This window comes from Pleurodeles waltl, chromosome 7 (genome assembly GCF_031143425.1).
Source record: "Pleurodeles waltl isolate 20211129_DDA chromosome 7, aPleWal1.hap1.20221129, whole genome shotgun sequence".
NCBI lineage: Eukaryota > Metazoa > Chordata > Amphibia > Caudata > Salamandridae > Pleurodeles > Pleurodeles waltl.
The window spans coordinates 558,316,612-558,604,969 of record NC_090446.1 but is presented as its reverse complement, the minus strand read 5'-3'; the positions used below and the strand labels follow the sequence as shown (position 1 = coordinate 558,604,969).

Sequence of the window (288,358 nt, the reverse complement as noted above, 5' to 3'; positions counted from 1 at the left end):
TGAGAAAGCAGCAGCCCGAGGGAAAAGAACGAATAAGGGCTTGTCTGCGCGGGGATTCCCCAGATTAAGGAGCTGTCACGCTTGAAAGAGAGCCGCAGAGCGAAGCGGAGTAATAGCTGACTCCAGAACAGCTGATTGCCTGAAGCGCTGATTGCCTGAAGCGCTGACGAGCCAGTAAGAGTGTAACGGCCGAAACAAGGCCGTTATGCAGCGCGCGCTGAGGGCGCTCGGTTTAGAATGTTATGAGCGTGGAAACGAAATGAGCAAAAACAAAGAAAGTTTATGCAAACGTTAAAAAGCAAAATAAATAAATACTTTAAAATACCATAAATTACAGTAAAACGAACTATAACATGAAAGATTTGTATAAGAGTAGGAGTAATAAAGATAGTACTTATCTTGACTGCGAGCAGCAAGAAAAGAGGACTTGTTGCTCTCAGTCAAGATGTTTATACCTCCCTGTTATCCTGATTGGTTACTTCTTTATGACATGTATTTTGTAGTTTTCCCAGCTAGGGTTGCTGGGAGTTATAGTTTTTTTTGGCTGCTATTTGGATTAAAGCAAGAGAAGATAGCATAACAGAAGCCTCCGTGTTTTGTAATAAAATTACGGACGGATGGTCACCCTAATTCAGGAAATGGAGAATACTACTCGGAAGCCAGTGTTATATACCTGCCTGTCTTGTCTGAAGGTTTGATGGGGCTCTAGTAGTGCCCCTTCTGCCTCTGTTAACAGCTGAGCACGTGCCCTTCTTTTGTTTCAATGGGCTGCTCTAATTCTCAGTCGAGCAGATCCGTGCATCTTATTTTCTGACACGTAGAAAGCTAGAGACACAAACGTCAGGCAATGCATAAGAAAAGCCTTCGAACTGAGAGCGCCCACTAAAGAACTACAATCACTATGACCTGTTCAGCCACACGTTTTAGAAAATAGTAAGCTTTAAACTCAAGCTGCAGGCACTGTTCAATGCGAGAAACCCAAACTACTACTTTAGCATCCTCTGACATTTTGATCTGCCAATACCCTACAGTCAAATCAAAGGTGCTTAGATACTTGGCAGATGTCAGTGTATCTATAAGCTCATCTGCCCTGGGTATAGGGTGAGCATCTGTTTTGGTTACTGCATTAAGACCCCTATAGTCCACACAAAACCGCATTTCTCTCTTTCCTTCTTTGCTATGCGGTGTGGGGACAAGCACCACTGGGCTGGCCCAGGGGCTATCAGAAGCCTCAATAACTCCACCAAGTTCTGTTACCCAGAATCCTTTGCAAACCTCAAAATTTGGCTAAAAAACACTTTTTCTTCACATTTCGGTGACAGAAGGATCTGGAATCTGAGAGGAGCCACAAATGTCCATCCACCCAGCGTTCCCTCTAGTCTCCCGATAAAAATTATACCTCACTTGTGTGGGTAGGCCTGGTGCCCGCGACAGGAAAAGCCCCAAAACACAACGTGGGCACATCACATTTTTCCGCAGAAAACAGAGGTGTTTTTTGCAAAGTGCCTACCTGTGGATTTTGGCCTCTAGCTCAGCCGGCACCTAGAGAAACCTACCAAACCTGTGCATTTTTGAAAACTAGAGACCTAGGGTAATCCAAGATGGGGTGACTTGTGGGGCTCTCACCAGGTTCTATTACCCAGAATCCTTTGCAAACCTCAAAATATGGCTAAAAAACACTTTTTCTTCACATTTCGGTGACAGAAGGATCTGGAATCTGAGAGGAGCCACAAATGTCCATCCACCCAGCGTTCCCTCTAGTCTCCCGATAAAAATGATACCTCACTTGTGTAGGTAGGCCTGGTGCCCGCAACAGGAAAAGCCCCAAAACACAACATGGGCACATCACATTTTTCCACAGAAAACAGAGGTGTTTTTTGCAAAGTGCCTACCTGTGGATTTTGGCCTCTAGCTCAGCCGGCACCTAGAGAAACCTACCAAACCTGTGCATTTTTGAAAACTAGAGACCTAGGGTAATCCAAGATGGGGTGACTTGTGGGGCTCTCACCAGGTTCTATTACCCAGAATCCTTTGCAAACCTCAAAATTTGGCTAAAAAAAACACTTTTTCCTCACATTTCGGTGACAGAAAGTCATGGAATCTGAGAGGAGCCACAAATGTCCTTCCACACAGCATTCCCCCAAGTCTCCCGATAAAAACAATACCTCACTTGTGTGGGTAGGCCTAGTGCCCGTGACAGGAAATGCCCCAAAACACAACGTGGACACATCACATTTTTCCACAGAAAACAAAGGTGTTTTTTGTAAATACCTTTTTAGGCATTTTCTTACTGGTGAAGTCATTAAGAAGGGCTGCAACTGAGCCATAGTTCTTAATGAACCTCCTGTAATACCCAGTGAGACCTAAGAAGGCTCTGACCTGGGTCTGTGTAGTAGGGGGAGCCCAGTCCATAATGGTCTGAATCTTCCCCTGTAGTGGTTCAATCTGTTCTCCACCTACCAGGTGGCCCAGATAAACCACTTTCCCCTGCCCTAGCTTGCATTTTGAAGCCTTGATAGTTAGGCCTGCCTTTTGCAGGGTCTCCAAAACTTTCCAGAGGTGGACCACGTGGTCATCCCAGGTGGAGCTAAACATAGCAATATCATCTAAGTATGCTGCACTGAAAGCGTCCAAGCCTTGAAGGGCTGTATTCACCAGCCTCTGAAAAGTGACCGGTGCATTTTTCAAACCAAAGGGCGTAACTGTGAATTGATAATGTCCTCCTATGGTAGAAAATGCAAGTTTTGCTTTAGCATCCTCTGACATTTTGATCTGCCAATACCCTGCAGTCAAATCAAAGGTGCTTAGATACTTGGCAGATGTCAGTGTATCTATAAGCTCATCTGCCCTGGGTATAGGGTGAGCAACTGTTTTGGTTACTGTATTAAGACCCCTATAGTCCACACAAAAACCACATTTCTCTCGTTCCTTCTTTGCTATGCGGTTTGGGGACAAGCACCACTGGGCTGGCCCAGGGGCTATCAGAAGCCTCAATAACTCCACCAGGTTCTGTTACCCACAATCCTTTGCAAACCTCAAAATTTGGCTAAAAAACACTTTTTCCTCATATTTCGGTGACAGAAAGTTCTGGAATCTGAGAGGAGCCACAAATTTCCATCCACCCAGCGTTCTCTCAAGTCTCCCAATAAAAATGATACCTCACTTGTGTGGGTAGGCCTAGTGCCCGCGACAGGAAAAGCCCCAAAACACAACGTGGGCACATCACATTTTTCCACAGAAAACAGAGGTGTTTTTTGCAAAGTGCCTACCTGTGGATTTTGGCCTCTAGCTCAGCCGGCACCTAGGGAAACCTACCAAACCTGTGCATTTTTGAAAACTAGAGACCTAGGGTAATCCAAGATGGGGTGAGTTGTGGGGCTCTCACCAGGTTCTATTACTCAGAATCCTTTGCAAACCTCAAAATTTGGCTAAAAAAACACTTTTTCCTCACATTTCGGTAACAGAAAGTTCTGGAATCTGAGAGGAGCCACAAATGTCCTTCCACCCAGCATTCCCCCATGTCTCCCGATAAAAACAATGCATCACTTATGTGGGTAGGCCTAGTGCCCGCGACAGGAAATGCCCCAAAACACAACGTGGACACATCACATTTTTCCACAGAAAACAAAGGTGTTTTTTGTAAATACCTTTTTAGGCATTTTCTTACTGGTGAAGTCATTAAGAAGGGCTGCAACTGAGCCATAGTTCTTAATGAACCTCCTGTAATACCCAGTGAGACCTAAGAAGGCTCTGACCTGGGTCTGTGTAGTAGGGGGAGCCCAGTCCATAATGGTCTGAATCTTCCCCTGTAGTGGTTCAATCTGTTCTCCACCTACCAGGTGGCCCAGATAAACCACTTTCCCCTGCCCTAGCTTGCATTTTGAAGCCTTGATAGTTAGGCCTGCCTTTTGCAGGGTCTCCAAAACTTTCCAGAGGTGGACCACGTGGTCATCCCAGGTGGAGCTAAACACAGCAATTTCATCTAAGTATGCTGCACTGAAAGAGTCCAAACCTTGAAGGGCTGTATTCACCAGCCTCTGAAAAGTGACCGGTGCATTTTTCAAACCAAAGGGCGTAACTGTGAATTGATAATGTCCTCCTATGGTAGAAAATGCAAGTTTTGCTTTAGCATCCTCTGACATTTTGATCTGCCAATTACCTGCAGTCAAATCAAAGGTGCTTAGATACTTGGCAGATGTCAGTGTATCTATAAGCTCATCTGCCCTGGGTATAGGGTGAGCATCTGTTTTGGTTACTGTATTAAGACCCCTACAGTCCACACAAAACCGTATTTCTCTCTTTCCTTCTTTGCTATGCGGGTTGGGGACAAGCACCACTGGGCTGGCCAGGGGCTATCAGAAGCCTCAATAACTCCACCAGGTTCTGTTACCCACAATCCTTTGCAAACCTCAAAATTTGGCTAAAAAACACTTTTTCCTCATATTTTGGTGACGGAAAGTTCTGGAATCTGAGTGGAGCCACAAATTTCCATTCACCCAGCGTTCCCTCAAGTCTCCCGATACAAATGATACCTCACTTGTGTGGGTAGGCCTAGTGCCCGCGACAGGAAAAGCTCCAAAACACAACGTGGACACATCACATTTTTCCACAGAAAACAGAGGTGTTTTTTTAATCCTTTGCAAACCTCAAAAGTTGGCTAAAAAAACACTTTTTCCTCACATTTCGGTGACAGAAAGTTCTGGAATCTGAGAGGAGCACAAATATCCTTCCACCCAGCTTTCCCCAAGGCTCCCGATAAAAATGATACCTCACTTGTGTGGGTAGGCCTAGTGCCCGCGACAGGAATGGATCACACATGGGTCAATGGTAGTCCTTGCATGACGGCTACTGTTAACCCTGGAGTGATCCATTCCTGAAGCAGGCACTAGGCGCAGGCACACAAGCGGGGTTGTGTTTTTACTTTGCAGGGTATTCTGGGTAAGACAACTTTGTTAAATCCAAACACGCCACACTTACGTGGGCTGCCTTGGGTGTCTAGTTTTCAGAAATGTCTGTGTTTGGTAGGTTTCCCTATATGGCTGCCGAGCCCAGGACCAAATACTTAGGTGACTGTCTTAAAAAACAAGGCTGTTTTGTGGTAGGTAATTTTAATGTCTCCACAATCCGTTTTAGATACTTCCCTGTTGTGGTCACTTGCCCACTCACTAAAGTGAGGCAGTTTTTCACTGGAGACTTAGTGGAACTTTTGGCTCCCTACAGATCCCTGGACTCCTGCTCATTGGAATGCAAGGCAAATGTGTTTTTTAAGCACATTTTGTGATTTAAAGGGGATACTGGGTGAAGGAAAACTGGTGAGAGCCACGCAAGTCCTGCACCCTTGGACTCACCTGGTACTAGTTTGTTAGAGTTAACCCACCAGTCACACTGGTTGGTTTTAGCACCTCCAGAAATTATGGTTTCAAAGCATGAATACTTAGCAAAGTATCTAAATATTGAAACCAAGCATTCAGAAGGTGGGCCATAAAGCCGCGTCCAGGCACCAACCTCTTAAAGGTCCATTCACACGCCATTCACGCACAACAAACAACCCTTTCATACCGCCGGCCACAGGCCCAATCTAACCAATCACTGCACTCACATTAACTTACCGCTGCCAGACAAGGGCCCATCACATTAACACGCCACAGAATGGAATAAGTTTGACTACATTTTACCACCTGCCAAGTAATTGCCTCCTTCTTCCGTGACATTACCAAATGCATGCGTAACGAACCTTTACTAATGACTCCTGTGACAGCCACCCGAGGCTCAGGAAGACATTTTTTTCATGCGCCTTTAACGCACTCTCTGCTAAATCCAACTCCTTCCAGTTTGTGGATGCAAGTTGGGGGTGTCCGAGTTTGCTGTACAAAGCGATTCCTCGAACTGAGTGAGCATATCTACCTTTGAAACTAAGGGAGACATGCTGGGGATTTCTCATGATGTTCCCTAAAGAGAAGGTCATAGGCTATGAAAAAGGGTAGTGTTTGGCACACAGGGGAGTCCATGAGAACGTAGCATATGTCCCAGCCAACATTATGTGCAGTGATGTGACTGTAATGCACTTATAAAGCAAACTGAACATCTACTAAGTTCTGATGGAGGATGAACATGAAAAGCAGGTCAAACACTGACCTATTCAAGTCATTCTCCTTCAGTGCTGGGATGGCACCAATGGGTTTGAATCCATAGGTGTAGTTGATGTACATCTGTACGACCTTTACTATCTGCCTTCTACCTGTGCAATATCCCTGTGGAGGCACACCTACCATAAGCTTTCCTTACCCATTCATGTCTCTGTTCTCATCAGAGTCCTGACTAATCCTGTATAATTGCCAAGTGAACCTATACTAGTTTGTGGATACAAGTTATGGGTTTCCAAGTATGCTGTACAAAGTGATTCCTCGAACTGAGAGAGCATATCTACTGTTGAAAGTAAGGTAGACATGCTGGTGAAGAAAGGGTACTCCATGACAATGTGGCATATGTTCTGTCCACTAGTATATGCAGTAGGGGGAATATAATGCATGTTAATTGAACAGAACACCTACCATGTTCTGACCGTGGATTTAGCTCTTAAGCAGTCGAAAAGGAAGTCCATGATGAAGTAGATGAAATCAAATTCTGTGGCTCCTTGCCTAACGAAGCAGTGGACCATGGTCGTTCGGTATCCATGCACTGCCACTGAAAGGATTACCCAAGGGCAGCTCAACCTCAGTCGATTTCCCAGAACTTTGCTTTGGTATGATACAACGTAAAGCAAGTAGGGATACAGAGGCCTGGTTGTGATGGACGCTGTGGACAGTAATACTGACTCTCCTGCCGCTTTCCATGCTTCGAGCACACTTTACAGCGACAACATGGACGATCTTTTTTGGGTGTTTTAGGAATGCGATCAGCAAAGTGTCGCTCCTGCAGCCTTGCCACATCCTCCAGAACATATGAGGTAGAGGCTGCTGCTGCTTTTGTAACAGCAGTGAGGCTTTCAATTACAGACAACTGGAAGTCAAGGAAAGTCATGAGTCTTCCTGTGGTTGTCTGATGGTAAACAACATATGCATTATATGTTGCCATCTGAATCAGGTGGGTAAACAGTTTCTTGTGTATGGTTGAAGAACCTGGCCGTTCTTGTCTACTCCACCCATGTACTTATTGTAATCAAGTATACAGATGGGCTTGTGGACTTTGGCCATCTGACCCCAAACTGTGATGGGAGAAGTGCTCTCATCATGAATTGTAGTGAGCACGTATTCATTACGCCTATCCAAGAACTTGACTGCGAGCAGTTCGTTAAAATGCAATGCAGTACTCTCTGATTTCTGGAGGTTCTTGGAAACAAGCTCCTGCGGGAATCCTTTGCGGTTACAACAAACTGTACCGCAGGCCACAGTGCCAGCTTTGTAGAGCTCACTGAACAGCTCTACTCCTGTCTAGAAATTGTCCACATAAAGGTTATAACATTTGTAAAGAAGTGGCTGGACAAGTTCCCATACAATCTTACCTGTGACCCCTAACGCGGGAGGGCAACCTACAGGGTTTAGGGTAGAATCCTTCCCTGTCTACACTCTCAACTGTACACATAGCCAGAAGAGCTCTCACACAGCATGTACAGCTTTATGCCATAGCAAGCTCTTTTGCTCACAATGTACTGTCTGAAAAGCAGCCGTCCTTTCTACAGGATCAAGGACTCATCGACTGCTATATTCTTTCCAGGAGTATAGATCTCTGGAAACCTGGCAGACAAATGTTCCACAACAGGCCGAATTTTGAACAACCTGTCATGGTCTGGATGGTCCTAGGGCAATGCAGCAGAATTGTCATTGAGATGCAGCATGCGCTGCAGTAGCAAAAAACGATCTCTGCTCATGTATGGTGCGAAGATGGGAGTTACCCAAACCGTGCGAGTCGTCCAGTAGGACTGCAAGGTGGGTTTCTGCACTAATCCCATTTTGAGCGTAAGACCCAAAAATATCTTCAACTCCGCCAGTGAAATGGGAGTCCACTGGCGTGCCCTAGAATGGGGCCCTAGAGTGCCTCGACGCTCCCTCAGAAATTGGTCTGCACGCAAATTTGTTTGCTGCACAATTTACTGAAGGAAGTCAACATCCAAAAATAGATGGATGTAGTCGACTGGCAAAATGTTAGCTGTATCGACTTTACATCCAGCGTCACCAGTAAACAGTGGAATTTGGGGATGAACTAAACAGGGAGCTGCCAAGAGAGCACTCTCTCTGTGCTTGCGGCCGCAAGCACCTGCTCTCTGGGTTCGGCTAACCCAATGTTGTCCCGCTGCACAGAATGTGCTTGCGAAGGGACAGCACAGCTGTCGTCATTGTCTCCTTCAGACTCACTGGAAGAGGTGTCGTCGGATGGGACTCTGCCGACAGAAAAATCACTCCCAGATTCTGCCCCATTGTCCTCTCCCTCAGATGCCATCTCAGTATCTGCTGGCTCCGTCTCTTGGCCTACATCAGAACTGTCCTCCATACTCCGAGTCAGGGCTTGATCAGCAGTCATCCAACGAGACGCCATCTCTGCTACTGGCTAAACTGTCCCTCTAAATTACTAGCCTACGTAGAAGGCAGATAGTCACAAAATGGCTTGTAGGTCTGTTTGATGTGTACAATAGGAAATGTCGTCACCTTACCTTCGCTTCTTCTCCAATTCGGCAGATTCTCTGAAAACACTGAAAAAAACAAAAAAGAATGTATTACTTCACCTTACCACATACCCATCATCACAGCCTTCAGCGCTCGTGGCACCTAGTGCTACAGTCATTTTTGGTGCGCTACCTTCCATTACCTCCTCTTCTAATTCCCTCAGTACCACCTAGCAAAAGTGCCGCTCATATCTCCATAGTCCACCTCGCATAACATTTGTTTTAAAGCGCAGGTAACGCTTGCCTTTACTAATCCACTCAGCTAAATACATATAAATGTATATCCTTTTCAGCAGGACAATAAACCATCTGCGCTACTTTATGGCAACTGCCACTAGAGAAAAGACATACATGCATGCGCATATATATATATATATATTTTGTGAACAGGAATCTCACCACACTCCACGAGGTTCAAATTGACATGTTTTATTGCAAGCAACAGCCACCTACGCGTTTCGACTATCAAGGAGTCTTGATCACGGTAAATGAGTCCCTCTTTTCTTTCATTTTTTATACGTGCAATAAAACATGTAAATTTGAACCTCGTGAAGTGCGGTGAGATTCTTGTTCACAAAATATTTTCGAGGTTGGTCTCCTCCGTCACCGAGCACCGGCAGTGGAGTGTGCCGTGCAACAATCTTTTGACTAATTTGTGTTGTGTATATAAAGAAATATATATATATATATATACAGAGAGAGAGAGAGAGAGAAAGCAAGACACTAAAGGGGTGATTCTAACCCCGGCGGTCGGCGGAGAGGCGGCGGTCGGACCGCGAACAGACCGGCGGTCCAAAAAATGGCATTCTGACCGCGGCGGTCACCGCCGCGATCGACCGCCACTTTCCCACTCCGACCGCCACGGCGGTCATGACCGACGGGCTGGAGTTTGCGCACTCCGGCCCGGCGGTCGACCCAAGACCGCCAACCGCATCATGACCCTGCTTACCGCCGCGGTTTTTGGCGGTCGGGAACCGCCATGCGAACCATGGCGGTAGGCACTATCGGGGCCAGGGAATTCCATCCCTGGCACTGATAGGGGTCTCCCCCACCCCCCACTACCCCCCACTAGTCCCCCCCCCCACACCCTCCACCCCCTGCCACCCCCCAGAGATGTTACAAACCCCCTGCCCCCCCCACCCCGACATGCACATACACGCACCCCGACATGCACGCACCCCCAACATGCACATATGCACACCCCCTACACACACACATACACAACGGGGGCACATACCCGCACACATACATGCCAACATGCGCACCCGCCGAACTACACACATTGCCCATAGGCACAGCAGCACCCCCCGCCCGCATGCACGCACTCACACACCCCCTCTACACACCCCCATGCACGCACACATCACACAACACCCCCCCCACCCCCTCCCCTCACGGACGATCAACTTACCTTGCGTTGGTCCTCCGGGAGACGACGGGAGCCATAGGGACGTGACCGCCAACAGAAGACCGCCAACAGAAGACCGCCACACAGAAATGTGGGTCGTAATTCTGTGGGCGGTGTTCTGCTGGCGTGGCGGTGGAGGTTGACCAGTCTCCACTTTCCCGCCGACCGCCAGTGTGGCTGCTGGCGGTTTTCCGGCGGAACGCTCCCAGCGGTCGGAATACGCGCCGCGGCATACCGCCGCGGTCGGCGGTCTTTACCGTGGCGGTAACTCGGCGGTCTTGCGAAAAGGCCGCCAAGGTCAGAATCACCCCCTAACTCTCTACTTAACTTTTTTTTCATACATGTGTGCTTTCCCTTGGCAGAGCACTCATGTATAAAATAAATGGCCCCATAGAGGGTCAGCCTAAGGGCTGACCCCAAACATTTTCTATTTTTTTTTAAATAGAATCTAGTTTTCCCTGTGGGGGTGATCGGGCACCCCCCAGGGAAAACTAGATTCTTTTTTTATCCCCCAGGGCTCAGCCCGTGTTTGGAGGGCCGACCCCGCCATTTAAAACAAATATTTTTGTATTTTTTTTTCATCTGGGGGGCGCGATCGCCCCCCCAAAGCAACCAAAACCAGTTATTTTTTAAAAATAGTGCCCCCCACGGGGCGGCCCATTTACAAGGGGGCCGACCCCCCCCAAAGAAGATCCCTGGTGTCTAGAGGCTGCGATCCATGGCCAGGAAACGGTGCCAGAGAGGCATCGCTGGAAAGGGGAGAGTCTCCCCTTTCCATCGATGCCTCCCTGGCATCTGGGGAGGCAGTTTTGGCCTTTTTTTCCCCACCGGAGTAGGAAGAGGACGCTTACCTGCTCCTCTGCTGCTCCGGTGGGGAAAAATGTGAAGTCAGCGCGCCTCGCGGCGCACTGACGCCACAAAGGGGCGGGAGGGGGGTGGGGGGGAGATGCGGAAGTTGTTCGCGTCTCCTACTGTAAACATTTTTTTAAACATTTTTTAAACCCCTCCCTGGTGTCGGCCACTGGTCGTGACCTGCACCAGGGAGGTAGTTCGCCCGCACTAAAGGGGTTAAGCAGGCATTGTGCTCTGCACCTGTCTTAAAGCGCCCAAACTACTCCAAAAAATTAATTGTTCAAAAAGATGTTTCTGAATTAGGGGTAGGGGCTGTACTATCACAACTTAACTCAGAGGGCCAGGATCAGCCTGTTACTTTCATTAGCAGGAGGTTGACCCCTATAGAAAAGCGTAGGTCTGCCATAGGGAGGGAGGCCTTGGCTGTGGTCTGGGCACTGAAGAAGCTGAGGCCCTAATTGTTTGGGACTCTCTTCATTGTTCAGACAGACCACAAATCTCAATTATGGCTTAGACAAAAGAAAGGTGAAAACCCTAAATTGTTGAGGTGGTCCATTTCCCCACAGGGTATGGACTTTACAGTGGAACATAGACCAGGGAGTAGCCTTATTATCCCTCATTTGGGGGAGGGTTGTGTAGGAAAGTACCATCTTTCATGACATGTTACGCCCAATTTTACCTGTATGTCAGTATGTTTTTGCCTGTCTCCCTGGGATCCTGCTGGTCAGGACCCCAGTGCTCATAGTTTATGGCCTAATGTGTGTGTCTGTATTGTGCTTGACTGTGTCACTATGGCTCTGCTAATCAGAACCTCATTGCTTATGCTCTCTCTGTTTTTACATTTTTCACTATAAGCTAGTGACTTAATTTACCAATTTCAATTGGCACACTGGACCCCCCTTATAAGTCCCTAGTATATGGTACCTGGGTACCCAGGGCATTGGGGTTCCAGGAGATCCTTATGGGCTGCAGCATTTCTTTTCCCACCGATAAGGAGCTCAGACAAACCCTTTCACAGGACTGCCACTGCAGCCTGCGTGAAATAACGCACACATTTTTTCACAGCCATTTTCACTGCACTTAAGTAACTTATAAGTCACCTATATGTGTAACCTTCACTTGCTGAAGGTTAGGTGCAAAGTTACTAAGTATGAGGGCACCCTTGCACTAGCAAAGGTGCCCCCACATAGTTCAGGGCCATTTCCCTGGACTTTGTGAGTGCAGGGACGCAATTACACGTGTGCACTACATATAGGTCAATACCTATATGTACCTTCACAATGGTAACTCCGAATATGGCCATGTAAGGTGTCTAAGATCATAGAATTGTGCCCTCATTCCAAATCTGGTATTGGGGAGCCAATTCCATGCATCCTGGGGGCTCCACTGTGGAATCCTAGTACTGCCAAACCAGCTCTATGAGGCTTGCACTGCAGCTACGGCTGCTGCCACCTCACAGACAGGGTGCTGCCCTCTTGGGGTCTGAGCAGCTCAGTCCCAGGAAGGCAGAACAAAGCATTTCCTTTGGGAGCAGGGTGTTACACCCTCTCCCTTTGGAAATAGGTTTTACAGGCTGGGAAGGGGTAGCCTCCCCCAGCCTCTGGAAATGCTTTGAAGGGCACAGATGGTGCCCTCCTTGCATAAACCGGTCTACACCGGTTCAGGGACCCCTCGTCCCCTGCTCTGTCGCAAAACTGGACAAAGGAGAGGGGAGTGACCACTCCCCTGTCCAACACCACCCTAGGGGTGGTGCCCAGAGCTCCTCCAGTGTGTCTCAGACTTCAGCCATCTTGCTTTGCAAGGTGTGGGGGCACTCTAGAGGGCTCTGAGGGGCCAGTACCAGCAGGTGACATCAGAGACACCTCCTGACAGGTCCTTACCGGATAAGGTAGCCAATCCCCCAATTAAGGGCTATTTAGGGTCTCCCCTTTGGGTTCTCTTCAGATTCCACTTGCAAGTTTCCAGCAGGAATCCTCTGTAACTACTACTTCATCCTTTGACCTCGGTTCAACCGCGGCCTGCTCCAGGAACCGCTGGAACAGCAACAAAGTATCCACAAGGGATACTTTTCTTCTGCAACTTCAGCTCCAGCCAGCAACTGTTTTCATGGTGTGCACGCTCTGAGGACTCCCTGTCTTCACCCTGCACCAGAAGGACCGAAGAAATCTCCAGTGGGGTGACGGAGTCACTCCCCTGCTCGTGCAGGCACCTTCGAAGTCGTCGACCAGTACTCTTGGACTCCTCTCACAGCGACGAAATACAGAGGGTGGACCCCATCGACACAGACTGTCCTAAGGTACTGCTGTCGCAATGTGGAAGAGGTAAGACCTTGCCTTCCCCCAGAACGACAGTACCACTATGCACTGCGTCTTCTTCACCTCCTGAGGCCTCTGTGCACTATTTCGTGCACAGCCTGACCCAGGTCCCCAGCACTCTATCCTTGGACGCTCAACACGTTGAGTTGATCTCTGGCGGCGTGGGACCTTCCTGTGTAGTGCTGCACCAACCGCATTTTGCCCCTCCTTTGTACCCGTGTCCTGGGACTCCCGTGGGTACTATCTGGTGCTCTGAGGGCTCTCTGAAGTGCTGTGAGCCCCCTCTTCCACCTCACACAGAGTTGAGGCCCCCAGGTCTCCCATAAGTCCAGATAGCGCCTAGTTGACGCAAAACGCAACTTTGCCGGAACCAAGGTTTGTTGGAGGAATCCAGCGCCAAAACTTGCCTGCATCCAACTTCATGACGTGGGACATCCTTTGCATCATGCAGGAACCTGCTGGCATCTTCCTAGGGTGCATTTCTTCAGTCTTTGTCCAACCGGGAACTCTTCTTTTGCACCCTCTTCTGTATTGGCAGGGCTCCTGTTCTTCCTGGAACTTCTTTCGACTTCTGGACTTGGTCTCCTTCTTTTGCAGGTCTTCAGGTCCAGGAATCTACTGGTTGTTGTTTGCAGACTTGGTTGGTTCTTACAATAATTCCAATCACGAGGTATAATGTGTCCTAAGGAAACTTGCAGTACTTTAGTCCTGCTTTTCTGGGCTCTGGGGTGAGGTAATTTACTTACCTTTACTGTATTCTTAGTCTCCCAGTGATTCTGCACACACTACAATTGTCTAGGGGGGAATTCGTGATTTGCATTCCACTTTCTTAGTATATGGTTTGTGTTGCCCCAGACCTATTTTCTCCTATTGCATTCTATAGCATTTCCTATTGTTTGCACTATTCTATGTCTAATTACTTACCTTATTTTGGTGTCTAGTGTATATATTGTGTATAATACTTACCTCCAGAAGGAGTATTGTCTCTAAGATATTTTTGGTACTGTGTCACCCAAATAAACGACCTTTATTTTTGGTAACACTGAGTATTGTCTTTAATTGTGTATAAGTACTGTGTAACTATAAGTGGTATTGCATGAGCTTTGCATGTCTCCTATTTCAGCCTAAGCTGCTCTGCTGTAGCTACCTCTATCAACCTAAGCTGCTAGAACACTACTACTTCACTAATAAGGGATAACTGGACCTGGTATAAGGTGTAAGTACCCAAGGTACCCACTGCAAACCAGGCCAGCCTCTTACAATTGTAGGTTTTCGAGCGGATAAACAACTGGTGGGGATGGCCCTGATGGTGACAAAGCAAGATATTTCCCGCCATTGGTTGTCAAGCATATAACCCAAGCTGTCCCAATGGAATAGGGGGTAGACTGGTGTGCAGAGATGGAGAGGCATGTTTTTAAAGCTAGAGGCTGGCCGCAGAAATACACAAAAATGTGGTCAAAGTGGCTGGAAGACTGGTGGGGACTACCAAAGTAAAACTTTGCCTCTAAACCACACACCTTGCGGGAAGGTATTGACAAATGTGTAAAGGATGAGGGTCACAGGATACGTTTTGGGCTGGTCATGAGTGGGCACTTGTGTAGCCGTATTTGCTTTGTTGTGACAAATTGTTTGTTTACTCTGAAAACGAATAAAATTGGTTAGAAAAAAAAATATAGTGACATGTTGCATGGTGGAAGGCCCTTCGCAAAGCTAGACTGGTCACCTTTCTGTTGCTTATTGTTATATTTGGGCATTCAGTTGTTACTAATGAGGTGCAACCAAGGCCCAGACAGTGTGACCAAGTTATAGAATGATCAAATAATGAAGTAATACTATACCATGATGTGCTGCATAATGACGCATGATTTACTTTTTCTTGCTGCATATTTTACTCAACCCTGCCCCATAATTTCTTCCTCTTCTGCTGCATAAATCCAATGGCCATGGTTATAATTATGTTTGGATGCAGAGCAGAACTTAGTCACTTCTGGCCTAATGGTCAAGGTCTTGTGCTGGCGCTCAGTAGGCTGAAGGTTCAAATCCTAGTATCGCATGGCGGTGTTTGTTTATTTACTAGTGTTTTGACTGTTAAACCTTCCTTGTGATGGAACATTCACATTTCTTGCAAATCACATTTGGGTTGACAGTCATAGTTATGTCTGCAGGAATCACATGAAGGAGTCACTTATGGCTTAAAGGTTAAGGTCCCAGAGCCTCACACTGAAAGTTGAGGGTTCTACTCCAGGTTTGCCCATGGTTAATTTCTTTCTTTATGTATTTTTTAAACTTCAAGTTTAAGGTTCATAGGGAAAGGTGATCTCACGCTTTGTAATTGACAAAAACATTTGTTCAGAAAATCTAATTCTATGTATATCAACCATCAAAGTCTAAAAAACTCTTTATCTGTCACTCTTTATCTCTCTCTCTTTGTTTCTTTCTCCCACTCAGACCCTTACACACCAACACAGACCCACTCAGACACTCAAGTACCCACTCACAGGCCCACTCAAACCCTTTTTAACTCACTCACAGCTATACTCACATCCTCAATCAACTACTCACAGACTCTCTCAGACTCTCACACACCCACTCACAACCCTCTAAAACTCTCACGCACCCTCTCAAAGAACCAAACTGACAAACACACTCACAGACCCACTAACACACTGACGCACCCACTCTCACACCCAGACTGACACTCTCCCAGCCACTCGCACACCCAGATACACCCTGTCACACCTATTCTCACACCCAGAGACACAGGCCATGAGCAACTCCCGCTGCAGGTTTGGGTGGTCATAGGGTTCAGGCCCTGCGGCCAAACCCTGCTGCGCACGGCTGAAGGCAGTTGGCAGTGTGGGATTGGGATGATGTAGGGGTAGGCCGTAGGCCCTGTGGCCAACCGCCACAGCGCACAGTGGAAGGCCGTGCGCGGCAGTGGTTAAATTAATGTATAGTAATGAAAATGACTTTATGTTAAAAAAAACAAAGAAATTCACTTAAAAAAACAAAAGTTACAGGGACGTTATTGTTAGACTCCCATTTTAAACGTACAAAACCAAGTGAATATATATGCCACTAAGTTGTTACTGTTGGAACCTAGTTTCTATAGAAAAAGTATTTTTTGTTTTGCTAATAACATTGGCGTTGTTTGATGAATCTTCCCAAAATGTTCCCAAAAGAATACAACGCTCACTTAGCTGCTCTCTGTAAAGTTTTGGGGTGATCGGTCACGCAGGGGTGAGAAAAAGTGGGTGAGGTCCTAAAACGCTTTTTCTCCACGTGTTTTGTTTATAGGGATTTTGAACAGGAATAGTGCCCGAACCTCTGGATGTAATTACACCAGATTTGGCAGAAAGGTAGCTCTTGGTTCAGAAAGTGCCCTTTTTTTATTTTGTGTAAATCCCTTCAGTAGTTTTTGGGAAATTAAAGAAAAACCTACTTTGTATACATAGTGACGAGAATGCTCCGCAAACTCTCCCAATCTCGTGCTAAGATCTGATTGGCTGCCAACACCTCGACAAGGAGGTGTTGGCAGCCATTCTTGGGACTGAGCTTCAGCTGGGTCTCATAAAAATAAAAAATGTACACAAAAAAAGGGCCCAGGGTATGTACACAGTGACCCCTTAGCTCTGGTGCTGGTGTCCCAGAGGGATCCCTCCAGAGCAAAAAAGCATTTTTTTTAACATTTTCGGTGGGAGTTGCTGCGAATCCGGCAAAACAAAAAAAAATGGAAAAAAAAATAATGAAGTTCCTGTGCTTGTTCTGTAAACAGCCTCTGGGTGGGCCAAGGCATGGGGCATTGAAACTTTGAATGAAGTGGGGGGGGGAGTTCGGTTCACCCCTCCCCCCGAACAGCCCCAGGGACCATACACAGTATTAAATACGGTTGGGGGAGCACCTGGCCCCTGAAGCCCCGGGGCCTGCCACCTCCCTTGGTCTAAATTTAAATAAGATAGGGGGTCTGTTGCAGGGACCACCACCTCCCTGGGGCTAATTGAAACATTGGAGGAGGGCTGCACAGCCCCCCTCATGGAGCTAATAATGTCCCTTTGTCCACCACCTCCCAAGGCCGGCTCCTGCTATGTTCTGGGGTTCTCACACAGGACATAGCTGTTTGCTCTGACTTGGTGGGAACTTTGACAGCTCCTGCGAAGTGAGAGCAAAGAATCCGGGTAGGGCAAGTGAGAGCTGTCAAACAGCTCTTGCTTGCTGGAAGCAGAGATTTCCTCTGTCTGCTTTCCTGCCTGCAGCGATGCAGGCAGGGAAACAGAGGAAACAATTGATCTCACTGATAGGGAGCTGTATGTTTAGGAGCTCCCTGTCTGTGACAGCAATGCCTGATCCCACAGGAGGCGGGTAGTTGGCTGGGACTGCAGGGGGCCTTCAGGTTCCCCCCGAAGACCCCAGCGGTGCGACTGGGTGTCCTGGGGGGGCACCCAGGTGACATGCTATGCCCTTGGGGATGAAGTCCCAGGGACCAATATCGGTCTGGGGAGGGCAGGGGGGGCACAGGGTCCCCCCCAAAAAATAAAATGTTTGGGCCAGGCCCTGGGGTCCCCAGGGCCGAGATCACCTCGGGGTGAGGGCCGCGTGGCCTCCCTCCATAAAAGAAAATAAAGGCCCTCATTACAACCCTGGCGGTCGGTGTTGAAGCGGTGGTAAGACCACCAACAGGCCGGCGGTAAACAATATGGAATCACGACCATGGCGGAAACCGCCAACATAGACAGCCACTTTAACACTCTTACCGCCACGGCAGTAGAAACAAACAGCATGGCGGTCACCGCCAACAGACAGGCGGAAGACAATGTACCCCCCACACTATTATGAGAGGCCAATCCGCCACCTTTTTCGGGGCGGAACCAACGCAAATAAAAACACAACAGAAACATGACTTGGAAGGGAAAATACTCATCTCTACACATTCCACAAGGAACCAGAACACCATGGAGCCAGAACTCCAAATACTCCCTGCGACAGTATTCCTGCTCCTCTACCAGGGGCACGAACGACGGCGGCGGCGACCACGTGAGTACTGCACCTACAACACAGGGGAGGGGGAGGGAAAAGAGAGTGACACACACACGCAACACGCAAAACCCCCACCCCCACCCTCACCCACAACAACATACACACAAATACATGCTGCAACATTACATTTACCCTCCCAACCCCCCCTGGAAGAACGCAATACAAAAGTTGAACGATTGTAATCATGAAAAATCCATTACTCAAAACTTTAAATACAGTATACACAATTATGTACACCAGCTATACAAGTCCGGATAGTGCACTATTCATAGTCCGTGGACCACTGGGCCCAAAAAGCATGGGCGAGGCCCACACTCGATACCAGACTCCAAACGGAGAGAACACTGCTGGGGCATCAGATGATCGAAATGAAACAGGCACCTCAGGGGGAAGGGAAGGAAGGCATCTCAGCCGGATGAGTGCACGACGCCAGCTTCACGAGGGGGCTCAGTGCCCACTGCTGTTTCCTGGGGAGTGCAAAGCCACAGTCTCACAAGTCTTTACAGTGGGTGGGTTGCCCACTGCTTTATCCCGGGGAGTGCAAAGCCATAGTCTCGCAAGTCTTTACAGTGGGTGGGTTGCCCACTGCTTTATCCTGGGGAGTGCAAAGCCACAGTCTTTCAAGTCTTTCCAGTGGGTGGTTTGCCCACTGCTACATCCTGGGGAGTGCAAAGCCACAGTCTTTCAAGTCTTTCCAGTGGGTGGTTTGCCCACTGCTTTATCCTGGGGAGTGCAAAGCCACAGTCTCTCAAGTCTTTCCAGTGGGTGGTTTGCCCACTGCTGCATCCTGGGGAGTGCAAAGCCACAGTCTCTCAAGTGGATGCCTTTCTCCACTGGTTCTGGAGGGGGCTTGGTGACCAGAGTGCTTCATCCTGCCAAGGACTGAGGTAGTGGATGTGATACTCCACTGGTTCTGGAGGGGGCTTGGTGCCCAGAGTGCTTCATCCTGCCAAGGACTGAGAAAGTGGATGTCTTTCTCCACTGGTTCTGGAGGGGGCTTGGTGCCGAGAGTGCTTCATCCTGCCAAGGACTGAGGTAGTGGATGTAATACTCCACTGGTTCTGGAGGGGGCTTGGTGCCCAGAGTGCTTCATCCTGCCAAGGACTGAGGTAGTGGATGTCTTTCTTCACTGGTTCTGGAGGGGGCTTGGTGCCCAGAGTGCTTCATCCTGCCAAGGACTGAGGTAGTGGATGTCTTTCTCCACTGGTTCTGGAGGGGGCTTGGTGCCCAGAGTCCTTTATCCTGCCAAAGACTGAGGTAGTGGATGTGATACTCCACTGGTTCTGGAGGGGGCTTGGTGCCCAGAGTGCTTCATCCTGCCAAGGACTGAGGTAGTGGATGTCTTTCTCCACTGGTTCTGGAGGGGGCTTGGTGTCCAGAGTGCTTCATCCTGCCAAGGACGGAGGTAGTGGATGTTATACTCCACTGGTTCTGGAGGGGGCTTGGTGCCCAGAGTGCTTCATCCTGCCAAGGACTGAGGTAGTGGATGTGACACTCCACTGACGGTGGTGCAACATGCAAGCTGCCCAGGCTAACCACTGGGGATGGCAGCCATGCCTGCGGTGGCGCCACTGGCTCAGGATGTCGCGGGGCCACTGGGGGTGCTGGTAGCGGTGTCAGTAGCGGCGGTGCTTGCGGCTGCCTCAGTGGCATCGGTGCTGGCGGCAGTGTCATTAGCGGCGGTGATTGCTGCGGACTCTGTGGCATCGGTGCTGGTGGCGGACTCTGTGGAATCGGTGCTGGCGACGGTCTTTGTGGTGGCGGTGCTGGTGGCGGGCTCACTGACTGCGGTGCTTGTGGTGGGCTCAGTGACTGCGGTGCTGGTGGCGGGCTCAGTGACTGCGGTGCTGGTGGCAGGCTCAGTGACTGCGGTGCTGGTGGAAGTGCTGGTGGCGGTACTGGTGGCGGTCTTGTCCGCCGTGTAGGTTGGCGTCGACGTGGACCTGCCCTTGATCTTCTGGCCCTTCCCCACCTTGGATGGTGCCGCAGCTGTCTTGCCACTATCCACTTTTGTTTTGCCTGAGCCCTTGTTGGCAGGTGTTTTCGCCTTCTCCCTCCGGGATGTGGGCAACTTTTTGACTTTTGGAGGTGGCGGAATGTCCTTGCCCTCGCTCCGTGGAACACTGGCAGCCCTGTTGCTTGGCGCACTCCAAAAGCCCGAAATTTTGGCACCACTGTGCCCGGTGATGTGGTGGCTGAGGTGCTGGGTTGGGACCTGGAAAGGCGGGCCCTAGGGACGGACGGGGGCGGAGGTGTAGGGAAGATTTCAACATTAGATAGGAAAAGCTTTTTAGACACACCGGGACGGGTAGATGGAGGGGGTTTGGGAGTGGAGGAAGAGGTAGTGGATTTAGGAGGTGTACTTTGCTGACTTTGGGTGAAGGTGCATGGGCTGGAGGCTGTTGTGAGGTGGATGGCTGTTGGGTGGGTGGGTGGCTGCGTTTGTGTACTTTGGGAGGAGGGCTCACAGACACACTGGGAGAGGACACTGGGGATGTGTGAATGGTAGTGGGGGTGGTGAGTGCATGTGAGCAGTGTGTGGTGATGGACGTGCTGGTGATGGAGGTAGTGGCTGATAATGTAGTGCATGCAGGTGTGAGTGGAGACGAGACAGGGAGGGAGGAGGGAGACGTGGAGGAGGTAGACACAGTGGAGGCAGTGGATCTTGATATGTGTGCATGGGTATGATGCTTGTGTGAGTGCCTGTGGGATGTGTGGTGCTTATGTTTGCCAGAGCCACCCTTGTGTGTTGAGGTGTGTGCATGCTGGTCTGATGGTGTGCTTGGGATAGGCTGAGGTACAGGGGATTGGGTCTGGGTGGAGGAAGTTGGAGGGGGGAGGCTGGACACAGGGACAATGGCTGCCATCAGTGCTGAGGCCAGAGCCTGAAATGCTCTCTGTTGGGCTGCCTGGCCAGAATGAATACCCTCCAGGTATGCATTTGTTTGCTGCAACTGCCTTTCTACACCCTGGATGGCATTCAGAATGGTAGACTGCCCAACAGTGAGGGATCTCAGGAGGTCAATAGCCTCCTCACTGAGGGTAGCAGGGCTGACTAGGGCAGGGCCTGAGGTGCCTGGGGCGAAGGAGATGCCCACCCTCCTGGGTGAGCGGCCACAGGACGCATGCTAAGGGGCTGCTGGGAGGGCAGTGCTGGTAGGGGCGGTGGCGGCTGTACCTGTTAATGCGGGGGGCACAGAGGGGCCCGCCACTGCAAGGGAGCTCCCATCAGAGGAGGAGTCGCTGTCGCTGATGTCACCTCCTGTCCCCGCTGTGGAGCTCCCCTCGCCCTCCGTTCCACTGGTGGCTTCAGACTCCATTGTCTCGCCCTCCAGGGCCATGTGGGATGCAGCTCCCTCCTGCTCCGGTGGCACTGCTCCTCCGCCTGATGATGCTAATGCACACAAGAACAGGGAGACCACAAAAAGTGTGGGGGGGAGACAGAAGAAAGACATGTTCAGTGCATGCAATACCGCTACAGTTGGCGGACCCTACAGACACAGCAGCCCTCTGCACTACGCCATGCACTTAGAGTTCCCTAATTAATCACAGGGACATGGGGTACAAGGCCTATGCCTGATTGCTGCACACATGGAAGTCACAGGAGTCTGACTAGGTGTAGTTGGCTCTTACCACTGGAAGGGTTGGGGTGCCACATAGCCTGCCTCACGAAGGGACCTTGCCTACAAAACTCGCCCTGGCTTAGGGGAACGCACAGCCCACCTCCCCCACCCAGACACCTCATAATGCGCTCAGAGTCAGCTGAATGAGGCTGTACTCACCCCCTTGTGGCTGCTGTGATGCCCTCAAGCGCCCATCCAACTCCGGATACGCCACCACCAGGATCTGGAACATCAGGGGGGTCATGGTGCGACGGACACCCCTCCCATGTTGGGAGGCCATCCCCAGCTGGGCCTCCGCCGTCTTCTTGCTCCAGCGGCGAATGTCCACCCCATCATTTCCGGCAGTGGGTGCTCCGTCTGTGGTGGACCCCCAGGGTCCGGACGTCCTTGGTGATGGCACGCCATATATCCTTCTTCTGATGGGCGCTGACCTAGAGGAATAGTACAGGGGAAAAGGACAATCTTTAACCGTCCGGACCGTCACAGTCATTGACCCACGTTCCCACCCTTGCCCTGACGCACATACACTCACCGTCCACTCATGCAGGCCTCAGTCCCCCTCTCTATCTTCCATCCACACCACTCCAAACAGGCATTGCCCATACAGCATGCTCACAGTGTACTCACCTGTTTGTCTGTAGGACTGTAGAGTAGCGTGTACTGGGGGAGGACCCCATCCACTAACTTCTCCAACTCCTCCGAAGTGAAGGCAGGGGCCTTTTCCCCAGACACATGAGCTATTGTCGCTTCCAGACTGAGGTCACAGCAGCACTTGCAGTGTAGGTCCTCTCCTGTCGAAGGTCAGGTATCAAGTGAGTGAACAGACAGAAAATGGCGGTCACGTCCGCGGCGGTGCGTACCGTCACCGTCGGCGTACATCGTCATTGGCTCCTCGGACCCATAGGGTCCAATGTTAACCAATGCAGGATTGCGCTGCGGTCTTCGACCACCAACTGCGACGGTGTAGAACGCCAGCGCAGTTACCTCATATCCCCTTGTCCCACATTACAGGTCAGGCAGCCGCCATTTCAGGGGGTCACATGGCATTAAATTTAAATGCGTCACACCTATCTAGGCCTTGCATACACACAGTGACAGGCACATTGCAGATTGACAAATGTGTGCAATAAATATTTTTTATTATACCTCAGTGTTGGCTGACTCTCTGCTCGCTGTTCTCGTCCATAGGGCACGTCTGCTGGGGCAGGTGAGGAGATGGCGGCATCCTCCGGTGTACAGACCGCTGGTGGACCTGTCGACAATGGAAGACAGACACATCATTATTACTTACAGATCCAGGAACTGTGTGCCCAGTTGGAGCCAGACCTGATTTCAGCTATCCACCATCCCACAGGAATACCCCCTCTAGTGCAGGTCCTGTCAGTACTCCATTTCCTGGCAAGTGGGTCTTTTCAAACAACAGTGGCCATTGCATCAGGAATGTCCCAGCCAATGTTCTCAAACGTGTTGTCCAGAGTGTTGTCTGCCCTGCTGAAACACATGCGCAGCTACATCGTTTTCCCTCAGGTGGAGGATTTGCCTACAGTGAAAGGTGACTTCTATGCCCTGGGACATATCCCCAACATCATTGGTGCCATTGATGGGACACATGTGGCCTTGGTACCCCCCGCAGGAGTGAACAGGTGTACAGAAACCGGAAGAGCTACCATTCAGTGAATGTGCAGATGGTGTGTTTGGCCAACCAGTAACATCTCCCATGTGAACGCCAAATTTCCAGGCTCAGTGAATGACGCTTACATTTTGAGGAATAGCAGTATCCCTTATGTGATGGGGTAACTTCAGAGGCACCGTGTGTGTCTAATAGGTGAGGACAAGGCCCCTATACCATGTGAATGATTGTCTGGGTCTGGGGTTGTCCCTAAAGATTAGTGTGTGTCTAACAGTTGTCCCTCGACATTTGCAGGTGACTCTGGGTACCCCAACTTGTCATGGCTACTGACCCCAGTGAGAAATCTCAGGACAAGGGCTGCGGAACGCTACAATGAGGCACATGGGCAAACTAGGAGAGTGATCGAAAGGACCTTCGGCCTCCTGAAGGCCAGGTTCCGGTGCCTCCATATGACAGGTGGTTCTCTCTACTATTCACCAAAGAAGGTGTGCCAGATCATCGTGGCCTGCTGTATGCTGCACAACCTGGCTTTGCGACGACAGGTGCCTTTTCTGCAGGAGGATGGTCCCCAAGGAGGTCTTGTGGCAGCTGTGGAGCCTGTGGACAGTGAAGAAGAGGAGGCAGAAGAAGAGGATATCGACAACAGAAACACTGTTATCCAGCAATACTTCCAGTGAGACACAGGTAAGAAGACATCACTGCCTTTCACATCTCATACAATTATTAGACCTATCATATGTCTGTCACTTTCACCCAGTTTATGGACCCTGACTTGTCACTTTGCCTTTCCATTTCACAGATGTGGGTCCCACAGTGTGACCTCTGCTATATTACCTCATGGACTAGATCTGTGTGACATAGATATGTTGACAATACAATCAACATTGCTATTTTCCTTAGTTATAGCAAATACACATTTGTGAAAGCACAGACTGACTCCAGATTGTTTTGTGATTCAAGGGTGTTTATTTAAGTGCAAATTAGTGGAGGGGGTTGTAAAATGGTCAGGGGTGATGGTGGAGGAATGTCCATGGCAGAGTCCAGTCTATTTGTTTCACATGTGCATTGTCCAAAGGGGCATAGGAAGTGGAGCTAGGGCAGTTTAAGGATGGACAGGGTGACGAAGTGGGGCAGAAAGATGACATTCAGGGTGGTCTCATTTCTTGGCGGGGTCTTGGCATTGCTCTCTGTCTTTGTCCTGAATCTCAGGGACTGTTTGCGGGGTGGTTCTCCATCTGCAGGGGGTGGGGTGCTGGTGTTGTGTTCCAGGGCGGTGCCTCCTGTCCACTAGCGCCGGAAGAGGTGGTGGGCTGTTCATCATCCAGGCTAGTGTCAGAGGCCCCTGGTTGTGCCACAGTGTCCCTCCTGGTGTTCGCAAGGTCCTTCAGCACCCCTACAATGGTGACCAGGGTAGTGTTGATGGACTTGAGTTCCTCCCTGATCCCAAAATACTGTTCCTTCTGCAGCCGCTGGGTCTGCTGAAACTTGGCCAGTACCGTTGCCATCGTCTCCTGGGAATGATGGTACGCTCCCATGATGTTGGGGAGGGCCTCATGGAGATTGGGTTCCCTGGGCCTGTCCTCCCCCTGTTGCATAGCTGTCCTCCCAGTTCCCCGGTTTTCCTGTTCCTCTGTCCCCTGAACCGTGTGCCCACTGCCCCCAGGTCCCTGATGTTCTTGGGTTTGTGGGTTTGTCTGGGTTCCCTGTAGTGGTGGACACACTGCTGCTTGACGTGTCCTGGGGAGAGAGGTATGGGCCCACTGGGTGGGTGCTGTGCTGGTGTTTCCTACGGGGGTAGGCTCTGTGGTGGCATGTGCCAGTGTGTGGGGAACCGACTGTCCCGAGGTCCCAGATGGGCTGGGCTGGTCATCTATATCCAGTTGGACCGAGCTGCTGTCATCACTGTGGGCCTCTTCTGTGGGGGGAGTGGACATGTCTGGAACCTCCTGTTCAGTGACGTTGGGTAGGGGTCCTGTAGGGGTGTAAAGGCATGATCATTGCATCTGTGTGTGCCATTGTGTGCAATGGGTGGGTGACTCTGTATCCCAGTGCTTACATTCTTGTCTAGGTCCTTGTGTGATATTTGGTTTGGGGTCTGTGTGGGTATCTGTAGTGGACATGCTTTGGTGATGGGTGTCCATGCTTTGGTGTTGGATGCAGGGCTTGGTATTGGGATGTGTGGGTTGTGATAGTGGGGCATATGTGAGGTGTTGGAATGATGGGGGTGAGGGTGGGGTATGTGATAGCATGCAGGTAGGGTGGGGGATGTAATAGTTAAGATTTGACTTTTTGAATTACCAGAGTCCATTCCTCCTGCTACTCCTTCGAGGCCCTCAAGATGCAGTATAGCTAAGACCTGCTCCTCCCATGTTGTCAGTTGTCGGGGAGGAGGTGGGGGTCTGCCGCCCGTCCTCTGAACTGCAATCTGGTGTCTTGAGACCACGGAACGCACCTTCCCCCGTAGGTCGTTCCACCTCTTCCTGGTGTCATCCTGTGTTCTTGGGTGCTGTCCCACTGCGTTGACCCTGTCTACGATTCTGCGCCATAGCTCCATCTTCCTAGCAATGGAGGTGTGTTGCACCTGTGATCCGAATAGCTGTGGTGCTACCCGGACGATTTCCTCCAACATGACCCTGAGCTCCTCCTCAGAGAACCTGGGGTGTCTTTGCGGTGCCATGGTGTGGTGTGGGTGATGTGTGAGGTGGTGTGTGTTGTGATGTGTGAGGGGATGTGTTTGTGTGTGTTGTCTGAGGTGCGTGGATGTTGTGTGAGTGATGGTGTTGTGTGCCTGTGGATGCTAGTGTTGTTTCTGGTGATGTCTCTCTCTGGCCTTCATTCTCAACTTTTTTCGTAGGAGTTTGTGGGTGATGTTGGTGTGTGTTTTATATTGGATTGGGTGTGTGGTTGTGGTGTGTGTCTGTGTATCAGGTGTGTGTATTTCAAATTGTCCAATGTGGTTGTGTTTTATAAGAGTGTGTGTATTTTGAGCGCGGCAGTGTGTACCGCCGATGGTTTACCACGGTTGAAAGACCGCCACGTGGATTTGTGGGTCGTGATAGTGTGGGCGTATTCCTGTTGGCGTGACGGTGTCGGTTTTGTTATCGCCAGTTTATCACTGACCTTTGGTGTGGCGGACTTGTGTGGGTGTCTGGATTTTGGCGGATTCCGGCCTGTGGGTCGTAATAGCTGTAGTGGAATTCCGCCGCTGCAGCAGTGGGTTGGCGGTCTTCTGCACGGCGGTAAGCGGGATTTACTGCCAATGTTGTAATGAGGGCCTATGTGTGCTTTTTGAGACCAAAAAGTTGTTTTTCCCTTTTGCCAGTGTTTTTTACAATGGTGAGGGCCTGGCAGCTCACACAACAAAGGGCCTGATTACGTCCTTGGCAGATGGGATACTCCATCACAAACATGACAGATATCTCATCCGCCATATTAAAAGTTCCATTATATCCTGTGGAACTTGTAAAACAGCGGGTGGGATATCCATCACATTTGTGACAGAGTATCCCATCCACCAAGGTCATAATCAGGCCCACAGTATTGCAAAAGCCATGTCAAAACAAGACACGCATTGACGAAACCAAAAGACTCACAAAAAATGTCAGATCGATTGGCTTTGCCAGTGCCTGTTTATTTTCATGCTTCCCATAATTTTGTTGAAAATGGCTACACAGATTTTTCGTTAGGAATATTTTTGGGAAATACAGCATGTATCAAAACATTTTACTAAATGATGCTTCAAATAAATAGCACCTAAAATTTCATAGTAGCAAAATGGTTTTTATTCTACTTGCATTTTTTTCTGAACATTTTATTTTGAAAGCAAAGAATCATCACTCTTGCTTGCAAGCTTTTGCAAACATTTGCATCTAATCAGAGAGAATTCTGGAAGCATTATACTTAGCTTCATATTGTTAAACTTTTCAAATGTGTGTATACTTTTGTTTTTTACTGGAACCACTGTCAGTAGTGCAGTGTGACCTTAAAATGTTTATTTACAGCACTCACCCTAATAATGAAGGCTTTTCAATAATGAACCATAAATACAAGTTTGAACACACATATTACCTCAACTGCAGACAGTTCCCTTTTCTATAAACGGCAGCCAAAGGGTACAGCCTACTTGTCACAAGGAAAAAATAAACATGAAAACGTTTTGCCCTTGACCCCAAACAGTATGTCCCGGGCATCGAGCGATAGGAATTCCACATCCCTGAATCCAGCAGCAATTTAACCAAGCCGAGTTTGTTTCTCTGTGATGCTTTTTTCTTTCAAAAGTGTGCATCCCACCTATTTGAATCTTACATAGAGCGTGATTTTGTCCCCTGTGAAAGCTAGTCCACTTGTCTTGAGGAATTGTAAAAATTCAAATCTACCCTCACTGCGGAAATCGTGAGTCAGGAACGTCCAAAGCACTGTTGGCATTTATTACTGTGTAGCTTTGGGAGTATTGACAACACGGACTAAAATAGGTGAGAACAAATATTTCTATGAGCATTAGTAATTTGTTAACTATATTTGAAAACATTAATTTGAAATATAACTGACTTTAAACGCAGATGTATAAATGTATTATGACGAGTTGGATTATTTACCTCGTTTATTGTCTGGTTTGATATGTCTTCTCACAAATTACATTTTCTGTTGTAGATATTATTTTTGCAATTTTCAACTGACACTACAAAACATGCATATACAAAGGTTTCTTATAATTGTTTATGGAAGTCACTTAATTAATTTTGTGTAGATGGCTAGTGCACATGTACTTGCACATCTCTCTTTGGAGACCCTGGTGTCTGCCATGTGTTGTTTGTCAGTTTCATTCGGCCTGATACCTGTCTACTGTCGGACTGAATGAAATGCACATTTGTCTATGATAGAACAGTCAGACGTTTGACAATCACTGAGCATGCTGACTGTTTCTGGATTGCTTGACATATTTAGCGCAGGTAACGTTTAGTCACTTGTTCTTCATTTACTTTGCTGTCAGGCTGGTATTCATTTGTTTGAATGATGTATTGATGAATTGTTTGTCAATTGTTTATCATCAAAATGCCTCACATGCTGGTGTTTAAACGACTATACAAATGCATGAATGTGCTACAGTTGCCTGTCACAAGATTGCTTGCCACGTATTTAATACGAGACCACATTAGACTTGCTTTTTGCTGGATTATATAACATCATAGTATCCGAAGAATGCATGACAGTAGTCAATCACAGCACTGATTAGACTTCCTGAGATGTTCCTATTGGAAAACTGAGACCGACCGTCTTCTTTGTTAAGATTAATAATTAATTTTCTATCAAAGGACAGTTGAACACTGCAATATACAGTTGGCTCCCTTGCCATGAGCTGGCCCCTTTAAGATAAAAAAATGTGTGCTTCATTAAAAAGTGTGCAATATTCTGACCGTTCTCTCTTTTAATTCCACAGTGCAAAAATTAAAGACAAGAAGCATGAATCAAAAACAGCCCCATATATGTTCAAAACACACAAATAACTTTACTAACAAGTTTGACATTGAGAAACACCAAATAACGTTAACGCATGAAAAACTCTGGAACTGTACTGAATGTACGAAGACATTTACCATCAGGGCAAATCTTCTAAGGCATAAAAAAATACACAAAGGAATAAAGCCCTTTGTGTGCAATGAATGTAGAAGGAGTTTTGCAGCGAAGAGAGAATTTGACAGTCATCGAAATATGCACAAAGGAGTGAGGCCTTTTCCCTGCACTGTGTGTGAGACGAGATTTACTCGAAAGTCGCATCTTATGCACCACCTGCCCTTACATACAGGAGCAAGGCCCTTCGCCTGCAATGAGTGTGAAAAGACCTATAAAGTGAAATCTGACCTCAGGCGCCTCCATCGCGTTCACACAGGATTCAGGCCCTATGTCTGCACAGAGTGTAAAAAGAGCTTTACTCGGATGTCACATCTTCGTCAGCATCAGACGATCCACAGTGGAAAGAAACCCTTTCCCTGCAACTAATGTATGAAGAGTTTCGGTCAAAGGATGCATCTCTATCTGCATCAAAGGATACACAGGTGAAAGGCCCTTTACTTGCAATGAGTGTAAAAGAAGCTTTATTTCGAAAAGAACACTTGAGCGTCACCAGAGAACCCACAAAAAAGTGAAGTCTTTTGCCGTGTGCGGTGCAATTTACCCTAAAGTCGTATCTTCAACAGCACCTTACCTTACACACAGGAGTGAGCACTAACCGGCTCGAAGAGTACACAGTGGAGTGACCTCCTTGACATTCGCTGAGTGTACAAAGTGCTTTGCTTCAGAAAGACCACTTGAAGATGGCCGGAACATCCACACAGAAGAGTTTTTTTAAGGAGAAATATGTTGAAACTCATCAGAGAACTCCTTTCTAATCATCTGAGTGTGCAAATTGCTTAATTCTTCATATAAATTATTTGCAGCGCTGAAGAGTGAGAATATCTTCTGTGAAAATAAACCTTTTGAAGCACCTTGACATGCACACAGGAGTAATGTCCTTTTTTGCAGGGCGTGTTCAGGAACCTTTGTTGTAAAGGCACATTTTCAGTAAAGCAACATAAGCCACTCACGAAGTGCCAGTCACCTGCATGAACACTGCCACAAAAGCACAGCATTCTCTCTGACATGAATAGAAACATAAAGGCCCCATTTCAAGGAGCCAGTAATGCTCATTTTGGCGCAACAAGGAGTTTGCATCAGTGTTGTAATTTTGCACTTTTCGCCTGCACGAATTTTGCCAGGTAAACTACTGTGATTTGTGCAGAGGAAAAACTATTCTGGGTTTTACAGCTCATAACAGAGAAAACATGTTGCTTTACAATGTTATTCCTTAGAATGAGAGTAGTGCAGCACCTGATAAATACTGTAACTTGTGTTATTGTTATTTACTGGGTATGGCAATACCACCCTAAACAACTTCGAATGAGGTTCAGTCAGTTCTAGTAAACTCTTCAACTTCTCCTGACTTGTGAAATGACATAACAGTACTTTCAAATGTAGGCGTACATCATCTGGTAGATGTTAGTGCATGACAACACAACAGCACTGTGCTCCCTCAAAACTACACAAAGTTAGAATAGTAAACATTTAAAGGATGCCCACTTGCTAATCATCACTCTGGATAGAACTGGCGCTCACCACAGTCTTTACTACAGGACTGGTGCGGCTAGTAGCCGAAATTTATTTTAAAAAACAAGATAGTTGCATAAATGTTAAAAATTGTGATAATGTCGAAATTACCAGCAAAGCAGCACTAAAAATGTTCTAACTTATAGCACGTAAATGATCATATTCATGGCTTTGGCACAGTGAAATGGATTGTTGGAGACCAGTCTTAGGTAAGCTTGGCAAATATAATACAACTACAGACAAAAGGAAGTAAGAACATAACTTCAAATCAAGTTTGGCGTTTGCAATTTCCAAAACAACTCAGAAATCGCCTGTCATTGGTAAGAGAAAAACTCTTACAAAGGAGAGTTATGTTTCACTTGAGAAATAATACAAAAAAACAAACCTAAACACTTTCACTCAAAAATTAAATACATTTCCGTCATGGCTCGTATACAAGTATGTCACCTAACTAGGCAATAAATATGCACAACAACTGAAAAAAATGCAGAGTACGTCTCCAGAGAACAACACAATCAGTGTCAAAGAAGCATGATTGCTCAGAAAGAAACATAACGTTTAGATGCTGTATCGAGGAGTGTGCCTAAGCCTCCGCTTTGTGTGTTTATGCTTTGTGTGCCACCTAAAGTGTGCATATTCAATCTGAACCAGGCGATATCCAGATAGTACCGTTTTTCTTTCAGTACTGAGCTACTTATGACAGGACTTCTCTAGAGGGTTTTTACAGCATAGTTCAACACAGTGGTTAGGTGGAAAGCTCCATCAAGAGACAATTTAGACTTGCTAGCTATGTCATTTGATATGTTAGCTTTCCCATGTGCCTTCCTTCTGTGTTCCCCTCATCTTCTTTCGGTCACGCATCCTTTTTCATCTGTTCCCCTTTGCGTTTTTTTCGAATGCAAGTTAATATTCATTTCTCCGCACGGAGAGAGAGCAGATCATGAAATATTAAAACATAAACTCAGAAACTGTCAATAGGTTGAATCAAAACAAAGTGTCAGCTGTATTAATTGCAAAATGAGTTATCAAACTTTACTTTCAGATTCCCCTAAACTTCTCTCTAAGCTGCGTGCTCTCCCCTTTGGAGAATAAAATCATTCTTGCATGCCTGGACTCTAGAGTGTAGCTGATTCTTGCCCTGCAAATGTGTGTATGTGATTTTATTGTTTGTCAGCATATTTACAGGAAATGATGTACATACATTAGTTAAACCAGAGGTAAACGAGTTACAGTGCGCAAACCACGGTGGCGAGGGGGGTGTTTATGTCAAGTTTAAAAGTAATCACATTTCCAGACATCTGTGATTCGCATGAAGAATTGCGATCAGGATTATCACTGCATTGGTGGGATTCTAGAGCGGCCCTGGTTTGGATCGTTAGCCGAAAGAACTCCATGTGCGGACACTGACCCAGAATGTGAAGCCTCACTTCAGTGGCCATCCAGACCTCACTGTGGACTGCGCAGTTCATATCTGTTCTTCTGCGCAAGTCTGGAATTGTTCCTAACTAGAATTTTTCTATCACTACCTTGTGTTCTGACATGGCATCAAGGCAACATGGAAGCACAATGTATAACACCATAAATAAATAAATAAATAAATAGGAAGTCAATGACTGATGAACTATGTGCAATATAAAATTATTTTGGGGTATCTGTGTCAGTCCATCTACAATAACCATCAGTGTTCTCATGTTATTCCGGGGTAAATTGACACTGTTGGTATTCTCACAGTAGCAGCCAGAGAAAAAAGGGCAATGGTTCATATAGATGCCAAGTGTCCTTATGTGTTTTTAAAGACTTTATTTTTCAACATTTTCGAAACTTACAATGAACGGCACAGATCTTTGTCACTGTTGGTTCACCTTTTCAGATCAAACTATTGGTATCTGTTTTGCTAGAAAGACGCATCTCATAGTACCATTGTCCAGAAGTAACACCCAAATATAGTGCCCTTGTGATTGTGTGATAAGGACAGCCCTGAATTTTAAACAGTTTCACTTTCCCAATTGTAAGGATGGACTTCCAACATGCAAGGTGCTCTTGGATTCAAACTCAAAACTGGTTACAGGTATGATAAATGATACAGCAAGTTTTTAAGTTTATTGACTCGGTTAATTAAAACCATCGCAAATCCAAAATACATAATAATAATAAAGATACTTTGCCTACTCATTATGTTAATAGAAACCCATAATAAAAACATAAAAGCTTATTTGAAACTAAAACATATCATGGTAAAGAGTTGTGCATAGCTAAAATGTTCTCCACTTAATTCCAACCTTGGTCTATAACTTAACTTTAGGGCTTTCTTACTCCCTTCCGAACACTATAATAGTGAATGAGTGAAGCTGAGTGAGAATCCTAAGTAGTACCTAGGGCTGTTTCCTGGCTGGAATTAAACTTTTGGAGCTTTACTAATCATAAAATAATGGCCCTTGCACACTCGGCTTCAACTTTATTCACTAATTCTTTCTGAGCCTGTACCATGAATTTGGTCCCTCGACAGGAAAACGGGATTGAAAGTCCGCTGAGCCAGCTTATAATGGCCGGTCTGCATGAGCGTATGTTCAGTGTCTTAAAAATGTTTTTTAGATATAATATCCTGAGGCCTAGCAAAGCCGGGCACGCACAAAAAATGTGTTCTAGTGACTCTTGTCTGTACCCACACAGTTGACAGGAATGTGTCAGATCCTGCTGTCTCCATGAAGGGACCATATCCTTCGTTTCCATCAACCCAAAGCGGAAAAGCATGAACCGATGTTTCAGCGACTGGTTGAAGGTTGCTGCTAGATATTCCTGTGTCCGTAAAGATTTGTACGATGTCATTATAGTCCAGGCGTGCTGTCTGCTTGCCAGTTTTTGTTTATCAGAATTTAAAGATTTCTTCTTAGTGACAGCGTTTGCCTTCTGAAAAAACTCCTTTTTGTCTGGGTTCTGGTCCCAGGTTTCTAGCAAACCTAGTGCTTTAATGCAGTTATTTAAGTGATGATCCCAGGTGCTTTTATCATTGTGTCGCTGTTGCTCCTCAATTTCCATCCAACATAGGTTGTTTAGAGTACCAGTCTCAGCTGCACGCAACCCCCAGCTTAGTTTAATGAAGGCACATCTACTCTGAAATTCATAGTTTTTCAGACCCAATTCTAAACGAACCTGAGCTGGAGATGCTGGTCGTGGTATCCGAAACACTGTTTTGTAGGCCTTCGTCTGAACTTGATTGAAAAAAACTGCCTCCTTCCACCGCATAATTTCGGCGCTATAAGTGATGGTGGGCATTCGCCGCGCTGCCATGACAGAAAGCAGGTGGAAGTATGAAGGGCAGCTCAGTTTTTGTTTTAGAACTTTAAAACCATAGGTCAATGAGAGGGCTTTTGCTTGAGCGACAGCAAGCTGCGGCTTGAAAGTCAGGAATCCCAAGTACTTATATGTGGGTGCAACCTCCACCCGGGATCCGTTTATGAACCATGAAGCAGATTTTAACTTCCTGTCAACTAGGCGGACAACCTTAGTTTTACTCAGATTAAATTCTAGGACTTGCATTGTTATGTATGTGTAAAATGCATCGATGCTATGTTGTAGCCCAACAGGTGTTTGGATGTGTAGAACTATGTTATCTGCGTACTGTAGCCATGCAATTCCTTTCTTGGCCAAAACTGGCGGGTGGCTATTTACGGGAGCTGGAGCCTCGGCTAGGTCTGCAAAATATAAGTTAAACAGCGTGGGAGCCAAAACACATCCTTGTTTGAGTCCTTTTGCTGTTAATATTCTGTTGGTGAGGTGGCTGCCCTCTCCAATTTTTACTTGCGCCCAAGTACCTGTGTACAAGTCCATCATTGAGCCAAGGAGGCTGCATGGTAAGCCCCACCCTTTCAATTTCTCCCATAAGCGGGTTCTCGGTACGCAATCAAAAGCTGCCTTTAGATCAATAAAGCACGGTAGTAGCCTTTTTTTCTTAAGCCTGGCTTTGTTTCCCAGCAGGGCCAGGGTTGCCAGGTTGGTGGAAGCACCCATACCAGCTCTGAAACCTGTCTGGCATTGTGGAATTAACTGTCTGTCATGAATCCATTCTGCTAGTTGTTGTAGTAGGCAGGATGCGTAGAGTTTTGCTTCCACGTCTATCAATGCTATTAGCCTGTAGTTTGAAGGATTTGCGGGGTTACTTGCTTTGTATATAGGGTGACTAATGCTGCCTTTCCATGCATCTGGGAGACCCGTAGTGCCTTGGAGCTCGTTAAAAAGCAGCGCCAAATAATACGCCCAGAATGAAGGGTCTCCTCTAAACAAGGCGTTTGGAATGCCGTTCTGACCAGCTGCCCCTTCCATTTTTAGTTTCTTAATAAGGCTTGTCAGCATTTCTATGTCAATGGTCATTAGTGCATGCTTTCCTTGGTTTCCGTTTAGAGTTAAGTCTGTTTGCATTGTCACTCTGAAGCCAAAATTAATCTTACTTAAGTAATTGACTATCTGTGAGGCCTCCTCCTTCGCATGGTGCTCTGGGAGTGAGAACATTGTCTGTACGTGGGCTTCCCATGTGGCTGCATCGATCCCTGCATTCGTGTGTCGATTTTGTCCCTTAGTTAGTCCGTTTATTAGTTCCCAGAACTTTTTGTTATTTTTCTGTTTGTTGGACATGAGCAGCTTGGTCCACAGATCCTCGTGATAACTCTGTTTTGCCATCCAGCAGTTTTTCTTATATTTGGCTCTTAATTCAGAAAGCCTTGTGTCATCAGATTTCCTCCCCCAGTGTACGTCCTTCAGGACTTTTTTTGATTCTCTAGAGACTTGATTTTTCAAATTACACAATGTCCTGTTGAACCATGGCTTTTCTTCTTTGCAACTCTTGACTTTGTTTTTTGACTCTATGACCGCAATTGGGAGACGTTTTTTGATGGAAAATGTATTTATTAAAGAATCACACAAATGCTTCCAAGCGATCACTCGCTCTCCTTGGGGGTGGTCTTCTAGTGCCTGTACTCTTAGTGATTCTTTGAGCTCTTTAGTTGCGCCTGCACTGTGGTACACTACTTCCATTACTTTGTTGAGGCCCGGACCCTTCCATATCAGTTTTTTTGTATCATAAGTCACTGGGGCTGAAATCATGATATTAGCAGTGGGGAGCCGATTCCATTAATTCCGGATCTTAATAAGTTGTGGAAAGTGATCGCTCTCTGTGCGTTGTTGAATCCTATATGCTGAAACCAGTGGCAATGCGGTTTCGTTTATTAATGTAAAGTCGATGTTGGATTTTTTTGTGCCGCTTGAAAAGGTTACTTGCGCGGATGAGGCGTCCTCAGGGAGAGGCGTCATGCAGCGCAATCCCAGGGTTTCAAATTTTATATATGTGCATGTTCCGTTAGGGTGTTTTGTGCTGCCTTTTCTCAAATCAAGGTTGAAATCGCCAGATAAAATGAGGATTGCATCCTTATTTTGTTTCTGCAGCATTTTTAGAATATTGGTCAATGTTTCAATGTTCCCACTGTTTTGGATTTTGTTAGGGTGTACGTATACTTTGATCAATAGTAAAGTTCTGTTGTTGCCTGATGGCGCCTGATGTTCCAATTTTATTGGTAGCAGCCAGTCAATTCCCAGGTCGATCTGTTTGATCACCCAGTTGATTTTTGTGGAGCAATATGTTGTGAGGCCCCCCTTGGGGTGTCCATGTTTTTGAGGTTGTTTTGCAAAGACGTCTATCCCAGAATAACCTGAAATTTGTACCGGCTCCAGGCACCATGTTTCCTGCAACATGATGATTTCAAACTGCTGAAGGAAACTCAGAGCCGCCCTGTCGGTAACCAGATTTTTTAAACTGTGAGTGTTTCAGGAGCAAATATGGATATATTCTGGGTTTTCGTCAGGACCATTTGTAATTGTTGTCATTTAAATTTTGCCTTCCAGTCTGTTTGACTGTTGAGGGAGTACCAATGAAGATCTGTTGGTGCACGCCAGGATGGGAAGTGCTTTGGTGCTTTACAATTGTAATGTGGTCCCAACTGCTTAGGGAGGTTTCTACTCCCACGGCCCCTTTTAAGATTGAGCCGCCCTTCTTTTGTTGCGGTACCAAAAGGTTAGGGTATCTGGGCGGTTCTAGTTTTTGCAGGGCGATGCCCCATGCGCTAAACGTGTCTTGATGTGCTAGAATTTGATCAATAATGGCCCAGGATGTCAGCGTTGCCTCTTTATCTTTATTGTTTGGATGTGGAGTAAACTCCACGGTCATCAATTCTGTTGTTGAAATGTGAGCTGGGGCAAAATCGCATTTATTAACTTTAGTATGGTGCCTCTATTTAGAATGTCTAATGCCCCCTTCGAGTTATAGCAAGGGATGAAAAGTAATTTATTTTCCTCTGGGGCCGTATTGCCCTGCGTTGTCTGGTGTCCTGGGATTCTTTTTTGTGCCACGCTGTTTGTGCAATCATCTGACCAAGGATGGTATCTAATATCTGTTTGTTGTTGCCTGCAGGTTGATTTATTACGGTCATGTTGTGTGAGGAGCTTGTGCATTGAGGGTTATGTTCCCAGGTTTTGCCAGTTTCCTGCCTGTCAGCAGACCGCTGAGTTCCCTGTTCTGGACACTGCCTGATAATAGTTCCATTTCCCTGGAATTCTCTTAAGGCCGTCTCTCCTTGGAAAAGGCTGCTACCCTGCTTGTTGCTGGAACAGGGGATTTTTGGAGACTGTTGCTGTGATGTTGATTGATTAACAAAAGTGCTTGGTTTGCCCGTGGAATTGTCCTCACTAGCTGGCCGTTCTGCCCTGATCTGTCTAGATTGGCAGATCTTGTTTCTATTTTCAGTGCTTTCTGATTCTTTGGACTGCGTGCCATTTGATTTAGCAAACAATTTCCATATACAGCTTTACTGGACCCCCTTTGTTTTTTTCCGTGCCTTCCTTTTCCGTTTCTTTTCCCTTTTCGTAAGGGATGATTCCCCCACTATTGAATTGTTGGGAATTGAATCCTTCGATCCACCCTTGAGGGGTGCCATTTCTTGTGTGCTAAGGCATGATCTGCCCTCTATGTTGCTCTGAGACATTCCCTGTTCGGATAAATGAATATCTTTGATATTATTGCTTTCCTCATGGGATATCTTTGCGTTTTGTGGGTTATCCTTCTTTGTTTGGTTTTTGGGGATCTTCTCGCAACAACTACTAAGATGCTCTTCAGTTCTAAGGGTCTGGATTTTTACCTCTTTCAAGATGTCATTTAGGATATCCAGGGATCTTTGTGAGTTATCGCCTGTGATGGAGCACTGACATGTCACCTGCTGAGTGTATGAGTGGGTTTGAGCCCTCTTTATCAGATCATTCAAAGATTGTAGCTTGTTGTCGATGCTCACAATGTGGATGGCCAGGATGTTGAGGAAATCTACCTGAGTGTCTTGCTTATCTGCTTGAAATTGGATGGCTGCTGATATCGCGTCCATTGTTGCTAGCAAGGCCTTCCACGAGTCTTCAGATGTTGATGGTTCTACATTTGCTTTAGTGTGGTCTAGTGAGTCTTCATGTTCCTCTAGTTGCTCTGGTTGCTCCATTGCCATGACAGCTGAGGATGCGTGGGTGTCGAATGTTGTTGTTGTAGTTGATGTATTACAAGATGGGAGATCTTTTCGTGGGGAGCTTGTACTACAGGTAGGTCTCATTTTTGTTTTGTTTTGTTGTTTGTTGTTTGCAAACTGAGTGCCCTGAGGTGTATCTGAGCAGGTATCTGAAAGGTCTATCAGCGGGAATTCCTCAATTATGATACAGTCTGTGTCGTTCTCTACCTGCGAGGGTTGTTTGGAAAAAGGAGTGCAGCACAGACTGTCACCCCAGTTGTTCCAGTTACTGAGGTTTAAAGTGGAAACAGTATCATCTAGATAACATCTGTGAATTTCTGCGCTGATCCTTAAGCCGGTTTTATTTGGCTGGGGAATTGGTGTGTTCATTTTTCCCAGGACCACGCAGGTCCTTTCGTGCAGCAGGTAGCTTGTGCGATTCTGCTCCTCGCTGGCAGCAGTTTGTGGATTTCTTGGGCTGCGCTTCGTGTCCCCCACAGAGGGATGCGGCAGAACTGGCAGATCCCCGCGGCCCTGCCCCTCTGTGATCCTGTCCCACGATCGGTCCCCGGGTGCTGGAGGAAGAGGCAGGCTCGGCGGTCCACGCTCGGAGCACAATTCACGCAGAGGCACCGAGCAACACTGCTGACTCTCGCAGTGAGAAGGAGCCGCGTGCCTCAGGAAAGAAGCCCCAAACAGCCCAGCCTTTAGAATAGTCCCAGGCACCCCTGGCTGGGGTGGGAGCGAGTTCTAGCTCGCAGCGCAGGGTGGGGGCGGGGGCCAGTGGCAATCAGTTCCTTACCGGGAAGACAGTACTTTGATTGCAGCCCCGGGGTCTGCGCGGTGCCGGTGTGAGAAAGGCGGCTGCGGGGAGCAGAGCCTAGTCCAGCGGTGGCTCCTCCTGCCCCGTGCCCCCGGCTCACGGCGAGTCTTGAAGTCCGTGGTCCGTGGAGCCCAGCGATCATGGGCTGCAAGTGCGGGTGCGTTGACCCCTGGCTGGGGTGCCGCGGGTGTCGCCGCTCCGGAACGCGCGGACCTGGCTTCTGCGCTCCGACCAGAAGTCAGCAGTTCCAGACAGCTTTGTATTCTAGTACTTTACTTTCTACAGTTAACTGGTAGTGATTTTACAGATATCAGATAAAGACTTCTGGCCACAGATTCCTTACCTTAGAATTATCCCCAAGCGTTAGGCCAAATCCTGAAACTTTTTCATGAGCAATACCCCTGCACTGGTAAGTGGAAGTCGTTCTGCTCCACATTGCGTTGTTGGCATTGTCCGTGCTAGAAGTGACATCTGGGTGCCTACATAGGCTTAACCCAGGCTTGCTAACATCAGTTATTTTCTTCCCACGCTAGTCAGCGCAGATCCGGGAAGAACTACCTCTTAGTCACTTTTTAACTACGCTTTTTTCAATGTTTTGCTGAAGTCTTTTAGAGGTTTTACCTTTTGGTGTTGCAGGAATGTCCTCGAAAAAGGCTGGCATCAAGCCCTGTGCACCTGTCACCGACAGATGTCAGTGACGGATCTGCATCTTGTTTGACTATGGTTCCACGAGCGAGATCATGATGAAGGCCAACCCCGATTGCCACGCAATGCAACCTAAGACCTTAAGAGAGTGATCCTTCAAGATCCTGGCGGATCGATGTGCGACGCCACAATGATCAAGGTCCAGGTCGAGACAAAGGTCCTGGGGGCGGTCGCGGAGCCCGAGGTTTTTGTCGCATTCCAAGTTGTTGAGCCATTCGGATAAGTCAAAGTCCTGCAAGAAGGAAGAAGTTGAAGCGTAGTTCGAGTTTACATCAGCTGACAAGGCGATGAAGAGTTGCCACTGGATGCCTGGCTCTGCGGTTGTGCCGGCGCCTGGGCTGATTCACGCCTCCCTGAGTTTCTGGGAGCCGGACTGACCCCCACCCAACTCCAAGAAATCTATGAGGACATGCACCTCATATTTGGATGGCCCGTTCCTACTAGCGCACCTTTGGGCCCCACAGGTTCAGAAGGGGTCCCTACTTGATTACCATTGGTGGTCCTGGCACCAGTAAGGCCACAAGGATCCCCAGATGGATCCAGACTGGCAATGATTGTACCATCCCAACCTTCCCCGGCACTGGTCCTGAAGCTCCCGGCACCTACAAGTGGCACCATCCCAATCATCTACTCTGACATTGAGCCCGAGGGGCGACGTCCAATGCCAACTTGAGCCATGCCATCCAGGTCAGAGCCTGAGCCATACTCTTATGGTCTAGGACTCGGGGAGGAATAGGAAAGGTCGCTGGACCCTGAAGAATACCAGCCTTGTGAGGAAACAAACTTAAACTGGTCTGAGGATCTGGGTTAAACCAGTGGACTGGACACTTCTCAAAACACTAGCATGCTTTCTCCCCCTACCGTGGGTACAGAGTAGGGCATGTCCTTCCCTGTGGTAGTACGGAGGGCGGCTGAGGATCTTGACCTTCGTCTACCCTCTGTGTCAGTCAAGACAAACCTCTTGACAGGGGTGCTGCAACCGGGTACGTATTTCAAACTTTCTGCATCTGGCCATGTTTTTCTGTAGCTCTATAATTGCCGTGTATGTAATTACCTAGCATTGTGCATTGTGCTGCGTTCTTCTTTCCACTCCTGTATTCTTATTACTGCCGTGTACGTAGTTATTTAGTATTGTGCCGTGTTTTTCCTTCCATTTCTGTATTTTCTACTGCCGTGTACGTAGTTATTTAGTACTGTGCCGTGTTTTTCCATCCATTTCAGTATTTTTATTGCCGTGTACATAGCTTCTAGTATCCTGTACTTTGTTTTTGCCCCTTTTTCACTCTTCTTCCGCCGTCCGCCGTACTTCAGAGTCCCCCTATCCCCCGTGATCCTCTGCCTGCGCCTCTCTGCTCCCCTACCCCCCCGCTCCCAGCACTCGCTCCGCTACCTCCCTCTCTCCCCGCCGGTTTTTTCCCTCGCTGGCTCCGGCCAGTCTCCAATCCCCCTGCCGCTGCCTCCCATACGGCCCGCCCCCGCACACACCCATTGGCCCTCCTCCTCCCAGCTGCTCCACCCTCCCACCCCACCCTCGCTAGCCCGTCTGTGCCCGTCCGCACCCGACCGCACCCAGCGCCAGTCCCCCTGGCCCCGCCAGCACAGACCCCCCCAAACAACTCTACACCACTAACACACTCCCTCAACCCAGGAACACGCCCCGCATGCACCCAAACCAACCCCACACACACACACAAGGACCTTTCTCCTGACGCGCCTGCCATTTTTCATGCTCCACCTCTCTCACTTCCAACACCCACACGCCACACATCACCCCAGGCACCCCCCACACCAAACAACACAATCCCAACACAACAGACTCACACACAACCCCCTCACATCCCAACAAACCCCACCTCAAAAGACCTCACAACCCCAACACACTCCACCACAACACCTCCAAAACCCACAACAACACCTCTGGCACCCACACCTACACCTACACCATCACACAACACAACAACAACACCCCCCACAACCATCTCAACTGCCTACTCCTCAACACCCGATCCCTACACAAGCACACCATAGAACTCTGGGACCTCATCACATCACAATCACCTGACATCGTCTTCCTCACAGAAACCTGGACTAACCACTCATCTGAGCCCGACATAGCCACAGCCACCCCTGACGGATACAAAATCCAAAGCAAAGACCGCCTAAAAAAACCAGGAGGAGGCATCGCCATCCTGCACAAAGACGCTATTAAGGTCACCTCCAACACACACGACACCCTCGACAGCGCAGAACACATGCACTTCCTAATCCACATAAACAACAACACCACCCTCAGAGGCACACTCATATACAGACCCCCAGGGCCACGACCCCTCTTCTGCGACACCATCGCTGACACCATCAGACCTCACGCACTCATCTCCACAGACTTCATCCTCCTTGGTGACTTCAACTTTCAACTGGAGAATCGCCAAGACCACAACACCTCTGCCCTCCTAGACAACCTCACCAACCTCGGACTCAAACAACTGGCCACAGCACCCACCCACTCAGCAGGACACACTCTAGACGCTATCTTCACCTCAAGCCAGCACATAACCTACACCCATACCACCGAACTCCACTGGACCGACCACCACTGCGTGCACTTCTCCTTCGCCAAATCCCCCTCACACCACCAGCAACACTCCACGCCCTTCCGCTTGTGGGACAAGATCCCCACTCAACACCTAAACTCTCATCTAACACAAAACCCTCCCGCCCACACAAATGACCCCCACACCGCTGCCAACAATCTCACAAATTGGATAACTACCTGCGCAGACACACTCGCCCCCCTCAGAAAAAATATCACCACCCGCAACACCAAGAACACCCCATGGTTCACCACTGAGCTCCACGTCTCCAAACGCAAATGCCGCAAAGCCGAGAAAGCCTGGCAACAGGAACACTCAATCACTAACTTCTCCACCCTCAAAACCACAATTCGCTCTCACCACCAGCTCATACGCACCACCAAAAGAGCATACTACAAGGAATGCATAGATAGCAACTCCCACAACAGCAAAGAACTCTTTACCATCATCAAAGAGCTCTCCAAACCCAAAGCCAGCAACATAGACCCCACACACACACAACTCCTCTGCGACTCCCTCTCAAACCACTTCCACCGCAAAATCCTAGACATACACAATAGTTTCACAACAGACACACCCAACGCACACACACTCCACACATCAAACACAGATCCCCTCTCCCCCCCAGCGTACTCACCACCTGGGCCCCAACCACTGATGAAGAAACCGAAACAGCTATGAACTCCATTCACTCCGGATCCCCCTCCGACCCCTGCCCCCAACGCATCTACAACAAAGCCAGCCCCACCATCGCCCCCAAGCTTCGCGACATAATCAACACCTCATTCGACACTGCCACCTTCCCAGACTCCTGGAAGCATGCAGAAATCACTGCACTCCTAAAAAAGCCCAAAGCTGACCCAGAAGACCTTGCCAACTACCGCCCCATCTCTCTCCTCCCTTTCCCCGCCAAAGTCGCTGAAAAACTACTAAACACAGACCTATCCCAGTTCCTAGAGGAAAACAACACACTCGACCCCTCCCAGTCCGGTTTCTGCAAAAACCACAGCACGAAAACTGCCCTCATAGCATGCATTGACGACATCAGAACGAGAGTCGACAAGGGTGAGACCATCGCACTCATCCTCCTAGACCCCTTTGCGGCCTTTGACACAGTCTGTCATCACACACTCCGCACACGTCTCCACAACGCTGGGATTCAACACAAAGCCCTAGACTGGCTCCCCTCCTTCCTCACCAATAGAACCCAAAAAGTCTGCCTCCCTCCTTTCCAGTCCACCGCCACCAAAATCATCTGCGGTGGCCCCCAGGGTTTCTCCCTCAGCCCCACCCTCTTCAGCATTTACATGACCCCACTCGCCAACATCCTCCGACCGCAAGGAATCACCACACTCTCCTACGCAGACGACACCCAAATCATCACCTCCCTCACCCGCAACCCCACCACTGCCAAAACCAACCTCCACACTGCACTCCTCGACACCGCCACCTGGATGACAGCCAACCACCTCAAGCTCAACTCCAACAAAACCGAAATAATCATTTTCGGACCCAACAAAACCACATGGGATGACTCCTGGTGGCCTACCGCCCTAGGCCCCGCACCCACCCCTGCCAACCACGCACGCAACCTCAGCATCATCCTTGACTCCTCCCTCTCCATGACCCAGCAGATTAAAGCAGTCACCTCTTCCTGTTTCAACACCCTCCGCACGCTGAAAAAAACCTTCAAATGGATTCCCCTAGAGACCAGAAAGACCGTCACCCACGCACTCATCAGCAGCAGGCTAGACTATGGTAACGCCCTCTACGCCGGCATCACACTCAAACACAAACTCCAGAGAATCCAGAAAAACAGCTGCATGCCTCATCCTAGATCTCACTCGCCAAGAACACATCTCACCACACCTCAGATCCCCTCACTGACTCCCCATCGACAAGAGGATCACCTTCAAAATCCTCATCCACGCACACAAATCCATTCACAACACCGGCCCAACCTACCTCAACGGAATAGTGAACTTCCACTCTCCCATCCGCCACCTCCGATCTGCCGACCTCGCACTAGCCACAGTCCCCTGCATCAAACACACCATCACAGGAGGCAGATCCTTCTCCTACCTCACCCCCAAAGCCTGGAACACCCTCCCCACTGATCTCCTTCGCTTCAGAAAAAAACTGAAGAGATGGCTGTTCTAACAGTAACTCCCCCCCCACAGCGCCTTGAGACCCTAACGGGTGAGTAGCGCGCTATATAAATTTTCTGATTGATTGATTGATTGATTGTGGGTCGGGCAGCCAGCTTTCAGATCAGTTTTATCCCCCCTCTCCTCTCACCCCTAACCAGCAGACACAGCTTCCAAGCCCTCCTAATCCGCCCTCATACAATTGTGGGTACCCTGTCGGCCCCAGGATTTGCCATCACCTGCCTCACTGGCAGTCCATAACAGCCAACAGTTAGGTTTTGCAGATCCTAGTCCTTCCCCTTTGTCACTACCCCATGCCACTATCTTAAGACCGGCTGATGGAGGATCACCTGTTTCTTCTATGTCAGGATGTTGCTGCTCTTTTGGCCAAGGGAACCGGCCACCGGCATTATCTGAGGTTCACGGATGGTCGTGAGCATGTTCAGTTCACTGTGTTGCCATTTGGCCCTACCAGCGCCCCTTGGGTGTTCACCAAGGAGATAGTGGTGGTTGCAGCTCATCTGCAGAGATCAGGAGTGCCAGTATTCCCTTATCTCGATGACTGGCTGTTGAAGGCGGGCTCACTCCAGGCTGTCGTCTTCCACCTCCAGGCTAAGGCAGACCTCCTCTGCTCACTGGGGTTCACTATCAACATACTGAAGTCACATCTGACTCCCTCTCAGACACCCTGCCTCATTGGAGCTGTTATGGAAATGCTGCAACTTTGGGCCTATCTCCCCCGAAAGGCGAGTCCAGGATATTCAGGCTATGATACCGATGTTTCAGCCTCTATCCTGGTTTTCAGTGAGACTGACTCTGAGGCAGCTGGGCCTCATGGCCTCCTGCACCCTGCTGGTGACACATGCCCACTGCCATATGCAGGCTCTTCAGTGTGACTTGAAGTTCCAGTGGGCGCAGCATCAGGGGAATCTCTCCGACATGGTGCAGATATCAAAGGGAGCTACAAGAGATCTGCACTGGTGGTTAACGAACTGCGAGTGGATCAGCAGCAGACCCCTCTCCCTTCCCCAACCAAACCTGATGGTGGTGATAGATGCATCACTTTTGGGATGGGGTGGCCAACTGGGAGAGGTGGAGATCAGATGTCTGGTGGAGTCAGGAAACCAATTTAACCTTCTAGAGCTCTAGGCGATCCGGCTAGCGTTGAACACCTTTCCACTCTCCATCAAGGGAAGGCAAGTCCAGGTGTTCACAGACAACACCACCGCCATGTGGTACTACAACAAACAGCGTGGGGTGGGGTTGTAACCCCTTTGTCAAATGACCCTGCTTCATTTAATCCAAAATGGTCACTCAGTTTCACGTAGACCAATCCATCACCTTGCCTACTTTTTATGCTCCTCCATATCCCTCCAAAGAAGCAGAACCACTCCACTGACCCAAAAGAGCTGTGTTGTTCTACGTTGAGCATACATGAGAGTTCTGGGTGGACGACCAACACTTTGTGGGGTATGTTGAAGTGAAGAAGGGATGGGCTGTGCAGAAATGGGCCATCTCAGGATGGGTCATGCTCTGTATAAAAAGATGCTATACATTGGCCAAAAAGCAACCCCATTAGGGTTTGCATGCCCATTCCACCTGAGAAAAAGCTGTGACCACTGTCTTAGCACACAGTGTTCTGGTCCTGGATATCTGCCACACAGCAACGTGGGCCTCATTGCACACATTTACCACATACTGCTGTCTAGACAGTCCGATCTGTAGAGATGGGCATTTTGCCTGTTCGGTCCTGCAGGACTTCCTCATGTGAAATTGGTCTGCAGACCCACCTCCGGGGAGGTATTGCTTGGGTATCTATTATAAGGTAAGGAATCTGCAGCTAGAAGTCTCTTTCAGATAAACAAGTTACGTCTGTTCAGTAACACCTTATCTGGTAGAGACTCTATCAAGCTGCAAATTCCTTACCAACCCACCCATCTTTCCTGCTCTGCAAACAGATTTATAGGGACAGTGCTGTTCCCCTTTTAGGGCCCTAGTTTTCCACTCCAGTGGTCAGTTTACCTCTGTGGTTCTGGAGTGGAAAGTTGCGAAAGTGACTGACGTCAGCAAGCCTGGGTGGCGCCCCCATAGGCATAGCCAACATCACTTTTGGCTTGGATGTCGCAGACAATGCCATGTGGAGCCGGACAATGCCACCTACCGGCACGCAGTGGTATTGCTCACAAAAAAGTTTCCAGATTCAGGCCCTCATTATGAACACGGCGGACCAAACCGTGCCGCCGGCGGTAAAAAACGCCAACAGAGGAGCGGTCCGGACCGCCAAATAATGAACCAACTGAAACACAGGCATCCTGAAAACCACCCACAGCCAGTAGAGGAGTGCCGACGACGACTGCAGAGTCCGCCCACAGGCCGACGGAAAGGCCCAACCCGCCCATCAAATAATGAACCACTAGTCCACCGTCAGTTCTGGGGCAGGAACCACCGACACGCAAAGCCAGGCGGAAATGAACGAATATAAGGAAACACTCACCGGAGGCCCACACAACGCGCCGAAGCAGACATGGATAGAGAGCTGCAGATCATGCCAGCCCTGCTCCTTGCCATATACCTCCATGACCGAGACCGCAGACGAAGATGATGACGGTAAGTACCGCAACCTACGAAACAAGGGAAGAAAGGGCACAGTTACATACACACCCACTTCACCCACCCTGCAACGCTCCCACAACACTTCACAGCAGCACAAGCCATACACCCCAGAGCAAGAGGTACTTACCCGACCCAAGGCAAATACAACCTGACCATAGTACATACAAATGCCCCACACCCACAAACAATGAAACGAAAGACCAGGGTTCAAGAGTGTGTCGCCAAAACACAGGCCACCCATAAAAAATGTATTTGAGATCACAGAGCTAACTATTCACAAGGCCAATGGCCAGTCCATAGTGCCAGACATGTGTGGGATACAATGGCCCCCACCCTGACTCCCAAAAGTGCACAGTACTCCACCTAATGGGGCAACAATGGGGCATCCAGGCACCTCAGGGAACAGGGGCAGGGGATGGTTGAGGTGGGGATTTGTGACGGGGTGCTTTTTGTGTGTTGAGGTGCTTGACTGCGTGTCAGATTGTGTGCTTTGGACGGGTGAAGGGAGTGGGGTGCTGGAAGGGGTAGAGGAGGTTGGAGGGGGGAAGGAATGACCAGGGAAACTGGCTGCCGTCCAAGAGGAGGCCAGAGCCTGAAAAGATCTCTGTAGGCCAGACACGGCACTGTGAATGTCATCAATACAGGCATTGGTCTGCTGCTTCACTGATGCTAGCCTCTGGATGGCATTGACGATGGTTGTCTGCCCTACAGAGATGGTTCTCAGGAGGTCAATAGCCTCCTCTGTGAGGGCAGCAGGGCTGACTGGGGCAGGGGAGAAGGTGCCTGGGGTGAAGGAGACGCCCACCCTTCTGGGTGAGTGGGCACGGGCAAATCGGTGGGGAGAGAAAGGGAGGGCGGTGATGGCCTGGGGGTTGCAGAAGATGATACTGTAGGGGTGTGCCCACTAGGGTCCGCCACCACCATGGAGCCCCCATCGGAGGAGGTATCGGAGTCACTACCTCCTGTGGTAGTTGCCTCCCCTGTGGTACTCCCCTCGCCCTCCAACCCACTGGTCCCCTTGGCGTCAGATGACTCTGCCTCTGAGGATCTGTGGGCCGCTGCATCTCCACTTGCCGGTGCCTCCGCTTCCTCGCTAGATGATGCTGATGTACACAAACAACACAAGAGAACATGGATGGGGAACAAAACAGGAGAGACACTTGTAAATAGATGAAAGGAGTGAACATAGTGGCCAGACATACACCCACCCAGAAGACCCCCCCAACAGGCAGCCCCTTCCACTATGCCCATGGCCAAGCCCCTGAGTAGTGATCAGAACCCCGCTCTACACCCATCCCCTGAACTACCTAAGGACCCGAAGTGTAGGAGATCTGACCAAAACACCCCAACATCCTACGGGGCCATCATGTAGATGGACTTCAGTGAGAGTCCCTGCAACTAAGCAGCATAAACCCTAATGCACACACAGACATTCATCAAGGGTTAAGACTGTGACATGAGTACTCACCACTTTGTGACTGCTGTGCAGCCCTCAAGCGCCCATCCAGGTCTAGGTACGCCACTGCCAGGATGCGTAGCATGAGGGGGGTCGGTGCCCGAATGGTACCCCTTCCACGTTGGGAGGACTTCCCCAGCTGGGCCTCAGAGATTTTTCGTGCCCAGTGCCGTGTAGGTCCTCCCATCTCTTCCTGCAGTGGGTGCTCCGCCGGTTGTAGACCCCCAGGTTCTGCACCTCCTTGGCAATGGCATGCCAAAGTGCCCTCTTCTGGTGTGCGCTGACCTAAAAGGGAGACACAGAAATGTAACACAGAGGTCAGGCACTTGGAAATTATGTACAGCTGCCTATACGTCCACTATGGGATGGATAGTACTGACAAACTTACAGGACATACGCAAGCAGCATGGTATGAACCATGGCTCATGCAGGCTCAGAGGTGCACACATATGTACTTACAACACCATCCATTACACCCAAACAGTGCCCACCAACCCCTGACTCACCTGTACCTCTGGCTGCCCATAGAGCTTGCCGTACAGGGGCAGGACCCCGTCCACTAGCCTCTCCAATTCCTCCTGGGAGAAGGCGGGGGCCCTTTCTCCTGCAACATGAGCCACTTCCTTGACCAGAGGCAGAACACAGCAGTACACTCAGTGGAGTACCTGCTCGCACAAGATCAGGGAGTCAAGTGAAGTTGGGGTGATTAATTTGCGTACGTACCACAGCGGTGTGCACCGTCACCACCAGCGGCGATCATGATATGCCAGGATTCCCCATTGGCATCCATGTTAACCAGTGATGGAGCGAACGGCGGTAAACACCGCCTTACGCTGTTACGTCAACCGCTAGCGGTATGAGGTCACTTCCACAACAACAGTTCTGGATTACAGGGGGCAGACATTTTGGCCTTAACTACGCATTAATAAAAATGAAAAGTGCACTAAGCAGGCATCTTAAACACCTATGCATGTGACCATTAACAAGACCACACATAACAGTGTTCACTCATTAAGGTCTAGATGAATTTCTGTCAAGAACATGTTTCTTTTGAGTCCCTATAAATCAAATAAGCAGTGCACAATGAATGACAATGTGTGCCAATGTATGTGTGTTCCTCACACGTGTTTCAAGTCCCTCCTAGGTACCGACCCTTGTGGCGAGGAAGGGCCCCATCGGTGTACAGGCCACTTGTTGATTTGCGGACCATGGTGGAGTGTCACATCATAATCAATTACAGACTCACACATGCAACTATTCTCAAACTTTGTGCATTACTGGATCCTGCACTAACTCTGGCAAATTGTAATCAGCATGCCATCCCTACTGAGCAGAGGTGCTCTCTGCACTCCATTTCCTGGCCATGGGCTCATTTCAAGTGACAGTGGGCATGGGTGCTGGATTTTCACAGCCAATGTTCAGCATGGTACTGACAAGATTTCTAAATGCATTTGTACGACACCTGCAGTCCTATGTGAGGTTTCCCCAAAGTACTGACCTCCCTGCCATCAAATCTGACTTCTATGCATTTGCAAACATACCCCTTGTGATCGGTGCCATTGATGGCACCCACATACCTATCATACCCCCAAGAGTCATTGAACAGGTGTACAGAAACAGAAAGAACTTTCACTCCATGAACATCCAATTGGTATGTACTGCAGACTAGTACATCCCACATGTGAATGTCATGTTCCCTGGTTCAGTCCATGATTACTTTGTGCTTAGGAACAGTAGTGTGCCACAGAAGATGGAACAACTACAAGAGGACAGAGAGTGGATCATAGGTAGGTGTTTCTGTCACTAACTGCCACCTAGCAGACAGCCAGGATGTCTGACTCAGAGGCTTGACAATGACTACCCTGTTTTGCACCTTTTTCTAGGTGATTCTGGCTATCCCAACTTGCGTTGGCTCCTGACACCAGTGAGGAGTCCTGGGACAGATGCAGAGAGGAATTACAATGAGGCCCATGGACGTACTAGGAGGGTGATAGAGCGCACAATAGGTATCCTGAAGGCTAGATTTCGTTGTCTACATATCTCTGGGGGTTCCCTGGCCTATGGGCCTGAAAAGGTGTGTAGAATAGTGGTGGCCTGCTGCATGCTGCACAACTTGGCAGTGAGAAATTCTGTCCCCCTCTTAGAGGTGGATGGTGCTTTATATCCTGATCAGCTTCCTCAGAGAGGGGAGGAGAGTGATGGTGATGATGAGGAAGATGTCAATTCCAGGACCCAACTGATACAACTCTACTTCCAGTATCTATGTGGGACTAAGGGCTGACATTGGTGTTTGTGACACATACTGTCAGTGTGCTTTGTCATCTGGGGGGGGGGTTGATTCTACTATTTGCAACTGGGTCCTGGTCTATATGGTACCAAATACAATTTAGTGCTTTTTTTTAGGACAACATTTAGGCACACAGGTGTACTTTCATGCAACGCATTACCAATAAAGTAGTTATCAGCCAGTTGCATCTGTACTTCACTTTGTTCACACATTATGACAGTGTTACAGGTGTGATATGTGTTTTATTGGTGGCAGGGATTGAATAGTGCAATTTACAGTGATGGCAGTTGGTCATGGGTGGTTGTCCTCAATGCCAACATGGTGGCAGCCTTGTTGGTAGTATTGATGGGTCCATCAATGCTTACATGAGTTCTCATTGATTGTTAGCACTGTTTGTTGGTTGATTGTGTGGGATGGTTGGTGTGCATATTATTGCAGAGTTACTTCTTGAAGGGGACCTTGTTTTTGGCAGGGGTTCCAACAATCCATATCTTGGCCTGAGGGTCCGTTTGTGCACCTGCTGTTGACCTAGAGGGGATGACATGGTTGACCCTTGTGTTTCCTCTGAGGGTAGTTCCTGGGATGTTGCTGCTGATGGTGTCATTGTCCCGTCTGTCTCCTGTGCTGTAATGGGGGCCTCCTGTCCTGTGTGGGTCTCAGACTGGGTTTGTACCAGCTGCAGCAGTGCTCCTGCTATGCTGGACCTTGTGGCGTTGTGCTGTTTCCACTGCTCCGTGGCCTCTTGGTGGTGTTCCTGCTGCATCCTCTGACTGTGCTCCAGGGTGGATACTATCTGTGCCAACCTGTCATGGGTATGCTGGTAGGCCCCCAGGACCTCAGAGATCATGTCCTGGGCTGCAGCATCCATCCTGTGGCCTCCCCCCTGGGCCACTGAGGCTCTCCCACTGGGCCTAGCCCCCTGTGCCTGTGTCCCCTGCACAGGTCTGGCAGTGCCACTTGTACTGGGGCCATCGTATTCCTGCCTGTTGGTAGGTGGTGACCTGTGTTCCACCAGTCTGTGGTCTGGATACACTGGTGTGGGGACGCTTGCCCTGGGCTGATGTTCTTGTCTGGGTGGTAGGGGTGTCAGTGGTATCCTGGGTGAGGCTGCTGCATGGTGACAGTCCAGGACTGTGTGAGGGGCCAGCCTGCTCATCGGTGTCCAGGGATCCTTCCCCAGTGTCCTGTGAGGTGCCTCTGTCTCCCTGTGGGGCACTGGCACTCCTTGTCCTGTCCGTCAGGGTGCCATGGGTGGTGGTGCCTGTTGGGGGAAGTGGACATGTCTGTTACAAATGCATGATCGGATGGGGTGCACAGGGCTGGGCTGTTTTGTGCCGGTGTAACTTTTTGGGGCCACGCAGGGTGCCTTTGTGAGGTTTGCACTGCATCTTGTTTAGGATGTGGAGTTGCATTGTGGGAGGTGTAGTGCAGAGGGAGGTGGCTGTGCACAGGGGGAGGGATGTGGCCCTGTTAGTGGGTTTGTGGTCATGCAGGGGGGTGGATTTAGTGGCTGTGGGCTGGGTGGGGCAGTGGTCCTGGTGGGTGTTGGTGGGGTGGTGCATACATTCCAGGTTTGATGTATATGGGGTAAATGTAGACGATTTACCCGAGTCCATTCCTCCAGTGAGTCCCTCAGGGTGCAGGATGGCCAGTACCTTTTCCTCCAAGTCTGTGTAGTCGGGTGGTGTTGGTGGAGGTCCTCCCCCAGTCTTCTGGACTGCAATGTGGTACCTCGATGCCATGGCCCTGACCTTCCCCCGCAGGTCGTTCCATCTCTTGCGGATGTCGTCCCTGGTGCGTGGATGGTGTCCCACTGCATTGACCCTGTTGACAATGGTCTGCCATACCTCCATCTTCCTGGCGATGGGTGTATGCTGCACCTGAGCCCCGAATATTTATGGCTCCACCTTCAGGATCTCGTCCACCATGGTCCTTAGCTCCCTTTCTGTGAAGCGTGGATGTTTGGGGGGTGACATGGTGGGTGTGGTGAATGATGTCGGGGCTGGAATGTCGGTGAGGGTGCTCTTCTGTGGGTTGGTGTGAGTCTCGTGTATAGTGGCGTTCGGTGTCTGCTTCTGGTGCTCTCGGTCTTCGTTGGCCTAGTTTCGTTGCAAAGAATTGTGGGGGGTGTCTGTGAGTGTTTTATGGTGTTGTGGATGTGTGTCAGGTGTGTGGGTTTCTAGCTTATCCAATGTGTGCACTTCTTGCTGTTGGGTCCACTTGCCGCCCATGGCGGTTGGCACCGCCAATGGTTGTTCGACTTCCACTGACTGCCAAGGGGATTTGTGCATCATTATTTGGAGGGCGGGATGTGGGTGTGCTCGGTGGTTACGGGGTGGAAGGTCCAGCATTTCCACCGACAGGGCCCTGGCGGTGACTGGTGGACTGGTGATTTTTGGCAGGGTCGGGATTTTGGTTCATTATATGGCGGGTTTCTATTCACCGCCAAGGCGGTCTTCTGTTCACCGCCGCCACGGCAGTCGGTGGTGTTTACCGCTGTGTTCAATATAACCGCCTCAGTATGATACTTGGGGATTATTCTAAGGTATGGAATTGGCGGCTAGATAGAGTCTCTACCAGAAAAGGTGTTACCGAATGTAAGTAACTTGTTCATTACAGTCAGTAGGTTTTTCTTTAGTATTGCCTCACTTTGGGCAAAAAGTCAAATGGAGAACACCATTCTGATGACCTCAGACTGGTGAATCTCCATCTTGGAGAGTAATCATAATAAAATATTTTTCCAAGAAATTCCAAATTAATTTCCTGGTGAGAAAAAATTGATAAATTGTCTTATATAATTACAATTCCTAAGAGACAAAATGGGGGAATACCTTAGTTTAAAAAAATAAAAATTAGAAATCTAAAGAAAAATCCAACCAAACGAAAATAATATTAAAATAATAATAGCTTCAATACTGTCTTCTACTGTAACCAGAAAACAGCAGAAGCCATCTACCCAGTGAAAAGAAAGGCCGAACGTGCCGTGAACAGAAGCCAAAAGAAATGGCAGTGGAGTCCGTGGGTTCTCAGAACTCCTGCAGGGTAGAAGAGGCATTACAAGGGCACTAGAGGAACGGAGGAAGTCAAGGGCAAGGTGGTTAAGGCCTTGAGGAATGCTTTTAAATTGAAGTTTCGTGGAAACCATTTGATGGGAAGAGGGTCTTCAAAACTGGTGTTATCAGGTGTGCTTCCCCAAGTTCATGTACTCCTTTTTTTCCTCATATTTTCATTTGTAGCAGTTTGCATGTTTTAAAGAAACCAGCTGTCATGCATATCATTTCCAGTGAGGAATCTAATAATAAGTAGTAATAAACCAATCTGTTTCCACAAGTGATCTTTCACGTTCTTATTCTATAATATTTGCTGTTGACTGCAAGTGGTTGTAAACTCTTAACTGTTTTGAAAAACAAGCATCTCTCGGACATCAGGCACACGTTTTCTCGATCATTAGATAGTACATTTAATTTATCATTTATTTCAATACATTAGTGTTACATTAAATAAGTTTAATGTTAAAGCAGTCCGGCCTAAATACAGCATGTAGAGATAAATCACTGTGGCATATCCAAGCTATGTTTCACTCCCAAAGTCCAGCATTGTCTGTCATTTTCTTAGCTATTGGTCCATGGCCTATTAAGTCAAAGTCTTCTAGTAGCTCTCTTGATACCAGTCTTCTCCTTATCAACAGTGCAAGGCATGTACATGCAGTAATAATCCCCCATAGATCACCAGCAGTCCTTCCTCCAAGACGTTTCTCCTCACTAATCACTTGCTAAAAGTTCCCCATTTCCTTGTTTCTGACTCCGTGTGCTCCCAGAAAACACCTCACAGTGAGATGCCATTCTGTGGTTCCAAGATATCTCTTTTTGCCAGCCCAGCAGGATATCACCCTCTAACTTCTTGTCTGGTCTAGATTTTCTAATGTTTGCGTCATTTTCCCATGCCTGCCTTTTGGGGTTCCGAGGATGCATTAATATATGGCTATGGGGTTTTTCACCTAGAGTGCGCCAAAGACCGCAAACTCACTCCTCATCTTACTACCCCTAGATTTATGAACTACTCCCAAAAAGCATTGTGTAACAGCTAACGGTGGATTTTTCGCCTGTCATAGAATGTGGTTGGGCCATGACTACAGTCCATAAATCTGCTATCATTCAACATATCCACATCACGCAGCACTAGCCTAGTTGCACCTTGGTCTGTAACGTGAACCCCCGTGGAATACCCTACCTCATTTGAGAGGGGCCAGGTATGTCATGTCCAAAAAACAAAATTGCAGTAATTTAAACCTGGGGCTACTTGATTTAGTCTTAACATGCAATTTACAACCTCCAACTTTTTATCTGTCAGTTCTGTTCCAAACTATTGTCTTCCCATTGCTGACTGACTTGCAACACCACACTCGTTTTTTTCTACCTTCTATAACTTACATGCGCTTGACAGTAACTTTGTTTCCTGTCCTAGATTCAGGCCTTTAATAATTGTGCTTGTGGGCCTAGGCAATAAGTCTGTCCGAAGCTCAGTCACTACTTGAGCTAGTTTAGGATATTGTAAGAACCTCATCAACCTAAAAGCTTTCCTGTGCTTCCTCAAATGTAATGAAGTAATCTCCTGGATATAGATATAGATCTCCCATTACATTACGGCCTCCCTGTTTTTATTGCACCACAGTTATGTCTCTGCTAATGTGCCTAAACGGGTGCTGACTCCAGGTATCCATACCATGGCCATAGGGTGGCCACTTCTTATCATTTGCAATACTCTTGCCCCAAACGTCCTACTCATTTTACCAAATAAGCCTGATTCACTGGGATTGTGCCCAACACATCATAAAAACTTCTCTCAGTGGGATCATCCATGCCTCTTTCAGCTGTCTCTTCTCTCAGTTATCTTCATCTTCTAACCAGTTCACTGTATGCCGCGACTGTGCTGCCATGTGTTATGAACCCAGCTGTGGGACCCCCAGGCCACCTGCCTCACACATTAATTTATAAGTGTCTAGGCAAACTCTGCTCCTTTGAACAGCTCAAACTAAGGAGCTTGGTATTTTCTCGAGTTCCTCAAATAAGTGCTACAGTATGGAACACATTTATTTTTTTCATAACGTTCAGACATCTCAGGAGGAAAACGGTCTTGTTCAGTGCTGTTCTACCCTTTAGAAAAAGTAGCGGTGTGTTCCGAAATTGAATTGATGTTATGAATGCTTTTGTCCATTTTCTCGTATTAGAACCATGTTTTTTCTCTGATGTGTGCGCCACTTGTAATCCCTGGTATCTAAAGCTTCTCAGCAGAGATCCATATCCAGGTAAAGTTCGCTAGTTAGTTTGGTCAGGTCCCCCACTTCTGGAACATCCAAACTTTCCCCATTTGTATGTTGCCCTGACACTAATCTGAAGCTTTAAGGTTCCTCCAACAATCTTGGTAAGAATTGTACTCTGTCTTGTGCTTTGTGCCTCTCTTTATCGCCCAACTCTTAGATACAAATTCACTGTTTCCTCCCAGGGAGATTTTCATACAATAGCCTGATGAAGACGGATTGATTTCCTTGTATTCCAACACTCGAAACGTATATTTATATTTTAATGCAAGGGTTTCAAATACATTGTTACACTTGTAAGCCTCCTCAGGTTCTCTGCAGTAATATTCCTGGGAATGAATCCACAGTGGTCTTCGGAGACGAGCTTTCCTACCGCCTGTTGTAGTCTCTTTACCAACACTTAATATTTTGGCTTATGTGTTTATATGACTCACTCTCTTCTAGGTCACTGACTGGTTACAAGCTCATTGTAATAATGGCCTACCTTATGGTGCTCTGTAATTCACCAGCTCCTAGGCCTCCTCTTACACCTCCACAAACCTCTCGGAGAGATGTCGGGTGAAGCGCCGATAATACTTCACCGGGAATCTTTTGCTCAGTAGCATATTACCCGTAGCATCTTTTTAATTGCTCCCATTAAATCCTCTTTCTTAATCTCACCCTTCAAGGTTTATCTTTTTTTCTCTGTTATCAGTTTCCCTTGGGAATGTCTTAAGGGGCCCCTCCCCATCTACTTATGGCTGTGTGTATGCATGGGCAATCTACCAAGCACTGCACTTATGCCTGCCTCCCTAGCAGCCCATCCTCCCACTGTCTGTGGCTCCTGGGGTATCATTGCCCTAGGTACTTCTCTCCAAGTAGTCAGCTTTGGAGTCTCCCTGATTTTGTCCCTCCCAGCGAAGCAGTTGTCTTTAGGTTTTATGTGTGAATTTATCTAGTGCACCCGAAGACATCACCAACTGGCCTCTGTGCTTCCATTACTCCCAATCTTTTCCCCAGTCCGTCTCTTATTTAGTGCCATTCCCCTCCTGAGTCTTGAGCGTCCTTGCCAGAAATAATTTCGTACTTTATATTCTAGTCATGTTCTCACCCTTCAAGACTAGCTTCATGACTTCCCATACAATAGTCTGGCTGCTTGCAGAGACCCAGTTGTTTTTCATTTAGTTAGTGATTGTAGTTTTCTAGGAAGATTGCGTCCTGCTGCGCCTCTGTCCCAAGCCTCTAGGTTTGTATACGTGTTCTTGTGCCCCCCCTTACATCTGAGCACTCATTGGAAATGCTCAGAGAAGTCTGTATCTAGGTACTGGCCAGATCGAAATCTCTGCTGCGCCCCCCCCCCCCCTCTCCCCCCCGGGACATCAGGATGCGATCCAGCCGATTATTGTTATTGCACATGCCTCAGTAATCGGATGTCGTGTCTGCAGCCAAATAACGACACAAGGCCCGGTTGTGGTGTTCCAGTGCTTTATTGCCAGACACAGTTAACCACTCAAAACTTTCTCCCTATCTAACATTCCCGCCACCCTCCTTTGCTATTTAACCCTTCGCCCTGCGTCACTGCAGGCACACCCCAAATGCGGTCGGCAAGGAGGGGTCACCAGGTTGACCCCTTCCAAATCCCGCACGGGTGGGTGCGCCCATAGTTCAGGCAGACACTACACTCCACCCCAACTAGATAAAAACCCACAAACACAAAAACAAGGGCAGGCCCAGACTGAGCCAAATCAGTCTTGGTGAGGTTAGCGAACATCATTATGACTCTGATCAAATGCCTTATGGCAAACAAGTACTCAGTCAGATATAAAATCAGTATATCGCCGGGACGGGTCTGGTTTGGACCGCAGGTGATACCTCTCAGTTCCTGACCGCCCTGACCTGGCCAGGGTCATGTCACTTGGAGTGCGTGAACCCCGGGCGTGCGATGGTGCTCCGTTTGTCGCTGAGGAAAGGTGATGCACGTGGGCAAAAGGTTCAGAGGTGACCCAGCATTCTGCAGGGGGCACCGGGAGCTGGGAAGTGGTAAGTATTGGATCTGCGCCGTCTTCATCACTTACGGACTGGCTGTCCATGGGGCCAGGCTTTTTGTGACCGGCCACTGGCGGAGCAGGAAGAAGCTTGAAGTGAGATACATTTCTTGTGACGCTTTCATTGCCTCTTGTCGCAGTGACCATGGTTCCCTTGAAGGCAGTCACCGTCCACCTCCTAGCTGAGAATGGCAGCCGGAACTTGCCACCTGGGTGGCGGTCTTCTACTAGCACCATGTCCCCCACTTGAATCATACTCTGACGAGCTCTCCGCTTCCAGGAAGCATAATCGTTGCAACTGGACTTTCTACTCGCGGACTGATTCTTAGCGCTGGGCTGATCGACCCAGAGAGGGTGATGAGGGATGGCGTCCATTACGACTCGTCCGAAACACAACTGGCTGGGCGCAATGCCCGTGGTGGCATGAGGAGTGACTCCATATTCTCTCAGAAAAATGTAAATGGCACTTTCAATGTTCTGTGATTCAGCCACGGCAATGCGGATAGTCTTGGACAATGTCTTTACAAATCTTTCCACTTCGCCATTGGCTTGGGGCCACCAGGGTGTGATTCGGCGATGAACAGTGTTCCTGAACTTCAAAAACTCAGCCCACTCATAGCTGTTAAACGGAGGCCTGTTACCGGTGCGCAGTTCCCCGACGAGGCCATGGGTGGCCATTAGCTTCTCCATTTTTGGGATGACCACATGAGCAGCGGTAAAGGGAACTAACTCGACCTCTGGATACCGGGAATAGTCGTCCATTACCACCAGCATGTACGATCCGTCAGGGAGACTCCCAAAGTCGGCACTCACCCTTTGCCACAGGACAGTTGTACCTTCTCCCGTGATGACAGGAGCTGGGGGATCAGGAGCGCCACTGGCTTGGCGACCAAACAGCTTTTGACAGTGTCCTCTACCTGCTGATCGAGTCCCGGGAACCAGACCTTGCTTCTCAACCTGCTCTTGGATTTGACGATGCCCTGATGGGCTTCATGCGCCAACAGTACCACCCTCGGCCCAAGACATGCAGGGAGCACGAGCTGGGGTCCACACAACAGGCAGCTGTCTTCGCTCACTGACAGCTCACGCCTTACGCGGAACAACACCTGGAGCGTTGTCCTGGCTTCTGTGGTATGAAAACTGGCAGGATGTTGCAGTTGCCGCCAGTCACCAGAATGCACAGCCTCGATAGCCATCAGCAGGCAGTCATCTTGCTTGGTGGCTTCCACTGCTTTATGGAGAGGGGTGGGCAACGGTCAGGCCCTGCCAACAAACTAGCCGCACATATTCTTCGGTCTCGAAGGCTTCCTCAGCCTCTTGAGGAGTGGCTGGGCGCGCGTGGTGCAATAAAAAGTCTGTTGGGATTTGGTGCCGGGTTGGTACTCCACTTGAAAGTCAAACTCCTGCAGCTGCAGGATCCACTTTTCAATCCGGGGGGACGGTTTCAAAGATGAGCCTTTGAAAAGTGGCAATAGTGGCTTGTGATCTGTCACCACTGTGAATGCTTTGCCGTACAGGTACAAATGAAAATGTCAGCACACCCAGTGGATGGCTATAGCCTCGCGCTCAATTTGGGAGTACCGCTGCTCTGTCGGCGTCAAAGTTCTACTCGCAAAAGCGATGGGAGCCCATGTTCCGCAGTCTTGCATCTGCGCTAATACAGCCCCTCATCCTGTAGGACTGGCGTCGACAGACAGTTGGGATTCTCGTTGAGGGTCGAAAAAGGCCAGGGTTGTGTCAGCTGACAGGGCCTTCTTGGTATTCCTAAAGGCTGTCTCTTGAGCTTCGCCCCACACCCAGGGATGGTCGACTTTGGTGAGGTCTCTTAAAGGTCCTGTGAGGTCTGATAGATTCGATATGAAACTGCCACAATTTGTGACCATGCCCAGGAAACTCCAGACCCTGGACACTGAGGTGGGAGCCGGAGCCTCTTGGATGTTCCTCACTTTGGCTGGGTCCGGGCCGATCCCGTGTTGAGAGAAACGGTAGCCAAAGAAGCTGATGCTGTCTTTGCCACTTCTCGCGATGCAGCGTAAGGCCATGGTCTTGCAGCCGAAGGAACACTGCGAGTGTGCGGTCTAGGTGGCTTTCAAGCATGGGGGCGTGCATGAGAATGCCATTGCTTGCATTCAATACACCTGTTAGTCCTGCGAGTACCCCTTTGATGGTATGTTGAAAGATTTCGTCAGCTCTCGATATACCAAAGATCAAACTTGTGTACCTCCACAGGCCTACATGGGTGGAGAAGGTCATGATTGGTCTGGAGTCGGGATGCAGTACCACCTGATGGTAACCTGACCGGAGGTCCATTTTTGAGAACCACTTTAAGCCTTACAGTTCACCTATTATGTCATCGATTGTTGGGCTGAGGTGCCTCTCTCTCTTGATAGCCTAGTTAGGTAGACGCATGTCCACGCAGATGCGGATGGCGTCATGCTGCTTGGGTTTCTTTGTGACCACAATCGGTGAGACCCACGGTGTGGGGCCAGATATCCTCTCAATGATTCCAACCCTCTGTAGGAGTACCAGTTCTTGTTTCACCTTGGAGCGCAGGTGGAAAGCTACTCGCCTGTGTCGGAGGGCGACAGGAGCCACTGAGTCATCAATGTGTAATCGGAGGGGTGGCCCTTTGAGGCTGCCAATGCTGCTGAAGAGGGTGTTGAATTCTTTGACAAGATCTTCTAGGCCGCTGGCATGGACACAGAAAGCTAATTGTACTAGGCCAAAGTACTGGGCGGTCTGGCAATTTAACAAGAAACCAGACCCTTCTTGAGACACATATATTTTTGCGGCGAGTTCCGTGCCCTCGTGTCCAACCTCTGCCGTGAAGGTCCCCACGATTTGTAGTGGATGAGCATTCCCAAAGGCGTAAACGAGTACGCTGGTCACCTGAGCTGAGGCCGTGTTGCGAGACAGTGGTATACCTCAGTAGCCATGAGGTTGATGGAGGTGCCCGTGTCAATCAGTGCTGGCACAGGCTGGATCTGCAGGGTGACCTGGCAGGTAGGCAAACATCGACTATGGGCTGTCTTTGGGTCGAGTGTTCTTATTATGTGGACCACCTGCGGGTCGTCATCCATGTTGTTGCTAGATGATGTGGTGGGGAGTGCTGTCACTGCTTTGACAATCTTTTTGGAGACAGGTGGTGCCTTGGGTGTTGACCGACACACCTTCCCGAAATGGTTGATCTTGCCGCAGGCACTAAACGTTTTTCCACGGGCCTCCTCCCCAACAACTAACAACATGGGAGGAGCAGGTCTTGGCTATACTGCATCCTGAGGGCCTCGCAGGAGTAGCTGGAGGAATGGACTATGGTAAGTAAAATCTTAACTATTACATCCCCCACCCTACCTACATGCTATCACACACCCCCATCACACCAACTCCTCACATATGTCCCACTATCACAAACCACCCATCCCAACAGCAAGCCCTGCATGCAACAACAAAACATGAACACCCATCACCAATGCATGGCCACTGCACATACCCACACACACCCCTAAACAATTATCACACAAGGTCCCACACAAGAATGCAAGCACTGGGGTACAGGGTCACCCACCCATTGCACACCATGACACACACAGATGCAATAATCCTGCCTTTACACCCCTGCAGGGCCCCTACCCAACGTCACCTGACAGGAGATTCCAGACATGTCCACTCCACCCACAGAAGAGGCCCACAGTGATGACAGCAGCTCTGTCCAACTGGATCTATATGACCAGCCCGGCCCATCTGGGACCTCGGGACAGTTGGTTCCCCTCACACTGGCACAAGCCACAACAGAGCCTCACCCCTCTGGAAACACCAGCACAGCACCCACCCAGAGGGCCCATACCTCTGTCCCCAGGACATGTCAAGCCGCAGTGTGTCCACCACTACAGGGAACCCAGGCTAACCCACCACCCCAACAACACCAGGGACCTGGGGGCAGTGGTAGTGGGAACACGGTTCAGGGGACAGAGGCCCAGGAACACAGGGGAACTGGGAGGGCTGCTGTGCGACAGGGGGAGGACAGGCCCAGGGAACCCACTCTCCAAAAGGCCCTCTCCAACATCATGGGAGCCTACCACCATTCCCAGGACACAATGGCAACAGTACTGGCCAAGTTTCAGGAGACCCAGTGGCTGTAGGAGGAACAGTATTTGGGGTTCAGGGAGGAACTTGAATCCATCAACACCACCCTGGGCACCATTGTAGGGATACTGAAGGAACACGTCAACACCAGGAGGGACACTGTGGCACAACAAGGGGCCCCTGACACTAGCCTTGATGATGAACTGCCCACCACCTCCGCCGTGCTAGTGGACAGGAGGCACCGCCACAGGACCACAACACCAGCACCCCACCCCATGCAGATGGAGAACCACCCCGCAAGCAGTCCCTGAGATCCAGGACAAAGACAGAGAACAATGCCAAGACCCCCACCAAGAAATGAGACCACCCTGATTGTCATCCTTCTGTCCCACTTTGTCACCCTGTCAATCCTTAAACTGCCCTAGCTCCACTTCCTATGCCCCTTTGGACAATGCACATGTGAGACTAATAAACTGGACTCACGGTCATTCCTCCACCATCACCCCTGACCATTTTACCACCCCCTCCAATATTTAGCATTTAAATAAACACCCTTAAAGCACAAAACAATCTGGCGTCAGTCTGTGCTTTCAAAAATGTATATTTGCAATAACTGTGTAAAAATGATATATCCATTGTATTGTCAACATACCTATGTCACACAGCTCTAGTCCACGAGGAAACAAAGCAGATGTCACACAGTGGGACCCACATCTGTGAAATTGAAAGGGAAAGTGACAACTCAGGGTCCATACGCTGGGTGAAGGTGACAGACAGATGAGAGGTAGAACAATTATATCAGATGTAGCAGGCAGTGATGTCTTTTTACCTGTGTCTCACTGGAAGTATTGTTGGATCACCGTGTTTCTGTTGTCGATGTCCTCTTCTTCTGTGTCCTCTTCTTCACTGTCCACAGGCTCCACAGCTGCCACAACACCTCCATCTGGACCATCCTCCTGCAGAAAAGGCACCTGTCGTCGCAAAGCCAAGTTGTGAAGCATACAGCAGGCCACGATGATCTGGCACACCTTATTTGGTGAGTAGAATAGGGAACCACCTGTCATATGGAGGCACCTGAACCTGGCCTTCAGGATGCCAAAGGTCCTCTCTATAACCCTCCCAGTTCACCCATGGGCCTCATTGTAGCGTTCCTCTGCCCTTGTTCTGGGGTTCCTCACTGGGGTCAGTAGCCATGACAGGTTGGGGTAGCCAAAGTCACCTGCAAATGTCGAGGGAAATCTGTTAGACACACACTAACTCTTAGGGACATCCCCAGACCCAGACACCTAGTCACACTGTATAGGCTCCATGTCCTCACCTAATAGCCACACACAGTGCCTCTGGAGTTGCCCCATCACATAAGGGATGCTGCTATTCCTCAAAATGTAAGCGTCATGCACTGAGCCAGGAAACTTGGCATTCACATGGGAGATGTACTGGTTGGCCAAACACACCATCTGCACATTCATCGAATGGTAACTCTTACGGTTTCTGTACACCTGTTCACTCCTGCGGGGGTGACCAAGGCCACATGTGTCCCATCAATGGCACCTATGATGTTGGGGCTATGTCCCAGGGCATAGAAGTCACCTTTCATTTTAGGCTGTGTTTCAGCAGGGCAGACAACACTCTGGACAACACGTTGGAGAACATAGGCTGGGACATTCCTGATGCTATGGCCACTGTCGTTTGAAAAGATCCACTTGCCAGGAAATGGAGTACTGACAGGACCTGCACTAGAGGGGGGATGGCGGATAGCTGACATCAGGTCTGGCTTCAACTGGGCACACAGTTCCAGGATTGTGGCACGATCAAGTCTGTAGGTGACAATTACATGCCGCTCCTCCATTGTCGACAGGTCCACCAGCGGTCTGTACACCGGAGGATGCCGCCACCTCCTCATCTGCCCCAGTGGACTGTGCTCTATGGAGGAGAACAGCGAGCAGAGAGTCAACCAACACTGAGTTACGTTAACACAACTTTATTCCTCAATTTTTTAAAACCGCTATGTGCCTGTATTAGTGTGTATGGAAGACCTAAATATGTGTGACGCATTAAAGAATAATGCCATGTGCCCCCCTGAAATGGCAGCTGCCTGAGCTGTAGGGTGGGACAAGGGGATATGAGGTAACTGCGCTGGTGTTGCACACCGTCACGGTAGGCGGTCCTAGACCGCGGCGCAATCCTGCATTGGTTAACATTGGACCCTATGGGTACGCACCGCCGCGGATGTGACCGCCATTTTCTCTCTGTTCAATCACTTGATACCTGATCTTCGACAGGAGAGGACCTACACTGCAAGTGCTGCTGTGACCTCATTCTGGAAGAGACAATGGCTCATGTGTCTGGGAAAAGAGCCCCTGCCTTCAGCACGGAGGAGATGGAGAAACTAGTGGAGGGGTCCTCCCCCAGTACACGCTACTCTACGGTCCTCCAGGCAAACAGGTAAGTACACTGTGAGCATGCCGAATGGGCAATGCCTGTGTGGAGTGGTGTGGATGGAAGATAGTGGGGGGGAGAATGAGGCGTGCATGAAACGACGGTGAGTGCATGTGCGTCATGCAAGGGTAGGGATGCGGGCCAATGACTGTGATGGTGCGAACGGTTATATCTTCTCCTTTTCCCCTCTACTAATCCTTTAGGTCAGCGCCCCCCAGAAGAAGGATATTTGGCGAGCCATCGCCAAGGAAGTCTGGGCCCTGGGTATCCACCACAGACGGAGCACCCACTGCCGGAAAAGATGGGAGGACATTCGCCGCTGGAGCAAGAAGACGGCGGAGGCCCATCTGGGGATGGCCTCCCAACGTGGAGGGGTGCCCATCGCACCATGACCTCCCTGATGTTCCGGATCCTGGCGGTGGCGAATTCGGAGTTGTATGGGCACTTTAGGGCATCACAGCAGCCACAAGGGGGTGAGTACAGTCACATTCAGCTGATTCTGCACGTAGTGGAGGTGTCTGGGTGGGGAGGTGGGCTGTGAGTTCCCCTAGGTCAGGTCGAGTTTAGTAGGCAAGGTCCCGTCGTAAGGCAGGCCATGTGGCACCCCACCCCACCCCACCTGTGTTCAGAGCCAACTACACCTAATCAGGCTCCTGTGACTTCCATGTGTGCAGCAATCGGGCATAGGCTTTGTGCCACCCCCCCCTACCAGCACCGTCCTCCCAGCAGCCCCTTAACATGTGCCCCGTGGCCGCTCACCCAGGACGGTGGGCATCGCCTTTGCCCCAGGCACCTCAGCCCCTGCTCCAATCAGCCCTGCTGCCCTCAGTGAGGAGGCCATTGATCTCCTCAGGTCCCTCACTGTTGGGCAGTCTACCATTTTGAATGCCATCCAGGGTGTAGAGAGGCAGTTGCAACAGAACAATGCATACCTGGAGGGCATTCATTCTGGTCAGGCAGCCCAACAGCGAGCTTTTCAGACTCTGGCCTCAGCACTGATGGCAGCCATTGTCCCTGTGTCCAGCTTCCCCCCTCCAACTTACTCTACCCAGACCCAAACCCCTGTACCTCAGCCTATCCCAAGCACACCATCAGACCAGCATGCACACACCTCAACACAAAAGTGAAGCTCTGGCAAACATAAGCCCCACACATCCCACAGGCACTCACACAAGCATCATGCCCATGCACACATACCAAAATCCACTGACTCCACTGTGTCCCCCTCCTCCACGCCGACCTCCTCCCTCCCATTCTCGTCTCCACTCACACCTGCATGCACTACATCTTCAGCCACTACATCCATCACCAGCACACCCATCACCACACCCCGCTCACGTGCACTCACCACCCCCAATACCATTCACACATCCACTGTGTCCTCTCCTAGTGTGTCTGTGAGCCCTCCTCCCAAGGTACACAAACACAGCCACACACCCACCCAACAGCCATCCACCTCACGACAGCCTCCAGCCCATGCACCTTCACCCAAAGTCAGCAAACAGACACCTCCTACAACCACTACCTCTTCATCCACTCCCAAACCCCCTCCATCTACCCGTCCCAGGGTATCCAAAAAACTTTTCCTGTCCAACCTTGACCTCTTCCTCTCACCTCCCCCATCCCTTCAGTCCCCTAGAGCCCGCCTTTCCAGGTCCCAACCCAGCACCTCAGCCACCACATCACCAGGCACAGTGGTGCCAGCAGTAACCGGCTTCTGGAGTGCGCCAAGCAGCAGGGCAGCCAGTGTGCCAAGGAGCCAGACCACGGACAGTCCCCCACCTCAAAAGCATAAAAAGTTGGCCAGTGCCCGGTGGGAGAAAGGCAAAACATCTACAGCCAAAGCCTCTCCCAGGAGTACAGTTGGGAGTGGGAAGACAGCTGTGTCACCATCCAAGGTGGGGAAGGGGCACAGAAAGACAGGCAAGTCGCAGAAAACCTGCACGGTGGACAAGACCGCCACCAGCACCGCGGCCAAGGACACCGCCATCACAAGCACCACTTCAGAGGACACTGCCGCCACAAGCACCGCTGCCAAGGACACCGCCGCCACAAGCACCGCTGCCAAGGACACCACCGCCACAAGCACCACTTCAGAGGACACCGCCGTCACAAGCACCGCTGCCAAGGACACCGCCGGCACAAGCACAATTTCAGAGGACACCGCAGCCACAAGCACCGCTGCCAAGGACACCGCGGCCACAAGCACCGCAGGCCAATGAGCGCCAAAAGCTCCAACGCTACTGGGGCTGCCACGAGCAGGATGAAGCACTCTGGGCACAAAGCCCCCTCCAGAACCAGTGGAGTATCCCATCCACTCCCTCTGTCCTTGGCAGGATGAAGCACTCTGGGCACTAAGACCCCTCCAGAACCAGTGGAGAAAGACATCCACTCTCTTTGTCCTTGGCAGGATGAAGCACTCTGGGCACAAAGCCCCCTCCAGAACCAGTGGAGTATCCCATCAACTACCTCTGTCCTTGGCCGGATGAAGCACTCTGGGCACAAAGCCCCCTCCAGAACCAGTGGAGACCGTTATCCACTTGAGAGACTGTGGCTTTGCACTCCCCAGCATACAGCAGTGGGCAAACCACCCACTTGAGAGACTTGTGAGACTGTGGCTTTGCAATCCCCAGGATAAAGCAGTGGGAAAACCAACCACTGTAGAGACTTGTGAGACTGTGGCTTTGCACTCCCCAGGATAAGGCAGTGGGCAAACCACCCTCTTGAGAGACTTGTGAGACTGTGGCTTTGCACTCCCCAGGATAAGGCAGTGGGCAAACCACCCACTGTAGAGACTTGTGAGACTGTGGATTTGCTCTCCCCAGGATAAGGCAGTGGGCAAACCAACCACTGTAGAGACTTGTGAGACTGCTGCTTTGCACTCCCCAGGATAAGGCAGTGGGCAAACCACCCACTGTAGAGACTTGTGAGACTGTGGATTTGCTCTCCCCAGGATAAGGCAGTGGGCAAACCAACCACTGTAGAGACTTGTGAGACTGCGGCTTTGCACTCCCCAGGATAAGGCAGTGGGCAAACCACCCACTGTAGAGACTTGTGAGACTGTGGCTGTGCATTCCCCAGGATAAGGCAGTGGGCAAACCACCCACTGTAGAGACTTGTGAGACTGTGGCTTTGCACTCCCCAGGATACATCCATGGGCATGGAGCCCCCTCGTGGATTTGGCGTCGTGCACTCATCTGGCTGAGGTGCCCCCCCTTCCCTTCCCCCTGAGGTGCCTGTTGTATTTCAAACTGATGCCCCAGCAGTGTTCTTTCCGTTTTGATTGCGTATCTTGTGTGGGCCTCGTCCATGCATTTTGGGCCCAGTGGTCCACGGACTTTAATGGTGGAATACCTTGGACTTGTATTATTGGTGTATATATTTGTTAATAGTGTATATGTATTTTTTGAATACTGAATTTTAATCGATTACAAACGTTCAACTCATTTCCTTTTGTCTTTGCATTCTTCCAGGGGGATTGGGGGTGTAGCTGTAATGTATCATGATGTATTTGTGTGTGTGTTGTGGTGGGTGAGGGTGGAGGTGTTTCGTGTTGTGTGTGTGTGTCACTCTCTTTTCCCTCCCCCCTCCCCTGTGTCGTAGGTGCAGTACTCACGGTGGTCTTCGCCGCCGGCGTTCGTGCTCCTGGTAGAGGAGCAGGAAGACAAAGGCAGGGAGTATGTGGAGTTCGGGTTCCATGGCGTCCTGGTTCCTCGTGGGGTGTGTAGAGGTGAGCGTTTTCCCTTCCAAGTCCTGTTTCTGCTGTGTTTTTGTTCGCGGTGAATCCGCCCGGAAAAAGGTGGCAGATTGGACTGTTGTAGTACTGTGGGCGGTACTTTGTCCCCCGCCTGTCTGTTGGCGGTTACCGCCGTGGTGTTTTTTGTACCGCCGTGGTGGTCGGAGTGTTAAAGTGGCTGTCTATGTTGGCGGTTTCCGCCACTGTTGTGATTCCATTTTTTGTTCCGCCGGCCTGTTGCCGGTTTTACCGCCGCTTTAACACCGACTGCCAGGGTTGTAATGACCACCTATATCTCCCTCTAAATCACCTTTTGTGTTCTGCATTCTAAGAGTTTTCCAGGTGCAATCCGCACTGGAACCCCGTCCCGCACAAGCAGAATAAAGCAGACACCTCGTTTTTTGCAACTTCCCCTTCATCTGCCCTGCCAGATGCATCTCTTACATACAGGCGATAGCAATCCTGTATCTTAAGGTATGAGTGTACAGAATATCTCTTGGTAAAGTCCTCGAGAACTCAGACATTTCAGGTAAGTAACTTGAACAGGCTCCCCGTTTCCAGAGTTCATAATGGCAATTGAACTCAGCATTCCTACTCCCTTGTGCTGCGATGTCCATGCATACTCACTGAGCAATGAGATGCTCTGCCCCGCTCTATCCTACATGGACCATGTCTCTGCTTGCTCCTGTATGTGACATTCATTCGATTTGATAACCCATCCGCACCATTCCCTAATTGGTGTGCAGTTATTCTCTCCCTTAAGCCTTTATTAAGGTCAAACACAGATACGCAAATGTGTAAACTTATCACTGAAAACCACCTTATAGTAGTCTAACCTATCTTTCAATGCACAGGGACTTTTCTCTGGGGGTGGGGGTTGGGGGAGTTGCCCTCCTATCCACCATTCAGTTTTCTGGATTGGTTATTTTCCCAAGTTGCCATTCACACAGCCAGCCCTCTCTCTAGGGTAGGTGATTATATAAAAGCCACGCAGTTACCCACTACCTTCTAGTATATTCTCAATCTGTTTGCAGACGTCCCAAACACTGCACCCCTGAATACCTCTAAACGTATGCATGTGCTTTTGACAGGTCCAGAGTCCATGCTCGAGGAACCCAGTATGTCACCTGGCTGATCCCTTCTCCCATTGCTTATTCGCAAGATTGGGCTTCATCTTTAAAGCCTCAGTTCCTGACACTCAAGTACATTTTCCCATTCAGGCTTCCATTTAAGTCTCTGTTTATGGATTTTCTCATGTGCACGTCAGTTGTTAGTGTACCTGCTTCTCTGACCACAATTCTGAAAGTAGGTTTTGATTGTCCCTCCGGACTCTACTTGCCACCGACCAAGCCCAAGACTTCCTCTGCGTTCCTCACTGTATACTTGAACTGCTGGCAACCCTCATCCTGTCTCCCTTCTCCAGCCTTTCCCACACTTCATCCAGGGTGTGGAAGAAGTATAATTGTCTGTCATATATGACTCGAAGTTTGGGTGGACAGTGTAGCATATATTTGAAGTCCATTGACTTCAATTTTTGTTTCACCACTTGAAAGGTTGTACTTAGGGGTATATTTATACTCCATTTGAGTGGAATTTGCGACATTTGTTTTACTCAAATTTGGCGCAAAACTAACTCTATATTTATATTTTGACGTTAGACATGTCTAATGTCAAAATATTGGAGTTTGCACCATTTTTTAGATGCGTGAACCTACCTGGCATCAATGAGATGCAAGGTAGGCGTTCCCACCTAAAAAATGGTGCTAACCACAAAGCCCCATATTTATCCCCCAATGCTAAATGCAAAATAATGGTGAAAAGCTTGCTTTGCACCATTATTTAACACTTGGGTCAGGCCAGGCGTTAGGGGATCTGTGGACCCATTTCCATGGTGAAACACCATAGAATGGTTTCACAGGTGCCCTCCTCAAGCCCCAGGAACACCCCCACCCACACCAGCGGGATCCCGGAGGATGGGGTACCCCATCCCAGGTAAGTAGAGTAAGTATTGGTAAGTATTATTTTGTTTTTATTAAGGGGCCTTCGGGGCCCAACGTGGGCCCCACTGCATGGCACAGGATGCAATGGCCATGCCCAGGGGACACTGGTCGCCTGTGCTGGCCATTGGGGTGGTGGGCATGACTGCTGTCTTTTCTAAGACCGGAGTCATGTGGTATGGATTGTTTTGCGCCCACAAATGACGCTAGGCTGGTTAGAGGCATTTTTTTTCCTCTAACCAGCCTAACGTATTTTTTTGCTGCAAAACCCCCTTCTCTCAGACCTCCATCCCCACCCAGCTAACATAATGTTTTTTTATGCTAGCCCACCCTTTGTGCCGGCCTGTGCCATTCCATAAATATTGCGCCCGGTTGGCGCGCAGGAATGACGCAGGCCGGTGCTAAACGTTTTGATGCAATGCTCCGTTAGTGCAGTTTTACATCTTAGTTTGCACTTTACAACCATATTCTGGAAAAAAGTCTGCCACCTGGTCCTCAAAGTGTGGGTCTACCTTCTTCCTAGTGTTTTGTAAAACAGCATCCCTATCTCTGCAATTAAACAGCTGTGCAATAATTGCCCTTAGAGGTTTCCTAGACTGAAGAAGTGCAACCAGTGCGAGGCCTCTTCATGAAAAGGTAGTTTGAAAGTCCATTGTGTTACATGACCTCTGTGATCCATTGCTTCAGGAACAGTGCCATTGAGAGACTCCTCACATGTTCAGCAAACCCCAAGGTGAGGATATTATTCTGTCTAGTTCGCCCCTTTGCTCTCCAGTTCGTGTGCTTTTGTGGTCACCTCCATGACTACTCTTTTTATTTCTCTTTTTGTGGTCTACAGTTTATTTAGTTTCTCAGGCCCTCTCGTATGCTTTTCTGAAGGTCTGCTGCTATGAAGTTAGCCTCTATTGTAGAGTGTCTATTTTATTCTCTAATGCCAAGTGTGAACTCCACTAATCTGCAGTAGCTCCACCAAGGTGTGCTCAGCCACATTCTCTTGCAATTTTGCGTCTAGGTGACTCCTTCTTATCTCTCTCCTGTTGCCATTATGAACTATTGTATTTTGATTTGTTGAACAGCCTTCAATGGTTTGACTCTGCCTATGTTTCCTACCAGCTTGCCCTGTTGTCCACGGAATGGAGATTTTCAGAACCGCACTGCCATTTGTCAAGTACTTCTTCATCAGAAAACACTCAAAAAGGCGGTGCACCGCAATATGACCAAACAAATACGTTGTATGAAGTAAAAGAGGAGTCCAATGCTCTGGCAGTGCAGATGAACAGTACTTCTTTAATAGTTCTTTGCAAGTCCGAAGTGTTAATTTCACACAGTTCCGTAGATGAGACGTGTTAGGATAAAGAATAAAACAGCCTTGTGTTCTCGCATTTCGGTAGGCAAATTGGATAATACTAAGAGTGAACAGCCAACGCGTTTCGCCCAGTTAGAGGGCTTCTTCAGAGCTGTAATACAACCATAAACAGATATGTATACTATGCCATCAATTGCAAAGAGATATAATTACAAAAGTAAGGGTGAAAATTCAAATTACGAAAGTAGATGAGGAAATGCTGTGTGCCAACACATTAATAGAAGTGATGAGCCCGTGCAGATATCAAGATGGACGTGTTCCATATCATGCAGAAAGAATTATTTAAAGGGATGTGTCAAGATGACCAACCAATGAGTTAATTGAATATAGAAAAGATATTTACAAGAGTATATATACAAGGTGTTAGTGTGTATCCAGTGGCAAGTGAAATCCCAAAAAGAGGGGCGTACGGGTGAGAAGTTAAACAGGTAAAACAAACTGCGAAAAGACATACCAAAGATGGTATCCAGTCAGTCAAAATAGTAGCAAATGCAGTAATAAAATAGTGACCTAACAAGAAAACCAAAAAAAGGGGGTAAATGTAAAGCGGACAGGGTGTTAATCATGAAAGAATATTATTCAATAGGTCATTTCGAATATATGCTTCAAAGTGGTGGTAACTGAGCCTTTTTGAGTGCTTTCCAGTGGGGCTGTCCCAGCCCTGTTTAGCTCCTTTTTGCAGCAGGAGCTTTGGTGAAGTTGCACGCTTATGGAGACCCAATAGCAGTATTGTTGTTTACTTATTTGTATCTACTACTGGGTACTTACAGGGATGGTGCGTTGTCTATGAGCTTGCTGCAATCTTCTCTGCCTGCTTTTACTTCTTCATCAGCTTATGGTATTCACCACTATTCTGACCTGCAGCTGCCTGCCAGGTTTTAGTGAGTAACTTGCAACTTACTTCTCCTTGCCCGGGATGCAAGCTTCAAAGAAGGATCTCCTGGAGTGTTGTTCATGTGTTGCCTGCCACCTCACTTTGGGCTGGTATACCTTGACCTCGGGTCACTATCAGTGCATGAACCTGTCTCTGTGTACCTCACATGTGCTCCACCTCTCATTTCACCAGATGCTGGGTCAGTTAGCTGGTAACCAAGACCAGGTATCACTTTGTGTCATGTTCGGGCCTCCACCGTCTCTGAACTACTTCAACCTAGCCCTTCCAGACCTTGAGGCCAAGCAATCTTACACAAAGTCAATCCCCTGCCAATTGTCACTGACATTCCCATCTCTGCCTGTTTCCCTGTTCAGTGGTGGTCACCCAGCTCTCCTTATGTCTTAGCCAGTGTGGGAACCTTCATGTACTGCCAGGCAAGGATCGCTCCACCTACCAGCACATGGGTGCAGGTCTTCCTTCCTCTCTGTGGTGGCAAGGTGGAACATACCTCAGCTTGTGCTGCTTCTTTCTACACCTCTGGTAGCCCTCTCCATAATACTCTTCGCTGATGGGGAGTGTCCACCTATCTTATGCAGTCTGCCTTGGACTGCCTTGGACTCCAGTCATGGCCCTCGGTTCCACTGGTCTCTTCCTGATGCACTTTATAGCAAATGCAACTAATATGCCACCCCACACCGCAGACCTCAATCAATTGTGGGGGTCCACAGTTTTACATCTGACTGCCCTGCTGTATCGAGATGGGGTTGGATTGGCACCCCAACCGTCATCCACCAGCCACAATCTTGGATTTTCCCTTCAATACCTTTTCAAAGCCCTATAACCTCAAGTAATGGGGCAAAGAACTGCCAGGAATATTTAAGATTTCACGAGTGTGAGCAGGAGCAGCACTCTAGTGTCTCCTGACCAACCAACCTTGAGGCCCAAAGCTATTGAAACCAAGGTCCCCTCAATCACTTTCTGCCAACAAAATGTTACTACAGAAAATTGAGAAGAAATGGCACCACAGTAAATATCCATAGACCTTGCGTTACTTAAATTCACAGAAACACATACACAAAATCTATCTAATTTGAATGCTGACTGTTTGAAAGTGCAAATTGGTAATCCAAGCAACGACTCACAAGCACTATTCTCCACTAGTAAGTACTTTCATTCCTTGCTTCCTTCATAAATACCTAAAGCTGAAGTAATTGTCAGCAAAAATGGTATCTTCAGAGACAAGATTGTGAAAATCACAGCTTAATTCCAAAGATTTTGAGAATGGCTAACCACTGGCAGCGAGGGGATTGGCCACGAAGCAGTGGATAGAAAGAGGAATATCAAAAGGATGTTAATAACAGAAAGTATAAGACAATTTCTACGAATAAAGTCAGTGTCAAGACCCTATATGAACAAAGTTTATCTCTATGTAGTTGCAGAGGCAGCAGTGACACAACAATTCCCAATGGCCACCTGAACATAATTAACAGATTTGATATGAAAAGTGCTAAGTCTTGTAGCAGCAGTGGGGTGGGGAGTTGGTTGAGTGCTAATAATAATCTATAATATAATAAACAGAAGACTTGCTGAGTGTTCCTCAGTGGAGAAAAAAGAAACCAGGGTCACCAGGACCGTGTTATGCATAGTGCCCCAGGGGTATTACAGAAGGGGCCACAGATGCTTGTGCGTTCCCTTCTGTAATACTGATAGAGCTGGCGCATATGTAGCACCTGTGCTATCATTAGAGAGCTTTCCCTCATTTACATGGGAGCATGGCCCCATGCAAATGAGGGAAACAATTTGCTTCTGCGCCCACGCCGTATTACCGACATGGGTGCAGAGCCATACGTGTCTGTAGGAGAAGCACTGAAAGTGTGCCACAAAAAGGTGGTGCATTTTCAGTGCGCTTCCTAAAGGCAGCCATCTTTGGCGGAGAAAGGGAGTCCCATGGACCCTCCAGAATTCTCCTAAAGGCAGGTGCAGTCACTCACTGCACCTGCCTGCAAAGGGATCCCTCCCCCTTCTTGAAAGTGCTGGCAGTATGCCGCCTGCACTGTAAAACATGGAGAGGCTTTGAAGCAGTAGTTCCGTATTTCACTTGAATGTTCTGCCCCCAGGGCAGCACTTGTTCGTGGCTGTCTTGGGGGCAGTGCTTCTGCATAATATGGTACTGTTTCCCTGTTTATGCCAGGTGCACCTTTTGAAAGGTGCTCCACAGTATAAACAAAGTGTGCCGTCTATATATATTACAACCCTTGATCTGCAACTCTGGCTCATTTAACAATCACCCTCTCCTCAGAAATATGCTTATAACTGAAGGAATCCCAACAGCTGCTTGGCTGGTGGTTTCCTGGAAAGTGGGGAAGGTTTTGATGGTTTGCTTTTGATGCTGCCATGTTACTGCCCCTGCTATTCCTGACAGTCCGGAGTCAGATTGTACTGGACTGTTTTTTGATGCTAGAAATGGATTGCTAAAATATACAGGATATTGATGTGCAATTGTAGGTGGAGGGTAGGGTGTAGTCAAAACTACAATGTATGATATTGGTATAGGTTGTTCAGTTTACACATGGTATAGAGACATTATTTAGGTCTCTCTTTCTCTATCCAAACTGTTAGCATTTTCAAATGCCTAATTGCTTCTAACTTGTCCACTGTCTGCAACCCTGGGGTCTGTCTTTTCATCTGAAGTCCAAAGTAGCCCAATTTGTGTCACAACCAAAAAACGTAACCCCAACATGGCAAATCTGCAGAGCACAAGTTCGATCTAAAAACTTCCATACTTGCATAAACTCACTGGGAAAATAGTGAATCTTCACTGGCAAGATCACATCTTGAACAACAAATTTCCCGGCAGCTACTAAATTGACTTTTGACCCTAGTGAAGCATGGAAATTGATGATGCATTGCAAATTCTACGCAGTCGTGACACCTGTATCCTACTTCTACTTTACCTCTCAGTGGCTTTCATATCTGCAGGAAAGAGAGCCTGTCAGACAACATTTGTGAGGCAACAGGGCAAGCAGAGGCTATAGGATATTGAATGTCCTACTATGACTCTGCAAACTGGGCTTAGTACAACCCCTTACGCACTTGGCTGTCAGTGGTTACCATGGCGAGCAGTCATAGGCTTTTCAGGAAGGTAGGGTGGGGGTGCTTGAGCTAAGAACCCATCAATCATACAACAAATCAATAAAGGAATGAACAGGCCAGAGCTTATCAATAGGAGAAAGAAAAGTTATTTAATATGCTCTAAAATTTAATGCTACACACTACCACAATAGAATGCATTTTAGTGTCAATGTGCACTATCCAGGCAGTGCTGCCCCTCTCCGCACTTTCTGTCTAATTCTCTTTGATCCAGGCCCTCTTCTCCTGGGTCTAGGTGACCCTCCCTTGCTATGTTGTATTAGGAAGAAGTGTGAATAAATCCCAGGTAGAGTTTTTTGTTGTTGAAATAGGTGCTCTCAGTTCACAGTCATATTCTTACCATTAAGAGATAGATCAGCACCGAAGGATTGTTACACCACTCGGTTCTTGGCCATGCTTACACGCTTTCAACCGGAGAGGTTACACACTGGCTGGCAGCTTGTTTATGTGTCCTGCTCTATATGCTGGGCCTGCTCTTGGTCTTGCACAAAACAGAGGCTGAGATGGCACTTGTGGATCAACGCAGTCCCAATAAGACCAGTTGGGGTCTCAGTGATTGGGCCAGGCAAAATTGTCATGTGCAGCTTCTTCTGGCTGGCCACGACTTTGGCTTATGTAGCCCTGCACAAGTTGGTAACAATGGGCAGTTGCAGCGCCACACAGGCTGATGAGCACCACATGGGGCAAAAGCGACCACGCACAAGCCGATGACATGTTTCTGGCAGTAGCAGCCATGCACAGGCCAGTCACATCTCAATCAGGTTCAGCCACATACAGGCTGATTCTACAGCTGGCAGTAGCAGTCCAGCACAGGCCTATTCTGAGATGCAATTACCAACCAGGCCTTGCAACTGCAGTCACGAGAATTGTGGTTCTGACGAGGAACCAGTGTGTACCGACTGTGGGTCCCCCAACATAGTGGTCCATGGGACTCTCTCTTAAGCCCATCTCTTCTGGGTACTCACAGGGTCATGCTGCTTCACAAACCTCCTGGGCGGGCTGACACTCCTGCAGAATTCGCAAGCTCCTTTTCTCTCTCAGCGGGCAGGCAGGCTTTTAGGTGATTCAGGTATACAGCTCTTATAGCATGAGATCCAGACCTCTGGTGATGTCCACTCACATCTGAAAGATTGTCAGGCAAACTACAGCCGATTACACAGCACTTCTCTGAAAACTCTGCTGCACATTTCCTTCCTTGGCCATAGTGAAATTGGAACTGAAGCAACAAATGGGGTAAAGGGGTCTCACTTTTATACACCAGAATCAGACAGGAGGTGGGTGTCCACTGTCTGCAACTGTAGAACTGATTTGAAGTAAGTGATTAGTATTTCAGTTGTCCTTTCCCAGCTCCCCTCCAGACAAAGAATTTGTGTACAGTGATGCTTCTAACAGCAGGATAGTAGCCATCCTGAAGCACCCACAACACAAGCACAAAGAGATTTGAGGTTGGTTTTCATCTATCCAAACAGAAGGAGTAATCAGGGAAAGACAAAAGTACAGGCCTCACCTACATTTTTTCTAACCCTCTCTAACACTAATCTGCATTCTGAGCCATTCACCCCTACCATCCACCAAATGGCAGTGTTCAGGATAACTTATCAGCAACTCCTTGCTAAACAGTAGGCCTAATCAAATTACTAAAGGGGTTTGTCCCTGCACACACAATAAACACTCAATATGTCAATACAAGGAAGTGGGAACTCTCTTAAAAGTGGAACTTTATACAAGTGGATCAGTATACCTTTACTACAATGACACAGATAAAAAGGTCTGGTCACAACTTTGTACTCACAAAACATAGGCCCTCATTATGATCTTGGCGGTCTGGGCCGCCATGCCGGCGGTGGCGGGAAATACCGCCCTCCGGCATGGCGGACTAGACCGCCACATAATGAAGACTGGGAGGGCCGCCATAGGCGGCCCTCCTCCCCCGCCAGGCTGCCTCTGACAGGCAGCCTGACGGTGGACGGCATCATTATCCGACAGGGCAGCGCTTCTGCCCCTCGGAGAATGATCCCATTACCCCCAGCCTTTCCCTGGCGGGTTTCCCAATCAGGGAAAGGCTGAAGGAAGGGGTGCTCCGGTGCCCACCTGGGGCACCTGCACTTGGAATGGGCAGTGCAGGAGCCCCTGTGCAGTGCCCCATTGCGCAGGTCACTGACCGATTTACGGGCAGTGATCTGCGTGACGGGTGCAGCTGCACCTGCCGCACAGAGGCATTGACGCCGGCTCCATGTGGAGCCGCCGGCAATGTCCCGGCCAGGCATTCTGCTGGGCCGGCGGGCGGAAACAATGTTTCCACCCGCCGGCCCAGCAGAATGTATATTATACAGCTGGCAGGGTCCCAGGGGGGCTGGCGCTCTATAGAAAGACCGCCAGCATGAACACGGTGGTGTTAACCGCCATGTTCATAATGAGGGCCATAGTCTTTTGACACCACATGTCTATGTGCTAAACCCAAGACAGAGACAGTAATTTACTGTCATTTAATTAGAACACGGTTGGTACAACTTTTCATGTCACCGGACAAGTCTGGGACCTACACATGTCAAAGGCAGGCCGCAGTGTCTGTGCAGAAGCTAAATTAGTGTGAAACCAAGGTCAAAATCAAAAATCCGGAGACCAGATGCATGCAGTGGGATACACAGAGAAGTGGAATAAGACTGTACACCATACAGGGAACATTCCTGTTATTTGCATTATGGTATTGAAGTTGTTAAAGCTACAACACATAGATGCATTGATGATGAGATTACAGAAACAATATATAGCCAGATAAAATGTTGTAAAGTGTTGTAAATCAGAATATCACTAGCAAACCTATAATCTCACTGAAATTACAAAAATGTCTTTCCATCGAACACCACTCGGGTGATATTTTTAGTAACCTATGGGGCATATTCAAGAGTCCCTAGTGCCACTCCGTATATACAAGGTGGTGTTACGCCACTTTTTTGTGGCATTACACCTCCTTGTAAATATGGCCCCCTCCGATGCAGTTTTCGGCGTCAGAGGGGTGTGCAATGGGTGTTGGAGTGGGCGTTCTACAGCAACATCCATTGCTTCTGACGCTGCCTCAGATTTGCAGAACACATAGAAATGCCAAATTGGCATTATAGATTGTTTATACACAGGGGTGACCGGTATTACTCTACATACGGTGCACTCCTATATTTTTTTCACTATTTACTTCTAAGGATCTCTATATTAAAATATGTACTATTTTGTTCTGTATTCACTGCGGTTTCCTTCTTCCCCAATGATTACTTCATTTATTCAATTTGATACCTTCTAAAGCCTAAATGTGCCATGAGTTTCTTGGCGCTTTCGAACCCCTAATGCCAGCAAGACCTGTCTGACAAAATCCCTTAGCTGAATAGAAATATCTTTAGGATTTTCTGAATGTGATGTACTGAGGAATTTGTATGCGGTAAAGGGGTTACAAATTCCAAAATCTGGCACCAAGAACATTGAAACCATAAATGCGGACCTGTTTAACTAGGTTTGAAGTATAAGTAAACACTGTCAATGAAAAGACACATGGGGACTGTATGAATGAAACAGGTGTGCTAGGCAATACTGCTCCAGGATACAGTTGCTTTATTAAGTTAGCATAGATATTTATATTGAACTCTTTGCTCCATAGCCAATGAGGGTAACATACTACAAGCTTGGAAACATGTTTGTGTTTATTAGGTGGCAGATGAGACACATCACAACATCCTGGACTCTCAAGCTTCTTTGAAACTGAGGCTGACAGCTCTGGATATAAGCTGTTACAATGATCTAATTGTTAAATCACACAGGCAGTGATAATGGAGTTACGTAGGAAGATAGGGGACTTCTGTATTCTATTACCAACTCAAGGTATACTTATCTAACATATTTGTCATCATGTCTCAGTTTTATGCTAAAGTGGCGCAGCACTGCACCACTTTTGAAACGCCAGTATGTGCAGTATTTACAGGAACACGGTGCCCCCTCTATTTCCCCCTGCGCTAGTGCTTAATTAAGCTGCCGAGTGCCAACACAGGCATCCCTGCACCAAACTGCAAGGGTGTCTGCATTCCGGGGATAGATTGTTCATGTGCAGAAAGGTGTGCCTTCCTGCACATAAACAATCTATAATGGCAATTTGGCACTTCTATGTGTGCTGCAAAATACAGCACACATAGAAGTACCAAAGCGTCATTTTGGTTATGTGCAGGAAGGTGTCCCTTCTTGCACTTAAACAATCATCCATGGCATTTTTCTTCTTCCATGTGTGCTGCTGAATGCAGCATACATAGGAAAAGCAGAAAACAAGGAGGAATAAAAGCATTCCTCCTCGTTTTGCCATGCTTATGCCACCCTTGGGGTGGTGTTAGGTTTTGGCGCTGCCACGGATTTACAATTTCTCATTAATTTGGGGCAGCATCAAAAGCAATGGGTGTTGCTGTGGAACACCCACTCCAACCCCCCTTGCACTCCCCTTTGACGCCAAAAACTAAGTTGGAGGGGCCCATATTTACAAGGAGGCGTAGTGCCACAAAAAGTGGGTTACACCTACTTGTAAATATGGAGCAGTAGTTAGCGCCACTGGAGCGTCACGAAACGTGACTCTTCAGTGTCGCTAGGGGCTCCAAAATATGCCCCTATTTTTCTGACAGAGGATATTTTGGATACAATATTCTGGTACCATTCTCGTTGCAAAACCTTCTGTGTTTCAGATGTGTGTATTGGGCAAAACAGGACTCAAGCAGCACTTGTGGTGAAACCGGCCAGGATATATGTCTCGAAAGGGCTAAGATTGAGCTATAGAAATCTAACAACAAAAAATATGTTTTGATCAAAAAGAACCCTAGATTGGATCTGTATCTGGAATTGCCACATGCAATATATTAAGATAGGTATTTTATCACAACTTCACTCAATAAGTTAATATAAAATCTTAACAGTTTCACTGTAATGTTTGTAAGTTTTAGAGCCTCAGCTTGATACATACCAATCCCTTTCATTAAGCGGCTAACCACTGAGATCCACAGCTTCAGCTGCTTTCTTTAACAAATTTTACAAACTAAGCACTAACTGAAAGTGCACTAGGATTGGCAAAAAGGAAGGAAACATGGAGAGGGGGTTGTTCCATGCCTTGTCTGAAGCTGCAGAGAATATACGACTGCCAAGGTCGGCACGCTTGAACCTAGAGACACAGAGAAGGGCACCAGATGGCAAAACAGTGCGTCCTTACTGATTGGTCCCTTTTGAAATGTTTTTGAAGGTACGGTGGTACGGAGCCCTGAAGCGCCCTGTAGCACAGGCATAAGGATGTGGTATGCAGCATAAAGATGTGGTATGACATTGGAAGCCTTGAAGACTGTGAAGATGTGAGAAAATAGCAGAATGTTTGCAAGTCCTACAAATGAGGCAGACTTCTGAATTATTTGAAGACAGCATTGAGGACAGGGGTACAGCACATTGCATGGCCAGGATGAGGGTTTACATCAGTGTTTTATGTTAATGTGACCACTGGAATGGTAACAATTTTGGGAACATTTTTAACAGGCGAATGCAGGTACAGGGATCCTCAGAAATATGAGCTACAAGGTAAGGAAGGATCAAAGAGTACACTTAAGTTGTGGGTGGATGAAGAAACTGAAGAAGGGATGCCAAGACCAGTAGCCCCAATTAAATGGAAGAACTAAAAAGGTTGAACACCAGGGGTGTTTCGAGGCAGTGAATTCTGGTCCATCCAGGCTGCAATTACAGAGAGTCAGGACGTGAAATTTAAGCAAATGTTGCTGTTGTCCCCATTGATCCACAAGATTAACTACATATCACCTTCTTAGGCAAAAAAAATGTAAAGCAAGACGACAGGATGAAGGAGGTCAGAAGGCAACGTAAATGTTAAAAAAGGATGGATCACAGTGCAGATCCCTGTTGGACCCAAAGAAAATACCTTTAAATTCTTGTTGAAAAGGACTAAACCAAGCTGCTTGTAAATTGTCATTTACGAAAGAGGTTAGCCAATTCATAGGGGGTGATTCCAACCCTGGCGGTCGGTGATAAAGCGGCGGCCAAGCCGCCAACAGACAGGCGGTAAAAAAAATGGAATTCTGACCCTGGCGGGAACCGCCAACACAGCCCGCCACTTTAACACTCCGACCGCCACGGCGGGAAGACAAACAGCGCGGCGGTCACCGCCAACAGGCAGGCGGCAGACAATGTACCGCCCACCCTATCACAACTCACCAATCCGCCACCTTTTCCGGGGCGGGAGCCCCGCCGATAAAAACACGGCGGAAACAGACTACGAACGGGAAAACGCTCACCTCTATGCACTCCACGAGGAATCTGGACAGCATGGAACCCGAATTAAACATCCTACCAGCTATTGTCTACCTGCTCATCTACCACGAGTACGAACGTCGGCGCAGACGACAACGGTGAGTACTGCACCTACGACACAGGGGAGGGGGGAGGAGGAAAGGTTACGGGCACACACATACGCGACACACCCACCTCCCCACCCCCCCCAACTATCTACACACCAATGCAGAACAACAACTCAGAGTGACACCCCCCAAACCCCCCGGAAAAATGCAAAGACATAATTAAAATGATCTTTAAAATTTATGTATAAAATAGGCTAATTGAAGTCATGGTAAATTATCAATATGAAATATAAAAAATAAAGAATGAACATTGCGAAATCTATATACATAGGCAATAAGTCCTGCACATTTTGTTAAAGTTCCATAGTCCGTGGGCCAATGTGCACAAACACATGGGCAAAGCCCACACAGGAGACCAGATACCGTTGGAGAGAACACTGCTGGGGCATCAGATGAGAAAACTACAGGCACCTCAGGGGGAAGGGAAGGGAGGGCACCTCAGCCACAGGAGTTTACGACGCCAGATCCACGAGGGGCCTCCATGCCCACTGTACCATCCTGGGGAGTGCAAAGCCACAGTCTCTCAAGTCTCTACAGTGGGAGGGTTGCCCACTGTACCATCCTGGGGAGTGCAAAGCCACAGTCTCTCAAGTCTCTACAGTGGGAGGGTTGCCCACTGTGCCAGCCTGGGGAGTGCAAAGCCACAGTCTCTCAAGTCTCTACAGTGGGAGGGTTGCCCACTGTACCATCCTGGGGAGTGCAAAGCCACAGTCTCTCAAGTCTCTACAGTGGGAGGGTTGCCCACTGTGCCAGCCTGGGGAGTGCAAAGCCACAGTCTCTCAAGTCTCTACAGTGGGAGGGTTGCCCACTGTACCATCCTGGGGAGTGCAAAGCCACAGTCTCTCAAGTCTCTACAGTGGGAGGGTTGCCCACAGTGCCATCCTGGGGAGTGCAAAGCCACAGTCTCTCAAGTCTCTACAGTGGGAGGGTTGCTCACTGTGCCATCCTGGGGAGTGCAAAGCCACAGTCCATCAGATGGATAACCGACTCCACTGGTATTGGAGGAGACATGGTGCCCAGAGTGCAGCGTGAACACCAGCTCGACACAGAACCGGCACTGTCAATGGGCCAGTGGTGCTTGACAGGAAGGGCCCAGCGGAGCGGTGCTTGAGACGGCGGGGCCCAGCGGAGCGGTGCTTGACAGGAAGGGCCCAGCGGAGCGGTGCTTGAGACGGCGGGGCCCAGCGGAGCGGTGCTTGACAGGTAGGGCCCAGCGGAGCGGTGCTTGAGACGGCGGGGCCCAGCGGAGCGGTGCTTGACAGGAAGGGCCCAGCGGAGCGGTGCTTGAGACGGCGGGGCCCAGCGGAGCGGTGCTTGACAGGTAGGGCCCAGCGGAGCGGGGCTTGACAGGAAGGGCCCAGCGGAGCGGTGCTTGAGACGGCGGGGCCAAGCGGAGCAGTGCTTGAGACGGCGGGGCCCAGCGGACCGGTGCTTGACAGGAAGGGCCCCGCGGAGCGGTGCTTGAGACGGCAGTGCCCAGCGGAGCGGTGCTTGACAGGTAGGGCCCAGCGGAGCGGTGCTTGAAACGGCGGGGCCCAGCGGAGCGGTGCTTGACAGGAAGGGCCCAGTGGAGCGGTGCTTGAGACGGCGTGGCCCAGCGGAGCGGTGCTTGACAGGTAGGGCCCAGCGGAGCGGTGCTTGAGACGGCGGGGCCCAGCAGAGCGGTGCTTGACAGGAAGGGCCCAGCGGAGCGGTGCTTGACAGGAAGGGCCCAGCGGAGCGGTGCTTGAGACGGCGGGGCCCCGTTCAGCGGTGCTCTTCACGGCGGGGCCCTGTTCAGCGGTGCCTGTCTTGGCGGGGCCCTGTTCATCGGTGCTCTTCACGGCGGGGCCCTGTTCAGCGGTGCTCTTCACGGCGGGGCCCTGTTCAGCGATGCCTGTCTTGGCGGGGCCCTGTTCAGCGGTGCTCTTCACGGCGGGGCCCTGTTCAGCGGTGTCTGTCTTGGCGGGGCCCTGTTCAGCGGTGCCTATCTTGGCGGGGCCCTGTTTAGCGGTGCTCTTCACGGCGGGGCCCTGTTCAGCGGTGCTCTTCACGGCGGGGCCCTGTTCAGCGGTGCCTGTCCTGTCTTACTAGGGAGCCAGACCTGGCCAAGACTCCCCGCTTAGTCGCCCTCCAACCGTGCGGTTGCTGGCCCCTCCTGTGATGGAGTCCTGGGCCCGTGGGTGTCCTCCGTCACACCCGGTATGGGGCTGGTGGGGCCCTCCTGGTCCCGCGCGCCTGCTGGCTGACTTCTCCGACCTGCTGCCCTTGCCCTCCTTCGATGAAGCTCTCTGGCCCTTGCCTCCCCTTGATGTTGTGGCAGGTGACGGGCCAAGACTACGGTCCTTGGTGGCAGCCGTCTCAGCCTTCTCGCGCCGGCCCTTAGTTTTTCTGGTTCTCTTCCCAGGGGGTGGGCTGGCTGTCCCCTTGCTGCTGGCCGATGTTTCTGCACTAGGAAAAGGTGGACTCCAATACCCGTGCACAATGGTCACACTTGATGCAGGGCTGGTGGTGGCTGAGGTGCTCTTAGGACTCTTACCAGATGGAGAGGGTGGGTCAGGTGATGGAAACAGGTCAAGTTTTGAGAGGAAAAGTTTTTTAGGAGCAATCGGAAGGGTAGGTGCAGTGGGAATGGGAGTGGAGGAAGAGGATGTGGTTGTAGGAGAGTCAAGTGTGCTGTCTTTGGGTGCAGGTGCTTGTGACGGAGGCTGTCGTGAGGTGGATGGCTGTTGGGTGGGTGGCTGCCTGCGTTTGTGTGGTTTGGAAGAGGGGGTGACAGACACACTGGGAGAGGACACAGGGGACGTGTAAATGGCAGTGGGGGTTGTGACTGCACGTGTGCGGACTGTACTGGAGGGTGTGCTGGTGATGGAAGTACTGGCTGATGGTGGTGTGCATGCAGGTGTGAGTGGAGACGTCACAGGGAGGGAGGAGGGAGACGAGGAGGAGGGGGACACAGAGGTGGTAGTGACTGTTGCCATGTCTGCATCTGGATGTTGCTTGGGTGAATGCTTGTGGGATCTGTGGTGCTTATGTCTGGATGAGCTACCCTTGGGTGTTGAGGTGTGTGCAGGCTGGTCAGATGGTGTGGATGGGATAGGCTGAGGAACAGGAGACTGGGACTGGGTGGAGGCAGTTAGAAGAGGGAGGCTTGAAACAGGGACAATGGCTGCCGTCAGTGCTGAGGCCAGAGCATTGAACGATCGTTGATGGGCAGCCTGACCCGAATGAATGCCCTCCAGGTATGCATTGCTCCGATGCACCTCCCTTTCTACACCCTGGATGGCATTCAAAAGGGTAGACTGCCCAACAATGAGCGTCCTCAGGAGGTCAATGACCTCCTCACTGAGGGCAGCAGGGGTAACTGGGGCAGGGCCTGAGGTGCCTGGGGCGAAGGAGATGCCCGCCTTCCTGGGCGAGCGGGCACGGAGCGAAGGCTGAGGGGCTGCTGGGAGGGCGGGGCTGGTGCGCTGGGTGGCGGCTGTACCTGTTGTGGCGGTGGGCACGGATGTTGCCGCCACCGCAAGGGAGCTCCCTTCCGAGGACGTGTCGGTGTCGCTGACGTCTCCACGGGTCCCCGTTGTGGAGCTCCCCTCGCCCTCCGTATCACTGGTGTACTCGGTGTCTGTAGCATGGCCCTCCGGGGCCATGTGAGTTGCAGCTCCCTTGTGCTCCGATGCTAATTCTCCTCCGCCTGATGATGCTAATGCACACATGCACAGGAAGATAGAGAAAATGGGTGGGGGAGAAGTAAAGACAGGTTGAGTGCATGCATTGGCAACACCGTTGTCGGAGAGGACAGACACAGAAGCCCCCTGCACTACGCCGCGCAATCGGGGTACACTACTCAGTACTTGTGACTAGGCCTACAGGTCTATGGACAACAAATGCACACATGGTTGATGCAGGACCATGGATAGCTGTACTTGGCACCCTACAGAGGTGGGGGGCGGGGGCACAGGGCCATGCCTAAAGGAGGGGACTAGCCTACAGAAAGCGCCCTGGCCTAAAGTCACCCACAGCCCTCCTCCCCAACCCAGACACCTCCACTGCGCGCAAAGATAGCAGAATGTGCTGATACTCACCCCCTTGTGTCTGCTGTGATGTCCTCACGCGCCCATCCAAATCGGGGTAGGCCACCGCCAGGATCTGGGACATCAGGGGAATCAAGGTACGACTGGCACCCCTCCTACGTTGGGAGGCCATCCCCAGCAGAGACTCGGCGGTCTTCCTGGTCCCGCGGCGGATGTCCTCCCACCTCTTTCGGCAGTGGGTGCCCCGTCTGTTGTGGACCCCCAGGGCCCGGACGTCCTTGGCGATGGCACGCCAAATGTCGATCTTCTGATGGGCGCTGACCTATTTGACATGTACAGGGTGGGAAAGGAAATATCATCACTTTTCTGCATAGTAGATGTGAGTGGCCCCCCCAAGCTTGCCATGTGGCACATGTTCTCATCTTTCGTGCGTTGCACTCCTCATTCGCTCCCCTCCCCACCATCTTACATCCAGCCCACTCAACACAGGCATAGCCCATTCAACGTGCACCCAGTGTACTTACCTGTTGGTCTGGAGGACCGTAGAGTAGCGCATACTGGGGGAGGACCCCATCAACAAGTTTCTCCAACTCTTCTGAAGTGAAGGCAGGGGCCCTTTCCCCAGTCGCAGCAGCCATTGTCTCTTCCAGACCGAGGTCACAGCAGCACTTGCAGTATAGGTCCTCTCCTGTGGATGATCAGGTCTCGAGTGATTAAGCAGATAGAAAATGGCGGGCACGCCCGCGGCGGTGCGTACCGCAGCGGTGCGTACCGCGACCGCCGGCGCATATCGTCATTGGCTCCTGAAAGCCATAGGGTTCAATGTTAACCAATGTGGCTTAGCACCGCGGTCTTCGACCGCCTACCGCCACGGTGTGCCACGCCAGCGCATTGACCTCACATCCCACTGTCACACTTCACAGGTCAGGCAGCCGCCATTTCCAGGGCCCACATGGCATCATTTCAACTGCGTCACACAGGCCTAGGCCGTGCATTGCCACTCATACAGGCCTTTCTATGCATTACGAATGTTTTACTGTGCAAGCTGTGTGAACGAACCTGTGGTTTGCTTGACTAGGTGCTCCATGTTGTCCTTCCTAGGCACCGTCCGCTGGGACTTGCGAGGAGAAGGATGAATCCTCCCATGTACCGACCGCTGGTGGACCTGTCGACAATGGAAGAACGACAGATTACACTTAGATACAGACTTGACAGAGACACTATACATGAACTGTGTGCCCAGCTGGAGCCAGACCTGATGTCCCCCATCCGCCAACCCACAGGGATTCCCCCTCTGGTGCAGGTTCTGTCAGTACTCCATTTTTTGGCAAGTGGGTCTTTTCAGACAATGTCATGTCATCTGGGATGTCTCAGCCTATGTTTTCTAAGGTTTTGTCCAGAGTGTTGTCTGCCCTGATGAAATACATGCGGAGCTACATTGTTTTCCCTGAGGTGGATGAATTGGCTACAGTGAAGGGTGATTTCTATGCCCTTGGCCATATCCCCAACATCATTGGTGCCATTGATGGGACCCATGTGGCTTTGGTTCCCCCCAGTGGAAGTGAGCAGGTGTACCGAAACAGAAAAAGTTATCATTCGATGAATGTCCAGGTGGTCTGTTTGGCTGACCAGTACATCTCCCATGTAAATGCCAAGTTCCCTGGCTCAGTGCATGACGCATATGTCATGCGTAATAGCAGCATCCCTTATGTGATGGAACAGCTACAGAGACACCGTGTGTGGCTAATAGGTGACTCTGGTTACCCCAACCTGTCGTGGCTACTGACCCCAGTGAGGAATCCCCGGACCAGGGCAGAGGAACGGTACAATGAGGCCCATGGGCGAACTAGGAGGATCATAGAAAGGACCTTCGGGGTCCTGAAGGCAAGGTTTAGGTGCCTGCATATGACAGGTGGATCCCTAATGTACTCACCAAAGAAGGTGTGCCATATCATCGTGGCCTGCTGTATGCTTCACAATCTTGCTTTGCGACGCCAGGTGCCTTTTCTGCAGGAGGATGGTCCAGATGGTGGTGTTGTAGCAGCTGTGGAGCCTGTGGAGAGTGAAGAGGAGGAAGACGACGGGGACGACACGGACAACAGGGATACAGTCATACAACAATATTTTCAGTAGCACACAGGTATGAATCATCCACGCCATTTCACAATTACTTAAGGCCTCCTGCGTCTCTACTGTCTGTGTTTCCTCCCAGTTCCTTTTAACTGAGTTGTGACTTTCCCTTCCCTTTTCAGAGCTGTATGACCCACTGCGTGACTTCTGCTTTGTTTGCCCGTGGACTACAGCTTATTGACCTTGGTATGTTGTCATCACAATGTAACTGGACATTGTTCCTCTGTTATGTGTAATACATTTGTGAAAAATACAAGCAGACTCCTGTTATTTTAAGTGCAATTAGTGATTTATTTAAAGTGCTACATGTAGGTACATGATGGTAAAACGGTGATGGGTGGGGGTGGAGTAATGTCCATGGCAGAGTCCAGTTCTCAGTTTCACAGGTGCATTGTCCATATGCCTGTGGAAGGATGGAGCAGGGGCAGTTTAAGGTTTGACAGGGTGACAATGTGGGACAGTGGGATGACATCAGGGGGAATCTTATGCTGGCGGGGGTCTTGCAATCCTACTCTGTCCTCTTGTGAGATCTCAGGTTCCGCTTGCGGGGTGGTTGTTGTTCAGCAGGAGGTGGGGTTCTGGTGGCCTGTCGTTGTGTGGGGGCCTCCTGTCCACTAGCGCCGGCGGAGGTGGTAGGCTGTTCCTGGTCCAGGATAGTGACAGGGGCCCTTTGGGGTGCCACATGGTCCCGCAATGTGGTGACTATCTGGTTAAGGGCCAGGACTATGGTCCCCATTGCGGAACCAATGTTCCTCAGTTCCTCTCTGAACCCCATGTACCGTTCCTCCTGCTGTGCCTGGATCTCCAGGAACCTGGCCAGTACCGTCGCCATCGTCTCCTGGGAGTGATGGTATGCTCCCATGATGGTGGTGAGGGCCTCTTGGAGAGTGGGTTCCCTGGGCCTGTCCCCCCCCTGTCGCACAGCAGCCCTCCTAGTTCCCCTGTGTTCCTGGGCCTCTGTCCCCTGGACGGTGTGCCCACTACCACTGCCCCCAGGTCCCTGTTGTTGTTGGGGTGGTGGGTCAACCTGGGTGCCCTGTAGTGGCGGACACACCACTGATTGACATGTCCTGGAGACAGAGGCATGGGCCCGCTGGGTGGGAGCTGTGCTGGTGTTCACAGAGGGGGTTAGGTCTGCTGTAGCCTGTGGCTGTGTGTGGGGAACCGACTGTCCAGAGGTCCCCGATGGTCCGGGCTGGTCATCTGGGTCCAGGGAGACAGAGCTGCTGTCATCGCTGGGGGCCTCTTCTGGGGGTGGGATGGACATCTCTGTACCCTCCGTGGCGGTGTGGTGGCGTTCGGGTCCTGCAGGGGTATAAGGGTATGGTTATTGCTTCTGTGTGTGGCATTTCGTGTGATGGGTGGGTGTCCGTGTACCCAAGTGCAGGCATTCCCTTGTGGGGGCTTTTGTGAGGGTGGCTTGTGGGGGTGATGGGTGTGTGCAGTGGGCATGCTTAGGTGATGGGTGTCCATGCTTTGTGGTCGCATGCAGGGCTTGGTGTTGGGATGGGTGGGTTGTGATGGTGAGCCATTTGCAAGGAGTTGTTGTGATGGGGGTGGGGGTGAGGGTGGGGGGTATGATTTGGCATGCAGGTGGGGTGGGGGTGGGAAGTAGTAGTTAGAATTGACTTACCAGAGTCCATTCCTCCGCCTACTCCTGCGAGGCCTTCAGGATGCAGGATGTGCAAGACTTCCTCCTCCCATGCTGTAAATTCAGGGGGAGTAGGTGGGGGCCAGCCGCCAGTCTTCTGCACCACGATGTTGTGCCTTGATACCATGGAACGCACCTTCCCCCGTAGGTCGTTCCATCGCTTCCTGATGTCCTCCCGATTGCGTGCATGCTGTCCCACCGCGTTGACCCTGTCGACTATCCTTTGCCATAGCTCCATCTTCCTAGCAATTGTGGTGTGCTGCACCTGTGCCCCGAATAGCTGAGGCTCTACACGTACTATTTCCTCCACCATGACCCTGAGTTCTGCGTCAGAGAACCTGGGGTGTCTTTGTGGTGCCATGGGGTGGTGTGGATGAGGTGAGGGATGTTGTATGTGTTGTGGAGTGTGATGTGTGTGGTGGTGTATGGTGTTTTGTGCGTTGTAATTGTGTGGGTGATGTTGTGATTAGCCTCTGTGTGATGGTCTACTCTAAGCAGTGCTGTCTCTCTCTGTCCTTGATTCACAATTGTGGTTGTAGGGGTTTGTGGGTGATGTGGGTGTGTGTTTTATATTGTCTTAGGTGTGTGGGAGTGGTGTGTATATGTGTCTCAGGTGTGTGTGTTTCAAATTGTCCAATGTGGTTGTGTTTTGTAAGGGTGTGTGTATTTTGAGCGCGGCGGTGTGCACCGCCAATGGAATACCGCGGTTGAAAGACTGCCGCGTGGATTAGTGGGTCGTAATGACATGGGCGTATTTCTGTTGGCGTGGCGGTGGAGGTTTGGTCATCGACGTTTTTTCGCTGACCTTTGCTGTGGCGGACTTTTGTGGTTGTCGGGTTTTTGGAGGTTTTCACGTAGTGGGTCAGAATGACCGTGGCGGTTTACCGCGACCGCGGCGGTGTTATGGCGGTCTTCTGACCGGCGGTAAGCACATTTTACCGCCAGGGTTGGAATGACCCCCTCTGTGTCAAATGCTCATGAGGGCAACCCAGCTCGCACTGTCCACAGTCAGGAAGTTCTTCTGTTACAACTTCCAGAAGTGTTTCGGTGTGATGGAACAGACAGTTTCAGGACGAGCAAAGTCATGGATGTTACTTTCTTTGTAAGATGAGAGTTGTTTATTTAGTAGACCTTTAGTAACCTTAGACAGAAAGGGTAGCAGTTAAAATGTTTACAATTGGAGCGGACCATGGGGATTTGTTGTAGGTTTATTCAGCGAGGGAAGTATAATTGCCTTCTTCCAGGAATTATTAACAATGTATTGATGGAAGAGTTACAGACCTGCTTCAAAGCAGGTGCGATCGTATCAGCATTTCCCCTGAGGACCTTTTGCAGTCATGGGTCCAGAGAGGAGCTCGTGGAAATCTGGGTCAGTTTCCTCAGGGCATCGTTCTCAGATCAGAGATGGGATTAAAAATTGTGTGAATTGGAAGAAAAGGTTCAGTATGGATTCACTCTTAACCGTAAGAGTACATAGGCCCTACATCTTTAGAATTAAGTTAGGTATATGTGTTAATGACTTTGGATTTGAAGAAAAACGATCATTTATTGTAAAGCTTCTCAGAAGGCGATATGGGTCATGTGCCAATAGTAGGGGTTGCCAAGGACTTAATATCAGAGAAAATTGCTTTGGTTAAAAGGTTTTTCTATACGAGCTTGAAAGCAGGTAGCACAGGTGCACCTACTCGTCATTTTGTAGACCTTGAAGAGCAGTAATAGTTGTGCTTTGCAAGTGGATCATAGTCCTTGTACAAAGGACTTCTAGCTTCTTGCAGACCCTCTTTGCTTCACTGAGGCCTTCCTTGTACAACAGAGTGAATGGCTTGCAAATATGAGAGGAGGTGGGCTTTGCAGGTATAGTGGAATCTTGGGTTACTGATCTATTTATAAAAATTCCCAGTGACTTAAGTTTGGATCATAAATGGAGGCTGGAAGAGAAGCAAGTAAAATGGAAGTTAGATGATTTACATTGTTAGGCTAAAGGTCTGCTTAGTTTAGTGACTTTGGGGGTACATTGAGAAAAGGACGGGGGAGGGGCAAGCCAAATCAAAGAATATAATTTTTTTGAATTTCCCAATCAGTTTATGATGTCCTCCTGTGAGTTCCATTAAGGGCTGTTCTCCTATTAGTTGATTTACAAAGAGCTCATGGCCAACAGGCAGCATAGCTGTTCTGCAGCCATTAGTACTCCTGAACGGCTTGCCCTGAGATGCAACTATAGCCAAGAAATGCAGAACTGGCTAAAATGGGATAGAGATTCCTCAGTCCAACCAATTGATACACCAACCAACCCAAACTTGCCAAGCTGTGTTGTAACTCTTGGTAGTACCTGGGGTCCAGGAAGGTTCTGTGAAACTAGCAGCTGAAGGCAAAAGGTCTGTTAAAGACTAAGATGACCAGAAAGTGTATAAGTCACCAGCTGTGGGGGACAAGATCGGGTTGTGAGTTATGCTGTGAAATGGTGAGCATGACGTACGTGCAATACAGGAAGATCAATAGAACTAGGCCTAAGCCATTCAGTTTGGGAAATGAGAACCACCAATGCCTGCTATCTGAATATCTCCGCCAGGCACTTGGAGATCATCAGTCTGGCAAGAATGTGTTTGTGGCTAGAGCAAGAGGATTCGGTCTCCTGCTGTAAAAGTCAGACAGTTGTGAGTTCAGACATCAGAGAGCTATGGGCCCCAAGCCCCAGTGATGATTCGGTGTTGGGAAAAAAACAGATGAAGTGTGCCATCAATGAGGTTATGTAAGTGTCTGGATTGCCAGTTTGCCATTGTTGCAAATGCTAGAAAAGATTCTGCCATAATTCAGATTTTATGATGGAAACAGAGGTCCTAATTGCCATTGTCAGCTCTAACAGGAGTTTGGACTTGGTGCCTCTCAGATGTTTTATGTACAGGACTGCCAACATGATGTACCTCTTCAAAAGGACAGTGCAATGTACCTTGTTCTTGATGAAACTGTGTTGGGCAAAGGAGCCTGCAAAATATCTGAACAATTTAAATGTAGTGACAACTCTTTACCAGACTATGGGGGTCATTCTGACCCCGGCCGGCGGCGGAAGCCGGCGGCCTGGCTGGGACCGCCAGAATACCGCTGCGCGGTCAAAAGACCGCCGCGGGTATTCTGGGTTTCCCGCTGGGCTGGCGGGCGACCGCCAGAAGGCCGCCCGCCAGCCCAGCGGGAAACACCTTTCCATGAGGATGCCGGCTCCGAATGGAGCCGGCGGAGTGGAAGGGGTGCGACGGGTGCAGTTGCACCCGTCGCGATTTTCAGTGTCTGCATGGCAGACACTGAAAATCTTGGTGGGGCCCTGTTACGGGGGCCCCTGCAGTGCCCATGCCATTGGCATGGGCACTGCAGGGGCCCCCAGGGGCCCCACGACACCCCATACCGCCATCCTGTTCCTGGCGGCCAAAACCACCAGGAACAGGATGGCGGTATGGGGGTCGGAATCCCCATGGCGGCGCAGCAAGCTGCGCCGCCATGGAGGATTCCCCAGGGCAGCGGAAAACCGGCGGTACACCGCCGGTTTTCCGTTTCTGACCGCGGCTGTACCACCGCGGTCAGAATGCCCAATGGAGCTCCGCCAGCCTGTTGGCGGTGCTCCCGCGGTCGTTGGCCCTGGCGGTTTTTACCGCCAGGGTCAGAATGACCCCCTATGTTTCATTGGACTCTGAGACTCTATCTGGGGATTTAGTGAAGATGTTACAACCGTTCCAAATGCCTTGCTATAGGGGTAAAATAAACTCAGTTCTGACTATGAACATTCGTTATAATTGATTATCTATTTCTCTTCATCGAGCTAGAACAATAAGAAATTACATGATTTGTAATTTGTGGTGTAAACAGTCCCATGTGTTTTAGTTTGTGTACTCACAAATCCGTTGTGTGTCCAATAAAAGGGACAGTAGACGGACCCCAGAAAGCATATATCTTTGACACAATACATGTTATTAGATGGTCACTTATGATAGCAATATATTACATTATCCTGCATACCTGGACTCAAGAACAAAGTTAGTTTGTTTCGTTCATGTTTATATTTATATATTATTGTTATTTGCAACTTCGTACACATGTTAGATAAGTATACCTTGAGTTGGTAATAGAATACAGAAGTCCCCTAACTTCCTACGTAACTCCATTATCACTGCCTGTGTGATTTAACAATTAGACCATTGTAACAGCCTATACCCAGAGCTGTCAGCCTCAGTTTCAAAGAAGCTTGAGACTCCAGGATGTTGTGATGTGTCTCATCTGCCACCTAATAAACACAAACATGTTTTCAAGCTTGGAGTATGTTACCCTCATTAGCTATGGAGCAAAGAGTTCAATATAAATATCTATGTTAACTTTATAAAGCAACTGTATCCTGGAGCAGTATTGCCTAGCCCACCTGTTTCATTCATACAGTCCCCATCTGTCTTTTCATTGACAGTGTTTACTTATACTTCCAACCTAGTTAAACAGGTCCGCATTTCTGGTTTCAGTGTTCTTGGTGCCAGATTTTGGAATTTGTAACCCCTTTGCCGCATACAAATTCCTCAGTACATCACATTCAGAAAATCCTAAAGATATTTCTATTCTGCTAAGGAATTTTGTCAGAAAGGTCTTGTTGGCATTAGGGGTTCGAAAGCGCCAAGAAACCCATGGCACATTTAGACTTTAGAAGGTATCAAATAAAATAAATAAAATAAGTCATTGGGGAAGAAGGAAACCGCAGTGAATACAGAACAAAATAATACATATTTTAATATAGAGTTCGTTAGAAGTAAACTTTGAAGCTGGTGTAAGTGGGGAGTTGTATTTGTCATCATAGATTGCGTTCCAGTTTTTGATCATAATTCTGGCTTTACTTGCGATGCCGAGCAAGGTGGGGAACGAGAGCCTGAAACACTCAAAATTAAAGACACTGATCCACAGCATTAAGTGAAAAAGAAAAATGGCGAGAAGAGCCTGTTTCGTAAAAGAGTACATGTTTATTTTATATTAAAGATGTTTACTAAATCTCCCCCAGAATTTTACAAACTGTTCATAGATACCCTGGTGCCTAGGCTGACCGAACTTTACACTGAGGCCTATGAGAGGAGGATACTGATGACCACAACCTGGGAAGATCTAGTGATCCCACTGCCCAAGACTGTGCATGCCAATGTAAAAGTCACTGATTTCCGGCTACTTTGCATGTTAAACACAGACTTCAAGATACTCAGTAATCCTTGCCACTAGACTGTTACTCCATATGCACACTTTGATACATAAAGATCAGAATAGGTTTATTCCCTCGTGTAGTACCTCTCATAATCTCTGCAGGCTCTACTTCCTGCTGTTTGATAATGCCCAGCCTCTGCACTCAGGGGCAATGATAGTGTGGGTGGACCTCAAAAAGGCTTTTGACACAGTACGCTGGGATGTCTTAAAAAAGGTCATGTTGCAAGGGTCAGGACGGGCCAAATGATATCAGATGGCTAGTACATTTGTAGGGGGACTCAACAGGGATGTCGCTATCACCGCTGCTATTTCCAGTAGCCATCGAACCACTAGCAGAATGGCTTGGAAGGGAATGCTGGGCTTGGAGAGGGCACCAGGAGGGGGAGTCCCACATAGTCTTGCTGTACTTGGACGATCTCCTTACATACCTTAGTGACAGGCAACGACCCTACCATGGGTGCTTGACATATTGGATGACTTCGGGGACTGTTCCGGACTCCACTTGATCCGCAGGAAGACGTGTGTTTCTGATGATAAGCGTACACACGGCCCTGATTCATACACCAGTGGTGTTACTTGGGCGCCACACTTGTTCCACTACCTCGGAATTCATATTTACCATAAGCTCCCTGATCGGCGTGAGGGGAACCTGGGGAAAGCACTTTGGGCGTTAAGAACATCTGTCACCTTCTGGCAAACTCTTCACCTGCCCATTATGGTGCACATTTCTCTCACTAAGATGGTGATGCTCCCCAGACTCCTTTATTTCTTTGTTAACTTGCCCATCTCTCTTAAGGCCTCTTGGTCCCGGATGCTGGATGTCCTCCTTAGAGAGCTACTTTGAGATGGCGGCTGCCAGCAAGTTGCCCTGTTCACCCTCCACCCTCCACCTTCCACCTTCCTCCAGAGGCGGGAGGACTCGGGGTAACTTACTTTGAGCTTTACTTTCTTGTGGCTCAGCTCCAATAGCCTGTGCAGTGGCTTGGTGGGTTGGGCCTTGCAGAGGTAACTGATGACAGTGACCAGAGCAGGAGCGGACTCCTAGCCAAGATTATGAAGCCTGGCCTCCGGTGCCCCCGACCAGGCACTTTACTAACAGCAGCACTCGCCAACTGGCACAAGACACTCAGAAAACCAAAAAACATGGTGCCTTATGCACCAGCGATCCCCCTGGTGGGCCTACCTCATGGTGCCCCATGCTCCTGTTTCAAGGAGGGCCACCTCACCTACTGGACGAAGGCAGGAATACAAACATTAAGTTACTGTTATTGCCATGGGCTGCAGGTCCCATTTGGTGACTTGGTAGATCAGTCGGCTTGCCCCGTGAACAATTCCTAACATATGTAGTGGTGGTGAGAGCATAAGGGATTTATGGGTCAACACAAATTAAGAATCTGTGACACACACGGCCTTCCAGACCATGCTAACCATTGGAGGGGGCTCCCACCTCATCTCTTGGTTCTTTAGAGCATTGAATGGGATGATGGATAGGCCAATGAGTGCTCTACATGCCAAATGGAAGACAGATCTGAATAGAACCCTTGCAAACACTGAGTGGATCAGACTTCTAGGGTATGCCCATAACGTATCTCGGAATACATGACTCAAGTATGTAGAATATAACTACACTCACAAGACATACCTTACACCACACAGAATTAGACTTAGTTATGGAGAGGTACCGTTGGGCTGCCCCCTCTGCCTCCTGCCTGAAGCAAACTTCGGACCTGGGACTGCTCCGGTCTCTGGGAATTCTGAGATGCGGTCACCCTGAGGCTTTACCGCACACTAAATAGGGACTTGAGAATACACTGGCGACATGCTTATTGGAACTATTTAGGCCCCATGCTAAAATGTGGGCAATAGATTTGTGGATCTGGTCCTGGTATTAGCTAAACGGAGGGAGTCTCCAGCCTGGAAAAGGAAAAAGAGACCCACCTTGACTACATGGGTATCAGATGTGACAAGCTGGGCTAGAACAGAGGAGAGGGCCTTGGTTCTGATTCTGAGGGTGGATCGGAGGGGAGTGGTGAAGACAGCCCACGAACTGTAGGAGAAAACACCCCGGCTGTCTGAAATGAAGCTTGGGTCATGGGGGTTATATAGAGGAATCCCTCTGCCAGTTTCGATCCGTACCCCGAGGATGTCCCCCCATGTCCATTATCAGCAGAACGTGCTGTGCGCAACTCTTACACCATAATACTTACTTGATGCCCTCGGAGTGTACACGTTTAGGGCAAGTTTAAAGTTGTTTTCATTTTACACAAATGGCATGTATCAGATGGCCACGATGGCAAACTGTCACATTTTCCCTGCACACTCACCAACAGCCTGACCCGGTTGGGACCATAGATTCCACAATAACATCCTAAAGCACTGCATATATTTGGAATATTGGCCATGTGGTACTCATACAGAACTTCCGGCTTATGTGTACTGTGTGTGTATGTGTGATGGATGAATATGCCAGGCCCCAAACTGTCAATGTACCCATCCGTGTAAGTGTAATAATGAAGGAAATGGTCATGTCTCATTGTATTGTACCCGTTGTATACTTTTGTTTAAGAAATGCCAATGACATAAAAGTGTTAAAAAAAGACGTTTACTAAATCTCAGTGAATGAAAGCTTTAATCCATTATGTCTAGTTTAAATGTGAGGGGGAAATGAATAGGTGGGAGAAAAGAACTCAGAGTAGCAAACACACAACATAAATGTGGAAACATACATTTAAAGAGGTCAGACACAAATAGACAATGAATTGACAACTATTCATTTGTCAAGTAAAAGTTCTCTCAGACTCGGATCAATCATAATTACAAAGATTATGATATGTTAGTTCCATTTCTATGATTGATCTAAATTTATTAAGGATTCACCCACATACTCTAGTCTATCTTTCTGTTCTGATGGATACTTTTAACTGAAGATTTATCACCTTTTGAATTCTGGCAGGTGCCAGACTGGATATAGAAACTTTTTTAGCAATTGCTCCTGTGTTGTGATGGGTGGCCCCACTGGAATCTGCAGCAGCTCATCCTGCATGTTGAAGTGTCGGCACTAAGGCCCTCATTAAGACATTTGCGGTATTTGCCGCCTACCACCATAGTGACGGCTGCCAACATACCATCGCCATGGCTACCAGCCGCCCACCCACATTATGACCCTCGAAGGAATTTTGCCAGAAGACTGGCAGAATACCACCAACGGTCATGGCGGCGGATGGCGGTAAGGTGGCGCTGCTGTCAGCAGCAGCGCCATGCCAGCAAAACACTGCCTGCTGTATCATGAGCAATGATACGGCCTGACGGTGTTTTGCTGGTGGACGCTGTTGCTGACAGCAGCACTGCGTCCCGTTTCCAGCCGGAGGACCCCCTGCAAGCAGGTAAGTCGGGTTCTCCGACAGGAGAGGGGGATGGGGGGGTGTTGTGTGTGGGGGTGTTGTGTGTGTGGGGGAGTCTGTTTATGAATACGTGCATGCGGGTGTGAGTCGAGTTGAATGAGTGTGTGAATGCCTGCATGTGAATGTACGTGTATGTTGTGTGTTGTGAATAGGTGTGTGTGACAATGTATGTTAGTGTGTGTTGCGGTGTGTTGCGGTGTGTGGGTATGTATGTGTGCATGCATGGGTGGATGTGGGTATGCGTGTGTGTATGTGTGTGCGCGTGTGGAAATGTGTGGGGGGCAGGAGAAGGAGGGGGAGGTTGGGGAGGACTCTGGGGAGGGGGAGAGGGGCGGGGGAGACCCCTATCAGTGCCAGGGAAGGAATTCCCTGGCACGGATAGTGCCTATCGCCATGGTTTTCATGGCGGTACGCTTGCCACAAAATCCATGGCGGTAGGCAGGGTCATAATCCCGATGATGGGATTGTGACAGCCGCTGGGCTGGAAACTGTAGTCTCCAGCCCACTTGCCATTACCACCCTGGCGGACAGAATGGTACATTGGCGGTTTGGCTTGAGCCAAACCGCCAATGTCATAATTTGGGGAAATGTACTGCCAGCCTGTTGGCAGTACCTTTTTCCAAATTACCGCCGACCGCCAGGGTTGTAATAAGGGCTTAAATCTTATATATGTGCCAGTCTTGCATGCTGAAGTCAGTTCCATGTATTTTGTGTCCTTCGATTATGCTCTGGAGCTCCACTCCCTCTGTTTATTTTGGTACTTTAATAACCTCTAACATGTTTTCTCAACAGCAGGCTCGGAACTATGCCTCCCCTGAAGACGACAGGCTTAAACCGTGTCACTCGTACAGGAATCACATGTTAGTTATGGACAATCACAATGTCTGCTTTGGTGCTGCGGAACCAAGCGTGATTCAAAATCATGCAGTAAATGCTTCCTGATGCATCTAAAGGCCATGGGGAAGTAGTAGGAGAAGCTGTACGATGCTGAGCACTAGAAATAATGCTGGTCAGGCTCCAAGTCTTTGACCCATTCCAAGTCCTGATCCAGATCACTGCCTTAGGGTAAGTCCAAAGCATAGTTAAAAGACCAGTCAGGAGCAAATACACGACATTTCAGATGGAGCCCTCTCCCTGTCATTCCAGCTGCAGGAGAGATTGCACAGTCAGCACTCCATTCGCTCATCTCAATGCCAGTCATATGATTCCAACTGCATTCCTCAGCTAGAGCCAATGTGCCCCTAATTGTCTAGGCTTTCTTCAACCTTGCAGCAAATAAAGGCCTTCAAGGAGGAAATGCAACTGTTCCTGATGACTCTGGGTCCTGATGGAACGCTTTTGGACCTATGCATCCAGTGGGGCTTCTAGTGGGGCTTCCATCAGGGGATCTCCCACAGTGCAGTTGGCTGGATCTTAGCCATTGTCTTGCTATGAGATTATGAAAGCACAGTCCTTGTTGTGGGAAGATTTTCCAGATGTGCATTTGCCTCAATGGGAGTATTTCTGGTGACTTGAGGCCATGTTTTTTCATAATCAGATGTGATGCAAGGCCTTCAGAATGTTCCACATGATGAAGATTATGAGGAGGGGGCTGACAATTAGTTAATCCCTCATTATACTGATGCTGGACTACATTTGAGCATGCACCATGCTTGTGGTCTTGATACTTCACTGGAGATTGAATTGGACTCCCCAGTTGGGGTCCATACTGAGGAAAGTATCTCTTTTGCAGTGGTGATCCTTGGGCAGCTGAGGTGTTGGAACTGTTGTTGCCAACTGTGGAAACTGAAGTGAATTTGCTTAGAAAGTTTTTACAACCAGACCTTGAAACTTTGGAGTCTTTGTTGATCTTCATTTAAGCCTGGAAGTTTTGATGTCGGCATAGTTGGGCCCATGTTCACCGCCACCAGTGAGTCACCCTATTGCTATACCCCATAGACCTGCTGCAGGGAATTCGGCCATCCTTACACAGTACCCAATGGTGGAGGGCCTTACGGTTCAGGCTTCAGCCAGCAAGGTGAACCCAAATGCATTCTCCATTGCCCTACCTGAATGAGAATATAAGCTCTTTATCTTGATTGGCAAAAGAGTTTTCTCATCTGTCAGTTTGGATTTGAGGCCTATGAATGCTGTTTGTTTATTTCGGAGATACACTTATGCCTCGGTGATATGTCAATCTAGATCTTGCCTGCTCTTCCTGAAGAGTTCTAAGATACCTTCACTCAGATGATCCATTTTGGTCACAAGCTGGCAAAGTCCAATTCTTGGGCCAGTCTGGACAATAAGACTGTGTTGGCTGAGGTATGGGCACTAGTGTGATAATTTGCCGTCATACTTGGATGCACACAACAAGCTTTTCTAGGAATCTGCATTCATCCCTTATGAATATGCTGTTTAATGGCTCCAGGCTGTTTGGAGACAAGGCAGATTCAGCATTGGAGCAATTCAAGAATAGCCATGCTACTGACCTCAGCCTTGGCCTGCCATTTCCACCAGCAATAGAGGACATTTAGAGGTAACTCCTGGGGCCTTGCTTACCGCCAGAAGTACCCATCTCAACTTAATTAGTAGCCCACTAAGGGGCAAATTTATTCTTTTTGCCGCAAACATGCGTTGGCGCAGGTTTGCGGCAAAAAGTATAGCGCTGGCTAGCGCCATTCCTAGACGCCGGCCAGGTGCCATATTTAAGGAATGGCGCTAGCCGACGCTAAGGCCCTGTTAGCGTCCTTGTAAAGGACACAAACAGGGCCTGGGAGGCATAGGGGGAACTGGGGCTTGTGTGCCAAATTATGGCGCTACACTGTTTAGAGACAAAAAAAATACCTCTAAGCAGTGTAGCGCCATTTTCTGGCGCACATGCCCCATGGCCGTGGCTCCTGTCTTAATAAAGACAGGAGCCATGACCACCACCCCAATGACCATGCCCAGGTGACAAATGTCCCCTGGGCATGGCCTTTGGGGCCAGCGCCGTGCAGAGGACCCCAAGTCAGGGCCCCGAGCGGCGTTGGATAGAAAAAAAAAATACCTACCTGGACTTACCTTCGGCTGGGTCCCCCATCCGTGGGTGACCTCCTGGTGTAGGTAGGGGTGGGTGGTGGTCTATCGGTTCTCTAACCATAGAAATCTGCCTCCAGGTCCCCTTACGCCTGCCCACACCCAGGCATGCAATAATGGCGCTAAGCAGGCTTAGCGCTATTATTTAAGGCCCTCATCCTCCCTTGCTTGATTTTTGCATGGGAGGAAAAATAAGGTGCTAGGGCCTTTGAGGCATTTTTTGCCCGGGAACGCCTTACTTGCATCTCATTGACGCAGGGTAGTTTTCTGCAGACAAAAAATGCTGTTAACTCCAATATTTTCATGTTAGACATGTCTAGCGCCAAAATATAAATATGGACTTAAGTTTGCGCCGGATTTGCTTTAAAAAAAATGACGCAAATCCAGCACAAACAGAGTATAAATATGGGCCTTTCGTAGCTGTAAAGGACATGGTGGTGGCAGAGGCTGGGCCACCGTCTTTCTCTTCCCTTGGTCTGACCATCACTAAGCTGCTCTGATTTTCCCTCTGAAGGTCATCTGTGTTCAGAAGTGGACAGAATACATTTTGTGTTCCCGGATGGCATTCACTTATCTCGGACAAGTAGGTCCTGAAGGTTGTTCAGCATGGTTATGCCCTTTCTTTTCTGTAGTCTGCCGTCTGGTCCCCCTTGTCCTTGCTCAAACTTTGGCAGAGCATGCCTCTATCCCCACCAAAAAGATTGAGGGCCATATTTAGGGTTGGCAGGTGGCATTTCCTGTTACAAATGTCCCGGATATCCCAGCCACGATACTGCAAGTGCATAAAAGCCTATGAAACTTGTAACATGGCAGATAGGATATCTGTACCATTTTGATGGAGTAACCCAAACGTTAAACTCTAAACAAGGCCCTCAGAAATTACTGACCAAACAGGCAATAGAGAGAGTCTCTGAGGCAGAGAGAGGCAAGGGGTGTCACTCCAATGCCTAAGAAAGATGGAGTGCTCAGGCTAATTTTGCACCTTCGGTTCCTGAACACTTTAATTCAGAAGGACAAATTCAACATGTTAACCATGGCCTAGGTATTCTTTGCCCTAGACCTTCACAACTTAATAGTGTCCTTGGACTGACAGGACACGTATTTTCATGTACCCGTCCTGCCATCCTACAGGCATTTCCTCCACGCCTTGTGGGGTCGAAATCTTGCAATTCACCGTCCTACTTTTTGGCATCACATTGGCTCTCTGGGTATTATGAACATGATGATCATAGCCCATCTTCCCAGGTCAGAAGTATACATAATTTAGTACCTCGACAAATGACTGATTAAGACAGGCTCACCACAATAAACTGTTGCCCAACCGCAGCTGACAATCTCACTACTGTCCTCCATGGGGTTCTCCATCAAAAAGCCGAAATTCCACTTATGCAGAGAATCCACTTAAAAGGGACTGTTCTGGACATGGTGGCGTGTAAAGCTTTGTCACTTCTGCAGTGTGTCCAGGACATTTAGGACACGATCCTGATGTTTCAGACTTGTCCCTGGGTTGCAACATGGATGGTTCTGAGGGGTTTTGGTCTCTGACCTTGTGCGTCCTACTAGTGACTCATGCCCAGAGACATATGCAGGCCCTACAGTGGAACGTCTGCCTTCAGTGGGCAAACCACTGCTGATGTCTCTCAGATACTATCCGTGTCTCAGAGGAGGTGACCGAGACCTTCAATGGTAGCTGAGAGACACCAACATAATTTGCAGAAGGCAGTTTTTTTTGCTTCAACCGGAGCGCATGTAATGAGGGATTCATCATCTCTGGGATGGGGAGGTCACCTGGACGTAACAGAGATCAGAGGCGCTCTCTAATCAGATCCTGAATACCTGGGAAAACTAGCCCTGTCTTCTCAATTGACAATAGTGAAAGAAAACTTAAAATCTAAAATTATGTATTTCAAGTTCCTACTATAAAGTGCTACAGATTAAAGAAAGTGTGAGAAGCACTTATAGAGGGAGTGATGCAAGTGGATGGTGAACAACCATCGGAAATTGAACTCTTCCAAAACCGAGGAAGAATGGATAAACTGCCAGCACACACCCATCTGGCTCAAGGAACTAGACATCTCACCATCTTTTTCAAATGAAGTAGGAAATCACAGAATTATCATGGACTATATTGCTTTCCTGATCTGTCATGAGGATCAAGTTACAAGAAGCATCTTTTGCACAATGCAAACACCCTGATGACTCTGACCTGACCCATGCTTTGTGCAGAAACTATAGGCTACATATCACCCTCGTTATGCCTCTAGTAGACTTTGCAAAGGGTCTCTATCTTGGGACACCACTCATCCTACTCTGTAAATGGTAAACAATCCGAAAAACAGAAGCAGGAGAGTTCCTGCACTTGCACCAACCGGAACGCATCACACCAGTGCTGAAAGCTCTTCATTGGTTTCATATAGCCAGATGCTCTGCCTTTATGCTGCTTTTATGGCCCTCTACATCGTCCATAGGTTCATCCAAGGAAAGACCAGTTATTTATCCAAGATAAGTTCCAGATATAGAGAACGCTCCATTTTAGACTACCTCCAGAGATGATCACCTCTCCCTAGGGGACGAGATACATCAGTAAAATCGTCTTTGTACAATTTAACAAAATTATGGAACTCCCTGCCAGCAAAGACATCAAGCTTCCAAGATCATGTAAAATTCAGGAAGGTAATAAACACCAGGCTCTTTGTCAACAATTGATGCAGAATCACACTGACTAAAGACAAAGTGGCCAATTTAGAGTTTGGCAGATGGTGTTTACTCTGCCAGGATGGTGTAGTAGTGTAGTAAGACATTAACATCGATATCCTAAGGGATCTCCTCCAGTCAAATTTAGAGATGCCTACCTGCCTGACAGACATCTGTCTATATTGAGAGGAAACGTCGTCATGGTACCTCCGCCATGGCTTCCGGTCAGTTTAAGAAGTGTTTGACGGACTTTCTGTCAGCAATGACGACCAGCCTGTCAATTTTCTCAAGAGTTTTTTTTTTTTTAAAACACCAATGACCACTGCATCCTGGGAGTTTTCTCCCAGGGTGTGGGGTCATTTGGGGCTTTTCCTGTCCCGCTCTGCTGGTTTTTTTTCTGGCATTGCTGGAGAGTGAAAAGGGCATTAGGCCGCCCACCCTAAATAGAGCAGCCAGTGTAATGTCCTTCCTCTGACAGCCCCTACTTTGTCCTGCCGTCAGAGCAAGCATTTCATCAACTGCGCCAGCAGGGGCTCTGTCAGTGAAATACTTAAGGTTTACTTGCATCTAAATTAGGAGGATGGCTGAGGATTTGATGGGCAGGGTACTCCGTCGCGATTACAACAGAATACACAAAATTCTAACTCGGGCCCAAATAGCAATCACCTCGAGGGAAAATACAAAAATCAGATGATTTGGGACAAATCTCACCAAAGAAACAGACCGTTTCTTGATGAAAGCTGATATGCATGCCCTCATTCTAGTTAATTCCACTCCATGTATAAGGACAGCTACATGGTCACAGCAATATACCAAGTGCATTCCATGCACAACACCAAATTACTGTGCATAAAGGACACACTTCAATTCAACCCTCTTCCAAATAAGCACCCCCCTCAGGTCACCATACAACACGTCTGCTAATGCACGTCAGGACCGCATCAGTGCTCTGAAATGCCATATTAATGGGATAATCATATAATATATACAATACAGCAAAAGAAGAACAATGTATATAACTCTAAGAAACATATTTCTGTTGTTCAAATAAATGTGTATCATTTGGCAAAATAAAGTTGACACACTCCATATCCTTGCAGATTTTCTTTTATTGACATGTCCAATTATTGTGATACATTTTATTACTTTTGCAATTGTCCTCGTCTGCATTTGTACAGTGAAGGTGGTTGAAAACGTTGTTACAAATCTAACAAAACTAATTTTCTAGCACTCAGTTTTTTATTCTCTCTTCTGTGACAATCCAGTTACAGTTTCAGAGATTTATTTTGTCCTATACAATTGCTTAGAGTGCCAGGCATCTATCCACACCTTGTTAATTATCACTGTACTGAATATTGGTACTCAAAATACTTTTCAACAATATCAGCATAAGCATTAACACTATTCATTGGCACTGATTACTGTAAAATATAGTCATCAGAGCACAAAACCATATGCATACACTTATCGTAAGGTAGACAAAGAAGCCAGTGATTCCCTCTGTAAGGACGAACTTGGGAAATTGTGAAACAATGAAATGATTTGGCATAGCGTGGATGCTTTTAGGATAACATGTCTGTATTTAATCAGCTCGAAAGGTGTGATAAGGAAGTAAAGGCAGTCGTGAAAAACAGATTGAGATTTCAATGGGAACCGCTGTCACTGTTGAGAACCCCACCAACGCCAGTCATTACCTGCGAGCTGGCGAGGCTATACGGAAAGTTGTAAAGTAACTATGTTGTTGAGTGTGTGGCTGGTGCTGTAGTTGCCCTGTCAGGGCTCTCAAGGATCTCTAGCCAGGTACCTATTGCAACTTAGAAAGGAGGTAAGGTGATGGAAAGGGCTCAGTGTGTAAGTGTGTAAGTGTGTGCTCTGTCTCCTGTGCAGTGGGCTCTTGGCGTTTGAGTAACTGTCGCAACAGGTTTAGTTTCAGCTCTTTCAGGCCAGCGCGCCAGTGCAGGTGGCTGATGAGTGACTAAAGGGTCCCTGGGCCTTTCTTTCTTCTCCTGCTTCTATGTGTTTTGGTGATCGTAGTAGCAGCAGGGCGGAGGGAACACTTCTGTTTGTTGATGGCACAAATGGGAGGTCCTCATCATAACCAACTCAATCACCACACCTGCACTACAACACTGATCTAGGCCAGTGGTTAGGTGTAGGTTGCGATGGTTTCCTCAGGCTACCTCAACACCGAAATCATCAACCAATCTGGGATTTTGCTGGGCATCTCATTGTAGGAAGACACACACACCTGTTCGCTTTCCCTGTCCTCAAGCTGAGCGGTTCCGTGAAACTTCTGCAGCACCGGGGAGGAAACAACAATTCGTACAGGCCTTACTGCATCTCTGAGGAACCGGGAGGCGGACTGTAGCCTGCCCTGGGAAGTGAATCACAGGGCCTTGCAAGAACAGTGGAGGCGTCACTGTTGGGTCCTCGGGGCGCTGCAGTACCCTCAAATTCACAGTACAAGAGCGCTGTGATTGGTGATTTACACTTTGGAGTCTTAACTCGCGTTCTTAGCACCTCTTATCTATTATTAGCCTGCCACCACTGTGAAAGAGCCTAAGAATGCCATGGAAACCTGCTCGTTCGTAGGGGTGTAAGACCCTCTCAGACTCTTCCCAGCCAGCAAAGCACTGCTCTGGCCCTTGGTCCTAAAGCTTCAGCATTGAAGCTTGCCTCTTTTTTTTTGTCGCGCCTTTTGATCCTAATAGATGTTTTCACTGTTTTGTACCCTTGACTTGGCTGGGTGAAAGCATTTCATGAAAGAGGCAAAACCAACACTGTAGGAAGTTGGCTCTGTATATACTATTTCAAAGTAAGAAATAGTGTGCACAGAGTCCAAGGGTTCCCCTTAGAGGTAAGATAGTGGCAAAATTAGATAATTCCAATGCTCTATTTTGTGGTAGTGTGGTCGAGCAGTAGGCTTATCAGAGGGTAGTGTCAAGCATTTGTTGCACACACACAGGCAGTAAATGAGGAACACACACTCAAAGACTTACTCCAGGCCAATAGGTTTTTATATAGAAAAATATATTTTCTTAGTTTATTTTAAGAACCACAGGTTCAAGATTTGAAGTAAACACATAAAATGCAAGGTACTTCACACAGGTAAGTAAGGAACTTTGAATGAAAGCAATATCATATAGAGTCTTTGTTAAAATGGCAATAAGCTATTTTAAAAGTGGACACTGCAAAAATCAACAGTTCCTGGGGGAGGTAAGTAAAGGTTCGTTTGTGAGGTAAGTAAGACACTTACAAGTCTCAGTTCCTGGGCATGGGCAGCCCACCGTTGGCGGTTCAAGGCAACCCCAAAGCTACCACACCAGCAGCTCAGGGCCGGTCAGGTGCAGAGGTCAAAGAGGTGCCCAAAACACATAGGCGCCTATGGAGAACAGGGGTGCTCCGGTTCCAGTCTGCCAGCAGGTAAGTACCCGCGTCCTCGGGGGGCAGACCAGGGGGGTTTTGTAGAGCACTGCGGGGGGGGACACAAGTAGGCACACAAAACACACCCTCAGAGGCACAGGGTTGGCAGGGTGCAGTGTGCAAAGCAGGCGTCGGTATCAGATAGAAAACAATGGAGGGACCCGGGGTTCACTCTAGCGGAGCAGGCAGGCACAGGGGGGGCTTCTCAGACAGCCACCACCTGGGCTAGGCAGAGAGTCGTCTGGGGGTCACTCCTGCACTGAGGTTCGGTTCCTTCAGGTCCTGGGGGCTGCGGGTGTAGTGATGGTTCCAGGCGTCGGGCCCCTTGTTACAGGCAGTCGCGGTCAGGGGGAGCCTCTGGATTTTCTCTGCAGGTGTCGCTGTGAGGGATCAGGGGGGTCAACTCGGGCTACTCATGGGCTCGCAGTCACCGGGGAGTCCTCCCTGTGGTGTTTGTTCTCTGGATCTCGAGCCGGGGGCGTTGAATGCAGAGTGTGAAGTCTCACGCTTCCAGCGGGAAACTTGGGTTCTTTAAAAGTTGCTTCTTTGTTGCAAAGAAGTTGCTGATGTTGAGCAGATCCGCTGCTCACAGGAGTTTCTTGGTCCTTTAGTCCAGGGTAGTCGTCTGAGGCTTCAGAGGTCGCTGGTCCCTGCCGGATGCGTCGCTGGTTGCAGGTTTTCCAATCAGGAGACAGGCCGGTAGGGCTGGGGCCAAAGCAGTTGTCGTCTTCCGTCTTCTCTGCAGGCTTGTAGGTCAGCAGTCCTTCTTGTTTCTTCAGGTTGCAGGAATCCGATTTCCTGGGATCTGGGGTGCCCCTAAATACTAAATTTAGGGGTGTGTTTAGGTCTGGGAGGGCAGTGGCCAATGACTACTGTCCTGGAGAGTGGCTACACCCTCTTTGTGCCTCCTCCCTGTGGGGAGGGGGGGCACATCCCTAATCCTTTCGGGGGAATCCTCCAAAACTAAGATGGGGGATTTCTAAAGGCAGGGGTCACCTCGGCTCAGGACACCTTAGGGGCTGCCCTGACTGGTGGGTGACTCCTCCTTGTTTTTGTCATTATCTCCTCCAGCCTTGCCGCAAAAAGTGGGGGCAGTGGCTGGAGAGGCAGGCATCCCCACTAGCTGGGATGCCCTAGGGCGCTGTAACAAAAGGGGTGAGCCTTTGAGGCTCACCGCCAGGTGTTACAGTTCCTGCAGGGGGAGGCGAGAAGCACCTCCACCCAGTACAGGCTTTGTTCCTGGCCACAGAGTGACAAAGGCACTCTCTCCATGTGGCCAGCAACATGTCTGGTGTGTGGCAGGCTGGCAGAAACTCGTCAGCCTACACTAGTAGTCGGGTTGGTATTCAGGGGGCATCTCTAAGATGCCCTCTGGGTGTATGTTACAATAAATTGCATACTGGCATCAGTGTGCATTTATTGTGCTGAGACGTTTGATACCAAACTTCCCAGATTTCAATGTAGCCATTATGGAACTGTGGAGTTTGTGTTTGACAAACTCCCAGACCATATACTCATATGGCTACCCTGCACTTACAATGTTTAAGGTTTTGCTTAGACACTGTAGGGGCATAGTGCTCATGCACATATGCCCTCACCTGTGGTATAGAGGACCCTGCCTTACAGCTGTAAGGCCTGCTAGAGGGGTGATTTACCTATGTCACAGGCAGTGTGAGGTTGGCATGGCACTCTGAGGGGAGTGCCATGTTAACTTAGTCTTTTTCTCCCCACCAGCACACACAAGCAGTGAGGCAGTGTGCATGTGCTGAGTGAGGGGTCCCCAGGGTGGCATAAGACATGCTGCAGCCCTTAGAGACCTTCCCTGGCATCAGGGCCCTTGGTACCAGGGGTACCAGTTACAAGGGACTTATGTGAGTGCCAGGGCTGTGCCAGTTGTGGAAGCAAAGGTACAGTTTAGGGAAAGAACACTGGTGCTGGGGCCTGGTTAGCAGGGTCCCAGCACACATTTTCAATCAAACCTTAGCATCAGCAAAGGCAAAAAGTTAGGGGGTAACCATGCCAAGGAGACATTTCCTTACAAACACCCCACCTTTAAAAAAAAAAAAAGATATTTGCGTTTTAAGTTTGCGTTCTCCTGTTCTTAGAGAGTATTAGTCAGCAGTCAGCACAACCACAGAAGTGGAGTGATGCTGACGCGCATCCGGTAACCAGCAAACCTGCCCTGTCTCAACCCAAGAAGGGAAGAGAGTAGGGAACCTTCTTAGGGTCGTAGTCATGGAATACTGTTACATAGTATGTGAGCCACAAGAAAGATGGCCTGGCAGAAGCAACATGGTCCCTTCATTCTGATAGATGCCAAATTATTATTTTTAATGATTACTTTTCGTTTATTTGAAATTTGGAAAGATATGAACAATTAGTATTTAGAGAGCAGAAGTAAGAGATTCGATATAACCTCTTTTTGTAACATAGGTAATTTGCATATCAAACAACCAGTACAATTAAAGCACAACCAGCTAATTAACTCTCATTCTAAATGTATAGATCCCAGCTTAAAAGGAAGCGTTGCTTGAAATAGTGCACTATGCTTTCCCACACTTATTTTATTTTTTGCTACCAATATTGGTCTGTAGTCACCCTTTTTCATATGATTCTACACCTCCGCTGCCAACGTAAACAAACAAAAGCTTTCTAAAGCAAATTGATTGTTTTTAGTATTTTAAGAATGTAATTTTACTCTGTTTACGGATCAGTAAATAAAGAGATATGACAAATGTGTGCACTGTGGGAAGGATGACGTTTGTGAACAGTGACAGAAACATGTCGACCGAGGCACAAGAGTGTGTACAGGATCAGAAGTGTATGTCTGCACTGCTAGAAGGAAGTGCTTGCTTTTAAAATGCAGCCATTTTATTAACACGGACACTGGTTTGATGTAAGAACCTTCAGTACATATGGACATTGGGATGTAGGCACAACTTCAGAGTTTAAAGGCACAGCCCCTGGATACAGTAGAAGAGAAAGGACAGTTATAAGCGAACTCTGAGAGTACCGAACTGCTGAGGCGAGTGTGAAATCACATGCAGCAGCCACGACTGCGCCCTACCCAGTGGAACTCAAAGGTAGTTTAAAAATACAGCTAAGTTAAGCAAATTTGCATAGACAAAAATCTCAATTTTATCACATACTAACAGCTGAAAAGAAAAGGGGTAAGGGAAGATGCTGCATAGCCCCCTCAATCAATTGGGGGGGTCCACAGTTTTATTTCTGCTGCAGAAAAAATACAAAATAAAGGAAATATTTTCTCATCAGTGACAAAGAAAGACCAGATACGGTCCATAGTCTCAGCATTGTAAATGTGCAACTGTTTTGCCTGGCTATCGAGAAACAGGCCAATCCGTCGGGGCCGGGGTGTCATGGAGGGATCGGGGTTTTCCACCATGTAGATGGCCCAGAATTTCCTTTCTGGGTCCATCATGCGGTCCCACTTTGGATCCACAGATGCGGGAACAGCTCCCACTGACCACTCGCCTACATCCCCCATATCAGCCTCCCAAGCAACATTATGCCACTGATATCCTTCTGATCCCAGAACGCATGGGTGGTTGGAGAACCTCTTTGGACTGTCAGTCACGTTCCGCGGAGTTTCTGAAAATCTCACACTTTTCTGATCTTCGGAGACAATGAGCTGAGGATGAGCTGTGTCAGGGTCCAGCATCACGCTAGCTAAAGGGTGGATAGAGAGAAGCCCGGGCAACAGAACATAGATTCATATTAACAAGCTGTTTACAAATCAGCAAACACCATAGACATGGCCCTCTTTTAGGACATACATTACTTAATAAATATCCAGCAAAAGTAAGTGTGATATTTAAAACATGTGTTTAGGACCCAGTAGAAATAAACATTTCAAATCCTAAGCCACCAAAGTCTCTTCAGATCTGCATACATAGATATCATCAAAGTGAATCACAAAACAGATATAGGTTTGCACATAAGATCTTTTTTAGAGTTGTTGTTCCTCATTAGATAGAGAGGCACTGCACTGCCGAAGGAAACTGACTCCTTCTACCTGCAGTGCAGTACCACCATCACACTGAGGGCCTCATTTAAAAGGGCATTGCGCCAACGGAACGTCACTTTTTCCGACGGTCCGGTGGCGCAATAACCTGCTCCATATTTGCAAAGCAGTGTAAAGCCACTTTTTGTAGCTTAACACAGCCTTGTAAATACGGCCCCTTTACATGCATCACTTTGCGTGAAAGGAGCATACAATGGGTGTTGCAATGAGCGGTGCAAAATTTGCTACACTGTGCCATTTCTTTGTAAATGAGGGCCCTAAGTCTGGGTGAAAAATAGAATATTCTGCCCCACGTTGAGTGAGAAGGAGAGAGCAGGAGATCACCATCTCTGCAGAGATATGGCTCTCTCCTCCCCTTTCCCTAGTGCTGGTACTGATTTCAGCTGCCATGCACCACGCACACACCTTTGCGCCTTAGTGCAAGGGTGTGTGCCAGGGTCTGGCATAGGTTTTGTACTGGAAGGGTACCCTTCCTGTACAAAATACTAGGCCTAGACAACTTCTAAAACTTTTCATACTTTGTATGTGTGCTGCACAGTGCCGCACACATGCAAAGTAGGAAAAGAAAGAAGAAATTACAACATTTCTTCTTTTAACGCCTGGTTTTAAAAGGCGTTAATTTTTCACACAAAACCCTGTCTCACATTTTTGGTACACAGGATTTTGCATAAAAAAGGGTGGGTGGTTGCATGGGAATGCCCATGTAATGGCCCCTTGACACAAAGTAATGCAAAGCAGCGCCTCACGCTACTTTGCGTTACTTTTCATTATTTTCCAGGGCAAAACAAATTTTGCGCTGGAAAGTAAATAATAAAAAATACATTTTGTACTTGTTTCCATTACTTTCATGATGCAAAGCCAGTGCAAATTTTTGGTAAATCTGCCCCTGGGTGTTTTCAAACCTTTACTACTAGCATTGTTCATAGAAATGCACTCTGTCCCCTTCCTTCACCCGCAGCCTAATCCCCTACTTCACATCAAGCGAGGTAAGAAAGGCTGAATACATATTAAGGCCCAGATTTAAAAGAAAATGACTGAGCGCGATGCTGCACCACATTTGGCAGCGCCAAGTTCCGTCATTTTCACAACGCAGGGATGCGCTGTATTTAATAGAATGCTTTCATTTTTCCTTGTTTTTTGCTCTTTCTATGTGTGCTGCACAAGAGCAAATCGCCATTTCAGATTGTTTTTGTGCAGGAAGTTGTCCCTTCCCGATCAAAAACAATCTCCCCCGCAGTGCAGCCATTCTTGCACCATCAACACAGCCACCCTTGCGCCATGGTGCAAGGGTGGCTGCGTTGGCCACAGCAGCAAATTTAGCGCCATCACAGGGGGAAACACAGGGGTGGGGTGTATGCTAATAAATGCGGCGCATCCCTGCATTTTGAAAATGACAGTACGAGATGCTGCCAGATGTGGCGCAGCGCATGCAAACCATAATTTTCTATTAAATCTGGCTCATATAGTTTTAGCTGTGCAGTCACTTGACAAACTTTCATAATCTTCACAGGGGCTCCCGAAGAAGCCACATGTGGAGAAGAGGCAAAATAATACCTACATAAATGTATTTAATTATTTCTTAGGACCTTTTATAAAGTACTGCTTTCCATTAATTAAGAACTCTTGAGGAGTTCTGAAAACGACTCAGCAGATGAAAGGCTGGGGAGGGCAGAGTGAGACAAAGGAACAAGGATGTCCAAAATTCTTCAGTCAAAAGGCATCTTCCAAATTGCGTTTACTGAGTCTGATCAGTTTGGTTTTGAAAGGTTTTCTGAATTAGACGTAGTTGGGTTCAGAGTTTAGGATTGCCCCGAGGGCAATTCAGAGTCTAGAATGTTGTACCAGTGCTATGTTTGTAAAATACGTGCTGGTGTCAAAAGCGCTAGAAAATGCCAGATTGCTTATAGCAAGGCTGCGTAGCTCTGAATCCACCTCAGGCCTCTTTAATTCATTGCCAGGCATCTCCTGCCCCATTATCTCTCTCATACAGGTTTCTGCTTCTCCTCTGGTTACGGATTCTCTGTGTTTCTCTTCCTCCGTCATTTCATTTTCCCTCTGATGGTCTGTGGAAATGTCTGACGTGGAGAAATAAGTGCAGGTCCCCAACAATGTGCCAGTACTTGCCCCCCCACAGGAAACCACCGCCTCAAATTAAGCACTGCATTGTACACCCAGTAAATTGCCACCATGATGATCTGATATTGAGAGAAGGTCTTCTGCTGGGATTTATTAAGGTGCTAGTTTCTGCAGCTTGAAAAAGGCTTATGCCCCTGTATACTTTATGGATGGAGCACCAGACATGGAATTGAGGGGCATATTTAAGAGCCCCTAGCACCATCTACCGACACATTAGCGCCATTTTTTTTACGCTAATGTTTTGTTACATGGCCAATGTCCCCACGCCATATTTACAAAGTGGTGCAATGCATGCATTACGGCGCCTTGTAACCCTTTGCGCTACATTATGCCTCTGCCAGGCATACTGTATGCAAAGGAGACATTCCCATGTTGGGGGGGGGCTAAAAAAATGGCACAAAGAAATCTAAGAGATTTCCTTGCGTCATTTATTTCAGCACTTTTAACCAGAGCAGGCATCAAAAGGGGGTATGCCATTGAATACTAAGGGCCCCTATGTGCTCTGCAGGAGTTCAATAAAAATTACGCTATTGCCCCCTACCCTGCGCCATGGTGCGACGTATCTTAGATATGGCGTACACCTGGTGGTGGAGGCGCTGAGGGACACAAGGAAAGTGGCGCTGCACCCATCTGCCCCCTCATACTAGAATTAATGGAAGCCAGTGGAGTGCTTTGAGGGCAGGTCTGATCTGGTACTTCTTATGGAGGTTAAACACACGCAGGCTTCCTGGTTGTAACGTGTTTGGAGCTTGGTAATACGTTTTTGAGGAGGCCAGATGAGATATTATATAGTATTGCATGTCACATGAGGGCTTCCTTCCTCTGACCTCTGTGGTCAGATTAGAGCAGAGGATGATTTTTCAAATCATGAAGAGCTGCATATCCATGCCACTGCACTGACGTGGAGGAAAGGAGAGGTCAGCATCAAACTGAATCACAGGGTTACTTTATTTTAGAAAGAGAGGAGGGTGAGTTTCAAGGTTTAGTCAAAGGATGGGGAAGCTCATGAGAGCTCATTCAACCAGAGCAACAAGTGGTCCTGAAAAGAGGTGATTTTATTTGGCTTCTCTGGGACCCTTAGCTGGAGGGAGTGGATTTGTGTGTCATCACTGTATATTCTGAAGAACTCCGGGTACTGCTTAATATAGGAAAGTGCCCCTTTTGATATGGTCACCCCCACTTTTTGTCCGCTAACTGATGCAATTTTGTCTGAAAATGCACTGGGTACCTGCTAACCTGGTTCCCAGTGCTAGATCTCTTCACATAAAACCATGCAATTGTTCCCCGATCGACAATACCTCTGGCCCACCCTGTAAGTCCCTAGTAAATGGTACCCCTGGTACCTAGGGCATGTGTACCAAAGAGGGTCCCAAAGGGTTGCAGAATGTATTATGCCACCCTCAGGGACCCCTCACCTGGCACATGCAGACTGCCATTGCAGGCTGCGTGTCTTTGTGCAGCTAAAAAGTGAAAACACAACATGCCCTATTTCCTAACACTGTGTGCAATATATGTAAGTCACCCCTACAGCAGGCCTTCCAGCCTTAAGATAGGGTGCATTATATTACATGTGAGGGCATACCTGTAAGACAAGGTATGCCCCAGCTATGTCTTTGTCAATTCTTAGAGATGGCGAGTGAACAGGGAAGGCATTTTAATTACATGTGCTGGACACTGGTCAACACAAGTTACCCAGCTACATGATATCTTCACGGAAAATAGGGATGCTTGGTATCAAACATCTTGTATTAATAAACCCTCACTGATACCCGTGATGAATTTATTAATACCTGCATCCACTGTGCAGAATGACTAGTTTTACCCAGCCTGCCACCAACAGACATGCTTCTGATTCCCCAAGGGTGACAGTCTTTCCTCTTGGGCCGGTCAGGAACAAAGCCTGCTCTGGGAGAGGTGTTTACACACCCCATCCAACAGGATGATCTGCAGATTTGCATTCAAAGGCAGGGGCGTTCATAGAAGCCAACCGCTCTTGGTATGCAGATCTGTCTTTCCTCAAAGGAGAATGCTGACCCCCCACCCCAGACCCCATTTGGCATGGGGACAGGCTTGAAATTTAGGGGCGTATTTATACTCTGTTTGCGCTGAAATAGAGTCTTTTTTTTTACGCCCTTTCAGCCCAAACTTAACTCCATATTTGTATTTTGACACTAGACCCGTCTAGTGTCAAAATATTGGAGTTAAAGACATTTTTGCCTGTGGAAAACTACCTTGCGTCAATGAGATGCAAGGTAGGCGGTCCTGGGCAAAAAATGAATCTAAGGCCCAAGTGCCTTATTTATCCTCCCATGCAAAAATGGTGCACGGGAGGGAGGCGGCCCACAAGCTTAGCGCCTTTATTTAACTCCTAAGTCAGGGCAGACGTTAGGGGACCTGTGGGCCTTTTTCCATGGTCAGAGACCGTAGAAAGAGCCCACAGGTGCCCTTCCCTAGCCCCAGGGACACCCCCACCCACACCAGAGGGACAGCAGAGGATGGGGGACCCCATCCCAGGTAAGTATAGCTAAGTAGAAGTAAGTAAAACTTTTTTTTCTGTAGTGTCATAGGGGGGTGGCTAACTTGGGCCTCCATACATGGTACTGGGCCCAATGGGCATGGCCATTGGGGTGGTGGGCATAACTCCTATCTTAACTTAGACAGGAGTCATGTCCATGGGGTTTTAACGTCAGAAAATGATGCTAGACTGGTTAAAGGCATTATTTATGCCTCTGCCAATACTAGGGTCATCCATTGAAGCTAAACCCCCTGTTACTTCTATGCCTCCCCCACCCGGCTAGCGTCCTTTTTTTATGATGCTAGCCGACCTTACAGCCGGCTACCGTTATCCCATAAATATGACACCCAGCTTGCATCTTGGGATGGCGCTAGCCAGCGGTATACTTTTTTACACTAAACTGCGTTAGCCCAGTTTAGCATCAAAAAGTATAAACCAGGGCCTTAGTATTCAGGAAAGTATGTTCAACCCTCAGGTCAATCCCACCCCTACGGTGAGCGGCGTGATGTGGACACAACATTTAGAAATCTGCCATCTTGGTGTTGGCAAAATTAGGAACTCTGTGACAGGGTTATGCCCACTTCCAACTGGAAGTGGTCTTTTAGAGGGTGTAGTGACCTCAAGTGTAAGTAGCCCATTGGCTACCACTCTACACTGGCCTAAATGACCCTAAATTCAGTATTAAGGGGAGCCCCTGGCACCAGGAAACCAGATTGCTGCTGATCTACGAAGAAGGACACTCAAGAGCTACAAAAGCAAAGACTGAGGAAGAAGCACCCCAACCTGGACCCAGTCCTGCCGGCCTGTTTATGGCTCTCCTCGAATGGACCAAAGTTGTCTTGTCCTGCAGCTGTTGTGTCTCCAAAAGCCTGGGAGGACTGCATGCCTTCAACAAAGATCCAGGAACTCCTAAGGAGAATTGATGCTGCTTCCCTGCATCTTGCAGGCACCCCAAGAGAACTGCGAGGACTCCAGACCACTGTAAACCTGACACCTGAAAGCAACACTGCACCCATGCCACCTAGCCTGAGTTGAAGTGGACCAACAGTGCCAGCATTGTTACCGGCCCTCCAGAGACAAAGCCCACCTTGGACTTACACTCTGTGGACTCACCGATGCCGCCTAAAACCTCTGCCTGCAGGCCTCTCAACCATGAGTGCTCCTGGTGGAGAAAACCTGATGCCTCAAGATACCTCTACACCCGTCGCCCCTGGCCCATGGAGAAGAGGACCTGAGGTGTCCCCATGTCCCCAAGCATCTCAAGGTTTGAACCCACTTGTTGGTTCACTTGACTGGACTCCCATTTCAACCCTGCAGCCTCTTTCCAACCGGACAGATCCCCAGTGACTAACATTGGGCACCAATGCCATACTACACCTCTGCACCCGGCTGCCCCAGTGCCATCCAGTGACCTGTTGGTGTGTCAGTGGTCCTTGCCCAATACTCTCCTCAAGTCCAGGAGATTGGTCCCATACTTCGCTGTACTTGTTTTTCCTCCATAGGATAATATTGTGACGTCTGAAAAATGCACTGTCGACTTTTCAAACCTGCAAGTATTTTTCTTGCAAACCGTACTTACCTGATTGTATTGATTCTGGTACCCAAATATATATATAAAGATACTTGTTATTTTTGTAAATTGGCGTGGATCTCCTTATCGAGTTGTATGTCTCATTTATTGACTGTGTATTTGCAGATGTCTAACACTCCTCTCTGATAAGCCTATGGCTGTTTGACCACACTACCCGCTGAAAGAGCAACTTGGGATTGCTAGAGCAAGCCCCGGGCCACTAGTAAGGGAACCCCTGGACTCTTTGCACAATATATCTCATTAAGAGCCAGCTTCCTACACTGAGGGTCTTAGGCCATGAGGCATAATAAGATATTAAACAGAAGGAATGAGAAGGTCAATCTTTGACAAATTAGCTGTGATTGATGAGGAATGAGAAATGATTGGACCTATTGCAGAAAGTTTGGAGAGTCCTGCCTAATGTTCAAGCCTTTCCAGCAGGATTGTGTGATCCACATTATCATAGGCAGCAGAGAGATCAAGGAGTACCAGGGTGGTTTCAATCTACTTGTCGTGGAAGAGAAGCTCTTCCTTCATAGTGTCCATGGTATTTTCGTTGCCCATTGAAAGGTGGAATCCAGACTATTGTTCATGGAGGAGGTTGTTGAGTCCAAGGTACTCTTGAAGTTGTCCTGTCACCCTCCTCATCATAAATTTGCTTAGGAAAAATATGTTGGAGATATGCCAGTAAAGGGCAAGAACTTTACGGGTACATAGAAATTTTTCAGAAGGGGGCATAGATGGCATATTTTAGAGGTCCTGTAACTGTGCAAAATGGAAAAAAGGCATTGATCTAATTATTAGTGCCTACTGCAAGAATTAAGACAATTGTGTAAAGCATTTGGTCACACAATGCAGCCTAGGGGATCTAAATACTTTTCTTTTTGCAGCCAGGTTTAATACCTCACATACAAAAGAGATCTCTTTTGTGTGTGATAATAGTATGGGAGGCTGACGATGATTTTCTTCCTCTCTTTCCTCCTTATGGTGTTTTGTAGGTTTAATACCTCTGTATTATCTGTCAGTGTGAAGGAAGAGAAAGATGACTGTAGGTGGAAAGGCAATACAGCATGGTAAGATTGCAGATCCTAAGATTTGACGCTGTAATTATTGATTTTGGAAATATTGGGCTCCAAGAATCTGAGAAGGTCTTCACAAATTGATAGCAATATGGAATGGTCACTGTTTAGGGCATCACGGTTGGCCAGTTCCTGATAGATTTGGAGCATCTTGTATGTGGTCTGCAACGTATGCCATTTTGACTGCCCTAATAGATTTGTGGTTGTCTCTGCTGTGTCTCTTTTAGCAGATTTAATTCTCACCAGTATGTGTCTTGAGCCATTGCATTTCCAGGTTTATGTTGGCATGTTTCAACTCAGCAAGTTCCACTTGTTTGTGGATTTGAGATTCACCAACCTGAGAAAGGCGAGACTAGAACATCTAGGGCATGTGTGATGTTATGGTGGAGAATGCCGAGCAGTGCTTCTGGGTCAGATGATTCAGAGGTGTTTATTTTGGCAGCACTGTATGTTGACTCAATGTGGTTATGTTTTTGAAGTATCTGATGTGGATAGTGATGGGTTTTGTATAAAGGAGGCATTTTGTAGGCTAGATATGACAAGTTGGTGGAGACAAAGGGGTGATCGGATGAAAACTGGGATTGGACTACTGGGTTAGAATTTTCAAAGTTCTATGTGGCCATAAGACAGGCCTATACCCACATGAGTGTTTTAGACCATTCATTGCTTGATTGAAGCATGTTGTTGAAGGGATATATATTTGGCATTTAGCCTGTCTACCTACAAATATAAATCTCCTATATTCAGAATGTTGTATACTTGGGAAACTACCAAAGTACCTTGCAAAATTCCCACTCTTCCCCCTGGGGCAGCATCCCCTGAAAGGGTATCATTGATAGCACTGTCCTACTACTAACTCTATAAGGAAGTCCTGGGTTAGACTCAGCATCACCCTTTACACATAATCATCCCGTATCTTGTCCCAAACTCTCTAAGAATGGCTAAACTGAGTTAACATGTACAAACAAAATGTTTTCTCATTATACTTCACCCAAAATGTTACAGGGAACCCCACCACCATGTGTAATTCTTCTCATAGCCCTCTTCCTGTTGAAAGTATATCTACTCATGTACAGAAAAACAGCAAATGAATCACCATCTGCACTCTTCTCTGGAGGCATATGACAGATTCAATTCCTCCAGTTTGCAGAGTGGCCCACCACCAGAACTGCCCTACCATTCTCCTTTATTGCTTATCAAGCTTTTGAATATAATCCAGAGAACTTTACTACTAGACCCAGTTCCACATTCTGCTGAAAACTAATGGCAACTGAGCCAGCCCACCTTTGATTCTGTCAAGCAGAGTCTGACTAAATCCCTGCTCAAATTCCTAGCACCCTGCCGTGGATGCCTCTCTTTAAGCTGTGAAGACTACTAGAGTCTTCTAGTTACACAACTTAGACCCTTCCTAGCCTAGATGGTGAGCCTCAAAAGTATAACTCCTGAGAGAGGCCACTTCTGCTTGATGGTCCCAAGGAGGAATACCTCATGTGAATCTGTAAACAGACAAGAATGTCACCACTGCTGCATCTGCCTGCCACTAGCTCCTCTATCATGGAAATAGTATATATTTTATTATTTTCTATTTAAAGCAAAGGACTGAACTCTTGGCCAGTTACTTTGTCCTGTTTGACTTTTACAGCTTGTCATCAATTTATCAATGGGCTGCATCTTGGGTAAAACGCTTGTGTTCGTAGGTTAATGGGCTGCCTTCACCTTCTGAGACCTATCAACGTACTACTCTTTTCTCTGGGATTTGAACCACATTTTAAACCTCTTTGGCTTCTGCTCCCATAATCCGGATTTATCCTTTGAGCTGCTTGCAGGCAAATTCAACATTTTTTTTTCTTCATTTTACAGTTTCTGTAGTGCATACCAAACCCACAGTGTATAAGAGCACTTTAAAAGGAGAGAACCAAAAAGCAAAAGCAAAAAGCATTTAAGAAAAGAGAATAAAAATATAGCAGTCAATCTGTACTCATAGGGCTTATAAACTAGGGGGGGGGGGGATATTTATAGTCCCTTAGTGCCACCTTGCGCCACCTTGCGCCACATTAACGTCATTATTTATGATGTTAATGTGGCACAACAAGGCTGAAATCTCTGTGCCGTATTTACAGGGTGGTGCAATGCATGCATTGCGCCTCCCTGTAACCCTTTGTGCTACATAATGCCTGCGCCAGGCATAATGTATGCAAAGGGGGCATTCCCCCGTTAGGGGAGCCGTAAAAATGGTGTACGGAAATCTATGAGATTTCCTTGTGCCATTTTTTATGGCACTTTGAACTCCTGCTTAAGAGCAGGCTTTAAAAGGGGGTTTTCATTCTTTAGAATGGAGCCCTATGTACTCTGCAGGAGTAGCGCCAATAGTTTGGCGCTATTCCTGCAGAGTACATCAATAGCATCATGTGAAATGATGCTATTGCCCCTTACCCTGCGCCATGGTGCACCGTATTTTAAATACGGTGCACACATGATGGAGGTAGGGGGTGCTAAGGGGCGCAGGGAAAGTGGCACTGCTCTCGGTGCAGTGCCACTTTCCATAAATCTGCCCCTAGGTTTGACAATCAGGGAGGATAATTGCAGATTAGGAATTGAATGCAGGATGTGGGGATAGACATGGTAGTTTCAGGTGTTGAGAGCAGACCAGAGAGTAGGGGTCTGTCTTTCATGTTGTTTAGTTGTGCCTCGATAGGGCCAACTTAACATTATGCTTAACCAAGGCAGAGATGTCCTTCAAACAATGGGATTTTCAGTTTCTTTTTAGTAGCACGTAATTATTGTTATCTGTGGTGGGACTGTATGCCAAATCTTGGGGACATTTCCTGAAAAGAACAGTTTGATCTATCTGGATTTTTTTCAGTTTTGGAATTACAATGAGGAGTGACTCTGAGCTTCATAGGCGTTTCTGACCCCCTGAGATTTACAGCTTTCCTGGAAGCAATTTTGGAGTGCTACCATGGACTGCCCTATGTGTGATAAAAGCAAGTTTAAAGATGCTTCTCGCCATAGACAAAAGCTGGTTTAGTGAAATCAGGCTTGGAGATATACATTCTTTTAACCCGGATCCTGAGACATGACTAGCTGCTGCATGAAGCATTGCTTTGATTGGAGCAAGATGTATTTTGTGAATTCTGGTGGAAGTCCATTTTAGAGAGTTCTAGTGCCTGGATCACCCCTTGAACTTTGCCTTGTGGGTGAGTTGTTTTATGCCTCTCAGAAGTCTGAGATGTAAATGAGCTTCTTTCACAGTGTTATTGATATGTGAATTTAGGTTGAGGTGTTTATCCAGGATAAAGCTAATAGATTTCTTAGAGTCAACAGTGATTGCTGAGGTGTTAAGAAAAGATTTTTCCTTCAGTCAAGCTTCCATTGGGATGGTACTATTGGAGGATGTGATTAGAAGGAATTCCTTTTTATTTGGATAATTTTCAGATGGAGAGCTGTGGTCCAGAAATGTATTTGGTTAAGGATTTGAAGAGATTCTTTAGATCCTTCGGCGACAATATTTTTAAACAGTTACATGTCATTTGCTTAGAAATGGTAGTTAACGCTGATTTATTAAGTGTATGGATATGACTAAGGTGGGTGATAAGATTGAGCCTTGGGGGACATCTTTATACAGGTCTTTTGGAGCAGAGAAAATGCTATGCAACTTATTTAGTTGCCTTGAGTTTTCCAGGAATATTGTGAACCATTGTAGGATGATACCACCTACACCCTTCTTTACTTCTAAGATCTTCACCAGGGGGTTGTGATTCACTGTGCCAAAGGCTGAAGACATCTCTAGGACAATGAGCAGACATGAAATCACCTTCGTTCAGCATCAGCAGGATTTCACAGATAATTTGTAGGATGGCCATTTATGTGATGTGGTGTGCTCTGAAACTGGACAGGATGTTGTTGAAAAGATTGCTTTATTTTCTAAAGGAGCTGAGCTGCTATTTGACACAACTTTGAAGTATTTTTGCTAGGAAGGGGAGATTAGCTACTAGGCAGAAGTTGTTTGGGTGTTCGGGATCCGTTCCTTGGTCCTTTAGGATTGGTGTAACCTGGCCCACGTTTAGAGAATCTGGGATAATTCCTTGTGCCAGTGACACATTTATGATACTCAGCTCTATGGGAGCTAGATACCTTTAAATTTCTTTTAGAAGTGATGTCGGAATGGTATTCCAGTGGTGAAACGATGATTTGTTTTGGAAATTATGTCTATTAGGCTAGATAGATTGATTACTATGAAGTTGTTCCAATCATTTAGTGATTTTCTGGGAAGCTTTTTTTGGTTAAGATTGTTTGATGACGGTCTGAAAGACAACTTTGTCTTTATCTGAAAAGAAGGTGAAGAACTCTATGCACTTAGCTTTGAAGGTGAGCGTGACTTAGGTGGCAGTTGGTCTTGAAGTATTTGTAATGATGTCAAATATTTTTTGTGGGTGACTTTTAGCAAGCTATATTTGATGGATTTTGCCACCGTGTGGTTCGGTGTTTCTGAAGAGAAGCTGTGGTAGATGTGAAATTCAATTTTTTTCTCGTTCTTGTGATGGCTCTTAAGTATCCCATGTCTCAAAACCAGACATTTGGGGGCGGATTTATAAAAAGTGGCACTGCATCTAGTGCAGCGTCACTTTTTCTGCACCACTTAGTGCCTCCTAATGCCACCATGGTAGCGCCATATTTAAAATATGGCACCCCCTGGTGGTAGTTAGGATGACTGACGTCATCATTTTTTACACTAGTCCGGCACTTTGTAGGATTAACATAAAAAATGATGACACTAATCCTGCAAAGCACCCAGAGGACCATTGTAATCAATGGGAGCCTCCTTTTAACGGCTGCACTTAGCAGGCGTTAAAAAATGCTGATAAAAATGGTGCAAAGGTAAAAATGGTGCAAAGGAATCTTATAGATTCCTTTGCACCATTTTTATGGCCCCCCTAGTGATTGAACGCCCTTTTTGCATACATTATGCCTGGTGCATGCATAATGTGGCACAAGGGGTTACAAAGTGGCATAATGCAAGCTTTGCACCACTTTGTAAATATGGTGCAGCGTTTTTCCCCTTCCAATGCCACATTAGCGTAAAAAAATGATGCTAATGTGGCATTGGAATGGCGCGAGGCCAGCATATATCTGGTCCTTGGTCTTTTAGGTTGCCCTTTTATTTGCTGATTTAGTCAAAAACATTGAGAATATGATCAAATGAGCTATCATTCCAGTTGGGATGACTGTGAAGTGTTACCTTACTCTTATTTTGCTATTATGAGATCAAGGGTGGCTCACTTTTAGTAAGTTTGTTCATAGTAGAATTATTGGAGGATATTGTTGTCTAGGTAAGAGGAAAGGATGGATGGTAGTATGTCATTCTAATTCCCCCAGTGGAGACTGAAGTCTTCTAGAAATATATTTTTAATTAAATTGATCTCGTTTTTGATGAGGACTTCGAGCAGCTGATCAACAAAGGTTGCATTATTTCCTTTGGTGTGATATATGAAGTGCTGTTTTACTCTATTAAACTTTTCTGTCTTCTCATCTTCTGTGTTTTATCTCTGTTTATAGATAGCCCAAGCTGTGTGTGTTGCAATGCCTTCAGATTTATAAAGTTATAATGTAAGGTTAAAAAAGTAGGGGCAAATTAGAGCACTGTTCAGCGCTTTTAGTGCTCTCTAACGTGGTAGTTGCAAGAATGTGTAAGAAGCAGCCACAAACATACAATTGATACTAATTACCATTGCCATCATCATTAGTCAGCAGAAGGTAAGTATAGAATAACAAACTGAATAGAGTCACAATGGCGTGAAGGACATATCTTACTATTTTTATACCAACAGGTCAGCCTTGAAAAAGAGACAGTGGTTGTGAAACTTGTGTTAGCTGTATTTACAAATCATATCGATCTTTCATGTGTACCAAATAGATTGATTTAATACATTCAATACCAACTAGTGTTAACGTTGTTCAGATAATCCTTGAGGTCCTTTAACAGTTGATATCTAATTTACACATGTATCAATATAGATTGCTTCAGTGTGTTTAATACAATTATATGTATGCGAATTTGGTTGTAATAAATGAATTAGGAGGGGTGTCTCTTACACATTCTTACAGATCATGGTTAAAATGTAAGGTATCAAACCACCTAAAGCCAAAAAGGTGCCCATTTCTTTCAGGAGACTCTTTCGGGTTGTCTCTAATCCCATCCTAGCTTTCTGGTTAAGTGGTATACTTTAGCATCTTTGGAGCTCATTCAGCCAGAGGAGTGATTAATTTTACAACTTGATACTCTAGCCCAGGGTTTAAATCATCTATTTTTAATGTCATGCCAGTAATCCATGCTGCCATTAACTTTTGAAACGTCACTGGCTTGACATAAATTGTTATTTTGCTAGATATGACAAAAAATTTACTTTCATAAAGCCTATGAGGCTTCCGAGTTGTTTGCTCTTCCGAACCTTGTTAGCTGTTATCTATTTTGCGATTTAAAACGGTGCAATCACTGTTTTTTGTGTTGTGGAATCAGGACAGTGCTAACCCTAGAGCAAATAAGGGAAATAGGTAGGAGTTAAACCATGGAAGAAGCAGTATCAATGCAATGACACGCAGAGTTTGAGATACAAATGTTGTTTTTGTTACCATTAGTGTAGCGTCCTTTTCTCCATTCTACAATAAAAAAAAGAAAGATATGAGAACTCCCAACAAAGAATTACTGTTGCAGATCTATATAGAAGGGAACATGTAGGAACATCAATTTGCAAGTGAACGTGTTAGACAGCAAGTTAAATAATAAAAACATTTAAATATAAAATGACAAATTAGTAAAGCATATATTTTAAGGTATTTTTTTGAAATAATATTATTAAAAAATAATATGTCTGTAAATTGGTGAAGGTGGCGGACACCATAAACAATACGTGTTAATAGAAAATAATAATTTCTATTGTAGAGTTTTTTTGTTTTTCATTAATATGAACACTAAAGCAGTTGAATTAAATGATTATTAGGTTTAAATGTGAATTAAATGTTTTATTAAATGTTTATGTAAGCCACGTAAATTTCTACGTTTATCATTTTCTAAAGGCCTATGCATGTGTCAGCAGTTTCTAGAAACTCAGGAGCGTCACTTTTTGTGACGCTCCTGTGGCGCTAAGCACAGCGCCGTATTTACAAGGTGGCGTTAAGCCACTTTTTGTGGCTTAACGCCACCCTGTAAATACGGCCCCTTCCCACACAGCACTGTGTGTGGGAGGGGCCTGCAATGGGTGTTGCTGTGGGCGTGCCGCAGCAACACCCATTGCATTTTGACGCTGCCTCAGATTTATGAAATCAAGTAAACCTGAGGCAGCGCCAAAATCTAACGCCACCCCCAGGAGTGGCGTTAGCAGGGTACAACGAGGAGGAATACTTTTATTTCTCCTCGTTTTTTGCTTTTTCTATGCGTGCTGCATTCTGCTGCACGCATAGAAAAAGCAAAATGCCAGAAATTATTGTTTATGTGCAGGAAGGGACACCTTCCCACACATAAACAATCACACCCCTCAACACAGACATCCTTGCACAATGGTGCAAGGATGCCTGCGTTGGCTCTGGCAGCTGAATTTAGTGCCAGCGCAGGGGGAAACGCAGGAGTCCGCCGTATTCAGTTAAATACGGCGCATCCCTGCATTTCTAAAGTGACGCAGCGCAGCGCTGCCAATTTTGGCGCAGCACCACGTTGCTCCACTTTCCAATAAATCTGCCCCTTAGTGTTTATCGTTCACTTGTTTGCTGACCTTTCAGAAAACATCTCAAATGTGTTTAGAAAGATAGTTATTCAATATCTTGCATATTGTGGAAAAGATATGTTCTTTTGCTAGTTGAAGGCCTTCCTGAAGATGAGATAATGTGTACTGTGAACAATAGTCTTCAGTGCTCATGTATACCCTGCAACAATTGTATTCTACTGTGAAACTGGTGACTGGGAGCGAGATAAGATGGACCAATCATGAATGCAGAAAATGAAGAAAGATACTTCTGAAACCTGGAGTAAATTTTACTGGCTATGACCTAAACCACCCCATAGTCTGTCCAATGGCATCCTAGCTAGTTGCTTTCTAGGGTTTTAATATAACAAAGCGTAGATGATGTAAGCTCAGATTTCTTTTTATTCTGTTAGTGAAATGATGTGTTGTATCCTTAGCTTTCTGCCATTGACAGATCAGATACAATAAGGCCAAACATTACTGAACTGTGCCCCTGTTCATGTCCTGTTCGAGTGAAGACCGAAGATACTCTGCTGGTGAAGACTTTGCTGCTTGCTGATCCGATCCATGAAGGAGAGGTATGACCAGATGTGCATTTGCCTTTTTGCAGGTTTTTGTGTTTTTCTATCTTTTAGAAATCCAACAGCAGTTTTTGGCTAGCACCCTAGCTAGATGTTTTTTCTTTTTGCATGTAAGTCCCAACATACACTTCTAATTAGTGAGAAAATGTACATAACGTTAATCATACACCATAGCTGCTAGGCATCTGTTTATCTTTATTATGTTGCCATGTGCTCGACAAACCTCTTGAACTTTGATGATTGACCTTGTGCTCGCAGCCTTGGGCTGCAATCTGCTTATCGCTGCCATATTCCTTTTTCCAATTACAGTTCAGAGAATTGTCGTGCTTAATCAGTAACTGCCAGAACAGGTTTGTACAGGTCGTTGCCACCTCCTGCCAGCTGCATCTGTACCTTCTCCCACCACACGTGTATCCCTGAAATATTCTGAAGGCCGCAGAGGACCTTGAATACGCTAGGGGTGGAGTTGTCCTCTGACTAAGCAGTTTTGTGTGTATATAAGGTTGGGTGCCCCAGAGTGAAGGGGCAGCCTCCGTAGGATAGCCACTTGACTGTCCTGGGACTCTGTATTAGCTCGAGCTATAATCCATGTAATAAACTTCTCTTTATTCCTCCAGTTGGTGACTCCGTCTGATTTGTGAACTCTCTGCTAAACTGTCCCTGAGGACAAGGGTGTCCCTCCACCGCTGGGAAGGAGACCCTGGGTGGGGGTCTAATCTTTCCTGGTTCCTCATTAGTGTTATAGTTAAGGATGTCATATTCAAAATGTGGTCAAATTAATTTGGATTGTTAACAATTCATCTGCACTAACTAAATGTATTCTGTTTTTATTTTCATATTCTCTTGTTGTTATTTAGTGTTGTTGTTCTTGAATGTTTGATGGTAAATGTTCTAGCTAGATTGAGGTTTTTCAGACGTTTCGGTCAGCCTGTGTTGTTTCTGTATTTATATCACTTGTTCTTCATATGATTTACGTGACTTTAGCTATGTTAATCTAGGATGATAAATGTTTTGAACTTTATTAAACTGGTGTGGTGATTCATGGCCACCTTGGTCATGGTAAGTGAAAATTAATTGACTCTATAATCAAATGTTATTGTTGAAATTGTTCTTAATTCGTTCTTCATGTTGTTTAGGATGTTATCACAAAAAGAAGCATTATGTCTCTAGATAGGGAAGTTTGTCTGCTGATAGGACAGCTTAGTGCTTTAAGGCATCCTTTGTAGAGATCTATCTATGTGCATCCATCAGGCCTCAGAATTCAAAGTGACTAAAATTTTGCAAGTGGTTAATCGAGGTTTGGGGGGCAGTCAACCACAGGGAGGTCTGCCCATGGGGATATTGAGAGGGTTGGTGCTGTCCAGCGGCTGCCATCCTGTTGTGGGCTACAATAGACCCTCTTGTAGCCCAAGGGCTATATGTGAGTGTTTTTTAGGGTACCTGCCACCATTTTAGATACAGGTGACTGGTGGCAGGGAGTCTTAGCGGTAACCTTTTTGTGATTTTCTCGTGTGTACATTATTGGCATTGTAGCACTTATTTAATTGTGAAGTAATGGCATCTGATGAGGCTAAATTACAGGAGGTGATGTGGCTTTGAGGGAGGCTGGGTTCCTTGATTTATTTGTTGGTTTTGGCTTGTTCTCAAAATGCTGATGGCACTGTAAGCGTCTGTTCAGGTGAGCCTTAGGTCCGCACAGCTACGAGGCAAACAGCTGTACATAGTGCAAAGAGGAGAGGGGCCTCTGGGGCACAGGCGGGCCTAGCCACAATGGCAGTTCAGTGGTAGGAAGCCCTGAAAATGGAAGTGGGGGAACGAAGCGCAGTGTCGCGAGAGAGGAGCAGGGTGAACTGTGCATGAGGCACCCAGCTGCAGTGGTCAGGCAGTGTGATGAAATGGTAGAGTTGGTGAAGAGGCTGCTTCTAGGGGCCAGAAAATGAAGTAGGTAGCTATTTGGGAGCCTCTCTCAGGCTCCCATACTGTGAGGGGGTATCGGAGGGGTGAATGGCAGGCCCTCTGCTTTAGGGTCCTCAAATGAACCAGGCTCAGGTGAGGAGGCAGGGCCTCCTGAAAATATTTGGCATAGTGGATGTGGGGCAGTGGGAGTGGCCCCAGAGGGCACCTTAGGGGTTATGCACACGCTGGGCAGCAGAGGTGCTTGGGGAGCAGAAGGATGGGGGAGAGCAGAAGGATACTGGACAGAAGCAGGGGCTACCATTAGCATGCAGGGATTGGATGCAAGGGAGGGTCGCTTACATGCTTGTAGTGGAGATAGTGGAGTGGGGAAGAGAAGGAGGGGGAGCCTGAGGAGCAGGTCAATGCGGTGTATCACAGCAAAGCAGGACTGCAGCACGGAAAAGGAGTTGAAGTGGAGTCGGATGCTGAGGAAAGTGCAGTCCTAGTTGCAGAGCGAGGCAGCCGGTTGTGGGTTCCTGAATGGGAAGTGGATCAGGCTTGGAAGGTGCGGGGTGCTAGTGCACCAGTCCTGTCACTTCTTTTTACAGTTTAGGGATTGTTGCAGGTTTATAGACGCAGGAGAGCTTGGTGCAGCTCATATGCCCTGAGATGAAGAAATGGCCGGGCCTAGTGCAGTTCAGTGGAGTGGACGTTATTGGCGACCAATCCACAGGCAGAAGAAGGTCTGGAATGACCTGGCTGGCGCCACTAGCAGAAAGGTCTTGGGCAGCCTCCGTCTCCTATGGCAAGATGGAGTCGGTGGTGTTGGCAGAGTGGTATGGTGGGGTTGTTACACCCCCCTGGAGGCCGCGCATCAGCCCACGACACATGCAAGATCAACGGTAACACGACCAGTGGTGAGCGCAGGCCCAAGTTGGGCCAGGGTGGAGGGCCCTCTGGGTGGGTTAATGGTGGATTATGATGAGGACAGCCTTGAGGAAGGCAAGGTGCGGAATGAGGTAGCACCTGTGGAGACATGGGATGGCAAAAGGACGGAGGTCCCGATAATGTGTTCTTGTTTAGTGTGCTGCAAACAAGGGTTGAGGCTCAGCAGAGTACAAGGTTGGAGACATGGAGGCCACTGGCGAGGTGGCAAGCATCTGTAGGGGCACCGGCCTTGGAGCCAAGTAAGGGCCAGAAAACCAGTGTGGGTCCGGCAAATGTGACGAAGAGGAGGTGCTGAGACATGGCCACTGGCTAGAGGGCAAGCATCAGTACATGTACTGACCTTAGAGTCAGGTAAGAATGAGGAAATGGGTGTGGGTCTGTAAAAGGTGACAAACAGGAGGGGCTGGAAAGCAAAGAGCTAACGATTAAGAGGCTACCTTATATGGGTACGAAGAAGCCCTTGGGGATGCATTCGCCAGTGTAAAAGAGTGGAATCCATGCTCTGCTGAGGCTGGCAATAGGGACTGGGTGCAAGCGGATAATATGCATCAGGCCATGGTCCAAAGACTGCTTTCAGAGATATCTGTGCACAGCTGGGCTGGACGGAGGAGTTACAAGGCATCCTGAGTGAATATTTATGGTGGTTTTCTGTTTCAGGATCTGTTGCTGGCCCAGCAGCGGAAGATGTGGCCATCTGGGTGGTGAGCCACTTGTTCATCAAGTGAGCAGAGCATCCAGCGGCGCAGAGGTGATATGGTGCAAATTTGGGTTACAAATGGGTGTTGTTTCCCATCAGTTGGGGGAGAAAAAATGGGCTGCGATGGCATGAGTTGAGGCGATGTTTGAAAAGCATGATAGCGGGGCAGATGCCCAGATGTTTTGATCCTCCATATGGTGGCGAACGACATCCTATTAGAGAAAGGATTGATAATGTTGAGGGTAAAGAAGCAGAACTTATTGCAGATAAATCTTCACTGACAGGTTGGTTTGTACTTTGAATGGTGTTTATGCTGAGGAGGAATTGGATGGGCGCTACCAAGCCCTCAGCAAAGGACAGGGTGCACAGGAAGGTTAACAGCAAGATGAGTCAGTTCTGTAGGGATATTGGTTTTGGGCGTATTAGCCTCACGGATATCAAGTACGACAATATGGAGTTGTTCAGGGGTGATGGCGTGCATGTATTGAGGAATGCCATGGAATTGGATCTGTTGGAGCTGAGAAAGGTGAGGGTGAGGACTTTGAATATTCGCAGGTAGTAGGGAACAGAATAATGAGACTGCTGGGGAAATTTGGAGAAAAAGTCAGCAGGCAGCCTTTTCCTGGGTGGCGGTGGCCTGGAATGTTTTGCATTAGCTTACAGAAGTTTGATTGGCATTGCCATTGATGACCCACGAGGAAAGAGAGGGGGTGAACAGCCTGTCACCTGGACTAAGCAGGAAGTTCAAGGTTAAGTACAAGAAGTTTAGTTGCTTAGAGGTTAATACATCCAATCATAGGCTGTAGGGGATTGTTAAGGTTGCAAACTGTTGAAATGCACTACAATAGGAAGGAGATAGTCGCGGGTGGGGTTTGTGGGTCAGATGGCAGGGGTAGGGGTACGATACTGGATAGTTCATTTGATATGTGGCAAGGCTTTAGTTTTGTAAGGCAGCGTGCCCAAGTAATGATTGTGATGTGCACCTGTTTCAATAAAGTGGCCTTTTCCACACAATACAAGTGGTCAGTGGTCTGTGCTGTGCCCCTCTTTACCTATGTCTGCTGCGGAGCACTGTTTGAGGTGGGCAGATCACAAGTTTGACTCAGGGTTAGCAATCCTAGCCAGTTAATGCATTTGTGGCAGAGACGTAGAAGAAAAATACGTCACAAGTTCGTTCTAGTCCTGGTGAGGTTATTCAGTGAGCTGGGATACCCAGTGCAAAGACAAGTATTCAGTGCACAGGCCTTAGGTTTGAATGCATCCGTTGATAACATACACATTCAAAATTTAGGAGTTATAAAATGAGTAACAAGGAATGGAGTAGTATTGGTCTATTGTAATATTACTTGTTAATTGCTATGACACAGTTATGTTTGTTTTGATTGTTAAATTCCAGTTAGTAAAAAAGTGAAAGTGTGGAAAAAAATAAGTAGGAAATGTATGCTCAGAGCTACTAAAATTCAAAGGATTACTCCTCACATCAGGGGTATTAGGGAAAACACAGTGGGGGTTATTCTAACTTTGGAGGAGTGTTAATCCGTCCCAAAAGTGACGGTAAAGTGACGGATATACCACCAGCCGTATTACGAGTTCCATAGGATATAATGGACTCGTAATACGGCTGGTGGTAAATCCGTCACTTTTCCGTCACTTTTGGGACGGATTAACACCTCCTCCAAAGTTAGAGTAACCCCCAGTATCCCTTCGTGGCCCTGAGTGGGCAAAGTGGAAGACCCAGGGTTATGAAGCAGGTGTCCTTTCACAGCCATTTAAAAGTGTCCTTATTATAGGCTATCAAAGTAGTCCTTTTGAAGCAACGTGTGTGGTGCTTGCCGTTGGAGTAGGTTTTACTCTGGAAAGTGAGTTACCTCTTTTATAAGAAGTTGTGTAGATGAAGGAGACGTTGTGGGCTTTGTTTTTAATAGAGTTAATTTTAGCAACTAAGATATAGATGAGGACCTGGAGGTCTTTAGAGGTTCAAATATGATGTTACAGGACTGGATCACGCTTTCTTTCAACACAACAGCCGCCTTAATTGGCTCAGGGCTTTAACCTATGGGACAATGGGCCAGATGTATCATGCATTTTTGCTGTTGCAAATGGCCCAATCGGGCCGTTTGCGACCCCAAAAATGCATTTTGGTATGTATGAATCCCAATTTACAATCTGGTAACTTGTTACCGAATCGCAATTTGGAATTGTGACTACATAATGATTCTGTATTAGGAAGGGGCGTGTCAAGGGCATCCCTTCCTAATACCGAATCTCCGTGGGATGTAGGAATGTTTTGTGATTGACATGCAGTCGCAAAACATTAGCATTTTACCACCTACTTCAAGTAGGTGGTCACCCATTTGCAAACAGGAAGGGGTCCCAAGGGACCCCTTCTCCTTTGTTTAATGCATGCAAAAACATTTTTTAAGAGCAGACAGCGGTCGCATGGACCACTGCCTACTCAAGAAAAAATGAAAATAAAGCTTTACATTTTTCTTTTTTAAACGCATCACGTTTTCCATTAAGGAAAACGGGCTGCATTTAAAAGAAAAAAGATTGCTTTATGTGATTGTAGCCATTCACAATGGGTCGCAAATTGTGACCTACCTCATGAATATTAATGAGCTAGGTCGATTTGAGAGCCATTGGGAATCGCTAAATGAAACTCCTGGAGTTTCATACATTCAAATAGCGATTACTTAATTGTGATTTGCAGAAAATCGCAATTAGGTAATCGCTATCCAGATAAATGATACATCTGGCCCAGTGTCCTTAATGCTAGCACTTTGATACACCTTCTGTATGTCCTATGACGTGACCAGTGGCACTCTCATAAATGGCCTTTTACCAGCGGCATGTAAAGGCTAGTCCCTATGTAGGTGCTTTCATCTGATTATCTTCAGATTAAAGAGCTGATTCTGCAGCTGCTGCACTGGACCATCCACTTGTTGATTATTTTTTCGCTTGCACACTCTGCAAATTACCACCAGATCAAACCACAGACAGAATTCCAGGGGAAAGAAGGAATCTTTCCCCTGGAATGACTGATTCAGTCCTTGGGGCTCAAAATAGTGATAATCAGACTTCTCTAATGACCCTACTGCTATTATTATTATTATTATTATTAATATTGTAGTTGTTGTTGTTATTATTATGCATTCCAGACCCTAATTGACACAGTAGCTTCTCTTAAATCCTTTTCATTAAAGACCAGTTCACCTCCTTGAAAGATGGGTGGTTTTCAAATTATTATCTTAAACTATTTTTAACCTGGCTTTCCGAGCCCCGAACCCTGCGTGGATGGGTGGCATACTGCTCAAATGGATCTACTGAAGACAGTGGGCTCCTTTCAGTTAAAGTTGCAATTAAAAAAAAAAACTTGGCTGACTTTACATGCGCTCAGGTTGCAACGCATAGACACGTTCCATTTCAGTAATTTAAGATTTATCAGGGCGCCCAGTGTGAGTTCAACCTCTTTAATATCTATATTACATCACTGAAGAGAAACTATTTTAATAGTAAGAAATATTAATGCTACACGGGGAAATCTTGACAGACAAGTATTTAACATGGTACACCTGACTTTAGGTGAGGACCTTATTGAAAAATTAATTGAATGTAATCTAAATGAAGATGTTGTTTAATATGGAGAGGTATTTTGGGTACCTTTGGCTTAATTTCCATTCAATAAACCTGCAGGAACTGCAGTTAGATGCTTTGATTGACCCTTGTTCAACAGTGTGCAGTAAAATGCATGTTTATGCAGGAAGCAAAGAGGCAATATTGAATATATTATAGTAAATATTGAATATTACTTGAAATGTCTGAACTTTCAGGATCTTCCCTAGACAGTAGGGATCTCATGTATGGTGGAAATGATTCTTGTATGGCAAACAATATAAACCAAACAAATCGTTCACAATAAAAGGTAAACCAAATACGATGGGTGATGTTAATTAAGATCTAGCATGGCCAGATTTAATGAAAGCTGTAACCCTATAACAGGTTATTTATTAGCTGTAAGGCATGTTTTTAATGTCATGACTGTGAGCTCTCAGCCTAAGATGCAAGCAAGTGGCACATCATGGTGGGACAGGCTAATTTCTGGGGTAAGTGTGCATTCTGAAAGCCTCTCTGGAAGTTTTTATACGCTAGATCACTTCAAGATCTGAAATACAGTGATTTGAATAGAAGATCTATAAAGTGACACAGAATAAAGAGAGACACAGGTTGGAGTGAACTAAAAATCTGGTTACTTGATACCCAGATGGGCTGCTTGTAGCAAACAGAACATCCAGCATGCAAATGTCGATAGATTTGTTTGTCCAAGTATTTTATTCAACCACTTAATCAATTAACCAACCAGTTTGTGTTAATTTCAGATCAATCATAATCCAAAAAACGTAGTCTGGAACAAATAATGACTATTATTCACTCAAGCAATTCTAACATTATGCACTAAACTTCTTTTGTTGGTCCATGAATTTATGTTTTGTAAAATATGAATCATTATGGATAATCATTTGTAAATAGAAAAGTTATATAGTGTACTAATCACCAATCTGTCTTGGCAGTCCTACACCATACATTTGAAACAGCAAGTATGTTGAGACACTGAAAATAAAAGGCTCAAAAATATTTATAGTGTTATACTTAAGGCTTCTAATATTATGTTATGCCTATGTTTGCAAAAATGGTAGAAAGTGGCTTTTTCTCTTTTTTTCACTGTGGATTAAAACATGGCCCATATTTATGAAAAAAGGTGCACAACTGTGCTAACTCAGTTTTGCGCCATTTTTTTTAATGCTGGCTCATGCCATTCCTTAAAGCCATCCGTGTGCCATATTTATGAAATGACGCACGAAGGCGCTAAGGAATGGCTAGCATCACAAAAAAAGACGTCAGCCGGTGGGGGATGGCGATAGGGGAAATGGCGCTAGTGGGTCAGAAATGACCTTAGGCTGGTTAGCGGCAACATTTTGTACACTAATCAGCCTAGCATCATTTTGTGAAGCACAAGCAACCAAAAAATGACTCTTGTCGAAGTATAGACAGGAGTCATTACCACCATCCCAAGGCCCACCACAGTGGACCAGTGTCCCCTTGGGCAAGCCCGACATACCCAGTGCCAGGAAGGGGGCCCTATTTAAGGGGACCCCAGTGGCACACCACATACATACACAAACACTTACCTGCAACTTACCTGGGATGTGCTCCCTCCTCCAGTACTGTCCCTGTGGTGTGGGTGATGGTGTTGCTGAGGGTTGGGGTTGGGGTTGGCATCTTTGTGCCTATTCCTTGGTGTTTCCCCATGGAAATGGGCCTACCTGCACTTTGACGCCTGGTCCGACAAGGCGTTAAATAATGGCACTAAGAGGGCTCAGCGCCATTATTTTGGTCCGCCTCCCACTCACACGTTGTTTATGCACCAGGAGTTAAATATGGCGCTGGGGGGCTGGCGTCATTTCTAGGATGGTTACGCCTACCTTGCATCTCATTGACACAAGGTGGGTTGGTGCTTCCTAGAAATGGCGCTAACTCCAATATTTTGACGCTAGATGGGTCTATTGTCAAAATGTAAATATGGAGGTAAGTTAAGTTAGCGCAGCTTTGGCGTCAAAAATCTATGACACTAAGGCGACGCTAACCTTCCAAAAATATAGGCCGAATTGTGCCTCAGTTTCTAAACTTTCTGGGTTAAAGGAGCACCATTTTGGGGGTCACCCCATTGTGCCCAGGACTTTGTTAGAGATTATATGGCCTATTTAGAATTTAACAACCAAAAGCTTAACCCAGTGAGGCTCTACATAGTCCAGATATTATTTAAGTTCTGTAAATGTTTTCATCATGAGGTACTAGTCTCTTAACTTTCCCAGGCTGGTGTGACTCACAATTATTTGTTTCTTCCATTTCTTGAAAGCTGTTTTTGAAATCTGAGGCGTGCCCATGTGAAAAGACTGAGGAGTTAACTAAATGTTCTCCAATCCAATCAGCTAGAGCTAGTTATGCACATATTTGAACACACTTAGGGCCGTATTTATACGGCTCTAGAGCCACAGAAGTATCACTTTTTGTGACGCTCCTGTGGCGCTAAGCACAGCTCCTTATTTACAAGGTGGCGTTAAGCCACTTTTTGTGGCTTAACCCCACCCTGTAAATACGGCCCCTACCCACGCAGCACTGTGCGTGGAAGGGGCGTGCAATGGGTGTTACTGTGGGCGTGCCACAGCAACACCCATTGCATTTTGACGCTGCCTCAGACTTATGAAATCACGTAAACCTGAGGCAGCGCCAAAATCTAACGCCACCCCCAGGGGTGGCGTTAGCAGGGCGCAACTAGGAGGAATACTTTTATTCCTCCTCGATTTTTGCTTTTTCTATGCGTGCTGCATTCTGCTTCACGCATAGAAAAAGCAAAATGCCAGAAATTATTGTTTATGTGCGGGAAGGTGTCCCTTCCAGCACATAAACAATCATGTGGACATGACACTTTGGCACTTATGTGTGTGCTGCATTGTGCAGCACACACAAAAGTGCCAAAGCGCCATTAGTGATTGTTTATGTGCAGGAAGGGACACCTTACCACACATCAACAATCACACCCCTCAATGCAGACATCCTTGCACGATGGTGCCAGGAGGCCTGTGTTGGTGCTGGCAGCTATACTTGGCACCAGCGTAAGAGGAAACGCAGGGGTGCGCCGTGTTCACTTAAATACAGTGCATCCCTGCATTTCTAAAGTGGCGCAGCATGGTGCTGCCAATTTTGGTGCAGCACCGCGCTGTGCCACTTTAAAAAAAATCTGGCACCTTAGGGGCATGTTTATACTTGTTTTGCGCCAAATATGCGTCATTTTTTTTACGCAAATTTGGCCCATAAATATACTCTGGCGCTAGACCCATCTAGACCCCAAAATATGGAGTTAAAGTCATTTTTTGGATATGGAAACCTACTTTGCGGCAATGAGATGCAAAGTAGGCATTTCCGTGCAAAAATGACTCTATGGCCTTAGCGCCATATTTATCTCCCGGTGCTAAAATCACGCACCGGAGGGAGGAGGGGTCAATAAGTGGTGCAAAGCTTGCTTTGCACCATTTTTTAACACCTGGGTCAGGGCACGCGTTAGGGGACCTGTGGGCCAAATTCCATGTTGGAACACCATGGAATAAGCCCACATGTGACCTCCCTAGGCCCCAGGGACACCCCCACCCACACCAGAGGGACAGCAGAGGATTGGGACCCCATCCCAGGTAAGTTTAGGTAAGTACAGGTAAGTATTTTATTTTTTCTTTAAAGTGCCATTGGGGGCCCTGAAATGGGCCCCCCTACATGGCACTGGGTGCACTGGCCATGCCCATGGTACCCTGGTCCCCAGTGCTGACCATTGAGGTGGTGGGCATGACTCCTGTCTTTTCTAAGACAGGAGTCAGGTGGTATGGATGGTTTGCGTCAGAAAATTACTCTAGGCAGGTTAGAGTCATTTTTTTTTTACTCTAACCTACCTGATGTCATTTTTTGGTGCAAAACCCCCTTCTTCCATACCGCTGTCCCACCCGAATATCTCTTTTTTAGCTAGCCTACCCTTTGCACTGGCTTGCACCATTCCATAAATATGGTGTCCGGCTGGTGCACAGAAATGGTGCAGGCTGGTGCTAAACTTTTTGGTGCAAAACTGCGTTAGTGCAGTTTTGCACCAAAAAGTATAAACCAGAGCCTTAGGGGCATAATTATACTTGTTTTGTGCCAAATGTGCGTCATTTTTCTTACGCAAATTCAGTGCAAAACTAACTCCATATTTGTACTTTGGCACTAGACCGGTCCAGCGCCAAATTTATTGAGTTAAAGTAATTTTTGGACATGAAAACCTACTTTGCGTGAATGAGATGCAAAGTAGTCGTTCCCGTGCAAAAAATGAATCTATAGCCTTAGTACCATATCTATCCCCGTGCTAAAATCACGCACAGAGAGAGGAGGAGCGGTAAAATAATGGTGCAAAGCTTGCTTTGCACCATTATTTAATGCCTGGGTCATGGCAGGAGTTAGGGGATCTGTGGGCCTAATATCATGGTGGATAACCATGGAATAAGCTGCCCAGGCCCCAGGGACACCCCCACCCAAACCAGAGGAACAGCGGAGGATGGGGGACCCCCATCCCAGGTAAGTATAGGTAAGTACAGGTAAATATTTTTTTTTTAAGTGCCATTGGGGGCCCTGAAGTGGGCCCCCCTACATGGCACTGGGTGCTATAGCCATGACCAGGGGACCCTGGTCCCCTGGGCTGGCCACTGGGGTGGTGGGCATGACTCCTGTCTTTTCTAAGACAGGAGTCATATGGTATGGATGGTTTTGTGTCAGAAAATGATGCTAGGCAGGTTAGAGTCTTTTTTTTTTACTCTAACCTGCCTAATGTAATTTTTTGGTGCAAAACCCCCTTCTTCCATTCCGCCAGCCCCATCCGGCTAACGTATATATTTTTTTACGCTAGCTTACCCTTTGCACCGGCTTATGTTCCATAAACATGGTGCTCGGCTGGTGCTCAGAAAAGGTGAAAGCCGGTGCTAAACGTTTTGGTGCAAAACTGCGTTGGTGCAGTTTTGCACCAAAAAGTATAAATCGGGGCCTAAAGGTTATCACTACTCTCTACTATTAGAAGATTTTTAAGGCCTTCTATAACCAAAGTCCTTTGGTGGTCCACAGATATACTCCATATCAGTGGCGGGCTTGTCAATGGTTGTGGCGGGGCAGGGGGTACTTAAAAAAAAAAAAAAAAAAAAAAAAGAACGTATCTTTTATGTTGGGAGAGTCTCTTATTCCTCCTCGGACTTCCAGAAGCACACAGGCTTCCAGACTCCCCTCCAATCACAACGCTGCTGGCAACAGCATTACAGCAGTGGCCTGACTGGTGTGAGTGCCCTGCTTCAGCGCTCAGATAGGGAGTAGGGCGCTGTGCACTTTCTCCTCCCAGCTGTTCAATACAGCCAGGTGGAGAAATGCAGTGCACATGACTGTTTGGCTGTCCTAACACGGCCAACCAAAGCGTCATGCTCACTTATGTGAACATAGGACCTCCTCCAGCCCAGCTCAGCTCTCCCCCCCCCAACCATGCTACAGAGGAAAAATAAAATGATAATAATGTTATGGTATTATCATTATATTTTTCCCTTTCCTCCACTGCATAAAGCAGTGGGGCGACGCTCCTCCGCTCTAGCAGAAAAGCTGCTGCTGGACTGCCCTATATAATAGAAGTTTAAGAAGTGTTCCTGACTCAATAGTAGTAACCCTTACTTTATAATACAGTAGAATGTAGAAGGTTATTTGTGATAAGTCCAAGAGGTGTTTAGAAAACTATTTTCTGTTGTTGATGAAAAGACAGGTCAGAATGTCCTCGTATCTTTCTGCTGTACACAGATGTGACCAGAGCTTGAACTTTATGTATTTTCAGAGAAGGTAATTTGGCTGTAGCTCTCATTTTTTTGGCAAAAGATGTTAGGCACCAGACCTTTTCGGGTAAAGTAATATTGACCTTAAGAACCTGGGGCCGTATTTATACTTTTTGGCGCACAACTGCGCCAACGCAGTTGTGCGTCAAAAAATGTAACGCCGGCTAACGCCATTCCAAAGCGCCATGCGGGCGCCGTATTTATGGAATGACGTTAGCCGGCGGAGCTGCCTGGTGTGCGTCAAAAAAAATTACCCACATCAGGCAGCGCCGGCGTAGTGGAGAATGGAGCTTGGGCGTCAAAGAATGGGGCAAGTCGGTCTGAGGCAAAAAATCTGCCTCAACCCGATTAGCGCCATTTTATTTGACTCCCACCCTCCATTGACATGACTCCTGTCTTAGCAAAGACAGGAGTCATGCCCCCTTGCCCAATGGCCATGCCCAGGGGACTTCTGTCCCCTGGGCATGGTCATTGGGCATAGTGGCATGTAGGGGGGCACAAATCAGGCCCCCCTTGCCACAAAAAAAAAAAAAAAATTAATACTTACCTGAACTTACCTTAAATTCCCTGGGATGGGTCCCTCCATCCTTGGGCGTCCTCCTGGGGTGGGCAAGGGTGGCAGGGGGTGTCCCTGGGGACATGGGAGGGCACCTCTGGGCTCCTTCCAAGCCCACAGGTCCCTTAACACCTGCCCTGACCAGGCGTTAAGAAATGACGCAAAAGCGGCTGGACGTCATTTTTTTTGACCCGCCCACTCCCGGGCGTCATTTTTGCCCGGGAGTATAAATACGGCGCACATGCCTCAGAGTCATTTTTTAGAAGGGAACGCCTACCTTGCATGTCATTAACGCAAGGAAGGTGTCCACGCTAAAAAATGACGCAAACTCCAAGATCTTTGGCGCTAGACGGGTCTAACGCCAAAGTCTAAATATGGCGTTAGTTTTGCGTCGGATTTGCGTAAAAAAAAACGACGCAAATCCGGCGCAAACAGAGTATAAATATGCCCCCTGCTTTTCTCATTTTCCATCATAACTTAATCTAACACTGAAATATTCAATGTCATTTAATGCTTTTTAAAATAAATATCCCAATTCTACATTGTTCTGAAAGTTGTTTTGAGGATTAAAGGCAATGTATTTTATGGGGTAGACCATTATCCCACTCAGGCCCATATTTATACTTTTTTTGCGCCGCATTTGCATAATTTTTTATGCAAAAACTGCGCAAGCTTACAAAATATGATTCTATTTTGTAAGTTTGTGCTGCTTTTGCATAAAAAATGACACAAATGCGATGCAAAAAAGTATAAATATGGGCCTCAGTTTTCAGAAATCTTGAAAGGGAGTGAGCGTGTTCTGAATCCCAAGTGGTGTGCTTGAAACCAATGATATGTCATCAGCAAATAAAAATATCGAGATTTTTTTACCCCTTTCTGCTAAATTGGTGCATCAATACAACTTCTTAGTCAACTCATCACATAGTTTATATATAGGGTGGACAAAGTGGGAGCTGGTATGCATTCTTGACGTACTTTCCTAATTTAGGGCCTAGTTGCTTCCCAAATCACTCCTCATCGTAGTTTGGTATAGATGCTCTCATGTTAGCAATTTCTGACATTTAGTAATTCAGGTGGCATCCCAATTGACCCCGAGAACCTTCCATAGACATTCTTGTGGACTATAGGTGTACAAATGCAAGATTCAGGATTCTTTTCATAACTTCACAAATGTTTCCACAAGCAGATGTAATCTAAATACTTAGGGGCATATTTATGAGCCCCCTATTGCCACCGGCGCGTCACTTTTCGTGACGCTCCCGTGGCGCTATGCCCTGCACCGTATTTATAAGGTGGCGTTAAGACACTTTTTGTGGCTTAATGCCACCTTGTAAATACAACCCCTTCACGCGCAGCCCTTTGCGTGGAAGGGGCGTGCAATTGGTGTTGCTGTGGGCGTGCCACAGCAACACACATTGCATTTTGACGCTGCCTCAGATTTACGAGTTTTCGTAAACCTGAGGCAATGCCAAAATCTAACACCTCCCCGAGGGTGGCATTAGGAAGGCACAACAAGAAGGAATACTTTTATTACTCCTTGTTTTTTCTTTTTTCTATGTGTGCTGCATTGTGCAGCACGCATAGAAAGAGCAAAATGCCAGGCATGATTGTTTATGTGCAGGAAGGTGTCCCTTCCTGCACATAAACAATCATTTGAAAATTACGCTTTGGCACTTCTGTGTGTGCTGCATTCTGCAGAGCACACAGAAGGGCCAAATCACCATTAGCGATTGTTTATGTGTAAGATGGGACACCTTCCCGCACATAAACAATCAAACCCCTCAACGTGGGCATCCTTGCACAATGGTACAAAAATGCCTGCATTGGCACTAGCAGTTAAATTTAGCGCCTTCGCAGGGGACAACACAGGGGTGTGCCATATTCAATTAAATATGGGGCATCCCTGCATTGTGAAAATGACGGAGCGCGGCGCCATCAATTTTGGGGCAGTGTCGTGCTCCGTCATTTTCCTATAAATATGGGCCTTAATATAAAGTGCTGATCCCTTTGTGGAAACCTGCCTGGAAATTAGAGCGCACGTTTAGGTTGCCTGTTCCTCTATGTGTTTCATTAAGATTCTGCTAAATGTTTCTTCTGACTATTGTCTGCCAAACCGGAGGGGCTGTAATTGGCAGGACCATTCGTGGATGATCACAGGATCAAGTCATGTTGGAGGAGCAGCACCTCTTTCCATAATAGCATTAGCTAAAACTAAGAAACAGCACCTTCGTATTAAAGGTTTAAATACATTCTTAGGGATTCTGCCTAATCTAGGAACTTGGCTGCCCTTTGGACAGTTTCAGTCGCCTCTTTGTGAATGATATGAAGGGAACGACATCTTATTATAGATGTGAGAATCGGGCCAATACAATTCAATGCCATTTTAATGATTTATATTAGCTGAGTGAGGACAAGAAGGGCAGTTAGCCTCTTAGTATATTCTTGATCCTGAGACAGTAGTGCCCCTGGCTTGGAAAGCATAACAGAAATTATATGTTCCAGGGACACGTTTGGAACCCGATAGTATTATTAATGGGTTTGTTATAGTTAAACTGTCGTTTAGTATGTGCTTTAATCAGGCATTTAGCCCGACTGCTGGAAAGAACTCAAATGTAGGTTGGTACTCGTCGCTAGAGACGTCCGCAGAATCCATGTGCGACTATTACGCCAGACAGCGCATGGAGGAGTGGGCCAAGCATGCCGGTTTAAGACTCAAGGAGGAGGCCGCTTCCCTCCTGGGATGAGCCTGGGATGGACACTGAGTTCGCCCTCTGGTATGTTGCATGAAAGTCTGTAACTTATAAAAATAGCCAACTCTTTTTTGCTTTGAGACATACCGTGCAGCTTTAAAAAGTGATGATTGTTGTTCCTTATGGAAGAAACCTTTCTTGCTTTGTGGATCTACGTGCGGCAATCAATATTTGTTATTGTAAAGGGAAGATGTTTTTCTGGCTGGGTGGACTTCGGAGGGCCTTCAACACTAGTTAAGTGGGACCCTGAGGAAGAAGCGTTTGTTGGTGTGTTTTCCGAAAGTTAAATAGTTTTATTTCTTAATGCAGTGGTTCCCAACCTTTTGACTTCTGTGGACCCCCACTTCATGATTACTGGAACCCGGGGACCCCCACTGACTCATTATTGGACCCCCCACTAAGTCATTACTATAAACTGGGGACCTAATCTGTTAATATTGTTTAATTTTCTAAGATGTCGCAGACCCCCAGAGGAAGCTTCTCTGTCCCCCAAGGGTCCCCGGACCATAGGTTGGGAACCACTGTATTAACGTATTCTTGAGGTTAACTTTGCACTGAATATGTATCAGCAAACAAGACAGCTCTATAAATCATCTTGATGCAAGGGTAGGTCGCCCCCCCTGCTGCTGCAGCTCCTCCAGCCCAGGTTCCTGAGACCTCCTAGCAAGCCCAGCTACCTCGCAGTAAGTACCCCCCCCACCTCCCAGCCCCTCGCCCTGCCCCGCGCTACTCACCCTCTCTCCTGCTTCTTTTCCTCTTCTCTGTTCTTCCTCTGCGCTCTTCCTCGGTAGTCTTCTTCTGTACTCTTCTGTCCCTCCTGCTCCCCGTCTTCTCTCTTCATCTGTGTGCTTCTCTATCTCTCCTTCGCACCGCGACCTGCGTGTGCCTCTTCTTCTCTGTCCCTCTTCTTGGCTCTCTCCTCTTCTGCTCGTCGCCCCTCTTCTTCTTCACCTTCTTCTGTATTTTTCTGTCTTCTGCGCCCCTCTTCTTCTTTATCTTCTTCTGTGGTCTTTTGTCTTCTGTTCTTCGGCTCCTCTTCTTCTGTACCTTCTTCTGTGGTCTTCTGTTCTTCGTCTTCTGTCTTCTGTACCTTCTTCTGTGGTCCTGTGTCTTCTGCTCTTCGTCTTCTGTCTTCTATCTTCTGTTCTTCGTCTTCTGTCTTCTGTTCTTCCCGCACCTGTCCTCCTGCTCCTGTCTCGTCTCTCTCCCTCACTCGCCTCCCCCTCTGTATCACCCCTATCTACCCCTATCGCTATCTGCCTCCCTTACTCCTCCTATCTACCTATCTACCTATCTCTCTATCTTTCCCCCCCACTCGCCACCCCCTCTGTTACCACCCCTATCTTCCTATCCTTTCACTCTACCTCTCACCCTCACCCACCTCTACAACCCCCCTCCCCTATCTTCCCAACCTCACTCCTATCTCTCTCCCTAAACTCCTAAACTTCCTAAAACTCACCCCCCACCCTAAACCCCCCTCCCCCAGCTCTTCTCCCCTCTACTTGTCCCCCCCTCCCTCCGCTTTTCCGCCGCCACCTCCTGCACGCCCCCGCCCCCCAGCTCCCATTCGCCCCCAGCTGACCCCTCCCCCCCTCCTCCCTCTTATGGCGGCCACTGCGCGACAGTGGTAGCGACCCTTGACCCAAGGGTAGGTCGCTCCCCCTGCCGCTGCAGCTCCTCCAGCTCCTCCAGCCCAGGTTCCTGAGACCTCCTAGCAAGCCCAGCTACCTCGCAGTAAGTACCCCCCCCACCTCCCAGCCCCTCGCCCTGCCCCGCGCTACTCACCCTCTCTCCTGCTTCTTTTCCTCTTCTCTGTTCTTCCTCTGCGCTCTTCCTCTGTAGTCTTCTTCTGTACTCTTCTGTCCCTCCTGCTCCCCGTCTTCTCTCTTCATCTGTCTGCTTCTCTCTCTCTCCTTCGCACCGCGACCTGCGTGTGCCTCTTCTTCTCTGTCCCTATTCTTAGCCCTCTCCTCTGCTGCTCGTCGCCCCTCTTCTTCTTCATCTTCTTCTGTATTCTTCTGTCTTCTGCGCTCCTCTTCTTCACCTTCATCTGTATTTTTCTGTCTTCTGCGCCCCTCTTCTTCTTTATCTTCTTCTGTGGTCTTTTGTCTTCTGTTCTTCGGCTCCTCTTCTTCTGTACCTTCTTCTGTGGTCTTCTGTCTTCTGTTCTTCGTCTTCTGTCTTCTGTACCTTCTTCTGTGGTCCTGTCTTCTGCTCTTCGTCTTCTGTCTTCTGTTCTTCCCGCGCCTGTCCTCCTGCTCCTGTCTCGTCTCTCTCCCTCACTCGCCTCCCCCTCTGTATCACCCCTATCTACCCCTATCGCTATCTGCCTCCCTCACTCCTCCTATCTACCTATCTACCTATCTCTCTATCTTCCCCCCCACTCGCCACCCCCTCTGTTACCACCCCTATCTTCCTATCCTTTCACTCTACCTCTCACCCTCACCCACCTCTACAACCCCCTCCCCTATCTTCCCAACCTCACTCCTATCTCTCTCCCTAAACTCCTAAACTTCCTAAAACTCACCCCCCACCACCCTTAAACCCCCCTCCCCCAGCTCTTCTCCCCTCTACCTGTCCCCCCTCCCTCCGCTTTCCCGACGCCACCTCCTGCACGCCCCCGCCCCCCAGCTCCCATTCGCCCGCAGCTGACCCCTTCCCCCCCTCCTCCCTCTTATGGCGGCCGCTGCGCGACAGTGGTAGCGACCCTTTACCCAAGGGTAGGTCGCTCCCCCTGCCGCTGCAGCTCCTCCAGCCCAGGTTCCTGAGACCTCCTAGCAAGCCCAGCTACCTCGCAGTAAGTACCCCCCCACCTCCCAGCCCCTCGCCCTGCCCCGCGCTACTCACCCTCTCTCCTGCTTCTTTTCCTCTTCTCTGTTCTTCCTCTGCGCTCTTCCTCTGTAGTCTTCTTCTGTACTCTTCTGTCCCTCCTGCTCCCCGTCTTCTCTCTTCATCTGTCTGCTTCTCTCTCTCTCCTTCGCACCGCGACCTGCGTGTGCCTCTTCTTCTCTGTCCCTCTTCTTGGCTCTCTCCTATGCTGCTCGTCGCCCCTCTTCTTCTTCACCTTCTTCTGTATTCTTCTGTCTTCTGCGCTCCTCTTCTTCATCTTCTTCTGTATTTTTCTGTCTTCTGCCCCTCTCTTCTTCTTTATCTTCTTCTGTGGTCTTTTGTCTTCTGTTCTTTGGCTCCTCTTCTTCTGTACCTTCTTCTGTGGTCTTCTGTCTTCTGTTCTTCGTCTTCTGTCTTCTGTACCTTCTTCTGTGGTCCTGTGTCTTCTGCTCTTCGTTGTGAGAAAGTAGCCTCTTTCTAGCCTTGTTACCCCCACTTTTGGCCTGTTTGTGAGTGTATGTCAGGGTGTTTTCACTGTCTCACTGGTATCCTGCTAGCCAGGGCCCAGTGCTCATAGTGAAAACCCTATGTTTTCAGTATGTTTGTTATGTGTCACTGGGACCCTGCTAGTCAGGACCCCAGCGCTCATAAGTTTATGGCCTATATGTATGTGTTCTCTGTGTGGTGCCTAACTGTCTCACCGAGGCTCTGCTAACCAGAACCTCAGTGGTTATGCTCTCTCATTTCTTTCAAATTGTCACTAACAGGCTAGTGACCAATTTTACCAATTTACATTGGCTTACTGGAACACCCTTATAATTCCCTAGTATATGGTACTGAAGTACCCAGGGTATTGGGGTTCCAGGAGATCCCTATGGGCTGCAGCATTTCTTTTGCCACCCATAGGGAGCTCTGACAATTCTTACACAGGCCTGCCACTGCAGCCTGAGTGAAATAACGTCCACGTTATTTCACAGCCATTTTACACTGCACTTAAGTAACTTATAAGTCACCTATATGTCTAACCCTTACCTGGTAAAGGTTAGGTGCAAAGTAACTTAGTGTGTGGGCACCCTGGCACTAGCCAAGGTGCCCCCACATTGTTCAGGGCCAATTCCCCGGACTTTGTGAGTGCGGGGACACCATTACACGCGTGCACTACATATAGGTCACTACCTATATGTAGCTTCACAATGGTAACTCCGAATATGGCCATGTAACATGTCTATGATCATGGAATTGCCCCCTCTATGCCATCCTGGCATAGTTGGCACAATCCCATGATCCCAGTGATCTGTAGCACAAACCCTGGTACTGCCAAACTGCCTTTCCCGGGGTTTCACTGCAGCTGCTGCTGCTGCCAACCCCTCAGACAGGCTTCTGGCCTCCTGGGGTCCAGCCAGGCCTGGCCCAGGATGGCAAAACAAAGGACTTCCTCTGAGAGAGGGTGTTACACCCTCTCCCTTTGGAAAATGGTGTGAAGGCAGGGGAGGAGTAGCCTCCCCCAGCCTCTGGAAATGCTTTCATGGGCACACATAGTGCCCATTTCTGCATAAGCCAGTCTACACCGGTTCAGGGACCCCTTAGCCCTGCTCTGGCGCGAAACTGGACAAAGGAAAGGGGAGTGACCACTCCCCTGACCTGCACCTCCCCTGGGAGGTATCCAGAGCTCCTCCAGTGTGCTCCAGACCTCTGCCATCTTGGAAACAGAGGTGCTGCTGGCACATTGGACTGCTCTGAGTGGCCAGTGCCACCAGGTGACGTCAGAGACTCCTTCTGATAAGCTCCTTCAGGTGTTGCTAGCCTATCCTCTCTCCTAGGTAGCCAAACCCTCTTTTCTGGCTATTTAGGGTCTCTGTCTCTGGGGATTCCTTAGATAACGAATGCAAGAGCTCATCCGAGTTCCTCTGCATCTCTCTCTTCACCTTCTGCCAAGGAATCGACTGCTGACCGCGCTGGAAGCCTGCAAAACTGCAACAAAGTAGCAAAGACGACTACTGCAACTCTGTATCGCTGATCCTGCCGCCTTCTCGACTGTTTTCCTGGTGGTGCATGCTGTGGGGGTAGTCTGCCTCCTCTCTGCACTAGAAGCTCCGATGAAATCTCCTGTGGGTCGACGGAATCGTCCCCCTGCAACCGCAGGCACCAAAGAACTGCATCACCGGTACCCTGGGTCTCCTCTCAGCACGACGAGCGAGGTCCCTTGAATCCAGCAACTCGGTCCAAGTGACTCCCACAGTCCAGTGACTCTTCAGTCCAAGTTTGGTGGAGGTAAGTCCTTGCCTCTCCACGCCAGACTGCATTGCTGGGAACTGCGACTTTTGCAGCTACTCCGGCCTCCGTGCACTTCCGGCGGAAATCCTTTGTGCACAGTCCAGCCTGGGTCCACGGCACTCTAACCTGCATTGCACGACCTCCTAAGTTGTCCTCCGGCGACGTGTGACTCCTTTGTGCGACTTCGGGTGAGCACCATTTCATGCATCCTCGTAGTGCCTGTTTCTGGCACTTCTGCGGGTGCTGCCTGCTGCTGAGAGGGCTCCTTGTCTTGCTCGACGCCCCCTCTGTCCCCAGACGCAATTGGCGACATCCTGGTCCCTCCTGGGCCACAGCAGCATCCAAAAACCCTTACCGGACGATTTGCAGCTAGCAAGGCTTGTTGGCAATCTTTCTTCAGGAAAACACTTCTGCACGACTCTCCACGGCGTGGGGGATCCATCCTCCAAAGGGGAAGTCTCTAGCCCTTGTCGTTCCTGCAGAACCTTCAGCTTCTACTGTCCAGTAGCAGCTTCTTTGCACCCACAGCTGGCATTTCCTGGGCATCTGCCCATCTCCGACTTGCTTGTGACTTTTGGACTTGGTCCCCTTGTTCCACAGGTACCCTCGACTGGAAATCCATCGTTGTTGCATTGCTGGTTTGTGTCTTTCCTGCAGAATTCCCCTATCACGACTTCTATGTCCTTTGGGGAACTTTAGTGCACTTTGCACTCACTTTTCAGGGTCTTGGGGTGGGCTATTTTTCTAACCCTTACTATTTTCTAATAGTCCCAGCGACCCTCTACAAGGTCACATAGGTTTGGGGTCCATTCGTGGTTCGCATTCCACTTTTGGAGTATATGGTTTGTGTTGCCCCTATCCCTATGTGTCCCCATTGCATCCTATTGTAACTATACATTGTTTGCACTGTTTTCTAATACTATTACTGCATATTTTGGTATTGTGTACATATATCTTGTGTATATTTGCTATCCTCATACTGAGGGTACACTCTGAGATACTTTGGCATATTGTCATAAAAATAAAGTACCTTTATTTTTAGTATATCTGTGTATTGTGTTTTCTTATGATATTGTGCATATGACACTAGTGGTACTGTAGGAGCTTCACTCGTCTCCTAGTTCAGCCTAAGCTGCTCTGCTAAGCTACCATTATCTATCAGCCTATGCTGCTAGACACCCTATACACTAATAAGGGATAACTGGGCCTGGTGCAAGGTGCAAGTACCCCTTGGTACTCACTACAAGCCAGTCCAGCCTCCTACATTCGTCTTCTGTCTTCTGTTCTTCGTCTTCTGTTCTTCCTGCACCTGTCCTCCTGCTCCTGTCTCGTCTGTCTCCCTCACTCGCCTCCCCCTCTGTATCACCCCTATCTACCCCTATCGCTATCTGCCTCCCTCCCTCCCTCCTCCTATCTACCTATCTACCTATCTACCTATCTCTCTATCTTCCCCCCCACTCGCCACCCCCTCTGTTACCACCCCTATCTTCCTATCTTCCTATCCTTTCACTCTACCTCTCACCCTCACCCACCTCTACAACCCCCCCTCCCCTATCTTCCCAACATCACTCCTATCTCTCTCCCTAAACTCCTAAACTTCCTAAAACTCACCCCCCACCACCCTTAAACCCCCCTTCCCCAGCTCTTCTCCTCTCTACCTGTCCCCTCCTCCCTCCGCTTTCCCGCCACCACCTCCTGCACGCCCCCGCCCCCCAGCTCCCATTCGCCCCCAGCTGACCCCTCCCCCCCCTCCTCCCTCTTATGGCGGCCGCTGCGCGACAGTGGTAGCGACCCTTGACCCAAGGGTAGGTCGCTCCCCCTGCCGCTGCAGCTCCTCCAGCTCCCCCAGCCCAGGTTCCTGAGACCTCCGAGCAAGCCCAGCTACCTCGCAGTAAGTACCCCCCCACCTCCCAGCCCCTCGCCCTGCCCTGCGCTACTCACCCTCTCTCCTGCTTCTTTTCCTCTTCTCTGTTCTTCCTCTGCGCTCTTCCTCTGTAGTCTTCTTCTGTACTCTTCTGTCCCTCCTGCTCCCCATCTTCTCTCTTCATCTGTGTGCTTCTCTCTCTCTCCTTCGCACCGCGACCTGCGTGTGCCTCTTCTTCTCTGTCCCTCTTCTTGGCTCTCTCCTCTACTGCTCGTCGCCCCTCTTCTTCTTCACCTTCTTCTGTATTCTTCTGTCTTCTGCGCTCCTCTTCTTCACCTTCTTCTGTATTTTTCTGTCTTCTGCGCCCCTCTTCTTCTTTATCTTCTTCTGTGGTCTTTTGTCTTCTGTTCTTCGGCTCCTCTTCTTCTGTACCTTCTTCTGTGGTCTTCTGTCTTCTGTTCTTCGTCTTCTGTACCTTCTTCTGTGGTCCTGTGTCTTCTGCTCTTAGTCTTCTGTCTTCTGTTCTTCGTCTTCTGTCTTCTGTTCTTCCCGCGCCTGTCCTCCTGCTCCTGTCTCGTCTCTCTCCCTCACTCGCCTCCCCCTCTGTATCACCCCTATCTACCCCTATCGCTATCTGCCTCCCTCACTCCTCCTATCTACCTATCTACCTATCTCTCTATCTTTCCCCCCCACTCGCCACCCCCTCTGTTACCACCCCTGTCTTCCTATCCTTTCACTCTACCTCTCATCCACCTCTACAACCCCCCCTCCCCTATCTTCCCAACCTCACTCCTATCTCTCTCCCTAAACTCCTAAACTTCCTAAAACTCGCGCAAGAGGCATGCCCGTCTGCGCCCGTCCGCGCCTGGCCCGCGACCAGCGCCACGACCCCTGGTCCTCAGCACTCCCAAACCCCACTGCTCCGCTACGCCCCCACCACCCTCCACGCCCTCCACCCAGGTGGCTCCAACACCTGCTTCCATGCCAACCCAAAACGTACCCATGGACCTTTCGCCTGCCACTCCTGCAAACGTATCTTCCACCACGCAAATACCATGACCACCAGCCCACGCGCAATCAACCACCTCAAATGCATCCTGGTCAACGCTCATTCCGTCCACAAGCACGCCGTTGAACTCTGGGACCTCCTGGACTCCACAGCACCGGACGTCGCCTTCATCACGGAGACCTGGATGACCGCCTCCTCGGCCCCAGACATCGCCATAGCCATCCCCGAAGGCTACAAGATTTCCAGGAAAGACCGCACCAACCAAGTAGGAGGAGGAATCGCCATCGTCTTCAAAGACTCCATCAGCGTCACCACCTCCACCGAAGACACCCCCCTCGCCGCAGAACACCTGCATTTCCAGATTCGCACCGACCCCAGGACCACCCTCAGAGGATCCCTCATCTACCGCCCCCCCGGACCGCGCGCCCCTTTCAGCGACTCCATCACCGACTTCGTCTCCCCGCACGCCCTCGCCGGACTACATCCTCCTAGGCGACCTCAACTTCCATCTGGAACAGAACAACGACCCCAACACCACCGCCCTGCTCAACAGCATCGCCAACCTCGGCCTCAAGCAACTGGTGAACACCCCCACCCACATTGCCGGACACACGCTTGACCCCATCTTCTCCGCCAGCAAACATGTCTCCTTCAGCCACTCCTCCGCTCTACACTGGACCGACCACAGCTGTGTCCACTTCACATTCCGACGCGAGACCCGCTACCTCCACACTCAACCCATCCCTCGTCGACAGTGGAACAAAATCCCCGAAGAACAGCTCTTCTCCGCGCTCACCGTCAACCAACCCACCCTCACCACCGACCCCAATGACGCAGCCCTCAGCCTCACGAACTGGATCACCAACTGTGCAGACAACCTTGCTCCCCTCAGACGCACGCATCGACAGGCCAACACCAAAAAACCTCTCTGGTTCTCTGACACCCTTAAGGAATCGAAGAAAACCTGTCGCGCCCTCGAGAGAACCTGGCGCAAGGACCACACCGCTGACAACATGACCGCCCTCAAGAACGCGACCCGCGAACACCACTGCCTGATCCGCGCAGCCAAAAGGAATTTCTTCACCGACAGACTGGACAAAAACAGCCACAACAGCAGAGAACTCTTCAGCATCGTTAAAGAGTTCTCCAACCCCAACGCCAACGGCAACGCCATCACGCCCTCACAAGACCTGTGCAACTCCCTCGCCACCTTCTTCCATCGCAAGATCACCGACCTCCACAACAGCTTCGGACACCAGACCCAGCCAAGCAACACCGAACCCACACCTCCTGCCATCACCCTCAACGCCTGGACTCACGTCAACACTGAAGAGACCAAAACCACCATGAACTCTAACCACTCCGGTGCCCCCTCGGACCCCTGCCCTCACTTCATCTTCAATAAAGCCGACGACATCATCGCCCCGCACCTCCAGACCATCATCAACTCCTCATTTTCTTCTGATACCTTCCCCGAAAGCTGGAAACACGCCGAAGTCAACGCGGGATCCGGATTCCTAACCAACCACAGCACTGAAACCGCCCTCATCTCAGTCACAGATGACATCAGAACCCTGATGGACAACGGTGAAACAGTCGCCCTCATCCTCCTCGACCTCTCGGCTGCCTTCGACACCGTCTGTCACCGCACCCTAATAACCCGCCTCCGCTCCACTGGGATCCAAGGCCAGGCCCTGGACTGGATCGCCTCCTTCCTCGCCAACCGCTCTCAAAGAGTCTACCTCCCACCTTTTCGCTCAGACCCCACCAAGATCATCTGCGGCGTCCCTCAAGGCTCCTCACTCAGCCCGACACTCTTCAATGTCTACATGAGCCCCCTCGCCGACATCGTACGCAAGCACAACATCATCATCACCTCCTACGCCGACGACACTCAACTTATACTTTCCCTCACCAAGGACCCCGCCAGCGCTAAGACCAACCTACAAGATGGCATGAAGGACGTCGCAGATTGGATGAGGCTCAGCCGTCTAAAACTGAACTCTAACAAAACGGAAGTCCTCATCCTCGGCAACACCCGACCGCATGGGATGACTCCTGGTAGCCCACGGCCCTCGGCACCGCACCGACCCCCTCAGACCACGCCCGCAACCTCGGCTTCATCTTGGACCCTCTTCTCACCATGACCAAACAAGTCAACGCCGTGTCCTCCTCCTGCTTCCTCATCCTCCGCATGCTCCGCAAGATCTTCCGCTGGATCCCCACCGACACCAGGAAAACCGTGACCCACGCCCTAGTCACCAGCCGCCTGGACTACGGCATGGGACCACTGCAAAACTCCAAAAACGTCTGCAACGTATTCAAAACGCCTCCGCCCGCCTCATCCTCGCCGTACCCCACAACAGCCACATCTCCGCACACCTGAGACACCTGCATTGGCTCCCAGTCAGCAAAAGGACCTTCCGACTTCTCACCCACGCACACAAAGCCCTCCACGACAAGGGACCTGAATACCTCAACCGACGCCTTAGCTTCTACGCCCCCACCCGTCTCCTCCGTTCCACCGGCCTCGCGCTCGCTGCCGTCCCTCGCATCCGCCGCTCCACGGCGGGTGGGAGGTCTTTCTCCTACCTGGCAGCCAAGACCTGGAACACCCTCCCCACCAGCCTCAGGACCACCCAGGACCACTCCGCATTCCGGAGACTCCTCAAGACCTGGCATTTCGAGCAGCAGTAACCCCCCTTCCCCCTAGCGCCTTGAGACCCGCACGGGTGAGTAGCGCGCTCTATAAATGTTAATGATTTGATTTGATTTGATGCGAGGGGGTGTGCTCTGCTGTCTGTTTTACTTCATTAAATAGTTATTATTATAAATGATTCACGTGACTTGCTGAATGAAGATGCTTTTTCCAGAGCTCCTGTGTTTTCACTGCCTTGCTTTAAGTTAACTCCTTGGACTTTCTTGATTGTACTCCTGATGCCCTAAAGCAGCATTTCGATGCAATATTGACCTACTGTCTTGAAAATATGTTTACCATTAATGACGCAAAGGCAAGGTTTGGTTACTGGAAGCAGTTGTTATTTCTAATATCTGTGTATCTGTGGCTGACATGGAACTGCTACTTAGTCTTAGACAGACCATAATGACTTGGATTGTAATCGTGCAGTCTTTGGTGTTTTCCCGGTGTGCACCTTTACTAATCCTGTAAACGCAAAGTTGCCCTGACAGCCCTTTATGTATATACGGTTTTGCTTTAGAGCCCTCCTTTGACTTCACATCATGGGTATTTGCAGGAAGCTGGCCTGGTGTGTGGTGGGTACCTACGGTATTTACACCTCATACCAGGTATCCCCTATTAGTGAAATGTAGGCAGTGTCTAGAAGCCAGGCTCTCTAGAGGTAGCTGTGGATGAGCAGCCAAGGCTTATCTACGAGACATGCAAAGCTCATGCAGTACCACTGTAGTGACACAGCACTTACACACATGAAAGAATACACTCAGTGTTACAAAAATAAAGGTACTTTATTTTGGCAACACATCACCACAATTACTATAGAGGCAATACTCCCTTAGGAGGGACATAGTACACAAGTTATATACACTAGTTGTCAGAAATAGGCATAAGAATAGTTAGAAAACAGTGCAAATAGCATAAACACAATAGAGAATGGTGGTCCTAGGGGGAGCACAAACCATATACTAAAGAAATGGAATGCAATAGTGTCACCTCTCACCCAGGTAAGTGGAGTGTGTAGAGGGTCACTGGGGGTACTAGGAATGCACAAAGGTAAGAACCGCAACATCCCCTAGCAACCAGGAAAGCAGGAGTAAATCGCTAGAATTTCCCCAGAACACCCACTTAGAAGAAAAGAAGAGAAGTATGACTGCAAGAAACCAATGGTGGATTCCTGAAAAGGAAGACCTGTGGAAAGAGGAGACCAAGTCCAGAAGACACAATAGAGTCCAGTGGGGGCAGGAGCCCCTACCCACCAAGCTAAGGATTGCAGGAGTTGGTCGATGGTGCAGAAGGATAGTCAGCACCGCAGTCCTGGAGTCTGAGTTGAGTTCCTGGAGGATGCAGGTGATGTCCCACGCCGGAAGGAAGATTGCAGTCAGGTTTGCGTGTCCGGATTCCACCAACAAGCCTTGACACAGGCAAGACAAGCGGCTGGTGGAGAGAGGTGCTGCCAGGGACCAGCAAGGCCCAGGAGGACTCAACCCAGGAGGGGGAATCAGAGGGGGCCCTTAGCGTCACAGAGAGCCTACAGAAGCACAGGCAGCATGCACAGGAGGGGGACACAGAATGTGCAAATGGAGTCCACGCAGCACTACAAAAAGGGGTCCCACGTTGCAGGAGAGCCACTCAGGGAGCTGTGCGGCGCAGGAAGGAGTGCTGGGGGCTGGAGCTACACGAAGACTGAAGAACCCTTGAAAGAAGTACCAACAATCCCTGGCAGCTAAAAGGATGCGGTGCACAGGGGTACTGTGCTGCGTGGGAAGGCAAGGGCTTACCTCCACCAAAGTTGGACAACTGGTAAAGAGGACCGTTTAGACCACTTATGACCACTACCCGTGTTGCAGGATCCAGGCAGCTCAGCAGGAGAGGGGATCCAGGCAGCCGGGCGTCATTGCTGCTGATGTCTGCAGATGCAGGGGAGTGATTCCTTCACTCCAAGGGAAATTCCTTCTTCTTTCCAGTACAGACTGAAGACGGGCTGTCCTCAGAGGATGCACGGCTGGGTAAATGTTGCAAAAGCTGGAAGGAGACGGAGAAGCAATGTTGCAGGCAAAGTCTTCATCTTTGTTGCACATTGTCAGGTCCTGGACAGTCCAGATGCAGTTTATTTGGTCAGAAGTCAAAGTAAGGGATGCAGAGGAATCCTGCTGGAATCTGGCAAGCTGAATCTGAGGAACCACCCAAAGGAGAGACCCTAACTAGCCCGAAAGGTGGATTGTTCACTTAGCTGGGTGTCCACCTATCAGGAGGGGGCTCTGACATAACCTGTCTGGCCTGGCCACTCAGATTCTCCCAGATTTCCCTGCCAACCTTGGATTCAAGATGGTAGAACCCAGGGACCCTCTTGAGGATCTCTGGGCACCACCCCTGGGGCAGTGATAGACAGGGGAGTCGTCAGTCCCCTTTTTATTGTCCAGTTTCGTGCCAGAGTGGGGACTGGAGGTCCTGAACTGGTGTAAACTGGTTTATGCATGGAGGGCACCAAATGTGCCCCTCAAAGCATCCCAGTGGCTTCAGTAGGCTACCCCTCCCAAGCCATGTAACACCTATTTCCAAAGGGAGAGGGTGTAACACCCCTCTCCCAAAGGAACCCCTTTGTTCTGCCTTCCTGGGCTTGAGCTGCTCTAGCAAAAGGATGGCGGAAACCTGGCTGTGAGGTGGCAGCAGCTGGGGCTGCCTGAAAAACCTCAGATGGCTGTGGAAGCAATGCTGGGGGTACTCGAAGGTGCCCCCAGAGTGCATGGAATCATACAACCAATGCTTGCAAAAGTATTGGGGTATGATTTCAACATGTTTGATACCAAACATGGCTAGGTTCAGAGTTACCATTATGTTGCTGGGTTAAGACCTATGTCCAGTACACGTGTAAAATGGGGTCCCCGCACTCACAAAATCCAGTAAAGTGGTTCTAGAGTTTGTGGGGGCACCTCTGCTAGAGTAAGGGTGCCCTTACACACAGGTACCTGCACCCTGCCCTCTGGGCTGAGAGGGCCTACAATAGGGGTGACTTATAGTGACCTAGTGCAGTGACCGATAGAGAAAAAGGGTGCATGCACCCGGTTTATGCAGTCTGCAATAGCAGTCCTGCAGAATCCTTTGCATGGGCTCCCTATGGGTGGCAGAATGACTGCTGCAGCCCATAGGGATGCCCTGGAGCCCCAATGCCCTGGGTACCTAGGTACAATATACTGGGGGCTTACCTGGGGGTGCCAGTATGCCATTTGTGGGATGAAATCCAGAGTTTTGGGAGAGAGAACATAATCACTGGGGTCCTGGTTAGAAGGATCTCAGTTAACAGTTAAACACACTGACATCAGGCAGAAAAAGTGGGTAACCATGCCAAGAAAGAGGGTACTTTCCTACAGTAGTTAAATGTTGGAAGCATGTCCTTTTGTTATCAAACCGCTCAGTCATGAAAACCATGTCCTTGAATTTGGGACTGAAGCCCCTGAGTTTTCAGACAGGGGTCACTGCTCTGCATTTCTATGCTAAACTTTGCAAGCACGGGTGTTTGGCAAAAGCTGGAGATTGCCTCAGGACACTCATAGAAAGGAATCCTCTGTCATGCAGGCAGGGAGGACTGGTGTTAATGGGCACAAGGGGTGTTGCCCCACCACCCTCGGGGCGAGGCAAGGACAGGGAAAAAACACAGAGCAGCTGAAAAGAAATTACTGCTCCAAGGTAGTGTGCTGAATCTCCTGGGTGAACTCTAGGTTTTCCCTGTTATTGCCTCTCCCGTGGGAGTAGCAGGGCAATGCTCCTTGTGCCAATTAACACCAGTCGCCTTTGACTCAAAGGGTGAATGGATGGAGGAGTTAAAAGATGGATCAATGGATGATGAGAGAAAGGATGGATGAAGGGAAGAATGAGTGAAAGGATGGATGAGTGGGTGGATGGAGTAAAAGTATTGATGAATGAGCAAAACGATGGATGAATGAAAGGATGTATGTAAAGATGGATGAGTAAAACAAAGGATGAATGAGTGAAAGGTAGGGTAGATGGATGTCTGGGTGAAAGGATAAGAGGATGGATGCATGGAAGGATGAACTGATGGATCGATGAATAGATGGATGGCTGAGTGAGAGTATGGATGGCTGAGTGAAAGGGTAAATGGAGGCATGGATGAGTGGATGGGTGGAGGGATAGATGGATGGATGGGATGCAGGGTGGATTGATGGGATGCAGGGTGGATGGATGGGTGTAAGGATGGATGGCAGAGTGAAAGGGTGGATAAATGGATGAGCCAAAGGGAGGACGATGGATGGATAGAGTGAAAAAATGAATAGATGGAGCAAAAGGGTGGATGGATGAGCAAAAGGATGAATGGATGATTGAAAGGATGAATGAATGGATAAAATGGGGATAGATGAGTGAAAGGATGGATGACTGAGTGGATATGTTTGATGGATAGGTGTCCCAGGACCAGTGGTGTGGCTGTCCTTTATGGGCTCCACAGCTGCACTACACCCTCCTTGTTTGTAGTCCATTTTTATTGTATTAAGAGTGAAAAATGATTTACTCTTAGTATAATAAAAATACAATTCAGACCCGCTTCTGGTGCAGCAACAAACTAAGGGGGTTATTCTAACTTTGGAGGAGGTGTTAATCCGTCCCAAAAGTGACGGAAAAGTGACAGATTTACCACCAGCCGTATTACGAGTCCATTATATCCTATGGAACTCGTAATACGGCTGGTGGTATATCCGTCACTTTACCGTCACTTTTGGGACGGATTAACACTCCTCCAAAGTTAGAATAACCCCCTAAGTCAGCTAGTGGAATTATCTGTTTGCTGACACATGTGCATGAAGGTTCAGCAGTGTGAGCATGTCTGTGTGACTGTGTGTGTGAATTAAGGTCAGAGACAGTCAGTGAAGGAGTGAGTCAGAGTTAGTGAGAATGAGTGACAGTAAGGACGAGTAAGTGTGAGAATGAATGTGAGTCAGGGAGAATGATGGAGTGAAACTGAGTGTTACTGTGTGTGAGACACAGCAAGAATGAGAAATGCAGAATGAATACGAATAAGTAGGACTGAGTGAGACAGAGTGGGTCAGAGTAGAATAAGTGAGACCGTGTGAATTAGTGAGACTGAGTGAGACTGGGTAAGTCACAGTGGAACAGTAAACTTAGTGCAAGAAAGTGTGAGAGAACCCTTCAAGAAAAAGGTCATTGGAATTCGAGCCAAGGATTAAGCCCCACCACTTTTAAAGGTCACCAACCACCACAGCATGCAGGATTCCCCAGTTTTCTTTGACTTCATTAACCATAAAAATTTAAACATGATAATCTAAACATATCAATCTTTAAGGATGCTTATGAGAGTCCTAATATTGCAGATTTAAGAATGACTTAGGACCAGATGTGCCTAAATTATTGTACCTGATTCTTATCTTCAACCACTTCTCCTGAAAATAAAGATGTGGGTTCCCGTACAGGAGAGGCCAGCAAAAGTGAAGAGCAGGTATAGGGTTGATGGGAAATGTGAGTGTGCTATGAAATTATGGGCCATCTGTACAAACACATTTTCCCCCTTAGATACATCCGGCCCAATGTGAGGCTGTTGTGCACCTCCTGCTTATTTCTCGATATTCTTGTATTCTTAGTAAAATGTGTTTAAAACAAGTTTGAAATGATATATCATTTCGAACAATTGCAGCAACAAGAAACTTGGGGCCAGATTTATAGAAAGTGGCGCTTCACCGAGTGCAGCGCCACTTTCCCTGCAACCCTTTGCACCCCCCCCATCGCCACCATGTGTGCGCCGTAATTAAAATGCGCTGCATCATGGCACAGGGTGGAGGACAATCCAGTCATTTCTAATGACTCTATTGATGTACTCTGCAGGAGTAGTGCAAACTGTTGGCGCTACTTCTGCAGAATACATAGGGGCCCATTCTAAAGAATGGAAGCCCCCTTTTAACGCCTGCTCTTGAGTAGGCGTTAAAAGTGCCGTAGTAAATGGTGCAAAGAAATCCCATAGATTTTCTTGCACCATTTTACCGGCTGCCTAACGGAGGAACGCCCCCTTTGCATACATTATGCCTGGCGCAGGCCTTATGTAGCGCAAAGAGTTACAGGATGGGGGAATGCATGCATTGCCCCACCCTGTAAATACGTGGAGAGGATTTTGGCCTCATTGGGCCACAACAAGGTCAAAATAAATGATGTTAATGTGGTGCAAGGTGGCACTAGGGGCCTATAAATATGCCCCTGGCTATTTAAGATAATGATAGAGGTAGCAATACCTGTTGGGGAATTTATGAAGTCAGCAATGACACAAGAAAAGTTTAAATTTGACACTGTGATTATTGTTCTAAGAACGCAAATTAATTTATTTTGTCTTTTACAAAACAGTATTATAAAGTATGTTTATATGGACTTGGAAGTTTAATAAGCGTAACTGAATTAATTTCTTAAAAGTAAAATTGGTATTTCTTGCAAATGTGCTCAACTGAACTTTAAAGGTTCTCACTCATTTCGTAAACGGACAAATGTGGGAATTGAGGTTGAGGTCTTCCCGAGCTATGAAATGTTCAAAAACATGATAACTGAGCTGCCTAGGCGTCAAGGTGCTGATCTTAAGAGTTAATCAATCCCTGATGGTGGACACTGGACATTAACAGATTTCTCTCAGTACATAAGGGAGCAACAATATTAACAGGAGCAAAGTTAAAACACTTCCTCATGATATCTCTTACCTAGTTCTTTCCAGTTTCTTTCTGTAAAGGATAAAAAAACGATATATGTTTAGTTTCCATTTTTAAGACAAACCCCATAATGATATGCAGTATTATTGAGGACAAGGAATGTGTGTGATTCAAACAAAAGTATCTATCTATCTATCTATCTATCTATCTATCTATCTATCTATCTATCTATCTATCTATCTATCTATCTATCTACCTATCTGTCTATCTATCTATCTATCTGCAGTCATAAAACTTGATAGTTAGACCGTCGTTACTAGTGACTGTTAGTGTGCTAAATTTAGTGAAATGAAGGGCAAGGACTTATTTTCACAAGCAGGCAAAAACACAGTAAATTCATTCTTTGTCAGATCTCCAGTCACATACCCTCAGTTTAAGGTGCAACTTCCTTTGTTGGCCCCCATTTATGCGTTGAGAGATGTTTTAATAAAAATGTTTTGATCATTTGTACTAGGAATAAAGCTATCTATTTAAATGCAAATGGAACCCACATTTTTAAACTTGCAAACACAACACAATAGGTTTCCTCTTACAGGCCCCATTAAAAATTCCCTATTAAGCATAAGCATTTCCAGACAATACCTCCCCATGAATTAAACTCCCAACAATGAGGAATAACCTGCCACACCTGGAATTATCTGGTACTTTTAGGGAGGTTTTGCGCAAATCTAACAAGTTTCGCTTTACCACTGTGCAGCAAATGGCTACAGGAAGCTGGTGTGGGTCAGGTAGTCGTGAGTAGGGGTCGGGAAGGCTATGTGTGGGCACACAGTGTCCTGGCTCAGGGGATCGTTGTTTGCTCCCCCTGTGGTTCTGTAGAAGGAGAACGATGCCCATCCTGTGCATCTGCGCACAGCTCAAGCCCCTCTCCAACAATAGTTTTACTGGGTGAAGATTTGAAACTGGTAAATTTGGATCCAGTGTTTTTGGATCTAGTAATTTTGGGTCCTGGAACTCAAGGCCACTCATAGTTGCTCAATGTAGTGTCACCCAAGGAGATACCACTCTAAACAACTCGTAAGGGGTGCCTCAATTAACCCCAACACTTTAAATCTTGGTGTTTTGGGAAGGTATCTGGAACATTACTCCAGGGCTATGACAGTAAGAATGTCTCTACAAAAGCTTTAAGAATTTTAAAACTCCCATATAGATCAAATATGGAATTTCAACTGCCAATTCACAAAATTTTAAGAGTTGTGGTTTCCATCTTTAAATACTCATTCCATCAGGATTTTAAATGTAACTTTTGGTCAAATATGCACGCTCTTGGATTTTCTGTAGCAGAGAAATCAGTCTTCAGAGAGTACGTCCTTGCTATGCACTGTAAAATCAACTAAATCAATGTGTTGCTTTTTGCTGTTTGAAAATACTTACAGATTTAAACATTGAAGATACAATTCTCATCTACAGTGAAATCCATGAGCATGTTCAGAAAACAAATTCTCACTTTGTCTCTGAAGCAAACCAATTACTGGAGCACAAAACCTTGTGAAGCATTAGGACCTGATTTAGAACTTGGCAGAGAGGTTACTCCATCACAAGGGTGACGAATATCCCATTCACTGACATCTAAATTCCATTATGTCCTATAGGATTTAGATTTTGGTGGCCCAGATATCCATCACTGTTGTGACAGAGTAACCCATATGCCAAGTTCTAAATCAGGCCCTTAGTCTAAAACGCTACCCTAAATAAAGTCAGTTCTATATTCAAAAGCCTCATTCCAAAGGTTAGAATCTGGGGACATTTGAGTGTGGAGTATCAGTAGGTTCAGCCATGTGTATGAAATGTTTCTCAACAGTAAGTGCCACTTAGGGAAAGGGAAGTAGATGTTCTCTAGGGAGTCCACTTTGAATATGTGGTCAACAACTAAAAAGTAATTTCTTTTTGGGTATTCACCAATATATGCAATACATTCTCACATTTAAAAGCACTTCTAATTTTACACTCAGGCGACAAAGGCATGAGTGTCATGGAAATGGGGAAATATCATCCAACACCCCATTTTAAAGGGAATATGGTCTAAATAGAGAAAATTATTTTCTACCTGCAAAAAGGAAAATATAAATGTGAACTTTCATATTTACTCTCAACTAGGCACGAGGATTTTCAAGGCTGATTGGCTTCAAAGTCTGGCAGGCAGTCTGTGCAGTAAACCTATTCTTAAAAGGAATATCTGAAATTGACACACACACCTGGCAAAACAGCAATGCTCAACAGAACAAAATATTTAGAAAATGTGGTTAAGATGGACGAGGCATGTGTGATAACACTGAATTGGGGCTGTATGGTGGATGTGTGAAATATGTTATTGATGGAACTAAGAGTGAGTTTGAATGCATTTACAAACTTTAAAAACAAATTGATGAATCTCTGCATGATGAACTAAGTAAATACAACAGGGCAGTTGTAACCAACATTCAAAGGTAAAGATTAACAGAACTAATTAAAGATTGCTGTAAAAGCACAAAATGCTCTACACGATTTTGCACTCATTAACAAGAGTATGAGCACCAATCACATTTAAAATGCAGATTCTCGGTTGGAAGAAAATGAAGCAGTCTAAAATAGTAGAAAGATTCATAATTTGGATAGTGACTGCAAAAATGCAGAGAAGTATTCTGAAAGCATTTTCTCCTCAGTTAGTTTGAAATAGGCATTTAAAAGTTGTAAAATTTGCAAGCAAAGTTGTGACCTTGTTCACAGAGCTAGGACTATCATAATATTGCAGTTGCGTTTTCTACCAGAATATCGAGATTTCAGTATCGGCTTGCTGAAAACTCATGGACACAATATCGACTAAAATAATATCATTAAGACAGTATGTGAATATATATATATATATATGTATATATATATATATATATATACATAAATATATATATATATATATTTACTATTTCTAACTTTAAATACATGTACTTTGGTGATATAAACATATGTTTGAACTACTTATATGTGACAAGATTTAGACTACTCAGTCAAAGTGTATGTGGCCCTCCTTAGCTACATGTGGCAGCCCCAACACATACATAGAAGTGGAAGTATAAATGGACCAGGCACTGCACCTTTACCTGACTTGGAACAACCCCTTCCTACACTCTTGGCACTACATCCCACTCCAGTGCACCCTACACAAGGCAATCCACAATTGTAAACCAGCTGAATGACAAACTATCCAGGCAGCTTCAACAACTGCTTGGCTAGCAATTGTTGGCACACCAAGTTCAAGAAACCTTGGCCCATATTTATACTTTTTGACACAAACCTGCGTTAACGCAGGTTTGCATCAAAAAGTATACCAGTGGCTAGCACCATTCCTGGACGCCAGCCGGGCGTCATATTTATGCTATGACGCTAGCCAGAAGTAATGCCCAGTTGGCGTCTAAATTATTGAAGCTAACTGGGTGGGGGAGGCGTAGGGGAAACTGGAGGTTGTGCGTGAAAGAACAGCGATAGTCAGGTAAGAGTAAAAAAAAGGACTCTAACCTGATTAGCGTAATTATTTCCACGCACAACCCCCATGGACATGACTCCAGTCTAAGTAAAGACAGAAGTCATGCCCTCCAGCCCAATGGCCATGCCCAGGGACACTTAAGTCCCCTGGGCATGGCCACTGGGCACCGTGCCATGTAGGGGGGGCCCAAGTTAGGCCCCCCATGGCACTTTGCAAAGAAAAAATAAATACTTACCTGGACTTACCTAGGATGGGTCCCCCATCCTTAGGTGTCCTCCAGGTGTGGGAGCGGTTCGGTGGAGGTGTCCCTGGGGGCAGGGAAGGACACCTGTGGGCTGTATCCATGGTCTCTGACCATGGAAAAAGACCCGCAGGTCCCCTAACGCCTGCCCATACCCAGGCATTAAATAATGGCGCTAAACAGGCTTAGCTTCATTATTTAAGGCCCTCCTCCTCCTGTGCGTGATTTTTGCATGGGAGGATAAATAAGGAGCTAGGGCCTTTGAGTCATTTTTTTGCCCAGGAATGCCTACCTTGCACCTCATTGATGCAAGGTAGTTTTCCGCAGGCAAATAATTATTTTAACTCCAATATTTTGGCACTATACATGTCTAGCGCCAACATATAAATATGGATTTAAGTTTGCACCGGATTGGCTTTAAAAAAATGATGCAAATCCGGCGCAAACAGAGTATAAATATGGGCCTTTGTATGGCCCAAGAGGCTAAATAGGGCAAGGATGCTTTATGCTTTTATTTTCAAATTAACTTATGTCAGCATCCCCCCAATAAGTCCCAGGTTTTCCAAAATCCTGTTCCGTCCCAGGTACTGGAATAAACAAAAAAACAGAAATGTCTCTATGAAAGCTGTCAACTTTGGAAGTCTCCTGCTTCTCTGCTTCTTGCTGAAGGAGACAACACCTGTTTTGCCTACATCTGACATCCTACATTTTTTTCTACCTTGCAATCTGTACTTAAGCCATCTTTTCATGCTAGAAAAATTACCTTTTTTCATATAGCAAGTCTTCCCATGTCTACCATTTCTACAGTAAATAACTGGTGCTATGACTAACCTATTTAATGGTAGTCACTATACCAACCTCAGAAGGATGGAAGATGGAATTCACCTTGCTGCCATTGCACTCCTGACCTGCAGATGGTAGCAAAAGTTGGGAATAAGCATGTAACTCACAGAGCCAAGTATCCTTATTCTTCCTCTCCACTAATTAGTCCCATCCCGGCCCCTCCACTCTTCATCCATCCTTACCACGCCTTCTTCTCCAGCACTCTGAAGGATGTCATACCTGCATGGGTAAGTTATAAGAATCCAATAGAAAAATGTATGAATACATAATTAAGTGGGTCTCTGCTTTCTAGCAGTCTCTATTGATGGGCTTTGTATGCCACTGTTGCAAGTGTCTAATATGAGGTCTTCCAAGGCCCCAGGGGTCTCCAACCTTTTCTGTAGTGAGAACTGCTTCTGATCAGTGAAAATCATTGCAACCTACTGAAGGTTAAGGAACTCATGCATTGTCACCAGCCACTGGGAGGATGATGCCTGCTATGTGTAAAGGTGACTCTTTGAACTGGGAGAAAATTTAACTAAAGAGTTACATTTTTGTTTATATGGATACCATAAAACAAATCATTTAAATGTTCTCCCAGTTCCAATTCTCATATTTACAAGCAGCAGACATCTTACTCCCAGTGCCTTGTACATACAGTGCCATATTTATAACAGGAAAATACAGCCATTTGTTTAAATGGGAGAAATTGTAAGTGAAAATGAAAATACTTAATTAAACATTGACATAATTGACTTAATTGAAAGTGGAGAAAGACATTAAGACATAATGGCCCATATTTATGAAAAGTTTGCGCCACCTTTGCGTAGTTTTTTTAAAATGCAAAAGTGGCGCTAATTTAACTCCACATTTATATTTTGACACTAGACCCATCTAGCATCAGAATATTGGATTTAGTGCCATTTTTTAGGAAGCGCCAACCCACCTTGCGCCTCATTGCGACAATGATATGCAAGGTTGACGTTCTCTTCCTAAAAATGACACTAACCCTGTAGCACCATATCTACTTCCTGGCGCAAAAATGACACATACCAAGGAAACAGACCGCAAAAATTACGCTAAGTCCGATTAGTGTCAAAATCTAACGCCTGGTCAGACCAGGCATTAAAAAGAGGCCCACCCACCACCACTCAAGGAAAACACACAGAAGGAACATTTGCAACCTCTAGGACAACATGGAAGTGGTACTGCTCCAGCTAGGCACACACCGCAGACATCAGCTAAGAGAGCAGGTCTCTCCATCACCACCATAGCAACCCCAAACACCACCACAGCAGCCACAAAGGCTGCGTAGAAGGCGGGAGAGGATCCTCAGACAGCAAGATGTCATCAGGATGTACCGGCTGAACCGGGAGTCCATTGTACGCTTGATGCACCACATTACACCACACATCACAGCAAGGGTACAAACTGCCACAACTATACCACCCACTGTCCATGTATTGAAAGTGTCTGGAATAATTCATGTATTGGAAGCTAGGAGATATTACTGCACCAAATGTGTGATACACACCCTTGTACACTTGATGGCTGGCACAACCGTCATCTGCCACAAAGGGTAACTAAGTGTTGTACTGCATGCATAGTGCCACTCAGTAACATGGATAGCACAGTTTGACTTTGTAGGGCTACCATGATGTCTCTACATCTGACACCATTCTGGTGCAAGGAGGTGGTAGGTTCCATCCAACAATAGGACACTGCCTCAAATATGCACTACACAACACATTTTTGCAATAGTATAACCATCAGTTTGGAATCAATATGAAAATTCCCAGGTCCCCGGGCCACTACCCAAGATTGTCATGTCCATCACCACAAACCTATGAAACCATTTCACAAGAACAGGAACATACGCTATACAAGAAGCAAGTCAGAGTCACCACTCCACCTACAACTAACAACTGCCATGATATATTCCAAACCACTATCAAGTTTTACCAACACATCTTCTCTAATTCCTTTACAGCGGATCAAGTTTACAGCATGCAGCCATGGGTAATACTCAATTTGCCAATCCCACAACGGTGGAAGAGCATGCATACAATGAAGGGCACAGAAGAACAGGAAATGTGGTGGAGAGGACATCTGGGCTTCTGAAGTCAAGATTCAGGTACCTGGCCCTGACAAGAGGAAGCCTCCTGTATGCTCCACCACTGGTATGTAAAATCATACTGGCATATGCAATCATCCTAACATATGTATAAGAACAAATATTCCCTGGGATGAACAGGTTGACACCCCCAACGAGGAGGATGATGATGATGGAGCAGCTAATTTGGAGGAGAAATAACAAAACACTGCTGCAGGAATTTGAAGGAGACACAGTAGAGAACCTTTATACATAGTGACTGGACTATCATCATCACATTGTAAATAGCACAAATAAAATACTTTGCACCTGAATCTCCTTGTTCTACTCATTCTCCACTACATATACCATTGGAATGTAACTCAAACTTCAGGGAGCACATAAGAAACACAATAGTTACAAGTATGGTAGCAACATCGTTTGTGATGTAAGAGGGTATTCTGTCTCTATTTCACATATCAGTGACACGCAATTCACAGTCATGTGACTCCTGAAGGCCTATATCCATGCACCAAGTTTATATTGTGCTGTCAAGTGGGCAAGGTGCTAATTCCTAGCCCTTTCCCCACATCAATACCGTGCCTACCAGGATGTATGCAAGGGGGCACACATAAGGTAGGGGCTGTGATCAAATCTTGTTTAAGTATTGTCGGAACTGAACACTGTCAAATCTCAGGGTGATTGCTGTTTGCTTGCACGGTGCAGGTGTGACACGGGGGGACATCATTAGTAACTATGGACCTTCAGTAATTGTACAGGGATTGTAACCAATGTTAGAGGCAGTGCCTGCACAGTGTATCCATGGGATTATGTCCTTGCACTGCCATTGGGCACAACCCTGACACATGGTGGACTGTACCTCATTTATGGCACACACACGTTGGCTGAGGAGTGCACTACGGGTGCTGAATCACTATCCAAACACATGACCCATTGTCAGGATCTAAGAATTAAATGGGACAATGCATCACCAAATAATTGTCTGGGTGGAATATAGGAAGTGTGTGTTACACTCCCTATGTACAGAAGATGCACACGTTTCACACAAATCTGCTGTCCTGACACATGCCTACAGCAATTCCAGATAAACAGGTGAAGACTGATGTACGGGTGTTTGTCCAAGGTAGCAAAGGGTTTGCTAGTACCAACAATGTACTGCATGTGTCAGCATGGTTACCTAGTATGCTCTATAACAACATCACAAAGCACATAGCATTATACACTACCCAATGTCACTGACATACCAGAACAAGTGCACGGTAGCAACACTAACAAATTATCCCATACATGTTTGGGGCAACAACATGACAATGAGGTGTGGGATGTGCAACAATGCCCAGCAATGTTCAGAAATGTCAGAGAACCATCAAAAATGAATGGGAGTAGGAGTAGCCTTATATGTTGCATCTGTCTAATGAAAAAAGCTGAAATATTGCTGTAGATAATGTGTACAAAGGGCAAGCAGCCTAAAGAATGGGAGTAATGTAGGAGACAATACATACCTTACCAGTAATGCAGGGAGACATGGAAAAGGAACACACATAGATCAATACTGATTGTGCAATACATCAATGTCTACATGTCAACTTTCAACATATGTTCAGAGAGGTTGGCCAGGTCAGTACATAACCCAGTCATGTTTGTCACTACCATAACCTAGTAGTTGCCCATTGCATGTCAACATGACAGGAGGCATTGACAGACAACACCATCTATACCCTGGCAAGTTCCCAAAATAGAAGTCACAACAGATCTACATCCCCTAACCAACCTGCCCATGGAAATTACTAAGGACATCAAATGATGAGACATGTCCTACACGTGCAAGTACCCAGTCCGCTGTACATGAGAGGGGAAGGCTGACATCAAGTACCGCAGAAGAAAATGTGATATCCCGGTCTGTTTGATCACAATTGTGCATGTGTCTGTCAGCAGGAAAGTGTGCATTGTTCTGCTGAGTAGCAATCATGAAGAGTGCAAGTATCCAGTCTGCTGTACATGAGACGGGAAGGTCTTACATTAAGTACTGCATGGGAAAATGTGATATCCCAGTCTGTTTGAGCAAAATTGTGCATGTGTCTGTCAGCAGGGGACTGTGCATTGCTCTGCTGAGTAGTAATTATGAAGAGGTTAGATCCCCCCTCAAATCACCCTAACACCACTGCTCTGGCTACATAAACTTATGACATGGTCAGGGGCCTGATGCATGTGCACATTGGGCTGAGTAGACTGGAGCTCCGTAAACCTGCCCCTTCACATGCAACCATAGATTTGTGTTGCCATATAAACTGTAGTGATGATGAGTAGGCTGCCAGCTATGCCAGACTGCAACACTGCTACACAGTGGTATGCCATTGTATGTGACAGTCATAACAAACATGATTTGGACAAATGTGAGTGCCTAGTTGGTGGCATGCACACATATACCACATATCTCAGCACACATGTACCACTGTAATGACTCAGGCATGGTAATGTGTATAGGATTCTGAACAAAAGGCAACCTAGCACAAAAGCAAGGGCATAGGTATCACAAGATCAGTGACTGAAAGAAATGACCTTCAGATGTGTTTCCACATACGGAAGCATAAGTGGCACTAATATGACTACACATGCATTTGTCAATGTCCAACAGGAAGTTAGTAATGTGAGGTTTCACATCCCATGAACACGCCACTGTAGTTATATATTACTGAAATTACAATACATATTTCTTTACACACACACAGCATATACCAACCTTTTGTGACACGTGTACATACCATCTCCTGCAACTAAGATGCATGGGGAACTATATGTCACACATGTTGCAGAGCATCGTGAAGGCAAACCCAACAACACACCACAGAGTGGACACACATGCACTTGCAAATTGGCTAGGGTAACATGATATCAACCTAGTCCTAATCAACTGCATACTCTGAGTACAAATTGTCATGGTTGTCACATGCCTTACCATGTGTTGGACATAGATCATCATACATTTTGTGTTGTTGGTATGTGTACATTTGTATATCAGACATAACAATGTAGTACTCCCCAAAATTGGTATTAAAACACATATGTACACTCATAGTACACATGTGCTAACATGTATGTGGACACAGTGTAGCTACACATTCACATATGCATAAAGTATGGGTAATCACATGCAGCAGACTCATAAACAAACCTATAGGTTCAACATACCAATGTCATTGTAAAGACATGACTGGATAGTTACACACATGTAGCCATACCATAATCACAACATTGTTGCATAGCCCATGTGACATGGTGAGTGAATCTGGGTGCACTCAAGGCCTACATTGCAAAATTCCATGCATTTCCCTCATGTGTGAAAAAAATATGCAATCAGTAAAATGACGGCTGGCCCCTGAGCATCTATCACACGTTCACAGTCCTTTTCACGCACCATGGTGAAAAATCAACGCATGACCATCATGCGTCAAAAACATAGATGCAAATGCCTAAACCTCATACTTTTTTCCACAGATAAAAAAAGATGGCTGGACCTTGAGGATCTAGCGCACATCCACAGGCCTTTTCAAACACAATGTGGAAAAATGTGACCCTTGCGTCAAAAATGTACACACATACGCATATACCATACTATTCTCCTAAGCTAAAAGGCACCTAGTCCCTGAACGTCTCTCGCACGTCCACAGGTTTTTTCATGCACAATGGGAAAAAATCAAAGCATGACCAACATGCATAAAAAAAAACGACGCATGACTGGAAACGTGACGCACAGGCCCAGAAAGTGATGAAACACGACATCCTGCCTGCATACATGGTACAGTGAGTCCTCTTTCACTTTCACTTCACAGTCACATTGTCTGTGACTGTGTGAGGGTGTGTGGAGCTGGTGCTGTTGGAGTCTGGGAGTATTTGGAGTGTTTTTTGTGTTGTATCCTGTAGCTATCTTTTGCATTGTAAGTGTTCTGTATCTGTCACTGTATTGTGGGGTATTTGTTTGGGGTAGTTGTTTGGGTATTTTGGGTAGTTGGGGTAGTCTTAGGGATTTTTTGGGGGGGTCAACTGCATTTGCAGTCCATTATGTCAGGGAAAGGGAGGATGGCCAGGATGTCGGCTGATGAGCTGGGGGGCTTCATATGGCTGGTACAGCATTACCTCCCCATGATGCTTGTACTGGGTGGCCGTGTCATACAGGGCTACCCCACAGAGGCCAGGAAGCTGCGGTGGCGCAAGGTGCTCCACCACCTGACAAGAGTGTTTGCCACAGGAAGAAATGACCACCAATTGGAGCACCACTGGGCTGACCTCATCACGAGGGAGCAAGATTTGCTGGATCACCTGGGTATTGAGATTGGTGGAGCAGTTGATAATTAACCAATTTCCTTACAAAGTCCATTATTTGCATGTGCATGACAGGGGCTGATACGGTTGAGTGCAGGATGTCATGGTTATGGATCTGGACATGTTGTATGCTGCCTGTATGAAGAGCCCCAGGGCCACCGTAGGGCTGGAACTCCAATGTACAATAATGAAGCCGAGGCAAGGCAGATGTACCCTCTTCCCTGCACAATCATTACAAAGTGTTGTGATGAATGCATAGGTCAACTCGGCTTAGAGCAGCACAACATGAGGTCTGCGTCATGCATCATGTATCAGAGGGAGGCCCAAAACCTATTTGGGGGCAAATGTGAAAGCCTCTGGGAAAAATGAGAAATACCTAAATTCCATATTTTATTCACTTTGAACGGATGCTGAGAGCAGGTGTTATTTGGGGGCATTAAAATGTATGTGATGGGCCCCAATGTAATCAGCAGAAATCATGATGATCTGTTGTGCTGCAACTCCTGCTGAGTACATAATTTTCCCACACATAAATAGATTCAGTTGTACCCTACCTGCATCATGCTGTGCCTTAATTCTCATTAGGCACACACATGGCGGGGTAGGGGGTGCACTGAGGGCCACAAGGACTGTAGTGATGCAGTTGGTGCTGCACCACATGTCATTCAATCTGCCCCTTTGTGTCATTGGCCAAGGAATGTAAGGGACCTTGATTATGCACTGGATCCAGACTACTAGCACTTTCCTCTTCCTGTACATCGTGTATCACATACACCCTAAACTATGTTGATTACCACACACACATGTGCTGATTTAGTTCCACAGGCCGGCCACATCTTACTGACAGTATGGGGGTGCCCTGCATCTGTTCCATCGCTGGCACATTACTCAGTAACCTGCACCAACAAATGCATCCTTGAACCACAGAGCCAGAGTGTCTGTGCTGAGGCATATGTCTAGGCCCATGTTCTAATCTCTCCCCGGACAAATAATGGTATACCATGCCAAAAATGGCTAGCCACACTCTATTGGCAATACATCCATAATTTCAATCAGTCAATGTGCAGGTAGGTACAACTATTTTGACATGAGTAAACTCCCATTCCATTATTGCTCGTGTGTGTGTCTTGTGATGGCACACACATATTAGTTACTTCACACAAGGATGTATAACAGCATTCCTCAACACTTTGGAATACCCACACAACCCCTAGGCAGTTGTTTGTCAGTTTGCGGTGACAATGAGGTAGATGTCTACAACATCTGGGGTAGGCTCAAATGCTATGGGTGTCACAATGGGATAGTTACTGCCACAACCATTTCATGTCCCTCTGATGCAGTACACAGTGTCATGCAGTCCCATATGGTCATGGAGGTGTAAAGCTAACAAACACCTGCATGACAATGCCATGTATAAATGGTGCAGTGAAAAGCACCACAGGAGTGTCTGGGAAAGTGATGGCTTGTAGGTGCGTGGGTCTACATTATCTGAGACTATGTGTGATTGACTGATCATAGATGTTTGTCAGTTGCTCTGATCTACCACTAGGATGACTTGCTCACTCAGCCTAACAAGTTGATAGTGAACAATGATGTACAAATTTCACTAAGCAATGTTTTCCATTCATATCTTGCAGGGGGACCTCCGCTCTACACCTTTAGTGAGGTGGCCCGATCTGAAGACCACAATGCAGCCGGGAAGTGTCATCTTGTGCTTCATGTGTGCCAATCCAGGGTTAGGTGTGAGTCATTCTGATGTGTGGAATGCTATGAATAATGGTTTTGCCTGACCAATGATATGATATTATTGGTGTACGGATGCTGACATCATGTCTGTTGGAATGTTGTGCAATGAGAAAGGCTTGCTTGTGGCACAAGGGGCAATGTGTGCTGGCATGGAATTGTTTGTATTGGGAAATGGAATGGCTGGCCGCATATTGATTGATGTCTATCATGATAGGTGTCAGAGCAGCTGTTTATGTACATAGCATGCCTGTTGACAACTACTTTGTCACAGCACTATTGATAGCACTGTGTGCCACACATATCTTACACTTACTCACAAGATAAAAAAGAGATAGGTTATATCTTTAGAGGTCTCTAGGGGTCTTATGTAGAAGACACATGCACCACAGGTGCCTCACCACCCTTCAGATTTATATTGAGACTGTAGTACTACAAGGACCCATATTGTGCTGGACAACAGTCAGCAGTGTACACAACTAGGGGACAACTCAGCTCCAGATGGTTGTGGGAGAAGTATATGATTTTTCCCAAGACAGATCTCAGCAGTATTCACAACATGGTCCTGCCACCATATTATTTGTGAGCGATGTAGGTCACATCACATGTGCATATGATGTGAATGCTGAGTGCTTACCTGGTACTTTGAGGATGTCTGACATACATATGCATATGATGTTCAATATATCAGGATACTGTTGCAGCATCCAGTGCAGTGCCAAACTCACTGTGGGCCTAAAGGCACCCATACAGCCATCATGTGTGTACCGTTTTACACATGTAGTACAACATAGCACAGGGTAGAGGGCTTTAGTTCTGTAATGTGTAGACAACTTTGATGTGAAGGTCAGGCTTTGGTCAAACTTTCTGGGGACATTTCATTAGTTGTACATGTGGGAACATCATAGGCAATGGTGTGCCCCCTTGTAATGTATGCTCAGCCCAGGTCTTACACCAGGACACATGAATGATGATTTACCAAATCTTAGAATAGCTGGTGGGAAGTTTCCAGACCCCCTATCATGTGGCCCCCACCTTACATCCATGATGGCTGGGCAAGCCTTGATGTTTCACCAGGGGTATCAAGGTAGTGGATTGCATGCACGGCCACCTCATGGACAGGGACACAGGAAATCCAGACTTCTTGAGGTACGTGATCTTCACAAGTTTGATGATGCAAATGTTGATCATGGACAATTTAGTCCACTCCCCTCTGGGTCCTGATGGGCAACAATGGATAGCCGTCATCCCAGTGACATGTTCATGATACTGTAGATGGCTGGTAAGAAATAGTTATAGATAAGGAGTAAGTCATTGTTGAGGAATGTGTGGTGGACAGTATGTGTTATCTGCAGAGGCAGTGAACATTATGGCGGTCATTCTGACCGCGGCGGTCGGCGGTCCCCGCCCGCCAAGCGGTTCCCGCCGAAAGACCGCACCGCGGTCAAAAGACCGCGGCGGTCATTCCGGCTTTCCTGCTGGGCCGGCGGGCGACCACCAGAAGACCGCCGGCCGGGCCAGCGGGACAGCCCCTTCAACAATGAAGCCGGCTCGGAATTGAGCCGGCGGAGTTGAAGGGGTGCGACGGGTGCAGTGGCACCCGTCGCGATTTTCACTGTCTGCTAAGCAGACAGTGAAAATCTTTGTGGGGCCCTGTTAGGGGGCCCCTGCACTGCCCATGCCAGTGGCATGGGCAGTGCAGGGGCCCCCAGGGGCCCCACGGCACCCGTTCCCGCCATCCTGGTTCCGGCGGTGGACACCGCCAGAAACAGGCTGGCGGTAAGGGGGTCGGAATCCCCATGGCGGTGCTGCAAGCAGCGCCGCCATGGCGGGTTCCCTGGGCCAGCGGGAAACCGGCGGGAAACCGGCGGGAAACCGCCGGCTCCCCTTTTCCGACCGCGGCTTTACCGCCGCGGTCAGAATCGCCCAGGAAGCACCGCCAGCCTGTTGGGGGTGCTTCCGCCGCACTCCGCCATGGCGGTCATGGACCGCCAAGGTCAGAATGACCCCCTATATGTCTGTTCAACCTACACCCAGTGCTGAATCTGATGCTTGATTCTCCTCATTTACCTGACCAAAGGCACGCATTCCACAAGAGGGCAGAACGTTACTGGCACATTATGGAGGTGGATGCTGGATACCGCAGAATGGGAAGGAGGTTCCGTAAAGAAAAGGCGACTGGGGAATGGCATGCGTTTGCACTTGGGGGACCTCCACAGCAGCCGCAGCCAAAGAAGGACAGTGTTGGGAAAATATCAGGGGTGCAGGGGGCATCTGCAGGTCCAAGCCCCTCCACCACAGCTGCACCTGTTAGGAGATAGGCACCTGGTCAGCCACCTGCTGCAGTAGTAAGTAGCCAATTTGAAATTGACATGAAACAGGACATGGCCAAGATAATAGCCAGGCTTGACAAATTGGTGGAGGAGAGTGCTGACGTCAGCAGCATGTTGAAGTACTTAAAAACAAAACCGAAGAAAAGCAAAAAATTAAATGATTTTGTTCAACAGCCTCCCAGTTCCGTGCCCTCCCTTTTACTGTTGTACATAGTTTAAAATTGGGTTTTAGATGGATAGCATCAGGTTAGTGTAGGGGAGGCATAGGTTAGTTTAAGAATAGTGGGGTTGGGTTTTTCTAAAAAAATGTATTGGTGGGGGTTGGGTGGTGGGTCATGTTGGGTTATTCGTGTAGTAAAAATATATATATATATATATATATATATATATTTATATATATATATATATATATATATATATATATATATATATATATATATATATATATATATATATATATATATATAAATATATATATATTTGTTTAGGCCATAGGTTAAGTTACTACATGTGTAGTCTTAGTTTATGTTGTCCTAATTGTATCTTGTCTCTTAAGAGGGGTGGGGGGACAATGTTTAGAGTGTGGTGTTAAGATAAGTTTAGAATAGGTTAGATAGGTGTAGTTGTTAGTTACGTTAAGCTAGTATAGGGAAGGTTTTAGGTTAGTAGTAGGTATATGGTTGTTTTAAATTTTACAATAAATCCTGTTTCTATATGACTATTTTTTATTGTAAGTTGATTGAGTGTCTAGGGAGTTCTGGTGAGTGCACTGGCCAAGTTGGAGGAATGGCCTCGGGTATGCTTACTGTCTTGATTTCCAAGGATTACCATGTGCACCCCCTATGACCAAGGAGCTGTCAGATTGGCTGCTAAATAACGTCGACTAGTCCATATATTTGCCATCCACTGTTCCAGTCATTCACAATGTGTATGTGTACTTTATAATTTACAAGTAAGTATGGAACTTCATCTGTCATTGGTGGGGACCTGCAGTTTCATTGCTGGCAAGTGTGGCACATCTGACAACAGGCAAAATTAGAACTGTATTCTGCAACACTGACAGGTGCCCATCACTGATAAGGTTAGCTTCTCCTGTACCACACAAATAAGTTGTAGTGGTACTCCCATCTGGGTAGATTACCATTGACTTGGTTCAGAGCCATACATGCCGATTGTCAACTCCAAAGGATATCTGTTCAATATTTGTATAGAATAATCAGTAAGTTGGTTGTAGTCGATAACACCAACATTTACCTTTCTCATGTTAGGATCCTAGCGTGTGGCTTTTTGTCTGACAGTCATGCACTTATGTACTGATATTCTGTACTCATTGACATGGATTCACACAGTGCAATCATTTAGCTCAGTAGATTGATCACAGTAAACGTAGAAATGCTACATGTGTACAAGGTGCTTTATTTACAGGTGCAGGTGTATTTGTGAATTCTATACAATGTCCAGTTCACAGACCCTTTGAGTGAACGTTAGCCATATGTAGCACAATCAGAGTCCAGCGTTGGGGGACATGTCATGAGACATGATTAGGAGTAGTGTGCATTAGTGAAGAGGTAAGAAATTGCCAATTGGTAAGAAAGAAACAATGACAGTACATAGCAGACAAGTAAACAGTGGTTGTGTGAAGAGGGCACAATTGCTACTATCACAAAACTGGCATGAACTTAAGCCCAGAACTAAGAAGAAACTGTCCCTGTGGCACAGACAGGTGCTACCGGGTGTTTTTCCTTGTGAATGTTATTCCTCCCACATCTTCTCACTCTTATGTGTGTGGTGCCTCCTGTGCCATGGCTGGTGCTGTTAAAGAGATAGGGAGGGCCACACACACTTCAGGGGATAGAGATGTGGAGTCAAAGGTTCCAGCAGCTGCCATTTGTGGGAACACATAAGGCATCACTGCAGCAAGGAGAAACCGCAGATTTTTTAACACCGCAGCAACATCATGGTGGTAGGATGCCATGTTTTCCCTGAAGGAGGCCACTTTTCGCTGTATGGACTCCAGGATATTCAGTATAGCCCCCAGCCTGTTGTCTGTTACGCTGCTGCCAGATTGAGAGGGCAATTGTTGTAGCCTCTGCATCATGACAGCAGTTATGTTGGCCAGAGACTGCTGGAATCCACCTAGCGGGGAGTGGATGCCTCTGATGGTAGCTGAATTGTCCTTATTTGTACTGAGGCACGTCTGCACTTCCTCTAGGCTGCCTGCCATGGTCTCCATCTCCACCCACACCTGCTTGGCCAGCTCCCGCTGGACTCCTACCACTGTTCTCTGAAAGGTGATCTCTGGGTCCTCGGAGTCCAGGGCTGTGTGAGTACTTGCTGATGGCGTGTGTTGGTAGTTGGATGGTTCATGTGGAGGCCCCGCAACACTGTGTGTCCTCCCTGCGACTGGAGGTGGTGTCTGGACGGATCCTAGGACATACTGGAGAGTCTGTTCATTGATGGTTGAAGGCTAGTCATCCATGTCATCTGTAACATCCAGGACAGGCAGCTCAGCAGGAGGTAAGCCATCATCCTCTGCAAAGAGATAATGTAAAGTCAATCTTAGATTGTTTTGGCTGTTGACATGGCACATCATTTACTTGCCACTGGAGGCTCAGTGACATGTTACTGACCCAAGGTTGTAGTTGTAGCATTGTGGATCACACATGGGTCAAGCTCACAAGGTATTCTGGGGCATATGTAGGTGCCCCGAGTGCCACCTGAGTGTCACTTTTGGTGAGGCTCAGATGGCGCAATGCCCTGCGCCGAATTTACAAGGTGACATAAAGCCACTTTTTTTGCCTAAACGCCATATATATATATATATTGCCCCTTCATGTGCAGCATTTTGCATGGAAGGTGTGTGCAAAGGGTGTTACTGTGGGCGTGCCACAGCAACACCCATTGCGTTTTGACACTACCTCAGATTTACGACTTTTCGTAAACTGGAAGCTGCGCCAAAATCTAATGCCAACCCAGGGGTGGAGTTAGCATCGCAAAACTAGGAGTAATGCTTACATTTCTATTAGTTTTTTTGTTTTTTTTCTATGTGTGCTGCATTCTGCAGCACACATAGAAAGAGTAAATTGCCCTTTAAGTTTGTTGTTGTGTAGGAAGGTGTTCCTTCTTGCACAAAAACAATCTCTCCCTCAACGCAGCCTTCCTTGCACTATGGTGTAGGGTGGCTGAGTTGGCGCACATCAGCTAACTTACTGCTTGTATAGGGGGTACACAGGGGTGCGCAGTATTCTTATGAATATGGCGCATCCCTGCGTTTTAAAAATGACTGTGTGCGATACTGCCTAATTTGGCACAGCAGCATGCACCATCATTTTTTGTTTGGTCTGGGCCTCTATCTTGTCAGATGGTGAGATTGCAGCTACATGTACAGCTGCACACATGATGTTCAGAGACATGCTCCATGTGTTGTATGTGTTTTATTTTGTGGCCATTCCCATATTGCACATATGGCTGTCTCTGAGTTGTTGTGTGTTCACCCTGTATGGGTTGTGTCCACATGTTGCAATCTTTAGGACTGATTTTTCTCATGTGGCATGGCTCAAGGCAGCTGCAATATGTGTTACACTATTCTGCACCAGTTTAAATACGCAGGGATGTGCCATGTTTACTTGAATATGGTACAGCCCTGCAATTCCCCCTGCGCCTGCACAGATTTGTTCTCCCTACACCAACAGGCATTGTTGCAGTATGATGAAGGGGTGCCTGCCTTGAGGGGATGATTTGTTCATGTGCAGGGACGTGTCCCTTTCTGCACATGTGCAAACTATTTTTGCTAAGGTGGCATTTCAATGTGTGCTGCAAGATGCAGCACACATGAGTATAGGATATATGACAAGGAGGAAGGGAAGCATTTAGGCCAGAGACACCACCCTGGCACCACCCTTGGGGTGGTATTGACTTCCGTCCTAGTCTCTGATGTCTACGTTGGTACTTGGGCCTTGACAATATGCAATGGGTGTCGTCATGGCACAGCCACAGACACACTATTTGCACATCTCTTCCAGGGATTGTGCTGCATATTTACATGGTGGAGTATAGCCATAGTGAGTGGCCTATGTTGACGTTGTGTATATGTTGGAGTGCATAGCACAACCATAGCGTCAGTACATGTGTGGCTTGGGTGGGGATGGCGCATCTGGATTCATTGCCTATATGTCCCGATGCAACCCTTTAGCATGCATTGAGTGTGTCCTATGCGCCTCCCCCTTCTGTCATTTGTGGAACTCCAGATAGTCCCCCCTGCAACTTACCCTGCATTTGTGGTGGTTGTTGGTAGTCTGCGCCATCCTGTCCTGCGACTCCAGTTACCAGGCCCTCCTGGATGACCACTGCAACCATCTCCTCCATCTCATCATGGTCCTCCTGTGGTACAGGACTACCACCTCCAGTCTGAAGTGCTGCCTTTCGGTTCCTGGCCAGTTTCTTCTTAGTCCTGCGCATGCAATTGTGCCAATGCTTCTGGCACTTGGTGACAGTCCTCTTCACCTCTGCCACATTGTTGACTTTGTATACTATTTCCTGCCGTATTGTGTCTCTCCTACCAACTGGCAATCTGGAAGTGACGAAAAGCTGGTGTTGGTGCTCTGTCACCTTTCTGACCGGGATGTCATGCTCCTCCTCGCTAAAGCAACACCTGCGCTTTCTCTTCTCCCTCTCCTAGGACTTTACTGGACCCTCCTGGCTGGTACTTGGTTGATTGTGGTCTCCCTGGGGTCTCTCCTGGCCTGAAAACTCTATCTTCTCTTCAATTTGCACTTTTTCCTGCTTGTGCATTTTGTTTTTACACTAATGCAGTAAAAAAATGGCGCTAACCCTTTTGCGACATATTTACGTGCCCCAGAAAGGCCTAGCGCCACTTTTGCAGCATTAGCGTAATTTTACTTTACAGCATATCGCAATGGTTAATGTAATTTTTTTTTTAGGCTAACCATTCCTTAGTGTTATCATCCGTCATTTCTTAAATATGGCGCACAGAGGGCGCTAAGGAATGTCACTAACTCGCTTTAAAAAAATGACGCACAATTGCTCTGCATCATTTTTCTTAAATATGGGCCAATATTTCATAGAAATATGGGGCAGACTTAAGAAAATTGTGCAGCACCACTTTCCTTGTGCCCCTTAGAGCCCCCCTACTGCCACCATGCGTGTGCCATATTTAAAATACGGCGCCCCATGGTGCAGGATAGGGGGCGATAGCATCCTTTTTTTTGACAGTACTGAAAAAAAGTTTGGCGCTACTCCAGCAGAGTACTTAGGGTCCCACTATAAATAATGGTATGCCCCCTTTTAACGCCTGCTCTGAGCAGGCATTAAAAGTGATGAAAAAAATGGCGCAAGGAAATCTCTTAGATTTCCTTGTGCCATTTTTTCTGCCCCCATAACAGGGGAACGCCCTCCTTGCACACATTATGCCTGGCATTGCGCCACTTTGTAAATATGGTGCAGGGAAAATGCCACTTTAGCGCGCCTTAGCATCAACAAAATTACATTATGGCGGCACTAACGTGACACTAGGGTCTCTTAAATCTGCCCCTATGTTTCTTTTTAAAATTCTCCCATTTAAAATGATTGTATTTTTCAGTTACAAATATGGCACAGTATCTACTGGCCACTGGGAGCAAAAGACCTGCTGTTTGTAAACGTGACACTTTGAAATGGGAGAAAATTAAAATGAGGAGTTAATCATTAAGGTAACATTTCATTTTAATTTTCTCCTATTTAAAAGCATTCAGAAACATAATTTTGTTCTTACTCTTCAATATTGAGTGGACAAGGACTTTTATTTAAGAGTTAAATACCTCAGTGCTTCAGTTCTTCACCTCTGTGACCCAGCATGGCTCAAAAATCTGACTGACAACTGCTCATTTCCAGGCCCTGCTGCTATCTGCAGCCTGATGATATTAATGTAAAGTAAACACAGCCTTCCCTTAACTTTGAAACAAAAATGTGACCTTGTGCTTATTTACCAAGCACTGACAAAGCCAATCTGTCTTGCCTATGCCAGCTCTACTGGCTTTGTCAATGTTTATTTTAGCAATCTGGTACAGCAGCAAGCATTGACTGTGTCATTGTGTTTTTTTCCATTCATTTCAACTATGCTGTACAGGAGCCATGCTGCTGTACAACTTAGCTAAAATAAGATTGACAAAGTCAATAGAACCTGCATAAAGAAGATCTATTTGCTTTGCCAATGTTTGTCTTTATTTCATATGCTAGCACAATCTCATGGATTCGTGGCACTGTGAGCAACTGTTGTTAGTACTGCTGAATTACTGAACCATGCGCTAATGAGGATAAAAGATTGAGCAAGCTCACCATGAGGCATATTTATAGTGCCCTAGCGCCACCTTGCGCCACATTAACGTCATTGTTGTTGACATTAACGTGGTCCAACGAGACTGAAATCCCCGCACCTTAGTGCCACTCTGTAACTCTTCGTGCTACATTATGCCTGCGCCAGGCATAATGTATACAAAGGAAGGGTTTCCCTGTTAGGGGAGCCGGAAAACTTTTACGGCACTTTTAACACCTGCTCAAGAGCAGGCATTAAAAAGGCCTTCCATTCAATATTTTGGCACTACTCCTGCAGAGTACATCAATAGCGTCATGTAAAATGACACTACTGCCCCCTACCCTACACCATGGTGTACCATATTTTAAATACGGTGCACACATGCTGGAGGTAGGGGGGTGCTAAGGGGCGCAGGGAAAGTGGCGCTGCACTCTTTGCAGTGCCACTTTCCATAAATCTGCCCCCATTGGTGGAATCAGTGACCTGCCCGTGACACATGCGACTTGGCAAGAGGCGCGTCAAACCACCATGCTGACTCATTCGTCTAGTCGGTCAATATGGTATTCTCAAAAGATCCCATGCCACTGCAGTGCTGCTTTTATTTCATCTATGTAAAAAAAGGGTACTAGTGGAGGAAATTCGACCTAAGAGGTTACATATGGGTTTCATTGAATCCAACTACAGCATTTAGTATGTATTTGGCCATATGCATGTGCTTGACAAATTAAACCCTAGATAGACATCGCCAGGTATCAGAAACCACTAACAAAATGCAACAGAATAAAATGAAATTCCTTCATAGCTGTCGAGTGCTTGCCACAACCATCCTAAAGCCAGCAACTGGGTCCATAGGCACCCACATGATTTCCAGGGCTTGGAAGACATTGCTAAGTGCCACTCAAGCAGAAGGCACCACTCGGGCAGCTGGATTATGTCTCTGTCTCTATGCATAACTGCCTTCATGTCTGCCCAGTGCGCCCTGAGGTGACCAGAGGCTAGCAACCAACTAATTACATTAACTTACGGTTTCATGTGACAATGCATTAACCCACTGTGTTATCACTCTTGTTTAGTTGGTCTGATAGAAGTGGTCTTGAAATGCACAGTTCCAATTTTTATTCTTTTCACGAAAGCAGTACACAATTTAAGGGACATTAACCTATTCAGTGCGGGCGTCGGCCACTAGCTCACCGTTCAGGAAGGCCTTGTTTGAAAGGGGAGATTTTCCCCTTTCAAACGAGGCCAACCTGAAATGGTTTCCTGTTGAGGGCCAGGAAACCCCACTAGACACCAGGGATTTCACTTGGGGGGGGGTTTGCCCCCTCTGGAAACGGTACGCCCCCTCCCCCCCGGCATATTTTTTAAAAAAAAGTAAGTTTACCTCTAGGGATTAAAAAATTATTTATTTATTTTTAAATGATATTGACAGGGGGTCGCCTATGAGCAGGGCGAACCCCTGTGGGGGCAATTATTTTTTTAATAGTTTTATGGTTTCCCAGGGAAATGCCCTGTAATTCACATGCTAGTATGGGGACCCCGGAATTCAGAGATGTGCAAATAACCACTGCTTCTCAACACCTTATCTTGTTCCCATTTTGGAAATACAAAGGTTTCCTTGATACCTATTTTTGACTCTTTATATTTCACCAAATGAATTGCTGTATACCCCGTATACAATAGAAACCCATTGCAAGGTGCAGTTAATATATATCCCCGCAACCAGAAGAGTCCAGCAGTCCTAACGCTATATTGCTTTCATAAATCTGCCATAGCTGGAAAAAGTTATAGAAGAAAAGGTCAACAGAAATGGCTCTTTTTTTCACTTCATTTTCAGTACATTATTATTTTAGCTGTTACTTTCTGTAGGAAAACCTTAAAGGATCTACACAAATGACCCCTTGGTGAATTTAGAATTTTGTCTACTTTTCAGCAATGTTTAGCTATCCAGGCTCAGACATTGGCTCCACACCAATTTCTGTAACTAACTAGAAGGAGGCTGAAAACACAAAAAAATAGTAAAAATGGGCTATGTTCCAATAAAATGCCAAAATTGTATTGAAAAATGTGGTTTTCTGATCCAAGTCTCCTTGTTCCTGAAAGCTGGGAAACTGGTGATTTTAAAACCGTAAACCCTTTGTTGATGCCATTTTCAGGGGAAAAACCACATGCTTTCTTCTGCAGCCCTTTTTTCCCATTTTTCTGAAAAAAACTAAGGTGGTCATTTCAACCTCGGCGGTAAAAGGTGCTTACCGCCGTTCAGAAGACCGCCATAACACCGCCGCGGCCGCGGTAAACCGCCACGGTTATTCTGACCCACAACAGTCAAACCGCCAAAATACAGACATCCACAAAAGTCCGCCACACCAAAGGGCAGCGAGAAACTGGCGATGACCAAACCTCCACCGTCACGCCAACAGAAATACGCCCACACTATCACGACACACGAATCCACGCGGCGGTCTTTCAACCGCGGTATTCCATTGGCGGTACACACCACCGCGCTCAAAATACACACACACTTACAAAACACAGCCACATTGGACAATTCGAAATACACACACCTGATACACATACACACACCACTCCCACACACCCAATACAATATAAAACACACACCCACATCACCCACAAACCTCCACTCCTAGAGATTCATGAACACGCACCGAGAAAAGACATCCAAGCACCCAGACGCCCATTTCACTGTCACCCAGCAATATTTGCACGCACTTCACACAACACAACAAAACACATCACCACACTTAGCACCACACAATCCACCCTACACATCACCCACACCACCCCATGGCACCGCAAAGACACCCCAGCTTCTCTGATGATGAACTCAGGGTCATGGTGGAGGAAATTGTACGAGTAGAGCCACAGCTGTTCGGGACACAGGTGCAGCACACCACCATTGCCAGGAAGATGGAGCTATGGAGCAGAATAGTGGACAGGGTCAACGCTGTGGGACAGCACCCAAGAAATCGGGACGACATCAGGAAGAGGTGGAACGACCTACGGGGGAAGGTGCGTTCCATGGTATCCAGGCACAACATTGCGGTGCAGCGGACTGGCGGCGGACCCCCACCTCCTCCCCCAGAATTTACAACATGGGAGGAGCAGGTCTTGAACATCCTGCATCCTGAGGGCCTCGCAGGAGTAGCTGGAGGTATGGACTCTGGTAAGTCTCATCTTCACTACTTCTTCCCCCCCACCCCACCTGCATGCCAACTCATACCCCCACCCTCACCCCCATCACACCTACTCCTTTCAAATGTCTCACCATCACAACCAACCCATCCCAACACCTAGCCCTGCATGCGTCCACAAAGCATGGACACCCATCACCTAAGCATGCCCACTGCACATACACATACAACCCCCCCCCCAACCACCGTCACAACAGCCCCCACAAAGGAATGCCAGCACTGGGGTACACGGGCTCCCACCCATTGCACGCTATGGCACACACAGAAGCAATACCCATACTTTTATAACCCTGCAGGACCCGAACGCCAGGTCACCGCGCAGGAGGGTCCACAAATGTCCACTCCACCCCCAGAAGAGGCCCACAGTGAGGACAGCAGCTCTGTCTCCCTGGATCTAGATGACCAGCCCGGTCCATCGGGGACCTCGGACAGTCGGTTCCCCTCACACAGCCACAGGCCACAGCAGACCTTCCCCCCTCTGGAAACACCAACACAGCACCCATTCAGCGGGCCCATACCTCTGTCCCCAGGACACGTCAATCAGCGGTGTGTCCACCACTACAGGGAACCCAGGCTAACCCAACACCCCAACAACAACAGGGACCTGGGGGCAGTGGTAGTGGGCACACGGTCCAGGGGACAGAGGCCCATGGAAACAGGGGAACTGGGAGGGCTGCTGTGCGACAGGGGGGGGACAGGCCCAGGGAACCCACTCTCCACGAGGCCCTCTCCTCCATCATGGGAGCATACCACCGCTCCCAGGAGACGATGGCGACGGTCCTGGCCAGGTTTCAGGAGATCCAGCTTCTGCAGGAGCAACAGTATATGGGGTTCAGGGAGGAACTAAGAAACATCAGTTCCGCCATGGGTACCATCGTAGTGGCCCTGAATGAGGTAGTCACCACATTGCGGGACACCGTGGCACCTCAAAGGGCCCCTGACACTAGCATGCACCAAGAACTACCTACCACCTCCGCCGGCGCTAGTGGACAGGAGGCCCCGACACAAGACCAACAGGCCACCAGAACCCCACCCCCTGCAGAAGGAGAACCACCCCGCAAGCGGGCCCTGAGATCCAGGTAGAAGACAGAGTAAGATGTCAAGACCCCCGCCAGCAAAGGATACCGCCCTGATTGTCATCCCACTGTCCCACATTGTCACCCTGTCCAACCTTAAACTGCCCCTGGTCAACTTCCCACAGGCATTTGGACAATGCACCTGTGAAACTGATAGTCTGGACTCTGCCATGGACAATCCTCCACCATCACCCCTCACTGATTTGCAACCACCCATCCAATTTAGAGCACTTGAATAAAAACACTTATTGCACAAAACAATCTGGAGTCTGGCTGTGATTTAGAACAAATGTATTAGACATGACCATGCCAAAATGTTCATTCACATTGTGATGCCAACAAACCGCTGTCACACAGCTGTAGTCCATGGGGAAACAAAGCAGATGTCACGCAGTGGGGCCCACATCTCTGAAAACGGAAGGGAAAGTCACAACACAGTTACCATACACTGGGGGAAAAAGTCAGACAGCAGAGAGGTAGGAGTCTTTAAGTAAATGTAATATGCCGGTGTGTATTCTTACCTGTGTGTCACTGAAAATACTGCTGTATTACTGTGTTCCTGTTCTCTATGTCGTCCTCTTCGGTTTCCTCCTCTTCACTCTCCACAGGCTCCACAGCTGCTACAACACCACCATCTGGACCATCCTCCTGCAGAAAAGGCACCTGGCGGCGCAAAGCCAGGTTGTGAAGCATACAGCAGGCCACGATGATCTGGCACACCTTCTTTGGTGAGTACATTAGGGATCCACCTGTCATATGGAGGCACCTGAACCTGGCCTTCAGGAGGCCAAAGGTTTGCTCGATCACCCTCCTAGTCCACCCATGGGCCTCATTGTACCGTTCCTCTGCCCTTGTCCTGGGATTCCTCACTGGGGTCAGTAGCCATGACAGGTTGGGGTAACCAGAGTCCCCTAATAGCCACACCCGGTGCCTCTGGAGTTGACCCATCACATACGGGATGCTGCTATTCCGCAGGATGTACGCGTCATGCACTGAGCCAGGGAACTTGGCATTAACATGGGAGATGTACTGGTCAGCAAAACACACCATCTGTACGTTCATGGAATGATAACTCTTCCGGTTCCTGTACACCTGTTCACTCCTGCTGGGGGGGACCAAAGCAACATGTGTCCCATCAATGGCACCAATGATGTTGGGAATATGTCCAAGGGCATAGAAGTCTCCTTTCACTGTAACCAAATCCCCCACCTCAGGGAAAATGATGTAGCTCCGCATGTGTTTGAGCAGGGCAGACAACACTCTGGACAACACCTTGGAAAACATAGGCTGGGACATCCCTGATGATATGGCCACTGTTGTTTGAAATGACCCACTTGCTAAGAAATGGAGCACTGACAGCACCTGCACTAGAGGGGGGATCCCTGTGGGTTGGCGGATGGGTGACATCAGGACTGGCTCCAGCTGGGCACACAGTTCCTGTATAGTGACTCGGTCAAGCCTGATGTCAGTATGACATGTCGTTCCTCCATTGTCGACAGGTCCACCAGCGGTCTGTACACGGGAAGATTCCTCCATCTCCTCGCATGTCCCAGCGGACGGTGCCTATGAAGGACAACAGCGAGCACAGAGTCAATCAACCCACAGGTACGTAACCACAGCTTGCACATAACACGATTCCCAATGCATTGAAAGGTTTGTATCAGTGTTGGTGCAAGGCCTAGGTATGTGTGACGCAGTTGGTAATTAGGCCATGTGGGCCCTTGAAATGGCGGCTGCCTGACCTGTGAAGTGCGACAGTGGGATGTGAGGTCAATGCGCTGGCGTGGCACACCGCGGCGGTACGCACCGCCGCGGGCGTGACCGCCATTTTCTATCTGCTTAATCACTCAATACCTGATCTTCGACAGGAGAGGACCTACACTGCAAGTGCTGCTGTGACCTCGGTCTGGAAGAGACAATGGCTCATGCGACTGGGAAAAGGGCCCCTGCCTTCACTGCGGAGGAGTTGGAGAAACTTGTGGATGGGGTCCTCCCCCAGTATGCGCTACTCTACGGTCCTCCAGACCAACAGGTAAGTACACTGGGACCATGCTTAGATGGCAATGCCTGGGTTGAGTGGGGTGGATGAAAGATGGTGGGGAGGGGAGCGATTGAGGCATGCATCAAACGACAGATGAGAACATGTGCCACATGGCAAGGGTGGGGATGGGGGGCCACTCACATCGAGCATGCAGAAGGTGATTACAAGTATTCTCTCCCTGTACATGTCACATAGGTCAGCGCCCACCAGAAAGTCGCGATTTGGCGTGCCGTCGCCAAGGACGTCCGGACCCTGGGGGTCCACAACAGACGGGGCACCCACTGCCGGAAGAGGTGGGAGGACATCCGACGCTGGAGCAGGAAGACGGCGGAGGCTCAGCTGGGGATGGCCTCCCAACGTAGGAGGGGTGCCAGTTGTCATTTGACCCCCCTGATGTCCCGGATCCTGGCGGTGGCCTACCCCGATTTGGATGGGCGCGTGAGGACATCACAGCAGACACAAGGGGGTGAGTACAAATACATTCTGCTGACATTGCGTGCAGTGGAGGTGTCTGGGTGAGGGAGGAGGGCTGTGGGTATCCCTAGGCCAGGGCGATTTCTGTAGGCTAGGCCCCTCCGTAAGACATGGCCCTGTGCCCCCGCCCCCCACCTCTGTAGGGTGCCAAGTACAGGTATCCATGGCCCTGTGTCATCTGTGTGTGCAGTTGTCGTCCATAGGCTTGTAGGCCATGTCCCACGGATTGCGTAGTGGACCCCAAGTGCGCGACGTAGTGCAGGGGGCTTCTGTGTCTGTCCTCTCCACCAACGGTGTCGCCAATGCATGCACTCAACATGTCTTTATTTCTCCCCCCCCCTTTTTTGTGGTCTTCCTGTTCATGTGTGCATTAGCATCATCAGGCGGAGGAGAAGTGGCATCGGAGCACGAGGGAGCTGCATCCCACATGGCCCTGGAGGGCCATGCAACGGAGTCCGAATACACCAGGGGGACGGAGGGCGAGGGGAGCTCCACAGCGGGGACTCGTGCTGATGTCAGTGACAGCGACTCGTCCTCTGAAGGGAGCTCTCTTGTGGTGGCGGCAACATCCGTGCCCCCGCAACAACAGGTACAGCCGCCACCCAGCGCACCAGCACTGCCCTCCCAGCAGCCCCTCAGCGTTTGCCCCGTGCCCGCTCACCCAGGAAGGTGGGCATCTCCTTCGCCCCAGGCACCTCAGGCCCTGCCCCTGTCGCCCCTGCTGCCCTCAGTGAGGAGGTCATTGACCTCCTGAGGACCATCATTGTTGGGCAGTCTACCCTTTTGAATGCCATCCAGGGTGTACAAAGGGAGGTGCACCAGAGTAATGCATACCTGGAGGGCATTCATTCGGGTCAGGCTGCCCATCAGCGATCGTTCAACGCTCTGGCCTCAGCACTGACGGCAGCAATTGTCCCTGTCTCTAGCCTCCCCCCTCCAACTTCCTCCACCCAGACCCAATCCCCTGTACCTCTGCCTATCCCAGACACACCATCAGACCAGCCTGCACACACCTCAACACCCAAGGGAAGCTCATCCAGACATAAGCACCACACATCACACAAGCATTCACACAAGCAACATCCACATGCAGACATACCAACAGCCACTGACTCCACTGTGTCCCCCTCCTCCTCGTCTCCCTCCTCCCTCCCTGTGAAGTCTCCACTCACACTTGCATGCACAACATCTTCAGCCACTACGTCCATCACCAGCACACCCACCAGAACACTCCGCACACGTGCAGTCACCACCCCCACTACCATTTACACGTCCCCTGTGTCCTCTCCCAGTGTGTATGTCACCCCCTCTTCCAAACTACACAAACGCAGGCAGCCACCCACCCAACAGCCATCCACCTCACGACAGCCTCCAGCCCAAGCACCTGCACCCAAAGACACCAGACTTCACACTCCTAAAACCACATCCTCTTCCTCCACTCCCATACCCACTACACCTACCCGTCCCTCTCTTTCCAAATTGCTTTTCTTTTCCAAACTTGACCTCTTTCCTACAACTCCCCCACCCCGTCCATCTCATAAGACTCCAATCTGCACCTCAGCCACCACAAAAAGGGGACCTGTAAAGACTGTTTGCCATGGACTGTGGAGTCCCCCACCCTCAAGGGCATCCAGTTCAGCTAGGAGCCAAGGCACGGCCAGCCCACCCCCGGAAAAGCATCCGAAGATTGCCAGTGCCCGGCGCGAGAGACCAAAGACCCCAGGGACCAAAATCCCTACATTGGCTCCGGCAGGAAGTCGGGTGCCACCTGGCACACCGCCAAAGGTGGGAAAGGGCCACAAGCGTACAGGGAAGGGTGGGAAGGGCAGCACGCCCGACAAGTCCGGCAGCAGGCCAGCTGGCCAGGAGGGCCCCACCAGCCCCATCCCAGGTGTACAGGAGGACACCCACAGGCCCGGTACTGCAGCCCAGGAGGGCCCCGCAAGCCACCAGACAGATGGGCAGGAAGGCCCCGCCAGCCACATGTCAGGTGGCGAGTGACATCCATGCCTGGGCCGGATACGCTGACCAGGACACTCATCTCAAGCACCGCTCCGCTGGGCACCGCCATCTCAAGAACCGCTGAACAGGGCACCGCCGTCTCAAGCACCGCTGAACAGGGCACCGCTGTCTCAAGCACTGCTGAACAGGGCACCGCCGTCTCAAGCACCGCTGAACAGGGCACCGCCGTCTCAAGCACCGCTGAACTGGGCCCTTCATCTCAAGCACCGCTGAACAGGGCACCGCCGTCTCAAGCACCGCTGAACAGGGCACCGCCGTCTCAAGCACCGCTGAACTGGGCCCTTCATCTCAAGCACCGCTGAACAGGGCACCGCCGTCTCAAGCACCGCTGAACAGGGCACCGCCGTCTCAAGCACCGCTGAACAGGGCACCGCCGTCTCAAGCACCGCTGAACTGGGCCCTTCATCTCAAGCACCGCTGAACTGGGCACCGCCGTCTCAAGCACCGCTGAACAGGGCACCGCCGTCTCAAGCACCGCTGAACTGGGCCCTTCATCTCAAGCACCGCTGAAATGGGCCCTTCATCTCAAGCACCGCTGAACAGGGCACCTCCGTCTCAAGCACCGCTGAACAGGGCACCGCCGTCTCAAGCACCGCTGAACTGGGCCCTTCATCTCAAGCACCGCTGAACAGGGCACCGCCGTCTCAAGCACCGCTGAACTGGGCCCTTCATCTCAAGCACCGCTGAACAGGGCACCGCCGTCTCAAGCACCGCTGAACAGGGCACCGCCGTCTCAAGCACCGCTGAACTGGGCCCTTCATCTCAAGCACCGCTGAACAGGGCACCGCCATCTCAAGCACCGCTGAACAGGGCACCGCCGTCTCAAGCACAGCTGAACATGGCACCGCCATCTCAAGCACCGCTGAACAGGGCACCGCCGTCTCAAGCACCGCTGAACAGGGCACCGCCGTCTCAAGCACCGCTGAACAGGGCACCGCCGTCTCAAGCACCGCTGAACAGGGCACCGCCGTCTCAAGCACAGCTGAACTGGGCCCTTCATCTCAAGCACCGCTGAACAGGGCACCGGCGTCTCAAGCACCGCTGAACAGGGCACCGCCGTCTCAAGCACAGCTGAACAGGGCACCACCGTCTCAAGCACCGCTGAACTGGGCCCTTCATCTCAAGCACCGCTGAACAGGGCACCGCCGTCTCAAGCACCGCTGAACAGGGCACCGCCGTCTCAAGCACCGCTGAACAGGGCACCGCCGTCTCAAGCACCGCTGAACAGGGCACCGCCGTCTCAAGCACCGCTGAACAGGGCACCGCCGTTTCAAGCACCGCTGAACAGGGCACCGCCGTCTCAAGCACCGCTGAACAGGGCACCGCCGTCTCAAGCACCGCTGAACAGGGCACCGCCGTCTCAAGCACCGCTGAACTGGGCCCTTCATCTCAAGCACCGCTGAACAGGGCACCGACGTCTCAAGAACCGCTGAACTGGGCCCTTCATCTCAAGCACTGCTCCGCTGGGCCCTTCATCTCAAGCACCGCTCCGCTGGGCACCGCCGTCTCAATAACCGCTGAACTGGGCCCTTCATCTCAAGCACTGCTCCGCTGGGCACCGCCGTCTCAATAACCGCTGAACTGGGCCCTTCATCTCAAGCACTGCTCCGCTGGGCCCTTCATCTCAAGCACCGCTCCGCTGGGCACCGCCGTCTCAATAACCGCTGAACTGGGCCCTTCATCTCAAGCACTGCTCCGCTGGGCCCTTCATCTCAAGCACTGCTCCGCTGGGCACCGCTGTCTCAATAACCGCTGAACTGGGCCCTACATCTCAAGCACTGCTCCGCTGGGCCCTTCATCTCAAGCACCGCTCCGCTGGGCACCGCCGTCTCAATAACCGCTGAACTGGGCCCTTCATCTCAAGCACTGCTCCGCTGGGCCCTTCATCTCAAGCCCTGCTCAGCTGGGCACCACCGTCTCAAGAACCGCTGAACTGGGCCCTTCATCTCAAGCACTGCTCCGCTGGGCACCGCCATCTCAAGAGCCGCTGAACTGGGCCCTTCATCTCAAGCACTGCTCCGCTGGGCCCTTCATCTCAAGCACCGCTCCGCTGGGCCCTTCATCTCAAGCACCGCTGAACAGGGCCCTTCATCTCAAGAACCGCTGGCCCATTGGCGGAAGGGGCAGGCCCGCATCTGTGTCAGGCAGGGCTGCACGAAGCACTCTGGGCACTAGTCCCCCTCCAGTACCAGTGGAGACTGTTATCCACTTGAGAGACTGTGGCTTTGCACTCCCCAGGATGGCAGAGTGGGCAAGCCACCCACTGTAGAGACTTGAGAGACTGTGGCTTTGCACTCCCCAGGATGGCACAGTGGGCAAGCCACCCACTGTAGAGACTTGAGAGAATGTGGCTTTGCACTCCCCAGGATGGCACAGTGGGCAACCCACCCACTGTAGAGACTTGAGAGACTGTGGCTTTGCACTCCCCAGGATGGCACAGTGGCCATGGAGGCCCCTCGTGGATCTGGCGTCGTGGACTCATCTGGCTGAGGTGCCCCCCTTCCCTTCCCCCTGAGGTGCCTGTAGTTTTCCTATCTGATGCCCCTGCAGTGTTCTCTCCGTTGGAGGCAGGAATCCTGTGTGGGCTTTGCCCATGTGTTTTGGCCCAGTGGCCCACGAACAATGGCTGATAGACATATCGGACTGGACAATTTATGTATATAAAATTATTGATGTGTGATATATTTTATACTCAGTCTTACAATATAATTCTAAATTTATAATCATTTCCTTTTGCCTTTGCATTCTTCTGGGGGGTTTGGGGGGGTAACTGTGATGTGTTGCTATGCATTGATGTGTGTGTTGTAGTGGGTGAGGGTGGGGGTGGGTGTGTCGCGTATGTGTGTCCCCGTAATATTTTCTCCTCCCCCCTCCCCTGTGTCGTAGGTGCAGTACTCACCGTTGTCTTCTGCGTCGGAGTTCGTGCTCCTGGTAGAGGAGCAGGAAGACAATAGCTGGGAGGATGTGGAGTTCGAGTTCCATGCTGTCCAGATTCCTCGTGGGGTGTATGGAGGTGAGCGTTTTCCGTTTGAAATGTCTGTTTCCGCCGTGTTTTTATCGGCGGGACTACCGCCCCGGAAAAGGTGGCGGATTGGTGGGTTGTGATAGGGTGGGCGGTACATTGTCTCCCGCCTGTCTGTTGGCGGTGACCGCCGCACTGTTTGTTTGTCCCGACGTGGCGGGCGGTGTGTTAAAGTGGCGGTCTCTGTTGGCGGTTTCCGCCAGGGTCGGAATTGCATTTTTTTTACCACCAGCCTGTTGGCGGTTTTGCCACCGCTTTAACACCGACCGCCAGGGTTGGAATGACCCCCTAAATGTTAGCTGTATTTTGGCTAATTTCTTAGTCTCCTACAGGGGAACCCACAAACTCTGGGTACCTTTAAAATCCCTCGGATGCTGGAAAAAAAGGAAGCAAATTTGGCATGGATAGCTTATGTAGACAAAAGGTTATGAAGGCCTAAGCACAAACTATCCGAAATAGCCAAAAAAGTATTCAGCCCTGTGGGGGGTGGGGGGAAAGGCTCAGCAGCTAAGGGGTTAAAACACTCTGCTAGTCTTAAAATGGCTGTGTTTTGTGTTGTTGAAATGCATATAGATGCAGAAAATGATCCTAGAACACCTGTGTACATTTGTAAAACATATGTTAAGCTTCTTCTTCCCCTTTTCCATCCAAAACCGCCAATGGATGCACTCTATAATTGTCTTTGTCTATATGTAGATGCACTCTCCCTGTGGGTGGTCCAGCAGGTGCAATAATCCAATTCAATTTTGAATTTCAATTAATTTATTAACCCACTGAGCTGTCGAGATTGTTGTGTTCGCATGAAAGAAGCGGTTTCCTTGTTTGTGCACATGTTCAAATGGAAAGCGTTGCTCCCTGTACTCAGCGACTGGTGTTATCTAAATGTATGTGGTATACCAAAGGGGCCCAAAGGTGCAGTGACTCCGCATATATGTGCTTAACATGTATCAAATACATTCATTAATAAACTTGCAAATCTCCATAGTGAATGCGTTAACATATTCAGGCAAAAAGTTGCCTTATTGGTCTAACACAAGTTGTCTTCAAAGTTGAAGCCACATACAATTTCTTCAGGTTTACTCTACTTCCAAAAAGTGAGTACATGATGCTGCGCCTCCATGCACTGGGGCCAATATTTACACTTTCTGATGGAAAACTGCGCAAACGCAGTTTTGCGTCAAAAAGTATAGCACCGACTTGCGTGATTGTAGGGTGCCAGCCGGGTGCCAAATTTATAGAATTCCACAAGCCGGCGTAAAGGGTGGGCTAGCGTCTCGGAAAATGACGTTAGCTGGATGGCGGTACGGGGGCAGGGGGGTTTGCACAAAAAAATGACGTTAGGCAGGTTAAAGGAAACAACATGCCTTTAACCAGCCTAGCGTCATTTTCTGACGCAACACCATCCATACCACATGACTCCTGTCTTATAAAAGACAGGAGTCATGCCCACCACCCCAATGGGGAGCACAGGCAACAAGGGTCTCATGGGCATGGACATTGCACCCTGTGCTATGCAGGGAGCCCCAAGTTTGGCCCCCGATGGCACTTCCAATTTAAAAAAAAAATACATTCTTACCTATACTTACCCTTCTTACCTGCGATGGGGTCCCCCATCCTCCGGTGTCCCTCTGTTGGGGGTAGGGTGTTCCTGGGGCTTGGGAAGAGCACCTGCGGACCCATTCCATGGTGTTTAACCATGGAAATGGGCACACAGGTCCCCTTGGTGTAAAAAAATGATGCAAATTCAGTGCAAATGGAGTATAAATATGCCCCTTGATCTGTATCAAAATACGTTTGCATGTTTTTTATTATTTTATATGTTGTCCCAAAGGGTATATTAGACTGTACTGCAATAAGTTTGTTTACCAAAGCTTTTTTTGCCCAATATGTGCTATTGAAAGTACTGCATGAAGAGGATAGGCACTATATGAGATGCCAGGGTGTATTGTAGGAGGGTTGGAGGGACTCAGAGTAGTGTTATAGGATGGACATGGAAGAGACAGTGGTGAAGCAGGGGTGCATGGGGATCGTATTTACCTAGAGAGACTCAATGGTGTGGTCTTAAAGCAGACAGGTGCATGAGGTGCTCTGGAAATGGTGGGGGTTGTGAAAAAACACTGATTCCGCCTTTAGGGTCAGAAGTACAAAAAGTGGCGCATCGGTCCCTATGCACCACTTTGCTTGCACCACCCCTGCCTCACCTAACGACACCATGGTTGCACCATACTTACAATATGGTGCACCATAGCACTTGTTCCACAATGGCATCATAATTTATGATGCTATTGTGGCGCTTGGGAGGCCCATCGGTCTGCCCCGAGCAGGAGTTAAAAATGATGGAAAAAATGTTGCACTCAAATCTTGTAGATTTCACAGCACCAATTTCTGCGGCCTCCCTGTGTGGGAACGCCCCCTTGCATAGATTATACCAAGAACAGGTATAATGTGGTGCAAGGGGTTACAAAGTGGTGCAATGCTAGCATTTCCACACTTTGTAAATATGGCAAATAAGAATTGCCTCCTAATGCCACATTAGCATCATAAAAAATTACACTAGTCTGCTGCTAAGAGACGCTAGGGCCTTGTAAATCTGGCCCTTAGTTTCACATTAGTCTAACACAAAGCCAAAATAGGAGGTATTCACCACCGCACCCAGTAGGCACCTCAACTCACTCATAGAATTTACTGGGTGTGATAAATACCTCACTCTTTACTGAGGCACAAGGCCTAAAGTGTGTCCTGTAGCAGTGGAGGCTCCTAGCCCACCTCCAATTGCATTAACCGAGCCCTTTTCTAATCTGCCTATTATGCCTCAAAGTATCAATCGGAAAGGGGGGGGCAGCTGTGATGGTGCTTTTGTGCCTTGGTAAAAGGAATGGGAGCCTTCCTAGTTTGTCATAGAACCTCCAACCGCGATGAGACTTGTCAAAGACACAGCAAAGGCTAATCTTAGGATCCCTGGCGATGTGTATTCATTGTTATGGATGTTCTCTCATCCAAACATTGTTTTCATCGGGCATCATTGTCTTCATCAAAAATAATAAACCTTACCTAGTTGTTTTTCCATTGTTTCTGTGGGGGGGAAAAATAAAGATATTTAAAAAGAAAAGTAAATTTTCAGGTACATAAAGTCTGTTTGCGACTACCAAATGTGAAACATTATGCAGCAGAAACAAATTAAGAACAGTACATTAAAGCAATCATGACAGGTGTATTCTATTCCAATGTTTTTGGCTTCCTTCTGCCATTAAATATACTGCCAACTTTTGTGCAAGTCAAACCCTGTGTTTGCCAAAGAAAGACAGGTAGATTTCCATCTAGCTCACAAAGGGTCAGATTTGCAAGGCCCTAGCACCTCTTAGCGCCACACCAGCATAATTTTTTTTACATTAATGTGGAATTAAGGAGGTCATTCTCCTTTGCAATATTTACAAAGTGCCACAATGCTAGCATTGCACCACTTTGTAACCCCTTGCGCCACATTATTCCTGCGCATAGTACAATGTACGTAAGGGGAACAGTCCCATGCAGGGAGGACACCACAAACGGCGCAGTGAAATCTACAAGATTTCACTGTGACATTTTTCTGTCATTTTTAACATCTGCTCGGGGCAGGCGTTAAAGTGACAAGCACATAGTAGCCTAAAGCAACGCACCACAATAGCGTCATAAATGATGACGTTATTGTTGAAACGAGAGCCATGGTGCACTGTATTGTAAATATGGCACACACATGGTGTCGTTAGGGGGGCACAAGTGTCACTTTCTTCTAAATCTGGCCCAAAATCTGTGGCTTACAGCAAAAGCAAAGCCCAGCCAAGGTATTTCATTTAGAGACTGCTTAATTTGAGCCAGTGGTTTCTAGTGGAAGGCCCGGCACTTATGATTTCCAATCAGACTTTTCCCAGAGCAAGCGAGGGAAAGAATGAGAAAGAGAAAGACGGAAAAATCGTCACCAAGGGAGAAGCAGGAACCTGCATCAGAGAGATAAAGGGCCAGGGAGTGTCTGGAAATGGATTAATAAAGATCAGCCTTGGTATTCGACGTGCTGACATTTTATAGTGCCGACCTAGGGCCAGTGGCGTAACAAAACTTGAGGAGGCCCCCCTGCACAGTACATGGAAGAACCCCTATCTGGACTCATGCAAGATCTCTCAGGCCCTGTAGCGGATGGTAATTTTAGGAGGGAACACTCACACTCATTCATTCACGTGCACACACACATCCATTCACAACACTCATCAAATATTCAAACATACATGCATGCACCAACCATTCATTAAAAACACACACACTCTCCCTCGCTCTTACCTTCAGCTCTGCCTCGGAGGTCCTAGGAGGGTTGGGGCTGCTGTCTTCCCTCACTGGCTAACCTAAGGTCAGCCATTGAGGGAAGGTACTGCTGACCCCACCCCACTCTGACGAGTGTCAATGATTGATTCTCTGCTGTTGGCACTTCAGGTCTTAAAACTGAAGCGACCAGGTCTGAAGCAATCAATGACATTCCCCATCATCATGAGGGGGAGTGCCTTGAGGTACCTTTGCTAGGCTGAAAAGGTCACGCCCACAGGTCTGTGACTTCTTCAGCCCAGCCAAGGTCAGCACAGGTGGCTGGTAGCCTGTGCAAATAGTGCAAGTCTAGCTCCTGGCTGCCTGACCTGAAATGAAGTGTCTGTCAGGCTGACCTTTGCTCAGCCTGACAGACACCCTTCTTGAGGGGCATAAGGTGGGGGTGTGTGGCCCCTCAGCCCCAAAGGACAGGCTGCGGCTGCTCAGGCCTGAGTACTGAGCTGAAGGGCCCCCTTGAGCTCAAGGCCACCCCGCACTGCAGAGGCTTCGAGGGCCTTTGTTACGTGCCTGCAGTGGGCTATTGAGCAGTGCTTTGGGCACCAGCACTCATTATTTTACAAATAATGCTCTGTATAGAGAATAGATAGACTCACCAACTCTGGTGGAAAGATCACCTGAAACAATAAATATGTACAATAAATATTAATGTTGCTAAAACAGCTGAGCAAACAGATTATCAACATTTAATCCATATCCCTTATTAAATGGATATACAGTAAAGTACAAGAAAAAGGGTCCAGCAGAGACTTCTGATCCTCCTTATAAACTGTCTATCAATACTTCTGTCAAAAATATTAGATATGTGTTTTCCCTGCAACCATAACAGTAAATCGCACCTAGGGAGCTCAAACCGGATTACCCTTCCCCTGGAGGAAATAAATTGATCAAATGTCTTATCATGAATTAAATTTAAAAAGTATCAAAGGAAAAAACATCCTAACTAATGTGACTGTAAAAAGGACGTTTACTTTGACCCACGCAATTGCACACTCTTAATTTCACCTCTTCTGAAATGCAAAACTTACGGTTAACTGCCTTCAATTGATCTGTGGAAAAAAAAGAGAAATAATTTAATTAAGGTGTAAATTTCACTCCAAATATCCTTGCCACATACTTGTCATTAACAAACACTTTTTGAGATCAGTTCTGGAACATCCGCCGGGCACCATGTACAAAAGTGATACACTGTAGGTAGGTCATGTTTGTATGTACGCATGGGGATTCTCTAGCGCAAACTTATCTCTGGGCATATGGGTCTGTACGATAAAGGGAAGGAGTTAACTGTTGATGACCAGATGTTTGAAGGGCAAGGTCGTGCGAAGCTTTTATGCAGGGAAGGATGGATGTTTGTAGGGTAAAGCACACACCATAGGTAAAGCACTAACATACAATTTCCAGATTAGCAATGGACAAGTTATCCAGGGCCATATTTATGACGTAGTTTGCGTCCCTCTTGCACCATGCAACAAGTCAGATTTTTGAAGCCACGCATAGCCACTTTGCTTGGCTTTGAATGTCTTCAAAAATCTGGAGTGATGCAAAGAAGCACAAATCGCTGTGTTGCTTTCCTGTACTCACATGGGGTATTCCAGGTGTGCTGCTTGGGTATTCTCACACAGCTCCTATGGATTTTGATTAATTTTACAGATTTACCAAACATGGTAAACCTGGGAATGTTCCAAAAGACATGATTCCCCAGGAAAGGAATAACGAGGAGAAATATCTTTATTTCTTCTCGTTTTTTCCTCTTTCTATGAGTGTTGAATTCTGCAGCATACATAGAAGGAGGAAAAAGCCTCTTAGGATTGCTTTAGTGTAGGAAGGTGTCCCTTTCTGCACAAAAACAGTCCTGCCTACAACATAGGCAGCCTTGCACTATGGTGCAAAGGTGCCTGTGTTGGCTCTAGACCGCAATAAAGGCGCCAGCGCAAGGGAAAAGGACAGGAATGTGCAGTATTGGATGAGTATGGCGCATTCCTGCCCTTTCCCTGTGACGCAGGGTAGTGCAGCAAGGTGACTTGCTACGCTGCACTGTGCCACAAATGTTATAAATAAGCCTCCCAGTGTTTATGTCTGAACCATCCACTGGTTGATGCCTTACGCCCTCCTTCCACGGAGTGACCCCAGAGTGGTTGTTAGGAGCTCACCTTTGACTATCAGGAGGTCTATCAATTTGTACATAGCAAAATCATGGAACCCTTCAAAGGGTTCTTATTGGGCACCCCTTCAAGCGCCACTCTTCCACATTTGTACGGGAAACGCACAAGTGGAGGGCTGGAGGAGGCCGCAACTTACATTCATTATTGTATGCAAATGTATAAAATATTCACTGGTTAGGGCCCTACGCACAGGAACATTTTATTTCGTAGGATCGGACTGTATGATGTTTACATCTCTTCATTTGGTTCTACGTCAAGTGCATGCAAAAACAGGATGCCATCTTTGAAGTACAAGCATCTTACCTAATTCTCTTTGCAGCTCACAGGCCGACTTTTCTGAAGAAAGAAGAGAAATGTTTGTTTAGTCATTATTTATTGAAGCTGATCAACGTACTTAGGTGATGGAGTGGAAGGGTAACACTTGGTTATAGACTTATCACAATATATAAATACAGCAAAACAGGAGTCAGTACATTTTAGAGGACTAGGGGCCTCGTTTAAGAGGTTTTGGTGCAGAGCAGCACTGCAAGTAAGATTGCTGTGCTGCCCTGCGTCAAAAGAAAAAGGCAGGAATGTGCCGTATCTATAAGATTCGGTGCATTCCTGTCCTTGTCCCTTGTGCTGTGCAAAAGGGGCTGCCATGCGCCAACGTAGGCACCCTTGCACCATGGTGCCAGGGTTTCTGCATTGCAAGGATGATTGTTTTTGTGCAGGAAGGGATACCTTCCTGCAAAAAAACAATCACAAGAGTTGTTTTCCTTTTTCTATGTCTGCTGCAGAATACAGCACACATACGAAAAAAGACAAAACAAGGAGAAATTAATGTATTTCTCCTCTTTGCGGCTTTCTTACTCCTCCACCAGTCACTGAAACCTTGTAAATCTGGGAATGTGTCAAATGCCATGGGTGTTACGTAAGACCACCCACTGTAACACCGATGGCACGCCTCCCTGCTGCAGTTGCTGCATTGCCTAAGTCCATATTTACAAGGCCATGAAAAGCAACGCAGGGAGACTTTACGTGGCTTTGTAAATATGGCCCTGCAGTGTGCGCTGCCAGGCTGTCACTAAAAGTGACTTTCCAATGGTGCTTAGGGACTTGTAAATAAGCCCCATAATGCCAACGAAATGACCCTTAGGTCATTTAGAGCCCAGAGTCTGCAAGGCTAGTGGATGCTGCCTGTTATATTGAGGAATCGCTCCTCACCTCGTGGGGGGGCGAAGATCTTTGTGACTGAAATGGAAGTAGGTCCAGGGGTTGGGACCTTTAACCTTACCTAAAACAAATTCCAGTGTTTAGGACTCTTGCCTGAATGGAAGTACATTCTAGATTATGAACTTTCTGTTCTGACTGAAAGTAGATTTCTGAGTCTGGGGACCTCTGTCCTGAAGTGAAGAGGACTGAGGACCTTACAGTTTTCTGGACTAAAAGGATGGCGATACCAGAATCAGACCCTATTACCTTAATTAAAGCAGGTTTCTGAGTCTGGGCCCTTTGGCCTGTGTGGAAGAGGTTTCTACGTTTAGCACTCTTGGACAGTGCAATATATGTGCCCCACATCTTTCTATAGCCTTAGTACTGCACACAGGCAGAGATATATCAATAGGCCAATGCTCCTTGAAAGCTGCTACAGAATCATTCACAGATCATCTCTGCTGCTAGTCACCCTTCCTGTAGTCCAGGAAGTTTCCAGCCAAATGACACTCTGGAATGCATCATGTCTACCTGGGAGGTGCTTTTCTGGGTCATTTCCGCACGTAAGCTGGACAGCAGCAGCTCCTGAGGATTAGATTCCTCATGTTTGAAAGATGCAGAGTCGAGAACACTTCATTGCTGTGCTTCCTACTACCCTTCTGGTCCAAGAGAGGTCGACGCTCCAAGGTACTCGAGACAAATTATTAGTATTGTTCTTCTACACCAAGATGCATAATGTTGCCACTGTCTTGTTGAAATTCAGAATTCAGCATGCAAAAATACGTTTGCAATTCTGAGGGAATCCTGAGCAATACTCTAAAGACTTCTAATCCCTTCTGAAAATAAAGTTTTCACAAATTTCAGAAGAATTCTGCACAATGCTATTAACTAAATTCAAAAACCTATTACTCCCATTAATCTATCTTTAGAAAATACAGGCATTTGAAAACCTTTTGTGAAAACACACTGGAGTTCCCATTGAATGAACAGTCTAAGGTAAAGCACACAAGTTCTACATTCTGAAGTGGCACAGATATCAACTGATACAAACTCTATAAACTTCTGTGACTGTCAGAAGGTTTGTAAAGATAGACCAGTATTGCCCCAGCAAGATTGGAGTAACGTGTGCAACTGACCTTTCACTTCCAATACAAGATCTCTTCCAGTGGTGACATTGCCAAAGTGAAACTGGCAGTGATAACTTCCTCCATCAGACGCACTGACGTTACGGATCATTAAGGCCTCTACTCTTCCAGTCAGGATGTCCTTTATCAGCTCTGTCCGCCCTTGATAGTCTGGATTCTGATCTTTATCATCATCCGTTCCATTGCGATACAGATGAACCAGCGTTCCGGACGGTAGCTTTGTCCATCTGACTTCCATGTCTTTTATGGTGACATCAGGTGATAGCTGACATGGCAGTACCACATCTTCACAGAAAGTGTCCACAATGGGATTGGCGGGTCCAATAACTGAGAAATTTGCTGCTGAGTGATCTATAAAAGAGAGTGAAAGAAACATTAAAACAGGGTCTCACTGCAAGTTATGGGCCGTAAGTCGTGTCCAAACACTCGTGAATCACTGAATGGATTTGACTATGGTGATCCTTGCTGCAGGTCTTTATCATTTAACGTCATAGAACTACATTTTCAGTACATTTAGAAATTCTTTGTTCTAAAAAAGCAATTTCTTGATCAAAGCTACAGAAAAGCAGGAGCTTGATCTTACCTGAAACTGAGCTTTGAACACATGCAACCAGAAGGTGAAGAAAACCAATGGTCCAGAACGCAGTTGCTGACATCATGCAAACTATAGAAAAACAAAGAATGAAGCTTTATTCTGGTGCACTGCTGTCAATGTATAAAGAGTCAATCAACCGTCTTATTCAAAAGAGGTTTGTTCTCTCTTCAAGATCCAGCTTGATCATACATTTGTGTCCATGTTGACTCTTCTTTATACACATATGCCCTTGACCGTATTCTTGTTGTGTCACTTGTTGTCTTTTCCTAGCCTCGGACTTGGCTGTGTACTGACTGTGCTGTTAGTTCTTGCTTCTCACTACACATCTGGCTCTTCCTTAACGAAGAATCCCTCATTGGCACAGTATGCACTACAGCCTGGAGGTTTATCTTGTCCTTCTCATTCAATAGGATTAGCTTCTGAAAACTGAATGCCAGGCATAGTGTACTTGACCCGTCCCTTCCAGACAGACCCCATCAGTGGTTACATGGCACATGCTTTGCTCAAACGCACTCGCTCTCTTTGCTTCCTCTGGCCCAGGGCAGAAGTTTGCACTCTGAACTGCACCGATGTCCTTCAAGCCAATGCTAACACTGGTGGGTTTCAGGCACCATCAAAAAGTGCTCACAGATGAGAAGTCTCTTGAGAGAGATTGGCTCTTGCAATCGACAATCCTTTTAATGACCTGTTCTTTCCTAGACCTGCCTATATCTTGGATCCTGATACCGCCTGTCTGATTTTGTCTTTTCTACACTTTGCTCTTGTCTTAGTATTTGAAAATGTTTAAATAAATTATTTACTTCCTAGTTCTCATGATGGAAATGTTGTTATTATTCATCTGCGATGACTTAGTTCTAAACGGGATCTTCCACACTTATGAAATAATTCTTTCAATTATTTCTCATCTTCACTGTCCCTGCTGTGGGGTGACTTCCTACAGATAGCGTTTTGTAATGATTTTTGTTAGCCCTTATGCAATTCTGTCATGCAGACGTCAAGCACCAGGTTGGCCTGCCTCTAACCAGATCAAGTAACCATTAAAGGCATGTGAGAGCCAATTTAGGCATTTGTATTTGTGGGTTCACACATCAAACCTCCTGTTAGATCAGTAGTCAGATGTTAGTCCTGACTAACTATACTGCTACACTAACTATATACACCAACTATAACTCGTGCCCTAAGGTAACTGTAACTCGCACCCTCGCCACGCGAGTGGAGGTTTCCTCTGTTTCCCTGCCCACAGAGATGCAGGCAGGGAAACAGAGAAACATTGGCTGATCGGCCCTGGGGAGGGAGGCCACACGGCCCCCTCACCCAAAATAATATATAATTAGGCCGGGCCTCAGGGGATGGGATCCCAGGGGCCGAGATTTGCCAGCAGAGGAGGGCTGCAATCCCCTCTCTTACACCTCAAAAATTCAATATTTAGGCTGGGCGCTAAGGTATGGGGTCATCCGGCCTGAGATTGGCCTGGGCAGAGGGGGGCCACGTTCCCCCTCTAACCCCCCAAAAAAGTAAATATTTAGGCCAGGCCCAAGGGTATGGGGTCCCTGAGGCTGAGATCGGCCTGGGGATGGGGGGGCTGCGTGCCCCCCCCAAAAAGAATAAATATTTAGATCACGCCCCAGGGGGGGTGGGGGATAGTTAGAGTTATCTCAAGTAACTATAACTCGTGCCCTAAGGTAACTATAACTCGCGCCCTCACCATGCACTGCTAAGTACCCCACAAATTAGGGCACTCAAGACATCTTTGATAACATCATTAAAAATATCAATATAATATTTGCAGTAAACTTTTTGATGAAATAAATGTGCATGGCGAAGGGTGCGAGTTATAGTTACCTTAGGGCACGAGTTATAGTTATTGAAAATAACCCTATCTATAACAAGTGAATTACTATGGTTGGGTCTACCTATTTATCTATGTATCTATCTATCTGCTCTTTTTAGCAAATAATAACTCTGACTGGTCCTTGCCATCTTGAGATACCTTGACTCACTTTTCACACCACCTCCTTTGATATAGGGTTGCTCACCTGGAGAGTCAAGGAGCCTTGGAAGGCCAGCACCTCAGACCTCGCATCCAGTGAAGTGTTCCTGCGACTGCAAGATTTGAAGAACCGAACATGGACCAATTTGGAGCACTTGCCTCAAATTAAGGATACTCATATTTGGGCCCATATTTATACTTTTTTGTGCCGCATTTACGTCATTTTTTTACGCAAAAGCGGCACAAACTTACAAAATACAATTCTATTTTGTACGTTTGTGCTGCATTAGCGTAACAAAATGATGCAAATACGGAACAAAAAAAGTATAATTATGGGCCTTAGAGTTTTAACATAACCCAGTCCTACATCAGAGAAGTGAGATTTTGGTCAAGCTTAGCAATTTTAAGCTCGGCCTTTTTCATAGGGAGGTATTTGTGGAAGGGCAAGATTTTGACAGACTATGGACCTGATTTAAGAAAAGTGTGACTGCATCCAGTACTTTTAATGCATGCTATGTGTAGGCGTTTAAAATGTCGCAAATAAACGGCGCAAAAAAATCTTTTAGATTGCTTAGCAGCATTTGTTTGGCCCTCCTAACGGGGGAACGCCCTGCTTGCATACATTATGCCTGGTGCAGGCATAATTTAGTGCAAGGGGTTACAAAGTGGTGCAATGCATGCATTGTACCACTTTGTAAATCTGGTGCGGTGCTTCTGGCCTCATTGGGCCCCAGTGTAAAAAAATGACACTAATGTGGTGCAAGGTGGTGCTAGGCCCTCTTACATTTGGACCCATATTTTTTCAGGGAGCGTTTTTGCAGTCTGTGTTTCACGTGGGACCAAATGTTTCCCCTAATTTGATTTTTCCTGTATATATCACAATCCTCTACTCTGCTGAAAACCATACAGATGATCAGCATGAAGGGTGAAAGAAAGTTGGAGTAATTTTGATTTTATAGATGTGAATTTTAAACACATTTGTGAGGTGTTTTGTTTACCTACAACGGTCCACATCCTTCACAGAAAGCAGTTTTCCCACAAAATAATCTAATTTACCACGCCCGAAGGCACTGCTCTGGCTCCCCATAATGCAATGAACTGACTTAAAAGTAATTTAACTGGTCTATACAGCCATTCATGGCTCACTTCCTCTCTCACTCATCAGATCGCTTGGATCCTGCCAGGCTCCGAGTGAGATCACTTCACAGAGCAATTCCCCAAAACGCTGGACTCTAGTTTATGGAACTCCTTCCAACAGAACTTGCAACGAAAAATTTACTTCCTAAAAAAACATAAAAGGTGGACAACCCTCCTGTTCACGCCTCATAGACAGGAGCATTGTCCCATTTTCCTGGATACAGTCACAAACATTTGGTTTTTTTTGGTACTGTTAGTGACAATAGATATTACATATTGTGTTTCACTCCAATTACATTCCATTGTGCTATTTTATTGCTTCATTCACTTAGGCCCATATTTATACTTTTTTAGCGCCCCATTTGCATCATTTTTTGACGTAAAAGCGGCACAAACATGCAAAATACAATTGTATTTTGTAAGTTTGCACCATTTTAGCGTCAAAAAGCAGCGCAAATGCGGGCGCTAAAAAGTATAAATATGGGCCTTAGTATATAGTTTTTGTTATCTATTTATCTATCTATCTATCTATCTATCTATCTATCTATCTATCTATCTATCTATCTATCTATCCACTGAAAAAAAACAAAAATTACAGGGACGTTGTAGTCAGGTACTGAATTTCCTCGCACAAAACCATTGTAATTCAGCATGCACCCAAACTAAAGCTGCGCACGGCCGTCGACAGAGCACAGCATGACGTTTGATGCAGTGAGTGTTTTATTTTTCACTTTTTCTCTAGATCCTCGGCTCCACCAGTGGATTGACCAGTGGATCGGACAAAAAAAAAACTAATTGGGCAATTTTTTTCCAAGGCCTCTATGTGTCCTATGGGGTCAGGAATCCTGTATCCAGACTCCTTATGTGTTTATTTGCACGCTTCTTTTCCCACCCCCAAGTCGATGCGACAAACAAAATGGCGGCCGCAACTTTTCAGTCAGGTTGCGGGAAGCCAATCAATACCTTGTTTTTCCACCGGATTAGGGATCCGGGTCTGGATCCGTATCCCTATATATCTATATTTCTTAAACTCTAATATCTCAGAAACTACTGAACTGATTCACACCAGATCAAAAAAATTTGCTTTCTACACCAAGAGCTAGCTTTCTGGCAAATTTGGGTGATAGCATTCAGTAGATCGGGCTGTAGTCATGTTCAAAATTGACATACAAGGGGAAAAAAGTGTGCTGGGAAAGTCTTTTTTCTTGGCCCCTGCTTGAGGGATCACCCCAAAACTTTCAAGACAGCAGCTGAACTGACCAAAGTATAAGTTTGGAAAATTTTGTTAAGATTGATCAGACAGCGCCAAAGTTGTTGGCAAAAAAAATGAGCCGTCTATGGAAAAAAAGGTCCTAACTATAACTACCTGGTGGTGACCTCCACTAGGTAATACTAATACATATATATATATAAAACCTAGTGGTGGTTGGCACTAGGTAGTTATAGTTAGGACCTAGTTTCTATAGAAAAAGCATTTTGTTGACTTGCCTATATCTTTAAAAATTTGATGCTCAAGCCAACTGCTGTCTGGAATTTTCACCACGACTTGCTGTGCATTCGCCGCAAATGTAAAAAAAAGCAAGCATGGGCTCCTGTGCTTGTTTTGTAAACAGCCCCCGGGTGGGCCAGGTCCTAGGGGTATTGGAAAAGGAGGGGGCGCACAGGGGCTCCTTCCAAGGCCTTAGGTTAGCCCTGGGCACCACCAACCTCCTCTGGGTTATTATGTCAAAATATGCATGGGTGCGGGGGTTCTACTTGGCTCCTCCATGCCCCGGTGACCACCACCTCCCCGAGGCAATATCTTTATAGAAAATGGGGGAAGCCTGTATGGCCTCTCTCAAAGCCCTGTTGACCGTCACCTCCCCGGGGCTAAAGATGAATTAATGTAGGGGGGCTGCGCGATACCCCCGCACCCCAGGGACCACCCCCTTCCCTGGGCAAAGTGTTTGTTTGAAACAGCAGTGGCACTTATGCCCCCCCCCAAGCCTTGGGGACTGCCACCTACCTGGGGCTAACTATGAATTAATGTGTAGGGACCTGTGCAGCCCCCGCAGATCCATGACCGCCACCTCCCCCGAGACCACCACCTCCCTGGGGCTAAGTCAATTGTTGGAGGGGGGCCACATGGCTCCCTCGAGGAGCCATAGATGGCCCTGGGGACCGCCATCCCCCAGGGCCAGCTCCTGCTATGTCCAGGTGTGCCCAGCCCCGCAACATAGCTGTTTGCTGTAATTTGCCGGGAACTTTGACAGTTCCTGTCAAGTCATAGCAAACACTGCAGTTCCAGCAAGTAAGAGCTGTCAAACAATGCCTGCTCCTGCAGGAGGAGGGGAGCTGGCTGGGACTGCAAGGGCCTTCAAGCTCCCCCCACGGTCCTCAACAGTGGTGACTGGGTGCCGTGGAGGGCACCCAGGTGACATGGTGCGGCTAAATGGATAGGGTCCCCAGAATCAAAACCAGCCATGGGTGGGGGTCAGTTTCCTGAGGATTTTTCTCATCATAGTCTCAACTGCCCTATTCTGTTATGTGGTTCAGTACTAATAAGGCCAACTAACTCTGAACTGCTGATTTGTCCTATGTGCAGCTCATGTTCTGCACTGTCCTGATCCTGCTGCCAACTGAAGACAGAAGATGGTGAATATTTGCTGATGAATCAATGCTGTCTGCTGTCCCATGAGGAGAGGTATCACTAAATGGGGTTTCTTGTTTTCCCTTTTTCAGGAGTAACTTACACCAGCATAATTTTATAATTACTTACCCTAGTTATATGTTTTCCAGTTTATTTTTGTTTATTTTATTTTAGCTTTTGCCCACACGTGTTAGCCTGTTCCCACACATGCAAGTCACAATTCTGGTTATTATTAGGAATGGCCCAGCTCTGAAACCTGAAATCTGAAATTGATTGCTAAAACTCTATTTTGATGCTTTTCTGATGTCACTATTATCTGCTTTGAAGTCTGACAATAATGTGCATATTGTGCTGTTGCTAATCTATATTGTTCTTTTGGAGTGTCTGTCAGTATTGATGTTCAGTAGATTGAATCTTATCAGACTCTTTGGTCAGCCTATGATCTTCATGTATGTTTATAATTTACTTTGTGCACCATTTCTGTGACATTGATTTTGGGATTGTAATAAAGCTTTGAACTTTTATTCAGTTTGGAGTTTTGTTTTACTGATGAATTATTCATGGTGTTTAATATTGTTGATTGGGTTTTATGTTATTGATTTGTGGTTGTTTGATCTTAACTATTGACTTTGTCATCAAGTCCAAAGGTTCAGTCGACCTCTGATGGTGAGTATTTAGGATGATATCTCATCTGTGAAAGCTCCAGCACCACCATCGGAGCGGTGAATGTAAGGGCACCCAGCCCCAGTGCCAGTGATGCTCTGCCAGAGCCTAAATTAATAAATCATGTGATCACTGCACAATAATGCCACATGCAGACCTCCTATATGGTCAGTAATTGGGAAAGATGATCAGAAGGGGTTAAATCTGTATAAAGAGATACAATAACAAAACCTATCCTTAGGCACAGTGCTGCTACATGAATTTGGGAATCAGCATGCGTGTTCCTAAACTAAGCAAATTGCAAATTGCAAAACATACCACTTATTAAAACAGGGAACCTTATTAACCCATTGGGAGCCTTTTGGGGGAACCCTGGCTCTCACTTGGAACCTGTAAGGCAAGCCTGTATTCTGTGGGGAACTTGAAGGCAATCCTGCATCTCAAGGGCGACCTAATGGGCAATTCTGCATGTCCTGGGCAATCAATAGCGAAGCCCACTATGTTTGATCTCAGGGATAACTTATAGAACACTCATATTTCCCAGGGGGACCTGTAGAGCTGTCCTGTACCCCCATTGAAAGCTTGTGGAGGAATCTTGTACCCTATGGGGGGCATATTGGGCAATCAGTTATTCTCTATTTTCTAGGGATCCAGTTTGGCAATCCTGCATCATCTACCCCATGGGGAAACCTGTGGGGTAAAGTTGTACCCAATGGGGTACTTATAGAGCAACCTGTTCTATATTTCCTGGGAAACCTGTTGAGCAATCCTGTATCATGTACCCTGTGGGAAACCAAAAAGCTATTTTGTACACCATGGGGAGCAAATAGAGCACTCATCATCATCATTATCAACCAACTTTATTTCGGTTCAAAGAACCAATAAGGTACACAGTGAAATCATTTCTTCTATATCTCACGGGGAATTTATAGGGCAATCCTGCAACACATGGGATCCTCAATAATGACATCAGTAGGTGACCCACGGTTAAACAAGCAGTGCAGCGCAAAGTAAGTCAAAATACCTGTAAAGACCATTGACCCAATGTAGTTACAAGTGAAAACTGCTGGAATGTGTAGTAACAATGAGCTAAGAACAAAACACAGCATGTAAGTGCCCTGGTGGTAGCCACTCCTAGATTCGAGCCACTTTTGCATAAGTCTGTTACAACACTAGAGGGAGCTCTGTTGCCACCTCTGCCACCGAGATGGTTTCTCAACACATACATTGTGCAAATCGGAATGTTTCAGAATGTCCCAGGACTTTGTCTGATGAAAGATGCTGTTTACTTCAAGCGCATCCGATGTACACAAACACCATTACTCGGCCTCAATGCTGTAATTATTTCTAGAAAAGCTGTCAAATGATTCTATTTAATTAGTTACCTGTTCCCCACCTGTTAGGAAATGAATGTTCCCAAGTTGGCCGGTTGGTCATCGGTTTCAATGGTCGTGATGTGGTCCTCCATGCATCAGGAGCACAGGGGTGAGACTCCTGCAGTGGTTGTACAAGAACCTCGCGCAGCGGTGTTGATAGTTCCTTCATGAGGTGGCTGAACCCACAGTGCAACAGTTGTCTTCCGTTTAAATGCCTGAGATGACCATTAAGGATTGCATTGCTGTGGTACATAGCACGCTCTCTATCTGGGTACCCTTTCGTGTAGAAGACTATCATTTAAAGGTACCATCGCTTGATAATGTCTGTTATTTTGTTGATGTTTGGCTGTGTTATGGAAGGTGTGTTTCTGCTATGTCGGCAAATATAATAACATCCAGAGCTCTACAGACCATCACAGCCGCTGTACACAGTGTTACCATTCCTTCTAAATCATAAAAAATTGACATCATACACCACTAGGTCATCACTACCGGCCCTGGTGACAACAAAGGCAGTGAATACCACATGACCTCTGATCCTAGAGTCAGTCACATATAAACAAACTTTATTGAAAATAAAGAGTGACTGTTGGATACACACACCCAGCTATCAAAAGATCAACGACTAAAGGAGGGCACGTATGCACTCAAACTATCAGTGGGTGATTCACAGAGGTTCCAAAGCAGCCCATAGAGGTTGTAAGCAGTGGCTAAGGGACGGCAATTGCTACTGCTGTGCACTCGTAAATGATGTCTCTGGTTGATTGGATCTCTTGGTAATTGCTGAAGTCAGGAGGATTCAGCCCTGATCTTTCTTCTAGGCTTGGCGCTTGTCCACCCCGCCACAGCCCTGTGATCGTTTAAGTGCCTCGGACAGAACCAAATAAATAAGGGGTTCATGTATAGTATTATAATTGCATTTAGCTAGCACTTACTACCCCCAACGAGTCCTTGAAGTGCATTTTGCTAGGCAAAACATGGCTCCAGAATCCAAGCTTAGTCGTAAACGAGAGGGTATGGTTATTGGGATTAGCTTTGTGCTCTAAAGGTGACTATTTGAAACATTTACTCCAGATTATCTGCAGTTAATTACATAAATAGAAGTTCGGTGTGATCATTAGTGGGGGATATGTGAATTCATGCAGATAGTTAATGGGATTATAGATATGCCAGAGGAGATTAGGTATTGTTAGGTTGCAGGGTGTGACTTTCAAAGACAGAGAGGCTGTGAGGTTTGAGAAAACAGGTGTGGGAACTTGAAGAAATATAATATTAGAGGTTAAGGCAGACAGGCATGCAACTTAAAGTGTGCTCTGTTCAGAAAGAGGATGCATGCAAAGGTTGGAAAGCAAGGAGAGGGTCAACCAAAAGAAAAAACAAGAGACAACTATTGGAGGTTTTAAGTCAAGGTTACTTTTTCCTGCAGGAATTTATGAATATTGAGGAGGCTTTTTGAGGTAGCATGCAATCTGAGGATGCAACATTGTGGAAAGAAATTATGTTGTTTGCATGTGAGATAGTGCTATATCTGGCACAAGGGTGATGAGAACAAGCTGTCCACTGCCAGCCTACTGCTAGACCACTGCTTCAGTAAGGACAGCTGATCAGCTCAGGGGCTTGTAGCGTAATGTAACTGCTGGACGCATACACAGCTAAATATTGACAACATTCAGACACGCTCAAAGGAACTAGAAGTCTCCCCCGTGGTTTAACATGGCACAAGAGGGAGTTAGGAAAGTATCCACAGATTGTAGAAGTGTAGTTCCTGTATTCGTGTGAGTGGAAAGTGGACACCCAACACTGAAGTGAGGAGGATGGAGTCAGGGCACCGTTAGCTATTTCATGGACATATAGCCCTCTCAAAGTAAAGAGCAATTCAGTTTCAATACAAAACTGACTGCTGGGGCTTCATTTTAAAGAACTGTAACAAACCAAACTGGCTGCAGCAGAAGCTCATTGACAAGCTGGTCAGGCAGGACGGTGTTCACATCTGAAACTGGGGGCAGTTCCTATGTCTGAGATGGAACTGTTCAGATACCAAAGACTACAAGGCCCATGTGAAGAAACTCACCAAAAAACTAACAGAGAGAACTACGCCCCTCACCTGATCAGAAAACCTAATAAGAGAGCCCTGAATAACAACAGGGAACAATTACTGTCCATTTTTTAAAGCGCCATCCAGGGCAGATTGATTTGTGTCACAACTTTCAATTAGCTGTCTAATGACCTTCAAAAAATATTAAATGAGAACTGGGGCATCTTAGTGTCAGGGGGCCTTGGGTTTAGCAAACCTATGTACTCCTTCAAAAGAGCCAGCACTTAAAAGATATACTGGTACATACACGCCCCAAATAAATCCTCCAGTCTCAGAAAATAGACAAACAAAATTCAGTTGGGATACCGCCACCAGTAGGTCATTCCCCGTGTGGCAACTGCAGTATGCACCCCTTCATTAAGAAAGTGAAGGAAGTAGATGCAGGGCTTAAAACCCCCCTGGAGCTATTGCCCTCTTACACCATTGCATAGTTGTTTTTAGATGCACCAGAGACTACTAAAATTAAAGGTGAAAAAACGGTTACCTCTAGGTACTTTTACTTTGATTTGGATCCCCTGCTTGTCCAGGAAATACCTTATCTAAGAACTCCCTCCATCGGATCCATATAGAGGGCAAGCCCACCCTGGTGGTCCCCTACCACGGTGGGGAGAGGTGGCCTATGATGGAGCATGCCACATTACATGGGTGAGGTTTCCTCTTGCAAAAGATTGGTTTTTGTCGACTACCCGTTTCCGAATCAGGACCTCTGTAAACTTAATTAGGGAAGTAGTGATTTGAAAACACTGATGAAAAAGGATTTGTACAGCCATCTAACTTTATTGTGTTTTGGCTCTATTATCTAGGGAGTATGTGCGGTGGCAAAAATTCTCCCTCTCTACTTTGTGATTAGAGACACATCAGAAACTTCCCATGCAGTCCACTTACTTCCCCCAGCACAACCCCGGAGGAAGAGATCGATGTGCCTTACCCTGGAGCTGCAGGCCACCTCCTTTCTGTTTCTCTCAGCAGTGGCTCCATAGCGTTCTGAATTCTGTCAAGCAAATTTAAAGCACTTAACTGTTCCCATTCCACCAAGCTTGACTGTCTTCAAACAAAAGCCTAGCGCAGGTTACCAGCAATCCTTTATGGGCACACTCTCTCTCTATATGCATCACCAAGTATTTTTAATGTTGATTGTAAACAAGGCCCCATGAGAGACATTGGAAGAGTTTGGAAAATGAAGAGCTCTGTCTGCAAAATGGAGAAAAACAGCATCCTGCCAACAGTAAGAAACCTGTTCACATTCTGGCCTTACAACAAACAGGAACTAAACAGCAGCCAGGTGATAGTCATGTCACTGGAAATATGCTGCAGGAGAGGGCCAAATTATGTGACAGAGTTGAGTAAATTATGTGCCAAGGAAAGGCAAATTATGCAGCATAATGCAGCACATTTTGTAACAGTATTACTTCATTATTTCAGCATTGTTAAACTTGGTAACCCTGCCTGGGTGATGGATGTACCTCATTAGTACCATTTTAATACCTAAACATAGTAATAAATAACAAAAAGATGATCAGTCCAGCTGTGCAAACAGGCGCAACATGTCTCTGCATTTTTAGTAACTTTTGACCCGTCTGAGATAGAATTAAAATTATTTATTTTTCTTAAATTATTCATCACATGATGGGTTATGTGGCAAATGTGCAGAATTGCCAACCTTAAGAAAGATGTCACTGTGTGAGAAGGGGGGCATGGCCTTGGAGGGGTGGGGCCTTGTGCCCAGAATTACCTAGGAGCACTTCTGCACCCTCTTCCACCGAAACTTCTCCTCCTAAAATGCCCTGGGATGTTTTCACACCCCATAATAAACATCGGCTTACAAATGCCTCCAAAAACAAGCTGGAAATCCACTCTTTGCAGTGGTTTTCAGCTTGCTTTTCCTGCCACAGTGTGTTATCAGCTCCCCACTGGGTGACCGCGGGAACGGAGCTGATTTTGTGTGACACATTGGCTTGGTTGCACAATCACACATTTCTAGTTGGCTAATTGGCTTTTTTATATTGCTAGTCATTAACTTTTAAATGACTCTTTATCGGTACATTTCATGCTGTGTAGAGTAGAGCATTTCCCTATAGGTTGTTCCTGGGTCTCTACCACCATTTAAAGCATGTATTTCTAAGCCAGACCTAGAAGAGAAAACCTATTTCCAGCAACAAACATTTTAGGTCTGGCTAAACAGCACAGCTGTTGCCAGATATTCTGTGATTAAAAAAAAGAAATTTCAGGAGTACTTCAAAGAGGAACGGTTGCTCCACCCAGATAGTTAGTGATCTGAGTACGAATTTTCATTTGTCCAAAGCAGTGCGCTTCCACAGAAAGGGTGATTGACCTCCAAAAAGCAGATATTCTTTGTTTATCCAGCTGATTGAGTCAGGCTCTCTATCAAGCAAAGCCACTGTGTTTGACCTTTTGACCACACATACGCTATTGTGATGGATGGAACTTACCTTTTAATACCCCACAAATGCCAGTGCAGTTCTATTAAACAACTGTTTATAGATAATGAGACCATTATGGGTTTTGTTCTTTTCTAGTTGCCAGATGTGAAAGTTTACGTTCCATTGCAGGGCTTTATTGGTTATGGTGGCAAACCAATTCCAAGGCTATAAGCTAGATCCGTTTATTATGAAAAGATATGATAAAGTCAGTGAATCAAACATATTTGTTGTGAAAAGGATATGTTAAAATTAATAGGCATTTAAGAGTGGATTGTTATTACTCTAATAAATTCTGCAGAGAGGAATTTTTATTACATGGAATCTCACAGTTTACCATAGTTGGAAAGGGTTTTAGCATTGGTTACACCCTCTAGAAAACTTTAGGGCTCAAATGTGGACCCTTTGTTAGTATTTGTTATGCACTCTGAAGAGACCTAGGGGCTGATTTAAGAAAATGGCACTGCACCCAGTGTAGCGCTACTTTCCTTGTGCCCCCCTACCGTCACCATGTGTGCACCATATTTAAAATATGGTGCACCATGGCGCACGGTAATGGGGCAATAGCATCAGAATTCCTGATGCTATTGATGTACTCTGCAGGAGTCAACATTTTGGAGCTACTCCAGCAGAGTACATGGGGGCCCATTGTATTTAATGGTATGCCCCCTTTTAACGCCTGCTCTGAGCTGAAAAAAATGGCGCAAGAAAAGTTCTTAAATTTCCTTGCGCCATTTTTCAGGGCCCCCTAACTGGGGAAAGCCCCCCTTGCATACATTATACATGGCGCAGGCATAATGTGGCACAAGGGTACACAAAGTGGCATACTGCATGCATTACACCACTTTGTAACTATGATGTGTGTAAAAAAGCCACTTTAGCACCACCTGAGCATAAAATAAATTACTCTAAGGCCATTAGAGGCCCCTAGTATTTTGCTTTACCATCTGTAATGTTGTTTACATTTCTAATTTTGTGACTGTATGCATGATGGTTGTCTTGTTGAGAATCTTACGCTCAATACAGTAGGCCTGAATTGGGTATTGTGATAAGGCAATGATAAAGGCTACAACCTGATTGATTCACTCATAAACGTTAAGTCTGAAGTCATTGGTTTGTTATGACTAAGGCAGTAGGCTTGGCTTATTATAGTGAAAAGCTTTTTAAACCAAAATGTCTATAATGGTGGATTGTTATCAGGCTATGTTACTGTCTGTAGACCAGTATTTTGTTAAATGAAATTTCACAGATTTCCAGAGTATGCAAGGGCTTGGGTGTTTTCCATCTTCTGTGAAAACCCTGGGGATACTTTTGAGAGAGGTTGTATATTATTTTGACAACTGTAACGTTGAACATGTGTAATTTTGTATCTGTGTGCTTGGTCGTTGTTAATAAATGCTTATTTCAGTAGGTCTGTGTTGGTTATAGTCTCAAGCCAATAGTAAAACAACAAAAGAACAAGGTTAACTCGTCTTGGTCTCAGGGTTGTGATAAGGTATGTGCCAAAAAAAATTATAATTGTTTTTTTGCTGCTATTTTCAATACAATTACATTGGTCTATTAGCATATAAAAGTGATGCCTCTTCAGTGGAATCCTGACCGGAGTTGTCTTTGCTTATCAAAAAGGGTGAGGCGTTTTCCTCTTTTTGAGGTGTGCACTTACGTCACAAGGTGCTTGCTGTGCTGTACCACTGCATTTGTTAAATCATATATAGATATGAAATAAAAAGAGGAGAGGGAAATAAATCTGATAAGAAAAACGCTGTCACTCACAACTCAGTCGAACCAATGCCATAAAGCCATGCAGTAAAGTCAGTGGCTGAAGCACTCCACTTGCACCCATGATAACATTCAGCATGGAGCAATGGGTTAGCCACTTTGAGCACTGTATCTGTTTCCATGAATTAAACCATTTTTCTGATCAAGTGCACATCCACCTGAAAATACGTGCCCTGCAGTGCCAATACTGATGTCCAGACCTCCAGTTTTCCATTTTTTCATCTCTTTTCTTTCGCTTGCATCTGTTTGTCTTCATTATTTTTAGAGCACACTCGTGCAGTGCCACCAGGCTGCTCACTTACCATTCATTTTATCTGCAGAGCTCGGCATTCCGCGAGGCCACTACCTCTAGACCAGTTAATTGCCATGGAATGATACTGTCCATAGCTTCACTGTTTTATGATTCCAAGATGGCCAACAAATTGTTTCTGAATGTAGCAGCCATGCTTGAACTTGAAAACAACATTAAACCAGTACAATAGCCTTGCAGGACGGCTACCTACTGCTACATTTACATGTTTTTGCCATTGCCAGTCCTGTCACGTTTCCCAGATATGTGCATGAATAGCTGATCCACTCCAAGTTTTCCTTTGAGTTCTCAGAATTGCAATCTTGTTTATTCCATTAGAAAATAAGAACTGCACATCCCAGGCTTAAAGACAAAAACCTACACTGGAGCAGCTCATCAGAGATGGACTTGCAAATTTTGGCAGCTTTGTGTTGCTAGCATATGCCTGTCGTGTTTAAGTTGCAGCATGTTCACTTTTTAGGGTCAAGCGCAACGCGCTATGTCCCTGGTGTAATCTCTCTATGGGCTTTTAGCCACACCCATGAGTTTGGCTGGTTTGAGGGCTTGCCTTATACAATTCACTTCATTTCATTAGTGAAAGGCATGCATACGTCATGTCTTTTCCGGTGTTTAGCCCTCCTCGAGCGCACCGGCAACTACTGAAAACATACGAGGCTCCATGTTTTCCATATGGTTTCTGGACTACTTTTTCTCTTTATTTCGCAGGCAGCGCGATCTCGCTGAGCAGTAGTCGAGCGCTTTGCATGACATTGACCTTGTTACATGGCTAATTGCACTTTTGCCGGTACATGGATAATTGGACTTTTACCAATACGTTTCCTTGCATGCGAACTTCTGTTTCCTTTTATGTGTCTCTGTCACACTTCATTGTGGCCATGGGCTTGCTTATGTGAAACTGTTTTACTTTTCAGTTTATGTGGCAAGAAAAGTCCGGTTAGGAGTTTAAAACGCGAATAACTCTAACTCGAGCAAACGCGAGACCCGTTGCATTGCAAATTCTTGTACTACTTGTATTGTTTTCATTTATTTTATATATGTTTTTGAGTTTGTATATGAGTGTATTGTGGGTGTGTAAGTGGATGAATGCAAGAATGTCAGTAGAGAGTGAAGGGAAACATGAGTACTATGATCAGAGGCGACTGATGTTCATGGGCAAAAGGGGCATTGCCCTGCTACCCTCAATGGAGAGGGAAGAACAGGGAAAATAAACACCAAGCAGCTGAAAAGAAATGACTGCTCTTAGGCGGTGTGTTGAATCTCCAACGTGAACTCTAGTGACCCTTGCAGATAATAAACTTGGGAGGGTGAGTGAGTGAAAAGAAGGAAAGGTGGATGGATGGATGAAATGGTAGATGTATACATCCATCGATGAATGAGTGAAAGGACTGATGCAAGAATGGAAGAGAGAAAGGGAGAGGGGTGTTTGAGTGAAAGGGAGCGGTGATGGATGGATGAGAGAGAGAAAGGAAGGATGGAGGAATGAGTGAAAGGATGGATGAGTGGAAGTGTAAATGGATGGATTGAAAGTATGGATAGATGAGCAAAAGGATGAATGAGCAAAAGGATGATTGAATGAAAGGATGTATAAAGATAAATGTGTAAAACAATGAATGGGTGAGTGAAAGGCAGAGTAGATGGATGTCTGGATGGAAGGGTGGCTGGATGGATGAGTAAAAAGGTGAAGCGATGGATGGATAGATGGATGAGTGGGTGAAAGGATGGATGGCTGAGTGAAAGGGTAAACAGAGGGATGTATGAGTGGATGAATGGATGAATGGATGGATGAATAGATGGCTGGAAGGGTGATTGGGCGGAGGAGTGAAATAATGGATCGATGGATGATAAGAGAAAGGATGGATGGAAGAATGAGTGAAAGGATGGATGGATGAGTGGAAGTGTAAATAGATGGATGGAGTAAAAATATGGATAGATGAGTGAAAGGATGAATCTGAGGAAAGATGAGTAAAACAAAGGATGGATGAGTGAAAGGCAGGGTAGATGGATGGATGAGTGCAAGGGTGAATTGATGGATGGATGGATGCAGGAGTGAAATGATGGATAGCTGAGTGAAAGGATAAATGAGAGCTGTATGAGTGTAAGGAAGGATGGGGTAAAGTGAGGATGGATGGATGTAAGGATAGATGGCTGAGTGAAAGGGTGGATAGATGGATGATCCAAAGGGAGGATGATGGATACATGGAGCAAAAAGGGTGCATGGATGACCAAAAGGATGGATGGATGATTGAAAGGATGGATGAATGGATGGATGAAAGGGGTGGATAAGAAAAAGGATGGATAGGTTTGATGGATAGGTGTCCCTGGACCAGTGGCAGCTCGCCTTTATGGGCTCTACAGCTACACTACACCATCCTTGTTTTGTGGCCCAATTTTTTTGTGTCAAGAGTGAATAATTATTCACTCTTGGTGTAACAAAAATAAAATGCAAACCCGCTTTGGATCCAGCAACAAACTGAGGCAGCTAGTGACACTGTTTGACTGCTGACACAGGTGCATGAAGGTGCCGCTATTCCAGCACTGTGAGCATGTCTGTGTGACTATGTGCGTGAGTTTAAGTGAGAGACAGTGAAGGAGTGAGTGAGAGTGAGTAAGAATGAGTAACAGTAAGGACGAGTATCTGTAATAATGAATGTGAGTGAGAGAGACTGACAGTGAGCGTGACTGAGTGTTACTGTGTGAGAGACACAGTAAGACTGAGTAATTCAGAATGAGTGATAATAAGTGGGACTGAGTGAGACAGAGTGAGTGAGAGCAGAATTAATGAGATTGTGTGAATTAGTGAGACTGAGTGAGTCAAAGTGAGACAGTAAACTTAGTTCAAGAAAGTGTGAGAGAACCCTTCAAGAAAAAGCTCTTTGGAATTTGCGCCAAGGACTACGCCCCATCACTTTTAAAGGTCACCAGATGCCGCTGGGTAAGATGAGTGACAGAGTATGATGACTTAGTGAATGTCTAAACCCGTAACTGTACAGGGAAGCACATTTATTTAAAAGCTATACCTGTATGGGAACGCATTGGAAAACCCAAATAGAAGAAACGCAGGCACTCTTGCACCATGCTGCAAGGGTGCCTGCATTGCAAGGAATGATTGTTTATGGGAGGAAGGTGTCCCTTCCTGCACATAAACAATCAGTAATGGCGATTTGCTAGTCCTGTGTGTGCTGCACAGTGCAGCACACATAGGAGTAACAAATCATCATTATTTAATGAATTAATGAAGGGACACCTTCCTGCACATAAACAATCATTAATGGTGTTTTGCTCTTCCAGGTTGCAGCGCACACAGGAAATGCATAAACAAAGAGAAATAAAAAAAAATCTCCTCATTGTGCCATGCAAACACCACCCCTGGGGTGGTGTCAGTTTTTGGTACTGCCTCAGGTTTATTAAGCCTCGGCACAGTGGAACGCCCACAGCAACACCCATTTCATGCCCCTGTCACGCAAAGTGATGTGTGTAGAGGGGCCGTATTTACAAAGTGTCCTTAAGTCACACAAATTGGCTTAGTGCAGCTTTGTAAATATGACGTTCCGGTGGTGCAATGCCCTTTTAAATGAAGGCCAAAGGTCATTATGGCCTGTGGCACGTGTAATACAGCAGATGAGATGCCTGTCACATTTTGACGAATCATTCCTTCCACCAAACTCTAAATAAGACCCATACATTGATTTGTCACAGTTCAATTTTATATGTTTTTGCTCTCAAAAAGACAGAGAGAAACAGTGCAACGTAAATGTACTAAAAGGACCTTTAAAGACTACTGCTCAATGAAGTGAGAACTGCTGGGCTGAGTGCTTAGGTTGTGCTAAGAACAAAATATAACATCTTTAACCCCCAGGTCCCCCAAGCCCTTGTCACATTCATCACTAATTGGAGCTAACTATCTCCACGACAGAAAAAAAGAACATGAGGAATGCTGGAATACCCCCTTCCCAGCCCCTCCCTCTGGTAGTACATAAGCTGTACTCACCTAGCATTTCTCCTGTTCTTTTTTCTGTCATCCGACAGACTATGGATGTAAAGATGTCGTCCCTGCTGGGCTTGGACGGCGGTTGTTCGGGGTACGCTACCCTCCGTTCTGCTGGGCTTACTGGGGGTGCGCCATTGTTTGCTTCTCAGGGGCCACTGTGCAGGCCCTTCATTCCTGTTGTCCTGGCTCCCTGGTGCGGTGCTGCCTCATCCTACTGGAGCTCATCTTCCTGGATGTTTTCGTCAGGTTGATGGGCCCTCCAATTGTGGGCTGAGGGTCTGGTTCCTGTTGTTGGCGGTCAGCTTTTCTCATCTCCTGGCCAGCTGGGAGGTGTATGGTGAGAGCCGGATGCATGGTGCTTGCCTGACTTCCTGCTCGTGACACGGGTGTTACGGAACATGCGCGGGAACTGCGCTTTCCGGCTTGGCAGCTGACGGTTCCTGGGGTGAGTACCGCTTGGCGGTGTCTCTGTTTTTTTGCAGGGGCTCGCATTTTTCCACATCAATGTCCCCAGAAGCGTCTTGCTCATGCTCGCAGACCCTCCAGTTGCGGGGTTGGGTCTGTGATGTGTGTCTGACAGTGTTTATTTTCTTTTTCTGCAGGTTGCGGGTCTTCTCATGAGGTGTTTCTTTTAGTTGTTTTCTGGCTCCTGCCTTATGCGGTTTGGCCAGCCCATCTCCATCCAGCAGTGGTGGCTGGCGTCAGCTGGTGCTCCCGCGGCCGCCAGGTCCTCCCTGGCATACTCCGGGCAATGTCTTCCTCGCAGCGGGCTTCTCCTCCTGTGTTTTTGATCTTTGGGCTCATGTGTGGGAAATGCTGTTGTTGCCATCCCCTCTGAGGTTTCCAGTCCAGGAGCATTTGCTGGTGGGACGGAGGTCACCCTGGTCTGGTCTGAAGGTGCTCCTTCCTGTGTCTTTCTATCCACAGTTCATGTGGTCACTCCCTTCCTTTTGGCCCTTGCCACAGCTCTGGCTGCTCGGCCCCCTGCGCACAGGTGGCATTCCGTTCGGCACTGTCAACTTTGGTGCTGTGGAGTCTGTTGGCTCTCTTTTTGTTGGGATTCCTGTGGTGTTTTGTTTGGTATCCCTTCTTGAAGTGTTGTGTTCACTCTGTCTGGTTTTCAGAAGGCCGGTTTTGCCTGCTTGGGTATACTCCAATTAGTGATGAATGAAAAGAGGACTAGAGGGACCTGGTGGTAATGCTCTATTACTTACCGGTAATCTTCATTACTCCTGGTCCTGTTGTCCTCATCCCATTCATCACACCCCTCACATACTCCCGTGCCGCAGGCCTTATGTTGGGGCTTGGTAGTGCAGGAGGAATGCTGGGTGAGTACAGCTCATGTACTACCAAAAGGAGGGGCTGGGGAGGGGATATCCCAGCATTTCTCATGTTCTTTTCTGTTGTGGATATAGTTATCTCCAATTAGTGATAAATGGGACAACAGGACAAAGAGTAATGAAGTTTACTGGTAAGTAATAATCCTTGCGATAATCTGCCAAGATTTGTCACTTTTACAAAAGCCTATTGAGCTAATGAAGGGAAGATGTGGTGTCATGTATACCCCTGACGTGGTTTCTCAACACCTAAATTGTGCAAATTGTAATGTTTCGAAATATACCAGTGGTTTTTGTTGTGATCATAGTTGCTGTTTGCCACCAGCACATTCTATGCACACAAAGTGCAGTGAAGACTTAGAAGTCTTTCAATATTTCAAAGTGCACTAGTACATTCAGATACAGAATCTGGTCTCTTCTTTTCATCTCAAACCCAGGCTTTCTGCAAGATTTTGTGCAATATCTTATTTCATCCATGACGTTTAGCAAAGCAGTAGATCGAAAGACCTTGCCTAATCGAACTTCAGTTCGATCTTCATTCAGTACTGTTCAGGCATGAAGGGCACTGGGCCTGATGCAGGGCAGAAGGGAGGCAGTGCAATGAGGCAAACCCACCCTTTGCAAATGATTAATTAATCCTTTCTTTCAGCAAGGGTGTCGCGATATTGGGGTGCACACAGCTTGCCTCATTAATGAGGCAGGAATCAGACGTGCTTCTTATTTCAGTGGTTCCACTCTGCCTGTCCTCAGTCGTCAGTAACCAATCCATACTTTGCAAGCACTGCTGCGACCCTAAAGCATCTGTGCGATGAGTTTTAAAGAGGGGTAACGTTCCTTTGGGTCGCTTGATTGTGAGGCTGTCAAGTGCTCACATTGTGTAAACACGCGTTTTAAAGGGGTATCGTTCATTATGAATAGGCGCTTTGTGTTTGCGACGTCCGCTGCGCTTTCTTGGCGGATGCAAAGAAGTTTTGTCAATCTGGCTCCCTGTGTTGCACCAGGGCAGGACTGGCCGAAGCAGGCATCGGGAGTTTCCCCAGGAGACTGGAAAGGCGGGGGCCGGTTTCGTTCCTGGGGGGGGGGGGAGTTTTGCAGCTATGCCGCAATATCGATCTCCAGTAACAAAAGCAGCAGTGCTTTACACTTGCTGCACCCCCCAACCAACTCAGGGGCTGGTCCGACAACATTTCCAGGGCTGCTTTGGGTTCCCGTCTGGCCCTGTGTTGCACAGAAGCTCTGCATGGGAGCAGCACATTCTTATGACTGCATCTCTTGGACCAGTGGTTTTAGGATCCAGATAAGAAATGTCGCCTTGCCTTTGCTTTTCTTGAACACTGTAACTAACTTCTACAGCTGCTGGCTAAGGGTGGAAGATTGATATACTTCACTACCCAGTGGCTGAATTGAAAATCATACCTTCTGATCTGGGTCAGACTTCAAATCAAATCAAATCATTAGCATTTATAAAGCGCGCTACTCACCCGTGCGGGTCTCAAGGCGCTAGGGACAAAGGGGGTGGTTATCGCTGCTCGAACAGCCAGGTCTTTAGGAGTCTCCGGAAAGCGGAGTGGTCCTGGGTGGTCCTGAGGCTGGTGGGGAGGGAGTTCCAGGTCTTGGCCGCCAGGAAGGAGAAAGATCTCCCACCCGCCGTGGAGCGTCGGATGCGAGGGACGGCGGCGAGTGCGAGGCCAGAGGAGCGGAGGGGGCGGGTGGGGACGTAGAAGTTGAGCCGTCTGTTGAGGTATTCCGGTCCCTTGTCGTGGAGGGCTTTGTGTGCGTGGGTGAGAAGTCGGAAGGTGATCCTTTTGCTGACTGGGAGCCAATGCAGGTGTCTCAGGTGTGCGGAGATGTGGCTGTTGCGGGGTACGTCGAGGATGAGGCGGGCTGAGGCGTTTTTGAATGCGTTGCAGGCGATTTTGGAGTTTGGCGGTGGTCCCAGCGTAGAGGGTGTTGCCGTAGTCCAGGCGGCTCGTGACGAGGGCGTGGGTCACGGTTTTTCTGGTGTCGGCGGGGATCCAGCGGAAGATCTTGCGGAGCATGCGGAGGGTGAGGAAGCAGGCGGAGGACACGGCGTTGACTTGCTTGGTCATGGTGAGAAGGGGGTCCAAGATGAAGCCGAGGTTGCGGGCGTGGTCTGCGGGGGTCGGTGCGGTGCCGAGGGCCGTGGGCCACCAGGAGTCGTCCCAGGCGGACGGGGTGTTGCCGAGGATGAGGACTTCAGTTTTTTCAGAGTTCAGCTTTAGGCGGCTGAGCCTCATCCAATCTGCGACGTCCTTCATACCCTCTTGTAGGTTGGTCTTGGCGCTGGCGGGGTCCTTGGTGAGGGAGAGTATAAGTTGGGTGTCGTCGGCGTAGGCGGTGATGATGATGTCGTGCTTGCGTACGATGTTAGCGAGGGGGCTCATGTAGACATTGAAGAGTGTCGGGCTGAGTGATGAGCCTTGAGGTACGCCGCAGATGATCTCAGTGGGTTCTGAGCGAAACGGAGGGAGGTAGACTCTTTGGGAGCGGTTTACGAGGAAGGAGGCGATCCAGTCCAGGGCCTGGTCTTGGATCCCGGTGAAGCGGAGGCGGGTGATTAGGGTACGGTGACAGACGGTGTCAAAGGCAGCCGAGAGGTCGAGGAGAATGAGGGCGACTGTTTCACCGTTGTCCATCAGGATTCTGATGTCGTCTGTGACTGAGATGAGGGCGGTTTCAGTGCTGTGGTTGGTTCGGAATCCGGTCTGTGAGGGGTCGAGCAGGTTGTTGTCTTCCAGGAAGGTGGTCAGCTGTTTGTTGACGGTCTTCTCTATTACTTTGGCTGGGAAAGGCAGAAGGGAGATGGGGCGGAAGTTTTTCAGGTCGCTCGGGTCAGCCGTAGGTTTCTTTAGTAGGGCGTTGACTTCGGCGTGTTTCCAGCATTCGGGTAAGGTAGCAGAAGAAAAAGAAGAGTTGATGACGGTCTGGAGGTGCGGGGCGATGATGTTGTCGGCTTTGTTAAAGGTGAAGTGCGGGCAGGGGTCCGAAGGGGAGCCGGAGTGGATAGAGTTCATGATGGATTTGGTTTCTTCTGTGCTGATGTGGGTCCAGTTGTTGAGGGTGATGGTCGGGGATGTGGGTTCGGTGGTGTTAGGTTGGGTCTGGTGTCCGAAGCTGTCGTGGAGGTCGCTGATCTTGCGATGGAAGAAAGTGGCGAGGGATTCGCATAGATCCTGTGAGGGCGTGACGGCGTTGGCGTTGGCGCTGGGGTTGGAGAACTCCTTGACGATGCTGAAGAGTTCTCTGCTGTTGTGGCTGTTTTTGTCCAGTCTGTCGGTGAAAAAATTCCTTTTGGGAGTGCGGATCAGGTGGTGGTGTTTGCGGGTAGCGTTCTTGAGGGCGGTCATGTTGTCAGTGGTGCGGTCCTTGCGCCAGGCTTTCTCAAGTGCGCGACAAGTTTTCTTTGATTCTTTGAGGGTGTCAGAGAACCAGAGGGGTTTCTTGGTGTTGTTCTGTCGCTGCGAGCGTTTGAGGGGAGCAAGGTTGTCTGCGCAGTTGGAGATCCAGTTTGTGAGGTTGAGGGCTGCGACGTTGGGGTCGGTGGTGAGGGTGGGTTGGTTGGCGGCGAGTGCGGCAAAGAGTTGCTCTTCAGGGATCTTGTTCCACTGTCGGCGAGGGATGGGTTGAGTGCGGAGGTGGCGGGTCTCGCGTCGGAATGTGAAGTGGACGCAGCTGTGGTCGGTCCAATGAAGGGCGGAGGCGTGGCTGAAGAAGACGTGTTTGCTGGCGGAGAAGATAGGGTCGAGTGTGTGTCCGGCGATGTGGGTGGCAGTGTTCACCAGTTGTTTGAGGCCGAGGTTGGCGAGGTTGTCGAGCAGGGTGGTGGTGTTGGGGTCGTTGTTTTGTTCCAGATGGAAGTTGAGGTCGCCTAGGAGGATGTAGTCCGGTGAGGCGAGGGCGTGCGGGGAGATGAAGTCGGCGATGGTGTCGCTGAAAGGGGCGCGAGGTCCGGGAGGACGGTAGACGAGGGATCCTCTGAGGGTGGTCCTCGGGTCGGTGCGAATCTGAAAATGCAGGTGTTCAGCGGCAAGAGGGGAGTCTTCAGTGGAGGTGGTGACGCTGATGGAGTCTTTGAAGACGATGGCGATGCCTCCTCCTACTTGGTTGGTGCGGTATTTCCTGGAGATCTTGTAGCCTTCGAGGATGGCGGTGGCGATGTCTGGAGCAGAGGAGGCGTTCATCCAGGTCTCCGTGATGAAGGCGACGTCCGGTGCTGTGGAGTCTAGGAGGTCCCAGAGTTCAACGGCGTGTTTGTGAACGGAGCGAGCGTTGACTAGGATGCACTTGAGGTGGTTGATGGCGCGTGGGCTTGTGGTCGTAGTTGTTGCGTGGTGGAAGATGCGTTTGCAGGAGTTGCAGGCGAAGGGTCCATGGGTGCGTTTGGGGTGAGCTTGGAAGCAGGTGTTGGAGCGTCCTGGGTTGAGGGCATGGAGGGTGGTGGGGTCATAGCGGATCATCGGGGCTTGGGAGCGCTGGGGACCAGGGGTCATGGCGCTGGGCGCGGGCCAGGCGCGGACGGGCGCAGATGGGCTTGCCTCTGGCGCGCCAGCGGCGCACCTGCTGCACGCGCCCGCTGCGCGGTTGTGCAGCGGCCGCCATATGAGGTAGGAGGGGGGGGGAGGGGTCAGCTGGGGGCGAATGGGAGCTGGGGGGCGGGGGCGTGCAGGAGGTCGCGGTGGGAAAGCGCGAGGGAGGGGGGGACAGGTAGAGTGAGAAGAGCTGGGGGAGGGGGGTTTAAGGGTGGAGGGGGGAGAGTGTTAGGAGGTTTAGGAGATTAGGGAGAAAGATAGGTGTAGGGTTGTGAAGATAGGGGAGGGGGGGTTGTAGAGGTGGGTGAGGGTGAGAGGTAGAGTGAGGGGATAGGAAGATAGGTAATAGAGGGGGTGGTGGGAGGGGGGGAGAGATAGAGAAATAGGTAGAGAGAAAAGGTAGATAGAGAAATCGATAGATAGGGAAAAAGATAGAGAGATAGGAAGATAGGAAGATAGGAGGAGGTGGAGAGTGAGGGAGTTGGATAGTGGGATAGAGAGATGGAGAGATAGGTAGATAGGAGGAGTGAGGGAGGTAGAAAGTGAACGGGTTAGATAGGGGAGATAGAGGGGGGGATGCGAGTGGGGGAGGGGGATGAGGCAGGAGCAGGAGGGCAGGCGCGGGGAGAAGAGGACGGAGGAGGCAGAAGAGCCGAAGGCAGAAGACAAGAAGACAAGAAGAAAAGAAGAACAGAAGAAAAGAAGAACAGAAGAAAAGAAGAGCAGAAGACCGGAAGGACTGAAAACCGGAAGAGCAGAAGACACACAGAAGAACACAGAAGAACACAGAAGAACAGAGAGGAGTACAGAAGAACAGAGAAGAATACAGAAGAACAGAGAAGAATACAGAAGAACACAGAGGAAGACAGAAGAAGACAGAGGAAGACAGAAGAACAGAGAAGAATACAGAAGAACACAGAGGGAGACAGAAGAACACCGAGGAAGACAGAAAAACACAGAGGAAGACAGAAAAACACAGAGGAAGACAGAAAAAGACAGAGGAACACAGAAGAAGACAGAGGAACACGGAGGGAGATACAAAAAACGAAGAAACAGGGTGCAGAATACCACAGCAGAAGATGAGGAAGAAGAGAAGAGGAGAGAAGACGGGGAGAAGAGGAGTACAGAAGAAGAATACAGACGAGGAGCGAGGAGGAAGAACAGAGAAGAAGGAAAGAGGAAAAGAAGCAGGAGCAGGAGAGAGGGTGAGTAGCGCGGGGCAGAACGAGGGGCTGGGAGGTGGGGGGTACTTAATGTGGGGAGGGTCTCAGGAACTCAGGAACCTGGAGGAGCTGCAGCGGCAGGGGGAGCGACCTACCCTTGGGTCAAGGGTCGCTACCACTGTCGCGCAGCGGCCGCCATATGAGGTAGGAGGGGGGAGGGGTCAGCTGGGGGTGAATGGGAGCTGGGGGGCGGGGGCGTGCAGGAGGTCGCGGCGGGAAAGCGCGAGGGAGGGGGGGGGGACAGGTAGAGTGAGAAGAGCTGGGGGAGGGGGGTTTAAGGGTGGAGGGGGGGAGAGTGTTAGGAGGTTTAGGAGATTAGGGAGAAAGATAGGTGTAGGGTTGTGAAGATAGGGGAGGGGGGGTTGTAGAGGTGGGTGAGGGTGAGAGGTAGAGTGAGGGTATAGGAAGATAGGTAATAGAGGGGGTGGCGGGAGGGGGGGAGAGATAGAGAAATAGGTAGAGAGAAAAGGTAGATAGAGAAATCGATAGATAGGGAAAAAGATAGAGAGATAGAGAGATAGGAAGATAGGAAGATAGGAGGAGGTGGAGAGTGAGGGAGTTGGATAGTGGGATAGAGAGATGGAGAGATAGGTAGATAGGAGGAGTGAGGGAGGTAGAAAGTGAACGGGTTAGATAGGGGAGATAGAGGGGGGGATGCGAGTGGGGGAGGGGGATGAGGCAGGAGCAGGAGGGCAGGCGCGGGGAGAAGAGGACGGAGGAGGCAGAAGAGCCGAAGGCAGAAGACAAGAAGAAAAGAAGAACAGAAGAAAAGAAGAACAGAAGAGCAGAAGACCGGAAGGACTGAAGACCGGAAGAGCAGAAGACCGGAAGAGCAGAAGACACACAGAAGAACACAGAAGAACACAGAGGAAGACAGAAGAAGACAGAAGAAGACAGAGGAACAGAGAAGAATACAGAAGAACATAGAGGGAGACAGAAGAACACCGAGGAAGACAGAAAAACACAGAGGAAGACAGAAAAACACCGAGGAAGACAGAAAAACACAGAGGAAGACAGAAGAACACAGAGGAAGACAGAAGAAGACAGAGGAACACAGAAGAACACAGAAGAACACGGAGGGAGATACAAAAAACGAAGAAACAGGGTGCAGAATACCACAGCAGAAGATGAGGAAGAAGAGAAGAGAAGAGGAGAGAAGACGGGGAGAAGAGGAGTACAGAAGAAGAATACAGACGAGGAGCGAGGAGGAAGAACAGAGAAGAAGGAAAGAGGAAAAGAAGCAGGAGAGAGGGTGAGTAGCGCGGGGCAGAACAAGGGGCTGGGAGGTGGGGGGTACTTACTGTGGGGTGGGTCTCAGGAACTCAGGAACCTGGAGGAGCTGCAGCGGCAGGGGGAGCGACCTACCCTTGGGACAGTAAACATGCCAAGGAAACAAAATAAAAATGGCCCCTTTTTGCGAATCAGATAGCTAAAAAAAAGTGACCCACATTAATAAACCAGGGCAGTTTTGAACTTGTAAAGACACGCTGTATAGGTATTTAGCAACGTATGGGGGTCTATGCATTTGTGCTTGCTGCATGACAATGTTTGTGTAATATCAAAATCAATAGTAACAAGCATTTGCAATGCAATGGGTCTTGTATTTGCTTGAGCTAGAGATATTGGCGTTGCAAATTCATACTGGACTTTTCTTGCCACATAAATTGGTCAACCCTGCTTCATAATTTGGTCTTTTCCTGCCACATATTTCCAGTGGCCCTGCATATTTCTAAAGTACTTTAATTTACCTTCTTCCTCTATCTCCAGCCAAAAATAAAAACGTAGCCATTTAGCATCCTAATTTAAATCTGACATGCTAATTCCAATAGAATACCACTTTCACCACCCCACTATCAGTTGCTGGCTGACACACAATTCCCAAGACAGCCACGGGGGAGCAACAGGAGAAATAAACTAGAAGGGTCGCCCAAACATATCAAGAGTGTTCAAACAGTCATAGTGTAATAAGGATGTTAAATTGGCCTGAATCATGGCCATAATTGCAATAAGGAGAGATTAATAAAACATTTATAATTAACATATAAACCCAATAAAAGCCTTTATCAGAAATACATGTTTGGCATTAGACTATAATGCTCAGAAGAGCCCCTAAAAAACATGGGGCTGATTTAAGAGACCCAAGCGACTCCTTGCACCAATTAGTGTCATTTTTTTATGCTAATGTGGCCCAACAAGGCCAAAATTGCTGTGCCAAATTTACAAAGTGGCACAATGCATGCACTGCGCCACTTTGTGACCCTTTGCGCGTCATTATGCCTGTGCCAGGCATAATGTATGCAAAGGGGGCATTCCCGTTAGGTGGGGCCCAAAAAATGGTGCAAAGAAATCTAAGAGAGCAGGCATTAAAAGGTGGCACACCATTGTTTACAATGGGCCTCAATGAGCTTTGCAGGATAGATTTTGACACTTATCCTGAAAAGCTCCGAACTAGCGCCAACATTTTTGACACTAGTTCCCTAACAGCCGCAATGGTGCGCCGTATCTTACATACAGAGCACAAATGGTGGCGTTATGGGTACGCTAAGGGGAACTTAAATCTGGCCCATGGTCATGTTACCATATAGTTAGCCCCTGAAGAGCACACCCACCCTATACCACCCTAGACGTCTCATTCTATCCTCTATCTCCAGTCTGACTCATCCCAAACCTCAGTCTACTACTATGATATCCGATACAACCCTTACTAGACCTTTCTCCCCTCTATCCCTCCTGGCTCACCCCAAACCCCATTTTACTATGATCTCCCAAAAACCCTACTAAATTCTCCCTAATTTTTCTCTTCTTTGACTCATCCCAAACCTAATTTTACTACTATGATCTCCCTAATTCCTTTCTACAGACTCTTCCCTCCTCCATCTCTCCTTTTATTTATCCCAAACCTCATCTTACTTCTATATTCTCCCAATTAACACTTTCCAGATTCTTCCCACATCTATCCCTCCATTATTCTAATCAATCCAACTAACAGACTCATATGTCCACCACTCAAATTAATACGTATTTCCCTGTGATAATCCACTACTAATCCTTTTGGGTTCCACAGTAGTATGCTACTCGCCAAAAAGTGATTCAACGCCTCGTCAGAGGTAGTAAGTACTATATAAATACAATCACAATACAATAACAGCACGATAAGAAAATGACTGATAGTACTGCAGTACAAACATATATTTAGCCCCTAAAGGGCATACAGCATTACAATTTTCCAAAGATAGCAAGCCTACTGCAATGATATTGCAAACAAGCCCCTTAAAACACAACTACTCTCAGCTGTAAAATGAAAGTTACAGATATTAGAGAGATTAAAAAGACACTGAATGAAGGGAGCGGTTATTATGTTGGGGTCCTCACTAACCTAATGTGGGGCCGCAGAGATGATCTAGACAGAAATAGCAAGTTATGGTGAACATTTGAAGGTGGTCCCATTATCCTTGGACCACCACAGGCTGAGTTATGAGCAAAACTGTTTTGTAAAAGAATGCCCTGCAAAGCATTATGAAATGACCGAGAGCAGCAAATATTGTAGTATGTTGACTGTAATGCTCAGAACAGCCCCCAGAGGACAGCACAATAAAAGTATAACTTGTAAGAAACATGGTCATGTAATCATATAATTAGCCCCTTGAGGGCATAACCACATAAAAACAGAATAGCACAGAGTGTAGTACCTTACACATTTGCAGGCCCAGCAGGCCTACTGCAACACTAAGGCCCTTAGAAAACAATGTACTCCGAACTATAAAACATAACTTCAAGCCATTAGAGAGCTTAAAAAGGAACTGAATGATGGGAGGGGTTGGGGACCCAGAGATGACCTAGCAGAAAGAGTGTGTCATGCTGAACGTTTTGGTGGTGGTCCCATTGTCGTAGGACAACCACAGGCTGAGAAATGGGCAAACATGTTTAGAAAAGGAATGCCTGCAAAGCATTAAGAGGTGACTTTTCCAGAGTGCAGTGAATATTGTAGTATCGGCTCTCCTGCTGTGCCGGGTGAGCCCCGCTGCAGATATCTCTGTGTTTTAGTAAAGCATTTTTCAATTATAAGTGTTTTTGAGAAAGCTATGGAGCATGAAGTGGAGAGCCAAAAGAAAAGACTGATTAGATAACAGTGTGAATAATGTGACCAGCGCTCCAATACCGCCGATGAAGTTTGCTCTGTTGGCGCTGTGAGAGCTGTGATCGCTGTGAGGGCCATGGCTGCCATGGAGCATGAAGGGAAGTGACAAAAGAAAAAAAAATTGTTCACCAACACTGAAGCATATCGGCAATCGTGCAATTATCCATGTATCCATGTAACAGGGTTAGTCTGCAAGGTGGTAACAAAACTGCCCCAAGGCAGGACAAACATAAAGAAATTACCAATGACATCAAGGGATTTTTAAAAGGCAAGCCCATGAAGTAGTGAAAGTGATGGGTGTGAGGTGGGAGTGGTTAAAACCCCATAAAATACTTACAAGAGGTGAAAGCGCTTGCATGCTGGAACTAAAAAGCGGACCACCAGACCATAAAGCAGGCCCACAAACAGCCAACAAATGACCCACACTGACGTGTCAGGCCAGCCCTTCTGGCACTGCCTGATTGTCCAATACCAGACCCACCCTGCTTCTGATTTAACCAGTGGCATAACAAAACTGGAGGGGGCCAGTGCAAAGAACATTAAGGGGGCACCCTTGCAGACTCACTCAGGACAGATGCTGTGCTGAGGGGGTCCCCTGGAACTCGGCGTCCACCTGCACTGTGGGTGCTGCAGGCACCTTTGTTACTTCACTGGATTTAACTGGAATCACATGCTCCCCCCACCAAGCAATCACTGATTTAAAACAACTTTTCAAAGTTGGTGCACTGGTCGGTGGTTCCAGTGGTCGTGAGATACAGCCTGGTGTCATGTGTATATGACTGGCAAGCGAGACTTTACATTCATTACTCTAAACAGGACCTAACGTCCCTCTTTGGTTCTGTCCTAAGTATGTAAACTTCCTCACACTGTTGCTGGGAATACAGTACATAGCTCAGGTGAGAGATTAGGTCAGAATGGTCCTTCGTGTCAACGGGAGCCAATGAAAACTTCCCTTGATCCTGTATACAATCATTTAATGGTAGACAATAGAAGAATTTGCTACCCCTAAGCTTTAATTTTTGTTTATTTATTTAACAGTCTTACATAGTGCCCCTCAACTGCAAAGTATTAGGGTTCTTTGCATTACAGTTAGCAGATTTGCATCACTACATCTGTCCCAGAATAATGAGAACAGCTGGTTAAATTACAAGGAACTAAATAAAATAGCAACTTTAGCAGAAACCTATGTTATGCAGGCAGGCAGTAGTGAAGGAACACACAGAAAAGCTGATTGTTTAAATGTTTCCGAAGGTGAGAAGGTTGCGTATCTTCGTGATGTCAACATGTAGGGAGTTCAATATGGCTGGAGCAGCTCCAGTGCAGCACTGCTTCTAAGCAAGAGATGGTTTGAAGTCTGTACCTGAAGTTGTAGGGAATCTTACTTCAAGCAATGCATGAGCTAAAGTCTATCCCCTCTTATAACTCACAGGGCAATCCTGTATCCCACAGAGAACTTGTTAGGAAACCCTGAAGCCCATTCAGAACATTTAGGACAATCCTATATAAAGCAATCCTTTATCCTGTAGGGAACATGTACAGCATTCATATATTCCATGAGGAGCCTACAGAGCATTATTGTATTCATGGGGAGCCTACAGAGCATTCTTGTGTTGCAAAGGGAACCTACAGAACATTCTTGTGCCACACGAGAAACCTACAGAGCATTCTTTTATTGGATGGGGAACCTACAGAGCATTCTTCTATTGCATTGGGAAAGTACAGAGCATTCTTCTATTGCATGGGGAAAGTACAGAGCATTCTTCTATTGCACTGGGAACCTGCAGAGCATTTTGTTACTGCACAGGGGTCTTGCGTCGCACAAGGAACCCACACACGTTTTTATATTTCACGGGGAACCTACAGAGCATTCTTTTATTGAATGCGGGACCTACAGAGCATTTTTTCTATTGCACTGGGAACATGGGGCCAGATGTACAAAGCGTTTTGCATGGCGCAAACTGCGAAATTCGCAGTTTGCGCCATTCAAAACGCGCATTGCAATGCACATTCTCATTTTGCGAGTCGGTACTGATTCGCAAAATGGGAATGCGACTCGCAAATAGGAAGGGGTGTTCCCTTCCTATTTGCGATTCGCACCGCGATGCAGAATTGCTTTGTGACCGCGAACGCGGTCGCAAAGCAATTCGCAGTTAGCACCCATGTCAAGTGGGTGCTAACTCATTCGCAAAAGGGAAGGGGTCCACACGGGACCCCTTCCCCTTTGTGAATGTCGCCAAAAATATTTTTTCAGAGCAGGCAGTGGTCCAATGGACCACTGCCTACTCTGAAAAAACGAAACCAAATGGTTTCATTTTTTCTTTTGTATTGCAACTCGTTTTCCTATAAGGAAAACCGGATGCAATATAAAAAAAATAAATTAAAAAAAATGCTTTATTAAAAAAGCAGTCACAGACATGGAGGTCTGCTGTCTCCAGCAGGCCACCATCCCTGTGAGTGCAGGGAATCACAAATTGCGGCCCACCTCATTAATATTAATGAGTTGGGTCTTTGCGACCCCCTGGCGATTCGCAGATGGTGTCATGGACACCATTCTGCATATGATTTTGCCAATCGCAAATTCCGAGTCGCTTCGACTCGCAATTTCCGAGTCGCAAAATCATCTATGCCTACATCTGGCCCCTACAGAGCATTCTTGTACTGCTTGGGGAACCTACAGAGCATTCTTTTATTGAACAGGGGACCTACAGAGCATGCTTGATTTCAACCTACAGAGCATTCTTGTATTGCACAGGGAATGTACAGAGCATTTTTGTATTGCACTGGGAACCTACGGAGCATTCTTGCATTGCAAGAGGAACCTACAGAGCAATCTTGTATGAATGAATGGATGAATGAATGAATGAATGAATGAATTAGTAACTTCTAAAACGCACTGCCACTATGAAATGGAGCACCCTGGTGCTACCTGGAAGTCCTGCCTCAAATAAGTGTAAGAGGGTAAATAAGAGATCAACAGTTAGAGGATCAGGCAGTATCAGATCTTGTCCAGGGACAAGCTAAGCCATGTCTTTAATTATTTTTTAAAAATTGCTTCAGATTCGATAAATCTGAGGTTCCTGGGAAGTTGATTCCATGCCTTAGTGTCCAGGAATGAAAAGGATATACCCCTTCACGTTTTAAGTCAAAAGCAGGGGCTTAAAAAGATTTGCTTGGGAAGAGCTCAGTGTTCTTTAATTGTATAGTGAGTGAATCTGGCCATTAGATATCTGGGCCCAGTGGCTTGAAAGCTCTAAAAGCTAATAAAAGGATTTTAAAAAGGACTCTTTAATGCACTGGAAGCCCATGGAGGGTTTTCACCATGGCCGAGGCTGATGACTGTCTGGGAAGTTTCAATACCAGTCTGGCCGCCACATGCTGCACCACCTGAAGTTTATGAATGGTTTGCTTTGAGGATCCTGCATAAAGACTATTTCAATAGTCTAATCTAGAGGTTATAAGGGCAAAAGCCACTGTTTTCCTTGCCGCAAGTGAGAGATTATAAAAAAAAAAAAAAACTTTCCCAAAGATTTTATAAGGTTAAAACACATATCTGCTACAGCTGTAGCTTGGGGGCGAAAGGACACAGCAGCGTCAAAGTTTACTCCAAGATTTCTTACGCAACCTCAACAGTAGCAGGCGGGGATGGGGGGAACCAAGTTCGTCCACCATTGGATGGTTCAAAGAAATTTGACTTGCCAAACAGGAAAATCTCTGTTTTATCAGAGTTACATTTTAAATGATCAACTGGGATCCATTGGATCACTTTGGTAAGGTAATTTTTAAAATTGAGCTCAGATCCGATGGATGATTTATCTAGGGATAAAATCAACTGCATATCATCCGCAAATGGGGTAGTTTCTATTCCAAAGGAAGTAATCAAAGAGATCAGAGAGGTCATATATATATTAAATAGAGCAGGGCTAAGGGATAAGCCCCTGAGGCACCCCTGATTTTTTCTGGGGAATGGATAGATCCTCATGACGCCAGTTGGCGGTGATTCATTAGAAAATACTTAATCCAGGCCAAGACAAGTTTGGAGATACCACAATCCTAAATACATTGAAGCAAATGTTGTCCAAAATGGTATTGAATACAGCAGATAGAGCTAATAAAATCCCCACTGCCTTTTTCCCCACATCTAGGGTCAGTTTTAAGGTGTTAACAGCTTCCAAGACTACTGATTCAGTGGAGTGTCTTGTGCGGAAACCAGATTGCCTTGGATGAAGCTCACTGGCTTTTTCCAGAAAGGAGAATAATTGTGCATTGGCCAGTTTTTCAAGCATGTTGCTCAAAGTGGGGAATAATGAAATGGGGTCATAATTGGATAATGTAGTGGGGTCAGCTAGAGTTTTTTTAAAGTGTCTGATGACTGCCAGTTTCCAATCAGGCGGGACCTCAGAGGTAGCCAGTGAGGTGTCCAGAATCTCTCTAATCCCCGATTAACATTATCCATAACTGTGTGGAGAATGGAGGGCGGGCAGGGGTCAATGGGGGATCAGAATAACCTGACACGACTGCATGGGGATTGCACAGGGAACCTAGAGCATTTTTTGTTGCACTGGGAACGTACAGAGCATTTCTGTGTTACAAGGTGGACCTACAGAGCATTCTTGTATTGCACCAAGAACCTACGGAGCATTTGTGTGTCATATGGGGAACCTATGGGGCATTCTTGTGTTGTATAGGGAACCTACAGAGCATTCTTGTGTCGTATAGGGAACCCACAGAACATTCTTGTACTGCATAGGGAAACTATAGGCGAATCCTCTATCTTTTGCGGAACCTGTTAGATTAGGACAGAGCAAGATGAGGGACACAAACTATTTGGATTGATGCAAATCTTCATAATCCTAAATGAATAACAGAGCAAAGTACTGAAGACTTATTGATACATTAAAATTGTTGCTGGCAAAAAAACTGAGCGAAACGCTGCAATTTAAAATAGAGACAATTGGCTCAATACAGTAACGGCAGGTGAAAACTGCTAGGACAAGTGCTACATTTCTACATTTGCAGATTAACCATTTGCGCACATTTGCATTTCACAAAATACAGCTCCTAGCTACCCTGTGCGGACAAGAGTTCAGTAAGAGCCACGCTAGACCTCTGCGGCACTGAGAGGAAGTGCTCTCTCAATATCTGTCATCGAGGTGGCATCTTAACACCCAGTGCTTAATTTGTAAATAAAAAGGTGCCGGTGCCCACAGCCCTTGCCAAACATGCGGCTGCAGCAATAAAATGTGTGAACACGGAATACTCTGGCAGCGTAATCCTGAAGCCATCTCGGGCCTCTTCAATCCATATAAAGCCATTCTCTGCCCCTTCAGCTCACTCTTGCAGCTTTCTACTTTCTCTCTTTGTGACCCTTTTTCGTTTTCCCTTCCTCCGTCTTTCCCATATGTGTCTTTTGCTCGCAGCAACTGCTTGAGGCAGAAGAATAAGCCCCGGCCCTCAAAAATAAGTACCGGTGCTCAGCACCGGAAACAACAAGCACAAATTAAACACTGTTAACACCTAAATTATGCAACTCGGATTGTTTCAGAATGTCCCAGAGCGTGTTGCGTTCATAGCTGCTGTCTACTTCCAGCATTTCCTACAAAAACAAGGTATGTCCTCATTGCAGCATGATTCAATATAGGGATGGTGCAATCAAGGCAGGTTGCAGTGCTGGGCATTGTGCCACCCTCTAATCCGATCTGCTGTTGGCAACGACTTCACCCTTTGCCAACCAGAGAAACACGAACTGGGCCTATTTCACCCAGATTCTGCCCAGAGGCCTGGGAGTAGCCTTTACTTGAACAGACAAGCTCCCAAGATGTCTGGTAATTACACCGAGGTGAACGGATAACAGCCCTCTGCTTGGCGGTTGGACACACGCTCACCAAACTGCCTGGCAATGTACAGGAACTGTAAACAAAATCTCAAATATCGATAACAAAGTTATGGTGTTCCACTCTGGTAACGAAAGAACACAAGCTGATTCCCCCGTGTGTCTCAGCTGAGTGTGGTAGACAGCCTAGGGCTTTTACAAAGAGTGGAGGAGACTTGGCTCCAGACCCCCGCTTTTTTCAGGCCGTGCACTGGAAATATATTTATTTGCTACAAAAAACGACATTGCTTACTTTTTTTACATATTCATCATAGGTGGGGCAGGGAATAAGGATGACCAACTCACACCATATCATTACGGATATCTTTCCAGTCGTAGGCTTTTGTATGTCAGCCTAATATGCTCTGGGTATTGTAGTCTTGGTTTGCTGCTCTTGAACTAGTTAGAACAACATATCTGTTAACAATAATTTGTAGGTGAAATGTTCAGGACTAGAAATTCTGAGGCCTATTCACAATGTGCAAATCAACTCCCTCACCTATGTGTAAATTCTCACTTTTCTGTGGTTCACCATTTCTCATTTTCGATTTACAGCTATGTGTAGACGTACGTGTCTCTAATGCCCCAGTTCAGGGAGTGAAGACATCTAAGCTGTGGTCGAAGTGCACTAAAAAGGTATGGGAATTGTGATGGTGCGTGAAATGGGGCGGGGTCAGTAACTGTTGGGGCATGGTCAAAGACTTAGCTATAAAAATATTCTGTAAATGTTTTGGATCTTTCACCTTCAAGTAACTCCGTATAAAATAACACACAAAAATAAATAAAAGTTAAGTTAATTAGTGAGAAAAGCACTATTGTACATTATGAAGCCTCTATTAGTTAATGCACAGCAGAGGTTTGCGTGTGTAATCAGAGAGCCACAAAACTGAATCGTGTTTGGTGCAGTGGAGAATAGTGACTTGTATATTTAACAGTGCTACGAGGTTCCAGCCTGTGTGTGACAGAAAGCACTGTGAAAATCCAAGTCATTATTTTAAACTTGCATTACACACAGTATTAAAATGCGCAAAAATATTTAAGATGAAACAGTGTTTCCAAAACATAGATTTTAGTAATACCAAGATAGTGTACATAGTACAATTTATTTTTAGAATTCTCCATTAAAAGCAATCAGTTCACAGCTCAGCTGGTAACTCCCTTGCAATACCACTTAAATAAAAATATGTCAGTATCCTCAGGAAGCTTCAAGGTATTCCTTCAATTAAAGCCAATATCAGCTTCCAAGCACCCCTAACATTTGCAGATTAACCATTTGCACATATTTGAATTTCTTTCAGGCAAGCAGGCATCCTGAAAAGAAGGCTGGTTTCATGTGAGCTGTCTTCTCCTCTCTTGGTTTCACAGCACAGGAGCTCTCTGGCTTACACTTCAGCTGAAACATTTCAACTGTCAGAAGTAACTGTCCCAGGACAGTTGTCTTTTTACAAAAAGTAGAGGAACTGTTTTTCTGAAATTAAAAACCTATTGGCCCGTTGTGCCCCTCAGACTACCCCCTTCGACCACTGCATCTAAGACTTAATTTAGAAGTGTAAAGTTACTACTATTAACCTTTCACACATAGGTGGAGATCTCAGCCGCCACTGTGGTGTAACTACCCCTATTGAAAAATATAGGGCAAATTATTAAAGTTTACTGTTCTTAAAAAAAGATCATTAAAATGTTTTAATACAAAAATTTAAATATGATGTAAAATATTTAGTATTAACTTAGAACTAATAAAATAAATGTTTACAGCGTATTAATGTATTAAACTAAATGTGTATTAATTAAATAAATAATTTAAATATATGTATTTAATGTAAAAATAATGTCTTAAAGAATAATTCATAAACTTTTCACTCACAGTACCACTTTTTCACTTACTATGTATTATTTTTTGTTAAAAGTTGTTTGTTGAACTAATTTAAGTTATTTTTCATTTGTTAACAAAACTCTCAAAAGCTACATTTATTTTTATTAATTTACATTTATTATTAAAATAAAATAAAAATTGTTTAATAATTGTATATAGTTCTTGTTCATCTATATATATATATAAGAAAAGGCTAATTATTTGTATTTATTTAACATTATTTTCTACGTGGTGCTATTTTAAGACCCTCCCTCCATTACTTCTATGGGAATTTGTTGCAGAACCTGTGATTGGCCATGTGGTGCCTCACTTTCTCCAAGGCTTGGCTTAGACAGTACATATTGGGGGGTTCAGCACATATAGGGGCACATTTAAGAGCCCCTAGCGCCTCCTTGCGCCACATTTGTGTCATTTTGTTTTATGCAAATGTGGCTCAACGAGGCCAAAAACGCCACGGCATATTTACAAAGTGACGCAATGCCTGTATTGCGCCACTTTGTAACCCTTTGCGGCACATTATGCCTGCACCAGGCATAATGTATGTAATGGGGGTGTTCCAGCGCTGGGGGTGGCATAAAAATGGCATATATATATATCTATAAGAAAAGGCTAATTATTTTTATTTATTTAACATTATTTTCTACGTGGTGCTATTTTAAAACCCTCCCTCCATTACTTCTACGGGAATGTGTTGCAGAACCTGTGATTGGCCATGTGGTGCCTCACTTTCTCCAAGGCTTGGCTTAGACAGTACATATTGGCTGGTTCAGCACATATAGAGGCACATTTAAGAGCTCCTAGCGCCTCCTTGCGCCACATTTGTGTCATTTTGTTTCACGCAAATGTGGCTCAACGAGGCCAAAAACGGCACAGCATATTTACAAAGTGACACGATGCCTGTATTGTGCCACTTTGTAACCCTTTGCAGCACATTATGCCTGCGCCAGGCATAATGTATGTAATGGGGGTGTTCCAGCGCTGGGGGTGGTATAAAATGGCACAAAGGAATCTCTGAGATTCCGTTGTGCCATTTGTAGCTGCATTTGTTTAACATCCGCTAAGTGCAGGCGTTAAAAAGAGGCTCCCATTGATTACAAAGGGCCTCTGGGAGCTTTGCAGGATTACCATCATTGTTTTTTATGCTAATCCTGCAAAGCACCGGACTAGCGTAAAAAATTAAACACTAGTCATCCCAACTACCGCTGTGGTGCACCGTATTTTAAAAATGACGCTACCATGGTGGCTTTAGGGGATGCTAAAGGGCGCAGGAAAAGTGGCGCTGCACTAGGTGCTGCGCCACTTTTCATAAATCTGCCCAATAGTAACTTTAGAAGTATGGTCTGTAAATAGCAATGTGCTTACTTTTTTGTGGGTGGGTGTTGGTAGTCGTCCATTTCTCTCTAAACCCTTTTCCTCAAACACCCCCCCATTTTGTTTAGATATTAACCATTTGCCCACCACTTCCCCTGGTACCTTCACCTTTACTACTAAGCAGTTAACTTACATGTGGAGCTCTCCTCATCAAAAAGAAACTAGAGGTGCAGATTTCCACTTGTAGGTTTGTGAATGTAATTTTGTAGTAAGTATGTAAGGAAACAGGCTTTTTGCAGCCCCCCCACCTTTTTACCCCCATTTGGACTACTAACTGCTGATTTCTCGACTTTGAGGCTGCACTGAGGCATGCTAACCAGACCTCAATACCAGTGTTCTGGCCCATTACAAAAGGTATGTCGAATTGGGTATCTCCAATTGGCAAGTACTGACTTACATATAAGTCCCTAGTATATGGTACCCAGGGCAGGTAAGGTAGAGTGTCTACCCAAGGCTTCAGCATTGGTTGTGCCACCCAATCTGTGACAAGGTACACAATGGCTCCCAGCCTGCCACTGCAGACTGGAAGGGCAGTTGTCATACTGCCAGTTCGTCTTTGTCATTACAAATCATAGAAAAGTCCCCACTTCCGATAATGATCTATGTAAGTCTCCCCTAAGGAAAGAGTATTGAATCCCAAGGCAGGCAGCTGCGTATTATTAAGTAGGACATGTATGTTTATGTATGGCAATAGCAAAACCGCTAGACTTGTTGTTTTGCTGGGGAAACGTTAGTAGCCTCATTAGCTAACACAGGGTTACTGGCTGACACTTCAGCCTGGCTAACTTCTCAAGAGGACTACCTAACTGGATACTGTAAGGTATCAAATTAATTGTGGCGTTAAATCCGACTCAATGCCCAAGTCAAACCTAATGTCACTATTAAAGTAATGCAACTTTTTTAAAATTTCCACTCTGTAACCTGCTGGTCCAGTAGCCCTACAGGGGAACTGACCAACAGATAGCTTTCTACCCCCTAGATGAGTGTGTGAATGACTCCCAGTCTATGAAATAATAGCAGCCCGCTGCAGGGAGAGAAGTCACCTCCCCCTTGCAGGAAGCCACTTCGGGCATTAGCTCAAAAGGTGAATTTGAAAGGTTAAGCTGCCTTTGGTGGGCAAAGGGTGATAACACTCCAGAGGAGCTGTGTAGGAAACTGGCACTCGTTGCGGTCACACCCCCTCTCCCCCCACACACACACACACTTTTTGCCTGATATGATGCTGGCTTGACTGAGAGTGTGCTGGGATCCTGCTAACCAGGCCCCAGCACCAGTGTTCTTTCCCTAAAAATGTACCATTGTTTCCACAATTGGCACACTTCTGGCACACAGATAAGTCCATTGTAAAAGGTACCAGGGGTACCAAGGGCACTGTGACCAGAGATGGTCCCCTAAGGGCTGCAGCATGTGTTGTGCCACCCTAGGGGACCCTTCACCTAACACATGCAGACTGCTATTGCAGATTGTGTGTATTGGTAGGGAGAAAAGGCAAAGTCAACATGGCATCCTCCTCATGGTGCCATGTCGACAAAACACTGCCTGTGGCATAGGTAAGTCACCCCTCTAGCAGGCCTTACAGCCCTAAGGCAGGGTTCTCTATACCACAGGTGAGGGCATAGCTGCATGAGCAATAGGCCCCTACAGTGTCTAAGTCCATTCTTAGACATTGTAAGTGGAGTGTGGCCGTATTAAGTATATGGTCTGGGAGTTTGTCAATACGAACTCCACAGTTCTATAATGGCTACACTGAATACTGGGAAGTTTGGTATCAAACATCTCTGCACAATAAACCCCCACTGATCCAGGTGTGGGATTTATTTAAAAAAATGCACACAGAGGGCATCTTAGAGATGCCCCCTGTATTTTACCCAATCCTCTAGTGTAGGACTGACTGGTCTGTGCCAGCCTGCCACTAGCAGATTAGTTTCTGACCCCATGGGGTGAGGGCCTTTGTGCCCTCTGAGACCAGAAACAAAGCCTGTTCTGGGTGGAGATGCTTCACATCTCCCCCCTGCAGGAACTGTAACACCTGGCGGTGAGCCTCAAAGGCTCAGGCCTCGTGTTACAGTGCCCCAGGGCCCTCCAGCTAGTGGATATGCCCGCCCTCCGGACAAGCCCCCACTTTTGGCGGCCAGTTCTGCAGGAAACTTAAGAAAACAAGGAGGAGTGACCACTTCAGCTGGGACCACCCTAAGGTGTCCATAGCTGAAGTGACCCCATCTCTGCAGAATCCTCCATCTTGGTTTGGAGGACAGGGACCAATAGGGATAGGAATATGCCCACCTCCCCAAAGGGAGTGGACACGAAGAGGGTGTAGCCATCCTCAGAGACAGCAGCCATTGGCTACTGCCTTCTGACCCCCTGTAACACACCTACATTTTGTATTTAAGGGGTTCCCTAAACCCAGCTCACCAGATTCCTGACAACCTCACAAGAAGAAGAAGGACTGCTTAGCTGAAACCCAGCAGAGAAGGAAAGGAGACAACAACTGACTTGGCCCCAGCCCTTCCGGCCCATCTCCTACTTCAAAGAACTTGCAGAAGAAAGGCGATGTGTCCTGCAGGTCCAGTGACCTCTGAAAAACCTCCAGAGGACTGCCTGCATCACAGAGGATCAAGAACTCCAGTGGACAGTGGCCCTCTCCAAAGAAGAAAAGAAGAAGAAACCTCTTTTAAAGGACTTCCACCTCACTCCAGAAATGTGAGTCCTGACCACTCTGCACCCCATGCCCACGACCCGTGTCCAGGTGGTCCACCCAGCCAAAGAGGGTCCCCAGGCGATTCTGGGCAAGTGCTCACCATGGGTTGACCCCTCTACCCCTACACGATGACACCTTCAAAGGGAATTCCGAGGAGCCCCTTGACAGCGAAAGCTTCCGGACGGAGACATCCGATGACAAAGGCCCCACTGCACCCGCAGCCCCCAGGCCTTGGAGAAACCGAAACCCGGTGCAGCAATGATTAACAGGCAGCCATCCTCCCTGTCCGACCGGTGGTGTGCCCAAGACACCCTCTGGACCTCGTCTGCAGCCTCTGAGTGACCCCTGGGGTCCCCTCATAGACCAGCATTGGAAGCCGACATCCTGTTTACACCCTGCACCCAGCCGCCCCTGTGCCGCTGAGGATGTGTGTTTTCTGCCTACTTGTGTCCCCTTCCGGTTCTCTTCTAAACCCCCCTGGTCTGCCCTCCGAGCCGCGGGTACTTACCTGCAGTAGACCAAATTCCGAGTGCCCCCGGTCTCCATAGGATTCCTTGTTAAAATTGCTCAACTTTGACCTCTGCACCCAACCGGCCCTTGTTGCTGGGGGTGGGTGTTTGGGGTTAACTTGAACCCCCAACGGTGTACTACCTATACCTCGGAGACTGGAACTGTAAGTCGTGTACTTATCTCTAAAACTGTGCTTTATTTTCTTCCCCCAGGAACTATTCAGAAAATGCAGTGTCCACTTTTAAAATAGATATTCTGTGTTTTCTTAAAAATTGTTTACTTGACTAAATCTGTATATGCTGAACCCTCTGGTGGATTTTACGCATCTTAGACTATAAAAATTCATAAAAATCTACATTCTTTTTATAAATTAGTACCATGTTTTTTTATATTGTGTGGCTTTCTTATTTTGTTGTTTTTGTACTGTTAAATGCTTTACACTAAGTTCCTTTGTTTAAGCCTTGCTGCTCAAAGCCACAGCCACCCAGGATTGAATTTAAGGTTTTACAAACAAGCCTCACTGGACCCAAGATAGGTTTTGTGAGTATATTCCTTGGTAGGGCAGGAAAGCCATGCCATATAATGCACTCAAATCCTTTCAAAGTGATGTTACTGTAATGCTACTGTAGTAGTACTACTTTACACACTACACAATGCAGTTTGTGAATCAGGCCCTCTGTATGAAACGACATAGCTTGAGGTGGTCACCTAACAATCAACAGCAGCCGCCACCACATGGCACCATATGCTTGTGAAGACTTCAAATGCTTCACCAGACTTTGGATTTGGATTTATACACTCTGGCAGATTCACAGCACCCTGAGAAACAATGTCAGTGAGTCATCTATATACCAGAGAACTCATGATACACAACACCTAATTTAGTGGACCATCTGAACGGCGAACAAGCTGCTCAAGTGTTCATGGAAGAAACGTACTCAACTACATTTTTAGTACTTTTTTCACTGCTTGGAAAACATTCTCACAGAATACCCTTTTATTTACAGCAGCCATGAAAACTGTAGAATTTCTGCTGCTTTCTTACTTTGAAAAGGGACTCACTCCTGTTCTTTGCAAGAGAAACTTTCCCTTGGGGGGAAGAACCTAGAAAAGGTTTGCGAATACCCACAAAATTAGAGTGACTTTTGGCTGGAGACTCATCCTTTTCCTTTCTGGTCTCCAGCAACTAACAATAAACAAATCCCGTGGGTCGTTGGTATAAGTGAATCTGATCTTTGTCTGAAAATGTCTGGTGTCCCTGTATTTGCAAATGAAGATCGTGTAATTCCCAGTCACAGGGCAATTTTTATGCACTTAACAGTAGCACTGTCAATTTATTTATACCTAAACAAGCGTTTTTTTAATAGATAGATAGATAGATAGATGGATAGATAGATAGATAGATAGATAGATAGATAGATAGATAGATAGATAGATAGATAGATAGATAGATAGATAGATAGATAGATAGATATGAACGAAAGGTCAAATCTGTGAGAATAGTGCTTTTAGTCAAGAAAAGAAAATAGTTAACTGACTATATTTTTAGATATAATTTGGAAACGTCTTTGAAAAACGAGAAGTTAAAACTGCTTTTATATAATAATCTTTGCCTTGCCATAAAAATTAAAACAGCTTAGAACTCTGGGTGACAGGCCTGGGAAATGATGAACTATTGGGGGAATCAGATCTAGAATTACATGGTAATTCCTCTTTTCCTAGTGGACCCTCAGGTAAACATAATTGGCCGTATTTGCCACAAGCCCCAGAGTTACTGGTGTACCAAGTGCCGGAAACTCCGAGGGTGGGGAAAACCTGTACTATTTCCTAGACCTCCAGAATGAAGGCATTAGACTAAAAAATCATCCAGCAAATCCTACAGACTGGCAACACTTCCCTTTCTGTCCCAAAAAATTAGAAATCAATCATTTGCTCACAGTTGCAGTAGTGTTTGAAGGATGCACGGATTCAGAGTTGACTTCTGTTACTATAGTGTCCCAGATTTACTAAGAGTTGCATAGGCATACGTACTGCAACACAGTTTAAAGCCATGCTTGCTGACATTTAGGGCCTCATTTACAAGAATCTGATGCATTGGCTCAGATGCTTCAGATTTGTTGCGCTGCCCTGCGCAGCCCTAATGACACCATAGTAGTGCTGTATTTACTATATAGAGCCCTATAATGCACATTTTCCACAGATGCAACAGAAATTCTGATGCATCTGTGGTGCTAAAGTCACGCATTTCTAAACTAGTGTAAAAAAAAATGATGCTACTCCAGCAATGGATGGAAGGCTCCCATTTTAAAAAGCCTTGTGTCAATTTAACAATCTAAATGTGGGGGTGAATTAAGAGTGATAAGGCGCTCCTGCCTCTATAGATAAGACTACAAATCGTATTATAGTGCACGGTGCCAAATACTGGGGTTGCACCCTCCAATCTCCCCTAAAAAAGGTACACCAATGTTACCTATAATCTACTAAACGGTTTTCGCACACATGGAATAATTCAAAGAAATTATACACAGGTCAGTAAATAGTCATAATGATTAATTACATGAAATTATACACACTCCGAAAAAATTTAGCACATCAACATTTGGCATAATCAAAAAGAAATTCCATTGAAGCCGATGCTATAAATGTAAAGTTCATAAAAATTAATATCCGTCCAATTGTCCTGATTTGCACAATAAATTGTTGTTGCTTCCCAGTTGCACAGTTTGAATCCCAAATGTTCGTAAATATCCGAAATTAATGTAATCCTTTCAAAGAGTATCCATAAATGAATGTCCATCCCATCGTCCCGTTGTCGACACGTGTTTCATCCCGGGAGTACCCATGGATTTCATCAGGACCTCCTACAACAATATTTAAATATATACTCTTGTAGTATATCTTGTAATTATAAAATGCTTACATATGTGTCAAAATAGGTGCGCTGTGAGAACCCAACATATTACAAAATAAATTTTATCAGACCCCATAATATGTGTCCTTAGTGATTGTAACAAACCTAAGTAAGCATACTATTATCTGTCACTTAAATCACTACTGTGAACAAGCATGTTTCTGAGTGATATTCAAGGGTGACCATTTCCCTCCTACTACTCAAGCAGTGCCAAAGAACATTCATGTGAACTCAGTCCATGCTGCAATCCTACCTTTCAAAATAGCTCCACTTGTCAAAATGTTAGTGTATCCCTTGTCCTCTAATTACCGTTATAAAGACCTCTGCTGAAATAAGATTCGAAATAAGTTCTCTAATTTTCACTAATTATATATTTTGTAATATCTAAAGTTAAGCTCAAATTGGCATCTTACCGCTATTTAGTATTATTAAAGCGCCACGCGAGTACGCTATTCTGTCCGTCTCCCGTTATCTGTAAGCCGCGGCGCCTCGGCTGCCCGCGTTTTAAACAGCTATCTCATGCAAAAATCAAAGACGGACAACTACGTAAGAGCGTCCGTGTATTTCTCATTAGTGAAAATAGAAGACGGACTCCAATATTCGGAAAGTTTCCACATCGCTCCTTAGATTAGGAGCTTCTATCTTGTTTCTAAATAATATAATGAGAATGGCATAAGACTGACCCTGAATCTATTAGCTAAATAATATCAGAGCAACATATTATTATTCATTTTCATAACTTATACTCCATTTGGCCCCAGATATGTAATATCACATTATTTTCCATGAAACCCTATGTTATATAACCCCATTCTGATGATACACTATTTAGTAGGTAGAGTTGGACTTAAAAGTAATCGCAATATATTAGAGTGTAACCCACCCTTCTCTAATAAGTACTGGCCTCAAACTAATATTATGTATCTCCCAAGAAGTACTCCATTTCATAGTCAGTATTTAGACCCTGTTCTACAGCTCTTAATTTCAAAATCCAGTATGACTCCTTCCTCCTAAGGGCTAATTCCCTATTTCCACCACGGGGGTTAACTGCACAATGGTCAAAACCAAAAAATGTAAATGTTTTATATTTAGCCTGTGCTTGGCATATCTTCATATGAAAAGCTATAGGGTAGCGCTCGTCCTGTAAATTAATTGCCCTCCAGTGTTCGGAGATTCTGACCTTTAACGGACGTATCGTACTGCCTATGTATATCTTGTCACATTTACATATAATCATATATACCACAAACTTCGTATTGCAGTCTATATGCGATTTAATAGGCACTAGATTACCAATAGAATCCACAAATTCCTTCTTGGGCTGCCAAGCCCATTTGCATACTGTGCATGAACCACATTTAAAAAAGCCTAGATTGCGCTTCCCTAGCCAATCTAACTCCTTTCTTTCCAGTGGGTAACTAGCACTCAATATATTATTAAGGGTATTACCCCTTCTATATACAACATCAGGTCTATTACCAATGTACTTCTTGAGTACATCATCCTGAGTTAATATTGGCCAGTATTTTTTCATACTCCTAATCAGTCTCTTAGACTTCTCTGTGTAGTCTAAAATAATCCTAATCTTCTGATCCTTACCTATTACTCGGGTGTCACCCTCTTGTACATCCTGACCTAGTGTCTGTCTGCGTGAAATTTTCTTCACTTTCTGCATAGATTTCCTAATAATATTTTCGGAATATCCCCTAGCTAAAAATCTCCGTCCCATATTGTCAATTTCCTCAAGGAAGTCACTATTATTACTACAATTTCTTCTTGCTCTAATCATTTCTCCAAACGGTATCGCCTCAATCTGATGCTGTGGATGAGCACTGGTAGAATGTAATATATTGTTACATGAAGTCGGTTTACGATACAATCTACTCTCTATTTTATTATCATCGACGAACAGTTCAACGCCCAAAAATTCCAACCGTGTCTCACTGTATTTATATGTGAACTGGATATTCACGTCATTACTATTAAGATATTTACAAAATTCTTCCAGTGTACCAACATCTCCTGTCCATAACATAAAACAATCATCGATGTATCGTCCCCAATATAGAATATGGGTGTGCCATTTCGCTGCATTTGGGCCCCATATCCAAATTTCCTCAAACCACCCCATAAACAGGTTAGCATATGAGGGGGAGAATTTTGATCCCATGGCTACACCCTGTTTTTGTTTGTACCAATCATTTTTAAATAAAAAATAGTTATTATTGAGTATGAACTCTATCATACTAATTATCATCTTCGTATGTTCCATCAGACTGGCAGATCTCTTATACAGAACATGTTCTATTGCTTGAATGCCAAATTTATGTTATATACTCGTATACAGTGCCACTACATCTAGGGTGACCATCATCATACCTGTATCCCATTGTATATCCGAGAGTATACTTAGTATATGTTTTGTGTCTTTAATATAGGAAGGTAGATTTTGAACAAAGGATTGTAAGAAAGTGTCTACAAATTCCGACAATCTTTCTGTAGGACCACCCACACCCGAGACTATTGGTCTTCCAGGTGGAAATACAGATTGTTTATGAATCTTAGGTAGCGTGTATATACAAGGATATTTAGGACGATACACCTGAAGATATAAATATTCATCCTCATCCAGTAGTTCCTTCTCTCTCCAAATCTTCAGCATATTATTTATAGCCCTGGTCATAGTGTTAATGGGATTGGAGACTATCCTCTCATAGCAATTTTCATCATTTAGTTGTGTATATATCTCCTGCTCATAATCTTTACGGTTCAAGATCACTATATTTCCACCCTTATCCGCTCTTTTAATAATCACAGTTTCATCCAGTCTCAGAGATTTTAATACATTAAATTCCTCTTTATTCAAATTTGGTGTGTGCATATATATCCTTTTCCTATCTTCTCTGTTCAGGTCTGCCCATACCATTTTGTAAAATGTTTCTATATTGCTATCCAATGCTAATCTAGGTACCCAAGTTGATCTTTGTTTCAGACCACTGGTGACATGTATATTCGATGATAAATTCAAATCTTGTAATACAGTGGAAATCGTTGTAGGATATTCTTCATAATCAGTAATTGTCATTAGTGCCACTGTATCATGTATATCCTGAATAGACAAACCACTAAGTACCGTTTTTTTTATGTGAGATTTGTTCAGTATCCTTATTATGTAGCTCAAAGTATTTTTTTATTTTTAGTTTTCTAATAAACTTATACAAATCTATCTTAGATTTACATATATCTCCAACTGCTGATGGACAGAAACCTAAACCTCTATTCAGAAGACCAATCATATCTGGAGATAATGGTTTGTCTGACAAATGTACCACATTATTCTCCGAATCCTTTATACATTGTATATTTTTTTGTCCCATGACCTCGTTTTCATTCCTGAGCGAGATTCGCTTTTTTCCTCCTCTTTTCCCTCTTCTTGTCTTCCTGTTCTGTTTTTCTTTAGATTTAATTCCCAATTGCCTTGCTTTATTCTCTTCAATTCTTGTAAAAAACCCACTCCTTGTGTGTCTGAACCCACACGTATGTCTCCACCCTCTATATCACTAATATCTGTAGCCAGACTACTCCTAGAGGTGGATGATGATTCCACTGAGGTACTGGATTCAACTGTCAGGGTTGTGTGCTTAATCAAATGATCATATTTGCGTGAGAATGTGGATATTTATGAACATTTGGGATTCAAACTGTGCAACTGGGAAGCAACAACAATTTATTGTGTCAATTTAACGCCTGCTCTGAGCAGGCTTTACATTTTTGATGCAGTGAAGGCGTAGAAGGAGGCAGTGAAATCTTGTAGAATGCCTGCCTTGCATACCTTTTACAGGGGAACGCCTACCTTACATACATTATACCTGGAGCAGGCATAATGTGGTGCAAGGCTTTACAAACTGGTGCAATGGACCACAGTTTCAAAATGTGGTGCACTGCAGGGGACTGCTTAGCGCCACTGATGAAACTGACAGAATTTTTTGTGTCGCTCAAGCGCCTGCAGAAACGTTTATGGCTATTACTAATAATGACGGGCTGCAAGTGGATTAAGGATGCATTGATGCTTCACCTTCATTTGAGACCATAAACCTGGAGAGTGTGATGTCAGTTGCTGGGCTGCTTGAACAGTCCTTGAGATGGCTCACGTCCATGCACTCACTCGAAGATGGACATTGTCTTACAGTGGGTCTGTGGCCATTCTATGGGTTTTTACCCTCAGCAGCTCTGTTAGTGATGGCACTGAAGCCTCCTTTTGGAATTGGTTATATGCCCCACTCTGTACCATGCTGAGATCTGTAAGCCGTAAGGGTAGGTTTTCGATATCATGCAGATCATACACAGTTGCACCTGAGGCACCAGGGGACATTAGGAGAGCAAGGTAAGGACTTATTTACTATTTGGGCAAATCTTGGAGTGGAATCGCCAACTGAACTCTGTCTTGATGGAGCACACACAGATATTTTTTTTATTTTAGAATCTCCCTGGGTGCCATCCAGCAGAGAGAAAGAGACGTAGATACTGCTCTGTGGTGTCACGATATGCTGCACCTTACAGGTTTTTGTGGACCATAACCTAAATATGGAACCTTGCACCATCACAGTGATCTCTTTAGCTGATTCTGGTAGCTGTGAAAAGTACAGGCATTGGCAAAGTCAATAGGTCTCGCCTATGCAAGAGCTATTGGCTTTGGCAATGTGTTTTAGCCATGTTTTTTACCAATGTGGCTGATGTTCAGCATGGCTAAAAGTTAGTGGTGTAGAGTGGGGTGGGGTAGTTTGGGGTAGAGTGGAGTGGGGTAGATTGAGGTGGAGTAGAGTAGATTGGACTGGGATAGATAAGAGTGGAGAGGAGTTGGATAGATTTCAGTGATGTTTGGGGTGGGGTAAATTGTTATGTAGTCGGGTAAATTGGACTGGGCTATATTGGAGTGGAGTCGGGTAGGCTGGAGTGGAGCAGATAGCAATAGGTTGGAGTGAGGTGGAGTGCATGGATTGGAGTGGAGTCTGGTAGACTGGATTGGAGTGGGATGTGTTGGGGCACACTAGAGTGGTTAGATTGAGTGGAGTGGGGTAGATTGGAGTGGAGTAGATTTGAGTAAAGTAGGGTAGATTGGAGAGGAGTGGGGTAGATTGGGGTGGATTGGGGTAGACTGTAGTGGAGTGGGGTAGATGGGAGTAGATTTGGGTAGATTGGAGTGAAGTAGATAGGAGTAGGCTGAAGTGAGGTGCAGTGGGGTACATTGGAGTGGAGTCTAGTAGACTGGAGTAGAGTGGGCTGGATTGGGGTAGATTGGAGTGGGGTGGATTGTGGTAGATGGAAGTGAGGTAGACTGGAGTGGATTAGAGGAGTGGGGGTAGACTGTTGTAGATTGGAACAGAATGGTGTAGATTTGGTGGAGTACAGTGGACTGGGGTAGATTGGTGTAGGGTGGGGTTAACTAAGTTAGGTTGAGTGGAGTGGGGTAGATTGGAGTGGAATAGATTACAGTGGAGTGCAGTAGATTGGAGTGGAGTGGAGTAAATTGGGGTGGAGTGGGGTAGATCATAAAGGAGTGTGGTAGATTGGAGTGGGGTGGGCGCTGAAGGAGGGTAGACTGGATTGGGGTAGATAGGGAGGAGTGTTTTGGGGTAAACAGGATTGGGGTAGACTGGAGTGAAGTGGTGTTGCTTGTGGCGGGGTAGATTATAGCAACGTGGACTGGAGCACACTGGAGTAGATTGCAGAGAAATGTAAAAGATTGGAGTGGAGTGGGGTAGATTAGAGTGGAGTAATGGGAGTAGAGTAGAGAGGTGAGTTGTGTCATTTTTTATGTAGATAGGTAAGTGGGCTACTGCTTTTGACACTGAGATCATTTTCTTACTTCCTGTTCTAAGTTGAAATTCTTCTAACATAGCACTGTGATCTAGCATCAAAGAGATGCATGCAAACTGCAAGTCATGGTTTTAGATACATATTGTATTCTTTCTCGATCTGTTGTTACTCTAGATTGCAAAGAAGGGTTCCTTTGGGAAGCAAATCGGTCTCTTTAGTATAGGCAATCTCAACCACTGTGCTACGTTGTATATCCTGACTTTGTGTTTCTCCCAACCAGTCACTCTTAAGATATAGGCCCTCATTAAGAGTCTGGCAGTCTTAAGCCCCCCAGACTCGTCGTGGTGGTCCAAACACCACATTACGACCGTGGCAGAGCTGCCACTGTCCAACCGCCAACACCGGCAGGTTCCCGCTAGTCGACAGTCTGGCGGTATCGGCGGTTGTAATCTGCCAGCCTTTTCATGGCGATTGGACCGCCATGGAAAGGCTGGCGGAATGGGAGCCCCCTGGCAACCCCTGCACTGCCCATGTACTTGGCCTGGGCAGTGCAGGGGCCCCATGGACAGCCCTGTCGAGTTTTCCACTCCCCAAATCACGGGCAGTGTTAAGTGTGAAGGGTGCTGCTGCACCCGCTGCACCCCCACTTTGCCGCCAGCTCGATTATGAGCAGGTGTCAATGTTAAGGCCCTGTTTCCCACTTAGCTGACGGGCAGAAACCCAGTAATAGGGTCAGCGGTATTTTGGCCGCACTGGTGGTCAGATGGCAGTACAAGTTTGGCGGGCAGCGGAAACTCATAATAAGGGCCATTATGTCTACAAGTTTGAATGGTATGTGATTCCTACACACTTTACAACCATCATTGTCTTATTTTAAATTTCCTGGAGATTTACTTACAAACGTGTATGATTTATTGTGTCTCTCTGTGTGATGTAGAGCACTCTGAAGCCCTGCACTGGGAAGATTAGTGCTATAAAATAATTAATTTTTTTAAATGCCTTTAAAACATTAATTGTGTAATTAACTAAACACAGATAAATCTTTCTTTCTTACCGTGCATGTACATCTCTTACACAGGAGGTTCAACAAAGTTAAAAACCTGTCTCTAAATCAAAGTTTCTCTAACGTACTTGTGAAGTGATAAGATGGGTGCCTTTGTATCCTTGGCAGCTAGGTGTTAGACACCAGTTGGCTCTCAGCCAAGATGATAGTCGAACAAAAGAAGGAAAGATGACCTTTTAAATCAGCCTTTGTTTTAGAGCTGGTTGGTAGTAAAAATAATTAAGCCCCCCTCACTCTCTGTAGATTGCTGCTCTGAACAGAAAGCTAGCAATGACAGCAGGACAAATTCTGCATTTTTTTCTAGGGATCTGGCCCAGAAATAACTGTTCAAACCCAGTTCCGACTGGTTCCCCCTACTTTCCAGCACTGATGCTTGAAACCCAAAAGCCATTTCTGTGGCCAGGGATCGTTGAAATGGGCATCCTTTGGGAGGAGAGGGGATTCAGAATGACATCTCATCCTTGGTTTTCCCAGTTAGTGGTGCGTGACACATGGGCCAGGAGTTAGTGATAAGTTAGGGGCAGATGAAAGGTGTGGCTTAGCTAGGATTTAGGTTTAGGTCAGGGCAAAGGCTTGCCTTTTCCTGCCAGATTCTTCACTAATTTAGTGTTTGGAGCAGCCTCACCTGTTATCCCCCCTTCCCATCCTGTAGATGTAGTTCTTGATTTGGGATAGGGGAGTGCTGGGATTGTAGTTGTTTTGGGAGAGGAGATTTCTGTTTCATCATTTAGGACTGTGCAGGTTGTCTTTGATACTTCAGGTCCGAGAGCTCTCATTGTGTTTGCCGCACTATGAGGTTGAGAACAATAAGGGGAGATTTTGAATCAGTATTGATTGTGTTACATTCTTATTGAGCTGTCGTATCCAGCTCAGGGGGAGCGGAGGAAGTATTTTGTAATTCAGGTATTTGCATGCATTGGATGAAACAAAGGAAGGATGGGTGGCAAGAGGAAGCAGTGGGAAAGGGTGGTGAGTTGGTGTGGTGATTGATTTACACTGGCTATTGATGGAGTTGGTTGTTTGTAGTTGTTTGGGCCATTGAGAGGTTTGTGAGTTGGAGTGTTAAGAATTTGCTACATATCAGTGAGAAATAACTTTATTTTGCTTATCTAATATCACGTGGTGGCCTACGGACCTGTCCTATTAGAAAGGTCTTTTGGCCTTAATTTGCGTGGGCTGTGGTTACTGCGACGTCTCGCCTGATGGGTGTGGCAGGTAGCAGTATGGTCTGCAGTTTCTCTGCATCATCACGTTTGATGATACGTCCAAAGTGGCGTAACGAAACTTGAGAACCCTTCTGCAAGTACATGAAGGGACCCCAGACCGGAGCACTCAGGCCAGGGTCCCACCACCCATGCACAATGTACTGTGCTGAGGAGCCCCCTGGAGCTCAGGCCGACTCCACGCACCGCAGGGGCTAATGTTACACCATTGTATGGTCCCCAAGCCATACACCTCCGCGTCCCCAAACATACAAAATAACCATGAATGAATTTCCACTTACGTGGTGCAGATCTGCTTTTGTTGCCCAGAAAGTGAAAGTGACAGAGCAGTCTTGCTGTTCTCAGTTACCATTACACATTGTTCTGTAAGAGGGCAACTGAAGAGTGGTGCCAGCTAGCTGTAAGTGTATACAAACCCTACCACCGTCCCACTTTCTGTTGATCAAATCCCCCAGGGGTGTGTCGGTGCCACACTTGCCCTGCGAACCTCCTTCCTCTGGCATAGGGGTCTTCAAACTGCGGCGCCTCAAGTAATCGGGGGGGGGGGGGGGACACCAGGCTCTGGCCAAAAGAAGCATTATGCAGATAACAATGCTTTGTTTTAAGCAGAGAAGAATTTATTGCATTTTTAAAAAGCTAACAGAATGTAACCGTAATGTTTAAATAAGCCTAGACTTATTTAAACATTGCCAATTTATTAGAAAAATTGTGAAAAATTCTGATGGGGTGCGATGATTTTCTTTTTCCACCTAGGGGCCATGTCATTAAAAAGTTTGAAAACCACTGATCTAGCACCTCCATCCTAGAGAGCCTGAAAGCAAATGAGAAAACACAGGAGCACTGCGAGTCCGATGCTGTCTTGAGTTTATTCCCTGGAAGCTGCTATGAGAAAGGAACAGACTTATCCAGTTTAAAGTCTGACACGTGTCAGGTAACATAGGAACATGAAAGTTCCGCCTTCGCCTCGGGCCCACCCACTTAAAACAGGGGCTTTAAACACTGCTGCTCTACCCCCACCCGTTTCCCAGCACAAAAAAACTTTTCTAAGGCACACAAATGCCAAAAATGCATTTTTTTTTTTACCAGCACTGGATAAAATGTACTGCCCCATACACAAGTTTAAGACTTAGGGGCATATTTGCAAACATTTCACCTAATGTAGCGGAGAAAGATAAGTTGGGTCCCTGGGTTGAACCGGAGAGAGTAGAACTGTGCCATATTTTCAAAAAAATGGCGCAGTTTTCCTCTCTTCCTGGGCTAGCAGCAAGAAAGGTAGCTTATGCCAAAGGTACCTTATGCCATAGTGCATGGGTGCATGTTGTGGTCAAGATAGTTTTTCTGCAGGAAGGGGTACTTTCTTGCACGAAAACTATCTTTGGAGGCTTTTTCCTCTTTGCATGTGTGCTGCGGAATACAGCCCGCATACAAAGAAGAAATTTATTCTCCTGACTCCACACTCGGGAAGGCCCACCATTTTGGCACAAGCCCATGGCAACATATGTTTCAAAACATGAGTTTGCGTCAAAATCCACGGGTCGATTCACAGGAATGCCCAAACACCACCCATCGAAAGCCTCCCTGCCACAAGGAAACACAAGGCAGCGCTATGTGATGCGTTAATTAAAAAAAAAAAAAAAAGTCAAGTAAATCGACAGTTGCGCGGCTTTAAATACAAAAGTTGCTGTGTCTATAAAAAGTCAGTCAACCCTGACGCAATACCCTTGCGACCTTGGGCCCAGCTCGTAAGATCACAAATGCAAAGCTATCTCTGGCGCGGAAGATGCCGTGACACTAGGGACCAAGGTCTTGAGGGTCCCCACGCATCCCAATTATGGATATTTTTAGCTACTCCGCACGGGATAATGGGGCCCACTTCCATGCGTGCTTTGGGCCTATGGTAATAGCACCCGACACCACTGGCACTTACCTGGAGAGTGCTGAGCGATTATGAAGTGCGCTCGTCCCCTCAGGCCTCCGCTGGAGTGACGCCTCGCTCCTCTCCTCACGATTGTTAGCGGCAATTCGTTCCACTTCTGGTCGGAATCAGGTTCGGAATAGGTTTTGTTCGTTGTTAGGCAAATGTTTGTGCAACGCAGTATTATCGTTGCTCTATTTATTTATTTTGTTTCACAATATTTCCCAATTTAGGAAGTGCGGTAACCAGAATATTGCCACAGGTGTTTAGTCGGGAGGGGCGGGGCCAGTAAAGCCCTAGCTTCCTCAAGGATAAAAACAGCGCTTCTCTGTTTGAAAATAATTCTGAAGCTCCAATATGGAGTACAATTTGTAACGACAGTTAAATACAACTGTGAATATTCATCAACAGCCCCCCTACATATATAAAGTGATATTGTTTCTTTGATGATTTAATTAGGGGGTTTTGCATAGTGCCTTTACAAACGACCTCCCAGCACTCCAAACCCGGGACATGATCCTTGAGTTGAGTGTGAGAAGTGATAGTCCCCTGGCAGCATAGATGCCCAAAAGCGCCACTGTAAGAAGACGTTTTTAGTTCTTTCCTGAATTAACAGTAACTGTCTTTGCACAATTCATTCCCTAGCCTGGAACCCTCTGCAAAGTTTCCTCCACGTCTCTTCTGACTCAACCTGCTTTGATGCAATTAAGTGGCACATTTAGATCTAAGGATTTCTGGCTAACACACAGAAGTACTTTCCAAGAGAGATTCCAAGGAGAAACAAGCATTGGCAAAGCAAAATAGGTTTAGCCTAAACAAGAGCTATTGGCATTGGAAATGTATTTTTGCCATGTTGTACACCATTGTTTCTGCTGTTCAGCATGGCTAAAAGTTAGTGTCATGGAGTGTCGCAGAGAGGAGTGGGGCAGTAGTGTATTGTAGAGTGGATTTGCTGGAGTAGAGTGTCATAGAGCAGGGTGAGTAGAGTGTCAGAGTTGAGTAGAGGATAGTAGAGAGCAGTAGCAGAGTGTCATAGTGTGCAGTAGGGTGGAGTGGGGTAGAGTGGGTGTGAATTAAGGAGTGGGGTGAATTGGAGTGGGTGGACTGGATGGGGTTGATTGGAGGGGGGTAGATTGAAATAGGGTGAGATGGATTGGGCTGGGGTGGGCTGGGCTGGAGTGGGTGGATTAGATTGGATTGGAGTGGGTGGATTAGATTGGATTGGGGTGGGTGGATTGGAGTGATGAGACTGGGGTGGGCGGATTGGATTGGAGTAAAGTGGAGTGGATTAGAGTGGGGTGGATTAGAGTGGGGTGGATTAGAGTGGGGTGGGTGGAGTGGATTGAAGTGGATGGATTGGAGTGATAGGTTTGCAGTGGGGTGGATTGGATTGGAATAGGCTGAATTGGATGGGATTGGACTGGAGTGTTGTGTATTGGAGTGTGGTAGATTGGAGTGGGGTGGGCTGGATGGATTGGAGTGTAGTAGATTGAACTGGGGTGTGGGTGGATTGGGTGGAGTGGACGGAACTGGGGTGGAGTGGACTGAGTGGGGTGGGTAGGAGTAGAGTGGGGTTGGTTGGAGTAGAGTGAGGTGAGTGAAGTGGGGTGGATTGCAGAGGGGAGGACTGTATCGGAGTGTGGTGGATTGAAATAGGGTGGGTCAGATTGAATTGGGGAGGTGAACTGGACGGGTGGATTGGATGGATTGGAGTGGAGTGTGGTGAACTAAACTCAGGTGGGGCGGATTGGAGTGAGGTGGATTGCATTGAGGCGGGTGGGGTAGATTGGAGTAGGGAGGATTGAGTCGGGAGAATTCGATTAAGTGGGTGGATTTGAGTGGGTTGGTTTGGAGTGGGGTAGACTGGATGGAGTGGGGTGGACTGGATGGAGTAGGGTGGATTGGAGTGGGGTTGACTGGATTGGGTTAGGTGGACTGGAGTGGGTGGATTAGAGTGAAGGGACTGATTGGGGTGGATTGGATTGGGTGGACTGGAGTGCATTGGGATGGGTAGATTAGATAGGGTAAATTGGATTGGAGTGGTGTGATCTGGGTGGGGTGGATTAGATTTGGGTAAAGTGGATTGGATTGGGGTGGATTGGATTGGGGTGGACTGGGTTGTATAGAGGTGGGTTGCATTGAAGTGGGGTGGATTGGACTGGACTGGAATGGGGAGGAGTTTTGGAGTGGACTGGATTTGATGGGGTGGATTGGATTGGATAGGGATGGGTAAGGATTGGAGTGGACTGGATTGGAGTGGGGTGGATGCTAGTGGATTGGAGTGTGGTGTATAGAACGGGAGCAGATTTGATTGGAGTGGGGTGGAGTGAGTTAGATTGGGGTGTGGTGGATTGGAGTGGGTGAATTGGAGTGGAGTGGATTGGTGTGGAATGGATTGGAGTGGGGTGGATTTGAGTGGGGTGGATTAAGGTGGTTTGTAATGGGGTGGATTACGGTGAACTGTATTGAACTGGAGTGGGATGGATTGGACTGGCTTGGGGTGGATTTAGGTGGATTGGAGTGGGATGGATTGGAGTGGGGAGGGTGGATTGGAGTGGGGTGCAGTGGATTTGTTTGGAGTGTGGCAGATTGTACTGGACTGGAATGGGGTGAATTGGAGTGGCATGGGTTGGGATGGGTTGGATTGGACTGGGCGGGTTGGATTGGAATTGGGTGAGTTAGATTGAAATGGGGTAGGTTATATTGGAATGGGTAGATTAGACTGGTTGAATTGACTGATGTGAGGTGGATTAGAGAGGGGTGGATTGGACTGGAGTGGCGTTGATTGGATTGGTGTGGGGTGGAATGGGTTGGAGTGGGGTGGATTGTGGTGTATTGGATTAGAGTGGGGAGGATTAGATTGGAGTGGGGTAGATTGGATTGGGCTGGATTGGAGTACGGTGGACTGTGGAGTGGGGTGGCTTCGGTTTGATTGGATTAATGAGGGGTGGATTGGAGTGGGTTGTGTTGCGGTGGACTGGAGAGGGGGGAATTGGAGAGTGGTGGATAGGACTGGAGTGGGCTCCAGTGGATTAGGCTGGATTGGAGAAGGGTGGATTGTTTTGGATTGGAGTGGGATGGATTTGATTAGTGTGGGGAGGGTTAGATTGTGGAGGTGGATTGGACTGGATTAAGGTGGATTGGACTGGAGTAGGGTGGATTGAACTGGGGTGCGGTGGACTGGATTGGAGTGGGGTGGATTTATGTGAGGTGGATAGGATTGGATTGGACTGAATTAAGGTGGATTGGACTGGAGTAGGGTTGATTGAACTGGGTGGGGTGGACTGGATTGAAGTATCATGGATTGATGTAAAGTGGATCGGATTATGGTGAATTGGAGTGGAGTGGATTGGGGTAGGTTGAGAGGATTGGACTGTGTTGAAGTTGAGTGAAGTGGGATGATTTGTTTGGAGTGGAGTCGGTTGTGGTTTGCAGTGGGGTGGATTGGATTGCTCTGGGGTGGATTGGGTTGGTTTGGTGCTGGATTGGAGTGGGGTGGATTGCATTTGGGGTGGAGTGGATTGGATTGTAGTGGGGAGGATTACAGTAGGGAGGATTGGATTGAGAGTGGTAAATTGAGTGGGTTGGTTTGGAGTGGGGTGGATTGGAGTGGGGTGGACTGGATTGGATTTAGGTGGACTGGAGTGGGTGGATTGGAATGAAGGGCCTGGATGGGGTTGAAGGAGTGGAGTGGACTGGAGTGCAGTGGAGTGGGGTGGATTGGATGGGGTAAATTGGATTGGAGTGGGGTGGATTGGGTGGGATGGATTAGATTCTTGTGAGGTGGATTTGACTGGGGTGGACTGGGGTGGGGTGGACTGTATTAGGGAGGGATGGATTGGATTGGGGTGGTGTGGATTGCACTGGGATGGGTTGCATTAGAGTGGGGTGGATTGGGCTAGACTGGAATGGGGTGGAGGTTTGGAGTGGGGTGGATTTGATGGGGTGGTAGGGATGGATTGGAGCGGACTGGATTTGAGTGGGGTGAATTGTAGTGGATTGGACTGGATTGGAGTGGGTGTACTGGACTGGAGTGGATTGGAGTGGGGTGGAGTTAGGTGGATTGGATTCGGGTGTGGCAAGTTGGAGTGGGTGAATTGGAGTGGATTGGATTGGTGTGTGTGGAGTAGAATGGATTGGAGTGGGGTGGATTAGATTGGAGTGGGGTAGATTAAGGTGGTGTGTAGTGAGGTGGATTAAGGTGAACTGTATTGAACTGGAGTGGGGTGGATTGGACTGGTTTGGGTGGATTTAGGTGGATTGGGATAGATTGGAGTAGGATGGATTGGAGTGGGAGGGTGGATTGGAGTGGGGTGAGGTGGATGGGGTTGCAGTGGATTGATTTGGGGTGTGGCAGATTGTACTGGACTGGAATGGGGTGGATTGGAGTGGCATGGGTTGGGATGGATTGGAGTGGGGTGGATTGGATTGGAATTGGGTGAGTTGGATTGAAATGGGGTAGGTTGTATTGGAGTGGGTAGATTAGAGTGGTTGGATTGAATTGAGTTTAAATTGACTGATGTTGGATGGACTGGAGAGGAGTGCACTGGACTGGAGTGGTGTGGAATGGTTGGTGTCTGGTGGATTGGATTGGGTTGGCTTGGACAGGGGTGGATTGTCGTGGACTGGATTGGAGTGGGGTGGATTAGATTGGATTGTGCTGGATTGGAGTAGGGTGGACTGGGGGTGGGGTGGGTTGGGTTGGATTAGATTAATGAGGGGTGAATTGGAGTAGGTTGGGTTGTGGTGGATTGGAGAGGGGTGGATTGGAGTGAGGTAGATAGGATTGGAGTGGACTGGATTGTTTTGGATTGGAGTGGGATGGATTTGATTAGTGTGGGGAGGATTGGATTGTGTTGGGTGGATTGGACTGGATTAAGGTGGATTGGACTCCAGTATCGGGGATTGACCTAGGGTGGGGTGGACTGGATTGGAGTGGGGTGGATTGGTGTGGGGTGAGGTGAGGTGGATTGGGGTGGATTGGATTATGGTGAATTGGAGTGGAGCAGAGTGGATTGGATTGGGGTGGGTTGGGAGGATTGGAGTGTGTTGAAGTTGAGTGGATTGGGATGAGTTGTTTGGAGTGGAGTCAGGTGGTTTGAAGTCGGGTGGATTGGTTTTTGTGGGTTGGGTTGGTGTGGGGTAGATTGATTGATGTTGGTGGATTGAGGGGGTGGATTGGATTGGGATGACTTGGTGTGGGGTGGATTGGCGTGAACTAGACAGGGGAGGATTGGGGTGTAATTCACGATTATGTGTTAAAGCATAATTTCGGAAATCGCACATAAAAAAGAAACAATGTGGCTTTGCAATATTTAGAACAAGATACTGGTCATCTTTTTAGAATAGCGCTTACGAGCAAAAACAAAACAAAACGTAAGTGCAAAATGTGAAAGAAGACTTGCAAGAAAGTTAACTATAGAATATATAACTTTGCTATTTCATTTGTCCTGCTGGGCACATTTTTTGCCAGTCACAACTTCTGTTTGCAGGGCACCAGCAGTTAAAAAGAACAAAATAGTACCTCAATTATGTCAGAGGCAGGGAAGGGGCACTGATTAAGATGAATCAATCAGTGCTTGATCCCTGCTCCACAGAAGGAACGGTAATGATGCTTAGCCTACAGTGACTAATTACAGGGCTGTAAAGAAGAGTGCCACATAAGCCAACGAATGGTAAGTAGCGGCTGAGATTAATTTATGCATTTCATCCATCCCTTTTTTTGTATACTTTAGAGAATTAACCATCACCAGTAGTGTCCGAGCACTGACATTTACAGAAGACAATATTTCTGATTTTTCATTGCAGAGGGTGCCACAAAGGCAGCAGTAGGGTCCATTGTCTGCCGGTGCCCATGTTGGAATGCTGATAGCCTTACACGTAGAGGCTCTTGAAATATATTTTGAGGAGTCTGAATAATCACATTTGATTGCTGTTGAATTTGGCACTATTTTCACTGCCTGTCTGCAACCAGTGATGCCACAGTAGAGGGTGGCAATGGCTAGCCAGTGCCGAGGAGGAGGGTGGTTGAGGTCATGGTGCACTTGGAAAGCTCCTTTCAACAAGTCCTTACAACTGCTGAGCCCACTTTTTGGTTAGCACAGATGAAGATGGGAATATGGAATAACATTTGGTAGGCACTGTCTACCTCTAGATTTTATTTTATCAGTGTTATATGGAGGCAGTGAAGATGAGACTTCTGGTGAGGACACTGCTGCCACTTATGCCATGAAGGGCATTTCTGTGATACATCATCTTATTAGGTGTTGTTTTGTTCAACAATTCCTTCCTGCTGAGCCTTTCTTTACTGCTATGGCTAGTTTAATTGGTATTTTTATGTAGTGTGTGAACATCCTTCCGCTAGTACCTTTTTGAGGGCTCGACTAACAAGAAGCACATGCTGTCTCATTGTGGAATACTATTGTGGGCTCCAGCGGCGGTTCCTCAGTTAGGGTGAAGGAGCGTCACCCCGTCTTCTGTGAGAGCAGCAGTGTACCAATGTTTATTATGATGTGCGTGATATGGCGAGTGTGAGGGCGGGAGTGATTCAGCAGGCAGCAGGGATGACATCGTAAAATGCAGTGTGCATGACGGATTTGCCAGATGTCTTGCGACGGCCAGTCTGACATGCGCACTTGTCGCACGCACGTATACAGCAGCTGTGTTCAATAACCTCAGGAACACACAGGCCCCAGTCTCAAAAGAAGCAAAGGGTTAGACTGCTCCATGCAATCCTGATGCTTCTCTCATGAGAGAAGCTGCAGGATTGGTTAGGTTGCGTTGGCACCATGGAGTGGTGAATCCGAAGTTTAAGCTGACCTTGAGCAGACAGGAGCCTTGGAGGTGGAAGCGTAGTTGAATACCTTGTTCAGCAGATTGTTACCATAAGCAATAACGAGAGGGATTTTCTGTTCCACAAATACTTAAAACAGCAATGAATTTAAAAAGAACCAGATGCCCCCGGCAAGCCCACCCATTCAGAAGTCATAAAAATGCAAAAACCATTGCCATTCAGTTGAGGTTGCACAAGTGTTCCCTGATTTGCTTGAAAGGCTTTTGCGCGGGGATCTGCACCTGACAGAAGGCAGCTTACAAAGGGCTTTTGTGCGCTGTCTAGGGAGAGTAGTAAAATTTCATACTTTTAATTGTTTTATACAGTTTTATGTCTGCACCGTGTGCCAGTACCTCTGGCGGTTTAGGGTAGAGGGAAGGTCACATAGGAATCAGAAACAGGGGTGTTGAGGTAACCGGGGAAACCAACAGGTAATAGGTATAATCTAGTGACAGTAATATTGATGTGATCTGCAGCGCCACACATCATACTTTTGACACTTCCCAGTGCCCCCCAGAGCCATTCAGAGAAGGGGTCTTGGCTGGGCACCTTCACAGCCAGTCTAGAGATCGCCACTACTGGGCACCTCCCGTCAGGACTTGTAGCTTCTCAGCCAACTGCTGGCTGATGTGACCTCTGACCCAGGCCCTGCAGCGCCATTCACTGGCTCCGCATCTTCCCCGGCATCTCCTTCTGTCCGTCCTCGCTGAAGCCTGCAGACCCGCCACCAGGTACTGGCAGCTCTACTCCCACTGCACGCTCCCTCACACATCTAGCAGCTGCCATCACCCCCAGCAGCGCCTTCCTAGGTGTTCTAGGGGTCGCGGGACAGCCCCATCCATGAATGCGCCTTCTTCCCACTGCAGGTCAGTTATTTCAGATTCGCTCCTTTCCTGGGTACCCTGGTCCGTCCACTATCTTCAGGTCTCTTTGTTTCTGAAATAATCTCCAGCCTTCACTGTCCCAGACTCCGCTGGCTTCAATCATCTAGAGCCACAGAGAATATTTGCAATAATAAGTGAGCTAGTGCTGTTTACAATATTGAAAACACACGTCACTATCCATGAATATTAGAGGTAAACACAGTTAGAATTTACACAAGTGCGTCTGTGCACTGTCAGTGACCTGGACATAGAGGGTGTGAAAGATCTGAAATTGGATCATAAATTCAAAACGGTTTTGAATAGGGGTCCACAAAATACATTTGGCCCGGGGCCCCAAACTCCTTAAAATGTCCCTGCTGCATATGTGGCCTAGTTTCTTATGATTCATGAAACAACATTAACGGGAAGCAGTGTCATTTTCATTGAAATCAAACATAACAGGTCTTTCTACAGAGCTAATATTCCTGAACTTGTGTAATTTAAGGTGCAGTCGTATGTGATAATGAAGAAAAGGGACTCTTAGTGAAATAAAATATTTGCCTAAGATCACACATTTTTGTCAAGTGGGGAAGTAGGAATTGGGCATAGGATTTCTGCTTTTACGTTGTGCAGTTCAGACCTTGGGGCAGTGTGGCTGCCTCGCTCATGCTGTGAAAGTTTAAAAGGACTTTTATGCCCCACCACTTTTAAAAGTCGCCAGCCGCCATTGATGGGCTCACCCAGAACTTACAGAGGCTTACAACCCACCTGCTGCTTGCTATCGGTTGGCTATATTGTCACTCTCCTTTGCTTGCTTCTTATTCAGTGGCGTTCCTTGCACTAGTCTATCCATTTTGTTTTTGTCCCTCCCTTGAGCACAGCGTCTTTACAATCTCTTTGTTTGGCTGACTTGTATCCCTCTACTGCTCACTTTCAGGCTTTTTGGGATTTTTTTTTTCTTTTTGGTTAGCCACTCCTTCGTATTTATACTTTTTTTGCGCCGCATTTGCGTCGTTTTTTGACGCAAAAACGGCACAAACTTGCAAAATACCATTGTATTTTGTAGGTTTGCGCCGTTTTGCGTCAAAAAGCGGCGCAAATGCGGCGCTAAGAAAAGTATAAATACGGTTGCTTGTGTTTTCCAGCTCTCTCCCTCGGGTGCTCCCCCAAATGCCTGCCCCACACTGTGTTGTTCTTTCCCACATGTGCTGTTCTGTCTTGTGTTCTTCTCCTGTGCTCCGTGTTGCTCTCTCTCATATGCCCCTCCCTCACATTGCTCTCCCCCGCTCCTCTCTGTTGCTCTTGCATGAGCTTCTCCCCTGCCGTGCATACTTATGTCCTTTGTGTGATTCACCCCCCCTTCCTATGTTGCGTTCCCCTCCTACCTCCCACCTGCTCCTCCATTCCCCCGAACCCTGCAGTCCTTTTTCTTTTATTATGTGCTTTCACGCTAAAACATCTTAACCTGATAGGTGCGGGCGTCGGCCACTGGCCGACGCCCACACACCCTCCCTGGTGCGGGTCACGACCAGTGGCCGACACCAGGAAGGGTATCAATAAATCCTCGGGTGCGTCGCACCCGAAGATTTTTTTTTTTTTTAAACCCCCCCCGGGAGACACGGAAGCTTCTGTGTCTCCCCCCGCCCCCCCACCCGCCCCTTTGTGACGTCAGCGCGCCTCGCGGCGCGCTGACGTTGCAAAGGTGTTTTCCCCATCAAAGCAGGAAGCAGCCTTGCGGCCGCTTGCTTTGATCGGGGGCCAGGAAACACCACTAGACGCCAGGGATTTCACTTTGGGGGGGCGGCCCCCTCGGAAAACGGGCCGCCCCCCCCCCCAGGGGCATAATTAATAAAAAATAAAAAAAGGTAGGTGCCCCCTGGGGGGGGGGGGGGGGGGGCGCGATTGCGCCCCCCTCCCCCCAGGGGATTGTTTTTTTTTTTTTTTTTAAATAATGAAAAAAAAAAAAAAAATGACAGGGGGTCGCCCGTCGGCAGGGTGACCCCCTGTGGGGGCAATTTTTTTTTTAGATGTTGTAGGGTTTCCCTGGGGGCCATTTTGGCCCCCAAGGAAACTATACAACAACTAAAAAAAATAGATCTATATATAGATCTATATTTATATATCTATGTAGATAGATATATCTATGTACATGGATATATCTATAGATATATCTATGTACATAGATATATATATATATATAGAGGTAGATCTATATATACCAAAGAGATTTATAAAGTGTGCTACTCACCTGTGAGGGTCTCAAGGCGCTTGGGAGGGGGCGGGGGGGAGGGAAAGGGGCTGGGAGGTTCACTGTTCGAAAAGCCAGGTTTTGAGGCCCTTCCTGAAAAGAAGTAGGTTTTGGGTCTTGCGAAGGTGGGTTGTGAGGGCGTTCCAGGTTTTGGGTGCAAGGTAGGAGAAGGATCTGCCCCCGGTGGTGGTGTGTTTGATGCGGGGGACAGAGGCGAGAGAGAGGTCAGCTGAGCGGACGTTTTGTGTGGGGGTGTGGAAGGTGACTCTCGTTGAGGTAGGCAGGGCCTGTGTTGTGGAGTGATTTGTGTGCGAGGATGAGGATCTTGAAGGTGATCCTTTTGTCAATGGGGAGCCAGTGGAGGGATTTGAGGTGTGGAGAGATGTGTTCGTGTCGGCGGAGGTCGAGGATGAGTCGTGCTGCTGAGTTCTAGATGCGTGTAGTTTGCGCTTGAGTTTTAGAGTGGTGCCGGCGTAGAGGGCGTTTCCGTAATCAAGCCTGCTGCTGTGTGCGTGAGTGACAGTTTTTCTGGTCTCTGTGGGGATCCATTTGAATGTTTTTCAGTATACGGAGTGTGTTGAAGCATGAGGAGGTGAGAGCGTTGATTTGTTGGGTCATCGAGAGGGAGGAGTCTAGGATGATGCTGAGGTTGCGTGCGTGGTTGGCGGGGGTGGGTGCAGGGCCTAGCGTGGTGGGCCACCATGAGGGGTCCCAGGTGTTTTTGTGTGGGCCAAAGAGGATTATTTCGGTTTTGCTTGAGTTGAGTTTCAGGTGATTGGCTGTCATATATATATCACTTTTGTCAATATGTGTGTGGTTTCCCTGGGGGGAAAAGGGTCCGACTTGTCTAGTGGCAGTTTTAGTGCCATAAAGAAGCGCAGAAGGTTTATATGCCTACTGCAAAGAGCAAATCTGTATTTTATGTAAATAGCTGAGTACATTAGCAAAGTCTATGGAGAGATGAAGGGCACTTTTGCTGGGTGGTAATGAGGGAATCCGAGGAGGAGGGAGTGGGAGCACCAATAATGATTGTTGGACTGTGCGCAGGAGGTGCTAAAGACTGTGACGAATGGTATGTGACAAGGTGTTTTTTGAGTGTCTTGAAAGTACGTGCTGATTGAGGGAAGAAGCGCAGGTAAGGTGGCCTCTACTGTTGCACGTATCTCACACACCATCGATTTTGTGACTGTCTACGTAGGCTAGTGTTTTAGAGCAACAGTTTAGCCAATAGCAGAGATGGCATCTTGATGGATGACTGCTGCCTACACTCGGGTTATAGAGGACCGCTCTGACATAGGATCAGAGACTGAGACATCAGATACTGAGACAGCATCTGAGGGATAGGACAATGGCGCAGACTCTGGGAGTGATTTTTCAGTCAGAGGAGTCCCATTCGATAACTCCTCTTCCAGTACATTATGAGGGAGGTGATGAGGACAGTCCTGCTGTCCCTTCGCAAGCTGTTTGTGCAACTGGGTAATAGTGGGTTAGGTCAACCCAGAGAGCAGGTGAATGTGGCGGCAAGCAGAGAGAGAGTGCTCTCTTGGGAGCTCCCCAATTTAGTTCAGCCCCAAATTCCACCACCCAAATCATATTGTGGAGACATCAAAATTATCCATGGCAAAACAAACTGGTTTTGTAAGGCAGGCACCTGTGTTTTTGGTCCTGGATTCGGCGGCCATATAGAGAAACACACTAAACCCAAACATTTCTGGAAACTAGACATTCGGGGGAGTCCACAGAGGTGTGACTTGTGTGGCTTCCCCAAAGTTTTCTTACCCAGAATACCCTGCAAAGCTGAAATGTTGAAAAAAAACTAAATGTTTCTCGCATTTCTGTCACACAAACTACAGGAATATGCTGGGATCCACAATATTCCTACCACCCAGTGACTCCTCACCTGTCCTGATAAAAACACTACCCCACTTGAGTGCCTACACCTAGTGTCTGTGTCAGGAATGGATCACCCCAGGGTCAACAGCTGCCTCACGTAAGGACCAACATTGACCGTTGTGTGATCTATTCCTGTCGCAGGCACCAGGCCTAACCACACAAGTGAGGTATCATTTTTATCGGGAGAAATTTGTGGCTCCTCTCAGATTCCAGAACTTTCTGTCACCGAAATGTGAGGAAAACTTGTTTTTTTAGCCACTTTTTGAGGTTTGCAAAGGATTCTGGGTAACAGAACCTGGTCCAAGCCCCGCGAGTCACCCCATCTTGGATTCCCCTAGGTCTCTAGTTTTCAGAAATGTACAGGTTTGGTAGGTTTCCCTAGGTGCCGGCTGAGCTAGAGGCCAAAATCTACAGGTAGGCACTTTGCAAAAAACAGCTCTGTTTTCTGTGATGTGTCCACGTTGTGTTTTGGGGCATTTCCTGTCGCGTGCGCTAGGCCTACCCACACAAGTGAGGTATCATTTTTATCGGGAGACTTGGGGGGACGCTGCGTGGAAGGAAATTTGAGGCTCCTCTCCGATTCCAGAACTTTCTGTCACCGAAATGTGAGGAAAACTTGTTTTTTTAGCCACTTTTTGAGGTTTGCAAAGGATTCTGGGTAACAGAACCTGGTCAGAGCCCCGCGAGTCACCCCATCTTGGATTCCCCTAGGTCTCTAGTTTTCAAAAATGTACAGGTTTGGTAGGTTTCCCTAGGTGCCGGCTGAGCTAGAGGCCAAAATCTACAGGTAGGCACTTTGCAAAAAACAGCTCTGTTTTCTGTGATGTGTCCACGTTGTGTTTTGGGGCATTTCCTGTCGCGGGCGCTAGGCCTACCCACACAAGTGAGGTATCATTTTTATCGGGAGACTTGGGGGGACGCTGGGTGGAAGGAAATTTGAGGCTCCTCTCCGATTCCAGAACTTTCTGTCACCGAAATGTGAGGAAAACTTGTTTTTTTAGCCACTTTTTGAGGTTTGCAAAGGATTCTGGGTAACAGAACCTGGTCAGAGCCCCGCGAGTCACCCCATCTTGGATTCCCCTAGGTCTCTAGTTTTCAAAAATGTACAGGTTTGGTAGGTTTCCCTAGGTGCCGGCTGAGCTAGAGGCCAAAATCTACAGGTAGGCACTTTGCAAAAAACAGCTCTGTTTTCTGTGATGTGTCCACGTTGTGTTTTGGGGCATTTCCTGTTGCGGGCGCTAGGCCTACCCACACAAGTGAGGTATCATTTTTATCGGGAGACTTGGGGGGACGCTGGGTGGAAGGAAATTTGAGGCTCCTCTCCGATTCCAGAACTTTCTGTCACCGAAATGTGAGGAAAACTTGTTTTTTTAGCCACTTTTTGAGGTTTGCAAAGGATTCTGGGTAACAGAACCTGGTCAGAGCCCCGCGAGTCACCCCATCTTGGATTCCCCTAGGTCTCTAGTTTTCAAAAATGTACAGGTTTGGTAGGTTTCCCTAGGTGCCGGCTGAGCTAGAGGCCAAAATCTACAGGTAGGCACTTTGCAAAAAACAGCTCTGTTTTCTGTGATGTGTCCACGTTGTGTTTTGGGGCATTTCCTGTCGCGGGCGCTAGGCCTACCCACACAAGTGAGGTATCATTTTTATCGGGAGACTTGGGGGGACGCTGGGTGGAAGGAAATTTGAGGCTCCTCTCCGATTCCAGAACTTTCTGTCACCGAAATGTGAGGAAAACTTGTTTTTTTAGCCACTTTTTGAGGTTTGCAAAGGATTCTGGGTAACAGAACCTGGTCAGAGCCCCGCGAGTCACCCCATCTTGGATTCCCCTAGGTCTCTAGTTTTCAAAAATGTACAGGTTTGGTAGGTTTCCCTAGGTGCCGGCTGAGCTAGAGGCCAAAATCTACAGGTAGGCACTTTGCAAAAAACAGCTCTGTTTTCTGTGATGTGTCCACGTTGTGTTTTGGGGCATTTCCTGTCGCGGGCGCTAGGCCTACCCACACAAGTGAGGTATCATTTTTATCGGGAGACTTGGGGGGACGCTGGGTGGAAGGAAATTTGAGGCTCCTCTCCGATTCCAGAACTTTCTGTCACCGAAATGTGAGGAAAACTTGTTTTTTTAGCCACTTTTTGAGGTTTGCAAAGGATTCTGGGTAACAGAACCTGGTCAGAGCCCCGCGAGTCACCCCATCTTGGATTCCCCTAGGTCTCTAGTTTTCAAAAATGTACAGGTTTGGTAGGTTTCCCTAGGTGCCGGCTGAGCTAGAGGCCAAAATCTACAGGTAGGCACTTTGCAAAAAACAGCTCTGTTTTCTGTGATGTGTCCACGTTGTGTTTTGGGGCATTTCCTGTTGCGGGCGCTAGGCCTACCCACACAAGTGAGGTATCATTTTTATCGGGAGACTTGGGGGGACGCTGGGTGGAAGGAAATTTGAGGCTCCTCTCCGATTCCAGAACTTTCTGTCACCGAAATGTGAGGAAAACTTGTTTTTTTAGCCACTTTTTGAGGTTTGCAAAGGATTCTGGGTAACAGAACCTGGTCAGAGCCCCGCGAGTCACCCCATCTTGGATTCCCCTAGGTCTCTAGTTTTCAAAAATGTACAGGTTTGGTAGGTTTCCCTAGGTGCCGGCTGAGCTAGAGGCCAAAATCTACAGGTAGGCACTTTGCAAAAAACAGCTCTGTTTTCTGTGATGTGTCCACGTTGTGTTTTGGGGCATTTCCTGTCGCGGGCGCTAGGCCTACCCACACAAGTGAGGTATCATTTTTATCGGGAGACTTGGGGGGACGCTGGGTGGAAGGAAATTTGAGGCTCCTCTCCGATTCCAGAACTTTCTGTCACCGAAATGTGAGGAAAACTTGTTTTTTTAGCCACTTTTTGAGGTTTGCAAAGGATTCTGGGTAACAGAACCTGGTCAGAGCCCCGCGAGTCACCCCATCTTGGATTCCCCTAGGTCTCTAGTTTTCAAAAATGTACAGGTTTGGTAGGTTTCCCTAGGTGCCGGCTGAGCTAGAGGCCAAAATCTACAGGTAGGCACTTTGCAAAAAACAGCTCTGTTTTCTGTGATGTGTCCACGTTGTGTTTTGGGGCATTTCCTGTCGCGGGCGCTAGGCCTACCCACACAAGTGAGGTATCATTTTTATCGGGAGACTTGGGGGGACGCTGGGTGGAAGGAAATTTGAGGCTCCTCTCCGATTCCAGAACTTTCTGTCACCGAAATGTGAGGAAAACTTGTTTTTTTAGCCACTTTTTGAGGTTTGCAAAGGATTCTGGGTAACAGAACCTGGTCAGAGCCCCGCGAGTCACCCCATCTTGGATTCCCCTAGGTCTCTAGTTTTCAAAAATGTACAGGTTTGGTAGGTTTCCCTAGGTGCCGGCTGAGCTAGAGGCCAAAATCTACAGGTAGGCACTTTGCAAAAAACAGCTCTGTTTTCTGTGATGTGTCCACGTTGTGTTTTGGGGCATTTCCTGTTGCGGGCGCTAGGCCTACCCACACAAGTGAGGTATCATTTTTATCGGGAGACTTGGGGGGACGCTGGGTGGAAGGAAATTTGAGGCTCCTCTCCGATTCCAGAACTTTCTGTCACCGAAATGTGAGGAAAACTTGTTTTTTTAGCCACTTTTTGAGGTTTGCAAAGGATTCTGGGTAACAGAACCTGGTCAGAGCCCCGCGAGTCACCCCATCTTGGATTCCCCTAGGTCTCTAGTTTTCAAAAATGTACAGGTTTGGTAGGTTTCCCTAGGTGCCGGCTGAGCTAGAGGCCAAAATCTACAGGTAGGCACTTTGCAAAAAACAGCTCTGTTTTCTGTGATGTGTCCACGTTGTGTTTTGGGGCATTTCCTGTCGCGGGCGCTAGGCCTACCCACACAAGTGAGGTATCATTTTTATCGGGAGACTTGGGGGGACGCTGGGTGGAAGGAAATTTGAGGCTCCTCTCCGATTCCAGAACTTTCTGTCACCGAAATGTGAGGAAAACTTGTTTTTTTAGCCACTTTTTGAGGTTTGCAAAGGATTCTGGGTAACAGAACCTGGTCAGAGCCCCGCGAGTCACCCCATCTTGGATTCCCCTAGGTCTCTAGTTTTCAAAAATGTACAGGTTTGGTAGGTTTCCCTAGGTGCCGGCTGAGCTAGAGGCCAAAATCTACAGGTAGGCACTTTGCAAAAAACAGCTCTGTTTTCTGTGATGTGTCCACGTTGTGTTTTGGGGCATTTACTGTCGCGGGCGCTAGGCCTACCCACACAAGTGAGGTATCATTTTTATCGGGAGACTTGGGGGGACGCTGGGTGGAAGGAAATTTGAGGCTCCTCTCAGATTCCAGAACTTTCTGTCACCGAAATGTGAGGAAAACTTGTTTTTTTAGCCACTTTTTGAGGTTTGCAAAGGATTCTGGGTAACAGAACCTGGTCAGAGCCCCGCGAGTCACCCCATCTTGGATTCCCCTAGGTCTCTAGTTTTCAAAAATGTACAGGTTTGGTAGGTTTCCCTATGTGCCGGCTGAGCTAGAGGCCATAATCCACAGGTAGGCACTTTGCAAAAAAACAGCTCTGTATTTTGTGAAAAAATGGGATGTGTCCACGTTGTGTTTTGGGGCATTTCCTGTCGCGGGCGCTAGGCCTACCCACACAAGTGAGGTATCATTTTTTTCGGGAGACTTGGGGGAACATAGAATAGCAAAACAAGTGTTATTGCCCCTTATCTTTCTCTACATTTTTTCCTTCCAAATATAAGAGAGTGTGTAAAAAAGACGTCTATTTGAGAAATGCCCTGCAATTCACATGCTAGTATGGGCACCTCGGAATTCAAAGATGTGCAAATAACCACTGCTCCTCAAAACCTTATCTTGATCCCATTTTGGAAATGCAAAGGTTTTCTTGATACCTCTTTTTCACTCCTCATATTTCAGCAAATGAATTGCTGTATACCCAGTATAGAATGAAAACCAACTGCAGGGTGCACCTCATTTATTGGCTCTGGGTACCTAGGGTTCTTGATGAACCTATAAGCCCTTTATATCCCCGCAACCAGAAGAGTCCAGCAGACAAAACGGTATATTGCTTTCAGAAATCTGACATCGCAGGAAAAAGTTACAGAGTAAAACATAAAGAAAAATGGCTGTTGTTTTCAGCTCAATTTCAATATTTTTTTATTTCAGCTGTTATTTTCTGTAGGAAAACCTTGTAGGATCTACACAAATGACCCCTTGCTGAATTCAGAATTTTGTCTAGTTTTCAGAAATGTTTAGCTTTCCGGGATCCAGCATTGGTTTCACACCCATTCCTGTCACTAACTGGAAGGAGGTTGAAAGCACCAAAAATAGTAAAAATGGGGTATGTCCCAGTAAAATGCCAAATTTGTGTTGGAAAATGTGGTTTTCTGATTCAAGTCTGCCCGTTCCTGAAAGGTGGGGAGATAGTGATTTCAGCACCAGAAACCTTTTGTTGATGGCATTTTCAGGGAAAAAACCACAAGCCTTCTTCGGCGGCCCTTTTTTCCCATTTTTTTGGAAAAAACTAAATTTTCACTGTATTTTGGCTATTTTCTTGGTCTCCTCCAGGGTAAACCACAAACTCTGGGTACCATTAGAATCCCTAGGATGTTGGGAAAAAAAGGACGCAAATTTGGCGTGGTTAGCTTATGTGGACAAAAAGTTATGAAGCCCTAAGCGCGAACTACCCCAAATAGCCAAAAAAGGGCTCAGCACTGGGGGGGAAAAGGCCCAGCAGCTAAGGGGTTAATAGTTTATTTACTGAGCCATATGGTATCCGCCATCTTGGATCAGTAAATTAAATAAAAACAAAAGGAAATGGCGCATGCGCAATTAACCTGGCACGCATGCTTTGGGATACACGTGTATACATCATCACGTGTGTGCCAGCGAAGTGATGCAACCGCTCAAAGCACTTTTTTTCTTTTGACACTTCTATACAGCATCAGGAAATAGCGTTATGCCTTTCCCTCCGCCGCTGTACAGCATCACCAAAAGGCATTAGTAAAGCTAATAGGTCCCACACACAAGACCGAATTGATTTACCATTGCTTGGCTCCGTTTGTTAACAATAGTGTTGCGAAAAGTGATGGAGGTGAGTGGCAGTAGTATGTACATCCCCCAAGCCGCTGTCTGCAGAGTAAAGACAGAGTGATTAAGGACCCCAAATTAGCCCTATCAAATGAGGAGTGGCTTGATGAAACACTCACATGGACAGAAAGGAGTATTTGGACAGAATGAAGTGAACTAATGCCCATGTGCAGATCGATGATGTAAAATAGTTGGAGCTGTCGCTATCTGAAAATGTTATCACTATGGAGCACACGTCATTTGATGCTACTGCCTCATAGAAATTTGGAAATAACTTGCCTATAGGGGCAAAGTCAATTGGACTCCCCTTAGAATCGATGACTTTCCCAAGCAAACCTTTCATCAAGTTATCTTGAATTCCAAATGGGTGTTTTCTAACATGTACCTCCTTAATCACTTCTGATATATAGGTTGTCCTGGTGAAGGTATTTTAGAATGAAGTAGGGGCTGCTGACGTTAAACAGATCTGAAAACTTGAGAACATTAAGACGTAGAAGCGGAGGCAGGGTTAGGCACTCCATATCATTGTTAGAGTCTCTGGTTTACTGCCGATGTGCAGAAGTGGACATGTAGGAGTCCAAAATGTGTATTTCTGCTAAGATTTTAATATTTATGCATGCCTAAAATGTATTTTCTGATAGATTTTTATTCCAAATTTTGCATGCAAAACCTATACATGAGGCTGGTGCGATTATAATCTTTCGACAACGTCTGATGGAGAGAAAAAAAAAAGGTATTTTTTTAAAATATAAAACATATGTTTTGTGGTCTACAGTACTAGGTGGTTTTCATTATTCGTTTTCCATTGTATTGGGGTTTAGGGCGACATAATCAGTTGGACTGACAAGTGTAAGGATGAATAACAAATAGAAAGTGTACTTTTGAGTGTCACAATGAAGCTACAGCAATAAACACATCGGTAGATCTCCTGAACAATGTATGCTTTTTGAAATGTTTGAATAAACAGGGGACAGTTGTATCCGATGTATATGGTGACACGGAGACCCTGTTTTCTGGGCCTCCCCTTTGTGAGATAACATCCACGTTTCCATTTAGATTATTGAGGTGCTTGCCTCTTCATCGGGGATTTTTTATTGATATATTCTTATTATGCTACTTTATCAGTGGATAGACACGTACGAAGATCCATCTCGCGTCTGAAGCATTTCTGTTTTTTATCATGTTTCTGATTGGATGAGTTGTAGACTTCCATTGCTCCCATCAGGAAAGTACTTTTTTTATTTCTATTTTAGCACTCCATAGGAATGCATGCCATTCTTTATTCTCTCCATCCGTTCGTTACCCCGAACATCCTCCAACCCAGTGGTCTTCAAACTTCCTAATGCCGCGCCCCCCCCAGTTGAAAAATAAAAATCATTGGCCCCCCCCCCCTCAGAATTTTTCACAATTATTTTAGAAAGATGGCAATGTTTAAATAGGTCTAAACCTATTTAAACATTACAGTTAAGTACTGTTACCTTTTTAAAACTGCAATAACATGCTTCTGCTTAAAACAAAGGCATGTTATCTGTATAATATTTCTTTTGGCCAGTTTGGTGCCCCCCCTGGGACCACTTGAGGCCCCCCAAGGGGGGCCTGCCCCCCAGTTTGAAGCCCTCTGCTCCAACCCCTCACACTCTCTCTAGAGCTGTCTCCCAATTGTCTGCTCCCCCTCACCGTCCAATTTCACCACTGCATGCAGTGTTAATTTTCTTCTAAAAACAAAATGCTTAGGGTGTGGTCCCAGCCGCTGCACACTGCTGCTAGGCTGCTTGCTTCTTATTCAATTGTGTGCATACTTTTTTGTTAAATTTTCCATTCCAAAATGGCGGTTTGCCATCTTGGAATGGGGAATTAAAGTTTACAGAAATATGACACAATAGTCACTGGTGCATCACAGGACAAGCCCTCACATTAGAAGCAGTCGCGGCTGGTGACATTTGAAAGTGGTGGGGCGTAAAAGTTCAGGATGAGCGCTCTGTGACGAACAAATCTGACTGTCATAAGGGGGCGGGGGGGGGGGGTCATATGGGGTTCTCCCCCGAGAAAATTTTGGAAAAAAGATTGGGCTACTGGTGCATTTTCAAGCAAATTTGAGAACGCAACAAGGTTAATAAAGCAATTGCGAAATTGTAGCTATTACATCAATAAAGAAATGTCATATCATAATGACGCAGGTAGCTGCTTATTCAATATAACCGGAGAAATTCGAACAGACTCTGAGAGAATAGTGCAGTGAGTACCTCACAGATTTCTTTATTTATTGATACACCTTTTGCAAATGAAATCTACTGATTTGTCTGACTGGACACAATGAGAGAGTAAGCAAAAAGCATTAGGGCACCCTACAAGGCACCCAACATCTCATTCAGGTGATGAGGAAATAGGATCCTATTAACCCCATCCTGACGGAACCCTCTTACCTCCACTTACTGGTACACTACATCATCAAAACCTACTTCACGCACAGTTACACAAAATCACAGTTGCAACTGGAATAAGTGGCCATTGCTCTGTTTGTTCAGCAGAGAGGCCAAAAATTGGATGACCAAGTATTCTGGATACCTTTTTGACCCACTTACAGGCACTGTGAGAAATTTGCACTACCTTCAGCCTTTGCTCCAGAGCTCTAAATCGTGGCTGGATATAAATGTCTGAAGGAGACTCAGTTCAAAGTATGCACTGTACAAGAGATTGCGTGGCAATCCCATGTCTGCAACTGACAATTTCTGGCCACAGAAAACCCTTGTTTTTTTTAATCGGCTAAACACAACCTTACTGCATACATGTGTGACCTGGAGTGAGGGAGCTGGAATGAGACATTATCTGCCTTTGATATTGCTAACAGGTGGTGCATTATGCTGGTGCAAAGTGGTACGAATAGGACACACATTTTAGACTTTTGGGGGTTATGGCCATCTGCGTCTTGACGTAGAGGCCAGAGAAATGTTGTGCAAAGTTAAGATAGGGGCATGTGCATCTAAGCAATGCAAAGATCACAGCTGTGCAGGCTTAAACCTATATCTCCTGTAAAGAGATAAAACAGATAGATTTGAAAAGCCACCTTTCCTCCCTCCTCATTGTGCGCTTCAGTTGATGAATAATGTGATGTGGGTAGGATGGAGTAGTAAGAAGACCATGAGATGGGCCCTAGAAAAAGCACGTAAAATCAACCACTTGTTTAGTAGTAAAATGGAACATTAGTCATGGTGTAGTCAGCACTCAGTTCTCTGAGTCATGGTGCCACAGCAGCATGGACAGCTGTGCCTCTGCAGAGATATAAAAATACAATAAATACTTCAGAAACTTAAAGACTGAAAAACAATTGAAGGATATATTAATGAATGGCCCATAACAGGGTACAGGATGCTGACAGATTCCCTTGCTGTGCAGACAAGCGCACGGTTTTAACACAGGATTGTCCAGGATCCTCAGTCACAATGATGGCACATTCTTTCAGCGGAGTTGGATGTGTAGTTATTTATTCTTCTTCTATGGTTTCAGCTTAGACACTGAGCCTGAAACAACATTTTCTCTTCATGCTGCGTTGGTGAGGGTTTAGACAAGGTCCACATCTTTTCAACCATTTTGAATTGTTGATATGAATATTTTGAATCATTCAACCTGATCTAGCCCCTGATACTTTAGCAATGGTGACATTAATAATCAGTGGCATACATTTTAAAGTTATGCATAACTTCTAAATAAGGCCACTTATATCCATGAAATGAGAATTGCACGATCGGCGTATAATAAACGAGTAGCAGCCACATATTTATTTTACTTTTGTACAATAAGGCGAGGAAATAATAAACCTGTCTGGAGATCTCAAATAAAAATGATTTATGAAAAAAGTGAAAAAATACACCCTTGAAAGACTACTATCCGCTCATGTTCTTAAAACTATAATCAGACTCAACTGCCAAACAACAAGTGGCTGAGTAAAGTCCCCGACTGGTTGTCAATAAGCAAAAGGAAAAATTCTGTTTTTTTTTAGATTTTTTTCTAGCTCTATTTAATGAATCTTGTGGAATGAAACAGTTGATTAGGACCACACCTTCAGACAGTAAACTATGGAAACTTCTAGCCAGTGTGGGAAATCACTAATAAATTACTAAATAAAAGACGTGCCTAAACACTATTTTTCCAAATGCTTTCAGCCATCCATATTCTTGATAATAGCCCAATCAGATACATACTCAAGGCCAGCCACGTGTCTGATAGAAGGATCTGCATTGCTTGGAATGACTGCGTCTGCTTTGAGCGTTGTTTTCTAGCATTTTGGTTTATTTTCGGTAGCATCTCAAACGATGGTTACGAGTTGTAAAATTATTTTACAAATCATGTAAGCATCGCGGGAGGCACTACCGATCAAACAATGAGCCCGATGAGTGTCAGGGGGAAGCGCTGAGGCCATGGACATTCCTTGATGTAAGTAGGGCCCTCCCTAAGATGATCAGCACCACTTTTTAAGGTCCATATAGAGCTTGAGTGCCTTTCTCGGCGCATTGAGATATCAGTCTTTTTCCGCCCGGCTGCATGTTATCGAGTTGGAACAGCGCTTGGGGATTCTTGCTGTGTCCGTGGCTCATGACCACCTACCCACCCCATAGGAATGCAGAAGACTTGAGGGGTGGGGGTGCAGTGGGACCAATCCTACAGTGGTAAAAGGTCGAAGAGAGCTTGTGCTGGCCTGCTCCTGTTGAACTGCACAGATGCAGCACGTAACAGTAATGGCCTGATTAAGAGCCTCGCCAGCACAACAGACAATAATTTAAACTGTTCCTTATTGGTGACCCCCCCCATGAGGCACATGTTCAAGCTGCACCTTGCACGACTCGGTAACTCACCATCCGTCACAGCACCTTTTCTTCTCATCGTCAAAGAACACTCATGACTTTGTCTCCGGGCGTGCATGGAAGATGTGACCAGCTCGGCCCTCCAGGCCCAACCCCTGGTCTCCTGAGCCAGTGTAGACGCTGGTCTCATGCTGATATGTTAGTACACAGCATGAGCAGCACAATGATTGGCTCGGTCAGGTGCTGGGAACGCTCTTTAGGAGACTAGGGGGCTTTGACTGTAATCCTCCCAGCTCCTAATATTGCTGCAGTGGCGAGGGTTCAAGTGCGCATGTCAGGCTGGTCACAGCAAGGCACCCCTCCTAGCCGACATGCGCACTTCATCCCAGGTCCACCTGACCCTGTGTGTCAATAATTTAATTCAAGCTCCACCCCGCCCCCCGTGATCGCCTTCACTCTGATGTAAAGTGCAAAAAGGAAGCAAGACAAACTCTGCCCGGGCAGGGCCATGCCGGAATAAAAGCAGTGCACGCAGCACTGGTGCTGCCACTTAAACATTTAATATAGCGTCTGGCTGCGCAGGGCAACAAAACAAACAGGGGGGCAACGCTCCCACACCCAAATGAAGGAACCGCCCCTGACTGGAGTGTTTTCTTAATTAGGGACATCTATTCAAAATGAGCCAAAGTTACTTGCTGCGGAGCTCAATGTGGCTGAGTCCGATTGCCAAATATTGTTTTGGACAGGTCAGCTCAGTCCTAAGAAGGCCAATGTTGGTCGTTGCAGGAAGCTAATTTTAGGGTAGTTGCTCGCCCTACTGAGCCAATGTGGGAAGGTATGGTAATGGTAAAGCAAGTTTGTGTGCAGTGAAAGCGCCATGCTTGGCATTTCATCTGCTATTCATCTTGAAAACGTATTCTCTGCTTCCATAGTCTTTCTGTCACAAAATGGCCATTCAGAGCATACTTCACACTTGGTAGGTCTCAGAACATAGTGCACTAACCTATGCACTATAACCTGGGTGCAAAATTACATAATATTTTGGTACAAATACATGTACAAAAATTATGTGAACGGTACTCTGCCAGTAAGGACATAGCCTTGCAAACAAAAGGCATGCCTGGCAACCAAAAAGCTTGCAAGATACCATTAGAAGACAAGGTCATGTAAAAACTTTGAGAAATTAATTACAGCTCAAACCTGTCTCACGTGGGCAGAAAATCCACAAAATTGTCATGAATTCTGTGTAACTTGCAAATTGTGACTTTCAGACATTTTTGCTATAGTAATTCATATTTTACCACGGCCTATTCCTTTCCCATCTCTTCTCACCCTCTTAAAACTCAAACACTGAGATAATAAAACTTCACTGGGGATATTCCTGAACCAAACTGGAATAAACAAAACCTGTTAGGTAAAACATAATTCAACACTTTCTCAGTCACTACTTTTTTCATCCCACTACATTGCATCCTTCATTCCCCCAACTGCCCTGGTAAAGCCTACCACACACATTATTTCCTGTCATCACAAGATCCCAGTGTACTGCACTAAAGATGGAACTCAAGGTCCAGTATTGAACTCTTTGGCAAAGGCTGCCAGTAAGTGATCTGTGTCTGCAATTGAGACATGCTTGCTGCCAACATTGTTTTCGTGGTAGGACACTTGCGTGTCTCTTTCAGAAAGTGCCTGGCTCCTTACGCTTGCCATACAGAAGAGCTGCTGCCCTGTTATTTTAAGATAATTATTTACCTCTCTCACTTTTATTTTAATTGTGAGTTTTCTTTCCAGTATTCTCCTGGTTTCAGGGGAGCCTGAACCAGGAGTTAGAGGTGGGTCACTAGTCACTCTGATCAATACTCGATCTATTATTAAGCATAAATATTACTTTTTGGAGTTCTTAGATTTTCATACACCCCCCTAATTTTCCTTAGAGAAACATGGACGGATGAGTCTTTGATCCGGACTTAGCCGCCGGACTACTAGCTGGATACACCATCACTAGCGGTGGTCTAGCGGCAGTATACCATGATTCTTTGGAGATTACATGTGAACCTTCCAATTTAGCGGACAAAGAGGCCCTCTCCTTCAAATGCAAACTGACCAACAACCCCATGTTTTATGGACAATTGATTTATAGGCCCGAGCCCTAAAACTAATTTTGTTTAGCAATATGAGCAATTTTACAGTCAAGTGTGCAACCATCATTATACATTAAGTGATTTTAATTTCCATTTGAAAGACCCTAACTATAAAGAATCAGCACTATTAATCGACAACTTGAGTTATTTTAATTTAAAACAGCTGGTGAACACTGCCACACATGGTGGGGAACACTCTAGGTGGCATTTTGGAAGCTGTACTAATGAGAACATGATCAGACTATAAGGTGGGGGCTTTAGCCTAACAATTTTGGCTTCAAAATCTATAGTTAATATAGTAGGGCAGGACCAAAAGTCCTGGGCCTGAAACAGAATAAATAGGACGGATCTGACAGACAGGTTAGATGCTATACAGCCTTTACTCACAGGCGATCCTAATGTAGCCACCGCCAGTTTCACCGAGTGGATACGTGCAGCAGTCACAGAGCTGGCGCCTATAAAATACATCAAAACTCACAGGAACAGGCCCACTGCACCATGGTCTTCTCCAAAAATTAGGGCATTGAAACAGAAATGCAGTAGGCAAGGGAAAGTTTGGAGAAGTAACTATTGTGCAGAGGAAAGAAGTAGAAATACAAATTATATTCAGAAGTATAAAACGTATCATTGTAGAGAAAACTATTTCACTGAAAAAAATGTACCTAGCCATAAATTCCTCGAGAGAGCTTTTTAAAGCAGTTCAGGCACCCTCCAGACCCTAACATTGTCAAGGCCCTGCATCCCAGCCAGTCGTTTTGTGCTAAACTAGCAGAATTTTTCAAAAATAAAGTAGAGGCTATTTAAGAAGTATTTGAATCAACCTGCTCTATCCGTGTCCCAAGCTGTGAGATTGGTCCCGTAAGTCTCATAAATAACGAGCTCTGCGACTTTCCACTTTTGACCAAGTGCTAGAATTATTCGGACACACTAAACCAGGAGCCCCCTCAGAGCCCTGCCTGCCTAAAATTTCACACAACAAAGCTGAAATGGTAGCTATGGTTCTCAGCACTCACCATTATTAATGCTGGTAACTTCCCTACAAAATGGAAAGTTTCCATTCTTTCACTGCTAAAAAAAACCCTCCCTCGACCCTAATGAGGAAAAAAAACGATTGCCCCATCTTGCGCCTACCTATGCCAGCGAAGATCCTAGAGAAGCTTCTAAATATCACTCTCACAGAGTATCTCCATAAAAACGAGGTCCTGGGCGGTGCACAGATAGGCTTCAAAACTAGCTCTGGTTGTGGTCTCTAGAGATAAGAAACATCACGGATAACGGTAGGAGGGCTCTAGTGATCCTTTTGGACGTAGCTGTAGCATTTGACACCGTGAGCCATGCTGTCCTGTTGCAGCGCCTAGCATAAATCGGGATTTCTGGATCAGCTTTTGATCTCCTCTCCTCATTTCTAACTAGCAGAGAGCAGTCTGTGGCCCTTGGGGAGTGTACTTCTAAATCTTTCTCCTTGCCTTGTGGTGTCCCTCATGGGTCATCATTCAACCCGGTGTTTTTCAACATATATGTGGCTCCCTTTGCCAAGTTGATCCGTTCCTTTGGCTTTGAAACAGTGTCCTATGCCGATGGCACTCAAATTGTAGTGGCAATCTCTAGCAATGTTGATGAGGTCGCTGATTGCTTTAACAGATGCATGTGTGCACCTGTCAGCCTGATGAGTGGCAACTGCTTCAAGTTGAACTTGGAAGAAACAGAGGTTCTCCTCTTTGGGAAGGACATCTCCTTTTGGAATCAATCTTGGTGGCCCCTAACTCTGGATTTCCCCCCTATTGCAGTACCCAAAGTCAGGAATTTTGGGATGATTTTAGATTTTAACCTTTCGTTCACTGACCAGATCAATAAATTGACCTCATCTTGTTTTTTTTTGCTGAGAACTAGGAGGAAAATGTTGGCCTTCATTCCTTTTGATTTACAGAAATCAGACATCATTGCGTCGGTGTTGTGGAGGTTGGATTACTGCAGTGCCCCTTACTGCAGCATACAACATTGTTTCCTAAATAAACTTCTGATACTGCAGCTGCCCATCTCCTTGAGAAAATACCAAAGTTTAAATCAGTCTTGGGTGCCTTATTAGAGCTTCACTGGCTCCCAGTTAAAATGCAAGTGGCATGTAAGGCTCTCTGCGTAGCGCACAAAACACTCTACGGTTCTGGACCAGAGTACCTGAAAAAGAAATTTGTATGGTACACACCGAATGGATTGTTGCATTCTGCAGCTTCCAAATAAGTTACTGTCCAAAAAATCTAGAAAGTCTCTTCGGGTGGCAGGAGATTTGTTCATTCTACCTGCTAAATTTTGAGTCGACTGCCCTGGCATCTCAAATGTCAATCAAACATGACATGCTTTAGGAAGCATCTAAAGTCCTAGTTGTTTTTAATTTCATCTGTAGTTATTTGTCATACCCCAGTATAGTATATTGCCAACGTTAGCACCAAGACGCCTTAGGGCATTCTTGTGCTCTATAAATTATAAATCAAATCTAGATAATGTGTCCACACAGAGTGATCCGGACACCTCACATTTAAGGCTCGAAGTAAAACAAATCCGGAAACGGATTCTTTTCCTTGTGGGCATGCAGACACTACTTCGGGGAGGTAGGGGACAGGTGGGGCCCAGTACTCACTTTCCCAGTTTCTGGATACTGCTTTTTCCAATAATTTCTCCGGTAGAGGATTGAGCACTAGCAGTACAGGCAGAATCATTGTGGTCTCTCCAGTAGCCTTAGGTGTGAATGCGAAGTTACTCCTGTTGGCTACTACCTTGAAGAGGTGACTTCACTGGTATTTCTCCTTCTCCTTATTCAAGTTCTTTACTATTGGTTCTTTAAAAAATATAATGAGGGTTGATTGACCTACATCCTTGAAGTGTAGATTATTGTGTATTCAGTATAGAATAGCTGACTGATCCGTTATCACTCTTGAGAATCTTTGTTTAATAAAATGAGGAAATCTGGTTAGAATATTCACGGATAGCCCTCTTTTCTTAATTACGGGTGCAAACACACTGGCTTCATTATGGACTTTTGAAATGTGTTTGAACAATCCTTACAGAAATTCCCTCAAATCTCCACATTGTCTTTCTCAGGGAAAACCTCTGGAGTCTAATATTATGTGTACACTACTCACTTTCCTGGGCCTCTTGTTCACCATTCATCATTCCAAATCTCTCAGGCTCAGCCAGCACATTCCATTGTATATCATAATTATATTGTATCTGAGATCTTCGCACCAGAGACCCTTTGTCTCCTCTGCAAAATGTTTGCCCTCTGAAATTGCCGTAGACAAATCAGTTAAATGGAGATATTAGTCTGCATCAATGTGGACGGATATTCTAAAAGGCCGTTTTGTGGTGAAGACATCATCTTCGCTCTTGCCTTGAGATGAGCCTCACACCTATTGTGGGTTATGGTTGTTTAAATCTTTCCCAATGAGAGCTCCTACACCTTTAGCTAATGTTGCCCCATTTTACTCTATGCTTCTGGTATTGTGGTATCTTAAAAGTTCATCTCTTCCTGCTGAGTCACTCTTTATGCCTGGCCCCTGCCTTTATCTTAAGGTTTCTTGAAATCCTTCAGTTACTAGCCCAAGACTATTTCATTTGCCAGTATTTGGACAGAATGTTTTCAGAGTGGTTCTTCACTTAGTGCCATTTCCATTACCTGAGAGTTCCTTTTCCACACAAAACATTTCCTAGAGACCGTGATTTTCAGGGTACAAGTAGGTCTGTTTCTTGAAACTGGTGTTTGCCCTAATGTCTTAGGGTTGCATTAAGAAACTATTCCTCCACTGGGGCTTCTCCAGCACTACTTTTGGAGCTGGGAAGTATTTTGTTTTCAGCTCAGTGGGCTATGATAACTGTCTTGCTCTTGCATATCTCTTTTATGATGGCACTGTTGACACTACTCACAATCCCTCCTGTGCCTCCCTTTATAGACGCGCTCAATGACTTCTCAGTTATGTTCCTCCCCGCGTTCTTGAATCTGTAATTTTTTTCAAGAACTATATTTCTGGTTTACTATGAAGGAAAGACCCCATTCTCTAGCATTTACCTGGCATCTTAATTTCTCTCGCGGGATCTACCACCAGATTGCAAAAGCTCTCTTCCTATATAAAGCATCAATTAAGGGACTAAAACTCACTCTTCTTGAACCCAAAGCAGTGAGGCTAGAGCCGCCCTTGAAACCTCATCTAGCTAGCTACATCAAAGCAGAGAACAGGACGTAAACACTTTGCGGCCTCCATACTACAGCACTTGTGATCCCTCTGACATATCCTCAAACACCACAAAATGCAGGTTATCTAGTCCCTTTAGGCAAAGGAATTTCAACCCAGTACTAGATAGTCACCACGCTGCACCACAGCAAGCAAGTCAGCCTCCACCTATCTCCAGCATGGTCATACCACTAGGGCAGTAGTCAGTCTATGCCTAAACGCTACCTGGACCTAGTAGCTCCTTACTCCAGTTCTGGTTATATAGGCTAAGGAAATGTAATTTCTGGAGAGGATTCATAAACTCAAATTGAGGGACATCTAAGGGCTGCTAGAAGACCCATTGTCCTGATATTTCATTTTTTAATCTTCTGGTAGAGCTGTGTATCATCTATATATTGGAGGAAACCGTCAGAATGCTTTTCAGAGAAAAAGGAGATTTCTTTGAAAAAGAATTATACAGGTTCCAGACCTGGGGATTCTACCTACCAGACTTTTCTATGGTGCTACAGGAAAAGTAGAAATTCCCCAAAAGTGGTCAGATGTTAACTACGTTGATAAATGTGACGTTGTAATATTATTCTTCACAGCAGTTACCATGGAAAGATGGGAACTGGAGGAAG

At 47.1% G+C, this 288,358-nt stretch overlaps 1 protein-coding gene across 3 annotated transcripts; it reads right to left on the bottom strand.

Moving 5' to 3' along the window:
* Positions 1-105,483: 105,483 nt before the first annotated feature.
* On the bottom strand, positions 105,484-258,933 carry LOC138304339 (myelin-oligodendrocyte glycoprotein-like). Of its 3 annotated transcripts, none has more exons than XM_069244304.1 (10): positions 258,678-258,929; positions 203,751-203,831; positions 203,159-203,518; positions 201,132-201,164; positions 199,695-199,715; positions 199,263-199,283; positions 197,371-197,391; positions 161,128-161,148; positions 125,788-125,814; positions 105,484-111,502 (listed from the first exon to the last, which is right to left on the bottom strand). In XM_069244304.1, exons 2-10 carry the CDS (start codon positions 203,824-203,826, stop codon positions 111,012-111,014), a joined length of 1,071 nt encoding a protein of 356 aa, XP_069100405.1. In that variant the 5' UTR covers positions 203,827-203,831; positions 258,678-258,929; the 3' UTR covers positions 105,484-111,011. The 3 variants fall into 3 exon arrangements, with proteins under 3 accessions (XP_069100405.1, XP_069100406.1, XP_069100407.1); XM_069244305.1 differs by lacking the exon at positions 105,484-111,502 and adding an exon at positions 125,041-125,687 and having other exon boundaries at positions 258,678-258,932; XM_069244306.1 differs by lacking the exons at positions 105,484-111,502; positions 125,788-125,814; positions 161,128-161,148 and adding an exon at positions 177,513-178,697 and having other exon boundaries at positions 258,678-258,933.
* Positions 258,934-288,358: the final 29,425 nt, after the last annotated feature.

Excerpts from the sequence above, each read along its gene's own strand:
- LOC138304339 (XM_069244304.1), bottom strand. The coding sequence starts at position 203,826 with ATGATGTCAGCAACTGCGTTCTGGACCATTGGTTTTCTTCACCTTCTG. Across the intron at positions 203,519-203,750 it reads TGTTCAAAGCTCAGTTTCAG|ATCACTCAGCAGCAAATTTC; the intron begins GTAAGATCAAGC and ends TCTCTTTTATAG. Across the intron at positions 199,716-201,131 it reads TGAGCTGCAAAGAGAATTAG|ATCAATTGAAGGCAGTTAAC; the intron begins GTAAGATGCTTG and ends TTTTTTCCACAG.